The following is a 288,358-nucleotide window of genomic DNA, read 5'->3' as shown; positions in this document are numbered from 1 at the left end:
TTAAATGCTGTTTTCCATTCATCGCCCTGTTTAATGCGCACAAGATTATACGCACCACGAAGATCTATCTTGGTGAACCAACTAGCCCCCTTAATCCGAGCAAACAAATCAGACAGCAGCGGCAAGGGGTACTGAAATTTGACCGTGATTTTATTTAGAAGGCGGTAATCAATACAAGGTCTCAGCGAACCATCCTTCTTGGCCACAAAAAAGAACCCTGCTCCCAATGGCGACGACGACGGGCGAATATGACCCTTCTCCAAGGATTCCTTTACGTAACTCCGCATAGCGGCGTGCTCAGGCACAGACAAATTAAACAGTCGACCTTTAGGAAACTTACTACCAGGAATCAAATCCATAGCACAATCACAATCCCTATGCGGAGGTAGGGCACTGGACTTGGGCTCATCAAATACATCCCGGTAATCCGACAAGAACTCTGGGACCTCAGAAGGGGTGGATGATGAAATAGACAGAAATGGAACATCACCATGTACCCCCTGGCAACCCCAGCTGGACACAGACATTGATTTCCAATCCAATACTGGGTTATGGACTTGTAGCCATGGCAACCCCAACACGACCACATCATGCAGATTATGCAACACCAAAAAGCGAATATCCTCCTGATGCGCAGGAGCCATGCACATGGTCAGCTGGGTCCAGTACTGAGGCTTATTCTTGGCCAAAGGCGTAGCATCAATTCCTCTCAATGGAATAGGATACTGCAAGGGCTCCAAGAAAAACCCACAGCGCCTAGCATACTCCAAGTCCATCAAATTCAGGGCAGCGCCTGAATCCACAAATGCCATGACAGAATAGGATGACAAAGAGCAGATCAAAGTAACGGACAAAAGAAATTTCGACTGTACCGTACCAATGGTGGCAGACCTAGCGAACCGCTTAGTGCTCTTAGGACAATCGGAGATAGCATGAGTGGAATCACCACAGTAAAAACACAGCCCATTCTGACGTCTGTGTTCTTGCCGTTCAGCTCTGGTCAAAGTCCTATCGCACTGCATAGGCTTAGGTCCATGCTCAGATAATACCGCCAAATGGTGCACAGTTTTACGCTCACGCAAGCGTCGACCGATCTGAATGGCCAAAGACATAGACTCATTCAGACCAGCAGGCATAGGAAATCCCACCATGACATCCTTAAGGGCTTCAGAGAGACCTTTTCTGAAAATTGCTGCCAGCGCACATTCATTCCATTGAGTGAGCACAGACCACTTCCTAAACTTCTGACAATATATCTCTACCTCATCCTGACCCTGACACAGAGCCAGCAAATTTTTCTCTGCCTGATCCACTGAATTAGGTTCATCATACAGCAATCCGAGCGCCAGAAAAAACGCATCAATATTACATAATGCAGGATCTCCTGGCGCAAGGGAAAATGCCCAGTCTTGAGGGTCGCCACGTAAATAAGAAATAATGATCTTAACTTGTTGAACTGGGTCACAAGAGGAGCGGGGTTTCAAAGCCAGAAACAGTTTACAATTATTCTTAAAACTCAGAAACTTAGCTCTATCTCCAGAAAACAAATCAGGAATAGGAATTCTTGGTTCTAACATAGAATTCTGAACCACAAAGTCTTGAATATTTTGTACTCTTGCAGAGAGATCATCCATACAAGAAGACAGACCTTTAATGTCCATCACTACACCTGTGTCCTGAACCACCCAAATGTCTAGGGGAAAAGAAAGACAAAACACAGTACAGAGAAAAAAAAATGGTCTCAGAACTTCTCTTTTCCCTCTATTGAGAAGCATTAGTACTTTAGTCCTCCAGTACTGTTATGAACAGGTGATTCAGAACCACAATGGACCTAGTGGTTAAGAGCACACAAAGTGACCTGATAGTTACTAACATAGGATGAGCTCTGAGACGTGGAAACTGACCGCAATCCCTAATCCTATCAAACCACACTGGAGGTAGCCGTGGAGCGCTCCTAACAAAAACCTAGGCACCTCGGGCACAGCCTGAGAAACTAGCTAGCCCTGAAGATAGAAAAATAAGCCTACCTTGCCTCAGAGAAATTCCCCAAAGGAAAAGGCAGCCCCCCACATATAATGACTGTGAGTAAGATGAAAATACAAACACAGAGATGAAATAGATTTTAGCAAAGTGAGGCCCGAGTTACTGAATAGACCGAGGAAAGGAAAGATAGCTTTGCGGTCAGCACAAAAACCTGCAAACAACCACGCAGAGGGACAAAAAGACCCTCCGCACCGACTAACGGTACGGAGGTGCTCCCTCTGCGTCTCAGAGCTTCCAGCAAGAAAAACCAATATAGCAAGCTGGACAGAAAATATAGCAAAGAAAAGTAACACAAGCAAAACTTAGCTTATGCAGGGCAGACAGGCCACAAGAACGATCCAGGAGAGAGCTGGACCAACACTGGAACATTGACTGGAGGCCAGGAACAAAGAACTAGGTGGAGTTAAATAGAGCAGCACCTAACGACTTAACCTCGTCACCTGAGGAAGGAAACTCAGAGGCCGCAGCCCCACTCACATCCACCAGAGGAAGCTCATAGACAGAACCAGCCGAAGTACCACTCATGACCACAGGAGGGAGCTTGACCACAGAATTCACAACAGTCTCTCCAGCTACCTAAACAGCGACGCTCCAGTGATCGGCTCGTTGTCCATATCGCTGCAGCGTCACTGAGTGTGACGGTACCTTTAGCTATCCCTCCTAGATTTGCATCATCTGCAAATTTGAATAGTTTACCTTTAGCTCCCTTATCTAGATCATTTATAAAAATGTTTAACAGCCCTGGGGCCAGGACAGAGCGTTGTAGTACCCCACTTTAAACACTTTTTCAATTGGATGTGCAACCATTTATTACCAATTCTTTGAGTACGGTCACTGAGGCAGTTATGAATCCACCGAACCGTAGCCTTGTCAATCCCATACTTGGTCATTTTGTAATTAAGGATAGTATGAGATGCTTTATCAAGTGCTTTGCTGAAGGCAAGATATACAACATCTTCTGCATTTCCCTGATCCACCCAGTGATTCCATCACAGGAGGAAATTAGATTATTCTGGCATGACTTGTTTTCTACAAACTCATGCTGGCTTTGGTAATTACTGTATTCTTATCCAAGTACTTACATGCATGCTGTTTAATAATTTGCTCAAAGATCTTTCCTGGTATAGAAGTAAGGCTCACCAGCCTGTAATATCCTGGATATGTCTTCTTTCCTTTTTTGAAGATAGGGACAAAAAGATGTAAAAGTGCTCGTCTTTCTGCCACTGTTTCTGTCCATATTATAGTAGCGTTCCTCCGGATACCATACAGAATATAATAATGCTCCCTTTGTGTCCCAAAAATTGTAATACTAAGTGACCTCCATGATGAGTAGAGCAGCTGTCTCATCCCCTTCCCGTGGTGCCTGGTGGTGCCAGTAGCCTGGCGCAGAATGAAGTCCTGCACTGTAGGTTCACTGCTTTTCACTGCCATAAGGTCTTGCTATATTGCCTGTGCCCTGCAACTAACACTAGATAGAAGTCTGTTGCCATTGACCAAGTTCAAGACAATAGTTCTATTTCATAACTTTTAACTGTATCTGTGCTTATATTATGAGGATACAAATAAACCCACCATGGAGAATAAAGCAGGAGCACAATTTGCCAATAAGCCAGGGCTGCCTTTAACCCCTTACCGGCATCGGACGTACTATACCGTCCGATGCCGGCTCCCCTGCTTTGATGCAGGGCTCCGCGGTGAGCCCGCACCAAAGCCGGGACATGTCAGCTGTTTTGAACAGCTGACATGTGCCCGTAATAGGCGCGGGCAGAATCGCGATCTGCCCGCACCTATTAACTAGTTAAATGCCGCTGTCAAACGCAGACAGCGGCATTTAACTACCGCTTCCGGCCGGGCGGCCGGAAATGACGTCATCGCCGACCCCCGTCACATGTCCGGGGGTCGGCGATGCGTCTCCATTGTAGCCATAGAGGTCCTTGAGACCTCTATGGTTACTGATTGCCCATCGCTGTGAGCGCCACCCTGTGGTCGGCGCTCACAGCACACGTGCAATTCTGCTACATAGCAGCGATCAGCAGATCGCTGCTATGTAGCAGAGCCGATCGTGCTGTGCCTGCTTCTAGCCTCCCATGGAGGCTATTGAAGCATGGCAAAAGTTAAAAAAAAAAGTTTAAAAAAATGTGAAAAAAATAAAAAAAAAAAACATAAAAGTTTAAATCACCCCCCTTTCGCCCCAATCAAAATAAATCAATAAAAAAAATATCAAATCTACGCATATTTGGTATCGCCGCGCTCAGAATTGCCCGATCTATCAAATAAAAAAAAGTATTAACCTGATCGCTAAACAGCGTAGCGGGAAAAAAACTCGAAACGCCAGAATTACGTTTTTTTGGTCGCCGCGACATTGCATTAAAATGCAATAACGGGCGATCAAAAGAACGTATCTGCACCGAAATGCTATAATTAAAAACGTCATCTCGGCACGCAAAAAATAAGCCCTCAACCGACCCCAGATCACGAAAAATGGAGACGCTACGAGTATCGGAAAATGGCGCAATTTTTTTTTTTTTTTTTTAGCAAAGTTTGGAATTTTTTTTCACCACTTAGATAAAAAATAACCTAGTCATGTTTGGTGTCTATGAACTCGTAATGACCTGGAGAATCATAATGGCAGGTCATTTTTAGCATTTAGTGAACCTAGCAAAAAAGCCAAACAAAAAACCAATGTGGGATTGCACTTTTTTTGCAATTTCACCGCACTTGGAATTTTTTTCCCGTTTTCTAGTACACGACATGCTAAAACCAATGATGTCGTTCAAAAGTACAACTCGTCCCGCAAAAAATAAGCCCTCACATGGCCAAATTGACGGAAAAATAAAAAAGTTATGGCTCTGGGAAGGAGGGGAGCGAAAAACGAACACGGAAAAACGAAAAATCCCCTGGTCATGAAGGGGTTAAGGCTACGTTCACATTAGCGTTATGCATGTTTGCGTCGGGTTTGCGTCGGGCGACGCAGCGGCGATGCATGCGTCATGCGCCCCTATATTTAACATGGGGGACGCATGCGTCTTTTTGTGATGCGTTGTGCGACGCATGCGTTTTTTTTGCCGCAAGCGTCGGGCCAAGAAAACGCATCAAGTTGCATTTTTCTTGCGTCCAAATTTCGGCAAAAAACGACGCGTCTCAAAACGCGTTTTTGCGTGCGTTTTGTTGCGTTTTTGTTTGCGTTGTGCGTTGCATCGCCGACGCAGCGGCGCACAACGCAAATGTGAACGTAGCCTAACTAAAGTCTTTGATGGCATTTTGATAAGTTATATCACTAAGGTCTAATCAATGGTCTGACTTTTGCATGGAGAAAGAACCATGTCCCTTTGGTTCTTTTTTTCATTTTTTTTTGCTTTTGCTTTTTAACAGTAATCGCCATCTTTTTTCAGACATGAAAAACGTGATCCATAGTGACTCCATCGGCTTCATTCAAGTGACTGGCTCTGCTGAAGTTCTGTCGGGATTTCCTGTCGGAACAAAGTGTTTCGTGGATTCTGACGGAAAGTCTGACGTAGAGAGGAAAAAAAATGTGAACCTAGCCTAACACTACTATCTTTTAGGGGATCATGGAGGTTAGACCCTCACTGATCAGACATTGTGATTTAGTAAAAATGACATTACTTTGACAAAATCAAAATAAATGGAATCAAAAATAGATTGGTAATATTCAGTTAGTTTTCTAGATTATGAGTTGGAGATTTGTACATTATAATTAAGTTCTCATGATTCCTATTAATTCTTGGAAATGTAAATTCTGGGGAAATGGTAACACAGAGTGCTTGTGTCCATGTGCATTTACTAATGAGTTGCTTGATAGGGAGCATGTGAATCACACCGAGAACAATAGATTCTCTCCATCGCCCGTGGGGACACATTTTGACAATTTGAACAACAAGATGTTTTTCCCCAACTGCATGAGTTTTTGCTCAGCTGCGGACCAGATTGTACCGCTATAACACGTGAACTCATGTTTTAAAAAGAAGAAATGTGTCAAATATAAACGTATGAATTTCAATATTTTTAAAGGAAAATTAGGCACAAGACATCAACACTGATTCTACACCAGATACGTTATGGCCGGGGTTCTAGTGATAATTTCATCGTCCAAGTCCAGATTTAAAAGTTTATATGTGTTCTATGAACCACGCAAAATGTAACCGCTTTCACACACCCTGCCATACATTTACGTTATGGCCAGGGTGCTCTTGAACGGAGCAAGCTCAAGACCTGTGCTTGCTACATACAGGGCAGATGCCAGATGCAATATATAGTCAGCATCTGCCTCCAACAGCAGCGGTGGGTGCGGGATCGCTGCTGTTTAACTATTTATTGCATGAAATAAGTATTTGCACACCTACCCACCATGAAGAATTCTGGCTCTCACAAACCTGTTAGTTTTTCTTTAAAGCGAACCTGTCAGCAGGATTTTGCTCAGTAAACTACAGACACTGTCAGGTTGGTGTTGCTATACTGATTAAAATGATTCCTTGGTTGATGAAATACGTCTTGTGGTTGTTTCTTAATCTGTATTTGTAGCTTTTAATGAGATTCTCGTGCTTTGGGGTGGCTTGTGGGCAGGGCTTAATCAGCATAACGGCGCAAACCTGAGAGTGTCTGTAGTTTACTCAGCAAAATCCTGACGACATGTTCGCTTTAAGAAGCCGTCTTACTCTGCCCTCATAACCTGTTTTAATTGCACCTGTTTGAACTTTGATATGCGCTAAAAAAACAACTGGAATAATAAATCCTCTTACCTGTGCTGCAGAGAGGATCTTGTGCGATGTGTGGTTATGACGGTCCATGCGTAGCAAGGATGTTTACATCCAACTGCGGAGGATCTTTGTCCTGGACTTGTGCTGGGCTGTGAACCAGGAGTGTTTGGCAGCGTGCCGTCAGCCACATTTGCTGTCACACCTGCTCCAAAAAAGATTACCGTCTGGTGGATGCGTAGTGTCACTGAAATTAAGGACTCTTCAGAGAAAAAGAGGAGAGTGACTACAATCCAACACGTTTTTACGGTTGTGACCGCCTTCATCAGGGATTACATCCATGTCTGCTGGTAGTCCTTATACAGGGAAATGTCCAAGTCCATTAGTCCACAGGTGGGCCACTATTTAAAGCCGAATAATTCTATTCCACTATTGAGACCTGTTGGTCTCAACGTGTTTAATGTGAATATCCACTTACTTTCTGCCTTTGACATTTGATGTGTGTAGTCTCCTCCGCACCAATATCTTTCTATCTTTTCAGTAGCTCCCGATTAGTTTTCCATTATATTCCAACTTACAGTGTTCAGATAAAAGGTGCCCAGTGAATTGGCGATTAATATTATATGCACGTTCTTTTAATCCCACTCGCAATTCCCTCTTGGTTCTGTCTATATAATACTCCTGGCATGGGCACCTTAAACAATGTATGACTCTTTTTGTGTAGCATGTTAAATGTGTTTTTATTGCACGCGTTCTCTGAGGTTCCAAAAGTGTATGTTGGGTTTTGCTTTCCCATTGCTTTACACGACACAGTTATTGCAGGTGAAAAAACGCTTTAATCTGCCCTAAGCTGACATTGTTTGTTATACATGTATTGCTTACTACCGTTGGTGCTTTGTTTCTAGCTAAATTGTGGGTTTTTCTGAATATGAAACTTGGTTCAGGTGTGATAAGTTCTTCTATTATTTTATCCCCCTGTAATAATGACCATTGTTCTTTAACAATACGTTTCAATAACCTGCTTTTCTGATTTACCGAGTTATTATTGATACATTAAACAAAATATTTATTTCTACCGTCTTTTTCACTATTATTTAACAAGGATTCGCCATCTTTTTCCTACCATTTCATTTCTTTTACTTTTGTATGGTCATATTCTTTTTGGACGAACTTATCTGTAACTTTTTGTGATTCTTTGCGACAGTCCTCCCGTTTAGTACAATTTCTCCTAATTCATGTAAGTTGTTCTTTTGGGATGTTCTCTATCCACACTGCCAAGTGACAGCTGTCTTTCTGGATATGCCTGTTGCTGTCAGAAGGTTTATTGCATGTCTTGGTGGCTATATTATTATCATCTATGAACATTGTAACGACAAAGATTAACGGACAAGGTATTGGTGATAGATGTGAAATGTAAATTAAAAAACTTATTTATTTTATTTAAAAAGGGGGGCACGATTCTCGTATTTGGTTCTTACGTGAAAAAAAAAAATGTATATATACCGTATATACTCGAGTATAAGCCGAGATTTTCAGCTTATTTTTTTTAGGCTGAAAGTGCCCCTCTCTGCTTAAACTCGAGTCATTGTCCCTGGGGGGTTGGCGGGGTGAGGGGGAGCGGTGGCTGTGACATACTCACCTGCTCCCGCTGCGGTCCCTGCATCTCCGGGCGCTGACAGCTTCTTCCAGCGTTGAGCGGTCACATGGTACCACTCATTACAGTAATGAATATGGACCCGACTCCACTCCCATAGGGGTGGAGCTGCATATTAATTACTGTAATGAGCGGTAACGGTGACCGCTCAACGCTGGAAGAAGCTGTCAGCGCCCGGACATGCAGGGACCGCGCCGGGAGCAGGTGACTTATGGGGAGGGGGAGCGCTGCGCGATAGTCACCTCTCCTGGTTCCTGCGCCGCTCCATCTTCCAAGCACTCTGCAGTGACGCTCAGGTCAGAGGGCGCGATGACGTGGTTAGTGCTCGCCCTCTGCCAGACCGTTAGTGCAGAGGATGCGGAAGACACAGCGACGCTGGAACGAGGACAGGTGAATATAGCAAGTGCCGGGGGCCTGAGCGACGAGAGGTATGTCATTTTTTTTTTTTTTTTAATCGCAGCAACAGCATATGGGGCAAATATCTCTATGGAGCATTTTATGGGGCCATATTCAATGTTTGTGCAGCACTATATGGGGCAAATATCTCTATGGAGCAAATATCTATGGAGCATCTTACGGGGCCATATTCAACGTTTGTGCAGCACTATATGGGGCAAATATCACTATGAAGCATCTTATGGGGCCATAATCAACATTTGTGCATCATTATATGGGGCAAATATCTCTATGGAGCATTTTATGGGGCCATATTCAACGTTTGTGCAGCACTATATGGGGCAAATATCTCTATGGAGCATCTTACGGGGCCATATTCAACGTTTGTGCAGCACTAGTTTTTTGTGGCAAAATTAGGGGGGGGGGGGGGAAGGTCGGCTTATACTCGCGTATATACAGTATATATTTTAATTTACATTTCACATCTACCACCAGCACAACATTAACACACATTTTTTTCCCAGTGCAAAGGCTGTGTTGCTGTATTATAACAAATCAGGGTCTGTATGGGTATATTAAATAATTAGATATTAAATTATTATGACTTCAATTGTAAAGTCATACGATATGACCCATAAATTACACTTAGGAACACCAAATCTTTTCCTAATCCATACCTTGGACTAACTGTTGTAGATTCTAATTAACAGTTATCATGAAAAAACTGACATCACTATTACCTTACTAGCAATATTAAATATCGCTCTAGATAAATAGCTAGACTAAGATCCACATGGTTGTTTAATAGATAGCAAGTGTCTATTTTATATGGGGGTGCTGCCTAACAGCTAAAAATATTACTTTAGAATAGAAGATCATAGCCCAAAGACTGTAGAGATAGAGCTACCTCTGCAGCCCTGGGCTAACCCCAAGGTGGTTTGCATGTTAATGACCAGGTACATTTTTACAATTCTGACCACTGTCAGTTTATGTGGTTAGGTTATAACTCTGGAACGCTTCAACGGATCCCAAATATTCTGAATGTTTTTTTGTAACATATTGTACTTCAAGATAGTGGTAAAATGTCTTCGATATGACTTGCATTTATTTGTGAAAAATGGAAATTTGGCAAAAATTTGGATCATGTTACAATTTTCAAAATTGGAATTCTTATGCCCTTAAGGCCGGCCTCACACTAGCGTGTTTTACGGACGTAAGAGAGGTGCTGAAAACACGGATTGCATACGGTACAATGCTTCTCTATGCCCCTGCTCCTATCAGCCGTATTTTACTGATCCGTATTATACGGTCTTCTACGGCGGTAGAAAATCGCAGCATGCTGCGTTTGTCAACGTATTGCGCAAAAAATACGCCAATGAAAGTCTATGGGGGCCAGAAAAACTAGGAGTTAGTCATACCGGTAATGGTATTTCCAGGAGTCCATCATGACAGCACCACAGGAGGTTGCTCTTCATATCCTTGATAGGGACAGGAACACAGAAGAGGTTAAATAGCCCCTCCCAACCTCCACCCCTCAGTGATTTTACAAAGTACCACATCAGGATGGATACAACACAATTTTATTGAACTTCCTCTCTACATGTTCGTATCACATATTAGACAAGAGTTCAAGGGGGGGCAAATAATGGGTGCTGTCATGATGGACTCCTGGAAATACCATTACCGGTATGACTAACTCCTAGTTTCCAGGTCGTCCACATGACAGCACCACAGGAGAAATACCAAATAACTCCTATTAGGGCGGGATTACAGCTTGGAGGACTTTTCTCCCAAAGCTAGTCTGCTGCTTTGAGAGAACGTCCAGCTTGTAGTGCTTGCAAAAGGTATTTGAGCTAGACCAAGTTGCCGCCCGGCAAATTTGATCCATGGATGCACCCGCACTCTCTGCCCATGAAGCAGATACTGCTCTCAGTGAGTGGGCTTTTAGGTGATCTGGAGGAGATTCACCGGCTGAAATATACGCAGCGCAAATGGTAGATTTGATCCATCTAGCCAGAGTCGCTTTTGAGGCTTTTTTGCCTCTATTTTTCCCAGACATCTGGATAAAGAGATTTGAGTCAATTCTCCAGCTGTCTGTAAGTTTTAGATACTGCAATACTGTTCTCTTAACATCCAGGGAATGAAGAGAACGTTCTTTTTCGTTATTGTAGTTCTGGCAGAACGTAGGCAAAACTATTTCCTGGTTTCTGTGAAAGTCCGTCACAACTTTTGGAAGAAATGAAGGATCCAACTTTAAAACGATGCAATCTTCCTGTATCTTTAAGTATGGATCTGTTATGGACAGGGCTTGAATTTCGCCTATTCGCCTTGCTGTCGTTATTGCGACGAGGAAAACAGTCTTGAATGTCACAGATTTTAAGTCTGCCTGATCAAGTGGCTCGTACGGAGCTTTCCGTAGCTCATTTAGCACCAAAGTGAGGTTCCATGAGGGTACTGAGCTTCGTATTGTTGGTCTAAGACGTTGTGTAGCTTTGATGAATCTCATTATCCAGGGATGATTTGCTAGTGGATAGTCATAAAAGGCAGTTAAAACTGAGATTTGTACCTTTAGCGTACTAGCTCTCAAGCCCATATCAAAACCTGTTTGGAGAAAATTTAGTATTTGAGGAATATCTGGTTGTTGGAGAATGGATATTGGAGTATTGGTCTGTGCACAAAATTTCTTCCAAATCTTCTGGTATATAGCCGAGGTTACCGGCTTTCTACTTTTTTTCATAGTTGAGATAACTGACTCAGACAGTCCTTTTGATCTCAAGATCTCCCTTTCAAGATCCATGCTGAGAGTTGTAGCATCTTTAGATTTTGATGGACCAATGGTCCCTGTATTAGAAGATCCCGTCTCAGTGGTAGTAACACTGGGTCCTCCACCGCCATCCACTTCAGCAGAGGAAACCAGCTCCTCTTGGGCCAATATGGCACTATTAGGATTACTACCGCTAGACTTTCCTGGATTTTCCTCAGAACTCTGGGAATTAGGGCTAGTGGCGGGAACGCGTATGCGAGTTCCATATCCCAATGTTGGGCCAATGCATCTATGCCAGTTGGATTGTCTCTTGGATTTAGCGAAAAGAATTCTTTTGTTTTTGTATTGCTCCTTGAGGCGAATAAATCTATTTGTGGGGTGCCCCACTGTTGGATTAACTGAGTAAAGATTTCTTCGTTTAGAGACCATTCTGACGGCTGTACCTTCTCTCTGCTGAGAAAGTCCGCTATTTGGTTCTGTGAACCTTTTAGGTGTACTGCCGTGATGGACTTTACGGTATTTTCCGCCCAGGAGAATATTTCTTCTGCTAGTGCCTGAAGTGGACGGTGCCTTGGTCCTCCTTGATGTAGGAGAAAAGCTACCGTGGTCGAGTTGTCTGAGAAGACTCGGATGTGGTGTCCCTGAAGCTCGTGTTGGCACCTTTTTAGTGCTTCCCAGACCGCTCTGAGTTCCCTGTAGTTGGAGGAACTGTCGCGTATCAATGGTGGCCATGTCCCCTGAAGGTATCGACCTTCTATGTGGGCTCCCCAGCCCCTTGAGCTTGCATCGGTGGTTATATTTATGCATGGAGATATTTTCCATGGTTTTCCTCTTTTGAGGTTTTTTATGTTGATCCACCATGAGAGGGACTGCTTTACCCTGCTGGGTAACCACATCCTGTTGTCTAGTGAATCTTTTCTTCCGTTCCATACCGAAAGAACTTCCTTTTGAAGCGTTCTGGAGTGAAACTGGCTCCACTGTACACTGGGAATGCATGAGGTCATGAGACCTAGAATCCTCATTGCTTTCCTGATGGAGATGTATTTCCGTTTTTTTTTATTGATTGAAGTTCTTTTTTTATTGACCGTTGTTTTTGGTCTGGCAGGAAGGAGTATTCTAGTTCGGAATTTAGTAGTACCCCTAGAAATATCTTCTGCGTCTCTGGTTCGAGACTCGATTTTTTTTGTATTTATTACCCACCCCAGACGTTTCAGGAGTGACGTGGTAATTCCTAAGGATTCTTCCATCTGTTGGGATGAATCTGCGATCAGCAACAGATCGTCCAGATATGGTGCGATGAGAACTTCCTTCTCTCTTAAGTAGGCCATGACCTCCGTCATGAGCTTCGTAAATATCCTTGGGGCAGAGGAGAGACCAAATGGTAGGCACTGAAACTGGAAATGAAGTATTTTCTTGTGGTTTCTTATTGCGAACCTGAGGAATTTTTGATCTGAGGGATGGATGGGAACATGATAGTAAGCATGTTTGAGATCTAGCGTGCACATTACAGAGTTCTTTTTTATTAGTGGTGTAATTGATTTGAGAGATTCCATCTTGAAGCGTTTGTACGCCACCCATTTGTTTAATGGTTTTAAGTTTATTATTGTTCGGTAATCTCCGTTTGGTTTTCTTATGGAGAACAGACTGGAGTAATGCCCCTGAAAATGTTGATGATGGGGTACCGGTATTATGACGTTTAATTCTAAGAGTTCCTGTATGTCTGTTATCAGCATTTGATGTACTGCCGATGACTCTGTCTGTGTTACGCAGAATCTCTTGGGGGGTAGATGAGTAAACTATCCTGTAACCTTGTGCCACTGTCTGTAGAATCCACTGATTCTGAGTTATGTTCTGCCATCCTTCTTGGAAGTATTGTAGTCTCCCTCCTATATTGTTGGCGTCATTGTTTGCTGGGTCCTGTTGATTGGTCTCGAAAGGAACCTCTTCCTCTGCCTCCTTTAGGGTAGCTCCACCTACCGGACTTCCCCTTGCCTCTGTAGTCCTGTCTTGGGTGGGAGCGAGTTTTTCGGAAGAATTGCGGTTTCTTTTCCTCAGGGAAACCTTTCTTCTTATCAGATGCTTTTTCAAGTAGCTCGTCAAGGACTGGACCAAAGACGTGAGAACCTGAGAATGGAATCGAACACAGCTTGTTCTTGGATTGGGTATCTCCCGTCCACGATCTCAGCCATAAGGCCCTTCTTGCTGCGTTTGACAGTGCATTATTCCGGGCAGCAAAGCGTACGGATTCCGCTGAAGCATCTGCCATGAAATCAGTCGCCATCTTTAAAACTGAAAAGGATTTAAGGATTTCTTCCCTTGGAGTTCTATTTTTAATATGACTCTCCAGCTCGTCCACCCAAAGACTCATGGACCTTGCTACAGAGGTAGCCGCTATATTCGTCTTCATAATGGCGGCTGACGATTCCCAGGCTTTTTTAAGAAGATCTTCTGACCTCTTATCCATTGGGTCTTTTAACCCTGACGAGTCCTCAAAGGGAATAGCCGTTTTCCTTGTGACTTTGGCCACCGGAATGTCGATCTTTGGAACCGACTCCCAGACTTTAGTCTCTTCTGGGTCAAAGGGAAGACGGTATTTGAAGTCTCTCGGGACTACTAATTTTTTTCCCCACATCTTCCCACTGTTCCATTATCATTGCAGTTATGTGATTGTTGACCGGGAAAACTCTATTCCTGCGAGTTCTCAGGCCCCCAAACATCTCGTCTTGAACTGATAAAGGCTCAGACGAGTCTTCTATTTTCATAGTGCTTCTTACTGCTTTTAGCAGTATATCCGTATTTTCGGATGAGAACAAGTATTTCTTCCGTTCTTCCGGAAGCACAGTTAATGTATTGTTCTCTTCGTCCGAGCCCGGATCGGAATAACCTGAGACCTCTCCTTCCTCGGAACTCACATCCATATCCCATCTAGGCCTTTTAGGCCGCGGAGATTGGGGTGGCACCATAGTAGACACTGTAGCTTGGACTTCGTCTCTAATCATAGATTTAATATTATCTAACAGCGAAGCCTGCTCGTCTTTGAGAAGTTTAGCGATGCATTTTTCGCATAATTTCTTGTTATAGCCCTCTGGGAGTTTGGTGGCGCACAGTGGGCATCTAATAGTCTTTTTTTTTTTTTTTTTTTTTTTTTAGTAGTTGACCTCTCAGGAATGTCCTTATCCTGAAATGTAAAGGAGATCCCTGTAGGTACAGAACTAACTTTTTGGAATGCATCCCGTACCACATACTACTCACATGGTCCGTGTGCAGCTCTAAGGATTGGACGTCTGGGCGAGTAGCACCTTCCATGTTACTGGGTCAAGTGTGCTGTCAGATGTCAGTCATTAAGTAGCAATCTTACCCGGCTTCAAGACATCTGATTCGTCCTCCTTCCGAGCTCAGCTGCTGGCCTCCACGGTGATTTCAGGTTCCCAGCTGTACTGCGCATGCGTCATCTGGAACACATGCAGACCAGCCTGGGACCTGGAAACCGGCGCATAATCTCAGCCATTGCGCTCTGATCTCCCCCTGCAGCTCCCAGGCGCCCCGGAAACAACCGGCGCCGCCGACCTCCGGAATCCGGCCACGCCCCCCGGAAGTTGTCACCCCCGGCTAGAGCGCCGGACCGGAAGTTAGGGGAGCGATGCCAGCACCGGCCGCACGTGGAGCCTGAGGGAGCGCCGGACACCGCCGCCGCAGCCGCTGCCTCAGCGCCCCCTTTGATGAGGGGATGAGGCAGCGCATGGGAGCAGACAGCTCGACCTAGTCGCAGAGGGACCTCCAGCGGTATCGTGCGACTTCAGGAGTCGCCAGACTCTCACGGCCAGAGCCCCCTCCAGGAGGATGGACCGCACTCCGGAGCTCCTGCTCCAAGACCTGACCTCGGATCAGGTAAAGAAAAAACCTAATCTTCTGGAGAACTCTCTCCTGCGTCTGTCCCTGATAGGGACAGGAAAAACACTGAGGGGTGGAGGTTGGGAGGGGCTATTTAACCTCTTCTGTGTTCCTGTCCCTATCAAGGATATGAAGAGCAACCTCCTGTGGTGCTGTCATGTGGACGACCTGGAAATACGGATTACACACGGACCAGCAGTGTGACTTGCGAGAAATACGCAGCGGTGTTCTATAGAAAAGCCGGCAATTCAGTGCGGTGTACAGTAAAATCACACTGACAGCTTACAATAGAATAGCTAAAATAAATGTCCACACATGGTATAATATATATATATATATATATATATATATATATATATATATATATATATATATACACACACACACACACACACACATATATATACATATACATACACACACAGTCATGGCCAAAAGTATTGACACCCCTGCAATTCTGTCAGATAATACTCATCTTCTTCCTGAAAATGATTGCAAACTCAAATTGTTTGGTATTATCATTTAATTTGTCTTACATGAAAAAACACAAAAAGAATTGTTCTAAAGCCAAATTGGATATAATTCCACACCAAACATAAAAAAGGGGGTGGACAAAAGTATTGGCACTGTTCGAAAAATCATGTGATGCTTCTCTAATTTGTGTAATTAACAGCACCTGTAACTTACCTGTGGCACCTAACAGGTGTTGGCAATAACTAAATCACACTTGCAGCCAGTTGACATGGATTAAAGTTGACTCAACCTCTGTCCTGTATCCTTGGGTGTACCACATTGAGCATGGAGAAAAGAAAGACCAAAGACCTGTCTGAGGACTTGAGAAACCAAATTGTGAGGAAGCATGAGCAATCTCAAGGCTACAAGTCCATCTCCAAAGACCTGAATGTTCCTGTGTCTACCGTGCGCAATGTCATCAAGAAGTTTAAAGCCCATGGCACTGTGGCTAACCTCCCTAGATGTGGACGGAAAAGAAAAATTGACAAGAGATTTCAATGCAAGATTGTGCGGATGTTGGATAAAGAACCTCGACTAACATCTAAACAAGTTCAAGCTGCCCTGCAGTCCGAGGGTACAACAGTGTCAACACGTACTATCCGTCGGCGTCTGAATGAAAAGGGACTGTATGGTAGGAGACCCAGAAAGATCCCACTTCTTACCCAGAGACATAAAAAAGCCAGGCTGGAGTTTGCCAAAACTTACCTGAAAAAGCCTAAAACGTTTTGGAAGAATGTTCTCTGGTCAGATGAGAAAAAAGTAGAGCTTTTTTGGCAAAGGCATCAACATAGAGTTTACAGGAGATAAAAAGATGCATTTAAAGAAAAGAACACGGTCCCTACAGTCAAACATGGCGGAGGTTCCCTGATGTTTTGGGGTTGCTTTTCTGCCTCTGGCACTGGACTGCTCGACCGTGTGCATGGCCTTATGAAGTCTGAAGACTACCAACAAATTTTGCAGCATAATGTAGGGCCCAGTGTGAGAAAGCTGGGTCTCCCTCAGAGGTCATGGGTCTTCCAGCAGGACAATGACCCAAAACACACTTCAAAAAGCACTAGAAAATGGTTTAAGAGAAAGCACTGGAGACTTCTAAGGTGGCCAGCAATGAGTCCAGACCTGAATCCCATAGAACATATGCGGAGAGATCAAAAAATGGCAGTTTGGAGAAGGCACCCTTCAAATATCAGGGACCTGGAGCAGTTTGCCAAAGAAGAATGGTCTAAAATTCCAGCAGAGCATTGTAAGAAACTCATTGATGGTTACCGGAAGCGGTTGGTCGCAGTTATTTTGGCTAAAGGTTGTGCAACCAAGTCTTAGGCTGAGGGTGCCAATACTTTTGTCTGGCCCATTTTTGGAGTTTTGTGTGAAATGATCAATGTTTTGCTTTTTGCTTCATTCTCTTTTGTGTTTTTTTCATTTAAGACAAATTAAATGAAGATAATAACACCAAAGAATTTGTGTTTGCAATCATTTTCAGGAAGAAACTGAGTATTATCTGACAGAATTGCAGGGGTGTCAATACTTTTGGCCATGACGTATGTATATGTGTAATATATATATATATATATATATATATATATGTATATATATATATATATATATATATATATATATATATATATATATATATATATATATATATATATATATATATATATATATATATATATATACATACACATACATATATATACACACATACACATGTGAGACACATGTATATATTTTAATATATACATATAAATATTTCATACAGCGCTAGATAGCAAAAGCCGGCAATTGAATTACTGGCTTTTAAGCTATCTCCTTCACAAACCCAACATGATATGAGACATGGTTTACATACGGTAAACCATCTCATATCCCTTTTTTTTGCATATTCCACACTACTAATGTTATGTGCAAAATTTGGGCGCTCTTAATTTAAAGGGTTGGAAAATATTCTGAAAAGTTCCCAGGCTCGAGTTCATATGAAGACATCCAGCAGAGGGCACCTCACTGCAACTGAAGGTAACTACAGGTCTTTGACCTACATTCTATTCATTCGCTGGGGTTTTACTGGCAGGAGCACAGCTGCATTAGCAGGCTCCTGCTTGTAAAATTAGTTAACCCCTTCAGATGGATTTACAGCGTGGGATGAGACTGATCATCGGAAGGTATGGGATATTGTAGTTTTTTTTATTTTATTTTTTACAGAGCGAGGGTCTTCAGGTGGATTACCAGGATAATAAACTATGCCAACAACCTGTGTATTTATTTCATTGAAAGACTTTGTAATAATGTGTGTTTTTTAACCATCTCATACTATTGGATTAATAATAGATAGGTGTCATAATTGACGCCTCTCCATTATTAATCTGGCTTAATGTCACTTTACAATAGCAAGGTGACATTAACCCTTCATTGCCCCATATCCCACCGCTACACGGGAATGGGAAGAGAGTGGCCAAGTGCCAAAATAGGCGCATCTTCCAGATGTGCCTTTTCTGGGGTGGCTGGGGGCAGATGCTTTTAGCCGGGGGGGGGCAATAACCATGGACCCTCTACAGGCTATTAATATCTGCCCTCAGTCACTGGCTTTACCACTCTAGTGGAGAAAATTGCACGGGAGCCCGCGCCAATTTTTTCCGCGATTTAACCCTTAAATTTAATAGCTAGAGCGCCCAAATTTTGCACATACACACTACTAACATTAGTAGTGTGGAATATGCAAAAAAAAAAAAAAAGGGATATGAGATGGTTTACTGTATGTAAACCATGTCTCATATCATGTCGAGTTTGAGAAGGAGATAGGAAAAGCCGGCAATTGAATTACCGGCTTTTAAGCTATCTAGCGCTGTATGATATATATATATATATCAGTACATATGTTTTTACGATTTTTTGAGAATATGGATCCATTGTATGTCCGTATGTTGGTTTTGCAAGCCTGCGAGAAAATCGCGCAGTACGGATGCCATACGGATTACATACGGAGGATGCCATGCGCAAAATACGCTGACACACCCTGCCTATGGATGAGATACGGATCACTATTTTGGGGACTTTTCTGCGTATTACGGCCATAAATTACGGACCGTATTTTTATACGCTGAGTGTGAGGCCGGCCTAAATCAGACAGATCACAAAAAATAGTTAATAAATAACATTTCCCACATGTCTACTTTACATCAGCACAATTTTTTAAACATTTTTTTTGTTAGGAAGTTAAAAGGGTTAAAAGTTTCTAATTTTTTTCAACAAATTGTACAAAACCATTTTCTAGGGACCACCTCACATTTGAAGTGACTTTGAGGGCTCTATATGATAGAAAAAACAAAAGTGACACCATTCTAAAAATTGCACAACTCAAGGTACTCAAAACCACATTTAAGAAATTCATTAACCCTTCAGGTACTTCGCAGAAATTTTGGAATGCGGGGGAGAAAAAAAAATTACTTTAGACAATTTTTTTATTTTCACAAGGGTAAGAAGAAAAAATGGACCACAAAGTGTGTTGTGCAATTTCTCCCAAGCATGCCAATACCCCATATGTGGGGGAAAACCACTGTTTGGGCGCACGACAGAGCTCAGAAGGAAAGGAGCGCCATTTGAGTTTTTGAATGCAAAATTTGCTTGAACAATTAGCAGATGCCATGTTGTGTTTGGAGAGCCCCTGATGAGCCTAAACAGTGGAAACCCCCCACAAATGACACCATTTTGGAAACTAGACCCCTCATGGAACATGTATAGATGTGAATTGAGCACCTTTAATCTCCAGGTGCTTTACAGAAGTTTATAACTTTGAGCTGTAAATATAAGAAAAATCACATTTTTCATAGCCTGCGGACTCCATATAAAGAGCCCCTAAGTGCTAGTAGAGCAGAATCCCTCCCTCAAGTGACCCCATTTTGGAAATTATACCCCTTTGGGCATTTATCTGCAGGTGCAATGCCTATTTTGACTCCATGGGTGTTTTCCAGAAACAAGCAGAGTGAAAATTGCAAAATACCATTGTAGTGACAAGTACATTCTGCCCAGCTCATGCTTCTGGAGACACGCACCCGTAAGTTAGACAGGTTCACATTGCTTCAAAAATGCTAAAGTGGACCCTATATGTGGTTTATGTAGACTGTGGGGCTCAGAAGGCAAGGGGCATTTGAATTTGGGAGCCCGGAATTTGCTGAATTTCTTTTGAGGAACAATTTCGCTTTTCCAGAGCCTTTGTGCTTCCAGTAAGGCCGGTTTCACGTCAGTGGCTCAGATACGTGAGGTGACAGTTTCCTCACGTACCGGAGACACTGACTCACGTAGACACATTAAAATCAATGTGTCTCTGCACATGTCAGTGTGTTTTCACGGACCGTGTCCGTTTGAAAAACACGGAGACATGTCAGTGTTCGTGGGAGCGCACGGATCACACGGACCCATTAGTTAATGGGTCCGTGTAAAACACGTACCGCACATGGATGCTGTCCGTGTGCCGTGCAGGAGACAGCGCTACAGTAAGCTCTGTCCCCCCAGCTTGTGGTGCTGAAGCCCCATACATTTCTTCTCTCCAGCAGCGTTCGCTGGAGCGAAGGAATGAAAAATCATTTTTAAAAATTTTTTTTGTTGTTAAAATAAAGTTCCCGGTAATCTCCCCCCTCCCTCCCCCTGTGCGCCCGCCCGCAGGCATTAAAATACTTACCCAGCTCCCTCGGCGCTTCCTCTCAGCGTCGCAGCTCTTCCTGTATGAGCGGTCACGTGGTGCCGCTTATTACAGTGATGAATATGCGGCTCCACCTCCCATAGGGAGTTCACAGATCTTAACGGGGACTTGCTTTTTTTTTGGTGGATTGAGTTGAAACTTTTGTTGTTAGGAACATTTTACAGAATGTTTTGGATCACATTTATCCAGCACTCTACGCTGAGCACTTTCATCTGGGTTTCTCCGAGTGATGTGATTCAGATGAAACCCCCGAGGGATCCATTCACTATAACGCGGGAGCAGAATTACTCTGGGCTCCATCTGGCCTCTGTGCAGTGGTATCCTTTTCAGAAGTGTACAAAACTTTGGCCGACAGCACTTTTATGCAAACCGAAAGACAGACACTGCCGAATGACAGGTTCTATGGTGCCCACAGTTCCTCCATCCGCCTCCTTATAGGGTCATCTTCTGATGATGGTTCAATCTGAATCACGTATTTCAGAGATTAACACGGAAACTCTGATGTAAGCACTCAGCACAGGGCGGAGGATAGATGTGTACCAAGCCTTACTGCGATCTTAGTGAGGCAAAATGAACAATTCAACAGCAGGTGAAGAATTGTTTTATTTATTTATTACATCGTTCCTCGTGTGGTATTAGGAATATGGCGACTTTATTCTTCGGGTCGATGCGATTACAGCGATACCAGATTTACACTTTTTTTTATGTTTGGCTACTGTCACACTAAAAAATGCTTTTTATTGCAAAAATGCATCACAATATTTTGAAAGCTATAATTTTTCCTTATTTCAGGCCAGAGTCATGCGAGAGCTTTTTTGAAGTACGATTTAACGTTTTTGTTGGTATTATTTTCAGACACCTGACATTTTTTGATCGCTTTCTATTCCGATTTTTGATCAGCAGAATTAAATAAATAAAAATCCTGAATTGCTGTTTATGTCGTTCTGCATGTGGTAAAATTGATTAGGCCGTTTTACTCTTTGGGTCAGTACGATTACAGTGATACCCCATTTATGTGTGTTGGCGCTTTTACACAAAAAAAATATTTTTGCATTGTTTTATTCTGAGAGGTATAACTATTTCTCCGCTGAGGAAGCTGTATGGTTTTTGTTTGGCAGTATGATGATAAAAAAAAAAAGTTAAAATACAATGCTTTATTTAATTTGTCCCACTATAGGACTTTTATTGCTTGTATAGAAAAAAAAAAAACCCAAAAGGTATGAACTGGGATATAAACTGGTGTGCAGTGTGCAAGCATGTGTTCACACAATGGCCACTGAACAGGAAAAAAACCCAAAGATGATTAAATACCCTGCAGTAAATAAACAGCATAGTGCATGAAAATAATATATGGTACATACGTAATTTTTTTTTTTTAAATGTAAAAGCTATCCTTGAACGGGTGGGATGGCTTTTGCATTTTTTTTTTTTTTAAATCAAGGAACATGTTAACCAAGTACCATATATTATTTCCATGCACTATGCTGTTTACTGCAGGGTATTTATTATACTTTTGTTTATTTCTGTTCAGTGGCCAGTGTGAACGTGCACTTACACACTGCATGCACACCAGTTTATCCACCCTATCTGATCTAATACTGGAGATACCAGTGGTGCTCAGGTAAGAAGAGGCTGCTCACACTACTGTCCACCCTATCTGATCTAATACTGGAGATACCAGTCGTACTGAGATAAGAGGCTGCTCACACTGCTGTCCACCACTTCTGTCTGATCTAATACTGGAGATACCAGTGGTGCTCAGGTAAGAACAGGCTGCTCACACTACTGTCCACCCTATCTGATCTAATACTAGAGATACCAGTTGTGCGGAGGAAAGTTCAGAAATCTCACCCTGGTGTCCACCCAGTTTGATCTACTACTGCAGTTAGCAGGGGTGCTTGAGGTAAGAAGAGGCTGCTCAGACTACTATCCACCCAATGTGATCTAATACTAGAGACTAGTGCCACTTTCTTTATATTTCTGGAGAAACCCTTTAACACTGATGTTAATCTTCTATTGTGATGATATTTTGAGAATAATGGTGTCAAAATGCTGACAAACAGGGAATTACAGATTTAATGAAGGTACTGTATACATATTCTACAAGACTCTAACATATCTAATGAGGCAACTGCTGTGTGACGATCTTCAAAAGTAGAGGAAATTGATGAGAATTATGAACCTTCAAAATATTAGCGTTTATTTGAAGAACAATTTAAAAATGTATGAATGCAAGATTTGTAGATTTGTGCATTAGTTAAAGGCTACCAGCTTGGTGGTTTTGGAATAGATTCACATAGTGTAGTGTCAGAAGTGCTACAGAAAAATCCAATAAAAACAGGACACACAATACCTGAAAGACAGCAGAATACAATAAAGCAAAGTGGAATTTTACAAAACCACAGGCTGCACGAGCTTGCAGTGTCTGAGGAAACAATATATCTGTAGGCACCGGCAGAGTTTCAGGACTGCCAAGTTTGGACTCTGCTCCTTTAGACAAATAACACTTTAGTGACGTGCTGTGCTGAAATTACATAAACAGCAGAAATTACCAAGATCTGGGCCCCAGGGTTTTGTGGGTTTCAACTTCTTATGCAATCAATACTCCAACATCTGCAAACATTTTTCTGTTGAAGCCCTTGCCAAGAAAAAGTACATGATTAACATTATGGACTCTTCGAGGAGAGAGAAAAAAAACAGAAGAAAAATCAAGCTGAAGAAGTTTGATTATACTGTACTAATCATTCTTTATCCACTTCTCAGATAAAACAGCTATTTCTCTATGTTGTCACCTTATATGGAAACTTTCGAAGAATCGCAGCGCTGTAAACATCTCAGACTGGAGTTTCATCAAGTGTTTACACTTCAATCTCTTTTTGTTGCCCCTTAAAAATGTTTACAGGCCGAGTGATGAAGCCACAGTCTAAGAACATTTCTCTGATGGGAAAGTGAAATATTTGCCTCTTACAGATTGTTTGAGTACAATTTTCTTGATTAGTCCTGCTTTCTCAAAGCTTTGCGTCTTTACAAGTCAAACAAGAAAGCTCCAATAAATGGATTGCAGTTTATTATAATAATTTATTATACCATACAAATCATAAATATACTAAAACATACATAAAAGGCTCCAGTGCCAAGTCCAATCACCAGAGATCTTTAAAAACAGGATGCGACAAAGCCTCTTCTGCCGTGATCCGTGTAGCAGGGTTCATGTCCATCAGTCTGTCCAGTAGATGGTAGGCCTCATCGGGCACCCTGTCCCAGCCAGACTGCCTGTAACCAATGCTGCCAGCAGAAGACATGTAGCTTTCACTGGTATTGGAAGGTCGCGTTTCGCAAGTCTCTTCCTCAAACCATCCATCTTGTTTTTCGATCATTCTCATTTGTAAGGCAGCTCTCTGTTTTTGGACATCAGATTCAATCCCGGGTGTGACTGACAGACAAACTCGTCTCAGTCCTTCACATAATTCCCTTAAATCTTTTGCGGGGAGTTCTTTACTACAAACCACAGCTTTACCTAGATGACGAATAAGAAAAAATTAGCTGGAAAGTGTAACATTTTGTACGGTTATCATGTGTCCACCTTCAAGAATCAATATTCCTCACTGTCATCTGCCATTACCTGGTAAATAAAATAACACTCAGAATACTTCACATCAAGCAAAATTAATTTTATTTTTTACTGTGCGTGCCATTACTCAGCCTCTCCAGCTGTAGGACTGCCTCTCAAAGCTGCTTTAGTCTTGGTTGATGGGCTGCAGCAGTGATGTCATGTCGACCACTGCAGCTAATCACTGGGCTCAGTGGCTCTGCGCTGTTGACATGTTACGATTGAAGCCTATTATTATTATTATACATTTTTATAGCGCCATTTATTCCATGGCGCTTTACATGTGAATACAGGGCCTATTAAAGACCAGCACAGCAGAGGCGAGACATCACTAGAGAAGAGGAGTAACAGTTACCTCAAAATAACATTTCTCCATCGCCTTTCATTGGGGGACACAGGAACCATGGGTGTATGCTGCTGCCACTAGGAGGCTGACACTATGCAAATAAAAAAGTTAGCTCCTCCTCTGCAGTGTACACCCCACCGACAGGAAGTAGGATCTTCAGTTTAGCTTAGTGTCAGTAGGAGGTGGACACGGGTGTTTCCTTAGACCCTTATCTACCTCAATGTGCGTCGTTTTCTTTCAGGTTTTTCGGAAGGGATACAGGGTGAACAGTCACACCTGTAGTCCCACAAGCGGACTATGAGTACGGCGTGTACTGCCACCCCGTATCCTCATAGATCCCACACCAGGACCAAGATCCTAGCACACAAGCGTGCTTAGAAGTCCGGCCCTGGCTCCGTCCCCCACCCACTCGCCCACCAGAGCCTGTCGGTTGGAGGAGACGAGGACGTCCATCAGCTCCCTGGACGTCTGATACCTTCACCGGTTTGAGGTTAGTAACAGACGGCGTGGGATGTTTAGGTGAGTATTCCTGCTCCCCTTCCTCTGGGTCCTTCTCGGGGTGGCATGGGAGAAGTCGTTTCTCCTTCGCGCGGGGGCCCACTATCTGGGCGACCGCACTACCCTTTTTGCTGCGGCCGCTCCTGTTCCCGAGTGGCGCGGAGGCCCTTCTGGCCGCCGCGCTGATTTTTACGGCGGCCGCCCCTTCGCATGGCGGCCGCGCTGCTTCCCCCGCACCGTCTCTGCAGCTGCACAGCCCCTTTTTGCTGCGGCCGCTCCTGTACCCGAGTGGCGCGGCGGCCCTTCTGGCAGCCACGCTTAATTTTACTGCGGCCGCTCAACTCTGTCGGCGGCCGCGCTGCACTGTCTAGGCAGCCGCACAGCCCCCTTTTTGCTGCGGCTGCTCCTTACTCTGGGTGGCGCGGCGGCCCTGCTGGCACCCGCGCTGTCTTTTTGCAGCGGCCGCTTCTTCCTTTCTGGCGCGCACACAGCCGCGCCGTTTTCCACCGGCGACTGCGCTTTTCTGTGGGGTCGTTGCGGCGGGCCTGCAGGCAGCCGCGCTGCCTTTTCCTGCGGCTGCGCTCCTTTCTGTCTGTGGGCGGCCGCGCCGCTTCCTGGCTGCACTTCCACCGTCGCCGCGGCCCTCTCTGGCGGTCGCCGACTTCTAATTTAGGCCCCGGCTTCTCCCGGGGCCTACTTCCGGCCGCGACTCCGCCCACTTCCTTCTCTCCATCGGGCGGGCTTTTCTCCTGCCCGACTGCTTCATTTCGTCGCATTGGGGGATACAAGGCGGCACTGACACGGCGGTTAGCCACTTTCTCCTGTGCCCCCAAGTTTGTTTTTCGGCGCCAGGAACGCCTTGCCCCACTCCTTGCGGCTGCAGCTGGTCCCGGACTGAAGGGACCAAACAGCAGTGTCCCAGAAGTCTGCTGTCTGTTTGCATTTCTGCGTTAAGGATCATCGCTGATGTGCATCTTCTATCAAGATCCTCCTCTGGGCAGCTATGCAGCTTTTCCGTCCGATGATCGCTCCGCCTGTCGTGAGTAGCTCTGCTCTGCAGACTAACACTTCTATGCCCTTCTGTCCCCTAACCTTCTGGTATTTCTGCTCTCTGTCAGACGTGTAGCAACCCCCTCCCAGGACCCTCCCGCTGTTCCGCTACAGAGCGAAAGCTCCACTCCAGCCTGGGTGTCCTCTCTATCACAATCCATAGCGGATCTAACACGGGTGTCTAAAACCCTTGTGTCTGTGGTTGATAGGTTGCCCCTGCAGACCCCCGCAGTAGCCAACGGGTCGCAGGAGACTCCGTCTGAGCCTTCCGTTATAGGTCGCAAAAGGTCCAGACAGGAACGCTGGTCTGAGTCCTTTTCCCATTCCATTTCGCCCCACGGTCCTTCCTGCGGTCGGATTCCCCTCGGTCCTCCCCTGCGTCAGGCGAGGCTTTCTCTGATGCGCCTTCGTAGGATATTTCGGCGCTGGATTTGAACCAAATCCATGAGGGATATGGTTCAGTACCTCATTGGAGCGATAAATCAGACCTGTGGCATCAAAGATTCCGCTACGGAACCCGCAGACCAGGCGGTTTCGTTTAGACGGACTAAACCACCTTCAAAGGTTTTCGCTCCTCACCCTGATTTAGAGGAAATCATGACGAGAGAAGGAGAGAATCCGGCCAGACGCTTTCAGAGAGGAAAGCGCCTTGGCGTTTTATCTCTTTTCTCCGGAGCTCACCGCTAATTGGACTTCCCCCCTCAGTGGATCCTCGGGTTTCCAGGCTGTCGAGAGACCATCAATGTCCTTTCTCTAGCTGGCGGAGCATCTCTGAAGGATTCTAATGATAATCATAGAATCCTTTGCGAAGTATCCAAATGGGCCAAACAGCTCCGTCAGGGCATCCCGGACGGGGCTCCACCCGGACAGCTAGCTGAGCTTGCTAGCCAGATTTCTCTTGTAGGTGAATACCTGGCCTCCGCTTCCCTGGATGCCGCGTCTTGTGCGACTCAGGCTTCCAGCAATGCTGTTCCCTCCCGTCGGACCATTGGCTCAAGGCCCGGCAGGCGGATTTGTCTTCCAAAAAGTCACTTACCAGCCGACCTTTTTCAGGGTTCATGCAGCAAAGGCCACAGGCACGTCCAGAGAAGAACAGGGTATTTTTTTTAGACCCACTCCTTCCTGGCGTTCTCGCTACTCCCAAGGTATATCCTCCAGGTCTAGGACTGGAAGATCCACCTCGGCATGACTCTCGTCTAGACCTCAGCCCACTTCCCAGTCTGGGCGGCTGTCTCCTCTTCCTCAGGGACTTCTGGATCTCCTCAGTAGAGGGCACATGGGTCAGGGAAGTTGTATCCTCGGGATACAAGATAGAGTTCGTTTCACGACCCTGGGATCGTTTCTTTGAATCCCGACCTCCAAGAGACCCCGCTCTAGTTCCGGGTTTCTTCGCAACCGTTGCTTCTCTTCTCAAAGCCGGGGGTAATTTTTCCCGTCCCAGAAGAAGCATGGTTCACAGGTTTCTACTCTAATCCTTTGTGTGACCGATAAAAGGAGGCAAGGTTCATCCCATTCTGGATCTCAAATTGCTGAACAGGAGAATTCATCTGAGACTCCTCAGGATGGAATCCTTTCATTCAGTAATTGCTTCCATGGAGGCTCAAGAATTTCTGTGTTCCATAGATATTCAAGACGCCTACCTCCATGTCCCGATATTCCCAGGACATCATGGATTCCTGGGCTTTGCGGTGCTCCAGGACCCGTTTCAGTTTGTCGCCCTGCCGTTCGGTCTCGCAACTGCTCCCAGGGTTTTCACGAAGATCAGGGCGGCACTGATAGCCATCTTGAGGGTCAGGGGACTGGTACCTTTTCCGTACCTCGACGGCATCCTCATCAAGGCTCAGTCCTTTTTCTCAGGCTCGCGAGAGCCTCCATCGTCCTCGACACTAGCCGTTTCGGGTGGTTTGTCGACAAGAAGAAATCCTGTCTTGTTCCCTCGCAGCGCCTCCCTTTTTTCTGGGCATGCTCTTCGACACTCGTCAGTTCAAAGTCTTCCTTTCCCGAGGGTAAGAGATCCGTCCTTCGTCGGGACGTACACTTGCTCCAGGGTCCTCGGCTTCCCTCTTTCCGATCGGCCATGAAGGTCCTGGGGAGGATGGTAGCAACATTGGAAGCGACACCCTTTGCCCTATTTCATTCACGTCCTCTTCAGCAGGCCATCCTGTCACAGTGGGACAGGTCTGTCTTGTCCCTGGATCGACCAATCCATCTCTCTCCCCGGGTCAATCGGTCCCTCAACTGGTGGCTGACGTCACCTCTCATCTCCCAGGGCAGGTCCTTCCTTCCAGTTTTCTGGCAAGGTGATGAAGATGGACGTCAGCCTGCTCGGCTGGGGCGTGGTGTTTCGCCACCTGACTGTTCAGGGTCGTTGGTCGGCGCAGGAGTCTTCTTGGCCGATCAATGTGCTTGAGATTCGGGCCATCTTTCTCTCCCTTCGCCACTGGGAAAGGATTCTCAGGGGTCTACCTATCCGAATCTCGGCGGACACCGCCACGGAGGTGGCATATCAACCATCGGGGGAGTCACTGAGTTCCTTGGCCGAGGTATCCAAAATCCTCCTCCGGGCAGAGGCAATGGTTCCGGTGATATCCGCAGTGCTTATCCCCGGTGTGGACAATTGAGCCGCCGACTTCCTCAACCGCAAGGGCCTCTCGGCAAGGAAATGGTCCTTGCATCAGGGGTTCTTACATCAGCCTGGTCTTCGATGGGGGACTCCGGACGTGGACCTCATGGCGTCCCGAATGAACATGGTGTTCGTCTCCTGGTTTCGCGACCCTCTCGCAGTGGGCATCGACGCTCTGGCCATTCCTTGGTCGCAGTTCGTGCTCCCCTATCTATTCCCATTCTTCCCTTGCTTCCCAAGCCGTTGAAAGGGATCAAGGCGGAGGGGTGCCGGTCATTCTGATCGCCCCGGATTGGCCCAGGAGAGCTTGGTTTGCGGAGATCGTCAATCTTCTCGCGGACGCCCCCTGGTGCCTTCCAGACAGTCCCGATCTGCTGTCTCAGGGTCCGATCTGCCACCCAAATTCTCGGTCGTTCAGTTTAACGGCGTGGCTGTTGAGTCCGCTGTTCTAAGAGCGTCTGGCCTTTCGGACTAGGTGATTCTCACCATGATCCAGGCTCGGAAGCCTTCGTTTTCCCAGACTCTACTATCGTACCCATCTATGTCCTTTTCCCTGCCTTCCATCTTGGCCTTCCTCTAGGCAGGACTGGATTTGGGCCTTGCCCGGAGTTCCCTCAAGGGCCAGATTTCTGAGCTTCCCATCCTTTTTCAGAAGACTTTAGCTTCTCGGCCACAGGTTAAGACCTGCCTTCAAGGAGCAGCCCATGCTGTCCCTCCGTATAGGGCCCCTGTGGATTCATGGGGTTTTAAACATGGTACTGGACGTTCTGAGGTTTCCCCATTTGAGCCTCTCAGAACTGACGGGAATCTCCCTATCTTGGAAGGTGGCCTTTTTTTTTTGTGGCCATCACTTCTATCCGCGCGTTTCCGAATTGGCGGCCCTTTCTTGCCGACCTCCGTTCTTGGTCATTCACCAGGACAAGGTGGTCCTCAGACCTCCTCCTTCTTTCCTTCCTAAGGTGGTTTCCACCTCCAACGAGGACGTCGTTCTACCTTCCTTTTGCCCAGCTCCGACTCATCCTCTGGAGCGATCGTTGAAAAAGCTGGACCTCGTCACGGCAGTGAGGATCTACCTGGATAGAACGTCCACTTTCCGGAAGACAGGTTCTCTCTTCGTCATTCCTGATGGCACGCGCAGAGGCCAACTGGCTTCTAAGGTGACTATTGCCCGCTGGATCAGAACGGCAATTCTGGAGGCTTACCGGGTCAAGAACAGAGTGCCCCCTCCTGGGATCAAGGCTCACTCTACCCGGGCAGTCGGCGCCTCCTGGGTGGTGCACCACAGGGCTTCCGTCCTAAAGCTTTGCAAAGCGGCAACTTTGTCTTCCGTCCACATGTTCGCCAAATTTTACAAGGTGCATACCTATGCTTCGGCGGATGCCAGCCTGGGCAGAAGGATCCTGCAGGCGGCAGTGGTGAGTCCTCTGACCTGATGGAAGTCTATTTTTCCCACCCCAGGGACTGCTTTGGGACGTCCCATGGTTCCTGTGTCCCCCAATGAAAGGCGATGGAGAAAACAGGATTTTTGGTTGCTTACCGTAAAATCTGTTTCTCTGAGCCTTCATTGGGGGACACAGCACCCTCCCAAGTTGAACAGCTCTGTTTATTGTGTTATACTGTTTACGTTTGAGTTCTTTGAACACTCTTTGAGTGTTTGAAACTGTTAATCTGTGGAGCGCTGCGGCATTTGTTGGCGCTATATTATTATTATATTATTATTATTTCTCTTTTACACGTTGCTTCTCCTACTGCTTTCTCACTAACTGAAGATCCTACTTCCTGTCGGTGGGGTGTACACTGCAGAGGAGCAGCTAACTTTTTTATTTGCATAGTGTCAGCCTCCTAGTGGCAGCAGCATACACCCATGGTTCCTGTGTCCCCCAATGAAGGCTCAGAGAAACAGATTTTACGGTAAGCAACCAAAAATCCTGTTTTTATACATAAAAGGCCAAGCTCACACGCTCAGAAATTGACATCAGTATTTGTGAGTCAAAACCAGGAGTGGAACAATCAGTGGAAAAGTATAATAGAAACACGTCACCACTTCTGTTTATTTATCACCCACTCCTGGTTTTGGCTTAAAAATACGGATGTAAAATACTGAACGTGACCTAAAAGTCTTTGGTCAAAAGAAGCATGTCACCCCTAAAATGTGATATATACTACTTACACAGTCCTATATGACCTATATAAAACTCTGACCTACAGTATATATTTTATTTTTTTTATTTAGACAAAAACATTTTTATGAGCAAATGAAAGCTCCTCGGTGCACCCTTGGTGTAACCAAAGGCTCGGTGTGCCGTTACACCCCATCAAAAATGTTGCACCTTTCCTTAGTTTGATTGATAGCGTGCTGACCCTGCAAGAGCCAAAGAGAATCACTCACACCAAGTGTCAGCTCATCCCTCTCCCGTCTGTAGCTCCTGCCCGCTGCATCACGGGATGAGAGCGGATCCACACTGACACTGGGTGGGTAAGATATTCGCCTCCTGCAGTGCCACCTAACAGCGCTAGGGATTCATTCCAGGTAACAATTGCGCTAGGTAACCAAGTGATAAAAATTTAACTACTTGATTGTGCACAGCATATGGTCTGAGTGGGCAGACTGGTGCACAGAGTCTTTGGCTACACGTAGGGCGAACCAAGGAATCTTCATATACATATGAAATTAAACAGTTTTTCTAACTAAAGTAGTAAAATCTATACTGCAGATGAGTTATACAGGGGCAAAGCCCCTTATAGAATTCTATAAGTAGTTTAACCCCTTCATGACCATGGGATTTTCCGTGTTCGTTTTTTGCTCCCCTTCTTCCCAGAGCCATAACTTTTTTTTATTTTTCCGTCAATATGGCCATGTGAGGGCTTATTTTTTGTTGTACTTTTGAACGACATCATTGGTTTTACCATGTCGTGTACTAGAAAACAGGAAAAAAATTTCAAGTGCGGTGAAATTGCAAATAAAGTGCAATCCCACACTTTGATTGGCTTTTTTACTAGATTCACTAAATGCTAAAACTGACCTGCCATTATGATTCTACAGGTCAGTACGAGTTCATTGGCATCAAACATGTCTAGGTTCTCTTATCTATGTGGTGAAAAAAAATTCAAGACTTTGCTAGGAAAAAAAAAAATTGCACCATTTTCCGATACCCGTAGCGTCTTCATTTTTCATGATCTCGGTGCTATTTAATGATAGCATTTTGGTGCAGATACGTTCTTTTGATTGCCTGCTATTGCATTTTAATGCAATGTCGCAGCAAACAAAAAAACGTAATTATGGCGTTTCTAATTTTTTTCTCGCTACACCATTTAGCGATCAGGTTAACCTTTTTTTTTTTTATCGATAGATCGGGCGATTCTGAACGCGGTGATACCAAATATGTGTAGGTTTGATTTTTTTTTTTTATTGATTTATTTTGAATGGGGCGAAAGGGGGGTGATTTAAACTTTTATATTTTTTTATTTATTTTTTTTTATTTTACCTTTGCCATGCTTCAATAAAAAAAGATTTTTTTTTCCTCTGGATCTATGGTTTTCCACTGTTATGTCTTTTTATATTCTGTCCATTACACTGATATGCAATTTTCTGTGTTTATTTACTAGAGTTCTGATGAAGGCCTAGGTATTGGCCGAAATGTCAACAATTTTTTTGTCACAGTGGATCAATAAAATTCTAAAAATTCCTTTTTGCATAATAATTGAGAGTGCCGAATTTTTTGTTTTAATATTGGGAGTGGTACCCTATTCGTGCACCTCATCATATACGGAGTGCCGTGCAATTACCTTATTATGCTTCAATAGCCTCCATGGGAGGCTAGAAGCTGGCACAACGCGATCGGCTCTGCTACATAGCAGCGATCATTAGATCGCTGCTAAGCAGCAGAAATGCAGGTGTGCTATGAGCACCGACCACAAAGGGAGCTCACAACGGGCCGGCATCAGTAACCATAGAAGTCTCAAGGACCTCTATGGTTACTATACAGAAGCATCGCTGACCCCCGTTCATGTGACGGGGGTCGGCGATGCGCTCATTTCCGGCCGGATGCGCCGGTTAAATGCCGCTGTCAGCGTTTGACAGCGGCATTTAACTAGTTAACAGCGGCAGGTGAATCGCGATTTCACCCGCCGCTATTGCGGGCACGTCAGCTGTTCAAAACAGCTGACATGTCCCGGCTTTGATGCAGGCTCACCGCTGGAGCCCTACATAAAAGCACGGTATCTGACCTCGGACGTACTATCCCGTCCGAGGTCAGAAAGAGGGTAAATCATGTTTTGGGGGAGGGGGGATAGACTTCGTTTAACTAAAGGTGTCTTACACCACCCCTTTAATGTATAATTATTTTGTGATTGAATCATAGTCAAGCACTGTAACCCTGAAGAAGCCACACCATGTAGCGATTCATAATGGCACTCCCTGATGGTCCCTCCCAGGTACTTCATCTGTGATACTTTACATTTATTCTCCATCTCAACTGCATTAATATAAAACATGTTATATACACGTTGCTTATTCTATTTTTATCTCTATTTTTTATTTCACATTATTCGGTGATTTGTTCATGTTTTTTGCATATTCGTTGATGTATTTAGTTATTTGTGCTTGTGACAATCATTAATATCTGAGCCAATTTTGTGATGCGGGGGGTGGGGGGTGTTATGCACTGCAAACTTTATTTCTTGGCATTTTTATAAGGTGGTCATGTATAAGATATCAGCTAGCTTATAGTTCACTACACCTGGGCAAACTACGACCTGCGAGCCACATCGAGCCTGGACGGAGATCATACGATATTGGGGGGACGTGGTGTTGAGCTGCATATATATATATATATATATATATATATATATATATATATATATATATATATATATATATATATATATACACATATACATATACACACACATATATATACACATATATACACATATATATATACACATATATATATATATATACACACACACACATATATATATTTTGCTTCTCACGAAATTAGAATATCATCAAAATGTTAATTTATTTCACTTCTTCAATACAACAAGTGAAACTCATATTATAGAGTCAATACAAACAGAGTGATGTATTTCAAGTGTTTATTTCTGTTAATGCTGATGATTATGGCTTACAGCCAATGAAAACCCAAAAGTCATTTTCTCAGTAAATTAGAATACTTTATTGCAGCTTGAAAAATGATTTTAAAATCCAAAATGTTGGCCTACTGTAATGTATGTTCAGTAAATGTACTTAATACTTGGTCGGGGCTCCTTTGGCATCAATTGCTGCATCAAGGCGGTATGACATAGAGAAGATCAGCCTGTGGCACTGCTGAGGGGTTATGGAAGCCCAGGTTGCTTTGATAGCAGCTTTCAACTCATCTGCATTGTGGGGTCTGGTGTCTCATCTTCCTCTTAACAATACCCCATAGATTCTCTATGGGGTTAAGGTACGGTGAGTTTGCTGCCAATCAAGCACAGTGATACGGTTGTTTGTAAACCAGGTATTGTAACTTTTGGCAGTGTGGACAGGGGCCAAGTCCTGCTGAAGAATGAAATTTTCATCTCCAAAAAGCTTGTCGGCAGAGGGAAGCATGAAGGGGTCTAAAATTTCCTGGTAGATGGCTGCGCTGACTTTGGTTTTGATAAAACACAGTGGACCTACACCAGCAGATGACATGGCTCCCCAAACCATCACTGACTGGGCAAACTTCACACTAGACCTCAAACATCATGGATTGTGGCCTCTCCACTCTTCCTCCAGACTCTGGGACCTTGATTTCCAAATGAAATGCAAAGTTTACTTTAATCTGAAAACACCTTGGACCACTGAGCAACAGTCCAGTTCTTTTTCTCCTTGGCTCAAGTAAGATGCTTCTGGCGTTGTCTATTGGTCATGAGAGGCTTGGCACAAGGAGTGCGACACTTGTAGCCCATGTCCTGGATACGTCTGCATGTGGTGGCTCTTGAAGAAATGACTCCAAAAGCAGTCCACGCCTTGCGCATCTACTCCAAATTTTTGAATGGCCATTTTTTAATCCTTTCAAGGCTGCTGTTATCCCGGTTGCTTGTGCACCTTTTTCTACCACACTCTTTCCTTCCACTCAACTTTCCATTAATATGGTTGGCTACAGCACTCTGAACAGCCAGCTTCTTTAACAATGAACTTTTGTGGCTTACCCTCCTTGTGGAATGTGTCAAGGACTGCCTTCTGGACATCTGTCATGTCAGCAGTCTTCCCCATGATTGTGGATCCTACTGAAAAAGACTAAGGGACCTTTTTAAACACTTAGGAAGCCTTTGCAGGTTTTTTTTGTTAGTTACTCTGATTTACTGAGATCATGACCTTTGTGTTTTCATTGGCTGTAAGCCATAATCATCAATAAACAGAAACAAAACACTTGAAATAGATCACTCTGTTTGTAATGACTGTATAATATAGGAGTTTCACTTTTTGTGCTGAACTAAAATAAATTAACTTTTTGATGATATTCTAATTTTGTGAGAATCACCTGTATATATAATAGTGTTAATATTGAACAGAATTAATTACAGTGTTTTGGTTTGGCCCTCCACAACAGTCACGGTGTCAGGTGGTCCTTTCGGGAAATTGCCCATCCCTGTTGTACCCAATGCGTGCATAAAGTATTGGTGACCAGCCTTTTTTTGGGACTTTCAAAGATTACTTACATTTGCTCTTATTACACTCCACCTCTTCTGTGCCTATACAAATGCATACACCTATGCACCCTTTAAGTAAAGGGGTTGCTACCATGCCACTTTGAGGGTGGTCTCACACAAAGCAATATTATACATATGTTTAGATAGATCTACATAGATATAGACAGCTGTATAGTGAGATATAGCTAAGATAAAGATTCTTTAGATAGATCTATTTTTAAATATGTGACCTCTGATTTTATTACCGTATATACTCGAGTATAAGCAGACCCGAGTATAAGCCGAAACCCCTAATTTTGCCACAAAAAACTGGGAAAACTTATTGACTCAAGTATAAGCCTAGGGTGGGAAATGCAGCAGCTACTGGTAAATTTCAAAAATAAAAATAGATACCAATAAAAGTAAAATTAATTAAGATATCAGTAGGTTAAGTGTTTTTGAATATCCATATTGAATCAGGAGACCCATATAATGCTCCATACAGTTCATTATGGCCCCATAAGATGCACCATAATAAAATGACAGGATTTTTGGTTGCTTACCGTAAAATCTGTTTCTCGGAGCCTTCATTGGGGGACACAGAAACCATGGGGTGTATGCTGCTGCCACTATGAGGCTGACACTATGCAAATAAAAAAGTTAGCTCCTCCTCTGCAGTGTACACCCTACCGACAGGAAGTAGGATATTCAGTTAGTGAGAAAGCAGTAGGAGAAGCAACGTGTAAAAGAGAAAGAATAATAATAACATGATAAACTTTATCCACATAGCGCCAACAAATTCCACGGCGCTCCATAGATTAACAGTTTCAAGCACTCAAAGAGTGTTCAAAGAACTCAAACGTATACAGTAAACAGAGCTGTTCAACTTGGGAGGGAGCTGTGTCCCCCAATGAAGGCTCCGAGAAACAGATTTTACGGTAAGCAACCAAAAATCCTGTTTTCTCTATCGCCTTTCATTGGGGGACACAGAAACCATGGGACGTCCCAAAGCAGTCCCTGGGGTGGGAAAAACAGACTTCCATCAAGTACGAGGACTCACCACTGCCGCCTGCAGAATCCTTCTGCCCAGGCTGGAGTCCGCCGTAGTCCGGCGAAACGTGTGGATGGAAGACCAGGTTGCCGCTTTGCAAAGCTGTCGGCGAAAGCCCCTGTGACGTACCGCACTGGAGGCGCCGACTGCCCGGGTAGAGTGAGCCTTTATCTCAGGAGGGGGCACTCTGTTCTTGACCTGGTAAGCTTCCAAAATTGCCGTTCTGATCGAGCGAGCAATAGTCGCCTTGGAAGCCGGCAGGTCTCTACGCACGCCATCAGGGATGACGAAAAGAGAATCCATCTTTCGGAAAACGGCCGTGTTAGCCAGGGAGATCCTCACTGCCCTGACAGGGTCCAGCCTGTACAACGATCGCTCCAGAGGATGAGTCGGAGCTGGACAAAAGGAAGGTAGAACGATGTTCTCGTTGAGGTGGAAAGATGAAAACCACCTCGTGAAAGGGAGGAAGGCGGAGGCCTGGGACCGCCTTGTCCTGGTGGAAAAACAAGAACGGAGGTCGGCAAGAAATGGCCGCCAACTCAAAAACGCGGCGGATCGAAGAGATGGACTTGAGAAAAGCCACCTTCCGAGATAGAACTGACAAGGGAAAAACTCCCTCAGAGGCTCAAAAGGGTGGAACCCCTAAGAACAACCAGCACAACCTTTAAATCCCATGAATCCAGAGGCCCTGAACAGAGGGACAGCGTGGGCTACTCCTTGAAGGAAGGTCTTAACCTGTGGCTGAGAAGATAACGTCTTCTTAAAAGGGAAGAAGAGCGCAGGAACCTGGCCCTTTATGGAACTGAGAGCGAAGCCCGAATCCAGTCCTGCCTGAAGGAAAACCAAATGAAAGGCAGGGAAAGGACATAGGTGAAAAGCGGTTGGACTCGCATTAACGAAAGTAAGCCTTCCAGGTACGATAGTAGATCCTGGAAGAAGACGAAGGCTTCCTAGCCTGGATTATAGCGTGACCCATCCGGGCCGAAAGACCGGACGCTCTTAGAACTGTGGAGTCCACAGCCACGCCGTTAAACTGAGCGACCGATAATTCGGGTGGCAGATCGGACCCTGAGAAGCAGATCGGGTCTGTTTGGAAGGCACCAGGGGTGTCCGCGAGAAGATTGATGATGTCCGCAAACCAAGACCTCCTGGGCCAATCCGGGACGATCAGAATGACCGACACCCATCCCGCCTTGATCTTTTCGACAGCTTGGAAAGCAAGGGAAAGGGGTGGGAACCGATAGGGGAGCGCGAACTGCAACCAAGGAATGGCCAGAGTGTCAACACCACTGTGAGAGGATCGCGGGACCTTGGGCCGACCCAAGGGACCTTCCTATTCAATCGGGACGCCATGAGGTCCACATCTGGAGTCCCCCAGTCAAAGAGCAATCCGATAGGAAACCTCCTGAAGTACCAGCCCCCTGCCACAAGGCCCTCGCGGCCGAGGAAGTCGGCGGCCTAAATGCCCACGCTGGGGACAAGCACTGCGGAGCTCACCAGGACCGTTGTCTCTGTCCAAAGGAGGATCCTGGAATCTCGGCCGAGGCCAGAGACCGCCGAGTCCACCCCTGGTGGTAGACATATGCCACTGCTGTGTCATTGTCTGTCTAGGCTGCCGAGAATCCTTACCCAGTGAAGGAAAGACAGAAAGATGATCCGGAACTCGAGGACATTGATCGGCAAGGAGGACTCCTGCATCGACCAACAACCCTGAAAAGAACAGGTGACAAAGCCCCGCGCCTCCGCCGAGCGGGCTGACGTCCGTCGTCACCACCTGCCAGGGAACTGAAAGGAAGGATATGCTGTGAAGGATCTACTCTGGGATAAGAGAGGTGACCTCGGCCACCAGTCGAGGAGCCATTTGACCCGGGAGAAAGCCGGATCGGACGATGCCGGGAGAAGACAGACCTGTCCCCCTGTGATAGAATAGCCTGCTGAAGAAGTCTTGAATGAAACGGGCGAAGGGAAAATTGCTCCCGATGTTGCAACCAACCTCCTTAGGACCTTTAAGGCCCATCGGAAAGGAGGGGAGCCGAAAACCCTGGAGCAAGCAAACTTTCTGACAAAGGAGGGATATCCTGTCTTCGGGAAGGAAGACTCTGGTCCGACAAGCGTCGACGAACATGCCCGGAGATACAAGGCGCTGAACAAGACGGAACTTCTTCCTGTTGACGAGCCACCCGCAACGGCTAGAGTGTCGGGAAGATGGATAGACTTTCGGGAGCCTGAAACCGAAATTCCTGAGCCTCCATGGAAGCGATTACTGAACGAGGGAATATCATCCTGAAGTGTCTCCGACGAAAACCTCCTGTTCAGCAAATTGAGATCCGGACTGGGACGAACCTTGTCGTCCTCTGATTTGAAGAGAAGCCTGTGAACCGTTGAACCGTTCCTGTTCTGGGACGGGAACGATTACCTGGATCTAAGGAGGGAAACAATGGCTGTAAAGAAACCCGGGACTAGAGCGGGGTCTCTTGGAGGTTGGGATTCAAAGAAAACGATCCCCGGGCCGTGAAATGAAGATTTTGTATCTAGAGGATACAAGTGCCCTGGCCCATGCGTCCTCTACTGAGGAGACCCAGACGTCCCTGAGGAACAGGAGAAACGGGCTAGAGTCTAGTCGTGGGTCATGCCTAGGTGGAACTTCCAGTCCTGGACCTGAAGAATCCACCTTAGGAGTAGCGGGAACGCCAGGAAGGAGTGAGTCGAAGAACACCTTCTCTTCTTAACGTGCCTGTGGCCTCTGTTGCGAAAGGAATCTGATGCCGCGAAACGACGCAAAAAAGGCCGAAAAAGGACCGAAGTTGCCGCCTAAGAGAACTGGTGCCGCCAGTGGCGTCCTTAATAATTTGGTCCAGCTTGGAACCGAAAAGCCGTGATCCTTGAAAAAGCCAGGCTCGTAAGGGACTTCTTTGATGACTCTTGAGCCAAACAGAACGACGGCTGGCAACAACATTACAGGGTGTCTGAGCGGCAGAAGACGCGACGTCCAGAGAACAAATTATTCCCCGGCATGAGTAATCTGGGTGGTAACTTCCGCCAGCCAGTCTGGTGGAGCTCCGGCTTGAATGCCCCAACGGAGTTGTTTTAGCCCCTTCGGATACCGACTTCGAAACCCAAGTGCAAGCGGGCATAGGGATGATGCGGCAGGTTCGAGAGCCGAATTCACAAAGGATTCCATGATCCTATCGATGGAACCTGTCAGAGTCGCCCCACCGGACAGCGTGAGGACTGTGTTGGTGGCAAGTCTAGCGGCCGGCGGATCCACAGGGGGAAGAGGTCGTTCTCCATCACCTCTCATTCCAGTTGGCGATGAGATCCGGAGGAAAGAGATATGAGACTCCAAGACGCTTTCCTCTTTGAGAACGTCTGGTCGAATTCGCTCTTTCTCTGGCCAGAAGCTCCTCGATTCAGGATGAGGAGCGAATCCCTTGGGAGGTAGTTTAGACCGTCTAAACGAAACCGCCTGATCTGCGGGTTTCGTAGAGGAATCTTTGTTGCCACAGGTCAGATTGGACGCTCCAATGAGGCTTTGAACCATATCCCTCATGTTAAGGTATGGTTCGACTCCGGCCCCAAATTATCCTCCGAAGGCACATCAGAGAAAGCCTCGCCTGACTCCGGGGGGGAGGATAAGGGGGAACTCGACCACAGAGAAGGACCATGGGGCGAGATGGACCAAGAAGAGAACTCAGACTGGCGTTCCCGTCTGAATCTTTCGCGGCCTGTATTGGAAGACTCGGACAGAGCTTCCTGCGACCCGCTGGCTACTAAGGAAGGCTGCAGGGGCAACCGATCGAGCACGGACACGCGGGTCTGGGACACCCGTGTGAGATCCGCTACTGATAGAGACAGAGGGGAGGCCCAGCCTGGGGTGGGGACTTCGCTCTGAGGCGGAGCAGCGGGAACAAAATGTGGGTTGCTGCAGGCCTGCCTGAAGGGAGCTTGTGGTTACAAGGCGAACCCTGAAAGTGTTTCACTAAGACACAGGAAAAGGTAGGAGGCCGGGAGCGACCTCCCTTAAAATTAGACCGAACGGGCCCCTGAGGGAAATGTCTGAAGATTAGGGGTTTGAGTCAAACTGCGGTGCAGAGGTACTCACGGCAGGCGCTGCGGTGTCCAGATGGAAGGCTGCACGGCTTGGAAGATGCTCCTCAGGAACGATAGCCCCTAGGAGAACAGGTAGACACATCTGGGGCACTCTTGTCCGGAACTTACTGCAGGTCTGAAGAACAGCAGTGGAACAGAAAGATGGAGCTGCTGCCCTGCGGCCTCTGGTGCAATCCGCGCAGATGATGTGCTGTGCCCCCAGGAGAAAATGCGGGCACGTTGGAATCTCCTGCCCTGTGCTCAGCAGCGACGTGGAGGAAGGGGCGGAGACAGCCCAGATGGCGCCGGTGGGCGGAGATTGCAGGGCACAGTTTGTCGGGCGGGAGAAAGCCCGCCCGAAGAAAGCGGAAGTGAAGGAGCGCGGTACCGGAAGTAGGCCCCGGCGGGAGCCGGGACCTAAATTAGAGGCCGGTGCCGCTGGAAAAGAGACCGCGGCCCCGGAACAGTGCACCGCAGAGCAGCGCGGCAGCCTGCCAGGACCGCAGGGAGAACGGTATAGTCGGGACGCGGCGCCGAAGTAGACCCCGGCTGAAGCCGGGACCTAAAGTAGAGGCCGGCGCCGCTGGAAAAGAAACCGCGGCCCCGGAACAGTGCGCCGCAGAGCAGCGCGGCAGCCTGCCAGAGAACGGGACGCGGCGCCGAAGTAGGCCCCGGCAGAAGCCGAGACCTAAATTAGAGGCCGGCGCCGCCGGAAAGGGGATCGCGGCGCCGACGCCCGCAGGGCGGCCGGAGCGGTGCCGGTGTCGCCAGAAAGGTGACATTGCGGCCGCTACGCAGTGCGGCCGCAGGGAGGGCACTGCGGCCCCGATGAAGGGGATAGCCCGTAGTGCAGAGCCACTGCTCGTCTTGGTGCCCCTAGGATCCCTTTTAAAATAAAATCAGCGCCGCCATAGAAGATTGAAGCGTATTTAGGGACAACTACTCCCCCACACCGTGAGAGAGTAAGGGGAAGATCTGGAAATTTAGGGGAAATACTCACCTAAACATCCCACGCAGTTACTAACCTGAAGGCATCAGACGTCCACGGAGCTGTGATGGACGTCCTCGTCTCCTCCAACCGACAGGCTCTGGTGGGCGAGTGGGTGGGGGACGGAGCCAGGACCGGACTTCTGAGCACGCTTGTGTGCTAGGATCTTGGTCCTGGACAGGGATATATGAGGATACGGGGTGGCAGTACACGCCGTACTCATAGTCCGCATAGTGGGACTACAGGTGTGACTGTTCACCCTGTATCCCTCCGGAAAAAAACCTGAAAAGAAACGAAGCACATTGAGGTAGATAAGGGTCTAATGAAAGACCCGTGTCCACCTCCTACTGACACTAAGCTAAACTGAATATCCTACTTCCTGTCGGTAGGGTGTACACTGCAGAGGAGGAGCTAACTTTTTTATTTGCATAGTGTCAGCCTCCTAGTGGCAGCAGCATACACCCCATGGTTTCTGTGTCCCCCAATGAAAGGCGATAGAGAAATGCCCCATATAATGCTCAATAAAGTTTATGATGGACCCCATAAGATGTTTCATACAAAAATATGCCCCATATAATGATGCACAAAGGTTGATTATGGCCCCATAAGATGCTCCATAGAAACAATTGCCCCATACAAGCCTGCACAGGTTGATTATGGCCCCATAAGATGCTCCATAGAAACATTTGCCCCATATAATGCTGCTGCGATTAAAAGAGAAAAAAACCCAAAACGTACTAGTGACGTACGAGTATACTCGTTGCTCGGGTTTTCCAGAGCACGCTCGGGTGGTCTCCGAGTATTTATTACTGCTCAGAGATTTAGTTTTCCTTGCCCCAGCTAGATGATTTGCGGCTACTAGACAGCTTGATTACATGTGGGGATTCCCTAGCAACCAGGCAACCCTAACGTACTCAGCCTGGCTAGTAGCTGTAAATCATTCAGCTGCGGCGATGAAAACTAAATCTCCGAACACTAACAAATACTCTGAGACTACCCGAGCAATGAGTACACTCCCTCATCACTAATACTCACCTCTTGTCCTGAGAAGGCGGGGACACCGGCACTTGGGATATTCACCTGTCCCCTTTCCACCGCTGTGTGCCGCTCTGTCTTCCGCGTCCTCCGCAGTGACTGTTCAGGCAGAGGGCGGCGCATACACTAAACACGTCATTGCGCCCTCTGACCTGAACGTCACAGCCAGAGGACGCGGAAGACGGAGCGGCGCACAGTGGTGGAACGCGGATAGGTGAATATTGGAATGCTCACCCTCCCCCGTCATACTTACCCGCTCCCAGTGCGGTCCCTGGCAGCTTCTCACTGACAGATGGTCTCCGGCAGCTTCTTCCTATGTTCAGCGGTCACATCGTACTGCTCATTAAAGTAATGAATAAGCGGCTCCACCCCTATTGGAGTGGAGTCGCGTCCATACTCATTACTTTAATGAGCGGTACCACGTGATCGCTGAACACAAGAGCTGCGGGCGCCGGAGCAGGGACATGCGGAGACGTGTCGGCAGCAGGTAACTATGATTTGACAGCTGCCGCTCCCCCCTCCCCCGCGAGAAATGACTCGAGTATAAGCAGAGAGGGGCACTTTCAGCCTAAAAACGTACCGGTAATAGGATTTTACGGAGCCACGACAGCACGCCTACGAGAGAGGGGATCCGCCCACCTTCCGGACAAGAACCTACAGAATTTAAAGGGGCGGTCCCCCTCACCACTCCAGTTTGTGTTTCAGAGTATAAGGGACACCGCCATTGAGTTAGTACATAAACATATATACTTAAACATTACTAAATACCATCACCTACTAAAGAGTGATTTTTTAACAAGCACACTTTCCCCAAAGGGTGCAGAAACCAGTGAATAACTACGGGGGGGAATGTGCGGGTGCTGTCGTGGCTCCGTAAAATCCTATTACCGGTACGTAAAAACCGGTTTTCCTATCGCCACGACAGCACCCCTACGAGAGATTTTCAAAGATCAATCACCTGGGAGGGACTACAGCACTAAGAACTGTACGGCCAAAAACTAAATTGGCCTCTGAAGATAAATCAAGGCGATAATGTCTATAAAAGGTGGAAGGAGATGACCAAGTTGCCGCCTTACATATTACGTCTATGGAGACGTTCGCTCTTTCCGCCCAGGATGAGGCCATGGCTCGAGTGGAGTGGGCCCTGATGCCATCTGGTGGTGTCTGGCCTTTAGCAGCATAAGCAAGATATATGGCATCTCTTATCCATCTGGCGATAGACGCTTTAGTTACACTCGCCCCTTTCCTTGGATTCTGAAAGGAAACAAACAGAGCCCTACTCTGCCTCCATGGTTCTGTTCTATGTAGGTACTCTAATAGAGTTCTTCTGACATCTAACATGTGATATTTCTGCTCGTCAGCTGAATTCGGACTGTCACAGAAAGATGGTAAAATTATTTCCTGACTTCTATGAAATTTGGAAGCTACTTTTGGTAGGTATGCTGGATCAGGTTTTAACACTACCCTATCCTGAAAGACCATTAAATAAGGAGGGTCTATCGACAAAGCTTGTAAGTCACTCACTCTCCTAGCAGAGGTCAGGGCTACTAGGAAGGCTGTTTTTAAAGTTAAATTTTTAATGGAGACAATCTATTGGCTCAAAGGGGGCTTCTGTTAAGGCGTCTAAAAACCAAATTTAGATCCCATGGTGGTAATCTAGGAATATACACTGGTTTACTACGTTCAGTGGCCCTGATAAATCGGGAAACCCATCTATTTCCCGCCACATCACTGTTATATAACGCTCCCAAAGCTGATACTTGGACTCTAAGGGTATTTACCGCCAAGCCCAATTCTCGGCCTTTCTGTAAAAACTCCAGAATAGCCGGAATTGGAACCTTGCCAGAAAAGGGATTTTGGTAGAAGGCAAGGAACTTTTCCCAAGTTTTAGCATAGATCTTAGTGGTGACTTCTTTCCGACTATTTAAAAGGGTAGATATGAGAGCCTCTGAAAACCCTCTTCTCCTCAATAACTCCCTCTCAAATTCCACGCCGTCAGATGCAGGGATTCCACATTGGGGTAACTGAATGGACCCTGAGAAAGAAGCTCCGGGCTGGTCGGCAGTACCCAGGGGTCGGACACAGACATTGCCCTGAGTAACAAGAACCATGCCCTCCTGGGCCAAAAGGGGGCAATCAGGATCACCCTCGCTATGTCCTCCCTGATCTTCCTGAGGACTAACGGGATCAGACATATTGGAGGGAACGCGTAAGCTAGAGGAAAACTCCAGTGTATTTGAAGGGAGTCTATTATACAGGGCTTGTCCGCCACCCGAAGAGAAGCGAACTTCCTGGTCTGCCTGTTCTCTCTCTCGTTGCGAATAGATCGATTACTGGCAATCCCCACAGGTCCACTATTTGTCTGAACACCCGTCGATCTAGAACCCATTCTCCCTGACGTAGAGAATGACGGCTGAGGTAATCTGCCTCTGTGTTGAGCTCTCCCCGAATGTGCACAGCTGATCGAGAGCGAAAGTGGGCTTCGGCTATTTCTAGTATGTCTGTGGCGGTGTTCATTAGGGATCTTGACCTTGTACCCCCTTGATGGTTGAGATACGCCACTACTGTTGTGTTGTCTGTCTGGATTCTTACATGTGAATCCTGCAGAGATGGAAGCAACCTGAGTAAGGCTTTCTTTACTGCCGTGAGCTCCTTCCAGTTTGAGGACTCTTGAGCCTCTAAGAGAGACCATTGCCCTTGAGTCCAGACATCTCCTATGTGAGCTCCCCAACCTATAGGACTGGCATCGGTTGTGACCGTGTTGTCTGGTACTATACTCCAGCGTACTCCTTTTCCTAAATGTCTTCTGTTCAACCACCATCTCAGACTGTGTAGAGTGGCGGTGGACAGCCTGAGTCTTCCGCCTAATTGCCCTTGAAGACTCCTTTCTGTATCCAAGACTTGGGCCTGCAACACTCGAGTGTGGAATTGAGCCCACTGGACGGCTGGTATGCAGGACGTTAGGGATCCCAGAAGGGACATAGCGTCTCTTAAAGTCAGATCTGGCTTCTTTGTTACCGTACTGACTTTGTGCACAATCCTCTGCTTTTTCTCTTCCGGAAGGAAACACTGTTGCACTTCCGAATCCAGCAGAATCCCTAGGAAAGTCTGAGTCGTTGATGGTTCGAGTCTTGAGTTTTCCATATTGACTATCCAACCCAAGTCCTGTAAGGAAGATATTACATGATTTAGGCGAGTACTACACTGGCAAAAAGAATTTCCCACTACCAGGAAGTCATCCAAGTAGGGTATAATTAACGTATCCTGTTCTCTGACATAGGCCATTACTTCTGCCATGACTTTAGTAAACACCCTCGGTGCCATAGATAGACCAAAGGGCATTGCAGCAAACTGAAAGTGTCTGACCTGGTCGTTTAAGCGCACCGCCATTCTGAGGAATTGTTGATGACCCTGGTGAATGGGCAGATGGTAATACGCATCTTTTAAATCCAGGACTGTCATATAACATCTGGGAAAGAGAAGTTTAGTTGCCGTTTTAATAGACTCCATCTTAAAGGCATGATACTCTAGATGTTTGTTCAATCTCCGTAAATTTATGATGGTTCGAAAGGATCCATCTGGCTTGGAGATTAAAAATAAAGGGGAATAGAACCCTTTCCCCTGCTGATGTTTTGGAACCTCCACTATGACTTTCTTCCGTCTTAACATTTGGACCTCTTTTTCAAGGGCCTTTTGTTGGTCTAAGGAATCAGGGGCAGTCAAGATATAAAATTCAGAAGGTCTTTCCCGGAACTCTAATTTTAACCCTGAATTAATTATACCCAGAACCCAATTGCTCGAAGTTATTTTGGCCCACTGAGCATAGAAGTAATTTAATCTGGCCCCTACTGGAAGATCATTATTAACGATAATTCCTTCTTCTTCTTGAGGAAGATGTTGAAGCATTAAAGTCCGAACCTTTCTTTTTCGGGTCTGATGGTTCCCAATCTCGGTTTTGGTAGGGTCTTCTGTATTGGAAGCGTCTCCTGAAGGTATTCCTTAAGGTAGGATTGAAAGCTTTAGGAAAACCTTTCTTCCTATCCTCAGCCTTAGCCAGGATATCATCCAATACCGGGCCAAACAGGTACTCACCCCTACACGGTATTGTACACAGTTTAGCTTTTCGCCTGGGCATCTCCTTTCCAGGTCTTAAGCCAGAAGGCACGGCGAGCAGCATTTGAGAGACCTGCTGATCTTGCCGCCAATTTTAATGAATCCACTGATGCGTCCGCTAAATACACCACCCCTTCACGTATTTGCGAAAGGGAATTCAGCATCTTGTCTCTGGGCACCTTGGACTTCAGCTGTTCTTCCAGTTGGGATATCCACACCATGACGGATCTAGCTGTACATGTGCTAGAGATAGCAGGTTTGATCGCCCCGGCAGTTGACTCCCATGTTTTTCTCAAAAACATGTCCGCCTTCCTATCTGACGGGTCTTTCAAAAGGCCCACGTCCTCCAGCGGCAAAGTACCGGCTTTAGATGTTGACGCCACCGCTGCATCCACTTTCGGGACTTTCATCCACTCCGCCAGCTCATTGTCATCAAAGGGATACCTTCTTTTGGCTGATGACGGAAGGAAACCTTTGTCTTGCTTATCCCATTCTCTCTTTATAAGAGTCTTGACCGTATCCACCACCGGAAAAGCCTTACGACTCCTCTGGCACAAGCCCGCAAACATTATGTCCTGTGCGGACCTTGGTTCTTTGCTCTCTGCAACACCCATGGTAGCTCGGACTCCTTTAACTAACATGTCCATGTTGTCTACCGAGAAACAAGGCCTTCCCTCTTCATCTGAGGAGGATGGGGATGAAGATCTGGAACATTCCCCTTCTTGCAGGGACAGACTAGATCCTGGCGATATGTCCCTGCTCGACCTTTCCTGGCGGCTGCCTCTAAGGGAATAGCTTATTTCCTCCCTGATGACCGCTCTAAGGTCTGATGACCGAAGGGGAGCTTCCTCTTCTAAGGTCTGAGATATGCAAGCCTGACACAGCCTTTTGGTGTAACTGTCAGGCATTGGAGTCATGCATAGAGCACATTGCTTGTGCTTAGATTTAGTGGTATTTTTCCCCTAAAACAAAGCACAAATAACAGACCATATCAGCACCAGGTGTCTGATTTAACACTCACCATAAGGCTGATCCTGTGAATACCGGTTCTAGAGGAGTAGGATCCAAATGTGACGCTGAGGCGCTTGCACGCTGCTGCCCCCGTACCACGCTGCTGCTGCTTCTCCCTGAGCGACTACCATTCTTACTGCGCTGTTCCGTTCCCTCTCCATGAGGGTGCTCGGCGTCCCCTACTGAGGACATGGTTGCGCGCCTCCTGCCATCAGCGTCGCTCTTTTACAGCGCTGCAGCGCTCCTCACCCGGCTTACCCCGGAAGCGTATCAACTACTTCCGGGTTCACCAGCGCCGGTGTGGACGCTGCACACCGCGCTTCACCGCGGACCAGGACGGCACTGCCCGCCTCACGGCCAGACGAGGGGGGGTCTGCACGCAGGACACCCCCGACACTGCTTCCGAGCCCCCGATTCCGCCGTTCCTAACAGACACCGCGCGGAGGCATGGAGGCCCGGGTAAGACTGCTGCTGCAGGCTCCCGCCGTCCGGACAGGAACCCAAACTGGAGTGGTGAGGGGGACCGCCCCTTTAAATTCTGTAGGTTCCTGTCTGGAAGGTGGGCGGATCCCCTCTCTCGTAGGGGTGCTGTCGTGGGGATAGGAAAAAATGGGCTGAAAATCTCGGCTTATACTCAAGTATATGCGGTATATTAGGAAGATGAGTCGCAGCCAGAAGTCATCCTTCCTGCACATTTACCATTACAGAACTTTAACATTAATAAGAACAAAGACAAAATGACTTTAGTCGTTAGCGCCCATTCGACGACAGTTTTTCAGGTACAAGTGCCATCTGCATTTGTCACCTTTACCTATTATAGCATATGGGGCTGCTCACTTGTCTCTGTATCGTAGTGGACTGACTGGGCCACACAAAATCATGAAGAAATGTCCGATTTTGAATAAAGTCTCAGATCAAGCAAATCAATGCACATTGAAAATATCAAGACAGTCAAACCCACAAATAAAAGATGCGACAGAGTTATTGTAAGGAGCGAAAAAACACCCAAAACATTGCAACAGGATTTTCTTTTAATGGCAAGCCATATATCTGCATGACTGGTTCAAGAATGCCAACATTTGTCTAAATCCACACTTATATTTTGCCTTTGTATACGTACATCTATACACACGCCACTATAGATTAGCAATTACAAAATAGTTTAATACCTCTGCACAAGACCATTACATATGTAGTGTCCCTGCTTTGTGCACTTTATATATGGGTAACAGCCGTAATCAAGACTATGTAAGAATAATGGCATTCAACGCACTGTGTAATATGGGTCAGCTTATGTGCCCGGATTAAAAGGAATCTAATTGCATATACGTACCAAATTGTTTAGCGGCTTGAACGGTCTCTCTTGATCCACGAATTGTCATGATTTGAGCCAGGGCATTCATGTCATCAGCAGCATTGAAAAAGTGATATCTTCCGCTGAGAAGGGAGAGAAAGATGATGCCTGCAGACCACATGTCGATAGCTGCAAAGAGATTGAGATATCTTTATTTTCCACTTAACAAGTACAATCTGGAAGCCAGAAACATTTAAGGTCAGAAATATTTAATGTTCTTAAGTTTATGACATACTTGAAAATATTTTACCAAACCTACAGAAACACCTCAAAGCTGAGTGCTGATTTACACATGGTGGTATAATACATGTAGGAGAGGCACCTACAGCTGATTAAGTGCTTAAAAAAAATAAAAATAAAGAAATCACTTGCAGAGCAGTCATTGGACAATGGCAGGTGCAACGCATGCCGAGAAGGAAAAGGAAGTTCCTGCAACTATAGTGCTGGGAGAATGCTGATGAAGTTACAGAGCATGACAGGTCCAGGAACTGCACGGATATGTGCAGCAGAGACGTTTTACCTTGCTGTGGGGGGACGGGGGAAAAAAATAAAAAATAAATAAAAGATTGCTTTTCTATAGGTTGTGAGAAAATATAGACAAGCTTTTAACTTTTCCTTGCAACACATTTTAATTTCTGCCCTCTGGTTTTTTCCCTCCCTTTGTCCCAAAGCCTTAACTATTTTTCAATCAATATTACCATCTGAAGGCTTGTTTTTGGTGGGATGAGTTATAGTCTGAATGACGCCATTTATTTTGCCATATTGTGCTGAAAAATTAAGAAATTTTATTCCAAGTGCAGTAAAATAAAGAAAGAAAAATGCCAATTTTTTTAAAAGTTTGTTGATATAGCATTCGTTGTGCAGTAAAAATGAGCTAGCAACATTATGCTCCAGGTCCATACGATTACAGAGATATCAAACTTGCATTTTATTTATTTTTTACATACTGAAATATTTTGTGCACATTATAAAATGTGGCTGCAGGTCCCAGAAGTGTATTTCTGTGATAAAGTCTGCCTTCTGTTTTAAAAAAAACAGCTTCACACCTGTCTCCTAATGAATGGGCCCAGAGCTCAGTACCATACAAAACCTGAAGACAGGTGTGGCACTGTTCTAGGAAGGAAGTACTCAGTCATGTTATCCAAATTCTGGACAAACCTTTTAAACTGTTTATTACAGGTTTGTTCTTTCACAACTGTTCAATAATTTTATTATTTTTATTAGTTTAACATTTTAGGACAATTAGCTATTCACATGACCGTGAGTGCAGCACCACTAAACAATTCTTGTGTTTTTTCCTGGAACAAGATGAAGAGGTTAAACGTTTCCATAAGGAGCCCAAATAGCAAATTATTCCAACCAGTTCTCAAGTGATGCATGTCAGCTTTTCCCTGCTTGTGTATATGAGCAAATATTGTATTAATTACAAACTGTTGGAGGACAAGAATATTGCTGCATCTTTCAAAACGAGCTAATTTATTACTATTAGTCATGAACGAGTATTTTTTAGTGCTCGGAGATTTAGTTTTTATTGCGGCAGCTGAATGATTTACATCTGTTAGCCAGCATAAGTACATGTGGGGATTCCCTAACAACCAGGCAACCCCCACATGTACTTATGCTGGCTAACAGATGTAAATCATTCAGCTGCGGCAAGAAAAACAAACTCCGAGCACTAAAAAATACTCGAAGGACCCCCGAGCATGCTCGAGAAATCTCGAGTAACGAGTATATTCGCTTATCACTAATTACTATGACAGAGATCTTTTAATTGTCTTTTGGGACTAAAGTTGGAATTTATACTAATGCACCGAGGACATCTTAGGCTACATTCACATTAGCGTTTTGCGGTGCTGCGTCGGCGTCGCAACGCACAACGCATGCAAAAACGCAGCTTTTTGTGATGCATGCGTTCATTTTTTCATGATTTTTGGCGCAGAAAAAACTGCATCATGCAGCGTTTTCTGTTGCGCAAAAAAACCCATGCGTCACAAAACGCAAGACAACGCATGTCCATGCGCCCCCCATGTTAAATATAGGGGCGCATGCATCGCCGCGGCTGCGCCCGACGCAGCCCCGCAAAACGCTAATGTGAACGTAGCCTTATTGCACTGCCATCTCTCACATTCTCCACCAAGGTGCTTAACGCTTACAATCTCTCCTTCTTCCATATCTATTCTTAGACAATTTTGGATTGTTAGAGAGACTTACATTTTGCCAAAGACTCACAAGAAAGCATTACCCATTAGGTCCCCTGCTATAACCAAAAACATCTGGTCACAAAAGTGATAGCAGGTGACAAAAATCTTGTCCAGCAATACCTCAAAGGACATGTTAGTTGCAGCAAATCCGAGCATTTGCAGCGGAGGATCAAAAAAGTATGAATACAGCAAGTAAGCAAAAAAGATCAGAAGTCTTGGTTGAAAGCCAGTAATAGTCTATGTTCACAAGTGGTGAGTTTTGCAGCGGTTTTCTTTACTGCAGGCAAAACCTATTCGCTATTAGCTCAGACATACACATAATAGACAGGTCATGTGACTTGACAGCTGCCGTATTTCCTATATGGTACATTTGTTGCTCTTGTAGTTTGCTTATTAATCAGTTTTATTTTTGAAGGATAATACCAGACTTGTGTGTGTTTTAGGGCGAGTTTCATGTGTCAAGTTGTGTGTGTTGAGTTGTGTGGCGACATGCGTGTAGCAACTTTTTGTGTGTCGAGTTGCATGTCACAGGTTAGTGTAGCAAGTTGTGTGCAGCACGTTTTGCGCATGGCGAGTTTTGTGTGTGGTTCGTTTTGAGTATGTGCAAGTTTTGTGTGAGGCAACTTTTTCATGTGTTGCAACTTTTGTGCATGTGTGCCAAATTTTCCGCGTGTGGCAAGTTTTCCATGAGGTGAGTTTTGCATGTGTGGCTAGTTTTGCGTGAGCCTAGTTTTGCATGTGGCGAGTTTTGTGCGTGGCGAGTTGAGCAGTGACTTGTGTTTCAACTTTTATGTGGCAAGGTTGGTGTATGTGTGTTGAGAGTGGTATTTTTGTTCAAGTACGTGGTAGTGTGTGTTCATATCCCCGTGTGTGGTGAGTAACCCATGTCGGGGCCCCCACTTAGCAACTGTACGGTATATACTCTTTGGTGCCATCGCTCTCATTCTTTAAGTCCCCCTTGTTCACATCTGGCAGCTGTCAATTTGCCTCCACAACACTTCCTTTCACTTTTTCCCCCATTATGTAGATGGGGCAAAATTGTTTGGTGAATTGGAAAGTGCAGGGTTAAAATGTCACCTCACAACATAGCCTATGACGCTCTCGGGGTCCAGACGTGTGACTGCGCAAAATTTAGTGGCTGTAGCTGCGACGGTGCAGATGCCAATGTGTTAACAGAGCCATAAGGTGTAATATAGCTAAGTAAAGGGTGACATTGTACAATGTATAGATTGTGGTCCATGCACATCTGGTGTGATATTATGTGCTGTAGATATCAGCCTTTTTTCCTCATACAACAGGGTTTCTAAGTATCATCATGTTTGACTCATCTATGCGTAAGCCACATCAGAAGTTTTCTTCCCATCTTTCCAAGTCTCTAATCTTGGGCATTCATACCGGTCCATACACCAACCATTTCCCCCTTTGCACTTAGATTTCTGCAGTAATTATTCTACGTACTACTATAAGAAATTAGAACAAAGGAAAAACACCATGCCAAGCAAGTATACATAACACTAAACCCTATAGTCTGTTGTCTCACCCCATTATTATAGTAAAGTCATCTCTCTCATTATCCCCTGTGAAAAAGTGCATCATGCAGAACTTTTTCTTCTGTTCTAAAAACAGACACTTAACAGAATCCAAACAGACCCCATAATAACCAATGTGGCCCTTCTACTACCGCATGTATCCGTCCTGTAAAAGATGCATTTTGCACATGAATTGTTTTCCTAAAAACATGACACAATAACACAAGTGTGAATGTAGCCTAAGGCTGGGTTCACATTGCGTTAATAGCAGCCCGTTAAACACATACGAGCATCTGCTAGCTCTATCTGCGCTAGTGGTGACAGACCCAGAAACGCTGCAGCCCGTGTCTCAGGGTCCGTCACTCAATGACAGTGCCATTGTGGGCGTGCGCTAGCGATGCGTCCGACATTGGAGTCAATGGCGGCGCTAGCGGACTGCGTTACACCGCGTTATGCCGTGGTGTAACGCAGTCCGTCTAACGGACCCAAAGACGCAATGTGAACCCAGCCTTAACGATCAGAAAAGCACAAATACTCCAAAAGTAACACTGAAGTACATGACTATTACCAACTCGCCTCTGCAACCATTTTTTTTTTCCCTCCACTTATGCCAAGAGCCATAACTTTTTTTTTTTTATTTCTCAATCAACAAAGACACACAGCGACTTGGGTTTTGTAAGACGAGTTGTAGTTGTGAAGGACACCATTCATTTTACCATATAGTCTACTGGAAAATGGGAAAAATTCCAAATGAGAAACTAAAAAAAAACCAAAAAAACAACAACCTGGAAACAGGGTTCTCCAAGCAAATTTGTTTACGCTGATAAATAAAAAAAAACATCTATGTGAGTTTACAAAGTATTAAGGAGGGGAAAAAAAAAAAAGAAAAAAAAAAGGATTTTGTTTGTGTTACCATTTTCAACTAAATGTTGCCAACATCTGAACAGGTTCCTATAACCAGCAGGCTCAGGCTAGGTTCACATTAGTGTTTAAGTCTGCAGCGCGGCGGACTTCTTTTCTTAAGCTCTGCCTACTTCCGCATGCATCCTGCATACCTATCTTTAACATTGTATACGCAGGAACATGCATTGTATGCGGATGCGTCTGTCGTTTGGACGTGTCCGCCGAACGCAAGAAAATGCGACATGTTGCGTTCGGAGGGCACTTCAAAATGATGCACGCAGACACATCCGCATACAACGCATGTCCCTGCGTACACAATGTTGAAGATAGCATGAAAAACACCAAAAAAGGACACATTCAAGAAAAAACACCAAAAACAGGCAAAGATGCTTACCTGTCTAAATAGGCCTCAATACAAATGCACAAGAAGGGTGCAGCGGACCCAAACAAAATAGCAAATGCACAGATGCAATACCTAATGAAACAGCCAGCCTTCAATAAGGGTTTGGCCGTGTGGTACACCAATGCACCAAGATAAAATACTCTGTATGTGGCGTGTTCACACAAGGAATACAAAGCATCTGGCTACAGCCTATTAATGACGCCATATGGCGGGCTGCCCAGTGCTAAAATGCATCCCGTGCGAACAGAGGCCACAGTGTACAGAACAATTTGGGCCCAGCTGCACCCTGCAAAAAATATACGTGCAAAAAAAACAACCATATAGATATATGTAAAGTATTAGTTGATATTAGGGCCATAATATGGAAGCTGGCAACCCACGCCAATGTTGAAGATGGGTATGCAGGACGCATGCGAAGTAGGCGGAGCTTAAGGACAGAAGTCCGCAGCACCACGCTGCGGACAAACGCTAATGTGAACCCGGCCTAAGACAGTTATTTGGCTGTGAATTGCCATGGCAGACATCAGGACCACACAATTATGATCTCAGGGTGCCAATGAGGACCCCCACACTCTTAACAATCAAGATGCCATAGACAATATTGACAGCAGCAAAAAACAAAAACTACTAATTGAATAGGCCTCCTGGACTCTCTTATAAAAGTCACCCAGGTCCGGACTACGTCACTGGGGAGTTACCATGGACTGTGGAAACTCTTCTTGCTCTCCTCAGCTGCCAGGTAGAGTCACAACCGCTGCTCAAGGGAAGCATCATACACTAATGCAGGGCTTCTTCTACATCACAGTAAATAGTCAATACTTGAGAATGATTACCGTACTTTGATAAGGAGTAGTCCAAGTAAAGCAGCATGCAATAATCTTACAATATACTTTTGCATCTAAAAAAAAAAAAAAAAAAACCTCGTCTAAAAGTAGGAATCTGATCAACAGTAGCAGAAAAGGATATAAAAAACCCATATAGAACTTGTATATGTAGCTTACCTGTAGTTTGATTCATGCACTTTGTTAACACTTCTGGGGCACGAAAGCCGGGTGTGCCAGCTCTTGGGGCAACTTGCCTGATTCTTAATATGAAGAGAAAAAAAAAAACTGATGTCAGGCAGAATAGTAAGAATACAACAAAAATGTGTATATTAAAGAAAAAACTGCATTCATTTTATTGCAGAGGTACTAACTATTTGAGATTTACAACAACCCCCCACATGTACAATTTATATCAATTCCTGCACCAAAGAGGTTACAACTGCATCACACCAAGGAAAGGAGAGCAAAATACATCAGCTAGACAAATGTGTAGAGTAGTGTGCCACATTGTAACAGTTCCAGTGTTTTATAGCTAGGATAGAAATGTATCCTCTTCTGAGCGCAAAGCAAGGCCAGCCATGTACTGGTATGCAGCCTGCGTGTAAACACCAGAGTCCAATCACTGTCCGCAAACATCGGAAAAATGGGGAGAAATTGAAATGCAAAAGTAGGTTTTAAGTTGTGTAACATTTTGTTTATGCGGCATCTGAGCATCATTTATAGAAATCCCCTTTACCACTTTCCCGACATGGGACGTGTATCTATGTCCCATGTTAGGTGCAGGTATGGAGTGGGTTCAGGAGCTTTCCAAACTCTTACAGCAACATTTAAAAGGGATATCCGAGACTAGGAGAAAAAAAAAAGAAAAAAGTGCCTAAGCACTAACAAAAATGAAATTGCTAACCGAGGCCGGGTTCATGTTTGCGTATCTGTGCGCAGCGTTTGATCCGCATGCGTCCATATCTTTAACATGGTGTACGCTGGTACTGGCCTTTTCATGCGGATGCGTATGCATACATCATTTCGCTGTGTGCGGCGATGTCCGGTGAACACAACATGTTGCATTTTTTGAGGCGTCAATTATGCACAACCATGCTCATGACTGCGGATTGAGTGCGTAAAAAAAACGCATTACTGTCTATGGGAACGCATTGGTACGCAAGGACATGCGTTCGATTCGCTTGCGTACTTCGGACTGCGCATGTCCAGGAACTGTTTTGAGACACGCTCTCCTGGGAATATCAAATGCATGCGCATAAATAATGCAGCTTTTTTGCTGTAATTCGAAAGCTGATGCCTGAGGCAACTATTTGCCTATTGTACCCGGCGCCGCTCATTAACCGCTCCTGCTGGAGATTCAGCTGCTCTTTGTCAACAGAGAAAAAAGATGTCTCTTCCTTTTGACAGGGCAGGAGTAATGGTGTCATGCTGATTGACAGCCGGCTTCCTCCAATAAGGAAGTGGGGAGCCTGCTGTCAATCAGTATAACACCAGTAGTTTCGCCCTGTCAACAGGAAAAGAAACTGCTGCTCTGTTGACGTAACATCAGCAGAAGTCTGTAACCGCTCAGCGCCAGTGCTCAACAGGCAGGTAGGTAACAACTACATGCCAATTAATGCTTAGGCACTTTTTTTTTTTTTTAAAGTCCCGGATATCCCCTTTAAGTAGTGCAGCCCAGGAGGGATGTCAGCTCAAAGCCTAAATCCCCCTCTTAAAGTGATCAAGGGGTGCCAATGTACTGCCATGGTTTGTCCTAGGTATTACTAATGTGCACAGGCCTAGTAAACCATGAAGGTTTTTATTAACCCCTATCTGACCTCGGACGGGATAGTACGTCCGAGGTCAGATCCCCTGCTTTGATGCAGGGCTCCGCGGTGAGCCCGCATCAAAGCCGGGGCATGTCAGCTGTTTTGAACAGCTGACATGTGCCCGTAATAGGCGCGGGCAGAATCGCGATCTGCCCGCACCTATTAACTAGTTAAATGCCGCTGTCAATCGCAGACAGCGGCATTTAACTACCGCTTCCGGCCGGGCAGCCGGAAATGACGTCATCGCCGACCCCAGTCACATGATCGGGGGTCGGCGATGCGTCAGGATGGTGACCATAGAAGTCCTAGAGACCTCTATGGTTACTGATCACCGGTGGCTGTGAGCGCCACCCTGTGGTCGGCGCTACAGCACACCTCCATTTCTGCTACATAGCAGCGATCAGCAGATCGCTGCTATGTAGCAGAGGCAATCGCGTTGTGCCTGTTTCTAGCCTCCCACGGAGGCTATTGAAGCATGGCAAAAGTAAAAAAAAAAAAAGTTAAAAAAAGTGAAAAAAAAAAAAAAAAAAAAATATAAAAGTTTAAATCACCCCCCTTTCGCCCCAATCAAAATAAATCAATAAAAAAAAAAAAAAAATCAAATCTACACATATTTGGTATCGCCGCGCTCAGAATCGCCCGATCTATCAATTAAAAAAAAGCATTAACCTGATCGCTAAACGGCGTAGCGAGAAAAAAATTAGAAACGGCAGAACTACGTTTTTTAGGTCGCCGCGACATTGCATTAAAATGCAATAACGGGTGATCAAAAGAACGTATCTGCACCAAAATGCTATCATTAAAAACGCCAGCTCGGCACGCAAAAAATAAGCCCTCAACCGACCCCAGATCACGAAAAATGGAGACGCTACGAGTATCGGAAAATGGCGCAATTTTTTTTTTTTTTAGCAAAGTTTGGAATTTTTTTTCACCACTTAGATAAAAAATAACCTAGACATGTTAGGTGTCTATGAACTCGTACTGACCTGGAGAATCATAATGGCAGGTTAGTTTTAGCATATAGTGTACCTAGCAAAAAAGCCAAACAAAAAACAAGTGTGGGTTTGCACTTTTTTTGCAATTTCACCGCACTTGGAATTTTTTCCCCGTTTTCTAGTACACGACATGCTAAAACCAATGATGTCGTTAAAGTAAAACTAGTCCCGCAAAAAATAAGCCCTCACATGGCCAAATTGACGGAAAAATAAAAAAGTTATGGCTCTGGGAAGGAGGGGAGTGAAAAACGAACACGGAAAAACGAAAAATCCCAAGGTCATGAAGGGGTTAAGCAACTGCAAGCGAAGATCTTGGAAACCATGAGAAACTGAAATATATTGGAAAAGTGCCTACAGTTATTTGCCAAAATTTGATTACCCCTATAGATAGAATATGCCATTTGCTATAACTTGCTCCAACAATGCCATATACTAGAGTACCATATATTTTTGTCCATTAAGAATTATAATCAGTTGAAATTGTCAAAAACGGACATCCAAGTTACCGTAACACGTGGTTTCACAGGCTCGGTACATTACCTTGCAAGGCAAATCATGCAGACTTGATCTCTTGCATAACAGTCACAGGTCTGGCCACTTGGGCAAGTACTGACAGCTTTTTTGGCCACCACTCCACTTGTGTTCTTTGTAATAACAGGCTTTCGGATGGCCAATTTTCTGGATGCTGCGTCTGTTATCTTGGACTGCTTTATGTTCTGTAAAATAATGTAAAAGATTAAATCTTTGATAGAACCTGTAGATAAATATATCAGAACATGCAGAATTTTTTTTTTATTTTTTCCCCAACATTGGACTTACTGGGATGTCCCCTATGGTGTGGCACAGGAGAGGGGTGATGCCATCACAGCAGCTCAGCTCCACAGCCATCATTGGTGGCAGCACCATCAATGGCTATTTTACCCCTTACAGTCAATAGCAACCAAGGAATTTGGATAAAACGTAAATACAAATCTAAACCATTTCAGCAAAAAGTGCTTTTACATGTCCATGGGCGTAGCAATAGCAGCTAAAATGAAAACATTTGTTTGTCATGTTGCTGGTTGCAATTAGAGAACTGGAAAATACTGCACAACATTTTTGTATTACAAAGTCCCTTTGTTTCTCTTGTCATGAAACAGCGGTATTTATAACCAGATTTCACTACTAATTTACTTGTTGAAAATGCAGCTATTTTGAGACTTAAAACAATGTTTTTTTCTCATCTACGTATTCCAAGAGCTATAACTTTTTATATTCACAAAGATGGAAAAGAGCTCCCTCCCTCTGTCTAACCACTGTCGCTATTAGCCCTGGCATGTGAAGGGTTAGCAGTTGAGCAGAAACTCTGGCACCTGCATCAGTGTCAGATCTTGACTAGAATTTGCAGCAAATTAAATAATACGCGGAGTATAAACAATTCAGTAGGCCTAAATAGTGTTAGAAATACACTCATTAAATATGTAAATAGAGATGAGTGACTTTACAGGACTGATCCAGCGGCCACATCAGTAGCCCCTGCAAACCGCCTCCTATCTGGCAGAATTCTAGGCTCATCTTCTGATATTTTTTTTAGGCCGAGGGAATTCTGGCAGGTAAAGACGTGGTATATCTCGAGGACGTGGTATATCTCGATATTTCCAAAGCGTTTGATACCGTGCTGCACAAGAGGTTGGTACACAAAATGAGAATGCTTGGTCTGGGGGAAAATGTGTGTAAATGGGTTAGTAACTGGCTTAGTGATAGAAAGCAGAGGGTGGTTATAAATGGTATAGTCTCTAACTGGGTCGCTGTGACCAGTGGGGTACCGCAGGGGTCAGTATTGGGACCTGTTCTCTTCAACATATTCATTAATGATCTGGTAGAAGGTTTACACAGTAAAATATCGATATTTGCAGATGATACAAAACTATGTAAAGCAGTTAATACAAGAGAAGATAGTATTCTGCTACAGATGGATCTGGATAAGTTGGAAACTTGGGCTGAAAGGTGGCAGATGAGGTTTAGCAATGATAAATGTAAGGTTATACACATGGGAAGAAGGAATCAATGTCACTATTACACACTGAACGGGAAACCACTGGGTAAATCTGACAGGGAGAAGGACTTGGGGATCCTAGTTAATGATAAACTTACCTGGAGCAGCCAGTGCCAGGCAGCAGCTGCCAAGGCAAACAGGATCATGGGGTGCATTAAGAGAGGTCTGGATACACATGATGAGAGCATTATACTGCCTCTGTACAAATCCCTAGTTAGACCGCACATGGAGTACTGTGTCCAGTTTTGGGCACCGGTGCTCAGGAAGGATATAATGGAACTAGAGAGAGTACAAAGGAGGGCAACAAAATTAATAAAGGGGATGGGAGAACTACAATACCCAGATAGATTAGCGAAATTAGGATTATTTAGTCTAGAAAAAAAGACGACTGAGGGGCGATCTAATAACCATGTATAAGTATATAAGGGGACAATACAAATATCTCGCTGAGGATCTGTTTATACCAAGGAAGGTGACGGGCACAAGGGGGCATTCTTTGCGTCTGGAGGAGAGAAGGTTTTTCCACCAACATAGAAGAGGATTCTTTACTGTTAGGGCAGTGAGAATCTGGAATTGCTTGCCTGAGGAGGTGGTGATGGCGAACTCAGTTGAGGGGTTCAAGAAAGGCCTGGATGTCTTCCTGGAGCAGAACAATATTGTATCATACAATTATTAGGTTCTGTAGAAGGACAAAGATCTGGGGATTTATTATGATGGAATATAGGCTGAACTGGATGGACAAATGTCTTTTTTCGGCCTTACTAACTATGTTACTATGTTACAGGGACTGCTAGTCACCCAATACCGAGACATGGCAGCAGGATTGGGGTCTTTTTAGCTTATCTCTAGTACATTGTCTTATTTAAGGGCTCGTTCCAACGACTATTTTTATTCAATTAGGCAATGTAGATTAACTTTTCTTTTTTTAATGTCAGACCAATTTGGTGTAAAGAAGATGTAAAATGGTGATTGTGCAAAAAAAAAAAAAAAAAAGAGAAATGGCATGCCAGATTTTCCTCTGGAGTCTAATGAGACTCACCCATTCAAATGTATGGGAGTGAGGGAAGAAAATTAAAAATCAGATGCCAGAGTCACACTATAGGAACAGGTTTCTACAGTTATATTGCGATTCCGTAAAATAGGAAACTGTAAATGAATAAAAGCTGCAGATTAAAAAAACAAACACATGGCATATGGACTGCACATCGATGATCAGTGAGGAAAAAAGTTCCACTTTTCTGTACGAAATTGGACCGATTTTTTATTCCGTAGCATAATCCTAGCCTTATTCCATCGCCTGTGCCCATACCATCCCTGTGCCATACAAATGTGAAGCCAACTATATGGCAATAAGTGCATTAAATATAGAAGGTTTACAGAGAAGAGAAGAAAACAAACACTGCATGAAAAGGTCATTTGCAATTTTTAGTTTGTGCGCTTTTGCTAAGAAGAATTCCACAATTGTTTTTGTATTCACCATAGTAACATAGTAACATAGTTAGTAAGGCCGAAAAAAGACATTTGTCCATCCAGTTCAGCCTATATTCCATCATAATAAATACCCAGATCTACGTCCTTCTACAGAACCTAATAATTGTATGATACAATATTGTTCTGCTCCAGGAAGACATCCAGGCCTCTCTTGAACCCCTCGACTGAGTTCGCCATCACCACCTCCTCAGGCAAGCAATTCCAGATTCTCACTGCCCTAACAGTAAAGAATCCTCTTCTATGTTGGTGGAAAAACCTTCTCTCCTCCAGACGCAAAGAATGCCCCCTTGTGCCCGTCACCTTCCTTGGTATAAACAGATCCTCAGCGAGATATTTGTATTGTCCCCTTATATACTTATACGTGGTTATTAGATCGCCCCTCAGTCGTCTTTTTTCTAGACTAAATAATCCTAATTTCGCTAATCTATCTGGGTATTGTAGTTCTCCCATCCCCTTTATTAATTTTGTTGCCCTCCTTTGTACTCTCTCTAGTTCCATTATATCCTTCCTGAGCACCGGTGCCCAAAACTGGACACAGTACTCCATGTGCGGTCTAACTAGGGATTTGTACAGAGGCAGTATAATGCTCTCATCATGTGTATCCAGACCATGATCAATATACAGTGGGGAAAAGTAGTATTAGATACAGTACCGATTTTGCACGTTTTCCCACCTCCAAAGAATGGAGTGGTCTGTAATTTTTACCGTAAGTACATTATATATATATTTTTTAAAGATTTTGTCTCACACAGTTGAGGTGTACCTACGGTAAAAATCAGACCTCTACATTCTTTGTAGGTGGGAAGGATTGCAAATTCAGCAGTGTATCAAACACTTATTTTCCAACTGTATGGTAAAACTGACCAGGCAATATGATTCTCTCCAGGTCAGTACAAGTATATAGAGATGCCAAAGCATCAGGCCCTGATTGACAATCGGCCCAGGCGGGCAATTGCCCGCTGGGCCACCGGCCTTTTGAATCTTCTGCACATGCCCTGGTGCGAGCGTACTCTCGGTGCACGCACTGACCAGGGCCACGGCGGCCCGCATAAGCTCGTGAGCGCGGCCCTCGTCAGTGCAGACAAGCAGGAGAGCGTGCACCAGGGCCTGTACAGAAGTTTGAAAAGCCTGCCACGGCGCGAACAGGATGCCTGACATGTACTGGATTGGATGCTGGAGGCAGAGCCGCGATGCTGGGGAGCAACTGTGAGGTAAGTATACAAATCTTTTATTTGTATACTTACTATACTTTTATTTAACCCCTTCCCGACCTTTGACGCCACATAAGCGTCATGAAAGTTGGTGCCAATCCGACCCATGACGCCTATGTGGCGTCATGGAAAGATCGCGTCCCTGCAGATCGGGTGAAAGGGTTGACTCCCATTACACCCGACCTGCAGGGACAGGGGGAGTGGTAGTACAGCCCCCCCCCCCCCCCCGTGGCTACGATCGCTCTGATTGGCTGTTGAAAGTGAAACTGCCAATCAGAGCGATTTGTAATATTTCACCTATTAAAACTAGTGAAATATTACAATCCAGCCATGGCCGATGCTGCAATATCATCGGCCATGGCTGGAAACACTGATGTGCCCCCACCCCACCAATCGCGCCCCCCCCCCCCCCCCCCCAGTCCTCCGATCAGTCCTATGCTCCGCTCCGTCCTGTGCTCCGCTCCATCCCCCCTGCACTCCGATCCACCCCGTGCTCCCCTCCACCCCATCATACTTACCGATCCTCCCGGGGTCCGTCCGTCTTCTCCATGGGCGCGGCCATCTCCCAAAATGGCGGGCGCATGCGCAGTGCGCCCGCCGAATCTGCCGGCTGGCAGATTCGTTCCAAAGTGCATTTTGATCACTGTGATATAACCCATCACAGTGGTCAAAAAAAAAAAAAAAATAGTAAATGACACCCCCCCCCCCCCTTTGTCACCCCCATAGGTAGGGACAATAATAAAATAAAGAATTTTTTTTTTCCCCCACTAAGGTTAGAATAGGATTAGGGTTTCGGTATGTGCACACGTATTCTGGTCCTCTGCGGATTTTTCCGCTGCGGATTTCATAAATCCGCAGTGCTAAACCGCTGTGGATTTATGGCGGATTTACCGTGGTTTTTCTGCGCATTTCACTGCAGTTTCACAACTGCGATTTTCTATTGGAGCAGTTGTAAAACCGCTGCGGAATCCGCAGAAAGAAGTGACATGCTGCGGAATGTAAACCGCTGCGTTTCCGTGCAGTTTTTCCGCAGCATGTGTACAGCGATTTTTGTTTCCCATAGGTTTACATTGAACTGTAAACTCATGGGAAACTGCTGCGGATCCACAGCGTTTTCTGCAGCGTGTGCACATACCTTTAGAATTAAACTATGTGCACACGGTGCGGATTTGGCTGCGGATCTGCAGTGGATTGGCCGCTGCGGATTCGCAGCAGTGTTCCATCAGGTTTACAGTTCCATGTAAACCTATGGAAAACCAAATCCGCTGTGCCTATGGTGCGGAAAATACAGCACGGAAACGCTGTGTTGTATTTTCCGCAGCATGTCAATTCTTTGTGCGGATTCCGCAGCGTTTTACACCTGTTCCTCAATAGGAATCCACAGGTGAAATCCGCACAAACACTGGAAATCCGCAGTAAATCGCAGCGCCTTTTACCCGCGGATTTTTCAAAAGTGATGCTGAAAAATCTCACACGAATCCGCAACGTGGGCACATAGCCTTAGGGTTAGGGTTGGAATTAGGGTTGTGGTTAGGGTTGTGATTAGGGTTATGGCTACAGTTGGGATAAAGGATAGGGGTGTGTTGGGGTTAGTGTTGGAGGTAGAATTGAGGGGTTTCCACTGTTTAGGCACATCAGGGGTCTCCAAACGCAACATGGCGCCACCATTGATTCCAGCCAATCTTGTATTCAAAAAGTCAAATGGTGCTCCCTCACTTCCGAGCCCCGACGTGTGCCCAAACAGTGGTTTACCCCCACATATGGGGTACCAGCATACTCAGGACAAACTGCGCAACATTTACTGGGGTCCAATTTCTCCTGTTATCCTTGTGAAAATAAAAAAATGCTTGCTAAAACATCATTTTTGAGGAAAGAAAAATTATTTTTTATTTTCACGGCTCTGCGTTGTAAACTTCTGTGAAGCACTTGGGGGTTCAAAGTGCTCACCACACATCTAGATAAGTTCCTTTCGGGGTCTAGTTTCCAAAATGGGGTCACTTGTGGGGGGTTTCTACTGTTTAGCCACATCAGGGGCTCTGCAAACGCAACGTGACGCCCGAAGAGCATTCCATCAAAGTCTGCATTTCAAAAGTCACTACTTCCCTTCTGAGCCCCGACGTGTGCCCAAACAGTGGTTTACCCCCACACATGGGGTATCAGCGTACTCAGGAGAAACTCAACAACTTTTGGGTCCAATTTCTCCTGTTACCCTTGGGAAAATAAAAAATTGCAGGCTAAAATATCATTTTTGAGAAAATAAATTTTTTTTTTATTTTCATGGCTCTGCGTTATAAACTTCTGTGAAGCACGTGGGGGTTCAAAGTCCTCACCACACATCTAGATTAGTTCCTTTGGGGGTCTAGTTTCCAAAATGGGGTCATTTGTGGGGGATCTGCAATGTTTAGGCACACAGGGGCTCTCCAAACGTGACATGTGTCTGCTAATGATTGGAGCTAATTTTCCATTTAAAAAGCCAAATGGCGTGCCTTCCCTTCCGAGCCGTGCGCCCAAACAGTGGTTTACCTCCACATATGGGGTATCAGCGTACTCAGGACAAACTGGACAACATTTGGGGTCCAATTTCTCCTATTACCCTTGGCAAAATAGGAAATTCCAGGCTAAAAAATCATTGAGGAAAGAAAAATTATTTTTTATTTTCATGGCTCTGCGTTATAAACTTCTGTGAAGCACCTGGGGGTTTAAAGTGCTCAATATGCATCTAGATTAGTTCCTTTGGGGGTCTAGTTTCCAAAATGGGGTCACTTGTGGGGGAGCTCCAATGTTTAGGCACACAGGAGCTCTCCAAACGCGACATGGTGTCCGCTAACGATGGAGATAATTTTTCATTCAAAAAGTCAAATGGCGCTCCTTCCCTTCTGAGCCTTACCATGTGCCCAAACAGTGGTTTACCCCCACATATGAGGTATCAGCGTACTCAGGACAAATTGGACAACAACTTTCGTGGTTCAGTTTCTCCTTTTACCATTGGGAAAATAAAAAAATTGTTGCTAAAAGATCATTTTTGTGACTAAAAAGTTAAATGTTCATTTTTTCTTTCCATGTTGCTTCTGCTGCTGTGAAGCACCTGAAGGGTTAATAAACTTCTGGAATGTGGTTTTGTGCACCTTGAGGGGTACCGTTTTTAGAATGGTGTCACTTTTGGGTATTTTCAGCCATATAGACCCCTCAAACTGACTTCAAATGTGAGGTGGTCCCTAAAAAAAATGGTTTTGTAAATTTCGTTGTAAAAATGAGAAATCGCTGGTCAAATTTTAACCCTTATAACTTCCTAGCAAAAAAAAATTTTGTTTCCAAAATTGTGCTCAAGTATACATGTGGGAAATGTTATTTATTAACTATTGTGTGTCACATAACTCTCTGGTTTAACAGAATAAAAATTCAAAATGTGAAAATTGCAAAATTTTCAAAATTTTTGTTAAATTTCCGTTTTTATCACAAATAAACGCAGAATTTATTGACCTAAATTTACCACTAACATGAAGCCCAATATGTCACGAAAAAACAATCTCAGAACCGCTAGGATCCGTTGAAGCGTTCCTGAGTTATTACCTCATAAAGGGACACTGGTCAGAATTGCAAAAAACAGCCAGGTCATTAAGGTCAAAATAGGCTGGGTCATGAAGGGGATAATAATCTTTATTTTGTACAAAATGAATTAAAATGGGTGAGGGGGAATTGCACATGATGATGTGGAGAGGGGGGTGTTAAAGGGAGACTGCAAATGATGATGTGGGGAGGTGGGTTAAAGGGGGACTGCACATGATGTGGAGAGGGGGATTAAAGGGGGACTGCACATGATGTGGGGTTAAAAGGAACTGCAAAGGATGACAGTGGGTAAAGGGGACTGCACATGATGAAGTGGGGGAAGGGGGCGGGGAGAGCAAATGATCTTGGGAGAGAGCAAATAATGAATTTTGAGGGTGGGGACTAAATGATGTATTGAATGTGGGGACCAAATACCAAACCACCGTGGAACACAAAATCACCAGATAGTCCAAAAGCATGGGAATATTTAAGGATGTGCCTTTATTTATAAGGATGGCAACAATACATAAAAATATTAAAAATATGTAACAAAAATTCCTGCAAGGACAGGATTACATAACATTCATACTCAGCAGAGTAGCCCCCAATAATAAATTATATATTTTTTAGTTGTGCATATCATAAAGTGCACCCCCCCTTTATCACCTGCTGCTGCCGGCTCCATTTTCTTCTCTCCTATTCCCCCGCGCCTGACAGCTCCATCCTCCCCTGGTGATCACCCCCTGCCCTCTGAATACCCCCTGCACTCCTTCATTACCTGCTGCTGTCGCCTCCATTTGCTCCTCTACTACCCCCCTGCGCCTGACAGCTCCATCCTCCCCTGGTGATCACCCCAATCACCCTCGGCCCCCTGATTACCTGCTGCCAGCTCCATCTACAGCTCGTCCTCTGCTCCCCTTCTGATCACCCTCTGCACTCCTTTATCACCTGCTGCTGCCGGCTCCATTTGCTCCTCTCCTGCCCCCACTGCGCCTGACAGCTCCATCCTCCCCTGGTGATCACCCCAATCACCCCCGGCCCCCCTGATCACCTGCTTCTGCCGGCTCCATCTGTAGCTGGTACTCTGCTCCTCTTCTGCCCCTGCGCCTGACAGCCCCTCCTCCCCTGGTGATCACCCTCTCCAGTGATCACCTCTAATCATCCCCTGCGCCCCTGATTACCTGCTTCCGGCTCCATCTACAGCTTGTCCTCTGCTCCTCTCTAGCCCCCCCAATCACCCACTGCACTCCTTATCACCTGCTGCCAGCTCCATTTGCTCCTCTCCTATCCCCCCCGCGCCTGACAGCTCCATCCTGTCACCACACCACACCAACCTGACGCACACTATACGACACCACACTCAAACCTGACGTACACAACACCACACACACCAACCTGACGTAGCGTGTCAGACTGGTGTGTGTGGCGTTGTGTACATCAGATTGGTGTGTGGTATAGTGTACATCAGGTTGGTGTGTATACTACACCACACACACCAACCTGACGTGTCAGGTTGGTGTGCAGTGTGGTATAGTGTATGTCAGGTTGGTGTGTGTGGTGTATACTACACAACACACCAACCTGATGTACACTACACCACATACCAACCTGACATACACTACATACTTTCAATACGCGACGTGTCCGCTAACGATTGGAGCTAATTTCCCATTCAAAAAGTCAAATGGCGCTCCTTCCCTTCCAAGCTTTGCCGTGCGCCCAAACAGTGGTTTACCCCCACATGTGAGGTATCAGTGTACTCAGGAGAAATTGCCCAATAAATTTTAGGATCCATCTTATCCGGTTGCCCATGTGGAAATGAACAAATTGAGGCTAAAAGAAATTTTTTGTGGGAAAAAAAAGTACTTTTTCATATTTACGGATCAATTTGTGAAGCACCTGGGGGTTCAAAGTGCTCTCTATGCATCTGGATAAGTTCCTTGGGGGAAGGGGGGGGGGCTAGTTTCCAATATGGGGTTACTTGTGGGGGAGATCCAATGTTTAGGTACACAGGAGCTCTCCAAATGCGACATGTGTCCGCTAACGATTGAAGCAAATTTTTAAGTCAAATGGCGCTCCTTCCCTTTCGAGCGCCCAAACAGTAATTTACCCCCACATGTGAGGTATTGGTGTACTCAGGAGAGATTCCCCAAATAAGTTTAGGATCCAATTTATCCTGTTGCCCATGGAGGGGGGAAGGGGGTCTAGTTTCCAAAATGGGGTCTCTTGTGGGGAGCTCCAGTGTTTAGGCATACAGGGGCTCTCCAGAAGTGGCATGGTGTCCGTTAACAATTGGAGCTAATTTTTTCATTCAAAAAGTCAAATGGCGCTCCTTCCCTTCCGAGCCCTGTCGTGCGCCCAAACAGTGGTGTCCCCCCCACATATGGGGTATTGTCGTACTTAGGACAAATTGGACAACAGCTTTCGGGGTCCAGTTTCTCCTTTTACCCTTTGGAAAATAAAAAATTGTTGCTAAAAGATCATTTTTGTGACGAAAAAGTTAAAGGTTTCCTTTTTTCCTTCTATGTTGCTTCTGCTGCTGTGAAGCACCTGAAGGGTTAAAAAACTTCTTGAATGTGGTTTTGAGCACCTTGAGATGTGCAGTTTTTAGAATGGTGTCACTTTTGGGTATTTTCAGCCATACAGACCCCTCAAACTGACTTCAAATGTGAGGTGGTCCCTAAAAAAAATGGTTTTGTAAATTTTGTTGTAAAAATGAGAAAATTGCTGGTCAAATTTTAACCCTTATAACTTCCTAACTAAAAAAAATGTTTGCAAAATTGTGGTGATGTAAAGTAGACATGTGGGAAATGTTATTTATTAACTATTTTGTGTCACATAACTTGTTTAATAGAATAAAAATTCAAAGTTTGAAAATTGCGAAATTTTCAAAATTTTCGCCAAATTTCCGATTTTTTCACAAATAAAACACAAATTTTCGACCTAAATTTACCACTAACATGAAGCCCAATATGTCACGAAATAAAATCTCAGATTGGCTAGGATCCGTTGAAGCGTTCCTGAGTTATTAACCTCATAAAGGGACACTGGTCAGAATTGCAAAAAACGGCTAGGTCATTAAGGTCAAAATAGGCTGGGTCATGAAGGGGTTAATAGGTTTGAGTAGAATAGTGTCTGGACAAAAGAGTCTACTGTGTCGTGGTGGCAGCTTACAAATTCTTTTGGCCAAAACAGAAGCTGCTGGCTATGTATGTGATCTGGTGTTTGATGGGAACTGTTAATATCTGATTGATGAGGACATGGTGGTGAAGTTGAGATTTTCCAAGAGTGAGCGGTGGGACTGTGGAAGGTTCAAAGGGTGGAGGCGGAGCTGGAGTAGAGCCTGGGCTGAGACTCAAGGGGGCCCGAAAATTTTGCCAGTATGGGGCCCCGAAATTATTAGTGGCGGCCCTGCTGCTCAGTACCACTTTTCCTGTCCTGTATTTATGCACTGCACAGTACCACTCCTCCTGTCCTGTAATATATATATATATATATATATATATATATATATATATATATATATATATATATATATATATATATATATATATATATATATATATATATATATATATATATATATATATAAATATATATATATATATATCAGACTTCTGGAAGGGCGCAGTCCTAGACACATATATACGCAATGCCCTGACGAGGTCAAGCGTATGCAGAGCCTTCTCCACTCTATGAACCAGACGAAGGGATGGAAGTGAAATTTCCTCATTGAGGTGGAAGTTGGACACAACCTTCGGAAGGAAGGAACCGTACGGAGAACTACCTTGTCCTGGTGAAAAGCCAGGAAGGGCCGTCTGCAGGAGAGTGCTGACAGTTCAGACACACTGCGTAGCAAGGTGATTACCACCAGAAAGACCACCTTCTGGGATAGAAGTCGGAGTGGGACCTCCCTAGGGGGTTCGAAAGTGGTCCCTGCAATGCTGTCAGGACCAGGTTGAGGTCCCACGTTTCTAGTGGTCGTCTGTAGGGGGGAACCAATCAGGAAACCCCCTGAAGAAAAGTCCTTACTTGCGGCTTGTTAGCAATGCGTCTCTGAAAAAGCACAGAGCTGACGCCTGGCTCTTAAGCGAGCCCAGGGACAGCCTGGCCTCCAGACCCGATTGGAGAAAACCAAGTACTTTGGATAAGGAGTAAGGGAGTGGGGTCTGGCCACGAGATTCACACCAGGCAAAGAAAGCTTTCCAGGTACGGTAATACATCTTGGCAGAGGCTGGCTTCCGTGCCCTGATCATGGTTCCAATGACGTCCGGCGAGAGCCCTGCCTGGGTTAGAACCCAGGTCTCAAGGGCCACGCCGTCAAATTGAGAGCCCCTGAGTTCTGGTGGTAGAACGGGCCTTGTGATAGAAGATCGGGGAGATGCCAGGGGGCGTCTGCTGTAAGTTGTACGATGTCGGCGTACCATGTACGTCTGGGCCAGTCCGGTGCGATTAGGATGGTTGGAACTCCCTCTTGCTTGATCTTCCTCACCACCCTGAATATCAGGGGGAGAGGTGGAAAAATGTACAGAAGCTGGAACTGGGTCCAGTCCTGAACCAGGGTATCTGCTCCGAGCGACCGCAGATTGTGTGTTCTGGCCATGAAGTTGGAGACCTTGGCATTGAAGTGGGATGTCATTAGGTCCACGTCCGGAGTCCCACAGCGATGGCAGATATAGCGAAAAATTGCGGGATGAGACCACTCTCCCGAGTCCATGCCTTAACGACTGAGGAAGTCGGCTTCCCAGTTGTCCACACTCGGAACGTGGACCAGAGAGCACCGACCCTGTGTCTTCCACCCAGTGGAGTATGTGTGTCACTTCTCGCATCGCCGGGGTACTGCGGGTCCCTCCTTGGTGGTTCACGTATGCCGCAGCCGTGGCATTGTCCGACTGCACTCTGATGTGAGAGGATGCCAGTAAGTGACGGAAGGCTCTCAACGCCAGGAGGATGGCACGAATTTCCAGGATGTTGATGGGCATGGTCGCTTCCACTGGTGACCACTTGCCCTGTAGTGTAGGTACACCGCACCCCAACCCATCAGGCTCGCATCGGTGGTCAGAACCTTCCATTGACTTGTGAGAAAGGATTTCCCCGTTGCTAGCAAGGTTGGCTTGAGCCACCAGTGCAGGGACTTCCTGGTTGACGTTGGCTGGAACTCCCTGTTGAGAGAAAAGGGATTCCTGTCCCAGGACTTGAGGATGGCTAGTTGGAGAGGCCTGAGGTGAAACTGGGCAAATGGGACCGCTTTTATTGCTGCCGCCATCCTGCCAAGGACGCTCATGGCAAACCGGAGAGATCGGCCACAGGAACCGGTACTATGACTCCTGCTTGAAGAAGCGAGGAAACCGCTTGGTGAAAGGCACGAGCCTTGGCTGGCGGTTTTAGGGGAACAGAGGAAGAATCGGTTCGGTGGGTTGGAAGTGAACTCTATCTTGTATCCGGAAGACACCAATTCCCTGACCCACCTGCCTTCTGTAATAGGCAGCCAGACTCACTGAAGGAGCAAAAGTCGTCCGCCTACGGGTGGGATGTCTTCCGGAGTCTGTGAGTCATGATGAGGAGCAAAAAAAGAAAGGGCTGACAGCACTCAAGGGGGCACACGTTCCATGTCCAGGGAACCTTCCTGGATACTCCAAACAGTCCAAAAGTAGATGAACCGCGCTCCAACCAGGTGTAATAGTATCAAAAAGACAATTTTGGTGCCCTGCGTGGTTTCCACACCATTTAAGCTGGCATTTTGTACCTTTGTATATGCTTGAAAAAGACCAGATTTTGGTCGAAACGTTGCTGATTCATGGCGAAATAAATTGTCTTTTTGATACTATTACACCTGGTTGGAGCGCTGTAAATCTACTTTTGGAATGATGAGGAGAAAGTCTGAGGTTTTCCTCCTTTGGGCTTTTACTGGCCAGCTGTTGACTGCCAGGTCTTGTCGACCTTTGCGTCGACCGTGCGTTGTCCCCTGCGTGGGGAACGGTTATGATTTTGTGCTGGATGCGAGACGGACCAGCCCGAAGAATTCCGAAAGGATTGGAATTGGGTTAGGTTACGCTTCTTGTAAGTGCATTTAGGTTTCAGTTGAGGGAGAGAGGTACTCTTACCCCCTGTGGCGTTGGATATCTTTGTGTCCAACTTTTTGCCGAAAAGTTGCCCACTGAGATACGGGAGGTGCGTAAGGGCCTTCTCTGAGGCTGCGTCTGCTTTCAATTACCGCAGCCAGAGGATACGCCGAATCGTGATGGCGTTTGATGCTATCCCCGCTATGATGCTATCCCCGCTACACCCCTTGCTGAATCCAGCGCTGCATGAAGCATGTAATCTGCTACCACTGCTAATTGAACCGCTTGATCCGACAGCTCAGGAGCGGATGCTTGGAGGCCAGCTTGTAAATTTTGGGCCCAAGCCAGGATGGCCTTTGCAGCCCAAACTGAAGCGAACGCAGGAGTAAGGGAGGCCCCTGCTGCCTCGAAAATTGAACGAGCCATGTATTCTACCTGCCGTTCTGCTGTGTCCCTGAGGGTTGAGCTATCTGGCAGTGAAAGGAGGTTCTGTGCTGCTAGTCTAGAGACTGGGGAGTCCACTTCAGGTGGAACTGTCCATTCTTTGGTGTCCTTCTTCGGGAAGGGGTACCTCGCCTCCAGATATTTGCGATTAGCGGACATCTTCTCAGGCAGTGAGAGCTGCTTTTTAAGGATTGTCTTAAACTATGGGTGGTTAGAGAAGACCGTAGGCTGTTTCAGAACTCCTTCAAAGGAAATCTTGTGTTCTGGGGCGGATCAGAAATGTCCAGCACCCGATGGATGGAAGAGATTACGTCCTCAACTAGCGCTGTATTGCTAGGGGGAATTTGGATCAGGGACCCCTCATTTTCCTTGTCTGAGTCGCAGTCACAGATGCCTTCTGAATCCTGTGTATGGCTGAGGCGTCCTCTGGTGGGTGAACTGGGGCGGAGCTCCTCTCTGGTCGGGGATCGCTGCGGAGATCTGCATTGTCTGTCCCTGGTAGGGGACGGTCTAGGTGACCTGGAACTACGGTGTTTCTCTCCAGAGGGGGATGACGCAGATGAACGTGACCTGTAGGTCCGCTTACATTCTGACCTAGACATGGATGTGCCCGGGACGTCATGTCCTTGAGTCGAGCGCTCCCTTTGTTGGGTAATGTTCATAGTTGAGGCATGACCCTGCAGAGCTTGAAGCAATGTGGAGGTTAGGTTATCTATAGACTGCGAAATCTGAGTAGCCCATTCCTGCGTGGCATTAGACACCGAAGCATTGGTAGGGGCGTCTTGGGGCTCTGACAGTAGTCTGGATACAGTCCTGGCAGTGCGGGTACGTGCTGCCACTAGGGAGAGTGGTCCTGCAGGCTGTGCAGAATGCATAAAAGCAGTTCTGCCTGGTTTTCTTAGACCTTGAGCCCGGTAAAGTGAACGAGAGGGGTGGCTATGCAGAGGGCCCTACAGGGGTGGCTATGCAGAGGAACCTATAGGGGTCTTCTAGGAATACGGAATCACAGCTGAGTAAGTACCCCAGCTGTAATCTTACCCTACCAGTTTGCCCCTAGGTCCAGCGCTGAAGATCCACAGTCCTGTGCCCCCCGGAGACTGGCTGGCCTGTACGCCGGGAGATGCAGGGTTAATCTTGTCCTGCAGCAGCAATGGCCGCCGAGAAGAGGAAGAAGGAGAAATGGGTCGGAGAGCGGAGAAAAAGGCGGCAGGGCGGTGTAAAAAAACGCGCCCTTTCAGTCTCGAGCCACCCCCTATATGACACTGTAGAGTGTCATTTATGTCAACCGAGGGGCGGGCCGGGGGTCAGAAACAAGGCGGCGGCCTCGGCTAGGCCAAAGCCACGGCCTAAAGTAGATGCCTGATGCCCAAGAGGGCTCCAGGCCGGCGCGGAAGTCCGGGAGGGGATCGGATCTGAACCGGACCCTCCCGGATTTGAAAAGCAGAATAGCGGTGGGGCTATAAGTGGTGGGGGGTGGGTGGGCTGGAGGGTGCCCCCCCTTGCTGCCGCAGAGACAGGGCGCAGGGAGCCCTGTGTCTCAGATGTGCCATGCCTGCCTGCACTCCCCTTGGCCCTGACAGGAGCCCGCAGCTGGGCTGGGGTCCCTGGATGAGTGCTGCCTGTACAGGCCCTACCTGAGGCATCTCAACCTAATGCCCCCAGAGGGGGGGGGCTTTATCCTCGCCTCGACCTCAACCCAGAAACCAAAAGGAATTGGGGAAGGAGGGGGGTATCAGCGTACTCAGGACAAATTGTACAACAACTTTTGGGGTCCATTTTCTCCTGTTACGCTTGGTAAAAATAAAAACAAATTGGAGCTGAAGTAAATTTTTTGTGAAACAAAATGTAATTTTTTTTTTTTTTAAATTCCAAAAATTCCTGTGAAGCACCAGAAGGGTTAATAAACTTCTTGAATGTGGTTTTGAGCACATTGAGGGGTGCAGTTTTTAGAATGGTGTCACACTTGGGTATTTTCTATCATATAGACCCCTCAAAATGACTTCAAATGTGATGTGGTCCCTAAAAAAGTGGTGTAAAAATGAGAAATTGCTGGTCAACTTTTAACCCTTATAACTCCCTAACAAAAAAAAAAATGTTGTTTCCAAAATTGTGCTGATGTAAAGTAGACATGTGCGAATGTTACTTAAAAGTATTTTGTGTGACATCTCTGTGATTTAAGGGCATAAAAATACAAAGTTGGAAAATTGTGAAATTTTCGACAAATTTCCGTTTTTTTCACAAATAAACGCAGGTAATAGCAAAGAATATTTTACCACTATCATGAAGTACAATATGCCTCGAGAAAACAATGTTAGAATCACCGGGATCCGTTGAAGCGTTCCAGAGTTATAACGTCAAAGGGACAGTGGTCAGAATTGTAAAAATTGGCCCGGTCATTAACGTGCAAACCACATAAAAAATCCAAAATTTGTAAGGAAAAAATAGAATTATTCTTACCGTTAATTCGGTTTCTAGGAACCTTCCACGACGGCATATGGAGGTTGTCTCTTTGCCCTAATGGGGAACAGGAAACACAGAGAGGTTTAAAAGGACCTCCCACCTCCCACCTGCCAGTGACTTACAACTGAACCCATAGCACCGGTTTACCTTCCGAATCCCAGAACTAATCCAGGAATATATATCGGGTGGGAAATTAGTGCAGTCGTGGAAGGTTCCTAGAAACCGAATTAACGGTAAGAATAATTCTATTTTCTCTAGTCACCTTCCACGACGGCATATGGAGGAATACCAACTAATTTGGCACTAGGGAGGGACAACGGCCTGCAGAACTTTACGGCCGAAGACTAAGTCCTTATTGGACAATACATCTAATCTGTAATGTTTAGAGAAAGTATGAAGTGAAGACCACGTTGCTGCCCTGCAGATCTGCTCTGGGGATGCACTTGCTCTTTCTGCCCAGGAGACTGACGTAGATCTTGTTGAATGGGCCTTGATCCCTACTGGAGGTATTTTGTTTTGAGCAAGGTAGGCTTCCGTTATAGCCTTTTTGATCCATGTAGCAATGGTACTTTTAGCTACTTTTTTACCCTTATTTTGCCCAGAGGGATGGACAAAGAGGTTATGATCGATTCTGAAAGCACGGGTCTGATCTAAGTATTGCAGCACAATACGTCGGACGTCCAGAGTGTTGAATCTTCTTTCTTCCGAATTTGCAGGACTATGGCAAAAGGTTGGTAGAACAATCTCTTGGGAACGATGAAAATCAGAGACTACCTTTGGAAGAAAAGAAGGATCTAGACGAAGTACTATTGAGTCATCTCTCACTAGAAGATACGGCTCTCTTATAGATAAGGCTTGTAGTTCACCCACTCTTCTAGCCGAAGTTATGGCTACCAAAAACACAGTTTTGTATGCAAGATTTTGAAGAGAGCAGGAGGAAAAAGGTTCAAAAGGCGGGCCTGTAAGACCTTGAAGCACCACATTCAGATCCCATGGGGGAACTATTATCTGTTTTCTAGGATTCATCCTAGTTGCTGATGTTAAAAATCTTTTGATCCAGCGATGGCCTGCTAGATCTTGATCAAAAAAGGAGCCAAGTGCCGAGACCTGGACTCAGAGTACTGGGCCTAAGACCCATTCCTAAGCCTTTTTGCAAAAAATCTAAGATGTTAGGTATATTAGGCTTGAGAGGGTCTGGAAGGTTAGGTAGACAAAAAGACGAAAACTTTTTCCAGATTTTGTTGTAGATGGCGTTGGTTACTGGCTTTCTCGATTTTTGGAGAGTAGCTATGACAGAGTCCGATAGTCCTTTTGCTTTCAAGACCTGGGCTTCAGTAACCACGCCGCTAAATTCCATTTCTGAGGGTCTGCATGGAGAATAGGACCCTGAGAGAGGAGATCGTTTTTTAGAGGTAACATTACTGGTCCATCCACTTGTAGTTGGATGATCAAGTTGAACCAACTTCTTTTGGGCCAAAAAGGGGCTATCAGGATAGTCGGAGTTCCTTCTATTCGTATCTTCTTTAGAACCTTTGCCAGGATTGGGATTGGTGGAAATGCGTAGACAAGCTGGAAGTGCCAATCTTGGACTAGGGCATCCACTCCTCTGGGATTGCCTCTTGGGTTCAAGGAAAAAAAGGTTTTGACTTTTGCGTTCTGGTGAGAGGCAAAGAGGTCGACTTCTGGAAGACCCCACTTTTGTACTAGCATATTGAACGTTTGAAGGTCCAGGCTCCACTCGCCAGGATGAATGTCCTGGCGACTCAGGTAGTCTGCTTGAATATTTGCAGTCCCTTTTAGATGAATTGCTGTCAGTGACAGTAAGTGTTTCTCGGCCCAATAAAAAATTCGAGCGGAGATCTTTTTCAAACTGAGGAATTTTGTGCCGCCCTGACGCCTGATATGCGCCACCGTGGTCATGTTGTCTGAATAGATCTGGACATGTTGACCGGAAATCTGACGGCTTGCTGCTAACAGGGCCTCTTCCACAGCTTTGAGTTCTCTGAAATTTGACGATTTCTCGCTGATCGACTGGTTCCAAAGACCTTGGTAAGGAACATGATTTACTATGGCTCCCCAGCCTCTCCTGCTGGCATCTGTCTTGATTGTAGTTATCGGGAGCTGAATCCAGCTCACCCCCTTCAGGAGGTTTCTGGAATTCATCCACCATGTTAAGGATGCTTTCACTCGACCTGGTGTGTGAATCCTTCTTGTTAGAGTGCCAGGTTGACCATCCCACCTGTCTAGAATGTGGGTTTGGAGAATTCTGGAGTGAGCTTGAGCCCAAGCCACTGATTGTATACAGGCTGTCATGGAGCCTAAGAGAGACATTCCTTCTCGAAGAGTAGGACATCTCATCTCCTTGAATTTTCTGACTTTTGCTACTAATGGTAGCCTGTGATCGTCTGGGAGAAAGGACATCTGTTTTGTTGAGTCCAGAACCACCCCCAAGAACTTTCTGGTTCTTGAGGGTTGAAGCTGAGACTTCTTCATGTTTGGAATCCAACCCAGAGACTTCAATATCTCCAAAGTGGTTGACACATGGGATATCAGGGTCATCTCGGTGGGGGCAACTACCAGTAGATCGTCCAAGTAGGGCACTATACAGACACCTTGACTCCGGATAAATGACACTGCCTCTGCCATGATCTTGGAGAATACCCTTGGTGCTGAGGAAATGCTGAAGGGAAGGACTCCATACTGATAGTGCTCCACTCGATGACTCCCCCGTATCGCAAACCTGAGGTATTTTCTGTGTCTCGGGTGGATAGGAATGTGAAAATATGCATCCCTTAGGTCGATGGTTGCCATAAAGGACTGATGTCCTATCAGAGGAATTGCAGATCTTACAGACTCCATCTTGAACTTGCGATATTTCACATGTCGGTTTAGACCTTTTAGGTTTATAATAATTCTTACGTCCCCTGAGGGTTTGGGTACTAAGAATAGACGGGAATAATGTCCTTTTCCTTGTTCCAGATGTGGAACTGGTGAGATCACATTTGATTTCATAAGATCTCTGAGACCCAATGTCAACAAATTTTGATCTCTTGAAGACGTAAGGGTAGTAACTTTCAGACCCTGAGGGGGGGGAAGAAATTAACTCTATTAATAGGCCCTCCTTGATGACATTGAGGACCCAGTGGGAACTGGTGATATTTTCCCACTGACCCACATATTTTGAGAGTCTCCCCCCTACCGGGTCGGAGTCATTGCTTGTCCTGTTGGGACTGTTGCTGCTGCTGCTGGGGGACAAAAATATTTTTCCCTCTACCTTTGGCATAACTCCACCTGCCGGTTTTGCCTTTCCCTCTTTGAGGGGGCTGAGACTGTGGGGCACGAAAAAACCGTTTTCTCGGTTGTTTTTGCTCCGGGAGTGCCTTTTTCTTGTCAGTAGCCTTGTCAAGAATATCGTCTAAGGCTGGACCGAAAACATAATCTCCCTTAAAAGGTATAGCACACAACTTGGCTTTTGAAGTGATATCACCGCTCCATATTTTAAGCCAGAGGGCTCTTCTAGCAGAGTTGGAGAGTACGAGAGATCTGGCGGCCACTCTAACAGATTCCAGAGAAGCGTCAGCCAGAAACCCAGAGGCTCTATGCAGGATAGGAAGTGAATCTAATAATTCACCTCTCGGGGTACCCTGAGATATATGAGACTCTAATTTCTCCAACCAGCAGGAGAGGGCCCTGGCAACACAAGTGGAAGCGACATTGGCCTTAAGGATAGACGTTGAAGTTTCCCAAGACTTTTTTAGGAGGCTTTCAATCTTTCTGTCCATAGGATCCTTTAATTGTGAGGAATCCTCAAAAGGGAGTGCAGTTCTTTTGGCGACTCTAGCCACCTGCACATCCACCTTTGGAATGTCCAATTTGATTACTTCACCCTCTAGAGGAAATCTATGCTTCATTTCTGCAGGGGTAGTGAGGCGTTTCTCAGGCTGTTCCCATTCCTGATTAACCATACTAACGATGTTAGCGTGCACCGGGAACCCCACTCTTTTCTCCGATCTGAGTCCGCCAAACATCTGATCCTGTACGGACTGTGGCTCATATTCCTCTTCTAGGCCCATAGTATTACAGACAGCAGATACTAAATCCTCAATGTAATCTGAGGAAAAGAGGTATTTCCTGACCTCAGCTTTAGGTGATACAGGATCTTCCCAGCCCACAGATGAAGTATGGGAGAGGTCTGAATCAGAGTCTGATTCGACCGCCTGAATTTTTCTCTTTTTAGCTGGGGAATGCGGCGGCGGAGGTGGAGGTGTAGTAAAAGCTGCTAACGAAGATTGCACCTCCTGTTTTACTAAGGAGCGAATTTCATCCAGCAGAGATGGTTGCTCAGCTTTTACAATCTTGTCAGTACATGGCTGGCAGAGTCTTTTGTCCCAGTTAAGAGGGAATTTAGTAGAACAGACTGGGCACTTCTTTTTAATAGCGGCTTTAGGGGCAGACTTCTCTCCCTGAAATGACAAGGGAGAGGGGAGTGAGGACATTAAAACCCCCTATAGGTACTACCTCCCGGATCCTATCCCTGCAAAACACTTACTGTAGCAGGGGTAGCGCTGGGCTCCGCAGATGCAGGGCACAAGGAACCATCCATACTGGGAAAATTAGTCTTACCTCAGTGGTGGTTCAGCAGGGTTTAAGAACGCTGTCCGCACCTGCCTCCAGCAATCAGTAGTTCCCCCTCCCCCTCCGGGATCCATGTGAGGGAACGCCATCAGTCCGACACGCCGGCCGGCGAACCCGGAAGAAGCGGCTTCCAGGAGAACGAGGGACCGGAAGTGACGCGCGAGACCGCCGACGTCACATCCGGAACGCCGAGCCGGCAATGGAGGGGGAGAACGCTGAGCAGCTCATGGAGGAGCCCGGCGAGGGATCCCAGGCCTGCTTTGCCCTCGTGGGGGCGCGGGAAGGCCGGGAGGGGGTCCCTGAGGCACCTGCATAGCAGGACGACGGGAGCAGCAGGGGAGGAGGCGGAACGCGACCACCAGCTGCCCGGCTACAACAGGCAGAGCCTGCACAAAGGTACCGCAGTCGCCGGCCACAACAGCACCTGGAGACCTCTCCCTGTCCCATGGGGAACAGGAAAGACACTGGCAGGTGGGAGGTCCTTTTAAACCTCTCTGTGTTTCCTGTTCCCCATTAGGGCAAAGAGACAACCTCCATATGCCGTCGTGGAAGGTGACTAGAGAAAAACATTTTGCTTGTGTCACCATTTTCTGAGATCTGGGGCTGGGTGAGGCGTATTTTCTGCACCCAAGACAACGTTTTTATTGATACCATTCTGGGGTAGACGCCTGTTATTACAATGTTGAAGCAGCCAAAAAAATGTAAATCTGGTGTTTTGATTTTTCTCGTTGCGTCGTTTACTGATGGGATTAATTTATTTTATAGTTTGCTATATTGGATTATTATGAGCTCAGTGATACCAAATGTCTAATTTTTTATTGTATTATTTTTAATGGGGGTGATTTGAACGTTTGTATTTTTTCTTCACATTTTTAAACTTTTTTTTTTTGTTTACTGTATTTAATAGTCCCCTTAGGCGACTTGAATCTGCGATGATCCAATCGCTTGTGGTATACATAGCAGGGCTTGAGCACTGCTATGTATAGCAGAAATCACAGTCTCCTATGAACGCCGGCGACAAGCTGGCATTCACAGGAAGATCGTAATGACCTGCATGGGGGTTATCAGCAAACCCCCTGCTGTCATGAAAACTCATCGGCACCCAGCGATCACATGACGGGGGAGCTGATGTGTAGGATGAATTATGCGCTTCCGGCCTACGCATGTTAAATGATTGACAGCAGGATTTAAAAAGTTAATAGCAACGAGCACTGCATCACCTATAGCTGTTAAAAGGCACAGGATGACCAGTTAAAATCCGTTATGTGCAGGGAAAGATGTGGGCTCCACGTGCGAGCCCACATCAGAAAGGGACACGACCTTTGATGTAATTATATGTCAAAGCTCATGTAGCGGTTAAAAGTACCACACAGATTCCGCCAGTCTCCATTAAATATGGTGAACAAGAAAAAAAATATAATAAAATTGTGCACCATTTTAACATGCTAGTGCTTTTATTTATTCAGTGTTAAACTTACTTTTTGGGTATTGACTTCATGGATGACAGCACTACAAACATTGAAATTCCTCTCTCCAAACACAGACCTTTGCAGTGGTCCGCCAAGCAATCCCTCCTAGAAAACGCATCCAAATAGAGCATAATAAGAATTCAATCTATTACACTTTACAGAAGATAACATATTTAGGGAGTGAAATAAAACAACAACAGCTGCATGCATGATTTAGGCGCATAAACCCTTTCCATGTGCAAGAAGAACACTGTCTAGACAGAGTAATAAACATCATAACAAGCAACATTATCACAAACACCCACTGGAACAGAGAGGACTTCTGCTAATGCAGACAGACTGAGAAGAGAAAAGTTTGTACTGTTACACTTAATGACAAGCAATCCACAGCTGCCCAAAATGAGAGATAGCTGGCAGTGGTGACAAGGAAATAAAACAAAACATGCAAACATTTTGCAACTAGGTATGGAGGATGATTGCAATTTTCAGTTTGATTTCCAGCATACAGAAAAGAAGGAAAAAAATAACTCAGAACCTTTCCACTTTTTCCTGGATTTATCTGGGAATGTGACCAATGTCTTTTAACAGACTGTTTTGATGAGGATGGTAGAACTATTTCTCTAGGTACTGGTATATTTCCTGAATTTGTGTGAAGGTGACTTTGTGAGCAACTCCCCTGTTTTTTTGCATGGAGGACTTTAAGAAGATCTATTTGAGTATCTGGTGTTCCTTGGGCCAATCCAAAATCTACCAATGCATACCTACAGGAGAGAAAACCGCATATAATTACAATAGTATATTTTACAATTTATGTAAAGGTATTCTGTGCGGGATCAGGATTTTACACTGATGTAAATTAGACACACACTTACTGTTTTAGTCGTCTGTTGTACAAAAAGTTACTAGGTTTAACATCTCTGTGAACAATGCCAAAATGGTGGATACGTTTTAGAGCTTTGAACAAATTGAACATGTATTCCTTCGCTTCTTGAAAGCTTAAGGAATGCAAAATATCCTGCAACAGAGGGGAAAAAAATAAACCACAATCGGACTAATCAACAAAAAATGTATTAACTCAGGAGTCAATAAGTGTAGGCTAACAAAGAACCCCCTTATTAAAAAATGTTAATACGTATACATTAAAAACACAAGACTATCCAAAATTAATGATATGTAAAATATACAAGTAACGCAATAAAGCCAGGTAGGCAGAAAAGTAAGGCTAAGTCTCCCTAACTTCTGTCCTTAATCCCTTTCCGACATTGGGCATAATAGTATGCCGATGTTGGACAACCTCCCTTTGATGTGGGCGCCGGGCCTACAGTACTTCTTTTCCGGCACAATTCAGCTGTTTTGAACAGCTGACATGTGCCTAACAGCTGCGGGTAGAATCGCAATCCACCTACGGCTGTTAAATGCCGCTGTCAATCTCTGACAGTGGTGTTTAACACACGCTTCTGGCAGGCGTGCCGGAAATCCCGCCCATCGGCGCCCATGTCACCGATGGGTTGGCATGACAACCAGAGATCTCCAGCAGACCTCTATGGTTGTCACTGCCAGATTGCTATGAGTGTTGCCCGTTGGTCAGTGCCGCTCATAGAAAGTTAGCAATTCTGCTACATACAGGCGATCTGATCATCGCCTGTATGTAGCAGAGGCGATCGTATAATGGCAGCTTTTGGTCTCCCATGGAGACTATTGAAGCATGCCAAAAGTAACATCGATACTCGAGTATAAGCCGACCCAAGTATAAGCAGACACCCCTAATATTGCCACAAAAAACTGGAAAACTTAATGACTCGAGTATAAGCCTAGGGTGGAAAATGCAGCAGCTACCGGTAAATTTCAAAAATAAAAAAAGATACCAATAAAAGTAAAATTAATTGAGATATCAGTAGGTTAAGTGTTTTTGAATATCCATATTGAATCGGGAGCCCCATATAATGCTCCATACAGTTCATGATGGCCCCATAAGATGCACCATAATAAAATATGCCCCATATAATGCTGCACAAAGTTTAATAATGGCCCCATAAGATGCTCCATAGACACATTTGCCCCATACAGTACTGCATAAAGGTTAATAAGGGCCCCATATAATGCAGCACAAATGGTGATTATGGCCCCATAGAGATATTTGCAACATATGCTGCGATAAAAAAAAAAAAAAAAAAATGACATACTCCCCTCTCGTCGCTCAAGCCCCCGACACTTGCAATATTCACCCGTCCTCGTTCAGTAATGAATATGCGGCTCCACCCCTATGGGAGTGGAGTCGGGTCCATATTCATTGCTGTAATGAGCGGTACCATGTGACCGCTCAATACAGGAAGAAGCTGTCAGCCCGAGACCATAGGAGATGCAGGGACCGCGCCAGGAGCAGGCGAGTATGTGACAAGCTGCCGCTACCCCCTCTCCCGCCGACCCCCAGGGACAATGACTCGAGTATAAGCCGAGAGGGGCACTTCCAGCCTAAAAAAAATGGGCTGAAAATCTCAGCTTATACTAGAGTATATACGGTGTAAAAAAAAAAAAAAAATTAAATATTAAAAACATTAAAAAAAATATAGAAGTTCAAATCAACCCTCTTTCAAAAACAAATAAAAATCAAACAAACACATCTGGTATCACCGTGTCCAGAATCGCCCTACCAATATAAAAATAGAATTAACCCAGAATTAACGGCGTTAACGAGAAAAAAAAAGTCGAAACGCAAAAATTACATTTTTTGGTCACCGAAGCATTAAAATGATATAACGGGCGATCAAAAGATTGTATCTGCATGAAAATGGAAACATTAAAAATGTCAGCTCGGCAAGCAAAAAAATAAGCCCTCACCCAACCTGAGATCACGAAAAATAGAGGCGCTATGGGTATCAGAAAATGGCACAATTTCTTTTTCAGCACTTCGATATAGAACCTAAACATTTTTGGTGTCTATGAACTCGTAATGACCTGGAGAATCATAATGGTAGGTCAGTTTTAGCATTTAGTGAGCAAAAGAAAAAAGAAAAACAAAAGACAATTGTGGAACTGCACATTTTTGGTAACTTCACCGCATTTGGAATTTTTTCCCGTTTTCCAGTACACGATATGTTAAAACCAATGGTGTTGTTCAAAAGTACAACTTGTACCGCAAAAAACCAAGCCCTCACATGGCCATATTGAAAAAAAAATAAATAAAAAAAGTTATGGCTCTGAGATCTGAGAAGGGGAGCAAAAAACAAAAAACACAAATACCTCCAGAGGATAATAATTGTCCTGGATACCGTGGAAGTTGGTACTCTGATATGTACAATAATAGCATCCCCTGCTCCTCGACGGCTGTCCCAATGTGCCCTATATAACCCTGACGGCTTAGATAAATAACACCATACAAAGTGTGCTTCATAGTGCAAAAAGAGAAAAATAACCAAATTGTGCAATTAAAGGGTTATACAAAAGTAAATTGTATACAGATAGTGCAAAAAAACAAAACAAAAACAGGACAAACTAGGGCTAGAATACAGATAAATAGATACTTATCAGATCATAAAGTTAACCTGCCTTAACACATTTCCCCAAATGGTTCGTCAGTAGGCTGATATAAAGTCATGGTAGCAGGATGCCCAATATATGTCTGGCTAAAGAAAGTTGGGGGCTGGTATTCTCAAGCTGGTAAAAGGCCATGGATATTGCCCCTCCCCAGTCTAAAAATAGCAGCTTTCAGCCACCCAGAAAAGGCACATCTATTAGATACGCCAATTCTGGTGCCTTGCCCGGCTCTTCCCACTTGCCCTGCAGCAAAGGCAAGTGGGGTTCATATTTGTGGGGTTGAGGTCACCTTTGTATTTTCAGGTGTCATCAAGCCCACAGCTTAGTAATGGAGAGGAGTCTATAAAGACACCTATCCATTACTAATCCTATAGTTGTATTGTAAATAAAGACACAGCAAGTAAAAAGTATTTTAATTGACATAAAAATGGAAAAGTGTGGTTTGTTTTATTTAAAAATAACACATACCGGTATAATCACCTATCCCACTCCATTGAATCCCTTGTCTCCTGTAAGAAAACAAAACAAAAAAAAACCCCCACAATATCCCTCACCTGTCTGTCGTTCTGTCCCCCGCCGTAATCCATGTCTGAAGATAAATAGCTTTCAACCTGGACGGTGCCAAGATGTGACCGTACAGGCTGAGAACCACTGATGAATGAGCTCCTGCGAGCTGAGCATCAGTTAATTGCGTTGACATAGATTTTACCGACGGTCACTGAGGCTGCGTTCCCAGTCGGGCCAATGAACTGCGGTGACCTCGATGAGATACCTGCTATCACAGTAAGAAAAAGTCAAACTGTGCAGAAATGAGTCCACCGGGAGAATTTCACTGCTGTGAATTTAAACTGCGGTGAACTTGCCTCTGCACCATGAGACTTTTTCTCACTGTGCTTGCAGTGATCTCACAGAGGTCACCGCAGTTCCCTCGCCCAGCTGGGAACGCAGCCTCAGTGACAGTCAGTATCCTCGATGGTCACTGACGCTGCACTCGCAGCAGCTCTTAGCCTGGACGGTTGCATCTTGGCACCGTCCAGGTTGAAAGCTATTTATCCCCAGACATGGATTAAGGCATGGGACAGAATGACAGATAGGCGAGTCATATTGTTTTTTTTATTTTAGTACATGGGACAAGGGATTTAATGTAATGGGTGCTAGGCAAGTATAACGGTGTTTGTCATTTTTAAATTAAAAAAAAGTAAAAGTGTGTTTTGTTTTATTTCAAATAAATGACTTTATTCTTGTTGTGTCTTTATTTACAATATAACTATAGGATTAGTAATGGATAGGTGTCTCAGACACCTCTCCATTACTAAGCTGTGAGCTTGATGTCACCTGACCATACAAAGGTGACATCAACCCCATAAATAGGAACCCCAATTGCAAACACTAAAAGGCAAGTGTGAAGAGCCGGAAAAAGTGCCAGAAATGGCTCATCTAGTAGATATGCCTTTTGTGGGAGGCTGTGGGATGCTATTTTTAGGCTGGGGGGGGGGGGGAAAGACATATGGCCCCTTACCAGCTTGAGAATACACCCCTTACCGCTGTCTGCTTTAGCAAGGCTGGTTGTCAAAAATGGAGGGACTCCATGTCTGTTTAATTTATTTATTTAAAGAGTAGATAAGCCCCCGATGTATCCTGAAAGATGAGAAAAAGAGGTTAGATTATTCTCACCTGGGGGGTGGTCCAGTTTGATGGGCGTCCTCTCTTCATAGGATGACGTCCTCTTCTTGTCTTCACGCTGCGGCTCTGGCGTACTTTGTCTGCCCTGTTGAGGGCAAAGCAAAGTACTGCAATGCGCAGGCATCGGGAAAGGTCAGAGACCCGGCGCCTGCGCACTGCAGTACTTTGCTCTGCCCTCAACAGGGCAGACAAAGTATGCCAGCGCTGGAGCGTTAATACAAGAGGTTGTCATCGTAAGAAGATGGGAGGACCCGGACAGGACATCGGACCGGACCGCAGCGGGACCGCCCCTGGGTGAGTATAATATAACCTCTTTTTCTCATCTTTCAGGATACATTGGGGGCTTATCTACAGCATTACAGAACGCTGTAGATCAGTGGTCCCCAACTCCAGGCCTCGAGAGCCGCCAACAGTGCAGGTTTTCAGGATTTCCTTAGTATTGCACAGGGGTTGGAATCATCACCTGTGCAGATGATCACATTACCACCGATGTAATATTAAAGAAATCCTGAAAATCTGCACTGTTGGTGGCCCTCTAGGCCTGGCGTTGGGGACCCCTGCTGTAGATAAACCCCCGATGCTGGTGGGCTAAGGCTACTTTCACACTGGCGTTTTTTTGCCAGACGTCGCAATGCGTCGTTTATGGCAAAAAACGCATCCTGCAAAGTTGTTTGCAGGATGCGTTTTTGCCCCATAGATTAACATTAGCGACGCTTTGCCACACGTCGCAACCGTCGTGCGACGGTTGCGCTGTGTTGTGGCGGACCGACGGGAGCAAAAAACATTAAATGTAACGTTTTTTCCGACCGCTCAACTCCGCCCCCCACCTCCCCGCACCTCACAATGGGGCAGCGGATGCGCCGGAGAAATGCATCCGCTGCACCCGTTGTGCAGTGCGTCAAACGCTAGCGTCGGAATATCTGCCCGACGCATTGCGACGGGGAGATTCCGACGCTAGTGTGAAAGTAGCCTTAGCTCATCTTCGATTTTGGGGGTGACAGATTCCCTTTAACGATATCGTAGTGGGGAACCCTCAATTCCAGATAACGAGCCTTGCTGAAGCTTACGGTTGCAACCCCCAGCTGTCAGTTTTGACTGGCTGATTATCAAACATACAGGGGCACCCACATTGTTTTTTCTTTTTTTAATTATCTATTTACCACACAGGCTGATAAATACTCCCATCAGCCACTCCTGCTCTCACAGTTATTAGCGGCAGCAGGTGTCAGCTGATGGAAGCAGTAATCCCATCAGCTGACACCAATGTCCGGCGGTAAACTTTATACCTCTGTTCTTAACCGATGGCTCACGCCGTCATTTGACAGCATGGGAACCATGGCTATCTGACTGGTGGGGAGGATTTTACTGCCGATCAGAAGCGGTGTTTGCCATGCGGTCATGCACATGACAGCACGACCAACAACCGGTGTTCAGGGGGGCCGAACCCAAACAGTAACATGGACTTCAAGGTGAAGTCCGTGCCCGAAAAATAGGTGTTCGGATTCGTCCATCTCTACAATTAATCCACAGCAATAGTGTACATGTCAGGAAGTCATGTCCGAGCGCTGCAAGGCTAATATGTGGATCAACTTATGACTAGTGATGAGCGAATATACTCGTTACTCGAGATTTCCCGAGCATGCTCGGGTGTCCTCAGAGTATTTTTTAGTGCTCAGAGATTTAGCTTTCATCACCTCAGCTGAATGATTTACATCTCTAAGGCTACGTTCACATTGGCGTTCCGCCAATGTGCGTCGCTGTTGCGCCGGCGACGCACCCCTATGTTTAACATAGGGGACGCGTGCGTTTTTAGGGTGGCGTTTTTCGACACTTGCGTCGTTTCCGACGCTAGCGTCGGACGCAAGAAAATGCAACAAGTTGCATTTTCTGTGCGTCTGATTTTGGTCAAAAAACGACGCGCGCGTTTTTGCGTGCGTTGCGTCGCCGACGCAGGGCGGCGCAACGCTAGTGTGAACGTAGCCTTAGTCAGCAAAAGTACATGTGGGGATTCCCTAGCAACCAGGCAACCCCCACGTGTACTTATGCTGGCTAAGAGATGTAAATCATTCAACTGCGGCAACGAAAATCTCAGAGCAACAAGTATACTCGCTCATCACTACTTATGACATGAGAGTTTCTATGACACAAATCCAGGGTATGCGTCTCAATGCTGGAATCTCTGACAGCGGCATGTAACAAGCACCAGCAAGAGGTCGCTTCCACCCGCACATTGGTGCACACGCGATGTGATTGCGTGTTGAAATGGCATCTGAGGTTCGGCTTGCTAATGACCCCCCATGCCTGTCATTACAATCTTCCTAGGAAAGCTAGCTCGTTGCTGGGGGTCATAGGAGATCCTGATTTTAGCAAGAGATAGCAATGCTGATGCACTGCTATGTAGAGTACAAGTGAACAGACGATCACAGCTTCAAGTTTCTTACGGTGACTATAAAATACAGTAAAAAAACAAAAAACATTTAAAAGGTGCAGTCCCACCACACAAGCGTGATGCCCTTCAGAATGTACAAGGAACCCTGGAACTAAATATCAGTTTTTCTATCAGCAAGACAAGCCATCAATAGGAAACTGATAGTAAACCAAAATCCGGCACCCTTGATGATCACATGAAATCTGTTCTGGAGGTTGCTAGATATAAGCGATGTATGGGGCCGAAGCCAACCGCTCAATATACCTGGTAATTGCCAGGGCAGATTTCAGCTGGTTGGTAGGGGCACCGGGTCTAGGATGCCAACCGATCCAATTCTGATGGCCTACCCAACAGAACGGTCACGGTTTGCTTAGTCCCAGACAAGTTTTAATTATTCAACCACAGTATAACTACACAATTGCAATATTTAGTTATAGAGGTATATGGACAAAATGAATCTTACCGGAAAATAATCATGCTCCAAATAAGGCATAACAATAACCACGTGATCGTTTTTCCTAAAGCAGTATTTTACCCCCATAACATTGTCTTCACCACTGAGAAAGCAAAATATAAATTAAAGTGACGCATGAAACCAACATTACAGTTGAACAGACAGCTTATTTTAAATTGAAAGAATATTTAGAGGCAAAATTACACAGGCAAGTTTTAGGAAATATGCAATGTTTAAAAATAAAAGCCTTGTAAGGGTATGTTCACACGTTCCTGATTTCCATCCTTTTTTTTTCAGGACTGAAACCGCAGCTCTTTGCAGAAAACGCAGGTCCTTTTTTTGGTGCTTTTTTGATGCAGTTTTCTATGCAGAGTCTGTGTGTTTTCTAGGAAGTTTTTTAGGGTTAAAATGGCTGAAAATACCCTACCCCTATTCTAACCTTAGTGGGAGGAAAAAAAAAAAAAAAAAAATTCTTAATTTTTTTATTGTCCCTACCTATGGGAGTGACGGGGGGGGGGGGGGGGGGAGGGGGGGGTGTCATTTACTATTTTCTTTATTTTGATCACTGAGATATAACCTATCTCAGTGATCAAACTGCACTTTGGAACGAATCTGCCGGCCGGCAGATTCGGCGGGCGCACCGCGCATGCGCCCGCCATTTTGCAAGATGGCGGCGCCCAGGGAGAAGACGGCCGGACGGACACCGGGAGGCCGGGTAAGTATAAGGGGGGGAGATTAGGGCACGGGGGGGGGGGGGAGATTAGGGCACGGGGGGGGGGGGGGGGGGATGCATCGGAGCACGGGGAGGGGGGCATCGGAGCATGGGGGGGTGGGATCGGGGCAGCCACACTCCGCCCACGCACTTCCGCCCGCTTCCCCGCACTTCCTGCTGCAGCGGTTCGGCACCACAAACCGCAATAAAACCCGCAGATATATTTTTGATCTGCGGGTTTTACTGCGGGTTTGACCTCACAATGGAGGTCTATGGGTGCAGAACCGCTGCGGCTCCGAAAAAAGAAGTGACATGGTACTTTTTTACCGCGGCTATTCAGCGCGGCTTTTTTTCCCGATTCCCGCATCATGTGCACAGTGGTTCCTGTTTTCCATAGGGTACATTGTACTGTACCCTGCATGGAAAACAGCTGCGGAACCGCAGCGGCAAAAACGCTGCGGTTCCGCAGAAAAAAACGCACTGTGTGAACATGGCCTAAGAGGTTAAAGGGAACCGGTCACCAAAAATTGCAGTCCAATCTGTAGGCACCGTTTTATAGAGCAGTAGAAGCACAGTAGATTGCTATATGGTATTGTTAGAAAAGGTTCAACATGAACTGTGTTTTCATAATTTAATCCTCTGATCGTTCTGGGATTTTTGGTCCAGTGGGCGGTTCTGTCATTGACAGTTATCTCTGTATGCATAGTTATACTTAGAAAGCCGTCACTGATAGGACCGCCCACTGGTGCAAAACTCCCAGAACGAGCCAAGGCTTAAATGATTAAAACACGAGTTATACTGAATCTTTTCTCACAAAATTATATCAATCTACTCAGCTCCCCCTGCTCTATAATATGCTGCCTGCAGTTTGGACTGCATTTGATGGTGACAGGTTTCCTTTAAGTGATATAACATCAGATTCATTAAATAACTTGAGCACGGCCGCATATTTGGATGGACTCTAGCTCATAGGTAACATGTTCAATGTTTCCACGCATCACAGATATCTCTCGGATGCCAAGTAGAGTGTGAACAATACATTTACACTGCAGGGTTGAGATGCAATACCACACAACAAATCCATGGACAAATGCAAGTGTTCCCGGGGGAAGAAAAAAAAAAAAAAAAAAAGTAGCCTTATTTTTATAATCCCTTGCTACCCTTTAAAACCCATAGCACATTTCTATGAAATTACATACCCTGCCACTGTAAGGCACTGCAGTTCTGCTGCTATTCGCGCTGGGTGACTTGTCGGTATCAAATGTTTTAAAGCAAATTTCTGTTGAATTCCCGACTTAAGTTGTGCAAAAGCTAAATAAACTGAACTAAATGTACCTATGGATAGAAAAGGCAAGGTATTACTAGTTATATTACTGCACGGTTTATACATAAACTGTAGTCTTATTTAGGCAATTTTCAATCAAATTAGTGCAGACAAAACAACCAGCATTTTACCAGCTCCCTCCAAACAGTTGCTTATTAGGGTTGATGCAATAGCTTTGGATAAGTGCTTATGCGAATAGCTATAGCGCTAACCAAATAGCTGCATCGGGAACCTGGTTCGCTCCCGATAATCAGCAGTTCTGTGCAGCAGCTGCACGTGTCGTGGCTGTGACAGTCACAACACATGCAGGGATTGCCTGTTTGCTAGGAAATTCCTGAATGTGTTGCAGCTATCGAACAGCTGTGAGACATGCAGCCACGGATACTCAAATATTTATTTTTTAAAACACATTTGTTCATCTCTATTGCTTACGAGATCAGTGACAGTGTTACCGACCACTCACCCTGCATGAGCATGCAAAGATAAGATTGGGGAGGAGGATGAACATGAGGTTTTGTAGCGATATCACTAAGCGCCTCAATGTCCCTTCACCAAAGCTGGTAGCCATGAAGAACTTCCTTATAGGCACAGATGCAGTGAGTACTTACACAGTCAACACCTGCCCTGTATGCAGAGGACTCGGCTCTTAAACCACCTCCATGACATAAGGCTACGTGCACACGTTCAGGATTTCCTGCAGAAATTTCCTGAGAAAAACCTGAAATTTTCTGCAAGAAATCTGCATGCGTTTTTTGCGCGTTTTTTTTTGCGGATTTTTCCAGACATTTCCCAATGCATTATATATAGTGGGAAATCTGCAAAATTAATGAACATGCTGCTTTTTTGTACCGTGATGTGTTTTTTTCGCGGAAAAAAACGCATCATGTGCACAAAAATTGCGGAATTAATTCTAAATGATGGGATGCTTAATGTATGCTGTTTTTTTGCGATTTTATTATAGCGTTTTTATAGCGAAAAATCAGCAACGTGTGCACACAGCCTAACAGAACATGAATTAAACACCACCTAAACTACACATTTAGACTTACCCTCTCCAATTTTTTGGGTAACATAGAAGATATTGCGGATTTGTGGAACAGATGCATAGAGATACTCAATTTCTTCTGCAAGTAAAACAAGATGTAATTACTGAAGAGTTTTGCTTTGACTAAATAATAGGATAATAGTTACCGTATATACTCGAGCATAAGCCGAGATTTTCAGGCCATTTACGTCTGGAAGTGCCCCTCTTGAATTATACTTGAGTCATTGTCACGGGGGGGGGCATTATATGGGGCATATTTTAATATGGAGCATCTTATGGGGCTCATCATGAACTTTATGGAGCATTATATGGGGCATATTATTCTATAGAGCCTCTTATGGGGCCATCAACCTTTATGGAGCAGCATATCGGGCATATTATTCTATGGAACATTATATGGGGCATATTATTCTATGGAGCATCTTATGGGGCCATTAACTTTTATGGAGCATCTTATGAGGCCATCATTAACCCTTTAAGCAGCATTATATGGGGCATATTTTAATATGGAGCATCTTATGGGGCTCATCATGAACTTTATGGAGCATTATATGGGGCATATTTTAATATGGAGCATCTTATGGGGCTCATCATGAACTTTATGGAGCGTATTTTGTATGGAGCATCTTATGGGGCCCCATTATGAACTGTATGGAGCATTATATGGGGCTCCATATTCAATATGGATATTCAAAAACATTTACCCTACTGATGTCTCAATTAATTTTACTTTTATTGGTATCCATTTTTATTTTTGAAATTTACCAGTAGCTGCTGCATTTCCCACCCTAGGCTTATACTCAGTTCAATACGTTTTCCCAGCTTTTTGTGGCAAAATGAGGGGTCTGGGCTTATACTCAAGTATATATGGTACTAAAACTAATTTTCTGAGACACTTATGGAAATTAATAGGCATCCTCTGTTCAGGGGCTTTTTTGTTTTATTTCATTTATCCTTTTTTACCACTGTTGAGAAATTGAACAGTCAGGTCTCTGCATAAAGAACAGCTGATTGCTGGGGGTCCTAGCAGGGAGTTATTTTAGGATTAGCTTATTATTAAGAGACCTTTCAAACAAGTATGGATTGTCCACAGCAGAGAACCCATTCAGGATAGGGCTACAAACGACTGACAGCAGTCACATGACCGAAGTTCGTTCTGTGCCGCTGCTACATTGCGCAGCTGGCAGCCAGACTTTTAGTGCGGTGAACTCACAGTTTTAGAATATAATTAACCTGCAGATTAATAGCATTTTCCTTCCATGACAGGCTCCCTATAAGTATTTGTAGCCAACATTTCTGCATCAAGAATCTGTCTCTTGGCAAGAAAAAGGTTTATTATTGGAATATAGGCTAAATTGGAAGGACAATGTCTTTTTTCGGCCTTGCTTACTATGTTACTATGTATTTGAATGAATGGGCAATGCTGCAAAATTCCTGAAAATTGTCAAGCTGTCGATAAGAAACTGCTTCAAATCTGCAAGGAAAAAATAAGCAACGTGTGAAAGATGTCAGAAATCTTATTCACTTTGCTGATGCAGTAAAACATGGCTTTTTTCATTGGCAAAAACACAAGGGTTGAAAGCAATGTAACATACGAAGAAGCCCTTAGTGCTCTTTCGGAAATCTCTGATCATCAGTCCAATCTTGGAACACAATGCATTGACTGGCCACGCATTTCCCACCCAAATGTTACAGCTTCATATTTATTTCTATGAAACTGTCAAGACCTCCGGCCAGTCCGTGCATTGCGATGGGAGCCGAGGATCATGGACGTCTGAAAGATCACCTATGAAGTCCCCCCCCAGCTAAAAGAATTAGTTAAATAAAAGCATCCTCAGGTGGGCTGTATACGCAGATTTGCTTTATGGATGCATAGGTCGATGTCTAAAGGTAAATTAGCAGCTTTTCTGCAACAAAACCCACACATGGTGCAAATTTTTGCAGGCACTATGCACAACACACTAGCACTGTGTGGATGTGAATCCCTACTTCTTCCAACAGGATCCACCTGTTCCAGCTTACAGCATTTTCATTGCCAGATTAAAAGGTTTATTCCCATCTATAGGAACGATCTATCCATAGGTGATCAGTGGGGTGGGGTTTGACCTGCGGTGGGCAGATGTATGCACCACAACATTAATACTCTACAGTCGTACCAGATAAAGCTATGGTCGTGCTCCGCTTCCTCTACCAGCCGCAGAGAATGAGCGAGTACACAACTCCGGCCACTTACACACTGCCCCCTGAAGAAGCAGCAAAACGCACGTTGGGGTATCTTGTGGTGACTGTTATTATCCCATGGGTAAGATATATTTTGGTTGCATATGCACAGCACTTTAACCTCTTCCCTTATGGGTGTACGTACTCAATTAACTTCACATTCAGGTTATTTACGATACTACTATAGTACATCCTTTGGGAGGGTACATCTTATGGTTTGCTTACCCATTTTTCAATATTTTTACTCGGGCTTTCTACCATCGTTAGTGAGTATACAATTGATATTATTAGTATAGCCCGAGCTATATGGATAATCGGTCACCACCTGTATGCATCATCTCTGTTATACTTGTCCAGTGATCTTGTTTTTATCTTTGCACGAATTTACTGCCTGTGTTGTTTACTGTGTTGTAACATAAATAAAATTGTATTTATACCTTTTCTAAAAAACGAACCACATGGCATTAGTGATTATTTGTATACGATTCAGTTATATTTGGGAATTTAGGCTCTTGTTTTTTTTCGTAAGATTTCTATATGGCTCTTTGAAGAGTATTCCCCATAAATATGGTCCTTTTATATTTTGGGTTCCGATATGTTTATACAACTCCGGCCAATGCTGCATTCAGAAGGGGAACATCGGAGTCAGTCCTCAGGATAAGCGATAACTTTTAACCCCTTAATCCCATATGACGTACTATCCCGTCCAGGTGACCTGGGACTTAATTCCCAGTGACGGGATAGTACGTCATATGCGATCGGCCGCGCTCACGGGGGGAGCGCGGCCGATCGCGGCCGGGTGTCAGCTGCCTATCGCAGCTGACATCCGGCACTATGTGCCAGGAGCGGTCACGGACCGCTCCCGGCACATTAACCCCCGGCACACCGCGATCAAAGATGATCGCGGTGTGCCGGCGGTGCAGGGAAGCATCGCGCAGGGAGGGGGCTCCCTGCGGGCTTCCCTGAGACGATCGGTACACGGTGATGTGCTCACCGTGTACCGAGCGTCCTCTCCCTGCAGTCCCCGGATCCAAAATGGCCGCCGGGCTGCATCCGGGTCCTGCAGGGAGCACTTCCGGGTCAGGATCAGGCTGCAGCTGCAGCTCTAATCCTGCCCGGCTGTATGTCAGATCACCGATCTGATAGAGTGCTGTGCACACTGTCAGATCGGTGATCTGTGATGTCCCCCCCTGGGACAAAGTGAAAAAGTAAAAAAAAAAATTTCCACACTTGTAAAAAAAAAAATAAAAAAAAATTCCTAAATAAAGCAGAAAAAAAAAATATTATTCCCATAAATACATTTCTTTACATAAAAAAAAAACAAAAAAACAATAAAAGTACACATATTTAGTATCGCCGCGTCCGTAACGACCCGACCTATAAAACCGGCCCACTAGTTAACCCCTTCAGTGAACACCGTAAGAAAAAAAAAAAAAAACGAGCCAAAAAACAACGCTTTATTATCATAACGCTGAACAAAGAGTGGAATAACACGCGATCAAAAAGACGGATATAAATAACCATGTTACCTCTGAAAACGTCATCTTGTCCCGCAAAAAACGAGCCGCCATATAGCATCATAACCAAAAAAATAAAAAAGTTATAGTCCTCTGAATAAAGCGATGCCAAAATAATTATTTTTTCTATAAAATAGCTTTTATCGTATAAAAGCGCCAAAACATAAAAAAAATGATATAAATGAGGTGTCGCTGTAATCGTACTGACCCGAAGAATAAAACTGCTTCATCAATTTTACCAAACGCGGAACGGTATAAACGCCTCCCCCAAAAGAAATTCATGAATAGCTGGTTTTTGGTCATTCTGCCTCACAAAAAAATCGGAATAAAAAGCGATCAAAAACTGTCACGTGTCCGAAAATGTAACCGATAAAAACGTCAACTCGTCCCGCAAAAAACAAGACCTCACATGACTCTGTGGACCAAAATATGGAAAAATTATAGGTCTCAAAATGTGGAGACGCAAAAACTTTTTTGCTATAAAAAGCGTCTTTTAGTGTGTGACGGCTGCCAATCATAAAAATCCGCTAAAAAACTCGCTATAAAAGTAAATCAAACCCCCCTTCATCACCCCCTTAGTTAGGCTAGGTTCACATTGCGTTAATGGGTTAACGCTAACGGACAGCGTTGCACGGCGAAAATGTCACAATTAACGCCGTGCAACGGGTCCGTTAGCACAACCATTGACAGCAATGTGATTTTCAGGTGTAGCGCATCGCTAGAGCGTGCCATTTTCGGCTCGCGCTAGCAAGGTGCCATTCTTTTGTGGCGCGCCTCAGACGCTGCTTGCAGCGTCCGCGGCGCGCCCGAGGTCCGATCCCCGATCTTCCAGAGCGGGGACGTTAACGCGACCACTAAACACGACACCTAAAAAGACATTGTGTTAGCGCAATCCGCTAGTGCTAAACGGATTTCCCTAACGCAATGTGAACCTAGCCTTAGGGAAAAATAATAAAATTAAAAAAAATGTATTTATTTCCATTTTCCGGTTAGGGTTAGGGTTAGGGCTAGGGTTGGGGCTAGGGTTAGGGTTTGGATTACATTTACGGTTGGGATTAGGGTTGGGATTAGAATTAGGGGTGTGTCTGGGTTAGGTGTGTGGTTAGGGTTACAGTTGGGATTAGGGTTAGTGGTGCGTTTGGATTAGGGTTTCATTTATAATTGGGGGGTTTCCACCGTTTAGACACATCAGGGGCTCTCCAAACGCGACATGGCGTCCGATCTCAATTCCAGCCAATTCTGCATTGAAAAAGTAAAACAGTGCTCCTTCACTTCCGAGCTCTCCCGTGCGCCCAAACAGGGGTTTACCCCAACATATGGGGTATCAGCGTACTCGAGACAAATTGGACAACAACTTTTTGGGTCCAAGTTCTCTTGTTATCCTTGGGAAAATAAAAATTTGGGGGGCTAAAAATCATTTTTGTGGGAAAAAAAAGGATTTTTATTTTCACGGCTCTGCGTTGTAAACTGTAGTGAAACACTTGGGGGTTCAAAGTTTTCACAACACATCTAGATAAGTTCCATGGGAGGTCTAGTTTCCAATATGGGGTCACTTGTGGGTGGTTTCTACTGTTTGGGTACATCAGGGGCTCTGCAAATGCAACGTGACGCCTGCAGACCAATCCATCTAAGTCTGCATTCCAAATGGCGCTCCTTCCCTTCCGAGCTCTGCCATGAGCCCAAACAGTGGTTCCCCCCCACATATGGGGTATCAGCGTACTCAGGACAAATTGAACAACAACTTTTGGGGTCCAATTTATTCTGTTACCCTTGTAAAAATACAAAGCTGGGGGCTAAAAAATCATTTTTGTGAAAAAAAAAAAGAATTTTTATTTTCACGGGTCTGCGTTATAAACTGTAGTGAAACACTTAGGGGTTCAAAGTTCTCACAACACATCTAGATAAGTTCCATGGGAGGTCTAGTTTCTAATATGGGGTCACTTGTGGGGGGTTTGTACTGTTTGGGTACATCAGGGGCTCTGCAAATGCAACGTGACTCCTGCAGACCAATCCATCTAAGTCTGCATTCCAAATGGCGCTCCTTCCCTTCCGAGCTCTGCCATGCGCCCAAACAGTGGTTCCCCCCCACATATGGGGTATCAGCGTACTCAGGACAAATTGGACAACAACTTTTGGGGTCCAATTTATTATGTTACCCTTGTGAAAATACAAAACTGGGGGCTAAAAAATTTTTGCGAAAAAAAAATAAATTTATTTTAACGGCTCTGCGTTATAAACTGTAGTGAAACACTTGGGGGTTCAAAGCTCTCAAAATACATCTAGATAAGTTCCTTAGAGGGTCTAGTTTCCAAAATGGTGTCACTTGTGGGGGTTTTTAATGTTTAGGCACATCAGGGGCTCTCCAAACCAACATGGCGTCCCATCTTAATTCCAGTCAATTTTGCATTGAAAAGTCAAATGGCGCTCCTTCCCTTCCGAGCTCTGCTATGCACCCAAAAAATATAGTTCTTACCGATAACGGTATTTCTCTGAGCCCATGACGGCACCACGGAGAGAGGGGATCCGCCCACCAAGGACAGGAAACCTACGGATAAAAAGGCGGTACCACTCTCCTGCATCAGTTGTTTTACATAGAGAACGATGGGAGACTACTAAACATTTGTTAAATTTTAACTGTTTATCATAACGAGATACCGCGTGTTTAAAGACTATAAATAGACTATGGCACTAATTTGATGTGTGCACCCATAAGTGAAGGGAGGGAATGTACGGGTGCCGTCATGGGCTCAGAGAAATACCGTTATCGGTAAGAACTATATTTTTCTCTGATCGCCCATGACGGCACCACGGAGAGAATTGCATAGATAGTACATTCAGGGAGGGACAACCGCCTCCAGAACCCTTTTACCAAAAGTAAGGTCTGAAGAGGAGATTAGGTCCAATCTATAGTGCCTATAGAATGTGGATGGTGAGGACCAGGTAGCAGCTCTACATATCTGGTCTATGGAAGCTCCGGCCTTCTCCGCCCAGGAAGTCGCTACTGCTCTTGTTGAGTGAGCCTTAATCTCCCCGGGAACAGACATCCCACTTGCTGAGTATGATAGACTGATGGCGTCCGTGATCCATCTTGCTATGGTGGCTTTAGATGCTTTTTTCCCCTTCCGGGGACCCTGGAAACACACAAACAGAGAGGAATCCTCCCTACTCTCTCTAGTGACTTCTAGGTAGTGTAAGAGACATCTTCTTACATCTAGTGTATGTAATGTTTGTTCCTCCTTATTTTTAGGATTGGGACAGAAGGAGGGGAGAGATATCTCTTGAGACCTGTGAAATTTTGAAGCCACTTTTGGGAGATATGCTGGGTCTGTTTTTAAAATGACCCTATCCTCTAGGAATTGTGTGTAGGGAGGGTTAGCTGAGAGAGCCTGTAAATCGCTAACCCTGCGGGCCGAAGTGAGGGCGACTAATAGAGCTGTTTTGAGGGATAGATTTTTTATTGTAGATTCGTGTAATGGCTCAAATGGAGAATTAGTCAGGGCTTTAAGGACCAAGTTTAAGTCCCATTGAGGAACAACTTTTACTGGAAGAGGCCTTGATCTTCCTGCCGCCCTGATGAATCTAGCGACCCACCTATTTGAGGCTAAATCAAAGTTGAATAGGGCTCCCAAAGCTGCCACGTGAACTTTTAGGGTGTTAGTGGCTAAACCCATCTCCAACCCGTTTTGTAGGAACTCTAATATGGAATTAAGGGGAATTTCTTTCCCTATTTTTGCACCTGATGATGACAGAAACTTTTTCCATATCTTGCCATACTGTCTTGTTGTAACAGGCTTCCTACTTTGTAACAGAGTTGAGATCAAGCCCGGAGAGAACCCCCTGCTTTCTAGTAATTTCCTTTCAAGAGCCAAGCTGTCAAGTGCAAGTTCTTGACCTGCGGATGACAGACTGGGCCCTGTGACAACAGATCTTGGAGGTCTGGTAATACCCAAGGGACTGATATTGATAACTTCCTCATCCATGAGAACCAAGGCCTCTTCGGCCAGAACGGGGCAATTAAGATGACCAGCGCCCCGTCCTCCCGAATCTTCCTCAGCACTGCTGGAATCAGAATAAGAGGAGGGAAGGCATATACCAGATGGTGACCCCAAGATATCAGGAAGGCGTCCACAGCTACTGGGTTCCCCAGGGGAGATAGGGAGCAAAAAGAGGTTACTTTTTTGTTTAGATGACTCGCAAAGAGATCTATTTTGGGAACGCCCCATCTTTCTGTGATCTGGGTGAATATCGCCTGATTTAGTTCCCATTCCCCCTGTTTTAGACTGGACCGGCTGAGGAAGTCTGCTTTGTAGTTGTCCACTCCCCTTATGTGTAAGCTTGTTAGGGATAAGAGGTTGCTCTCGGCTATTTGCAGGATTGAATTGGTCACCTCCATTAGATTTTTGGAACGGGTGCCCCCCTGGTGATTTAGGTAAGATACTACCACCCGATTGTCCGACATTACTCTTACATGGTGAGAGTGAAGGACCCCCAAGAATTCCTGAAGGGCAAATTTTACTGCAAGGAGCTCCTTCATGTTGGAGGATTTGTTGACTGTGGATGGAGACCAAGTGCCCTGGGTTACTAGGTCGCCCAGATGAGCCCCCCACCCTGAAGGGCTTGCATCCGTAGTCAGGACTTTCGAGATCTGAATTACCCACGGGACTCCCTGGGAAAGATTTTCCTGCGATTTCCACCATGTTAGAGAGTGATTGGTGCGAGGAGATAAAGTCAACTGCCCGTCTAAATGCCCTCCTAGATGGATTTGCTCCGATAATATCTGCCATTGAAGTTCTCTTGAATGTAATTGGGCCCACTGGACTGCAGGGATGCAAGAGGTCATAGAGCCTAAGAGGGACATGGCCTGACGGAGTGTTATGGAGGGGAGAGATTGGGTTCTCGATACTAAACTTTTTAGTTTTTGTATCTTGTACTCCGGGAGACGACATTCCATCTTTTTGGAGTCTAGAGTGAGACCCAGGTACTCCTGGACCTGAGAAGGCATTAGTCTGGACTTTCCCATGTTTATTAGCCAGCCCAATTCCTTCAAAGAATGCATCACTATTGCCAGTTGATCCTCGCAATGTTGCGGGGAGGAGCCTATCACCAAGAAATCGTCCAGATATGGAACGATTAGGGTATTTTCTTCTCTGAGGTGAGCCATTACCTCCGCTATCAGCTTTGTGAAAATCCTCGGAGCTATGGCAAGACCAAATGGTAGAGCTGAAAACTGGAAGTGTTTTAGGACTCCCCTGATGTGAACTGCCATCCTGAGGAATCTCTGGTGATCTTTGTGTATTGGGACGTGATAATATGCGTCCTTTAAGTCCAGGACCACCATGAAGCATTGGGGAAACAACATCTTGATAGATGACTTTATCGTTTCCATTTTGAATGCTTGAATCTCCAGGTAATCGTTTAGTTTCTTTAGATTTATAATAGTCCTGAAGGAACCGTCTGGTTTCTTCCTCAGGAATAGAGGGGAATAGTACCCTTGCCCTCTTTCTTGTGGGGGAACCTCCAGGAGTACACCCTTTTTTACTAACTCGATGACCTCGTTTTCCAGAGCCAGCTGTTCTTCTGCCGAAGATCTTATGGATGTCATCATAAAAGAGGGACGGGGGCATCTTTTGAATGTCAGCCTCAGGCCTGATTCTATAATGTTCAGAATCCATTGACTGGAGGTAATCTTTTTCCAGGCTGGAAGAAAGAGAGATAACCTCCCTCCCACCTGGGGCGAACCTTCATTGAGAAGGTTTCTTGTTATCAGTGGGGTTTTTGTTAAAGATGAACCCCTTGTTTTTGTTCCTCTTATCCTCCCACTTTCCCTGGCCTCTCCCAGGGTTCTTGCGGAAAAACCTCTTGTTCCGAAAGGGCTTCCGGTAAGAGGGGAGACCAAGGGAGGGAAAAGACTTTTTCTTGTCCCCGGCTTTTTCCAGGATGTCATCTAATGTGGAACCGAACAAAAACTCCCCTTCGCAGGGGATAGTACATAGTTTTGTTTTTGTTTGCAGATCGCCAGGCCAATTTTTAAGCCAGAGGGCACGCCTGGCCGCATTGGCGAACACTGCTGACCTGGCGGCTAACCTGATAGAGTCTGCTGAGGCGTCAGCCAGAAAAGCCGCCGCTCCCCTTATTACAGGTAATGTTTTCAGCATCGAGTCTCGGGAGGTTTTCCCTTTTAATTGACCCTCTAGTTGATTTAACCAGATCATTAGGGAGCGGGATGTGCAAGCTGCTGCCACTGCTGGTTTCAGGCCTCCTCCCGCTGACTCCCAAGAGCCCTTGAGGAAGGCGTCCGCCTTCTTGTCCATAGGGTCTTTTAGGACCCCCATGTCCTCAAACGGGAGAGCGAATTTCTTTGATGCTTTGGCTATTGCTACATCTAATTTGGGAGCTTTTTCCCAGAAGGAACAGGATTCATCCTCGAAGGGGTATTTCCTTTTCGGGGTTAGGAGAGTCTTTTTCATGGGTTTTTTCCATTCCTTTTTAATTAACGCTGCAATTGCTTCGTTAAGCGGAAAAGCTCTCCTCTTTTTTTGTTCTAATCCCCCAAACATGATGTCTTGTGCTGACTTTTTGGGGTGGGGGTCTACTATTCCCATAGTACTCCTCACTGCCTTTATGAGGCCATCAGTGTCCTCTAGCGGGAAACAATTGTGACCTCCTGAGGAAGAAGTGGATGATGAGGATAAGGAGGAGGAGTCGGAGGATGCTGAACTCGCACTATCGCTGTCAGATTTAGAGACTGGGGACGGGGACCTGTGTCTGGTCCTTCTCCGTTTTTTTCCCCTTTTAAGGGATCTAAAGGTGTCTTCCACCTGTTCTTTAATCAGGTTTTTAAGATCTGTTGCAAACCCAGGCAGGCTTTCAGATACTGTTTGCTGTATGCAGGAATTGCATAGCTGCTTTTCCCATGCGGGTGGAAGATCCTCTTTACAGATGGCACAGGCTTTGTGCTTTGTTTTGCCTACGCTTTTCCTCCCCTAAAAGAGACAAATAATAATCTTACTGTCTCTAACTTTCACGAAGATCAACTTACCACCTCCAGGACCCATAAATACCGGTTGGGGATTCTCAGCCTCTGGCTTTTTCCCCCGACGCCGTGCTGGACTCCTTGCTGTGTTGAGACCTTTGGCGTTCTTTGCCGGTGTCCTGGTAACTTTTCTGCTGTCGCCTTTTTTGCTGCTGCTGAGGCGATGCTGTAGGTGGAGGTGATCCAGGCAGGGGAGACGCCGGGTCGCTCATACTGCTGCTGGTCTGCTGCTAATAACGCTGGCTCCTGATGCTGCGACGCTTAGTAGCTCCTAAGGCTCTTGCTGATAAACTGCAGAGCCGCTGAGAGGAAGTAAATCCCCCATTTTTAAAGCTCCCGTCGCTTTCCCCGGCGCCTGCGCAGTAGCGCTTAACCGACGGCGAGGAGCGCCTGCGCAGACGCTTCTGCGGCGCCTTTGGAACGCCCAAGCGACCTATCCTTTGGCGACGCCTGCGCAGACGCTTCTGCGGCGCCTTTGGAACGCCCAAGCGACCTATCTTTTGGCGACGCCTGCGCAGTAGCGCTCAGCCGACGGCGAGGAGCGCCGAACGCCGACGCCTGCGCAGATCCAGCCCAGCGTCTCGCGAGACCAGCGCAACTCCTGGCATGCGCCGTACTCACAGGATGGCCGCCCGGAGTGCAGATATGGCGCAGCTGACCGGCCCCCCGGTCCTATGCAGACCCTACTGCGTGGCTCTGCATACCCGATGGCGTGCAGTGTGCAGGCTGACGCGTGCTAGGGGAGGGCCACGCCGCACCTCCCGCAACCACAGAGGGACCCCCCTGGATGTTGCCGCTGCTGCATCTTACCTGGGGAGGTGACCGCGAACTCCTTGTCACCTCCCCCGCACACCCTGTCGGCCCACTGGCTCCCAGCGGTGGCGCTTCGGGTCACCACCCTAGCCGAGGCAGAGGGACCCCAGCTGCCTGAATCGGACTGGTTGGCCCCGGAATTCCAACGACGACTGGTAAGTCCGTAGGTCTCCCATCAAGGACAGGAAACCAACTGATGCAGGAGAGTGGTACCGCCTTTTTATCCGTAGGTTTCCTGTCCTTGGTGGGCGGATCCCCTCTCTCCGTGGTGCCGTCATGGGCGATCAGAGAAAAGTGGTTTACCCCCACATATGGGGTATCGTCGCACTCAGGACAAATTGCACAACAACTTTTGTGGTCTAATTTCTTCTCTTACCCTTGGGAAAATAAAAAATTGGGGGCGAAAAGATCATTTTTGTGAAAAAATAAGATTTTTTATTTTTACGGCTCTGCATTATAAACTTCTGTGAAGCACTTGTTGGGTCAAAGTGCTCACCACACATCTAGATAAGTTCCTTAAGGGGTCTACTTTTCAAAATGGTGTCACTTGTGAGGGGTTCCAATGTTTAGGCACATCAGGGGCTCTCCAAACGCAACATGGCGTCCCATCTCAATTCCAGTCAATTTTGCATTGAAAAGTCAAATGGCGCTCCTTTCCTTCCGAGCTCTGCCATGCGCCCAAACAGTGGTTTACCCCCACATATGGGGTATCGTCGCACTCAGGACAAATTGCACAACAACTTTTGTGGTCTAATTTCTTCTCTTACCCTTGGGAAAATAAAAAATTGGTGGCGAAAAGATTATTTTTGTGAAAAAATATTTTTTATTTTTACGGCTCTGCATTATAAACTTCTGTGAAGCACTTGTTGGGTCAAAGTGCTCACCACACCTCTAGATAAGTTCCTTAAGGGGTCTACTTTCCAAAATGGTGTCACTTGTGGGGATTTCAATGTTTAGGCACATCAGGGGCTCTCCAAACGCAACATGGCATCCCATCTCAATTCCAGTCAATTTTGCATTGAAAAGTAAAATGGCGCTCCTTCCCTTCCGAGCTCTGCCATACGCCCAAACAATGGTTTACACCCATATACGGGGTATCAGCGTACTCAGGACAAATTGGCCAACAATTTTTGAGGTTCAATTTCTTCTCTTACTCTTGGGAAAATAAAAAATTGGGGGCGAAAAGATCATTTTTGTGAAAAAATATGATTTTTTATTTTTACGGCTCTGCATTATAAACTTCTGTGAAGCAATTGGTGGGTCAAAGTGGTCACCACACATCTAGATAAGTTCCTTAGGGTGTCTACTTTCCAAAATGGTGTCACTTGTGGGGGGTTTCAATGTTTAGGCACATCAGTGGCTCTCCAAACGCAACATGGTGTCCCATCTCAATTCCTGTCAATTTTGCATTTAAAAGTCAAATGGCGCTCCTTCCCTTCCGAGCTCTGCCATGCGCCCAAACAGTGGTTTACCCCCACATATGGGGTATCAGCGTACTCAGTACAGATTGTACAACAATGTTTGGCATCCATTTTATCCTGTTACCCTTGGTAAAATAAAACAAATTGGAGCTGAAATAAATTTTGTGTGAAAAAAAGTTAAATATTCATTTTTATTTAAACATTCCAAAAATTCCTGTGAAACCCCTGAAGGGTTAATAAACTTCTTGAATGTGGTTTTGAGCACCTTGAGGGGTGCAGTTTTTAGAATGGTGTCACACTTGGGTATTTTCTATCATATAGACCCCTCAAAATGACATCAAATGAGATGTGGTCCCTAAAAAAAAATGGTGTTGTAAAAATGAGAAATTGCTGGTCAACTTTGAACCCTTATAACTCCCTAACAAAAAAAAATTTTGGTTCCAAAATTGTGCTGATGTAAAGGAGACATGTGGGAAATGTTACTTATTAAGTATTTTGCGTGACATATCTCTGTGATTTAAGGGCATAAAAATTTAAAGTTGGAAAATTGCGAAATTTTCAAAATTTTCGCCAAATTTCCGTTTTTTTCACAAATAAACGCAAGTTATATCGAATAAATGTTACTACTAAAATGAAGTACAATATGTCACGAGAAAACAATGTCAGAATCGCCAAGATCCCTTGAAGCGTTCCAGAGTTATAACCTCATAAAGGGACAGTGGTCAGAATTGTAAAAATTGGCCCGGTCATTAACGTGCAAACCACCCTCGGGGCTTAAGGGGTTAAATATGGGAATATCCCATTAAGTCGTTTTTTCATACCTGTAGGTTCATACTGTGCAAAAATAATAAATCTGCTTTACGTCCTGCTTAGCATCAATAGTGATTGTGACCACTGCTGCCCATCCTTGGGCTTAGTGGTTACATGACAACACTGGCACAGCGACTGGCTGCAGTGGTCACATAACTGATGCAGCTTGTAAACAATGCCCAGGGGCAGCAGCACATGGTGAGTAATAGCAATTTAGGTCTGTTAGTCCTGGAAAACCCCCTTTTAATACAGTTTATTGCAGTTAGAACAGAGTCACACCTGCACATGTACGAAGAATAGGAAAACATCGGCAAGACAAGAGTTAATGAAATAATAATAATCAGCATAATGGTTAGAAGATCCCGGACGCTGGCGGGGGACGTGACCCCACAGGTCCGGGGAGCACCATGTCCCCCAGTATAAGCCCAAACCGGTGTAGATATGAGCAGAGCCCCGCAGTGACGTCACTACAGGCTGTATTCCTGCAGTGTAACCATCACACGTCTCATACACCCCGTATCTGAGACTACAATATATAAGTCCTGCTTCTTCTCACCTGTGGCATCCTCCCCCGCCATCTTCCCCAGTATAGCGCTCACAGCCTCACAGAATAATGGCGGCAAACACGACCCGTCCGCGGTCGCTGCAATATAGAAACATCCCGCCTTTCAGAGAGGGGCGGGACGTTCTTCGAAAACTGAGCTTTGATTGGATGTATTACCTGAGAAGCGTTTGTCTGTTCCAATCAGAGCGTTCAACGCTTCCTGTACTTGTGATTGGACAGCGCTGATTGGTGGGCTGGATCAGTTATAAGAGGCGTCTGTTGTGTAGCATAATTTCTGAGGTATATTTTCGCTGCGCGGCTGACTGACAGGTAGCTGAGCGCTTAGGCTCTGGCAGGGGCTGTGCTCCGTAGTGTGACATGTTGTTATTTGAGGACTGTTGTCTCAACAATGGTTAACATTGCAAAGTGTTTGTAAAATGAGCAACTTAACAGTCTCCCCAAATGTAGAGTCTAGCTGCCCAGTGTGGTAGAAGATTAGCCGTACCTCAGTCGTAAGGTGCCTGAAAAAAAGATGCTCCTGGATGTGGCCAAGTGCCCTTTGCACCATTTCGTCCCGTCAAGTTGCATTTTTGGTGGCACCTGACTGGTCTCGCATGAGTAGAGTGAGCGCACCGACAATGCTCTCGCATGAGTAGAGTGAGCGCACCGACAATGCCCTCGCATGAGTAGAGTGAGCGCACCGACAATGCTCTCGCATGAGTAGAGTGAGCGCACCGACAATGCCTGAGCCGGCCAGTCGCACACAGTGTCTGCACGGATGCTGTTTTCTACCTGGTTCTTCTCAGGCTGCTGCTCAGATAAGGTGTTATACGAGCATGCTCGTGTCCTAATTGAGTATTTTCGGCCTACTCAAGATATGCTCAAGTAGCCGCAGCTTTACGACAACTGCAACACATGCAGGGATTTCCTAACAAACAGGTACTGACCTGAGGAATACAGCTGCCTTGTCAATTTTACCACATGTGGAAAGGCATGAAAAACACAATTCATGAATTAACATTTTTTTGGTTCATTTGATCTCCCAAAAATCAGAATAGAAAGCGGTCAAAAAATGTGACAGAAAACGGTACCAATAAAAAAGTCAGTTCATCCTGCAAAAAACAGCCATAACATGACTGTCGGTTGCAATATGGAAAAATTATGGCTCTCAAAATATTGCAATGCAAAAAAAGTTTTTGCAGTAAAAAGCATCTTTTAGTGTATGACAGCAGCTAAACATAAAAACCTGAAATCAGTAATCGCACCGACCCGAAAAAGTCGCCTAATCACTTATACCACACGAGGAACGGCGTAAATCATAAAACCAATTCTTCACCTGCTGTTGATTTTTTTTTTTTTTTCCATTCTGCCTCCCAAAGATCGCAGTAAGGTTCAGCTCACATTTATCCTGCGCTCTACGCTGAGCGCTTGCATCGGGGTTTCCATGTAAATGTCTGAAATACGTGATTTAGATGGAACCTCTGGCGGAAGATTCCCTATAACGAGGCAGATGGAGGCACTGTGGACACTCTGGCCTGTTATCTGGCAGTGTACATTGTCTCAGGACTGTGTAAATGTGCGGTCTGCCATAGTTTTGAGCATTTCTGAAAAGGACAACACTGACCAGAGGCCAGACGGAGTCCAGAGTAAAGGTACCTTCACACTAAGCGACGCTGCAGCGATACCGACAACGATGTCGATCGCTGCAGCGTCGCTGTTTGGTCGCTGGAGAGCTGTCACACAGACACCTCTCCAGCGACCAACGATCCCGAGGTGCAGGAGGAGTGCAGAGAAGCAGAGCGCCGGAGGACAGACAGCGGTAGGTAAGTATGTAATGTTTGTTTTTTTTACTTTTACGCTGGTAACCAGGGTAAACATCGGGTTACTAAGCGCGGCCCTGCGCTTAGTAACCCGATGTTTACCCTGGTTACCAGTGAAGACATTGCTGGATCAGTGTCACACACGCCGATCCAGCGATGTCAGCGGGAGATCCAGCGACGAAATAAAGTTCTGGACTTTCCTCAGCGACCAACGATCTCCCAGCAGGGGCCTGATCGTTGGTCGCTGTCACACAGAACGATTTCCTTTTCGATATCGTTGCTACGTCACAAAAAGCAACGATATTGTTAACGATATCGTTATGTGTGAAGGTACCTTAACTCTGCTGCCTCATTATAACGGAAACAGGAACACATGGGCTACTTGCACAGTGAACAAGTCTGTATGATCATGTTCACACACCACCAAGAAACCTGAAGACACAAAAGAGAATAGTAAAACCAAAAACACTCAGTTTGAAAAAATGTTGCAGTAATCCGCAAGTGCTAGTAAAAGATGTAAAAAACAGGGTATTTGGTTGATACGTTTTTTGCAAAAAATGTATACTAAGCTGCTCTACCAATCTTCACGGTATACCCTTATCAGAGCAGTCCTAACTAATGTATGCAATCCCTATCTGATGTATTTAAAAACCTGATCATCTGTATATAACCTGTGTGAACAGGGTTCAGAGAGGAAAAAATCCATGTGTGCATACAGGGTAGAACAGCTTTTGTGCAGATAGCCCAAGAGGAGTGGTGGAACTCCCCAGTCTTGTAGACACAAGAGAACAATTATGGAAACAGGAACACATGGGCTACTTGCACAGTGAACAAGTCTGTATGATCATGTTCACACACCACCAAGAAACCTGAAGACACAAAAGAGAATAGTAAAACCAAAAACACTCAGTTTGAAAAAATGTTGCAGTAATCCGCAAGTGCTAGTAAAAGATGTAAAAAACAGGGTATTTGGTTGATACGTTTTTTGCAAAAAATGTATACTAAGCTGCTCTACCAATCTTCACAGTATACCCTTATCAGAGCAGTCCTAACTAATGTATGCAATCCCTATCTGATGTATTTAAAAACCTGATCATCTGTATATAACCTGTGTGAACAGGGTTCAGAGAGGAAAAAATCCATGTGTGCATACAGGGTAGAACAGCTTTTGTGCAGATAGCCCAAGAGGAGTGGTGGAACTCCCCAGTCTTGTAGACACAAGAGAACAATTATGGAAACAGGAACACATGGGCTACTTGCACAGTGAACAAGTCTGTATGATCATGTTCACACACCACCAAGAAACCTGAAGACACAAAAGAGAATAGTAAAACCAAAAACACTCAGTTTGAAAAAATGTTGCAGTAATCCGCAAGTGCTAGTAAAAGATGTAAAAAACAGGGTATTTGGTTGATACGTTTTTTGCAAAAAATGTATACTAAGCTGCTCTACCAATCTTCACGGTATACCCTTATCAGAGCAGTCCTAACTAATGTATGCAATCCCTATCTGATGTATTTAAAAACCTGATCATCTGTATATAACCTGTGTGAACAGGGTTCAGAGAGGAAAAAATCCATGTGTGCATACAGGGTAGAACAGCTTTTGTGCAGATAGCCCAAGAGGAGTGGTGGAACTCCCCAGTCTTGTAGACACAAGAGAACAATTATGGAAACAGGAACACATGGGCTACTTGCACAGTGAACAAGTCTGTATGATCATGTTCACACACCACCAAGAAACCTGAAGACACAAAAGAGAATAGTAAAACCAAAAACACTCAGTTTGAAAAAATGTTGCAGTAATCCGCAAGTGCTAGTAAAAGATGTAAAAAACAGGGTATTTGGTTGATACGTTTTTTGCAAAAAATGTATACTAAGCTGCTCTACCAATCTTCACGGTATACCCTTATCAGAGCAGTCCTAACTAATGTATGCAATCCCTATCTGATGTATTTAAAAACCTGATCATCTGTATATAACCTGTGTGAACAGGGTTCAGAGAGGAAAAAATCCATGTGTGCATACAGGGTAGAACAGCTTTTGTGCAGATAGCCCAAGAGGAGTGGTGGAACTCCCCAGTCTTGTAGACACAAGAGAACAATTATGGAAACAGGAACACATGGGCTAGCACTTATTGTCAGATTGCTTATGCTGCATATCTGGTGGTTGTTGGTGGTTGTTATTTCAGAAGGTTTTGTGCATGTGATAATTCCCCTTTTTCTCCTACTTTGGTCTAACCCCATCCTCCACTTCCCGATGCATTCCTCTGTTGTTTGTGTGTGTATGTTTGTAAGATTGGTATTTTTCGTTATCCCTGTTCGTATTACCTTGTTAGCCTGGTTGGTGTATTATGATACACTACTACTCCCCTCTTCCCTGGGTGGGGGAAGGGTACAGACTGAGGATGGATTCAGGAGCTAAGGCAAGGTACGTGGCCCCGGCGTCTTCACCATCAGAAGTAATCCGGAGTACAGGGCGAGCTGGGGTATCCCTAGCGATAGGGATATGTAAGGAGCACCCAGACACCCAACAACAGAGTCATGACAATAAGGGTATACCGTGAAGATTGGTAGAGCAGCTTAGTATACATTTTTTGCAAAAAACGTATCAACCAAATACCCTGTTTTTTACATCTTTTACTAGCACTTGCGGATTACTGCAACATTTTTTCAAACTGAGTGTTTTTGGTTTTACTATTCTCTTTTGTGTCTTCAGGTTTCTTGGTGGTGTGTGAACATGATCATACAGACTTGTTCACTGTGCAAGTAGCCCATGTGTTCCTGTTTCCATAATTGTTCTCTTGTGTCTACAAGACTGGGGAGTTCCACCACTCCTCTTGGGCTATCTGCACAAAAGCTGTTCTACCCTGTATGCACACATGGATTTTTTCCTCTCTGAACCCTGTTCACACAGGTTATATACAGATGATCAGGTTTTTAAATACATCAGATAGGGATTGCATACATTAGTTAGGACTGCTCTGATAAGGGTATACCGTGAAGATTGGTAGAGCAGCTTAGTATACATTTTTTGCAAAAAACGTATCAACCAAATACCCTGTTTTTTACATCTTTTACTAGCACTTGCGGATTACTGCAACATTTTTTCAAACTGAGTGTTTTTGGTTTTACTATTCTCTTTTGTGTCTTCATGCCTCATTATAACGAATGGATCCCTCGGGTTTTATCTGAACCACTTCAGTCAGCAATTTAGATAGAAACTAAAGTAAGTAGTCAGCATAGAGCGCAAATGTTATGTAAAATGTTCCCAATAAAAGCTTCAACTCAATCCACAAAAAAAGCTAGCCCTCACTGAGGTCTGTCATCTGTTAATGGAAATATAGGGGGCTTCCACTTTACTGATAGAACAAAGGCTCTGGAAAAGTGCTATGGCTCCTCGCATCCCAAAATAAATCCGGCACACACCTCTGCTCCATGTATTTTGCTGCGCTCAGCTGTCTCTGGTACTTGCATTAAAGTGCTTTTCCACTATTTGGACAACCCCCTTCTGAATCTGTTTGCCCCCAGTCAAATAACACTTAGGCCTCGTTGACACGGTCAGTATTTTACATCAGTATTTATAATCTAAAATCAGGAGTGGGACAATCAGAGGTAAAGTAAGATAGAAACTTGTCACACACTCCTGCGTTTGGCTTACAAATATTGATGTAAAATACTGAATGTGTGAACGTGGCCTTATACTCACTACTGGTGCTAGCGCTACTTCTGCAGTGTCAGCACTGGCTCTCCAGTATCAAGCAATAACTGTAGCTTCACTCTCCCCTCCTTCGGACAATTCAGACATCCAGAGGAAGTAAGATCTGCGACTGACTGTATACGGACCGGATGACAAGTGTAAATGAAATCGTCCCAATCTTCTGGATGAGAATGGGACCAATTTTTTAATACACTCGTGTGATCCTAGCCTTATTACTTTATTGGAAGCAATCATAGTGGACCGAGTAGTGGAAAACCCCTTTAAAAAAAATGGAGTAAAGGTGCAGATGCTCGACCTTCATTCAGACAAATTATGCATTCTCAGGATCATTGTGGGTAACTGGTTGGACACCCAGTTATTGGGATGTTATCCCAAATTCTATGGATTCTTGTCATTTATGATCTTGATACATACCCTATAATGCTACATAATACAAAATATTTTGAACAATTGTAGCCTTCATCTTTGTTGGAAGAGTTTGGGGAAGGTCCTTTTCTGTCCCAGCATGGCTGTTCTCCAAACCACAAAGTGAGGTTCATAAAGAGCACAGATCTCAACCCCATCTAAAACTTTTTGGGATGAACTAGAATAGAGACTGCACGCCTGGCCTTCTCATTTAATATCAATATCTGACCTCACAAGTGCTCTTCTGGACGATCAGGCAATAATTTCCACAAACGCCTCCAAAATCTTGTAGAAAACCTTCTCAGAAGAGTGGCGATTACATTAGCAGCAAAGGAAGCACCAACATCATATAAGTTCCTATGGATGTAGAATGGGACGTAATAAAAGGTCCAGTAATATTTGGTGTTTGACTTGACAAATTTAACTGGAATAGCTTGCAGGCACCAATGTGAATTAGCAGCACTCCTGAAATGTAAAATCGTCAGGAAACCTCAAAAGTAACCCAATTTTAGAAAGTACGCCTTTCAAGGAATACATATAGGGGCGTAGTGAACATTTTGACCCCACAGGTGTCTCCCAAATTTTTTGGACCCACAAGAAAGTTTATATTCAATGGAACGCAATTTGTAAATAGAAATATTTTATGTTATAATAGGACATTGAAGTGAGTTACAAAATATAAGCAGGTTTTTCATTTTGTCTTTTTTCTGCTCGTGCTTGTAGAAATTTTCTACTCCAAATCGATTTGCCTATGGCAATTTTACTTTGCATGGAACATCTGTTTTAAAATAAACAGGCTTTTACATTTAAGGTGACACTGCTAATAGAAATATTTTTTCAGGCAATTGCTCCTTTGCTTTTCTGGCCTCTTCTGAATTGCACACCAAAAACACATTAAATATACAACAACACATAAAAAATACAGTACACAGACTCTTTCTTTACAGCTCCAAGACAGTTTAATTTTTGATTTCCCCCAAGTCCAACACCTGATCTACCATATGCTTTGAATCTTTGCAGCTTCAAAAGATTACATGCTGGTCCCCAAGCATGAATAGTTAGGAGATGAGTGACAGATCATTTACACCAGAAGGTTTAAGTTTAGATTCTTTTTCTTATAGTCCAACAAATAATATGCAATAAATGTATAAAGCAGTGATATGACAGCAGTCGTGTGTTGTGTGGCATTAGCAGTTGTGGTCGTAGTCCAGTTATATTAGTTATTGCTTGTAATTTTGTTAATTTTACATTACATATTTGTGCAATGGAGCACAAACCCTACCCTAACATACTTTGTAGATTGATTTTACTTGCTGGAAAAGCTTGTCTTCTACATATACTGTATGTTTGTATGCAAGATTTTCATATACCTACTAAAGTTGCATATTGAATGCCATGACTGCAGTGTACATTGTAAAGTAGAACTTTGTTCTGCAATTGGTATTTCTATGACTAAAGTGAAGTGCGAAGTCTAAGGTCGGGGTTTGGGGGCTCTAGCTATTAAAATAAAGGGTTAAATCGCGGAAAAAACTGGCGTGGGCTCCCGCGCAATTTTCTCCACCAGAGTGGGAAAGCCAGTGACTGAGGGCAGATATTAATAGCCTGGAGAGGGTCCATGGTTATTGCCCTCCCCCCCCGGCTAAAAACATCTGCCCCCAGCCACCCCAGAAAAGGCACATCTGGAAGATGCGCCTATTCTGGCACTTGGCCTCTCTCTTCCCACTCCCTTGTAGCAGTGGGATATGGGGTAATAAAGGGTTAATGTCACCTTGCTATTGTAAGGTGACATTAAGCCAGATTAATAATGGAGAGGTGTCAGTAAGACCACCTATCCATTATTAATCCAATAGTAATAAATGGTTTATAAAACACACACACTCACAATATGAAAAAAGTATTTTATTGAAAGAAAGACACAGGGTGTTGTAATAGTTTATTATACTCTCAATCCAATTGAAGACCCTCGTTCTGTAAAAAATCAACAATATCCCATACCTTCCGTCGATCAGTCTTGTCCCACGCTGTAAATCCATCCGAAGGGGTTAAATAATTTTACAAGCCGGAGCCTGCTAATGCAGCTGTGCTCCTGACTGTAAAATCTGGGAAATGAATGGAAAGCAGGGGAACCTAGACTTGCGGTGCTGCACCCCCTGCTGGCATAACCTCAGATGAACTCGAGCGTAAGAAAATATTCAGAAAAATGTCCACGCTCGAGTTCATCGATGTGATCGCGTTGCTGCAAGGATCTCTTACCACCTCCTCCCTGCAGCAGGACCGGATCCAAAATGGCCGCGGGGCTGCATCCGGGTCCTGGAGGTGGCTTACCAGCGCCTGCTCAGAGCAAGCGCTGGTAAGCCTGTAGGAGTGCACATCAGATCGCTGGGGCAATGTTATAGTGTAAAAAAAAAATATTCACATGTGTAAAAAAAAAAAAATATATATATATTGTTCCTATAAATACATTTCTTTATCTAAATAAAAAAAAAAAAAACAATAAAAATACACATATTTAGTATCGCCGCATCCGTAGCGACCCAACCTATAAAACTGTCCCACTAGTTAACCCCTTCAGTGAACACCGTAAAAACAAAAAAAAGCCTGATAATATATGCACTCATGCACTTTGTGATTTAAATAGGGCTCACACTCACTGCAATATAGGAGGGATTCCTGTGTTAATGATGATGGCATTGCTGTAGATATATTAGCACTTTCCACTTTATTCTATTTATTATATGCAATGGTCAGTGACACGATATCCCCTTTATGAATATTTTTAAGTAAACGCTATTTCATTTTACTGCCTTTAGTCGTTGCTTACCTGTGCCTCATTTAGTTGCTTTGAGAATATTCCTTTTGTGTATTTTATTTTAAATTTTAATCAATCTTGAATAAAAATAACTTTTAATTATATTTCTTTGCCTAAGCCTCTTTGTCCCCTTTGACAGAAAAGGGATGATGTATATTATGGTTATTATATGAGGTTTGTATTTTTGTGATGTACATATTGATAATTAGATTTACTGCCAATTCTCTTCGTGCAGAGCAGTGACTGTTAATTTCATAACCTGAATATACTGATAGGCAGACATACCTTGAAAAGTGGGTGACTGAAGCATGCTGCTGAGTCTTTTGAGCCCTACTCTTTATCAGGGAGCCCCAAAATGTTAAATGGAATTACCCAATCAGATACCAGACATTGTTCTGTATAATAATCACTTATTGATAACGAGAGACACAAAAGAGTAGTTAGAACCAGGTGTTCATAGAGTCTGCAAAACAGTGCTGGAGGAATTATTACAAGTGTGGTAGGATTGCTACCATTGTGGTATGTCTTGTCCAAGTTTAAATGTTTTTTTTTTTAAGAGAATATTTATGTAAAACCTCAATCAGACTGTAGTAAAGCCAGGTAGGACTGGATTATATCTTAGCATTGCATGCATTATACGTTATGGAGTGTTTTTTAGATCTGTGTGTTTTTGCTGACCATGTGCCCACAAGGAATTCATGGAGACATATCTAATCAAAATTACCAATACAAATCAGTGGGTCTGTGAAAATCACAGACGGCAAACGGATGAAATCAATGTGCATTCCGTGATTAACAAGCAATGAATAAGAGAAGTTTTACAATCTATATATATAATAATAATAATAATAATAATTTTATTTATATAGCGCCAACATATTCCGCAGCGCTTTACAAATTATAGAGGGGACTTGTACAGACAATAGACATTACAGCATAACAGAAATACAGTTCAAAACAGATACCAGGAGGAGTGAGGGCCCTGCTCGCAAGCTTACAAACTATGGGATTATTGTCTAAGGGTTTTTCTGTCTGTCTGTCTGTCTGTCCTGGAAATCCCGCGTCTCTGATTGGTTGAGGCCGCCAGGCCTCGACCAATCAGCGACGGGCACAGCATGGCGACGATGATGTCATAAAGGTTGCCTCGACCAATCAGCGACGGGCACAGTCTGCCGCGAATTCGCCTCGACCAATCAGCGACGGGCACAGTATCGACGTAGATGTCATAATGGTTGCCATGGCGACGATGATGTCATAAAGGTTGCCTCGACCAATCAGCGACTGGCACAGTCTGCCGCGAATTCTGGAATCATCATTGTCCATATACTACGGGGACATGCATATTCTAGAATACCCGATGCGTTAGAATCGGGCCACAATCTAGTTTATATTTAAATACTTTTTTTTTTTTATGTTTATACACTGCTCAAAAAAATAAAGGGAACACTCAAATAACACATCCTAGATCTGAATGACTGAAATATTCTCATTGAATACTTTGTTCTGTACAAAGTTGAATGTGCTGACAACAAAATCACACAAAAATCATCAATGGAAATCAAATTTATTAACCAATGGAGGCCTGCATTTGGAACGATACTGAAAATATAAGTGGAAAATCAAATTACAGGCTGATCCAACTTCAATGGAAATGCCTCAAAACAAGGAAATTATGCTCAGTAGTGATGAGCAAGTGTACTCGTTGCTCGGGTTTTCCTGAGCAGTGACCTCTGAGTATTTGTGACTGCTCGGAGATTTAGTTTTCATCCTGGCAGCTGAATGATTTACAGCTACTAGACAGCTTGATTACATGTGGGGATTCCCTAGCAACCAGGCATCCACCACATATACTCAGCCTGGGCAGTAGCTGTAAGTCATTCAGCTGCCGAGATGAAAACTAAATCTCCGAGGAGTTATAAATACTCGGGGGTCACCCGAGCGTGATCGAGAAAACCCGAGCATTGAGTAAACTCGCTCATCACTAATGCTCAGTAGTGTGTGTGGGCCTCCACGTGCCTGCATGACCTCCATCCTCAATACAGTGCCTGGGCATGCTGCTGATGAGGCGGCGGATGGTCTCCTGAGGGCTCTCCTCCCAGGCCTGGACTAAAGCATCCGCCAACTCCCGGACAGTCTGTGGTTCAACTGTTGGTGGATGGTGCGAGACATGATGTCCCAGATGTGTTCAATTGGATTCAGGTCTGGGGAACGGGCAGGTCAGTCCATAGCTTCAATGCCTTCATCTTGCAGGAACTGCTGACACACTCCAGCCACATGAGGTCTGTCATTGTCCTGCATTAGGAGCAACCCAGGCCAACCGTACCAGCCAAATCGGTCATGCTTAAGGATGTTGCAGGCAGCAGATCACTCTTAGTTCATGACTAAGGGTGTTTGATCACCAGAAACGCGTTGATATCGCATCTTAGTCCTTGTAATCGCTGATGTTTTTATCCTCTACTAAACACTTTTTCCAGTGAATAAAGAAAAGAGTTTTTTCACTACCTCGTTGAGCTGGATTCCTCATTTTATTCCTGACTTCTCCACGCCTTGACACAGTGTTTCCGTGCTCCGAGTTTCCAAGGATGTTGATCATGGTGAGCAGATCACTCTCCATGGCGTCTCCAGACTCTGTCACGTCTGTCACATGTGCTCAGTGTGAACCTGCTTTCATCTGTGAAGAGCACAGGGCACCAGTGGCGAATTTGCCAATCCTGGTGTTCTGTGGCAAATGCCAAGCATCCTGCACAGTGTTGGGCTGTGAGCACAACCCCCATCTGTGGACGTCGGGCACTCAGACCATCCTCATGGAGTCGTTTTCTAACCGTTTGTGAAGACACATGTACACTTGTGGCCTGCTGGAAGTAATTTTGCAGGGCTCTGGCAGTGCTCCTCCTGTTCCTCCTTGCACAAAGACTGAGGTAGCGGTCCTGCTGCTGGGTTGTTGCCCTCCTACGGCCCTCCTACGGCCCCCTCCACGTCTCCTGGTGTACTGGCCTGTCTCCTGGTAGTGCCTCCAGCCTCTGGACACTACACTAACAGACACAGCAAACCTCCTTGCCACAGCTCGCATTGATGTGCCATCCTGGATGAGCTGCACTACCTGAGCCACTTGTGTGGGTTGTAGAGTCCGTCTCATGCTACCACAAGTGTGAAAGCACAACCAACATTCAAAAGTGACCAAAGCATCTGCCAGAAAGCATTGGTACTGAGATGTGGTCTGTGGTCCCCACCTGCAGAACCATTCCTTTATTGAGGGTGTCTTGATAATTGCCAATAATGTATATCTGTTGTCTATTCCATTTGCACAACAGCATGTGAAATTGATTGTCAATCAGTGTTGCTTCCTAAGTGGACAGTTTGATTTCACAGACGTTTGATTTACTTGGAGTTATATTCTGTTGTTTAAGTGTTCCCTTTATTTTTTTGAGCAGTGTATTCTCCTATGTGAAAATCAATGGTGAAAAACCTTAAAGGGAATCTGTCACCTCATTTTTCGCATATAAGCTGCGGCCACCGCCATTAGGGGCTTATCTACAGCATTCTGTAATGCTGTAGATAAGCCCCCCCCCCCCCCGATGTAACCTGAAAGATAAGCAAAACAAGTTAGATTATACTCACCCAGGGGCAGTCGGGTGCGGTTCGGGTCCGATGGGCGCCGCAGGTCCCGATCCGGTGCCTTCCATCTTCATACAATGTTGTCATCCTCCTTGCTTCGTGTCGTGGCTCCTGCGCAGGTGTACTTATTTGCCCTGTTGAGGGCTGCGTAAAGTACTGCAGTGCGCAGGTGCTGGGCCTCTGACCTTTCCCGACGCCTGCGTACTACAGTACTTTGCTCTGCCCTCACAGGGCAGAGAAGTAGGCCTGTGCAGGAGCCACGACAGTAGCAAGGAAGAGGACATCATCACATGAAGATGGGAGACACTGGACCCGGACCTGCGACGCCCATCAGACCCGAACCGCATCGGACCACCCCTGGGTGAGTATAATCTAACTTGTTTTTCTTATCTTTCAGGTTACATCGGGGGCTTATCAACAGCATTATAGAATGCTGAAGATAAGCCCCTAATGATGGTGGCCGCAGCTTATATGCGAAAAATGAGGTGACAGATTTCGTTTAATAAAACTTGGATGAAAAACACCTCGGTTGAACTTGATTTGTCATGTCTTTTTTTCAACCAGGCTACCTATGTGCCCCTGTAAGTTATTATAACTTGCTCTATAGAACTATAACTTTTTCTTTCAAACTTGTCCATTTTTCTGAATTTGACGTGTTTATAGTTTTTTGTTGCGTGTCCATTACAAAATAACGGCATTCATTCTAACATATTTTACAGTTCTCAGTTGAAGCACTCCTTACACACTACTACAATAAAATGCAAGATCCATTTTTGAGGACTTAAGCCAACAACTTATTTATGGTACGTTTTTTGGAACTTTTAACATCCAATTGCATATCTTTGATATCTTTGGTAGTAGATATTGTTAAGAAGCTATTCTCAAGTTGTTTTCTTTTTCAGAATTCAGCTCTTGTAAAATTCTTACCTAAGTGCCATGTCATTGATCAATAAATAGATTGCTTTGTATTCATTCATCAGCAATTTATACACAGCTGTTAGTCTTTCTTCACCACCCAATGGTATAAATTTCTGTGAGGCACATGTATCAACATGCTTGCTGCTCCCCTAGATGATTTCATTGAGAGGTGTAGTTTGTTAACTGACATCACTTATGGGTAGTGTTGAGCATTCCGATACCGCAAGTATCGGGTATCGGCCGATACTTGCGGTATCGGAATTCCGATCCTGAGTTCTGATATTTTTGTGATATCGGGAATCGGTATCGGATCCATATTAAGGTGTAAAATAAAGAATTAAAATAAAAAATATTGATATACTTACCTCTCCAGAGGCCCCTGGACATCACCGCTGGTAACCGCAGCCTTCTTTGTTTAAAATGAGCGCGTTTAGGGACTTCCATGATGTCACGGCTTCTGATTGGTCGCGTGCCACTCATGTGACCGCCACGCGACCAATCAGAAGCCGCGACGTCATTCTCATGCCCTAAACTCCTCATTCTAGGAATTTAGGACCTGAGAATGACGTCGCGGCTTCTGATTGGTTGCGTGGCGGTCACATGAGCGGCACGCAACCAATCAGAAGCCGCGACGACATTCTCAGGTCCTAAACGCGCTCATTTTAAGCAAAGAAGGCTGCCGGTTACCAGCGGTGATGTCCAGGGGCCTCCGGAGAGGTGAGCATATCAATATTTTTATTTTAATTCTTTATTTTACACATTAATATGGATCCCAGGGCCTGAAGGAGAGTTTCCTCTCCTTCAGACCCTGGGAACCATCAGGATACCTTTCGATACTTGGTGTCCCATTGACTTGTATTGGTATCGGATATCGGTATCGGCGATATCCGATACTTTTCGGGTATCGGCCGATACTATCCGATACCGATACTTTCAAGTATCAGACGGTATCGCTCAACACTACTTATGGGGAGTTTCTGCTGTTCTGGCACCTCAGGAGTTCTGCCAATGTGACATGGCAGCCTCAAACCAGACCAGCAAAATCAGAACTCCAAAATGGCGCTCCTTCCCTTCTGAGCTTTGCACTGTGCCTCAAAAGTAGTTTTGGATCATATATGGGGCATCGGTGTATTCAGGAGAAATTGCACAACAAAATCTGTGGTCCATTTTCTCCTGTTAGCCTTGTGAAAATGAGAAATTCTGGGCAAAACCAACAATTTTGCAGGAAAAATGTATTTTTCATTTTCACAGTTAAACGTAGTAAAACTCGGTGAAGCACCTGTGGGTTTAAGGTGCTCATCACACTTCTAGATAAATTCCTTGAGGGGTCTTGTTTCCAAAATGGGGTCACATGTGGGGGTTTCCACTCTTTAGGCTCATCAGGGGCTCTCCAAAGCGATATGGCAAGTTCACTGCAGCACCATTTTATCTGTGCTCTGTCCTTTCCCTATAGGCCTGCTGTGCACTGTGTTCGACTTTTTCTGTTCTGCTTAGTGGGGTGGGTCCCAAAGATGTGACATCTGCTGATCAGCGAGTTGTTACCCATCTTTTGGATAGGTGAGAACTTGACTTCACTGCACAACCCATCACATTAGATAGTTGACGGTGAAACTATTGTATGGCTGACAGTTATCCCCCGACTCCAACATACATAAACACGTTCATATGTTCTCTATTAGAGAGTAGATAAGAATAATCTGTCTGAGATTTATTTTGAGGGAGAAGAAAATGATCAGTCCCTAGAATTAGGCATGTGATAATGAACATGGCACTTCTGGAGAAAAAGGTGCCAAAGTAGGATCCAAAGCAGTCAGTTATGATGGGCACCCTTCGCATACTCTCTCCTGACACTGCCCTATATGATTTAGTCACTTCCAGATGACTGATGAAGGTCTAGCATTGACCAAAACGTTTCTTTATTTTGTCTGGAATTTTCTACAATAAAAAATATTATTTTTGAAGAATACATCAATACGAGTGCTAAGTCTTCTGAAATTGAGCAGGCTAGATCCTTTCCACAGAACCCATCCAGTTTGTAGTCCGGGGACTATCTGTACTGGCTTACAAAAACATGCCTGCTATAATGGGTTACTGGATTGTATTTGCCAGCATAAAAATCATTTTTGTTGACAACACACTGCCCTGTGTAAACAGGGAATGTGCCATCGACAGTATGATTGTCACGGGTTTTCTGTGACAGAGAGGAGCCAGAAGACCTCAGCGTCTGATTTCTCCAACTCCGGTACTGACTAGAAGCACTTCACCTTCTTATTAAACGATGCAGGTTTTTTTTTTAGCAGTGCAGGGGCTTATCTGCTCAGTTGAGGGCTCCTGGAAGCTTTCCTACATTAAGTCTCGGCTTCCATCTCCTATATAATCTGGGCCCTGGCTAGCACTTATTGTCAGATTGCTTATGCTGCATATCTGGTGGTTGTTGGTGGTTGTTATTTCAGAAGGTTTTGTGCATGTGATAATTCCCCTTTTTCTCCTACTTTGGTCTAACCCCATCCTCCACTTCCCGATGCATTCCTCTGTTGTTTGTGTGTGTATGTTTGTAAGATTGGTATTTTTCGTTATCCCTGTTCGTATTACCTTGTTAGCCTGGTTGGTGTATTATGATACACTACTACTCCCCTCTTCCCTGGGTGGGGGAAGGGTACAGACTGAGGATGGATTCAGGAGCTAAGGCAAGGTACGTGGCCCCGGCGTCTTCACCATCAGAAGTAATCCGGAGTACAGGGCGAGCTGGGGTATCCCTAGCGATAGGGATATGTAAGGAGCACCCAGACACCCAACAACAGAGTCATGACAATAAGGGTATACCGTGAAGATTGGTAGAGCAGCTTAGTATACATTTTTTGCAAAAAACGTATCAACCAAATACCCTGTTTTTTACATCTTTTACTAGCACTTGCGGATTACTGCAACATTTTTTCAAACTGAGTGTTTTTGGTTTTACTATTCTCTTTTGTGTCTTCAGGTTTCTTGGTGGTGTGTGAACATGATCATACAGACTTGTTCACTGTGCAAGTAGCCCATGTGTTCCTGTTTCCATAATTGTTCTCTTGTGTCTACAAGACTGGGGAGTTCCACCACTCCTCTTGGGCTATCTGCACAAAAGCTGTTCTACCCTGTATGCACACATGGATTTTTTCCTCTCTGAACCCTGTTCACACAGGTTATATACAGATGATCAGGTTTTTAAATACATCAGATAGGGATTGCATACATTAGTTAGGACTGCTCTGATAAGGGTATACCGTGAAGATTGGTAGAGCAGCTTAGTATACATTTTTTGCAAAAAACGTATCAACCAAATACCCTGTTTTTTACATCTTTTACTAGCACTTGCGGATTACTGCAACATTTTTTCAAACTGAGTGTTTTTGGTTTTACTATTCTCTTTTGTGTCTTCAGAGTCATGACAATGATGCTGTAAGGTGAAAGAACCATCATATCAACAATCCTTCTGCTCCCATAAATTCTTGTGCTCATGTAAAGAGGCCATTAAATTATTCCTGACCACTAGTTTACTATTGATCAGTGCTCAGAACTAAGAAATGTACAGTGCTGTGCAAATTAATTGGGACAAAGTATTTTTTAAGTAAAATCGTAAATTGGATACCAGTCAGTGATTCAAACCAGTTTTAAAATACAGTGCAGACCAAAAGTATGGACACACCTTCTCATTTAACGATTTTTTTTGTATTTTCATGACTATGAAAATTGTCTGTTCACACTGAAGGCATCAAAACTGAATTAACACATGTGGAATTACATACTTAACAAAAAAGTGTGAAACAACTGAAATTATGTCTTATATTCTAGGTTCTTCAAAGTAGCCACCTTTTGCTTTGATGACTGCTTTGCACACTCTTGGCATTCTCTTGATGAGCTTCAAGAGGTAGTCACCGGGAATGGTCTTCCAACAATCTTGAAGGACTTCCCAGAGTTGCTTAGCACTTGTTGGCCCTTTTGCCTTCACTCTGCTGTCCAGCTCACCCCAAACCATCTCGATTGGGTTCAGGTCTGGTGACTGTGGAGGCCGGGTCATCTGGCGTAGCACCCCATCACTCTCCTTCTTGGTCAAACAACCCTTACACAGCCTGGAGGTGTGTTTGGGGTCATTGTCCTGTTGAAAAATAAATGATGGTCCAACTAAACGCAAACCGGATGGAATAGCATGCCGCTGCAAGATGCTGTGGTAGCCATACTACGAGGGGCGATCCAAAAGTAATGATAATCGGTTATTTCTATTGCACACAAAAATTAAAATAAAATGTTTTCTTCTCTCTTAGGTACCCACTAGTCCAGGAAAAAAAATTACTTAAATAGACCACGATTCCCGGGAGCTACATTCATTTGAATATGAACTGCCGAGGAGTGAACATCAAAATGGAAAAAAACGAGCTCAGAGCTGTCATCAAATACCTCTGCTTGAAAAAAATGACTACCAAAGACATACACAGCGACTTGGTGGAAACATTGGGGGACTCTTCTCCTCCATATTCCACAGTTGCACGCTGGGCCAAGGAATTTAAGCTGGGAAGAACATCGACGGAAAATAACCATCGTGAAGGACGCCCATCCACGTCCCTCAATGAAGAAAACGTGAAAAAAGTTGAAGAAGTTGTATTGGCAGATCGAAGAGAGGGTCAAGATCAATAATTTTTTTCGAAGGGAATTCTAAGTTTAGAAAAGAGATGGACTAAATGTATAGACTTGTTAGGAGACTATGTAGAAAAATAAATTTATTTTTTTACTATATTCATTGTGTTTAGTATTGATTATCATTACTTTTGGATCGCCCCTCGTAGTTCACTATGCGTCAAATTTTAAATCCCCAACAGTGTCACCAGCAAAGCACCCCCACACCATCACACCTCCTCCTCCATGCTTCACGATGGCAACCAAGCATGTAGAGTCCATTCGTTCACCTTTTCTGCGTCGCACAAATACACGGTGCTTGGAACCAAAGATCTCAAATTTGGACTCATCAGACCAAAGCAAAGATTTCCACTGGTCTAATGTCCATTCCTTGTGTTCTTTAGCCCAAACAAGTCTCTTCTGCTTGTTGCCTGTCCTTAGCAGTGGTTTCCTAGCAGCTATTTTACCATGAAGGCCTGCTGCACAAAGTCTTCTCTTAAGGCCGGGATCACACATGCGAGAAACACGTCCGTGTCTCGCATGTGAAACCCAAGCTCTGGCGCCGGCACTTGGGAGCGGAGCGTACAGCTCCATGTGTTCCTATGCGGCCGCACGCTCCGCTCTGGAGTGCCGGCGCCAGAGCTTGGGTTTCACATGCGAGACACGGACGTGTTTCTCGCATGTGTGATCCCGGCCTTACAGTTATTGTAGAGATGTGTCTGCTGCTAGAACTCTGTGTGGCATTGACCTGGTCTCTGAGCTGCTGTTAACCTGCGATTTCCGAAGCTGGTAACTCGGATAAACTTATCATCAGAAGCAGAGGTGACTCTTGGTCATCCTTTACTGGGGCGGTCCTCATGTGAGCCAGTTTCTTTTTAGCGTTTGATGGTTTTTGCCACTGCACTTGGGGACACTTTCAACGTTTTCCCAATTTTTCAGACTGACTGACCTTCATTTCTTAAAGTAATGATGGCCACTCGTTTTTCTTTACTTAGCTGCTTTTTTCTTGCCATAATACAAATTCTAACTGTCTATTCAGTAGGACTATCAGCTGTGTATCCACCAGACTTCTGCACTACACAATTGATGGTCCCAACACCATTTATAAGGCAAGAATCCAACTTATTAAACCTGACAGGGCACACCTGTGAAGTGAAAATCATTAGCGGTGACTACCTCTTGAAGCTCATCAAGAGAATACCAAGAGTGTGCAAAGCAGTCATCACTTTCACAGTTTCACACTTTTTTGTCACGTATATAATTCCACATGTGTTATTTCATAGTTTTGATGCCATCAATGTGAATGTACAATTTTCATAGTCATGAAAATACAGAAAAATCTTTAAATGAGACGGTGTGTCCAAACTTTTGGTCTGTACTGTATAATAGATAAATCTTGGCCAACTAGCCAGTGCAAAAAGGTAATTTTCAGGATTAGTATGTAACAGTGCATTATAACATTTTATATTTTTGCTGTCCCAATTAATTTGCACAGCACTGTAAGAAACGAATTGTTCATCAGTGTTTTTGATCTGAGGTTTCTTCGGTATTTGGTCAGAGCAGCGTCTTACAGTTTGAGCAGAGCGGATGGGATTGATAGAAATCTCATACCCACTGATTTTTTTTTTACTCGGTGTAAACTGGCCCGCAGTGCATTTTTCAAATCTGCAATATGTCAGCTGCTCTTGTGAGTATTCTGAGTTTTACATGCAGATTTTCCCCATAGATGCCGAAAATCTGCAGGTAAATAATGCACATGCATTTTTAGTAGGTTTCCGTGGTGGAAACACACAAAAAATACCAAGGAGTATAACAAACAAAGCATTTATATAAAAACATGACATTCCAAAAGCGACAAAAATGGCAATGATAAAACCCCAATAACCTAACAGACTTAAGTGCAGAAATGCTGCTGACAATCTGCAATATCAAGAGCTCATAGTGAGCACATAGCCTAAAATAAAAAAAAAAGTGATTTTTTTTTGTTTGTTTTTTTGTATTTATAAGGCTAAGTTCACATTTGCATATATGTGCCCAGCGTATTATCCGCATGTGCAAATGCATGTAAAAATGCATGCTAATGCAATGTTTTTTATCTGCATCATCTTACGCATGACGCCAAAAAAAAGCAGCATTTGTATGCGTTTTACATGCGTTTTGCATTATTTATGCGCATGCGTTCGATTGGACAATGCTTTTCCATGGGAATTTCCTTGACACAAGCCACGTCCAATGGGCGTGTCTCATGGAAATTCTCTATATAGACCCTTGTACAGATGAAATCCTTATCTTTTGCTGCTGTATGCTGCTGTAAGATGGATCTTCGTATGGAGAGCTTATATCGTAATTTGGATTTGAACTTGGATTATGCCTATGCTGTTGCTTGCTATGAAGAAAGAAAAAGAGATCGACGGAGAAGACGTCGTCATCGCTACTGGCAACACCCCATCGTTGAAGTCCGAGAGAGTCATGGAGCCTATCACTCCTTGTACACTGAGCTGCGTGCAAACACTCAGAAGTTTTTCGACTACACCAGGATGTCAGAACAGATCTTCAATGACTTGCTGCAACGTGTGCGAGGATCTATCACCAGGCATGACACACAGCTACGGCGAGCAATTCGTGCTGAGGAACGTCTGTTGGTGACCCTAAGGTACGTAATTTTGAAAAAAAAATACCTGTCATTAATATGATCTAATATGTTAATATGTTCTAAAAGCCATGCACTGACTTTTTTAAATTTATTTATTTTATAAAAGCCATGTAATTACCGTATACTGTATGCTCGAGTATAAGCTGACCCGAGTATAAGCCGACCCCCCTATTATTGCCACAAAAAACTGGGAAAACTTAATGACTCGAGTATAAGCCTAGGGTGGGAAATGCAGCAACTACCGGTAAATGTCAAAAGTAAAAATAGATACCAATAAAAGTAAAATTAATTGAGACATCAGTAGGTTAAGTGTTTTTTGAATATCCATATTGAATCAGGAGCCCCATATAATGCTCCATAAAGTTTGATGGGCCCCATAAGATGCTCCATATTAAAATATGTCCCATATACAGTGGCGTAACTACAAAGTGAGGGGCCCCGATGTGAACTTTCAAATGGGGCCCCCCGCGCCAAAATATTTCCCACCGAAATTCACATTTTCCCTATTCATTTCGAACACTATAGTTTTGTTGCAATGTTGTATAGTCTGACCTAATACTGCCCTGTAATCGCTGAGAAAAATGATTTTATAACTAACATGTCTCTATACTAATTAGGGCGATGTCTTTGGAAGTGCAGACTCAGGGCGTTCATGTCCTCCCTCACTCTAATTCCAAGAGCACTCCCGGCGTTTGAAATCTGTGTGCTGTTTCTTCCTGGTATGACACTGCAGTGCGTCATTTCCGGACCTGTGCAGTGTGGGAGTGTATTGGGTGTACTGGTTGGCTCCGGAGCGTGTGTACTGCACATTATGACGCTGGCGAGTACACGCAATACTTCCCCACAGTGCACATGCTGGGCTCTGCCCACAGCCGTGTACCATTCTTCCCAACTCGGAAATTTACAGCCCGTACACACACGGCTTCGCTCCGTACACCTTGTACACACGCGGCTCTGCTTCGTACACCTTGCACACACGGCTTCGCTCCGAGAACCCCGTACACACACGACTCTGCTCCGTACACCTTGTACACACGCGGCTCTGCTCCTTACACCTTGTACACACTCGGCTCTGCTCCTTATACCTTGTACACACGCTGCTCCGCTCCCTACACCCGCGGATCTGCTCCGTACACCTCACACACACAGCTCCGCTTTGTACACTCCATACACACGCTTCTCTGCTCCGTCCACCCTGTACACACGCAGCTCCGCTCCATACACCCCATACATACACGACTCTGCTCACCTCTTTCACCCTCGGCTCAGCTTTGTACACCTCGTACACACCTGACTCCGCGCCGTACACCTTGTACATATTGCTCCACTACACACATACACGGCTCCGCTCTGTACACCTTGTACACACGGCTCTGTTACATCCACACTGTAAACCCCTCCTGACCCCACACATAAACATCCCCTCATTCAGCACCATGACAATCAAGCACAGCAGAGTCCTGCATACACTGAGGCCACTGATCATGTGACCCTGACTCCTCCCCTCATGTGACCTCATCACAGGTCCTGTGCGCACAGAACAGGTGTGTGTGTGTGTGTAGGTGCATGTGTCAGGTGTAAGCAGCACATCAGCACTTTACAGCCGCTTCACTCACCAGCTGCTGCCTTCTATCTCTGTCAAGCTTCAGTGACACGCCCAGCCCTTTTGCTAGGTCACATGTCCTTCACGGACACGCCCACTCGCCGCACACTGCTGGAAGTCTGGGGAAGCTGTGGGCGTGGCCAGCAGGGTGCGTGACTTGTCTGCTTGTTTGCTGGACTGGGCGGGCCCTTAAACACTCGGGCCCAGTCGCAACTGCGACCCCTGCAACCGCAGTTGTTACGCCCCTGCCCATATAATCCTGCATAAAGGTTAATATTGGCCCCATAAGATGCTCCATAGACACATTTGCCTAATATAATGCTGCACAAATGTTGATTATGACCCCATAAGATGCTCCATAAAGATATTTGCCCCATATAGTGCTACACAAACCTTGATTATGGCCCCATAAGATGCCCCATACAGACACTTGCCCCATATAGTGCTGCACAAATGTTATGGCCCCATACAGACACTTGCCCCATATAGTGTTGCACAAACGTTGATTATGGCCCCATAAGATGCCCCTCGTATAGTGCTGCACAAACGTTATGGCCCTATAAGATACTCCATACAGACATTTGCCCCATATAGTGCTGCACAAACGTTATGGCCCTATAAGATACTCCATACAGACATTTGCCCCATATAATGCAGCAGAAATGTTGAATATGGCCCCATAAGATGCTCCATAAAGATATTTGCCCCATATAGTGCTGCACAAACCTTGATTATGGCCCCATAAGATGCTCCATTCAGACATTTGCCCCATATAATGCTGCACAAACGTTGAATATGGCCCCATAAGATGCTCCATAAAGATATTTGCCCATATAGTGCTGCACAAACTTTGATTATGGCCCCATAAGATACTTCATAAAGATATTTGCCCCATATAGTGCTGCACAAACGTTGATTATGGCCCCATACAGACACTTGCCCCATATAGTGCTGCACAATTGTTATGGCCCCATACAGACACTTGCCCCATATAGTGCTGCACAAACATTATGGCCCCATACAAACACTTGCCCCATATAGTGTTGCACAAACGTTGATTATGGCCCCATACAGACACTTGCCCCATTTGCTGTTGCTGCGATAAAAAAAAAAAATCACATACTCACCTCTCCGTTACTCAGGCCCCCGAAACTTTCAATATTCACCTGCTCCTCGTTCCGACGCCGCTCCATCTTCAGCATCTTCTGCACTGACGTTAAGGCATAGGGCACGCACTAACCACGTCACCGCGCCCTCTGACCTGAGCGTCACTGCAGAAGACGCTGAAGACGGAGCGGCGCCCGGAACAAGGAGCAGGTGAATATCGCGCAGCGCTCCCCCTCCCCATTATACTCACCTGCTCCTGGCGCTGTGCAGTCCCTGCTTCCCCGGCGCCCCAGATTCTAACTGTACTGAGTGGTCACCGTTACCACTCATTACAGTAATGAATATGCGGCTCCACCCCTATGGGAGGTCGAGCAGCATATTAATTGCTGTAATGAGCGGTACCATGTGACCGCTCAGTACAGGATGAAGCTGCCGGCGCCGGGAAGCCAGGGACCTGCAGGGACCGCGCCAGGAGTAGGTGAGTATAATTAGACAGCCCCCGCTCCCCTCCCTTGCCGACCCCTGGGTATGACTCGAGTATAAGCCGAGAGGGGGACTTTCGGCCCAAAAAAATGGGCTGAAAATCTCGGCTTATACTCGAGTACTTTTTTTGTACTGATTTTTTTTTTCCCATTTTCTGTTCCGCAGATTCCTGGCTACTGGAGAGACATTATAGTCTCTCCATTTCCAATTCCGCATTGGAGTGTCCACCCTTTCTGGGATTGTTGCAGACACCTGCTGTGCTTTATGTGACGTTCTGCGTGCAGAATACCTCCCCCAACCCACAACGGAACTGTGGATGGAAATTGCATCAAAATTTATGGACATTTGTAATTTTCCTAACTGTTTGGGGGCTGTGGACAGGAAACACTTTCGCATTAGAAAACCAGTTGGAAGTGGATCAGAGTTTTTCAGTTATAAAACACTAGATGGCAGCCCGATTCTAAAGAATCGGGAGTCTAGAATCCATATATACTTTATTTATTCAAATGTAAGAATAATACAATTAATAAATAATAGTAAGAAAGAACAAAAATAATAGGCAGTATATGGAGAAAACACCAAACAAAAGTTCAAAATTGGTGTGAAAATGTCACTGAACCACTTCACAACTAAATATATATAGTTTTGGTAAATGGTATTATCATTTTTTTGACGAAATTCGGCAGGAGCTTGAAGAGCAACGTCACTGGGCCCGCCTCCACGCAGTAGAAACTTGCTGTGAGGTAAAAATTCAAAAATCACACCAAAATGGCGGGCGGAGTGTGTCACAGTACGGCACGTTTCTGATTGGTCGCTCGCAGCAGGCGGCAACCAATCAGACACTGGACACTGTTGACGTCACTTATCTCCGGACATTAGCTCCGGACATTAGCTCCGGACATTAGCTCCGGACATTAGCTCCGGACATTATCTTCGGACATTATCTCCGCACATTAGCTCCGGACAAAGCCACGGAAGTTGGCACAAATTGCAGGAAGTAGTATTCTAGGCAATTAATCTCCGGACATTAGCTCCGGACATTAGCTCCGGACATTAGCTCCGGACAAAGCCACGGAAGTTGGCACAAATTGCAGGAAGTAGTATTCTAGGCAATTATATATTAGATACTTTTCTATTGTTCTAATGGCGATTGCAGATGCAGATTGTAGATTTGTCACCGTGGACGTTGGCTCATTTGGACGAGGAAATGACTCAGACTTTTAAAAACTCTGACATGGGCCAACGTTTGTATGGTAAGAATTTTAATTTTACACCGCCACAACCTCTTCCCAACACTGAAGGACCGCCAATGCCGTTTGTTGTGGTTGGGGATGAAGCATTCCAAATGTGTGCCAGCCTCCTAAAACCGTACTCAAGTCGGGACTTAAATCACACAAAAAAGATTTTCAACTACCGACTTACAAGGGCACGAAGAACTGTGGAGTGTGCCTTTGGATTGCTGGTCTCTAAATGGTGCATTTTGGGAACAGCCATTATTCTAAAAATTGATACTATTGATGAGGTTGTGAAAGCGTGTGTTGTGCTGCACAACTACATCCTGGCTAAGGAGCGACCAAACCAAGAACTAGAGGAACCTGTTACTACCACATTGCGTTATTACTAAGATCACCCTCTGAGGACTTCAGTGGAAGTTGCCCAAATAAGGGATACATTGGCTGCCTATTTTGTTTCTGATAATGGACGTATGGCATGGCAAGATGAAATCGTTTAAGCCAAAATGTACCAGTAACGTTATGTTTACATTTACCTGTAATGTAAAAATGTTCATGTAATGTTTGCTGACTGAAATAATAAAAAACCTCTAGTTAAACACCTGTTGGAATTTTGCTCAACAAAACAATACACATACAGTGGGGCAAAAAAGTATTTAGTCAGTCAGCAATAGTGCAAGTTCCACCACTTAAAAAGATGAGAGGCGTCTGTAATTTACATCATAGGTAGACCTCAACTATGGGAGACAAACTGAGAAAAAAAAATCCAGAAAATCACATTGTCTGTTTTTTTAACGATTTATTTGCATATTATGGTGGAAAATAAGTATTTGGTCAGAAACAAACAATCAAGATTTCTGGCTCTCACAGACCTGTAACTTCTTCTTTAAGAGTCTCCTCTTTCCTCCACTCATTACCTGTAGTAATGGCACCTGTTTAAACTTGTTATCAGTATAAAAAGACACCTGTGCACACCCTCAAACAGTCTGACTCCAAACTCCACTATGGTGAAGACCAAAGAGCTGGCAAAGGACACCAGAAACAAAATTGTAGCCCTGCACCAGGCTGGGAAGACTGAATCTGCAATAGCCAACCAGCTTGGAGTGAAGAAATCAACAGTGGGAGCAATAATTAGAAAATGGAAGACATACAAGACCACTGATAATCTCCCTCGATCTGGGGCTCCACGCAAAATCCCACCCCGTTGGGTCAGAATGATCACAAGAACGGTGAGCAAAAATCCCAGAACCACGCGGGGGGACCTAGTGAATGAACTGCAGAGAGCTGGGACCAATGTAACAAGGCCTACCATAAGTAACACACTACGCCACCATGGACTCAGATCCTGCAGTGCCAGACGTGTCCCACTGCTTAAGCCAGTACATGTCCGGGCCCGTCTGAAGTTTGCTAGAGAGCATTTGGATGATCCAGAGGAGTTTTGGGAGAATGTCCTATGGTCTGATGAAACCAAACTGGAACTGTTTGGTAGAAACACAACTTGTCATGTTTGGAGGAAAAAGAATACTGAGTTGCATCCATCAAACACCATACCTACTGTAAAGCATGGTGGTGGAAACATCATGCTTTGGGGCTGTTTCTCTGCAAAGGGGCCAGGACGACTGATCCGGGTACATGAAAGAATGAATGGGGCCATGTATCGTGAGATTTTGAGTGCAAACCTCCTTCCATCAGCAAGGGCATTGAAGATGAAACGTGGCTGGGTCTTTCAACATGACAATGATCCAAAGCACACCGCCAGGGCAACGAAGGAGTGGCTTCGTAAGAAGCATTTCAAGGTCCTGGAGTGGCCTAGCCAGTCTCCAGATCTCAACCCTATAGAAAACCTTTGGAGGGAGTTGAAAGTCCGTGTTGCCAAGCGAAAAGCCAAAAACATCACTGCTCTAGAGGAGATCTGCATGGAGGAATGGGCCAACATACCAACAACAGTGTGTGGCAACCTTGTGAAGACTTACAGAAAACGTTTGACCTCTGTCATTGCCAACAAAGGATATATTACAAAGTATTGAGATGAAATTTTGTTTCTGACCAAATACTTATTTTCCACCATAATATGCAAATAAATTGTTAAAAAAACAGACAATGTGATTTTCTGGATTTTTTTTTTCTCAGTTTGTCTCCCATAGTTGAGGTCTACCTATGATGTAAATTACAGACGCCTCTCATCTTTTTAAGTGGTGGAACTTGCACGATTGCTGACTGACTAAATACTTTTTTGCCCCACTGTAAGTGTGTGTTTGTGGTGACGGTGCACAAGTGTGGCGATGGCACCTACAGAGACAAAGAACACACAGTGATTATGCGGTCAAAAGCAAATTTTTATTTAACAAAATTATATTTAACAAAAACAAATTAGCTTTGAGGAATGTCAGAGGGTGAAATAATATGGACAAGGGGGTTGTGGAGCTGGGATGATGGCTAGCATGTGGTCAGGGGTCTGGGAGGTCAGGGATGGGAGTAGACACATTAGGAGTGGGAAGGGAGAGACAAATTAGAAACCATAGACACATTGGGAGGTGAGGGTGGAGGGGGTAGGAGAGTTTTGGGGGTACATTGGCTGGTCCTAGTGTTCTTTTTGGTTTGCTGCAATGAAGTGGTACTGGCCTTCTGTTTGCTTCTTTTTTTCTTTGGGCGGTTGGGAGTGGTGGCTTGAGGCTGGTATGCAAGCAGGACTCGGCAAAGTGGTGGAGGTAGACTGGTGTGAAGCAGGACTCGGCAAAGTGGTGGAGGTAGACTGGTGTGAAGCAGGACTCGGCAAGGTGGTGGAGGTAGACAGGCATGCAGCAGGACTCGGCATGGTGGTGGCTTGAGGCAGGTGTGCAGCAGGACTCGGCATGGTGGTGGCTTGAGGCAGCTGTGCAGCAGGACTCGGCATGGTGGTGGCTTGAGGCAGCTGTGCAGCAGGACTCGGCATGGTGGTGAACCTGGTTAGTGGTGGAACAGCCGGAAATGCCATCTGTGGCTACTGGAAGTAGCGAGTCTGCTGCATAGCCTGGCTGTAAGCAGCATGGCAGGCCTGCATCACATTCAGCTGGAGATCAGGAGTAAAATTTTCCGACATGCCCCGCTCTATAGCATTAAAAAAAATGTGCCGGTCTCTGATGGTCAGCTTCCAGGCGGTCAATGTGTCTGACTTCCTGGAAAAGTGAGTTCATATGTGCGAACCCACTTTCCATTCTGTCTCCAATGGCCTTTAGGCCATTCTGGAAGACCGATCCTATGTGAACAAACTTGGGCATGAGTGGCCTGTTCCAGGCCTTCTGCCGCTGGTGAGAAGAGCCAAAAAAAAAAACAGTGGCAGAGGGCTGGGACAGGGGAAATCTGAAGGATCAGCTGCCTGTTCTCGAGCCTTGAAGCCTGCCCACTTGCTGCATCGCTGGTGGATGACTGGGACTGTTCGGTGGCTGTTCGATGAGGGGGCCGCTCCAACAGTGGACGATCCAGGTTCAGCGGTGCTGCTCCAGGTTCTGTTTGAAATAGAAATGAAAAACATTACTACCCCAAAATAAAAATGTTTAAAGCGCCACCATATCCTGTTGAAAAGAAAAATTCAGAAGTTATAGCATGTAATACAACACAAAAATACTTACGTTATATGACCAACAACAGGCCTCAGGAAGGAGAGACTACGATGGTACTTGTATTTTCCTAGTTTTCTAGCAGCACCAGTTCGAACTTGGTTTACCTCTTATGTCCTTATTGAAGTGATCCTTCATCGAACACCACCGGACTTTGACTCTCTTTTATCTGTGAAAAGAAATTGTAAAACAATGCACCACAGGTTCACTGCCCCGTCACACCACATTTTATACTTACATAAATCCTTTCGGACTTGTGGCGTGGCATGGTTCCAATCATCCAACAGCAATTTGGCAACTTCATCCCTTAGCTGCTGAGTGATCACAGGGTCCGAGTGCCACTGATCCCAGGTGTCCCGCAATGGAACTCGATCCTGCACCAATTGTATTAGGAGGTCGTTGTCAATGGTGGCTTCACGATGCTGAACCTGAAAATCAAAGAAACACATTAATATAGTTGTAAAGATAAAAAAAAAACCGTCAAGAATACTTACCTGCTGTCTTTCCACCGGAACTTGGGCCCGAGTCTGCTCCTGCTCTGCCGTACTGGAACTGTTCTGTAAAGAAAATACATGATTTTACCATGTGTCATATTGACAGTCAATACTTAGCAATCAGTAGCAAATGGACTAATTTCATCAGTCTCCTGTCTGCTCTGGGAGGTATGCTCTTCACTGCAGGACATCTTTGATTCGGAATGCTGCAAGAGAGACAGTGAGTACAGACATTTTCATAGCTTCTATACTCACATCCTTAGTGAAATCCAGAGTCTTCAGATCAGCAAAAGTCTTCAGAGCTGCAAAGCAGTCTTCAGAGCAGCAGTATCAATCGCTTCAAGTCTCGAGAGTAATGGAGTACCTGTCTCCAGACCCCCTTTTATACATCAGTGATTTTGTAGGTGTTGACATCATTGGTGTTGATTAGTGTGAAGTACGCATGCATGTCCAATGCGTTCCCGCGTTCCCTTAGACAGTAATGTGTTTTTTTTACACACTCATCTGCATGCGGACAATTGCGCAATATTTGATGCCTCAAAAAATGCAACATGTTGCGTTCGCCGTACCCCGCCGCACACCGCGAAACGACGCATGCGTACACATTCACAAGCGAACGCATGTCCATGCATACACCATGTTAAATATAGGTACGCATGATGCATGCGGATTGATGCGGATCAAACGCTGCACGCACAGACGCAAATGTGAAACCAGCCTAAGTAAGAATTTGATTTAGTACATGTGGGCTTAATGGCTATAACGTTTAGCTAGGGTCATCAGATAATTTTTATGTGTCACAATTCATTACTTTGCTTTTAGATTTTTTTTTTTCTCAAATTTTGATTGATCTGTTAGAATTTGGTGACACTGGAGAATTTCAGCTTGTGAGATACAGTTTTGTAATATAAGTAACATACCACTAGATGGCAATGTGAGCTAATTTATGAAAGACAGTGTGAGCACAGGCCAGGAAATAACTGCACTAAAAATAACAAGGACCATTATGGCAGCAACAAACATTTTGTTTTGTTGTGAACTTTATTTGTTAATTTGTTGTCTACAACTGGTTAATAAATAATGTATTTGGGGAGCAAATGTAATACCCCTTTATAGGTTCTCAGTGGGTAGCATTGTTGCTTTGTATTGTTGGGGTCTTGGGTTCAAATCCCCCCCAAGAACAACATCTACAAAGAATTTTTATGTTCTCCCTGTTATGTGTGGGTTTCATCTGGGTTCTCTGGTTTCCTCCCACACTCGAAAGACATACTGATAGGAAACGGAGAATGTGAGCTCCAATGTGAACATGGATGATAATGTCTGTAAAGTGCTGCAGAATATGATAGCGCTATATGAGCAATGCATAATAAATATAGGGGTTTCCACTCCAGGGCAAACTTTAGGCATGATACGTGATGACCGCGTTAGCAGCATTGAATCCTAACAGTGTGTATGCTTCACACTATTGGGATTTAGCATGCTCCACTTTGTCTTGGGCCGTAAAACCCCTCTTGAATGATTTAGTCTTATATTTTTATTTTAAGTTGTGTAAATGTATTTGAGAAACTATTTTGTTATTCAGATATATTTTGACAATACAACACATGTTAAATCTGTTTGCAGGTTCACAAACCCCAATTATTTACCAGTAACTCGGGTTTCTTTCTGTCGATTTTTTTTTTTTGGGGGTACCGCTTAGGTGTGTGTCTGCTTTAGGGTATTTGTTGTTAATGAATCTGAGAGCGCTTTGCTAAGAAGCAGTAATCCTATGAAATTACTCGAATCCGTGGAGGATCTATTTTCTGAATATGTGTAGCGCTGCTATCGGCTTCCTGCATGGTGTCCTCTTCTCCCTCCATGCAGGGATGCTGGCTTACTCACCGCCCTGGGCCCCTGTGTAGTCCCCAGCATGTTCCTGCTCCCGATTCCTGTGTGCGCATGTGATTCTTAATGGGGCAGTGCTTGCAGTCTGCTAAATGCCCTCAGCTCGTTGCTGAGCAGCATTTAGCATAAAGGTACAGTCACACTTAGCGACGCTGCAGCGATACCGACAACGATCCGGATCGCTGCAGCGTCGCTGTTTGGTCGCTGGAGAGCTGTCACACAGACCGCTCTCCAGCGACCAACAATGCCGGTAACCAGGGTAAACATCGGGTAACTAAGCGCAGGGCCGCGCTTAGTAACCCGATGTTTACCCTGGTTACCATCCTAAAAGTAAAAAAAACAAACAGTACATACTTACCTACAGCCGTCTGTCCTCCAGCGCTGTGCTCTGCACTCCTCCTGTACTGTCTGTGTGAGCACAGCGGCCGGAAAGCAGAGCGGTGACGTCACCGCTCTGCTTTCCGGCTGACCGACGCTCACAGCCAGTACAGGAGGAGTGCAGAGAAGCACAGCGCTGGAGGACAGACGGCTGTAGGTAAGTATGTAGTGGTTGTTTTTTTTACTTTAACGATGGTAACCAGGGTAAACATCGGGTTACTAAGCGCGGCCCTGCGCTTAGTTACCCGATGTTTACCCTGGTTACCAGTGAAGACATCGCTGAATCGGTGTCACACACGCCGATTCAGCGATGTCTGCGGGGAGTCCAGCGACCAAATAAAGTTCTGGACTTTCTTCCCCGACCAGCGACAGCACAGCAGGGGCCTGATCGCTGCTGCCTGTCACACTGGACGATATAGCTAGCGAGGACGCTGCAACGTCACGGATCGCTAGCGATATCGTCTAGTGTGACGGTACCTTAAGTAATACTGCTGCAAGATGGCTACCAGCTGATACCTAGGACACATCTTGTAAAAAAAGACCCTCTCTCCCTTAGGGAGTTGCCAAGCAACGTGTAGAATCATTAATTAGTAACGTGTACTACTATTGAGTTTTGAGGTGCCCTGGACCCAGTGTGGCCAGTCCTGTATCTGAAGTTAACTGGTCCCGAAGTGGCCAGTATCTGAACCTTGTCCCCTGGTCCCGGAGCAGCCAGTGTTATGGACCTGGTGGTTAGGAGCACCAGGAACGACCTGATGGTTAAACTCACACAAGACAAGCTCTGGGAAGTGGGAACTCTGCTGACCGCAACCCCTAATCCTATCACACAACTAGAAATAGCCGTGGAGCGTACCTAACAAGGCCTAGACGCCTCTTCACAGCCTAAGAGCTAACTAGCCCTAGAAATAGAAAATAAAGCCTACCTTGCCTCAGAGAAATTCCCCAAAGGAAAAGGCAGCCCCCCACATATATTGACTGTGAATAAAGATGAAAGTCACAAACACAGAAATGAAACAGGTTTCATCAAAGAGAGGCCCGACTTACTAAACAGACTGAGGATAGGAAAGGTATCTTTGCGGTCAGCACAAAAAAGTACAAAAAGACCACGCAGAGTGTGCAAAAAGACCTCCGCACCGACTCACGGTGCGGAGGTGCCACTCTGCATCCCAGAGCTTCCAGCTAGCAAAACAAAATCATGATAGCAAGCTGGACCAGAAAACAATGAACAAATAATAACTAGCAGGGACTTAGCTTCTGCTAGAGTAGACAGGTCACCAGAAAGATCCAAGAGCGAACTGAACCAGTACAAGAACATTGACAGCTGGCATGGAGTAACGATCTGAGTGGAGTTAAATAGAGCAGCCAGCCAACGAATAAACTCCGTCACCTGTGGAAGGAACCTCAGAAGCAGCAGCACCACTCACAGCCACCAGAGGGAGTCCATGGACAGAACTCGCCGAAGTACCATTCATGACCACAGAAGGGAGTTCGATAACAGAATTCACAACAAGCCAGTGCTTGAACCTTGTCCCCTGCTCCCGGATTTGCCAGTACCTGAACCATGTCCCCTGGTCCCAGATCGGTCAGTTCCTGATCGTCGTCTCCTGGTCATTGATTGGCCAGTGCCTGAACATTGTCCCATGGTCCCAGTGTGGCCAGTACATGAACATTATCCCCCGGTCCATGAGTGGTGAAACCCTGATCCAGTATCCTAGATCGGCGTGTCTGAACTAAGCCCTAATTCAGTGTCAGTGTACCTGTCCCCTGGGGTCAGCAGCTGCAGTACCGGATTCTGCCCAGGAGTGGTACCTGGCAGCTACCAGCAGCTCAGTCTGTCTACACCATCAGGAGCTCCAGTGAACACCAGGTAGCCACTTCGCTATGCTCCTTCCTGCGTAGGCCTGGCCCTGTGGCACAGTGGCTCCACAAATCCACAGTGCCACAGTTGGATGTATCAATTTGATTGAGATTATTCGCTATTTAGGCCGGTTTCACACCTCCATGTTTTCATGACTTACTCAGACCGGCTATGGGTCTCCTGACCCAAACTTAGAAAACTTGTAGGCATATTTGAGACTGCCGAGTTTAGCTCAAAAGACCCATGGCGCCTGTCTAAGCATCGCAGTCTGAGTACAGACCATGAAACACGGAATGTATGAGACCAGCATTAATACTTTTTTCTTTTGTTACACAATGGAAATGATCTTTCTAAAATGCAAATTCTACACATTTTTTCTTTGTAACTTCAGTTTCTTCATTTTGGTTCTATGGGGGGCTTTTTTTTCCAAATGACTTGTAATTTCTAGATGCAAATCAGGGAAATATAACCAATTGATTAACTTTTACTAAAGGGAACCTATGAAAGGCCTTTTTGCTCTCAGACTCTCACCTACCATCGAAACTTTCAAAAAGATTCTGAAAACCCACCTCTTCCGACAAGCCTACAACCACCGCCAACAGCTGCACTTTTACAAAGTTCCAATGATAAAGCAGGATTTTGTTTTAAAAAAGAACTTCAATCAATCCTTGCACATTTATTATTCTAATTACCATTTTGCAGAGGCTGAGATGTAGACATGTGGAAAAGAACAACAGCTGGCCTTACTTTACTGCCACCCAATCTGGTTTGTTTGATGCCCGATAGGACAGGTTTCATCATCTCAAGACCATCTGAAAACCCTGTCCTCAGGAATGTCAAACAAGATGGACTGGGAAGGATAATTGTACAAACCGCTTGACTGCTCTCCTAAGTGTCTCTATGGGGAGCCCCTTTGCCCCCACTTATGCTAATCTATTCCTGGGCTGGTGGGAGGAAACAGTCATCTTTGAGGGAGAGTAGAGATGGTGGCACCCATATACCAGTTTCTTGGGCCAGATATATTGTGTGTTATCGTGTGTTCTGTACCGTGAAAATACATTAGGGTATCTTACAGGCAGACCAAAACTTGCAGGATATTGTTCCACCAACACCTAATATCACCTTTAGACTAGGACGGTACATTGGGGACCCTCTAGTTCACAGCCATTATCAAAGGCCACCAAAGCCTGGCTAGATAGGAAAGTATGTGTTTATTTCATATGCAGTATTTGCTGTGCGTTTGATTGGATGGATTTCTGGAAGGTGTTCAATAGTGCCCCTCAGGTAGAGTATCCTTCAACAGAGTCTTCGGAAATTGCAAAACATCTGGGGTGATCTATATAGCCACATGCACCTATCTCTTAGACTATATCTGATAAATTACTAGAGAGCCTAGAAGGCGAGCTCACGAACACTTGAGAGATATCTTCCACACCCATATTGCACGCCACATGAACTACGTACAAAGGGGTCTGCTTAAGGAAATATTTTTCTGTATAGTGGAAGTCATTAAACCTAAAATTAGGAAAGTTAATCTGGACAGAGTTATTCTACAGAGGGAATCTGAATGGATTTCGGACCTCTTGCTGCGTTGTGTGGTTTACCTCTCTGCTGAGCCATAGCCTGTGTGGTCTCTGTCCAACTGCTGATAGTTCTCTTGTCTTTGCATTTTTTTCCTTGGTTCGCTTCTATTCAGGTGTCTCTCACTTCCTCATATGGTTCTGTCCTATCACAGCTTGGAAGGGGCGATTTATACTATTTATACTCATCTTGCACCTGTTTTCTTTGCTGGTTATACTTCAAGGTTGATGGATGTTTGGTGGTCCAGTGCATTAGCTAGAGATGGTCTTGTTTTAATAATCTCAGTTGCTTTCCACTGTCTGTTTGTGCATTATCCTCCCCTGCATCCTTCCCTTTCGTTGGGGATCTGGGAGCTTTTTCACTTATTCTGTTAATTTTTTTGGTTCTCTGTATTTTCCCCTGTCCATCCTGTGTCAACGTGTTTCTTACCCTGGGTCCTAGTCTCTCCCTGCACACTCTTCTTTCCCTTTGTAGGAATTGTGAGCTGCCTCCCCTCTGGTTTCTTGGGAGGTATGAGAAGCTCCTCAATTAATTTGATTAGGCGGGATGGCCAGCACTCTCTCAAAGCATCCCAATGTGAACACCCCTGTATACAAGACCAAACGTGATGGGCTTTGCTGCACCCTGAAAAATATAGTGCTGTGATTGGCACATCTGTGTTACACATCCTAGTGGAGGCTGTTTTTTTCACACACAGACCCATAGTTTCATTGAGCCATATACACATCAGTTTTAAAAACGGATCCGGATATCCAGTCTGTGAAACTCACAGCATGTTCTTTTCTCCCCAGGTTTGTAGATCAGACTCGGCCATTCAAGTTTATGGGGATCTATGAGACATGGATGAAACTAGAAAGACAGATGTACTTCAGAGTTTCATCCATTTTTAACTGATACCTTTAGGCTACGTTCTCACAATCAGCTTTTGGTGAGGTTTTTGATGTTGCAGATTTTCGAGAATACACACAGCAAAAGAAAAATCACCTAAAAGCTCATGATGAGAACATAGCAAAGAGTCAATGAATAAAAAAGTTAATAGAGTGCACTTGCTTCAGTCAAAATAAATAAATCAATAAATGGAAGAGATAAAGAACTGCTGCAACTAAGGCTTCTTTCACACTTGCGTCGGTATGTGGCCGTCGGTAAGCGTCGGCGCGATGTACCAACGGACGTTGTGTAAATTCGGCACCACGTGGGCAGCAGATGCAGTTTTTCAATGCATCCGCTGCCCATTCTAAAGTCCTGGGGAGGAGGGGGCGGAGATCCAGCCGCGCATGCGCGGTAGGAAATGGCGGACTCGGCGTACAAAAAAACGTTCCCTTGAACATTTTTTCATGACGACGGTCTGCCAAAACACGGCGCATCCAGTGCACGACGGACTCGACGTATGGTCATACGTCGCAATCCGTCGGCAATACAAGTCTATGGGGAAAAAACGCATCCTGCGGGCACATTTGCAGGATGCTTTTTTTTCCTAAAACGACGCATTGCGACGGACAGCAAACGACGCAAGTGTGAAAGTAGCCTAAGACGACAGATGAGAAAAAAATTGGTAATTTTCTCCCAGGTGATAACACTCACGTGGCTTGGTGGCTTGGGCTGTATTCTCATGTGATATACTGTATCTTGCTGTGGTTTAGCAGCAATTAAGCAAAAAAGTTGCAATGCTGGTTCACAAAGGATACAATCATCCATTTTTAGTGTTAATTTATTTGAAATGGTATCTGTTTCTGATAAAAATTATATCCATCCATATTATTCTTATCAGTGACAATGGTATTAGTAAATTGTATATTGAAAACAATAATTATCTCATTCTTTGTTGTAGATGGACGCGATGGAAGAGTTTGATCTTTCTCTTGAAGACTTATTTTATAATGGACCATCTAAAAAAAAAGTGTAAATATTTGTTGATACTTGTTTGAACAAGCCCTAGTTTCTCACCAAGTCCAGAAAGTTTTTTTTCAAGGATTTTGGGTTTTTTTCTGTGAACTATAAAAATAAAAGCAAAAAATAACATTGTATGATTTTTACATAATTAATTTGCATTTTATTGCATGAAATAAGTATTTGATACAACAAAAAAACAGAACTTAATATTTGGTACAGAAACCTTTGTTTGCAATTACAGATGTCAGACATTTCCTGTAGTTTTTGACTAACTTTGCACACACTGCAGCAGAGCTTTGTCCCACTCCTCCATACAGATCTTCTTCAGATCTTCCAGGTTTGGGGCTGTCACTGGGCAACATTGAGTTTCAGCTCCATCCAAAGAGTTTCTATTGGGTTCAGGTCAGGAGACTGGCTAGGCCATTCCAGGACCTTGAAATGCTTCTTATGGAGCCACTCCTTAGTTACCCAGCCACGACCCATCTTCAGTGCTCTTATTGAGGAAAGGAGGTTGTTGGCCAAAATCTCGCAATATATGACCCCATCAATTTTCCCTTTAATATGGTGCAGTCGTCCTGTCCCTTTTGCAGAAAATCAACCCATGATGTTTCCCCCACTTTGCTTCATGGTGTTCTTGGGGTTGTACTCATCTTTCCTCAAACACAGAGAGTGAAGTTGATGCTAAAAAGTACTATTTTGGTTTCATCTGACCACATGACCTTCTCCTGGGCCTCATCTGGATCATCCAGATGTTCATTGGCAAACTTAAAAGGGGCCTGGACATGTGCTGGTGTGAGCAGGAGGACCTTGAGTGCCCTGCAGAATTTTAATCAATGACAGCACAGTGTGTTACTAACGGTAATGTTTGAGACTGTGGTCCCAGCTCTTTTCAGGTCATTGATCAGGTCCTCCTGTGTAGTTCTGGACTGATTCCAGACCTTTCTCAGAATCATCCATACCCCACGAGGCAAGATCCTATACGGAACCTCAGAATGAGGAATATTGACAGTCATCCTGTGTTTCTTCCATTTTCTAATAATTGTGCCAACAGTTGTTGCCTTCTCATCAAGCTGCTTGCCTACTGCCTTGTAGCCCATTCCAGCCTTGTTCTGGTCTACAATTTTGTCCCTGTTGTCCTTAGACAGCTGTTTGGTCTTGGTCATGGTGGAGAGGTTGGAGTGTGATTGAGTGTGTGGACAGGTGACTTTTATACAGGTAACGAGTTCAAACAGGTGCAATTAATGCAGGTAATGAGTGCAGAGTACGAGGCTTCTTAAAGAATAACTATCAGGTCTGTGAGAGACAGAAATCTTGCTGGTTGGTAGGTTATCAAATACTTATTTCATGCAATAAAATGCAATTTAATTATGTAAAAATCATACAATGTGATTTTCTGATTTTTTTTTAGATTTTGTCTCTCATAGTTGAAATGTACCTACGACAAAAATTACAGGCCTCTCAATTCTTTGTAGGGGGGAAACATGCAAAATCGTCAGTGTATCAAATACTTATCCCCACTGTAAGTGGATTTTTGATATTTTTATTGTTTTATTTTGAATTAGGCAAAAGGAGGGTAATTTGAACTTTTATATTTTTCAATTTTTGTCATATTTTTTATGTTTAATCTATTTTATTAAACATTTTATAACCCCAAAAAATATTATATGAAAAATGATAATATACAGAATCATAGAAAATATCTAGTATTCAAAATGAGAATACCACTTTTAAGTCAAACATACCATGGTAGGTAATATTTTTTAAAACATTTTTTACCCGTTTTACTTGTTTCAATGGTCTCCTTAGTAGACTTGTAGCTGTGATCTTCAGCCCTGCTATATGTATCAGAAATTCTCATCTGCTATGAACGCCGGTCACGGGCAAAGCTCATAGCAAATCAGCAATGACAACGAGGGGGTCTCCTGCAAACCCCGAGTTGTCATGCCAACCTATTGGCGCCCCGCAATCATGTGACAGGGGCTCCGATGGGTGGAGTTAGTGATGCACTTCTGGTGCGATCATGTTAAATGCCGTTCTCAGAAATTGACAGCGACATTTAACATGTTAACAGAAGCGGGTGGATCAAAAGCCCACATCAAAGGGGGAGACACGACAGATGACGTATGCGATGTATGTCATATGTCATGAAGGGGTTAAATACCTTACCTAACCAGCCCTTTTATAGTGTCTATCATCTAAATATATGTCTAAAAAAGTTTTCATAAACTTGGCTTTCATGTGGTAATTAGGCAAAGTGACTAATAGATGGGGCGTTGTGTTCCCCAGGCTAGTGGGACCTCGCAGCATGTTATCACCCCACTGTGGCTGTGAAGACATGATTTGCAAGAGTCTGCATTCCTGCCAGCTCTCTACAAATCTGCAGTACACGATCAGCTTCCTTCAGTCACATCATTCAAGCATATTTCCCAGAGGAGCATTGCGGCTTTAAGTCTCCTCACCTCGACATGCTTATCATGTCACTCTCCGCAAGGAGAAACGATACTTCTTGGATCCCGGTCAGACGCCTCTCAATCAGCCAAACCAGATCTCCACTTTGCACTGACGAGGGGCAGTACCCCGAAACACAGTGTCTGCAAATTGAGATTCTGGTTTGGCTATTATCCTAAGTCATGTGACAAGGCTCGGTAAAGGGTCGACATTGACTGTTAGGATAGCTACTTCCAATAGGTGGCACTAGAGTTCTAGTCCTCTTCCTCTCTGAAGAGACAATTTGCGTCATTACACTTCTGAAGCTGAGTGAACACTTCTCAGCTTCAGATGAACACTGTACTTGTCCGGAAGTGAAAAAGACATCTTCCTCACTTACAGACATGCGCAGTACGCCACTGAAGATGCTTTCCTGCTACAAGTTGCAATGACATGGGCAAAGAAAGCCGTGCCCCTGCTCGCTCGAGGTAAAAAAATGTAGTAAAAATGTTGAAAAGTCGCTAAATTTTGCTGCAACTCGGAGTTGAGACAAAATGTTATGACTTTTGATGTGTTCACGACAGTTTGTCTACTACATGACGAGCTGTTGTATTATTATTGCGAGAAATCTTATTTTTTTAAAATTGCCAGCCTCTAGATGCGCAAAGCTTGTAGAGACATACCCCAAAAGAAAGGTGGTCCTACATAGTATCAGAATACAGACGGATGAATACAAATGCACGTCAGAATTTTCAGATTCATATTTTTAAAATAATTAGAAAACCCTGTATTATTTGTTTTACACTTCACAAATATTTGCTACTTGGTGTTGTTATATCACATCAAATCCAAATAAAACACTTTTAAGTTTGTGGGTGTAACGTGAAAAAATGTGGAAAATTCACGGGGTATGAATAATTTTTCAAGGCACTGTACATGCCGACCATATGTTTGTAATGGTTAGTCTTGTAATTTGTAATGCTTCAAGTGTGCAATAGTGGGAGATGCTCTTACGAAAAGACCGTCCATTCTGGCACATAAAGGAAAGTCTCAAATAGCGGACATTTCTCTATGATGTCCCTAATAGCTCATGTCGCCAGAGGTTATCATAGCAAGGCAATCCTTCTAATAATGAGTTTTCTGGTTGCTAACACTTCAATAACTATTTAGTAATTTCATTACTTGTTCATATTTTTTTTATTAACAGTTTGGATAAAGAAGGCATAAAAGATTGGCTTCATACATCAGCTCCTTGCATTCATGACATTCCACTGACTCAAGATCTTCAAAATGAAATAGGAAGCAGTCAGTCATCAGGTAAAGTATGCGTGAGTTTATATTAAATAATACAGTGAGTGCAAAGTCCATAATAATTAGATCGATAGACCAGATAGTCTGCACCTTTATGACCCGATTTATTGCATTCGCGTCTGATATTTATGTAGTTTTTGGTGTCTTTAACTTGTTTTCATTTGCTCTTTATTCTTCTTTTGAATTGTGACTTTTTAAATCTATTTAGATGTGTTTTCCGGTTTTTGTTTGTTTTCAATGTTTGTCATTGTAGACAGGGTTTGAGGCTTCCATATGTTTTCATCTAATCAATAAATTTTGACTTTTTAAAAAGTTGCTAAATTTTTTCACAAATGTACTGTAATCTTTGCCTGGAGTGGGTTATATATGCTTCTTGATTTTTTAGTGGAACATGTGATTTTTTTATTTTTAGCTAAAAAGGTGCATAAAAAAAGTAAAGGCAAAAGTAAAGAGCCACATACAGTATTTTGAAGAATTTGGTGCAAAAAGGGTCAACAAACACCATAAGACATACATCACCTCTCAGTTCTTGGTATACTGGAAGCTTGGATGTAATCCCACCCCTGCACTTTGAGTGACAGGCTGTGTCTGCAGTACATTGAGCCGTGGCATAACCGCCCTAATGATTGGGAGAGAGCCATTACATGGAGATTACACCGTGATTAAAATTTTATTTTCTCTCTGTAGCCACAATTCCTATTAGCAGGCAAGGTTTGTCGCTATTTACCAGCAGATTAATCCCATATTTGCAGGTAAATAGCGTTTCTGGTGATGTCAGGTTCCTTTTAAAGCCCACCCATCTCCCCTCACTTCAGTCTATTGCTACTAATGTACATGTACCCATATGGAAGTAGGAGCCCAGGGCCGGACTGGCCATCTGGCAACTCTGGCAAATGCCAGAAGGGCCTGTCTGGTTGTGGGCTGCCTTGTCTGCTACATTGTTAACAGAATTGATGTTCTCAAGACATCCATACCGTTAAGAGTTTTGACGGAGCCTACCCCAGCAGGCCAAAGGTATCATTAGAATTATTGGTCTTGTAGTAAATCTTCCTTTACTCTATCCATGGGGCCCCATGGGCCTAGGTGATTTCAAATGCCAGGGCTGAATTTCAGCCCCAGTCCATACCTGTAGGAGCCTTACATTTTTTAATGTAGATAGTGATATAAAAAAATAAGTAAAACCTTCAAATTTTAAAAAATATACATTTAATATAAAAACTCAATTTACACAATAGGTCATTTTCTGATTACACATTCACTTTAACATTACTGTTTTAATATAATTTTAGTATAATCCATTACATAATATTTATAACTCATATTGTTATCCTTCTTTTAATTGTTGTTGTTTTTTTTGTTTTTTATAAAAAAAAAAGGTAGGATTAGAAAGCTGAAAACATTTATACCTCCTCTTAAGAAGGCACAAGCATTGGAAGCCAACCCTGCAGCAATATATTCCTCGCAGCATAACATTGATAGTAGCAAAACAGTGACCTCAAACCTAGGAAATACAAGTACTCAGGATATTAGATTATCGTATCCCTGTTATTCATTTGCTGAGGATGATGAACAAAACAAAGATTTTTACTCTTGTGAACACAATCTCACAAAAACCCAAGAAGTCAAAGAAAATTCAGTCATGCTTAGAAAAAGGTAAGATTGGTATTGAAAGGGTGAAATATTTTACTATTAACCACTGTTTGTCAACTCCAGTCCTTAAGATCCACCAACAGGTCAAGATTTTAGGATATCCATAATATTTGCACAGGGTGATACTTTCATCACCTACTTAAGGATGAATTCCATCACTATGCTAAGGAAATCCTGAAAACATGACCTGTTGGTCGGTCTTGAGGACCGGGGTTGAGAAACACTGTAATTCACAGCAGAATTGTGCTCAGTAACCCACAGACAGTGTCAGATTGGCGCCGTTATACTGATTAAAATGATACTTAGGTTGATGAAATTCGCCTTGAGGTTGTTGTTTAATCTTTATTTGTAGTTTTCAGTTAGTGAGATCGCCGATACATGCTACTGCGCAGGTGTGGCCGGCCAGCACCATCTTGGTGGACACAATTTTTTTCCTCTAGCAAAATGGCGCCAGCGGAGGCACTTGAGCAGCAGCATTATTTGCATTTCAATTTATGCTACTGTGCAGGCGCGGCCGGCGCCATTTTGAGGAAGGTTTTTTTTGTTCTAAAGAAATTTACATGACTAAATAAAATGAAAATATGGATTTTATAGATTCGATCATGCTACAGTGGAGGCGCCACCGGTGCCTGCTTGACGTGTGTAATTTTTTTTTCCAAACAAAAAAATATACAGTATGTAAAATAGGGGACAGGTAACTGAGGGATCAGTGACCTGTCATAAGCCATACAGATGAATATCTAAGCAGAGCACCACATAAACCACAGGCTGCCCCAGAGCACGAGAATCTAATTAAGGCCAACGTCACATATGGAAAATCCGTCCAAGTCTCTCTGCCGAGAGTCGCGCAAGTGTTCTGTGTATGGTCATCTGTATGTAATGCACCTATGTATCCGTATGACAGCCGTATGACTTTACATTTCTCACTGATTTTCCCCATTGAATTTATGGCTCAATGGGCTGAAATGAGGAAAACGTGTGCGTATTTGTCGCAAGCTAGACGGATGGTCCGTGTGGTGTCCGAGTTTTTCTCACTCCCATAGGCTTGCATTGGAGAGTCTTGGACAATATACTGCTGCATTTTTACACGCACTTCGAATGAGAAAAAATGCGGTGATGTGAGCTGCCCCATAGATTAACACTGCTCCGAGTGCTATGCGATATTTTCTCGCATAGCACTTGCCCGTATTCTACGTTAGTGTGACTCCTTCCTAACTGAAAACTACAAATACAGATTAAACAACAACCACAAAATGAAGTTCATCAACCAAGGTATCATTTTAATCAGTATAGCGGCGCCAACCTGACAGTGTCAGTAGGTTACATACAGAACATAAGAATATCTTGTAAATTAAGGACACAATTACTCAGGCGTCGGGTGATGGGGAATAGTTCCTTAATAAACCTGTGGCTGCTTGGCATTGGCAGGTGAAGGAGTGCTTTTGTCTGTGCTGGCCCATTGAGTAGCCAGGAGTCAATAAGGGCAAACATGGAAAACTGCTCCATAGGTTCTAGCAGGATAGATAGGACACTGAGCCCAGAACTGAAGAGAGCATTGTCTACAGAAGACCATATCTGGGGAGCAGGGAATGAGAGCATAATTCCATGTGGGGGTAGGAATATGGCAGAAATTTTAGACAAGAGAACTTTGCTCCTGTTCCGTGTGTTTTAGTTCTGAGCAGAACATGAGGGTGTCATCCAAGTGCAACATCACACAGAAATTAAAGGGAATATATCAGATGGTGTTTGCTATGTAATCTGACAGCAGCATTATGTAGGGACAGAGACCCTGATTGCAGCAATGTGTCACTCAGTTTACTGGATGCAGCAGTTGTGATGCAATCTCTGTTTTCTCTGCTGCAGATGAAGCAGAGCTTCAAAGGGTGAGCTGTGTGTAACCCCCTTCCCCACACCACTGATTGGCAGCTCTCTGCTAATCAGTGCTGGGGACATGGTTGGACCAGGAGGTACAAAGGCCAAAGGGCATGACTCAAAGTTCCTCATCTGGGTACTGAATGCTATCTTCCATCCATCTCCTTTTTGGGTGAAAATTGTAGGTCCTTCTTAGCTTAGTGAATATCTTTTCCCCCTGTATCTGGTGAAAATGTTCTGAAATCAAGGACGGAGCAGGCCAATAGAGGTGCACGAACATCCATCCTTTTTGACAATGAAAAAAAGAAGCCATCTTATACAGAACAAGATGACTTGTGTGTTAAAACCTCTTTGGTTATTTTATGATTTTCTGTAATGTGCTAAGATTTGGCTTATCTCTGAAAAGGATTAAGAATAGACTCTAATTAGGCTATGTGCCCACATTGCAAAAATGCTGCGGAAATGTCCGCAGCATTTCCGCAACTCCATGCCGCGGGTAAAACGCATGCGGAATTCGCATGCTTTTTCCCGCAAAACACAAGCATTTTGCAAGCGTTTTTAACTTGCAGAATGCTTGCGCTTTACAAGCAATTTGAAGCATCGCTTGGAAAAGTGATTGACAGGTTGGTCACACTTGTCAAGCATAGTGCCTAACAAGTGTGACCAACTTTTTACTATTGATGCTGCCTATGTTAAAAATAATTAAAAAAATAAAAAATATGGTTATTCTAACATTCCGATGGCCCCGATCTCAGCGGCGCTCTCGGAACGTTCCGTTCGTAGGGATACTTTGCGCGAAGGACCTTTGTGACATCATGGTCGCGTGACTTTGACATCATCTCAGATGATTCGCGCAATGCATCCCTGGGAACGGAAGCCGCCGCGTGCACCGCTGAGAGGCGGGAGGACTCCGGGGCCATCAGAAGCCACATCCGTAAAGTGAGCGTTTCAATGCAATCCTATGGCGGTGGAATTGCCACGATTCCGCTGAAATAATGAACATGCTACAGATTTTACCGCTAACTGAACTCAACAGACATGGGACATATCGTTCTGCTGAGATGTTATTTTTTTTTTTTTTATTTCAAATGTACCTTTTATTTTCACAGCTTATTTAAAGAACATGATCCGTTCACTTTTAAAGACAGACAGATGGCCACAGATGATGCAGTGTTTATAGATTCTTTTAGGGCTCCACAAAATGCCACCTATGGCAAATACGTTTGTAAAGATTTATCATGTAGCCCTAATGGGAGGGCAAATGCTCATCAAAGCAATGAAGATCAAGCAAGAGTCTCATTTCCTACATCTTTAAAATTGCTGAATGGTGAAGGTAATGAATGCTTTAGTATTTTTAATATATTCAATAAAAGCTATTACTATTTTAACACTAATTTGCTATAGGACTTCTGCCCTTTAGTGTCTTAAAAAATGTATTTATAGTAAATGTTGTCAATACCAGTAACTTTAAAAGAGATTGTCAGCAGGGAATTGAGTTATAAGCTGAAAGCAGTGGGACAAAAACCCTGATTCCAGTTATGTATTACTTATTGGGTGCAGCAGTTGTGATGGAATCACAGTTTTCACTGCTGCAGATCTAGCAGAGCTCTGAATGCTGAGCTGTGTATAACCCCGCCACATCACTGATTGGTAGCTTTCTGTGTACATTGTATATTGACAGACAGCTGTTAATAAGTGGTGGGGTGTGGTTGGACTAGGAGGCACAAGACATCTAGTCCACTAGTGATAATCTCCTGCTGATAAAACAGTGATTTTATTGAAACAGCAAAACACAGCCTAGTAACTGATACATAGCTGGAATCAGGGTCTTTGCCCCTACAGCATGAAGCACTCAGATGAGGTACCAAAAACCTGCTGACAGATTCCCTTTAAAAGGACACTGTCAAGTTGTGTAACATTTGAATCATTTGTTGAGTAGTCTTCGCTACGCCTCCGTCCACCCCTTGTTGCACCTACTTTGGTTGATCTGACTGGGACTTCCTTGAAAATGCCAATTTATACATAAATTCGAGATGTGCAAAGTTTGCTACTTTTCAAAGTGTTTTACTTCAGAAATCTGGTGAAAACCCTTTGGCGAATTGGGGCTTATGTGTTTGGACAGAGATGGCTCTATGGAGTTTTGTGTGTTCCCGCTCAGTTTGCTGTGATCTCTCATACCAGAAGTTCAAAATTACGGTAACTTCAGCTGTAAAGTTGAAGCATTTAGAACCTGCATAGACAATGTTAAGTACATTGTTTAATAAGTCAAAAGGGTCCCACCAAAGTTGTAGAGGTCCTGAATGTTGGACCCTCATAACATTCTCGGATGGGGAATATTCCTGTAATGTTACTTTTAGAGAGACTTTGACCCAAGTCATCAAGACTGTTGATGTTCACACGTCCTCACAAATCTTATTCCATTCACTAACTAAAGTAGGATTTCTGGAGTACGGAAAGCCACAGCTTGTCATGAATTAGAGAGCCCCCCCTGTCCTGCCACAGACCTGAGGTTGTATAACATTTTTTGTATTTGTTTCCTAATATATTAGTGTATAGTGAGGTTTTATCCGTAATCTGCAGTCTGTCTAATTTTATAATAAACAACTGATAATAATTACAATTTTAATGCCATGGATTTTTTATTCATTAGCCACCACTCCATACGGGATTTTAAAGCCTGTCTCCGAGATTCGTATCCTTTCTTTTCCATGTATATTTTTGTAAAGCAAGGTGTATATGTTATGAAATTTTTTGATCCCTTCAGAATTTTCCATACTTTTTATTTTACCTGGTCTAATGCCTTAGTTCTAGCTTCTGTTGTGTCTTCTGATTTATCCTGTTTTCTGACCTCAGCTAGCATTTTGACCACTCACTTGCATTCTAATTTTGTCCATGATGTGACCTCTTGGTATCGATCCCGAGTGACAATCTTTCTTGCTGCCAGCTTGCTCCACTAGTCTGCAGCTGGTACCACGGTCCACTCCTAGGGATCCCTGTGTAAGTCTAGATACTTGTAGAGGGGTTAAAGGGTAAAAGCCAGGGCAATCCCTGGGATCTGAGTAACATAATGGGTTGTACTACTAAGCCTGTCCTTTGAAGCCCTATTAACACCTGACAGCCACCAACAGTGCAACAGTGACAGTATATAAACCTTTTCTTTTAGTATCTGATGGGACCACATGCCTAGTAATTAGGCAAAAAAATTACTTGGCACTCAAAATTTGAAAAATATCCTCCAGAGCCCTCTCACTCACCGGTGGTATCGCCACATGACAGACCTGGGTAATAAGCATCATCCCCCTTGCAAGTTTCCTGCCAAGTACTGGAGTGCTGTTTATCTCTTAGCACGTCACAGCCCCACAGGATCACATTAGCTTTCCCTCTCCTGGACGTCCCTACTGAAGGGCAGGCTTGCCATATGACTTACCGAGGCATTCAGCGCCATTCTTGTCGCAATCCTCTGCATATTCAAGTAGTGCTGTTCCTCTCCTGTTATGTGAATAGCCCTACCACGTCCATTTGCCATTACCGTCACCAGACCGCATACAGCCGCCTTTATTCCCATAATTTCATATGACATCCTGTTTTCTCCAATAAGGATATTCTGCTGAATGTTTAAATTAATTTAATTTATTTGGTCTGGATGTGCAATAAAGAAGGAATCAATTTTTTTTCAAATATTGAGTGCCAAGTAATTTTTTTGCCTAATTGTTTGGGTTGGACACTGGACTTGAGCACCACCATCAGTATTATTCCAGAGTGCCTTGTTATTTATTTCCACATGCCTAGTAATGCCCTTGTCCCCTGTAAAGAATCAAAAATAATAAACAACCATATACACTCCTATCTGCCATAGTCCATGCAATCGAGAGTGTCCCACGGCGATCTCACTTGAAGAACAGTCACATTGGGAGATGTGTCTGCTTTGACTGGCCTCCGGCGATACACTGACCGGAGTTAATCGCTCCCGCAGTGTATAGCGCTGAGCTGAAGTCACACGAGTTCATCAGCTGATAAGCTCCAGTGATCTCACCATTCAGTGTGATTCTTACCTACCAGGCTTTATACTTAGTTTATAGTTTAGTTGAGGTAAGTGTTACATTATTACAGTTTGCCATCTTAATTGGACAATGATCTTAGATATTTAGAAAAACGTTGGATGTGTTTTATTTATTTTTTTACTTCTTCCTTAACATTAAAGCTAAACAATTTAGAAACGTATTTTCTGAGTTTCCATATTTCAATTATATACAGTCAAAAGCTTTGGATGATGTAAGTAATGCTGCCTTTTTTACAATACAGTTTAATAATTAAAAATGTATATACTTATCAGGTTCCATCATTTAGGGGCCATTTACATGGGGCTCAGAACATTAATTTCTGATTGTTACCCAGATAAAAGCTTGTTTGTGTTTGCCTCTTTTATGCATGAGCATCCCGTCATGCAAAAAAGGCCTCTAATACTGACAATAATGAATGTAATGGGTTTCATATGAATGATCATATGTTTGAAACCATTGCTATATTTGCAATATCGTTCTCACTGCTGGAGTAATATTTGTGGTGTAGCGAATGCTGCCGCTCATCATAAATTTGATGAGCTGTGGTCATCACACCCCGTTCCTCCCCAGCTTCATCTAAGTAAATAAGAGTGGCGTGAACACAACAAAATTGTGATTGCAGTCACTAAGGAGGCGATTCATGTATGCTTTTTCACAAAAAAGTTTTAAAAAGTCACATTTTTTTCTGTGCAACCACGAGTTTTCAAAGCTTTTTTTTCTAGAATTCTGGATTAAAAGCTTTAAGGAATCGCCCCCTTGGTGCCTGCAATCACAATCCTTTATATTCTACATTATATGTATGTGGAACAATGTACGAAAATGCATACCTTACAACTTCTATTTATTATTAAATATGTAGTGAGGTTTTGGAGAAAGATTTGTGGCACAAGGAAGGCCGCTGTCATACCCCAGTAAAAGCTTTAATAAATTGGGGTCTTTGAGAAAGGATTAAAGGGTCAATGTGGGATAGATTTGCAAAGTAACTACATCAAACTGATCTGGGCTAGGTAATATAGTTAATGATGCATACAGATTCTATTGTCACTATAGATTTAATGACAGATCCTCTTTGAGCTGTGCCATTGTGTTGGAAAAGTACTAGTACCTTCATATTGCACCCCTTCTCTACCAATAAAGGCACCACCTGCCCATCTTTACTATGTGTAAACAATGGCACAAATCAAATACCACGGAAGTCAATATTATAATTACCCATTGAACGCCATGTTGCCACAGTATCCAAAACACCTTGCCCAGCTCCCCGGGATCTCCTGTACCTGTGTAAGTGCAAAGATCTGATCAGCCATGGGGCTGGTGATGACGTATAATCACATGACGCACCGCCATCTTCATCATGTGGGCTCCAAGATCTTTGCTTCCATTGTTTGCACAGCACAAAGATGAGCAGCTAGAGACTTTTATTGGTATGGCGGGGTTGTGATATGGAGGCACGTATGTTTTTTCCAGCATGACGTCACACTTTAATGCATTTCCAATTTTTATCATTAAAGTGGATAACTCATTTAACAATATAGTTTTAGATAATGACAATCATTCTGCTCAACACAAGACACCCTAGAAATTGTTTATAATAATGCCAAATTTGTAAGTATAAATTAATTACTACATTTGATGGAAAAAAAATAGTACATTCATTAAGAAACTTTTTTATGTTTTTGGAATCACTGTGAGCATGAAGATGGATCAGTTGATCCATAAAACAGTTGTCACATTTATAGATTATACTGTGGACCCACTGGGAATCAAATATGTTTAGTCGTGCCAACCTTATCTATCGTGCCAGAGAAGAATATTCCATTAAAAATTATAGATGATTGTTGTCAAATATTATTTTTGTTTTTTCTTATTTGTATTTAGGTTTTATATTCGGATAAAAATTTTGTCATGTGTGCTCCAACTGGATCTGGAAAGACAGTCATATTTGAGATCGCAATTGTGCGATTACTAATGGAAACTCCTGCTCCTTGGACAAATGTTAAAATTGTATACAGTAAGTAGAGTTTAAGCTCTTAGACTATTATCTTTGATTTCCATTGTTTTATGCCATTGATGGAAAAATAAGTGTTTTGAAGAAACCTTATTCTTCTGGGAGAAAGTGGAGAGTCTTCAGAATATTAAACGCTTCTCACAGAGATAGCTACTTATACAGAGGCATGCAGAGAAGGTGCTGCCCTTGATTGTAACTTTGATAGGTGCATGACGTTCGCTTGATATATTACCCTTTTCTTATTGTTTGAGCTCTTGGTTTAGTGCACAATCACGAGCATCTCATATTCCTGCTTTGGATGTTACTGCTTTATACTCAAGACATAGTATTCTCTCTCATCTAAACTGGCTTCAGTGTTGTACCATAATGTCCTCCACACAAAGGGAATACAATTTTGGGGTATGTGCACACGTTGCGGATTCTCTGCGGATCCGCAGCGTTTTTTGCGGTGCAGAAACGCTGCAGATCCGCAATTGATTTACAGTACAATGTAAATCAATGAGAAAAAAAATGCTGTGCACTCTTTGCGGAAAATCCGCTGCGGAAGCGCTGCGTTTTAAAAGAAGTAGCATGTCACTTCTTTTTTGCGAATCTGCAGCGTTTTTGTACCCATTCCATTATAGAAAACCGCAGGGGTAAAAAACACAGCAAATCCACAAAAAAACGCAGAAAAATCGCTGCGGAACCGCACAAGAAACGTGACAAATCCGCAGGTGCGTTTTCTGCCAGGAGAGGCAGAATCTGAACCAAAAATTCCTAAGGCTAATCCACAACGTGTGCACATAGCCTAAAAGTGGAAATGCTGACATGTAACCTCATTTTTCTACAGCTATCAACCAAATACATATTATACTATTTATGCCGAAAATGTGTTCTAACTTAAAGGGGTTAGTTCACTAAATACATTCTTCACCTATCCACAAATTCCAAAGTCCTCAGTGTGAATAACCAGTGGTGCGCGAGTGAGCATCACTCCATTCACTGCGTATAACAGTGGGTGAGATAGTCTTTCTGTCAATGCACATAATGTGCTCAACATTTATTTTGTGTTTTGGCCTCTTTTTCTGTTTTACTGGACAAGAGGGCCTGGCCTATTTGAGTAAGTTTTTACTCAAATTACTGATGTAAAGTCGTAAAACTAATAGGTGGTGTAAAGTTAGACAAATATGTCTAAAGATGCATCAAACTGAACAGCCACTACAATAAATTTTGGCTTACCGTATTTATCTGTACCTGTATAGTAGTTCACATTGTCTAAGACTTGATGGTGTTAGTTAATCTGCTTCCACTTATTCTTGAGTTTTCTTAAATATGTTTTATGGGATAACCATTGATGGCTTATGTCTAATTTTCATTTACTTAAATCGAAGAAAAAAAAAAGTTGAAAATTGCTCCTTAGAAAAATACCTCCATAACTACATCCAGGATTGGATGGTGGTCATTACTTTTTTCTTTACATCTCTCCTACTTTTCACATAGTCTCCTCCTATGAAGGACTGACTGTCAAGACCCAGCATTCATCTCCTAACCCCATTGTACTTTTTGGAATCTAAATTTATTAACTTTTACCCAAGTTCAAATGGGGTTTAAAGCCTCATGTTGCTCACAGCTACTTCAAATTTGCTTTCCACAATGTGTGATGCCTTATGTAGGGCACAATTTGAGGATGTTCTTATGCTCTCCCACCCCTCTACTAATTCACTGTGCCATTGCCAGGAATAACTCAAAAATGTAGTTAAATTGTAAGATATCAGCCTACACAGCTAAGATAGATATCGATGAAGCCGCATGTTAAGTCATTTTTGATGACTTAATATACTAATATACTTTTAAAAGAATGTATTATACTAACACCAGATAGGCTCAGCAAGAGTGAATGAGAGTTGAATAAGCAGCAGCCACACTTCCCTGGCAGCTACCTCTCTCCTACAGCCACAAGGGATTAAACCCATCCTGCTCCATCTTTCTTTCTCTCATTATCTGTTGTTGGGAGAGGACTGGCAGGTACGGCAAAGACACAGGGCTGGCAGGTACGGCAGAGACACAGGGCTGGCAGGCACGGCAGAGACACAGGGCTGGCTGGCAGGCACGGCAGAGACACAGGGCTGGCAGGCACGGCAGAGACACAGGGCTGGCAGGCACGGCAGAGACACAGGACTGGCAGGCACGGCAGAGACACAGGGATGGCAGGCACGGCAGAGACACAGGGCTGGCAGGCACAGCAGAGACACAGGGCTGGCAGGCACGGCAGAGACACAGGGCTGGCAGGCACGGCAGAGACACAGGGCTGACAGGCATGGCAGAGACACAGGGCTGGCAGGCATGGCAGAGACACAGGACTGGCAGGCACCGCAGAGACATAGGGCTGGCAGGCATGGCAGAGACACAGGGCTGGCAGGCACGGCAGATACACAGGGCTGGCAGGCACGGCAGAGACACAGGGCTGGCATGTACAGCAGAGACACAGGACAGGTTGGTGTGGTGTATGAAGGAAGAGGTAGGGACCTGTTAGCACAGGAGGTGAAGGTAAGGAAACAAGCAGGAAGGAATGACGTATGAAGGAACAGGTTGGGACCTGTTCACACAGGAAGAGAAGTGCAAGGCTGCAGATAGGAGCGGAAGAGCAGCAAGAGATAGCGCAGCAACAAAAGCTAAGCAAAGTGGAACCGCAAGGAATGCGGAGAGGAGCTGCAGCAAGAGATTCCTGCAGCAACAGGAGCAGAACAGAGTAGAATGGAGCAACAGCAGGAGTGCGGGGAGAGGTAAAGCTGCAAGAGAGCGGAGCCCAGGCAAAGTCACAAGGGTTCAGAGCAGGCAGAGCGGCAAGAGTGCGGAGCATAAGCAGACTGAGAATACAAGGAAAGACACAGCAGGGAAGGAAGCCACAGACAAGGAGACAGAGATAGGACTAAGTTCAGACAAGGTAATGGAACAAGACAAGGAACAAGAACAAAGACACAGGGACCAGGATTTCCTGCCTCCTGGAGAGCGGACAACAAGATGAAGGCAAGGCAAGGAGAAAAGCATCTAGAGAGGGAGTAACACAGAGCAAGGCCTGGCAAACTCAGAAGCTAAACACAAACTGAGCTAACACATTGCACAGGCCCAGTCCACTGGGTGGAGCTGCACTAAATACGGGAGGTCTCTTAGTAATAGGTCAGGAACAGATAAGACAGGTGCACCTGATTCCTATAAGAACCAGAGAGTTCAGGCGCCTCCCCCCTAAACACACAGCCAGTAAGCATGCAGAGAGCAAAAGCACAGAATATGGAGCTGGCAAGAAACAGAAACCACATCATGACCTGGAGCACTGGGTAAGAGTGTGAGAGATGAGAGGCCATGCCGTGATGCCAGCAGAGTTGTTACAGGTAGATTTGGATATTGATACGCCGACCTCCTGGAGAGTGTTGTTCACTTGGTTGTTGTGAAGGGGTTTCTCTTCACCATGGAGATTATTCTGCGATCATCCACCACTGTTGTCTTCCGTGGGCGCCCAGGTCTTTTTGCATTGACGAGTTCACCAGTGCTTTCTTTCTTTCTCGGGATGTACCAAACTGTAGATTTTGCCACTCCTAATATTGTAGCAATTTCTCGGATGGGTTTTTTCTGTTTTCGCAGCGTAAGGATGGCTTGTTTCACCTGCATGGAGAGCTCCTTTGACCGCATGTTTACTTCACAGCAAAACCTTCCAAATGCAAGCACCACACCTCAAATCAACTCCAGGCCTTTTATCTGCTTAATTGAGAATTACATAACGAAGGGATTGCCCACACCTATCTATGAAATAGCCTTGGAGTCAATTGTCCAATTTTTGTCCCTTTAAAAACAGGGTGGCACATGTTAAGGAGCTGAAACTCCTAAACCCTTCATCCAATTTTAATGAAAGCTGAAAGTCTGAACTTCAACTGCATCTGAATTGTTTTGTTTAAAATTCATTGTGGTAATGTCTATAACCAAAATTAGAAAAATGTTGTCTCTGTCCAAATATATATGGACTTAACTGAAATTTGCATTTCAGTGGCTCCTATAAAAGCATTATGTGGCCAAAGATTTGAAGACTGGAAAAAGAAATTTGAGCCTATTGGACTTCTCTGCAAGGAGCTGACCGGAGACACAGAGGTGGAGGACTTATTTGAGATTCAGCATGCCCACATTATAATGACAACCCCTGTGAGTATACTCAAGGTGTAACACTAGTAGTAGGTGAATGCAGATGGAACATTAAAGTGCTTGTCCACTTTCAGAATTATCCTCTCCATTATTCCCTCTTCACCTTCCATTTCACCTTTGTAATGCGCTTACATTTGTGTAAGTGTCTCCTTCTCATTGCTGTCATGTCACCTGAACTCCATTGTTGTGATTTCATCGCATCAACCAGTCACATGGATCTCTAGCTTCTTAGTGAGCTTTTACATTGCATTATGTATCCATGTTGGGGCATACATCCGAATTCCCCTCAAAATGAGGTCTAGACGCATCCACTGATTCATCAAGACTACCAATCTTGATGCCGGTCTTGATGAGGGGGCAAGGTGTAGTGTGAGGCTCCCGATTTATTAATAAGCACCCGTCTGACGAATGGCGTGCATCTCGCCACAAATCTTACTCTAGTCTTTTCTGTTATTCCAGATTTGTGGCGTAGCAAATGCCGCCACCCGTTATGAATCTGACAAGTGGAGGTCAGCACTCCTCTGTCCTGCCCCAGCTCCGCTCACTTCAGAACTGGATGAAAATAGTGTGAGAACAGCAAAAGTGTTAAAAATTTTAGCTTGGCGTTGTGCCAAATCTTTTCTAATTTTCAAAGCTTTTACACCAGAATTACTAAAATTGTTAAAGACAGATTGAGGCTTGATTTAATGTAAAAAGAGAACTTGTGTGAAAATCATGATGGTGGTCGGCGCTCATAGCAAGTGAGCAATTCTGCTACATGCAGGCGATCTGATCATCGTGTAGCAGAGTTGATCGTATTATAGCAGCTTCTAATCTCCCATGGAGACTACTGAAGCATGCCAAAAGTAAAAAATAAATGTTTTTAGAAATAGTAAAAGAAAATATGATGTACAATAACAAATTGTATTGTGGTACCGTGTTAGCCAGAAAAATAGATGTGAATACTTTTCTGCCCAACGATGACAGAAGTATTCTAGGAGTGATACCTTTATTGGCTAACCAGAAAATAATATGTTTGCAAGCTTTCAGAGCACAGTGGCTCCATAATGACCTGGAGAATCATAATGGCAGGTCAATTTTAGCATTTAGTGAACATGTTAAAAAAAAAAAAAAACTGTGGGACTGCACTGTTTTGCAATTTCACCACACTTGGATTTTTCCCCGTTTTCCAGTACACAACACGTTAAAACCAATGGTGTCATTCAAAAGTAAAACTCGTCACGCAAAAAACAAGCCCTCACACGGCCATTTTGACAAAAAAAATAAAAAGGTTATGGCTCTGGGAATAAGGAGAGCAAAAAACAAAAAAGCAAAAATACCTCTGGTCGTTAAAACTGTCTAGTTTGTTTCCACTGTCCAATAGAGAACTTTAGTAAATCATCCCTATTGATTGTCAGTTTTCAAGAGCTTCTGCAGCTCCTGAAGCAAACTGTTTGTTCAGGTTATTCTAATTGAGATGTGTAACTAGCCAAAATCAAGAACTTCCAACTATCAGAGTCTTTCAGTATTGTACAGTACATCAAACTTGTTCAGTTATCTTTATGTATTTTTATTTTGTGTGTTTGTGTCTAAACTACTATAATGTATTCATTGTCTTCAGGAGAAATGGGACAGTATGACGAGGAAATGGAGGGATAACACCTTGGTCCAGCTTGTACGTCTCTTTCTTATAGATGAGGTAATTGGCCTTTTATGTCTAGCACACACTCACTGCAGATAAGCATTTTTAACTAGTACAAACTAAAGATGACCAAATTGTTCCAATGAGTATTAAATTTGTATACTTTTTTTAGGAATTCGCTGAATCCGACAAATTCAAACAATTGAGATTCAATTTGCATGAATCGCCTAATATGGCTACTGCCATTTTAGACATTGCAGAAGATTACATCAGCCAACGCTCACATGATCTCACCATAATGCCGAGCATCTAACACATCACGTGGTATAGTACAGTAAATCAGGAGAAATTATCATAGGCTGTATAAAAGCAGAAGCAGGAAATGCAGTAGACTTTTTGTAGTGACATCACAACTTTCAGTGTAGCCATAGATATAGGGAGTGAAAGTCATAAAACAGAGGACAAATTCTACAGTGTGTGTGATGCATCACATCAGTGAAGAAGATAATTGTGTGAAGAAAAGAGAATAATATAGAGATTCAGTTGATAGGGGGAGAGATAGGAGGTTATAGTGCTGCTGAAGTTCAATTACATATATTTTTGAATTCATGCCGAATTAGACCACCAATATTACCGAAAGGAAGAAAATAATTCTGTGATTGCCTCACAGAGTGTTCATGTCCCACATTACCATATTTTTCGGACTATAAGACGCACCGGACCAGAAGACGCATCCCAAATTTTGGGGTGGAAAATAACAGAAAAAAATATTTTTATAAGATGGGGGTCCGTCTTAGTGTCCGAATTTAAGGTACCTTATCTGAGGGCCGGCGGTGGTAGAGCGGAGTCACCGCAGGCATGGTCCCTTCCTCAGGAAGCCGACGGCGGCAGAAGTGGGGCAATGCTGCAGTCCCGGGGTATCCCAGCGGTGGGATGCTGCGGGTCTGGTGTCGGCGGTGAGGCAGAGCATAGAGCATAGTCCCTTCCTCAGTATGCCGGCAGCAGAAATGTGGCGACGCCGCGGCCTATTGTCCACGGCGAGAAGAGCCGAGTGCATCACCAGTTTCTCGGTGGCCAACTTCCTGAGATGGCGTGTGCTCAGACTGAGATCTCGGCAGCCCTCGGCTTCAGGAAAATGGCTGCCGAGATCTTAATCTGCAAACGCGTGGCCTCCGGCGGCCATTTTCCTGAATCCGAGAGCCGCCGAGACCTCAATCTGCACATGCGCCGTCTTACGGAAGATGGCCGAAGGGAAACCAATGATGCACTCCGCACCGCTGACACCGATCCTCAGCATCACCACACCTCCGCTGCCGCCGAGCCCCTGAGGAAGGGACACTGCTATACCACTGCCGCAGCTCCCCGATAAACCTGTGTTCGGACTATAAGACACCCCCCCATTTTCCTCCCAAATTTTTTTGGGGAAAAGTGCATCTTATAGTCCGAAAAATATGGTACTTATCTTTTGCACACCAGTTATATTAGCCTAATTTGATTTAATTCTTTTTGGGAGGGGGGATGTGGAAAAAAAGACAATAACAATGAATGAGCTAATGTAAAATATTTAAAAAAGGCCACACCACGGCATGTAGCAGTTAGAAAGTGGGAGTCCTGAGTGGCAGCTGCATATCGACAGTAGTACTACCAAACACAGGTCACAATTGTCCTCATTTGCCTGCAGCAAACAAATTATTGGGTAGGAAGCTGTGAATATTATAGACTATATCATGTGCAACTGGAGAAAGTGGAGATGAAATTGCGCTGCCAGTAGTAAAAATGCAGTAGAAACCATTCTGAAGGTATAAATGCGGTTTTTATTTATCAATGCTTTTCGAAGCACACCTGCTTCTTCATCAGGATGCCCCACAGAAGACTTCTGGAAGACTCGGGCTCTCATCTTTCTGTATTCAGTTGTCTTTTACTATGTAATGGCAATTTGATTAACAGTATGTTCTCATTGAATAATACAACCCCTGGCAAAAATTATGTAATCACCGGCCTTGGAGGATGTTCATTCAGTTGTTTATTTTTTTTATTAAAAAAAAGCAGATCACAGACATGGCACAAAACTACAGTCATTTCAAATGACAACTTTCTGGCTTTAATAAACACTAAAAGAAATTAAGAATAAAAAATGTTGTAGTCAGTATTTGTTACTTTTTTTTAAGAACAAGCAGAGGGGAAAAATTATGGACTCACTCAATTATGTGGGAAAAAAATTATGGAATCATGAAAAACAAACAAAAAAACACTCCAACACATCACTAGTATTTTGTTGCGCCACCTCTGGCTTTTATTACAGCTTGCAGTCTCTGAGGCATGGACTTTATGAGTGTCACACAGGACTCTTCATCAATCTGCCTCCAACTTTCTCAGACAGCTGTTACCAGATCAGCTTTGCAGGTTGGAGCCTTGTCATGGACCATTTTCTTCAAGTTCCACCAAAGATTTTCAATTGGATTGAGATCCGGACTATTTGCAGGCCATGACATTGACCTTGTGTCTTTTTTCAAGGAATGTTTGCACAGTGTTTGCTCTATGGCAGGATGCATTATCATCTTGAAAAATGATTTCATCATCCCCAGACATCATTTCAATTGATGGGATAAGAAAAGTGTCCAAAATATCAACATAAACTTGTGCATTTATTGAAGATGAAATGACAGCCATCTCCCCAGTGCCTTTACCTGACATGCAGCCCCATATCATCAATGACTGTGGAAATTTGCATGTTCTCTTCAGGCAGTCATCTTTATAAATCTCATTGGAACGGCCCCAAACAAAAGTTCCAGCATCATCACCTTGCCCAATGCAGATTCGCGATTCATCACTGAATATGACTTTCATCCAGTCATCCACAGTCCACGATTGCTTTTCCTTAGCCCATTGTAACCTTGTTTTTTTCTGTTTAGGTGTTAATGATGGTTTCTGTATGTAAATCCCATTTCCTTTAGGCGGTTTCTTACAGTTCGGTCACAGACGTTGACTCCAGTTTCCTCCCATTCGTTCCTTATTTGTTTTGTTGTGCATTTCCTGTTTTGGAGACATATTGCTTTAAATTTCCCAACTTGACACTTTGATGTCTCCCTTGGTCTACCAGTATGTTTGCCTTTAACAACCTTCCCATGTTGCTTGTATTTGGTCCAGATTTTAGACACAGCTGACTGTGAACAGCCAACATCTTTTGCAACATTGCGTGATGATTTACCCTCTTTTAAGAGTTTGATAATCCTCTCCTTTGTTTCAATTGACATCTCTCGTGTTGGAGCCATGATTCATGTCAGTCCACTTGGTGGAACAGCTCTCCAAGGTGCGATCACTCCTTTTTACATGCAGAATAACGAGCAGATCTAATTTGATGCAGGTGTTAGTTTTGAGAACTGCAATTTACAGGGCAATTCTATAATTTTTCCCACATAATTGAGTGAGTCCATAATTTTTCCCCTTTGCTTGTTCTAAAAAAAATACTGACTACCACATTTTTTGTTCTTCATTTCTTTTAGTGTTTAGTAAAGCCAGAAAGTTGCCATTTGAAATGATTTTAGTTTTGTGCCATGGCTGTGATCTGCTTTTTTAATAAAAAATAAACAACTGAATGAACATCCTCCAAGGCTGGTGATTACATAATTTTTGCCAGGGGTTGTATTACTGACTGTATTAAAATACCACAGCATAATGCCAATTCCCTATAGAAGAGCATACGATTTCGTCATCAAGAGCTTGTGAAGGGTTATAAGTTTTCCAAGCAAAAGAAAACAAAATACTGGATAACACAGAGCTTGATAACTATGCCTCTGAAATGGATTTTGGTCTGTAAATTAGAGAATAATTATTATTTTAATATATAGTAGATTCACATAATCTTTTTAATATGTTACTAATTTTACAGGTGCACACAGTGAAAGATGAAAGCCGAGGAGCAACTCTTGAAGTCGTTGTCAGCAGAATGAAAACAATGCATGCCTCCCTTTCTCGTGCAGCGACAAACACTGGAGAGTTTCTGCCCATGCGCTTTGTGGCAGTGTCCGCAACAATCCCTAATGCTGATGATGTAGGTGCTCATCACCATGAACTACAACACAAAATAAAAAGATTTAGTTCTGTATTCGGTATATTTGCTTTTTTGAAAGCTAGGATCATGAAGGAATATAGTTAAATGTCTCCTCTAGATTATAGCACCACTGGGTATCGTGCTATTATTATTATTTATTTATATAGCACCATTAATTCCATGGTGCTGTACATGAGAAAGGAGTTACGTACAGGGTTATAGATATCGTTTTCAGTAAACAAATTTACAATGACAGACTGGAACAGAGGGGAGAGGACCCTGTCCTTGTGGACTTACATTCTATAGCATTTCATCCTATTGTAGAGCGCAGACTATTGAATCTTACAAATTGGAGTGAAAGGTGGTTGGACTTTTTGAAGGGAAGCACTTGCTGAAGCAATGGGCAGTTCTCACATTAGTATGAAGTTCAAAATAGTCAATTATACACACTAGATAATATAGTGCAGGAAGCAACTCATACAGTTTTTGCAGATTTGGTGTGTAGATTTCACACTGCATGTCTGCACCATCCACATATTGCATAAATGTTCTGCTTGAAAAATGACGGTGCTGCAGATATTCAATGCATCATGGGTTGAAATCCATTTTAAACATATTAAATCCACAGAACAATGTAAAATGACCACGGGTAGATGTAAACGCTTCCCAGAATGATCTGCCTCAATGGTCTGTAGGCAAACCAATATGGTGTAAAAAGCAGCTGTGTATCCATTGAATATTATAGGACTACCTGGCAGCAAGGTTTCTAGTCCTGTAGTGATAATCTCTTGCAGATTAAAACTGTGAATTTATAAAAAATGACAGCAAGCAGCCCAGTAAGTGACACATCGCTGAAATCAGGGTGTCTGTCTCTCAGATTAGGTGACAAAAACTTAGTGACAGATTCCTTTTAAAGATACGCTGAGCATAAATCATGTAAGATAGGATTTGTCGTTCTATTAACAATAAAGCACTTATGCATAACTTTGAATTTTAGATTTCAGAATGGCTTTCAGATGGAAGATATCCTGCCATTTGTATGAAAATGGATGAGTCGCATCGACCAGTGAAACTCCGAAAAGTAGTTCTGGGATTTCCTTGCAGCAGTAATCAAACTGAATTTAAATTTGATCTGAGCCTGAACTATAAAATAGCGGGTGTTATACAGACCTATTCAGATCAGAAGCCAACACTTGTTGTAAGCATAAACTTCCCATTTTTTTTCAGATTTACCTTTGTTTCTCCTTGAATATATTAACTGTTTTTTTCTCCTTCGCCTCATTGGCGGACACAGGACTGTGGGTGTATGCTACTGCCGCCAGGAGGCTGACACTGAGTAAACATAAAAAAATGTTTAGCTCCTCCTCCGACGTATACACCCTGACACTGGCCGAAGGCGAACCCAGTTCATGCTTAGTGTCTGAAGGAGGCACAGGTCTGGTTTCCAGACCTCCCATATTTTTCCTATTCACCTTAGAAGCGACCCTTTTGAAGGGATTCGATCTCCCCAAACCATCAACGGGCGAGCACGTGGAGTGTTGTCTCCACGTATCCTTTCCCGCGACCAGGGACCACTTGCCGGACGTAGCCCTGACCACCCTAAGGCAGGGGTCCCCAACTCCAGTCCTCAAGGCCCACCAACAGGTCATGTTTTCAGGATTTCCTTTGCATTGCACAGGTGATGCAATTATTACCTGGGCAAGACTAAGGAAATCCTGAAAACATGACATGTTGGTTGCCCTTAAGGACTGGAGTTGGGGACCCCTGCCCTAAGTTAACGAAACCCTAGGCTGTACAGGTGCATATGTGCAGCCCCCACTGCATCACCAATGCTTGGACAGCAGTGATGGAAGGAGGCGGATGGTCCCTCTCCTCATCCCCTGAAAGGAAGATGAAGTTAGGGTGCCTGCACCGTCCTGTGTACAGCCCCCCTCTAACCTTAAGATCCTTGCGTGGGGGGGGGGGCGGGGGCTCCTGTGCCAGTGCGCATCATGGAGGGCATCTGAAGCGCGGCAGGCGCACCGCGTTCTTTCTGCTCTCGGCGGCTCCGCAGTCCTTTTTGGCTGCTTGCAGCGCCACGCCGGATATCCCGTCGTCAACTTCTGGTTCGTACAGGAGCCGGTTGATTTAGTCCCGGGCTTCTGTCTGGCTAGGCTGCGGGTGGAAGCCCCGCCCCTTCCGGCCGCGTCATCTTCCGGCGGGTACGCCCCTCATACTCTCCGAACGCTGGGGAGGAAATTTAGGCCCTGGCTTCGGCCCCCTATAGGCCGCAACACCGACATTTCCGGCGGTACCGCCCACCATTAGAGCGCTCTTTATAAAAAGGTCAGCGCTGACACATCGCCCTGTGACAGGTTCCACAGGACAGACGGGACTCAGGTCTGGGGTAAGTGCTACTCTCCCCAGTCTGACAGCTGCAATATCTGTTTTTTTTCTGCAGCTTGCCCAGTATCTCTAATTATAGCATTTGCGGGGCTCCATGTCTAGAAGGACCAAATCTCATACGGTTTTATGTACCGCATGTATAGCCTGTCGGTCCGCTTTTCCGCAAGCCCAGAGTAATCGTCTCTGTGAGGCCTGCGATTCCGAACGCGCTCAGGAGCCCCCCTCCGACTTAGGCAGAAACTGTATTTTCTCCCCCGGAATGGGTCACGTCCTTGTCGCAATCTATGGCATCCCTATCAAAAGCGATTGAGTCCCTTCAGACCCCGGCAGGAGCCAGGGACAGCGGTTCATCTGCTTTAGAAAGGTCTTCCGACTCGCAGGAACCTTCGGCCTGCAGGGGCCGCGCTCGCACTAGGCAGATACGGGGGAAACGAACCCATACAGCGTCTCCCGGTCCATCAGGTGCATCTGCATCCTGGAGTTCCGCCTCTCATTCACCCTCTCCTGTGGAGAGTAGCGAACACAGTTCGGACTATGATTCCGAAGGGTCCCTCAATTTAGAGGCACCTGATTACCAGGAGTCAGTAGACAGTCTAATTGAGGCCGTCAACCAAGCCCTGGGAGTAGAGGACGAATCCTCCTTGGCCTCGGGTCATGAGGTATCGTTTAAGAGGGTCAAGCAGCCTTATAGGGTGTTCACCACTCATCCTGAGTTCAAGGACTTGGTCCAATGTCACAAGGATCGTCCGGACAGGCGTTTCTTGGGACAAAAAGCCCTAAATGCCAGATACCCCTTCGCCCCTGAGTTGTGTAAGAAGTGGGCAGAGTCCCCTTCGGTAGATCCACCGGTTTCTCGTTTGGCCTCTTACACGCTGTTATCCCTTCCCAACGGCTCCTCTATTAGGGATCCAACTGATCGGCTCGTAGAAAGTTTGGCTTGTTCAGTTTTTGAGGCCTCAGGTTCTGCCCTCTTTTGCGGCGACTTGGGTAGCTAAGGCCATGATATCTTGGTCAGAATCTTTGACTAAGGTTCTTCAGGAGAGGGATCTACCAGCAGATCTGACAGAAATGTTAAATCAGATAGCTCTTGCTGGGAGCTACCTGATCAATGCGTCTTTAGATGCTGCAAACTGTGCGGCATTGGCGGCCGCAAACGCAATTGCCATTAGAATGGCCCTTTGGTTGAGAACATGGCGGGCGGATTCCACCTCGAAAAAATCCCTTACAACTCTCCTGTATCAGGGGGGACGATTATTTGGAGAAAAATTTGATCAGCTCATTTCTGATACCACAGGAAGGAAAAGCAATTTTCTCCCACAGCAAAAGATTAAACAGCCTTTTCGTTGCCAATTCCAGGCTCATTTCAAGTTGTTTTGTAATATCAGGTGGACCCCAGCATCAAATCCTGTTGCCCAGGTTGACCTAATCAGGACAGAGATCATCAGATACCGTTGGGAAGAATGCGGTCCCAGCTGCCAAGATCAAGGGGATCTAGGTCCCATAGGTTTTCAGCCAAATGACTGGAGGCGGTCTCCGATCGCCACCGACAGAGTACGCGGCCATCTACTCTTGTTTCATCAGGCTTGGCTCACGGTGGTTCACGACAGGTGGGTAAGAGAACTAGTGTCCTCAGGGTACAAGATAGAGTTTGTCAGTCCCCCACCATGTCGGTTCTTTCCCTCCCTACTTCCCAGTTCAGAATCCCGAGTACAAGCCCTGTTCGAAATTGTAGAATCCCTTCGACTCCGCGGGGTCATTAATCCAGTTCCAAAGGAAGAGAGATTTCAGGGGTTCTATTGCAACTTGTTTATAGTTCCCAAAAAAGACGGAACTGTAAGGCCCATTTTGGACCTGAAATGTTTAAACAGGTTCGTCAACATTCGTCACTTTCGAATGGAATCTCTCCGGTCGGTCATTGCAGCAATGGAAAAGGGAGAATTCTTAGCTTCAGTAGATATTCAAGATGCCTATCTTCACATTCCCATATTTCCTTCGCATCAAAAATATTTACGTTTTGCCGTAGACAGCCTACGTTTCCAGTTCACAGCCTTACCTTTCGGGCTGGCTACCGCACCGCACCCAGAGTATTCACAAAGGTCATGGCAGCAGTGGTGTCCATCCTGCATTCCCGGGGCATACTCGTCTTGCCATATCTAGACGACCTCCTTATCAAGGGGCCGTCTTGTCAGGCCTGCGAGGAAAGTGTTAGCATTACTCTGTATACTCTTTCTCGCCTAGGGTGACTAGTGAATCTAAAGAAATCACCCCTTGTACCATCTTGAAAAATCTCTTTCTTAGGGATGATCTTCGACACCTCACAAGGGTTGACAATCCTGCCCCGGGACAAGGTCCTGACCCTCTGGCAGGAGGTGAGGGTCCTTTGCCGGCTGAGCTACCATACAATCCTGTTTTGTATGAGGGTCTTGGGAAGGATGGTAGCGGCAATAGAGGCAGTGCCATTTGTGCAACTCCATCTTCGTCCTCTCCAACATGCACTTTTGGCAGCATGGGACAAAAATCTGTGCTCTCTCAACCTCAAGTGCCGTCTGTCTCCCCAGGTCAGACAGGCTCTCGCATGGTGGTCAATGAGTCCTTCTTTACGGCAGGGGAAGGCGTTTCCCCCAACACATTAGCTGGTAGTCATGACAGACGACAGTCTTCTCGGCTGGGGAGCAGTGTTTTGCCACCACACAGCCCAGGGATGCTGTTTCTCGCAGGAATCAACCCTCCCGATCAATCTTTTGGAGATTCGGGTGGTTCGGCTGGCGCTACAGCATTTTCATCATCTTCTGGCAGGCCGCCCTGTCCGGATTCAATCGGACAATGCCACAGAGGTGGCATACATAAATCACCAAGGGGTACCCGCAGCAAGGAGGCCATACACAAGGTAAAACAGGTCCTTTACTGGGCCGATAAGAATCACTCTGTGATTTCGGCAGTCCACATCCCGAGCGAGGAAAACTGGGCTGCGGATTTTCTAAGTCATCAGGGCTTTGTATCCGGGGACTGGTCTCTCCATCCCAAAGTTTTTCAACAAATATGCCAGTGCTGGGGAACCCCGGACATTGATCTGATGGCCTCCGGGCTAAATGCCAAATTACCCAAGTTTGTCGCCCGGTATCGAGATCCACAGGCGATTGCCGTGGACGCGTTAGTCCTACTTTGGAACCAGTTTCGTATCCCATATCTGTTTCCCACTCTGGCACCGAAGGCAGTCAGGAAGGTCAAGACAGAAGGAGTTCCAGCAATCCTGGTCGCCCCAGATTGGCCTTGTTGGTCATGGTACGCAGACCTAGTGCAGCTGCTTGCCGAAGTTCCTTGGTGGCTTCCATAGCGCCTGGATCTACTGTCTCAGGGCCCGATCTTCCACTAGAACTTAGGGACCCTGTGTTTGACGGCCTGGCCATTGAATCTTGGATTCTGATGCAGGCCGGGTTTTCCCAAAAGGTAGCCACAACCATGATTAGCGCCCGGAAATCCGCCTCAGCACGCATTTATCATCACACCTGGAAGGTTTTCCTTTCATGGTGCAGGAAACGCGAGCTTCCACCACTGCATTTCTCTATCCCTAATATTCTAGCTTTTCTCCAAGCCGGTCTGGAATCAGGGCTTGCACCAACTACCCTCAGAAGACAAATATCAGCCTTGTCAGTTCTTTTTCAGCGCAAGATCGCTACCAATCTACAGATGTAGACTTACAGTTAGGGCCAGAAATATTTGGACAGTGACACAAGTTTTGTTATTTTAGCTGTTTACAAAAACATGTTCAGAAATAAAATTATATATGTAATATGGGCTGAAAGTGCACACTCCCACTATGCAATATGATAGTTTCCACATCCAAATCGGAGAAAGGGTTTAGGAATCATAGCTCTGTAATGCATAGCGTCCTCTTTTTCAAGGGACCAAAAGTAATTGGACAATGGACTCTAAGGGCTGCAATTAACTCTGAAGGCGTCTCCCTCGTTAACCTGTAATCAATGAAGTAGTTAAAAGGTCAGGGGTGGATTCCAGGTGTGTGGTTTTGCATTTGGAAGCTGTTGCTGTGAGCAGACAACATGCGGTCAAAGGAACTCTCAATTGAGGTGAAGCAGAACATCCTGAGGCTGAAAAAAAAGAAAAAATCCATCAGAGAGATAGCAGACATGCTTGGAGTAGCAAAATCAACAGTTGGGTACATTCTGAGAAAAAAGGAATTGACTGGTGAGCTTGGGAACTCAAAAAGGCCTGGGCGTCCACGGATGACAACAGTGGTGGATGATCGCCGCATACTTAATTTGGTGAAGAAGAACTCGTTCACAACATCAACTGAAGTCCAGAACACTCTCAGTGAAGTAGGTGTTTCTGTCTCTAAGTCAACAGTAAAGAGAAAACTCCATGACAGTAAATACAAAGGGTTCACATCTAGATGCAAACCATTCATCAATATCAAAAATAGACATGCCAGAGTTAAATTTGCAGAAAAACACCTCAAGAAGCCAGCTCAGTTCTGGAAAAGTATTCTATGGACAGATGAGACAAAGATCAACCTGTACCAGAATGATGGGAAGAAAAAAGTTTGGAGAAGAAAGGGAACGGCACATGATCCAAGGCACACCACATCCTCTGTAAAACATGGTGGAGGCAACGTGATGGCATGGGCATGCATGGCTTTCAATGGCCCTGGGTCACTTGTGTTTATTGATGACATAAGAGCAGACAAGAGTAGCCGGTGAATTCTGAAGTGTACCGGGATATACTTTCAGCCCAGATTCAGCCAAATGCTGCAAAGTTGATTGGACGGCGCTTCATAGTACAGATGGACAATGACCCCAAGCATACAGCCAAAGCTACCCAGGAGTTCATGAGTGCCAAAAAGTGGAACATTCTGCAATGGCCAAGTCAATCTCCAGATCTAAACCCAATTGAGCATGCATTTCACTTGCTCAAATCCAGACTTAAGACCGGAAAGACCCACAAACAAGCAAGACCTGAAGGCTGCGGCTGTAAAGGCCTGGCAAAGCATTAAGAAGGAGGAAACCCAGCGTTTGGTGATGTCCATGGGTTCCAGACTTAAGGCAGTGATTGCCTCCAAAGGATTTGCAACAAAATATTGAAAATAAAAATATTTTGTTTGGGTTATGTTTATTTGTCCAATTACTTTTGACCTCCTAAAATGTGGAGTGTTTGTAAAGAAATGTGTACAATTCCTACATTTTCTATCACATATTTTTGTTCAACCCTTCAAATTAAACGTTACAATCTGCACTTGAATTCTGTTGTAGAGGTTTCATTTCAAATCCAATGTGGTGGCATGCAGAGCCCAAATCGCGAAAATTGTGTCACTGTCCAAATATTTCTGGCCCTAACTGTATGCCAATGCTACCTGCCCCTATATACCAATGCTACCTGCCCCTATATACCACTGCTACCTGCCCCTATATACCACTGCTACCTGCCCCTATATACCACTGCTACCTGTCCCTATATACCACTGCTACCTGCCCCTATATACCACTGCTACCTGCCCCTATATACCACTGCTACCTGCCCCTATATACCACTGCTACCTGCCCCTATATACCACTGCTACCTGCCTTTATATACCACTGCTACCTGCCCCTATATACCACTGCTACCTGCGCCTATATACCACTGCTACCTGCCCCTATATACCACTGCTACCTGCTCCTATATACCACTGCTACCTGCCCCTATATACCACTGCAAAGGATTTGCAACAAAATATTGAAAATAAAAATATTTTTTTTGGGTTATGTTTATTTGTCCAATTACTTTTGACCTCCTAAAATGTGGAGTGTTTGTAAAGAAATGTGTACAATTCCTACATTTTCTATCAGATATTTTTGTTCAACCCTTCAAATTAAACGTTACAATCTGCACTTGAATTCTGTTGTAGAGGTTTCATTTCAAATCCAATGTGGTGGCATGCAGAGCCCAACTCGCGAAAATTGTGTCACAGTCCAAATATTTCTGGCCCTAACTGTACCTTACAGGGAGTCGTTCACATGGTACCGCCTTACAAGGCTCCCCTGGATGCTTGGGACCTTAACCTGGTCTTGAGTGCCTTGCAGGAAATTCCTTTTGAACCTCTTCAGGATGTCTCTTTATTCTACCTTTCCTGGAAAGTCGTGTTCTTGGTGGCCATAACTTCCATTAGGCGGGTCTCAGAACTGGCAGCTTTGTCCTGCCGGGCTCCGTATTTACGGTTCCATCAGGATAAGGTGGTGCTCAGGCCAGCACCCTCTTTTTTACCAAAGATGGTTTCCTTGTTTCACATTAACGAGGACATTGTTTTACCTTCCTTTTGTGCGGCGCCTACACACCATGTGGAAAAAGCTCTCCATACGCTAGACCAAGTGAGAGCGCTCAGAAGGTACATTTCACGGATGGCACCTTTTTGGCAGACGGATGCGTTGTTCGGCCTCCCAGAGGGTCACAGGAAGGGATTCACTGCATCAAGGTCGACCAAAGCCAGGTGGATTCGATCGGCTTTTCAGGAAGCCTACTGCGTCAAGGGCATGGTCGTTCCGGCCGGGATCAGAGCACACTCCACTCGGGCAGTGGGGGCTTCCTGGGCGCTTTGGCACCAGGCTTCGGCAGAACAGGTTTGCAAGGCAGCAACCTGGTCTAGTTTGCATACTTTTTCCAAACACTATAATATCCATACTCAGACTTCTGCGGACGCAAATCAGGGTAGATGGGTTCTTCAGGCAGCGGTAGCACACTTATAGCCGGCAGATGCCTTGATGTTATACCGGTGAGTAAATTTCCCACCCAGGGACTGCTTTAGGACGTCCCACAGTCCTGTGTCCCCCAATGAGGCAAAGGAGAAATAGGGATTTTTGTGTTACTCACCGTAAAATCCTTTTCTCCAAGACGCTCATTGGGGAACACAGCTCCCTCCCTGGTAGCTAGATGGCTCCTTTTTTGTTTCATTTTTTATTATTTGACTCTGTTTGTCAGTGAGTTTGTTTCTAGACATGTTGTTTCTGGATTAATGCTGATTTATTTAGGTTTTTTCTTGTTCTTCTCCTACTGTTTTTTACACTAAACTGGGTTCGCCTTCGGCCAGTGTCAGGGTGTATACGTCGGAGGAGGAGCTAAACTTTTTTTATGTTTACTTAGTGTCAGCCTTCTGGCGGCAGTAGCATACAGCCACAGTCCTGTGTCCCCCAAAGAGAATCTCGGAGAAAAGGATTTTACAGTGAGTAACACAAAAATCCCTATTTTTCTCATAGTTTTGTGCCACAAGGAAAGGTGTTCAGCAAGCAGCTTCTGTCCTTGCAAAGGATGCAAATTTTACATTGAGCATTGAACATAAAAAGAGGTTTGTTTTTGCTGATGTACAGTAAAAGATATTTCAATATATTGTATATTTTCAGTATTTCTTAAAGGGAATATATTATTTTTTATGATTAAAACCAGATACTTAAAAACATACTGAGGCATATTTATTAAAGGGAACCTATGAGCAGGATTGTGCATAGTAACCTACAGTGTCAGGTCGGTGCCTTTATACTGATTAAAATGATACGTGGTGATGAAATCTGTCTTGTGGTTGTTGTGTAATCTTTATTTTCAGTTTTGAGTTAATGATATGCTCGTGCTCCAGGGTGGCCTGTTGGGGGGTTTTCATGTGGTGCTCTGCTTAGGTATTCATGTGTATGGCTTCTGACAAGTCACTTATCCCTCACCGACCTGCCCCCTAGTTTACATAATGAATATTACATGTGAAAAAAATTCTGCAGGCAGCGCCAGCGCTGCAGCATGATCGCATGTGTAATGTGTTTATAATTAATTTCTTTGCTGTTCTCCTGATATTCCTAAATCCGTTTGAAAATGTCACCGGTCGCGCGGAGATCCGATAGCTGCTACTGCGCAGGCGCCTGGGGAACCATCTTGCTAGAGGAAAAAAAAATTTCCTCCTCCAAGATGGCGTCGCAGGTACCTGAGCAGTAGCTGCAGCCGGCGCCATTTTCAAATGGATTTTTTTTTAGGAATATCAGGAGAACAGCAAAGAAATCTACTATATAATTGTCTAAGGGTCACTTCCGTCTTTGTGTCTGTCCTTCTGTCACGGTTATTCATTCGCAGATTGGTCTCGCCAGCTGCCTGTCATGGCTGCCATGACCAATCAGCGACGGGCACAGTCCGGAAGAAAATGGCCGCTCCTTACTCCCCGCAGTCAGTGCCTGTCACCCGCATACTCCCCTCCGGTTACCGCTAACACAGGGTTAATGCCAGCGGTAACGGACCGCGTTATGCCGCGGATAACGCACTCTGTTACCGCCGCTATTAACCCTGTGTGTCCCCAACTTTTTACTATTGACGCTGCCTATGCGGCATGAAAAATAAAAAATGTAATGTTAAAAAATAATAATATTTTTTTTTTTTTAAACCTGCTATCCTCACCCTCCGTAGTTGCTCGTGTCGGCCGCCATCTTCTGTTGCAGGTTCCGGTGGCAACGATGGTATGGGAGAAGGACCTGCCATGACGTCACGGTCATGTGACCGCGACGTCATCACAAGCCCTGCGCGCTTGCGCGAGAAGGACCTGCCATGACGTCACGGTCATGTGCGGTCATCACAGGCCCTGCGCGCCTGCGCTAGAAAGACCATCCATGACGTCATGGTCATGTGACCGCGACGTCATCACAGGTCCTGCGCTCATACCAACCCTGAGACCGGAAGCTGCCGTGGACTACAAGGGCTCCCTCGGAAAGGTGAGTATATGTTTATTTTTTATTTTTTAACCTGTGACAAACCTGGCTGGGCAATATACTACGTGACTGGCCAATATACTACGTGGCTCTGTGCTGTATACTACGTCACTAGGCAATATACTACGTAACTGGGCAATATACTACGTGACTGGCCAATATTCTACGTGGCTCTGTGCTGTATACTACGTCGCTGTTTAATATACTACGTGGCTCTGTGCTGTATACTACGTCACTGGGCAATATACTACGTGGCTCTGTGCTGTATACTACGTCACTAGGCAATATACTACGTAACTGGGCAATATACTACGTGACTGGCCAATATTCTACGTGGCTCTGTGCTGTATACTACGTCGCTGTTTAATATACTACATGGCTCTGTGCTGTATACTACGTCACTGGGCAATATACTACGTCACTGGGCAATATACTACGTGGCTGCGCAATATACTACGTCACTAGGCAATATACTACGTAACTGGGCAATATACTACGTGGCTCTGTGCTGTATACTATGTCACTGGGCAATATACTACGTCACTGGGTAATATACTACGTGGCTGCGCAATATACTACGTCACTAGGCAATATACTACGTAACTGGGCAATATACTACGTGACTGGCCAATATACTACGTGGCTCTGTGCTGTATACTACGTCGCTGTTTAATATACTATGTGGCTCTGTGCTGTATACTACGTCACTGGGCAATATACTACGTCACTGGGCAATATACAACGTGGCTGCGCAATATACTACGTCATTAGGCAATATACTACGTAACTGGGCAATATACTACATGGCTGGACAATATACTACGTGGCATGCATATTCTAGAATACCCGATGCGTTAGAATCGGGCCACCATCTAGTTCATTATAAACACATTAAACATGCGATCATGCTGCAGCTCATTAGTGATGAGCGAATATACTCGTTACTCGAGATTTTCCGAGCACGCTCGGGTGTCCTCCGAGTATTTTTTAGTGCTCGGAGGTTTCGTTTTCATCGCCTCAGCTGAATGATTTACAGCTACTAGCCAGGCTAATTACATGTGGGGGTTGCCTGGTTGCTAGGGAATCCCCACATGTAATCAAGCAGGCTAGTAGCTGTAAATCATTCAGCTGCAGCGAAAAAAACGAAATCTCCGAGCACTAAAAAATACTCGGAGGACACCCGAGTGTACTCGGGAAATCTCGAGTTACAAGTATATTCGCTCATCACTAGTTTTTATTCCAAAACAAATATAATATTCATTATGTAAACTAGGGGGCAGGTCACTAAGAGATCAGTGACCTGTCAGAAGCCATACTGGTGAATACCTAATCAGAGAGAGCACCACATGAAGACCCCCACAGGCCGCCCCAGAGCACAAGCATATCATTAAAGGTACCGTCACACTGAACGATATCGCTAGCGATCCGTGACGTTGCAGCGTCCTGGCTAGCGATATCGTTCAGTTTGACACGCAGCAGCGATCAGGATCCTGCTGTGATGTCGTTGGTCGCTGCAGAAAGTCCAGCACTTTATTTCGTCGCTGGACTCCTTGCAGACATCGCTGAATCGGCGTGTGTTACACCGATTCAGCGATGTCTTCACTGGTAACCAGGTTACCATCGTAAAAGTAATAAAAAACAAACACTACATACTTACCTTCCGCTGTCTGTCCCCGGCGCTGTGCTTCTCTGCACTGCCTGTGAGCGCCGGCCAGCCGGAAAGCACAGCGGTGACGTCACCGCTCTGCTTTCCGGCAGCTGTGCTCACAGTCAGTGCAGGAAAGCACAGCGCCGGGGACAGACAGCGGAAGGTAAGTATGTAGTGTTTTTTTTTTTTTACTTTTACGATGGTAACCAGGGTAAACATCGGGTTACTAAGCGCGGCCCTGCACTTAGTAACCCGATGTTTACCCTGGTTACCGGCATCGTTGGTCGCTGGAGAGCTGTCTGTGTGACAGCTCTCCAGCGACCAAACAGCGACGCTGCAGCGATCCGGATCATTGTCGGTATCGCTGCAGCGTCGCTGAGTGTGACGGTACCTTAACTCAAAACTAAACATAAAGATTAAACAACAATCACAAGATCACTGGATTTAATCAACCCAGGTATCATTTTAATCAGCATAACGGCGCCGAACTGACTCTGTCTGTAGGTTACTGTGCACAATCGTGCTGACAGGTTCCCTTTTATTAAAACTGTCTAATTCTTAGACTGTACAAAATTAGACTGGTCACTCTTAAAATGCCCAAAACTTATCACAGTGGTTCATGCAGTTTGATAAATCTGCAATATTTTTAGATGGAATAGACTAATCTGAAACCTCCTCTTAGTGGACTTGCTTTACGGCAGAATTTTGTGCCTCAATCTTTGCATTTCTTATTGCGCTTCATCTTATCCACACCCCTTTTCAGTGAGGGCATTCCCTCTGATCTGGCAAATTGCAAAACTGTGTGAAAAAAACACATTATAAATTTGGGCAAGTCATGGCATAAATTAAATTATAAATTTGGGCAAGTTATTGGCGTAAATTAAACCAGAATTCTGTTTGTTTGTTTTTTTAGCTTGATAATTATGCCCTATTGTTTTTTTTTTTCAATCTCTTTATATCTTTTAATCATTGATTTTATTCTTTATTCTATTTCTATATATGATTATGACATGATTATGACAAGAGGGACAACCTCTTTATTCTATTTCTATACATGATTATGGGGACATTCATCTTGCCTGAACTTTCAGATATATGCATTACAGCAGTTACATGGAAACAATTGTCAGGAGATGTGTTTTTCCTTATTATAAATTGTTTTCTTGGCATGGTCTGTGATCTGTGCACTGGTCATTGCGCAGAGAGTGGGTGGAGGTGAACTCTAGCAGTAGCCTATAGTGAACAGTATCCGCTGTTATTTATATATGGTTACCTTTGATTATAATCATGATTAAGATGATGATGGGTTGGCTGCTGAAATGTGATTTCTATAAGCTTAAAGGGAACTCGTCATGTCAAATATTGCTATTCACCTGCAGATGTGGGGTCAATATGTAGGTTAACCCCTTCCCGACCTTTGACGCATACGCTGCGTCATGAAAGTCGGTGCCATTCCGACCCATGACGCAGCATATGCGTCATGGAAAGATCGCGTCCCTGCAGATCGGGTGAAAGGGTTAACTCCCATTTCACCCGATCTGCAGGGACAGGGGGAGTGGTAGTTTAGCCCAGGGGGGGTGGCTTCACCCCCTCGTGGCTACGATCGCTCTGATTGGCTGTTGAAAGTGAAACTGCCAATCAGAGCGATTTGTAATATTTCACCTAAAAAAATGGTGAAATATTACAATCCAACCATGGCCGATGCTGCAATATCATCGGCCATGGCTGGACACACTAATGTGCACCCACCCCACTCCTCCGATCGCCCCCCCAGCCCCCCGATCTGTGGTCTGCTCCCCTCGGTCCTGTGCTCCGCTCCCCCGTCCTCCTGCCCGCTCCCCCCGTGCTCCAATCACACCCCCCGTGCTCCAATCAAACCCCCCCGCACTCCGATCCCCCCCCCTGCACAGCGATCCCCCCCCCCGCACAGCGATTCCCCCCCCGTGCTCCGATCCACCCACCCGCACAGCGATCCCCCACTCTGTGCTCCAATCCACCCCCCCGTGTTCCGATCCACCCTCCCCCCGTGCTCCGACGCCCCCCCCCCCCCGTGTCCTGATCTCCCCCCCCTTATACTTACCTGGCCTCCCGGGGACCGTCCGTCTTCTTTCCTGGGCGCCGTCATCTTCCAAAATGGCGGGCGCATGTGCAGTGCGCCCGCCGAATCTGCCGGCCGGCAGATTCGTTCCAGAGTGAATTTTGATCACTGAGATAGGTTATATCTCAGTGATCAAAATAAAAAAAAAAAGTAAATGACCCCCCTTTCCTTTGTCACCCCCATAGGTAGGGACAATAAAAAAAAAATATACATATTTTTTTTTTCCACTAAGGTTGGGGTAAGAACTAGGGTTAGGGTTAGGGTTAGGGGTAGGGTTAGGGTTAGGGTTTCGGTATGTGCACACGTATTCTGGTCCTCTGCGGATTTTTCGCTAAGGATTTGATAAATCCGCAGTGCTAAACCGCTGCGGTTTATGGCGGATTTACCATGTTTTTTCTGCGCATTTCAATGCGGTTTTACAACAGCGATTTTCTATTTGAGCAGTTGTAAAACCGCTGCGGAATCCGCAGAAAGAAGTGACATGCTGCGGAATGTAAACCGCTGCGTTTCCGTGCAGTTTTTCTGCAGCATGTGTACAGCGATTTTTGTTTTCCATAGGTTTGCATTGAACTGTAAACTCATGGGAAACTGCTGCGGATCCGCAGCGTTTTCCGCAGCGTGTGCACATACCTTTAGAATTAGGCTATGTGCACACGGTGCGGATTGGCCGCTGCGGATCAGCAGCAGAATTCCATCAGGTTTACAGTACCATGTAAACATATGGAAAGCCAAATCCGCTGTGCCCATGGTGCGGAAAATACCGCGCGGGAACGCTGCGTTGTATTTTCCGCAGCATGTCAATTCTTTGTGCGGATTCCGCAGCGTTTTACACCTGTTCCTCAATAGGAATCCGCAGGTGAAATCCGGACAAAAAACACTGGAAATCCGCGGTAAATCCGCAGGTAAAACGCAGTGCCTTTTACCCGCGGATTTTTCAAAAATGGTGCTGAAAAATCTCATACGAATCCGCAACGTTGGCACATAGCCTTAGGGCTAGGGTTGGGTTGGAATTAGGGTTGTGGTTAGGGTTAGGGGTGTGTTGGGGTTAGGGTTGTGATTAGGGTTACGGCTACAGTTGGGATAAGGGTTAGGGGTGTGTTGGAGTTAGAATTGAGGGGTTTCCACTGTTTAGGCACATCAGGGGGTCTCCAAACGCAACATGGCGCCACCATTGATTCCAGCCAATCTTGTATTCAAAAAGTCAAATGGTGCTCCCTCACTTCCGAGCCCCGACGTGCACCCAAACAGTGGTTTACCCCCACATATGGGGTACCAGCATACTCAGGACAAACTGCGCAACAATTACTGGGGTCCAATTTCTCCTGTTACCCTTGTGAAAATAAAGAAATGTTTGCTAAAACATCATTTTTGAGGAAAGAAAAATGATTTTTTATTTTCACGGCTCTGCGTTGTAAACGTCTGTGAAGCACTTGGGGGTTCAAAGTGCTCACCACATATCTAGATAAGTTCCTTGGGGGGTCTAGTTTCTAAAATGGGGTCACTTGTGGGGGGTTTCTACTGTTTAGGCACACCAGGGGCTCTGCAAACGCAATGTGACGCCCGCAGACCATTCCATCAAAGTCTGCATTTCAAAAGTCACTACTTCCCTTCTGAGCCCCGACGTGTGCCCAAACAGTGGTTTACCCCCACATATGGGGTATCAGCGTACTCAGGAGAAACTGGACAACAACTTTTGGGGTCAAATTTCTCCTGTTACCCTTGGGAAAATTAAAATATTCTGGGCTAAATAATTATTTTTGAGGAAAGAAAACGTATTTATTATTTTCACGGCTCTGCATTATAAACTTCTGTGAAGCACTTGGGGGTTCAAAGTGCTCACCACACATCTAGATAAGTTCCTTTCGGGGTCTAGTTTCCAAAATGGGGTTACTTGTGGGGGGTTTCTACTGTTAAGCCACATCAGGGGCTCTGCAAACGCAACGTGACGCCCACAGAGCATTCCATCAAAGTCTGCATTTCAAAACGTCACTACTTCACTTCCGAGCCTCGGCATGTGCCCAAACAGTGGTTTACCCCCACATATGGGGTATCAGCGTACTCAGGAGAAACTGGACAACAACTTTTGGGGTCAAATTTCTCCTGTTACCCTTTGTAAAATAAAAAATTGCAGGCTAAAAGATCATTTTTGAGAAAATAATTTTTTATTTTTATTTTCATGGCTCTGCGTTATAAACTTCTGTGAAGCACTTGGGGGTTCAAAGTCCTCACCACACATCTAGATTAGTTCCTTTGGGGGTCTAGTTTCCATAATGGGGTCATTTCTGGGGGATCTCCAATGTTTAGGCACACAGGGGCTCTCCAAACGTGACATGGTGTCCGCTAATGATTGGAGCTAATTTTCCATTTAAAAAGCCAAATGGCGTGCCATCCCTTCCGAGCCCTGCCGTGCGCCCAAACAGTGGTTTACCCCCACATATTGGGTATCAGCGTACTCAGGACAAACTGGACAACAATATTTGGGGTCCAATTTCTCCTATTATCCTTGGCAAAATAGGAAATTCCAGGCTAAAAAATTATTTTTGAGGAAAGAAAAATTATTTTTTATTTTCATGGCTCTGCGTTATAAACTTCTGTGAAGCACCTGGGGGTTTAAAGGGCTCAATATGCATCTAGATAAGTTCCTTGGGGGGTCTAGTTTCCAAAATGGGGTCACTTGTGGGGGAGCTCCAATGCATAGGCACACAGGGGCTCTCCAAACGCGACATGGTGTCTGCTAACAATTGGAGCTAATTTTCCATTCAAAAAGTCAAATGGCGCGCCTTCCCTTCCGAGCCCTGCCGTGTGCCCAAACAGTGGTTTACCCCCACATATGAGGTATCGGCGTACTCGGGAGAAATTGCCCAACACATTTTATGATCCATTTTATCCTACTGCCCATGTGAAAATGAAAAAATTGAGGCTAAAAGAATTTTTTGTGTGAAAAAAAAGTACTTTTTCATTTTTACGGATCAATTTGTGAAGCACCTGGGGGTTCAAAGTGCTCACTATGCATCTAAATAAGTTCCTTGGGGCGTATAGTTTCCAAAATGGGGTCACTTGTGGGGGAGCTCCAATTTTTAGGCACACGGGGGCTCTCCAAACGTGACATGGTGTCCGCTAAAGAGTGGAGCCAATTTTTGATTCAAAAAGTCAAATGGCGCTCCTTCCCTTCCAAGCCCTGCCGTGCGCCCAAACAGTGGTTTACCCCCACATATGAGGTATCAGCGTACTCAGGACAAATTGGACAACAACTTTCGTGGCTCAGTTTCTCCTTTTACCATTGGGAAAATAAAAAAATTGTTGCTAAAATATAATTTTTGTGACTAAAAAGTTAAATGTTCATTTTTTCCTTCCATGTTGCTTCTGCTGCTGTGGGTTAATAAACTTCTTGAATGTGGTTTTGTGCACCTTGAGGGGTGCAATTTTTAGAATGGTGTCACTTTTGGGTATTTTCAGCCATATAGACCCCTCAAACTGACTTCAAATGTGAGGTGGTCCCTAAAAAAAATGGTTTTGTAAATTTCGTTGCAAAAATGACAAATCGCTGGTCAAATTTTAACCCTTATAACTTCCTAACAAAAAAAAATTTTGTTTCCAAAATTGTGCTGATGTAAAGTAAACATGTGGGAAATGTTATTTATTAACTATTTTGTGTCACATATCTCTCTGGTTTAACAGAATAAAAATTCAAAATGTGAAAATTGCGAAATTTTCAACATTTTCGCCAAATTTCCATTTTAATCACAAATAAACGCAGAATTTATTGACCTAAATTTACCACTAACATGAAGCCCAATATGTCACGAAAAAACAATCTCAGAACCGCTAGGATCCGTTGAAGCGTTCCTGAGTTATTACCTCATAAAGGGACACTGGTCAGAATTGCAAAAAACGGCCAGGTCATTAAGGTCAAAATAGGCTGGGTCATGAAGGGGTTAATATCATTCCAAAGCTGTGGGGCCGCCGCACTGAGAGCCCAGCTCCAAGGAGGAAATTTACTTTATTCCTCTTGTCAGTCTCTGGCTTTCAGTCAAAGGCATGAGCAGTGCGGCTTCAGTGACCGCTTAGTACATAGTGAGCAGCCGCTATAAGGGTATGTGCACACGTTGCAGATGTTGCTGCAGATCCGCAGCGGTTTTGTCGCAGGTGTAAATCCGCAGGTGGAATCTGCACAAAAACCGCATAAAATCCGCAGTAAATCAGCAGGTAAAACGCAGTGCTTTTTACCTGGAGATTTCTCAAAACAGGTGCGGAAAAATCCGCAGAGCTTCCAACTACGTGTGCAATTACCCTTACTGCGCCCAGGCACTAACTGACTGCAGACTGATGGAAAGTCAAGAGAATCTGTCTGCAGGTTTTTGCTACAGATTCTGAGAGCAGCATGATGTGGGGGCAGAGATTCTGATTCCAGCAGTTTATCACTAAATGGACTGCTAGCACAGTTTTCATATAATCACTGGTTTCTCTGATTGAGATGTAACAGTGTTCAGAATGCTGAGCTGTGTATAATCCCGCCCACACATGTGCGGTTTAGCAGCTTCCTTTGTACACTGTATACTGTCAGCAAGCTGCTAATCAGTGATGGGGGAGGGGATTGGACAGATTTTCTGACTGCCTGTCATGGGATACATAGTTATGCAGTGATAATCGCCTGCTGATAAAACATTGATTGTATTCAAACTACACCAAGCTGCTGAGCAAGTGACACATCCCTGGAATCAGGTTCTCTCTCCCTACATTATACTGCTCTCAGATTAAACAGGTTGTCCACTACTTCAACATTGATGATTTATTATTAGTATAGGTCATAAATCCCTGATCGTTGAGGGTGTGACACCTGATCAGCTGTTATTGGTGCCAGTCAGTTATGGAGCTGCTCCGTCTACTAATAGTGAGTGGATTAATTGTTGTATCTGCAGGACCCAGTCGTGGTCACTATCAATAGACAGAGAAGCTCTGACAGACGCCGGCACCAAACCAGCTGATTAGCGGTTATGCTGGGAGTCACACCACCACCGATGAGACATTGATGACCGATTCTAATGTTGAAGTAGGGGACAACCTCATTAAATAGCAAATACCTGCTGCAAGATTAGTGATTGAGGGTACAAAAAGGTATTGGCCCTTAGGGCTCCTTTTCACTTGCGAGATAAACGTCTGTGTCTCGCATGTGAAAACTAAGCTGTGGCGCCGGCACTCCAGAGCGGAGAGTGTGGCTGCATAGCAACACATGGAGCCGCACGCTCCGCTCCCAAGTGCCGGCGCCTGAGCTTGGTTTTCACATGCGAGACACAGACGTTTATCTCGCAAGTGGAAAGGAGCCCTTATTCAGACAAACGTTTCTTAATGGCCATAACAAAGACAGAATTGTGAAAGTATATCACAAAAATGCTATCAATTGTGTTCCCTATATTGAATATGTATGAATGAAAAGAAGTTTATACGTCTAATTTACTAGTTGAAATAATCTTTTTTCCTTCTGCAATGCTAGGCTTCTGATGGCTGTCAGTTCTCTAAAAGATTCTAAATTGCGTGGTAGGTTTCTGATTCCTAATTCTAATAATATGGCAAGCTCTTACTTTTTGCTACTGTGGTCCTGTGGTTAACGACAAGCAGTGAGGGTTGTGAACATAGCTTTCCTTTTTTTGATGCAGTCAAAGTTTTCTAGTGGAAATCGCTTCAGGTAACGCCCTTTCTTTCGGGAATTTTAGGAGTTTTTTGTTTCCTGAAGTTTTTTCAAACATTTTTTAGAAGCATCTTGGAAGAGTTTTTTTTTTTTTTTGATTGGACAGTGTCTAGTTGAGAGCCAATTCTTTCCACCAGGCCATTTTCAATACTAATAGCGAGGAAAAAAATGCTAAAAAAACTGAACATATGAACAACAAAATGGGTTTACACTGGAAATAAATGCAAACTGTTTTTGAAGTTATTTCTAAGGCTTTTATAAGCGGACTTACATAACAAAATCTCCTCAAAAAACTTTGTGTGCACATACTCTAATAGCGCTTCCTACTCTTAAGGTACCTTCACACATAACGATATCGTTAACGATATCGTTGCTTTTTGTGACGTAGCAACGATATCGTTAAGGAAATCGTTCTGTGTGACAGCGACCAACGATCAGGCCCCTGCTGGGAGATCGTTGGTCGCTGAGGAAAGTCCAGAACTTTATTTTGTCGCTGGACTCCCTGTAGACATCGCTGGATCGGCGTGTGTGACACCGATCCAGCGATGTCTTCACTGGTAACCAGGGTAAACATCGGGTTACTAAGCGCAGGGCCGCGCTTAGTAACCCGATGTTTACCCTGGTTACCAGCGTAAAAGTAAAAAAAACAAACACTACATACTTACCTACCGCTGTCTGTCCCCGGCGCTCTGCTTCTCTGCACTCCTCCTGCACTGGCTGTGAGCGTCGGTCAGCCGGAAAGCACAGCGGTGACGTCACCGCTCTGCTTTCCGGCCGCTGTGCTCACAGCCAGTACAGGAGGAGTGCAGAGAGCCGGGGACAGACAGCGGTAGGTAAGTATGTAGTGTTTTTTTTTTTTTTTACTTTTACGCTGGTAACCAGGGTAAACATCGGGTTACTAAGCGTGGCCCTGCGCTTAGTAACCCGATGTTTACCCTGGTTACCCGGGGACCTCGGGATCGTTGGTCGCTGGAGAGCTGTCTGTGTGACAGCTCTCCAGCGACCAAACAGCGACGCTGCAGCGATCGACATCGTTGTCGGTATCGCTGCAGCGTCGCTGAGTGTGAAGGTACCTTTAGGGTATGTTTCCACGGTCAGGAACCGGCAGCGCTTTGGATGAAGCACATGTCCGCTGCGTCCAAAGCGCTGCCGGCTTTTGAACCCAGGTGATTCCACATGTGTTCACTTAACCATGCGGAATCATCGCTCCCAATACATTGGACGGAAAATTTATCTTGCAGAGACGCTCAAATTTATATGCTGCAGTCTCGAAAGACGCGCTGCATGTTCGTCTCCGCAGGGAAGCCGGAGGCGTCCCTGCACGCATAGTGGAGATGGGATTTCTTCAAATCCCATCCACTATACTGCAACATTTGGCCGCTGCGGGTTTGACGCTGCGGATGAACGCAGCGTCAAACCCACAGCGTTTACTGACCGTGGAAACATACTGGTACTCTTATTCTGATTTTACATGATCGTTCCATGTTATAAATGTGCAGGAGCTGCTGGGTGTTGGCAGACCTGGCACATTGAGGAGTCTGAATTTGCCCTGTAATTGAGGTTAATATGCCAGTCCTAGTTACAAGCAAAATTAGCATGAAAAAAAAATTTCACTGCCTCCTAAAGGTCTTTTTTTATATCTTTATGGAGGACACTACTCAAAAATAAATAAATATTTAAGTCGTATTTTAGTGTGAAATGTAGCTGCATATTTAGATTTTTTTTTTGCATTTTCACCCAATATTCCCAAAAATGACATAAAGGTTAGATATATAGTACAGACCAAAAGTTTGGACACGCCTTCTCCTTTCCTGGGGCAGTCCTCATGTGAGCCAGTTTCTTTCTAGTGCTTGATGGTTTTTGCCACTGCACTTGGGGACACTTTCAAAGTTTTCCCAATTTTTCGGACTGACTGACCTTCATTTCTTAAAGTAATGATGGCCACTCGTTTTCAGCTGTGTATCCACCAGACTTCTGCACAACACAACTGATTGTCCCAACCCCATTTATAAGGCAAGAAATCCCACTTATTAAACCTGACAGGGCACACCTGTGAAGTGAAAACCATTCCCGGTGACTACCTCTTGAAGCTCATCAAGAGAATGCCAAGAGTGTGCAAAGCAGTCATCAAAGCAAAAGGTGGCTACTTTGAAGAACCTAGAATATAAGACATAATTTCAGTTGTTTCACACTTTTTTTTGTTAAGTATATAATTCCACATGTGTTAATTCATAGTTTTGATGCCTTCAGTGTGAATGTACAATTTTCATAGTCATGAAAATACAGAAAAATCTTTAAAAGAGAAGGTGTGTCGAAACTTTTGGTTTGTTCTGTATGTATCCTGAGAAAGAAGTAAAAATTATTTGAAACACTAAATAAGAAAAAGACTTTATAGCTCTTAAAACCACATATATAGATAAGATAGAAAGTGTGCCTTGTTATGAACGGGAAAAAATGGCCCAGTGTTGAACAGGTTAAAGGGAATCTATCACATGATTCTTTTCATAGCATATTGATGGTATCCTGAAATAGGGCTTGGGCAGCCCTTTCAGATTATGTAATGATTATTGCTATATTTTGCCCCGTTGTCTTGCTGTAAACCCAGATAATTCAGAGTCAGGCGCCAGCTAGTCAAGAGTATGTAAATACAAAGTAAATATTTACCACTACCCACACCCATAATCCCACCCACCAATCTGCGCCAACGTCAGTGATAGGGTGCAGTCAGACTGCTGTGTTACTCGTGCTAGGATCACATTGCAATCTTCGGACTGGCCGGCGGCTCTTCTGAACGGAGAATGGCAGCTTGTATTTCTATGCAGCTTTAGCCTAACTATCACTGACCTCAGTGGAGAGGAGTGGATGGGATTATGGGTGGGGGATTTACATATACTTGACTAGCCGGTGCGTGACTCTGAATTATTTGGAGCTTACAGCAACACAACGGGGCAAGGTAGAGCAACAAATATTACATATTCTGAAAGAGCTACCCAAGCCCTTTTTCAGGATACTATTAGTATACTGAGAAAAAAATCACCTGACTCCCTTTAAACAGATTCTACTAGCCACAACAATTCAATATAGTCCTTGATTTCGTATACTATTAGATTATGCAATTTTTTCTCCAGGTGCCTTTTTAACTGATGATGACTTACTTTTTCTGATTTTACACGTGCTGACCATGGCCAGTAAATCGACCACTGATTGACTACATGCGAGCTGATCAGTGGTTTTTTGGCTTCTTTTAGACAGGCTGACCACAATTCTCTGCACACAGTATGATCGCTGGTACAATCGTTCTGTGTACATAGAACATAATTGTATCGGCAACACATGTCCCATTTCGACCAATAACAATGCTTTTTAAGCCAGCTTAAAAATGATCACACCGAACAAACGTGTGTTTTCCTTGTCTGTCGGGTTCTTGCTGGTCTATTTAGAGTCAACGATATTTGGGAACAAGCGTTAATCTAAATGCTTGTTCGCTGATCATCTGTCCATCTAAATGGGCCATTACTCGTCAAATGCAATGCTTGAGCTGTCCTCATGCTTCACTCTGTTGCAGCTGGAACCTCCAATATTGTGCTCATGTTGGGGTTGTCACTCTGTGACTATAGGCCCCCATACATATTAGATATATGTTGGCTGAACCTGCCTATATTGACTGGTTCTGCCTACGGTCTAATATGTATGGAGGCGCAGGCTGACTGATGGTCTGGAAAGATGTTGATCTCCCATGTCCGATTTCGGATTGCCTATCTCATTGTTATTCCTGAGATAAGCCGGCCGCTTTCACCTAGTGAATACAGGAGCGCTCGGGCAACCGAGTGCTCCTGTGTATGGGAGTGGCATCTATGTAAGCATCTTTCGACCCGACAGCCATCTAATGTGTATGGCCAGCCTTAGGTTGGCGTTGAAACTCTGCTCTTTCCCCTACTTTCTTTGATTACCCAGTTTGTGGCTGGATCTCTCCAACCTCACAATTATGGCTTTTCTGCTATGGTCTCCCTGTGCAACACTCAGATGTGAGTCTTCCAGACACCTACTTTGCATTTATTCCTATCCTGGTCCAGTCTTCTTCCTCAGGTGTCTTCTTCCCTTATGCAATGCCAACACATCGCATTTCTACACTGTTAAATAATATCTGCCCCAAAGTGTAGCAATGTCAGCATATTCAGAGTAGCAGGTGTAAAATGCGGTCTCTACTAAAGAGGATGAGATTTCAAACAAAATGTTGAAATTGTCGTTTTATAGTTGGAAGTGTAATTAATCTACCAATATCATTGCAGATCTTGTGCTTTATGGTGTGGGATACCACCATGCTGGTGTGGATGTATCGGATAGAAAAATAATTGAAGCAATCTTTACTGTTGGAGACCTGCCAGTACTTTGTACGTACATAGCAAAAGAATTATTCTAATCAAAATTTTCAAAACTACTTGGAAACGATGAGGACGTATTTTCATGACACAAACCAGTGATTCCCAAATTCCACTCCTCCCGGCCCGCCCGATAGATCACGATTTCAGGATTTCCTTAGTATTGCACCAATAATGGAACCTGTGGCTGTTTCTGATGCCTTGATAATAATTCCACTATTTGTACAATACTAAGGAAATCCTTAAAATATTACCTATGGGGGTCTGTGAAAACTGGACTGGAGTTAGGGAAACACTGATGCAAACTAAAGACACGATGTTGGATGATCTTATAAATCACATGCGATGCGTATCCCATCTCGGTATCGTGAGTCAGTAGTGCTAGATTCACCTTCATTGCTGTGATGGATCACTCACATGATAAAAATAACAGTAACAGTGCTTTAGTGACCCCAATGACTTTAAATAGGGCAGTTATTTGGGTCTACAAATCAGGTGAAGGAATGAATCCTTAGACTGGTTTTACATACCGTATTTTTAATTGCTCCAATCCCAGTAGAACTGGAACATATTGCTACCTTTTTTGTGAATTGCTGCAAAACAATGTGTTTTAGCTGCAATTATGGCAAAAAAAACCATAACACAAGTGCAACATGTGAGCCTAGCTTTTGGTTAAGTTCACCATCTTTTATTTTATATATATATATATATATATATATATATATATATATATATATATATATATATATATATATATTTATCAAATCATCTGATTCATTTCCTTCGAGCCAAAGTGAATCAGTTGGAATATACCAGTCTGTTTTTTAGTTCCGCTTTTTTTTTCAGTTATAATTATTATTTTGCTCGCTTTAGGCATCATATATTCATAACTGTAATGCAGTCTGATGTTAATTTGCCATCAGATTGTCAAACACCTTAGATAAGGTTAGATTAGGAAGGGGACAGTCATTGACATCAATGTAAGTGCATTGCATGTTGCAACTTGTGAAGGTGTTGCTACATTAGTGTTGTGGCCATGGCTAGGCCAAGAAGATTGTTATGCCCAGTCATGGTGCACGTGGATTTGTGGACCCACTGTGCCACAGGACTGTGCCTATGCAGGAAGGGGCATAAATAAGCGGCTACCTTGGTGTTCACTGAAGCCTCTAGTGGTGAGGTCAGGCTTGTGCGGCAGGTAGCCTCCAGGTACCACTCCTGAGCAGAACCCGGTACTGCAGCTGCTGACCCCAGGGGTCAGGTACGCTCACACTACTTTAGGGCTTAGTTCAGACATGCCTGTCTTGGTTTCAGGATCAGGGTCACTCAAGAACCGGGAAATAGTGTTTAAGCCCTGGCCACAGCGTGGCGCCCTAGGGTCCTGGTCGTCACAGTAGCATTGTTTACCTCACTGGGAGAGTGATGTTACGTTTGGAAGCGATGAAGGATATCTTTTATCAGGTAACCACAATGCATACAACATGTTCACACTCCAGGCCAGAAGGGGGAACTTTAAGCCTAGTTTAGGGTGAACTCCCCTATAAATACATTCTGATCTGGAGGGAAAGGGTTCATAAAGTGGGAGACAGAGGAGAGAGCAGACCGACATAGTGTCAGAAGGTCTGAAGGGGCCGTGTAGTCTGAAGAACTACAGCTTCTGGAAAGAGACATACAGAAAGCCGAACATTGTTCAGTGAGCCTGAAGGAGAGCGAAGCACAGGAGAGTAACATCAGGGGAGACCACCTAAGATCAGGCTGCCTCCCTCTGAGGCGCAGATAACCGGTAGCCGACCACCGAGGTTGTAAGCGACTCTACGACTTACAGCAGAAACCGGCAGGACAGCTGAACTGCAAGTTACCTGTCCACCACACACACCTGAGACACAGTAACACATAGAGCCCGGTGCATGCTAGAGTCCCTGTAAAAAGGCTCGAGTTACCTGTCATGCAGGTATTGTCCTATCCTATATGGGGGACAGAGAGAAGAACTGTGAGGACCTTATCTGAAGCCATAGGCAGTAAGGGACTACAGCACCACCGCGCTAGAGGAAGGCTTTTATCTCCACCTGGTAAAGGGGACTCTGGATTCGCTTCCAAGCTGGCCGAACCCTGCCTGACCTGTGATCTGGTACCCTGGACTGTGGCTGCCTGAAGTCTTCAGTAAACCAGGTAAAGAGACTGCAAACCTGTGCCCTCGTTCTTTATTGTGCCATTCACCATCTTCCATCTACACATCGGGAACCCTGGGGACATACTTCACCTGTGGGAAGTTATACGATCTAGCTGCCATAACATCACCCCAGAGGACCCCTTAAAGCAGCTTCGGTCCACACTGACCGAATACCACAGGTGGCGTCACGAACATAAACTCTATTCACCAAATCCCTTTTAAAGACTTTCCCCTTTTTCATGGACGCCCAGGGCCATGGACCAGGTCGCCACCATGACATCCCCCTGTGAACACCAGAGCCTGTACCGGGTACCCCACGGCCCTGGCAGGTGACTCAACACTGGGACAAGTTGACTTTGGAAACAGAACTGGCCCTTTCAGGACCAGGAGACAATGTTCAGGCACTGGCCACTCCGGGATCAGGGGACAAGGTTCAGTCACTAGCTGTTCATGGACCAGCGGACAAGGTTTAGGCAATGGCCACTCCTGGACCAGGGGACAAGGTTCAAGCACTGGCCGCTCTTGGACCAGTGTATGAGGTTAATGCAGTGTGCCCTCTGGGACCAGAGGATGAGTTTCAGGCCCTGGCCACTCCGGGACTAGGGGATGAGGTTCAGGCACTGGACACTCAGGAACCAGGGAACTAAGTTCAGGCACAGGGTGCCCAGGAATCAGGGTATGAGGATACAGGACTGGCCACTCAAGGACCAGGGAACTATGGACACAGGACTCGCCACACCGGGACCAGGGGATAACGTTCAGGCTCTGGCCACACTGGGACAGGGGGCCTCACAACTCACTGTGGCGCGCAAATACAGAAAGCAGTAAGTAGCAGGAGTAACACCGCGAGACATTCCCTGCATGGAGGGGGAAGGAGGACACCATGCAGGGGCACCAACAGCACCTTTACAATTAGTTTATTTGGGTATTTAGATTTAAAGCCAGTAGCGTAGCTACTGGGGGGGCAGAGGGGGCCGTCGCCCCGGGCCCAGTCACCTGAAGGGGCCCACCAGGAGCCAAGGCCACTTCTGTGACAAGGCAGAACATAGATAGGAGCACTGCAGACATTATACTGCTCTGCTCCTATGCTGACGGAGACTCTGCACGCTGCTAGCACAGTGGCCGGCTGCAGTCTCCCCCCTGCAGTGAATGGTTTCGCCTGTCTCTGACCTGATCATGAAGCTTTTCCCAGGCTGCAGTTTTCTTCACTCTGTGCAGTGCACGCTGGGATTGGCTCAGGTACGCTGGGTCCTAGTGCTCACACCTTGCATTTCACCTAGACACTTCCTGGTCTGCCTGCAAATTTTATCAGTAAGTGGGGATGGAACATTTTAGGTATATTAGATTCAGGTATGTCACTGTGATGTGAATGTGAGACCATTGGGGTATTGTGGGTGCTGAAAGTGGGTGAGGGGGGATAGGGTACTGAGGGGGTGGATGTGAGATGATGGGGGTATTGGGTACTGAAGTGGGGGAGGGAAGACAGGGCACTGGGGGTAAATGTGAGACCATGGGGGTGTTGTGGTGGGTGAAGATGGGTGAAGTTGGACAGGGCACTGAGGGGGTGGATGTGAGTTGATGGGGGCATTGGGGCTGAAGTGGGGGAGGGGGGACAGGGCACTGGGGGCTGAATATTATAGTATTTTGTTATGATATTATATGTACTCCATCACGTAATATTTGCTGTCTGGGGGGGCTGGAGATGGGGAGGGGGTAGGGGGCTTTTGATACGTGCCACCTGGGTCTTTTATGAGTATTATTATACGAAGCCCCCATATAGTAACCAAGAGCTGCATCACATTGTCTTTTTTCGGCCTTACTAACTATGTTACTATGGAGCAGAACAATATTGTATCATACAATTAGGTTCTGTAGAAGGACGTAGATCTGGGGATTTATTATGATGGAATATAGGCTGAACTGGATGGACAAATGTCTTTTTTCGGCCTTACTAACTATGTTACTATGTTACATTTACAGCACCACTCCAGCGTCTTTTTTTTAATTTCACTGCTGGAGCGGTGTTGAAAATCCGTGTCCCCTGCCCTCTGTCTGATACTCATCTTCTGGCGTTTTCATCTGTTGTTGTCTCCGCTCAGCTCCGTCTCCTGCAGTTTGTGGCCTGTCCGCGGCTCCAGTGTTTCTTGGAGCAGCGCAGAGGTCACTAATCAATGTGAGTCTATGGGAGCCTCGTTCTGGCCTCTTTCTCACTCTCAGGGTATGTGCACACATTGCGGATTTGGCTGCGGATCCGCAGCAGATTTCCATGCATTTACAGTACCATGTAATTGTATGGAAAACCAAATCCGCAGTGCACATGGTGCAGAAAATACCACACAGAAACACTGCGTTGTATTTTCCGCAGCATGTCAATTCTTTGTGCGGATTCTGCAGCGTTTTACACCTCCTGTATAGGAATCCACAGGTGTAAAAACGCAGGTGAAATCCTCACAAAAAATGCAGTAAATCCACAGGTAAAACACAGCACGTTTTACCTGTGGATTTGGCAAAAACAGTGTGGAAAAATCCACAACGTGTGCGTGAGCCGTGGGACTGCAGCAGTGCCACAAAATAGTGAATACGCCGGAGGATGAGTACGGTAAATGTCCAGGGCAGGGGACTTGCGCTTAAAACACCACTCCAACGGTGGAAAAAAAACCCTGCTAGAGTGGTGCTTTAATAATAAACAATTTATTACTATAAAGTTGATAAAGGTTTGGAATAAATGTCTGCAGTCACTTTATGTGACTGCAGACTGCCAAATCATGACAAGGAGCTGCGGGCCCATCATACTGTGTATAAGGGAGCTGCGGGCCCATCATACTGTGTATAGAGGAGCTGTGGGCCCATCATACTGTGTATAAGGAAGCTGTGGGCCCATCATACTGTGTATAAGGGAGCTGCGGGCCCATCATACTGTGTATAGAGGAGCTGCGGGCCCATCATACTGTGTATAAGGGAGCTGTGGGCCCATCATACTGTGTATAAGGGAGCTGCGGGCCCATCATACTGTGTATAGAGGAGCTGCGGGCCCATCATACTGTGTATAAGGGAGCTGCGGGCCCATCATACTGTGCATAAGGAAGCTGTGGGCCCCATCATACTGTGTATAAGGGAGCTGCGAGCCCATCATACTGTGTATAAGGGAGCTGCGGGCCCATCATACTGTGTATAAGGAAGCTGTGGGCCCCATCATACTGTGTATAGGGGAGCTGCGGGCCCATCATACTGTGTATAAGGGAGCTGTGGCCCCATCATACTGTGTATAAGGAAGCTGTGAAGGCATATTGTGCGTATGGGAGCTGTTAGCCCATTACACTGTATATTGGGGAGCTCTGGGGGGCATTATACTTTGTATAGTGGAGCTCTGTCAGCATTATACTGTGTATAGGGGAGCAGTGGGAACATCATACGGTGTATCGGGGAGTTATAGAATCATCATACTGTGTATAGGGGAGCTGTGGGGCCTTATACTGTGTATAATGGAGCAGTACATGGGGGAACTTAGGGGACATTATTAAATGTAAAGTGGGCATTTAAGCATTACTGTATTGTTATAGGGGCACTCAGAGTATTGCGACCATCAAAGTTGCATATCGTCACAATATGGCGATAATATCAATGTTCGTTTTTGTATATAGATTTATTTTCAATAACAGAGCAGTCATATTCTGAGGTTCCACTATAGTCATAATTAGAGTGCGCAACCATAGCTGTAATCAGGGTTAGCTGGTTAGGGGCCCACTCAGATGTTTCGCCCCCCCTAAGTTGAAACCCTAGCTACGCCTCTGTTTAAAGCGAACCTGTCAGCAGGATTTTACTCAGTAAACTACAGACACTGTTAGGATGGCGCTGTAATACTGATTAAATTCATACCTGGATTGATGAAATCCATCTTATGGTTGTTGTTTAATCTGTATTTGTAGTGTTCAGTTAATAAGATTCGGGTGGCCTGTGGGCCAGGCTTTTTGTGGTGCTTTGCTTACATATGCATCGGTAAGGGCTTATGATCTCTTTTCTCCATCAAAATGGCGCCGGTGGTGGCACTTGCACAGTAACATCTATCGGAACACAATAGATGCTACTGCGCAGGCGCCGCCGCCATTTTGAGGAAGATATATATATTTTTAACCCCACAATGCTATAGGAATAAAGCATAAATTCATATAGACATATTGCATATGCATCATGCTACAGCGCAGGCTTCGCCGCCATTTTGATGAAGTTGAATTTTTTTTTGCAACGCCGCAATAGTAAATGCAGTATGTAAAATAGGAGGCAGGCCAGTGAAGGATCAGTGACCTGTCATAAGTCCATAAGGATGTGTATGTAAGCAGATCATCATATAGAGCCCTGCCCACCTGCCACCCACAGTCCTGCCCACAGGCCGCCCTGGAGCACGAGAATTTCATTAACTAAAAACTACAAATAAAGATTAAATATCAACCACAAGATGGTTCACTTTAATGATGGCCAAATCTAGATATACTTATAGTTGGCTTGGGGTCTTGTGAAGGGAATGGGAAAGAGACAAGTCAGCCACTCAGCTATTTCTAGCTGGCGTATGAAAGGAAATCCCTCCTAAGCAGTCTATATGGGCATGCAGGTCACAGAAATCTGAATAAATTGATGCCTTGATATCTGCATATCCAACGTTTTATTCCCGAGAAATCCATGTTTTTCTTATAGGTAAATGAGCTGTTAAGCTCCATGGACCAAACACGGAACTACTCGAGAATCTGTCTTTAGAGCTTTTTTGTTTGAGTACGCTAAAAACTGATTATACTCAGATAATAAAAACAGACAAACTGTCCAAAAACAGATTAAAATCTTTCTAGTACATTGATAAAAAACTCCCTTTTTTGCAGTAAAAAAAGAAAAGGTTTAAGATTGTTCACTCGTAGAAAGTATGGTTGCGTAAATTCAACCTTACTTTTTATGAGCATACAATCATTTTAAAGCTTTATATGGCTTTCTGTTGTACGGCCCTCTAAATCAGACATTATGGCATATTACCGTAATTTCTTAATTTATTATATTCATTTTTAAAGATTGACAATGATTTTAGTCTTTATTTTTTTTTACTTAGTTACCACTAGCACATTGGCTATGGGTGTTAACCTTCCTGCTCATTTAGTCATCATAAAATCAACCATGCATTATGCATCTGGAATGTTTCAGGAGTACAGCGAGACGGACATGCTGCAGATGATTGGCAGGGCCGGCAGACCTCAGGTAAGAATGCTTGCTGTACTGGAACGCCACATTCCACTACACATATTGCTGACCATAGATATAGAAGATATATATATATATATATATATATTTACTTTAGAGTAATATTTTATGTATATATTTAATTGTTTGTTGCCAGTTTGATACGACAGCCATAGCGGTAATCATGACAAGGGTAAGCACTAAAGTGAAGTATGTACAGATGCTAGATGGAGCGGATACCATTGAAAGCAGGTCAGTGTCCATCCTACAAAATATTTTAACTTTTGACAGAGTCGTACTATAGCTAAGATTATATGTAAAGAATAGTATAATCAGCCAGAGTTAAATAAGGATGTATGTCAATGTAAACTTTAAGTGTTTCGATTTTTTTTCAGATCGAAAGTACCAGGGACAATAAGAAGCAGTGTAATATAGGTTATTAGTATTAATATTATCTTTTAGACACCAGCTTAGCCACATCATTTTTTGGGAAAACGCCAGCCGGGTTTTCCCGGAAGTGTGTTTTCTGATGTCTTTCTTGATGTATTTTGCAGCGGCTTTGCCGCCAGTGTTTTTTTTCCTTTTAATTTCATATATAACATAGTGGAGCTAGAAGAATGGACCGGTCACTTCTTTTAGCCACTTTACTGCTTTAGGAGCGGGTACTGGTAGGTGGGAACCTGCAGAGGGGAAAGTGTTGAATGCCTGTTATATAATATCCAGAAATAGGAAATGGTGCACAGTCACCTGCAACAACAATTACTTATTAAAATATATATGATTTATGCCAAATAGAAGGCCTGAAGGGTTTTAATCAGAAACAGGATTTTTGCTGATGCGTTTCACAGATTTTTATGTGATCACATGGCTATTTCCTATGGTGTCTGGGAAATCTTTGGCTTGGGTTTAACTTTTGGGGAATCTGGGATCGAAGGGATGGATTTTTCTACTTGATGTTTTGTTTACTTTTCAGAAAAGCAGTGTCAATTATCTGTAAGTCAGGTAAATCTGCATGTTATTGGTAAATTTAGTACTGATAACTGTTGATTGATCATCTGCATAAGATTTGTCCTATGACTGTCACCACCTTAGGGTTTTATGTATATGATTTTATATACTGATATTGTTGCCCCATTATAAAATTATTCAGATATCCTGAAAGATCTTCACTTGGTGCCATATTTTCTGAGCATTGGAGAACACTTCCAACTTTCAAGCCCATTTAATGGTTGATGAGACAAAATTGGCAAATCGTTAAACATGGATGCTTCAGGTACTGAGGCTACCTATAGACATCCAAATCCTCTAATTAGTATGTAGTATGGTTAATGGACCTTATTTGGAAAGATTTATTTTCTTCTTTTCTATTTAGTTTAATTACTTCAACTTTGTTGAATCCAGCTGTCTGATATACGGGAACACAAAACATGATCTTCAATCTCGGTGACTGCCGCCTCCGTTTATTAAAGGATCATTTAACAATAACATTTTTTTCCACATAAAATAATTTAGTAATTTGGGAAATGTCCGTTTTAATAAAACAATGTGTACTTTTCTGTAATGTTATGGTATGTATGTTTCCTTTCTCCACAGCCTGCACAGGCATCTCGTTGAGCATCTGAATGCAGAAATTACATTGCATACTATAACTGATGTTAACATTGCTTTAGAGTGGATACGATCAACTTTCTTGTACATCAGAGCACTGAAGAATCCCTCTCATTATGGTAATAATGATATATAGGAATATTAAAAATCTTGTATTTTGTACACTTTGGTTAAAATAATTAGATGGAAAAACAGCTCTGCATCCATATAATAAGTATCATTAAAGTACGGTAATTATATACAGACGTGAGTGGATATAATTACTGGATCAAAATCACCCATTCAAAGCAAGAGTTCTGTGGGGAAAAAAATATACTGTATATATATCACTCAGATGTCATAAATAATAATAATCTTTATTTTTATATAGCGCTAACATATTCCGCAGTGCTTTACAGGTTGCACACATTATCGTTGCTGTCCCCCGTTGGGGCTCACAATCTAACATCTATTTGTTATGTGAGTGTTGTCTGTTTAATGGACAGGATATGCTTGGATATTTTTTGTGTGCATACAAATAAAACAGATGTCACAATGATACTAAAAACAGGCAGACGGACTGAATTGAGTCTAGCACACTGATGAAAAATGATTAGTGATGAGCAAATATACTCGTTATTCGAGATTTCCCGAGCACGCTCGGGTGACATCCGAGTATTTTTTAGTGCTCCGAAATTTAGTTTTTATTGCCGCAGCTGAATGATTTATATCTGTTAGCCAGCATAAGTACATGTGGGGATTCCCTAACAACCAGGCAACCCCCACATGTACTTATGCTGGCTAACAGATGTAAATCATTCAGCTGCGGCAAGAAAAACTAAATTAACGAGCACTAAAAAATACTCGGAGGACACGCGAGCGTGCTCGGGAAATCTCGATTAATGAGTATATTCGCTCATCACTAAAAATGATCCATTTTTTCCCGTGTGCAAGAAAACAGACATCTGAATAAAGGAGAGCCTTAATGCCTGTCCCTTAATTTGTCCTTTGGGTTGCATCGCTATAGAAAGCCAAGAGGCAGCTGTAAAGCAAGGGCAGGAGGAAGATTAGCCGCACAGGTAGGTGCATCAGGCTGCTTCATGTTATATTTTGAGAGTAGGCAGGAGGGCATTCCAGGACTGACTATTCTCCAGCTCCAATCTGTTCCTGATCTACAGGAGTCTGATCTGCAGGACTTCTGTTGCAGTTCTCAAGTACTGTTGTGTTTTTCTTCTTATTCCTGGTAGAGACGAGGGCCACTCCTTAAATGCAGTGGCCCCAGTCTATTCCAATATTTATGGACATAACTGTTTATCACTCTCCCATAATGGTAGTTCTGCTTCACGTCACCTGTCTTATCTATGACATTATGTCTGTGCTGTGTTGTGCATAAATATGTGATTCTTCAGATGTTATATTAGTCTATGCCTGATGAAGAGACCTGAGTAGTCTCGAAAGCTTGCAATTTGTTACCATCTTTTCAGTTAGCCATTAAGGTTGTGTGCCCACGTTGCATTTTTTATGCGTTTCCGCCACAGCGGAAACGCTTAAAAAATGCATTCCCATGCAATCCTATGGGATTCCACAGTGGCTGTGCCCATACTGCGGATTTTCCCGCTGCGGAATCGCATAGCGGTAAAATTCACAGCATGTTCATTATTTCTGCGGAATCGGGGCGATTCCACCGCCATAGGATTGCATTGAAACTCTCACTTTACGCATGTGGCTATGCCCATCATGCGTAAAGTGAGCACTTCATGTGCGGATGGTACCCAGGGTCTGGAGGAGAGGAGACTCTATTCCAGGCCCTGGGTACCATATTCCTGTAAAAAGAAAAAAAAAGAATTAAATTAAAAAATAGGGATATACCGTATATACTCGAGTATAAGCCGAGATTTTCAGCCCATTTTTTTGGGCTGAAAGTCCCCCTCTCGGCTTATACTCGAGTCATATACCCGGGGGTCGGCAGGTGAGGGGGAGCGGGGGCTGTGTAGTTATACTTACCTGCTGCGGCGTGGTCCCTGCAGTCCCTGGCTTCCCCGGCGCTGCAGATTCTTCCTGTACTGAGCGGTCACATGGCACCGCTCATTACAGAAATGAATAGGCGGCTCCACCTCCCATAGGAGAGGAGCCGCATATTTATTGCTGTAAATGATCGGTAACTGTGACCGCTCAATTACAGGAAGAAGCTGCAGCGCCGGGAGAAGCAGGGACTGCAGGGACCGCGCCGGGAGCAGGTAAGTATACGGGGAGGGGAGCGCTGTGTGATATTTACCTGCTCCTCGCTCCAGTGCGGCTCCGTCTCCAGCGTCCTCTAGCAGTGACGCTCAGGTCAGAGGGCGCGGTGACGTAGTCAGTGCGCGCCCTCTGCTGAGCGTCAGTGCTGGAGACGGAGCCGCACGAGGAGCAGGTAAATATTGAAAGCGCCGGCGTCCTGAGAAGAGAGGTGAGTATGTGATTTTTTTTTTATTGCAGCAGCAGCATTCTATATGGCACAGCTTTATAAGGAGTATCTATGGGGCCATAATCAACGGTGCAGAGCATATATATATATGGGGCACAGCTTTATAATGAGCATCTATGGGGCCATAATCAACGGTGCAGAGCATATATATATATATATATATATATATATATAGGGCACAGTTTTATAAGGAGCATCTATGGGGCCATAATCAAAGGTGCAGAGCATATATATATATGGGGCACAGCTTTATAAGGAGCATCTATGGGGCCATAATCAACGGTGCAGAGCAATATATATGGGGCACAGCTTTATAAGGAGCATCTATGGGGCCATAATCAAAGGTGCAGAGCATTATATATGGCACAGCTTTCTATGGAGCATCTATGGGGCCATAATCAACGGTATAGAGCATTCCATATGGCACAGCTTTATGTGGAGCATCTATGGGGCCATAATGAACGGTGCAGAGCATTGTATATAGCACAGTTGTATATGGAGCATCTATGGGGCAATAATGAACGGTATGGAGCATCTATTTTTATTTTTGAAATTCACTGGTAGCTGCTGCATTTTCCACCCTAGGCTTATACTCGAGTCAATAAGTTTTCCCAGTTTTTTGTGGCAAAATTAGGGGGGTCGGCTTATACTCGGGTCGGCTTATACTCGAGTATATATGGTACTTGCCTTCTGATGGCGCCGGAGTCCTTCCACCTCTCAGCCGTGCACGCGGCGGCTTCCGTTCCCAGGGATGCATTACGCGAATCACCTGAGATGACGTCGCGGTCAGGCGACCATGAAGTCACAAAGGTCCTTCGCGCAAAGCATCCCTGGGAACGGAACGTACCGGGAGCGCCGCTGAGATCGGGGGCCGTCGGAAGGTGAGAATAACCATATATATTTTTTATTAACATTCCCTCAGCATCAATAGTAAAAAGTTGGTCACACTTGTCAGGCACTATGCTTGACGAGTGTGACCAACCTGTCAATCACTTTTCCAAGCGATGCTTCAAATTGCTTGTAAAAAGCAAGCATTCTGCAAGCTAAAACGCTTGCAAAACGCTTGTGTTTTGCGGGAAAATGCATGCGAATTCCGCATGCGTTTTACGCACGGCAGGGAGTTGCGGAAATGCTGCGGACATTTCCGCAGCATTTCTGCAACGTGGGCACATAGCCTAATAGATAACAACCACTGAGGACTCCCAATTCTAGATGGAAGTATGAACTTGAAGAATAAAATTGCTTCTTTATTTTCACTAATCTGAAACAGAAGTTTAGAATTTTCTTCAGTTATGAATATATTGCGTTTTTTAACTGATGGTTTATCATTGCGCTTTGTTGCTTTTCATTTCATTGCCTGAAAGTAAAATTAATCACATGACCTTTTTCAGGTTTTCCACATGGATTAGATAAAGTGGGAATCGAAGCTAAATTGCAGGGTAATCTAAGCAGTTATTTCTATTTATATTTTAATATATCTATTATCCTGTAATTATCTATATACTGCAATAGACAACTATATTTTTGTGTGTACACATTAATGGGAGGCTTCAGGATCACAATGTTGAAGGCTTAAAATGCATCATCAATATAAGATCAGTGAGGATCCAGCTCTCGGCCACCCCCTAATTAACGGTTTGACTGTTTGATTAATGCTGTGATACTTAGGTCAGACACTACTGTAATTATGATCATAGAAAAAAAAAATGTCATAGTGTTGATCAAGATACCGGAAATAGATCTATCAATTAGTGCTCAATGGTGTACAAGTGGATGTTTACGTGTGCTAAATATTATGTGTTGTACATATGCATACCTGTTAACCAATTTAGATTCAATGGGACAGTACCACTGTTACTGGATGTTGGAAGAATGTCCCATCCTCAGCTGTATCTGTGTCCCTAGGACACAGATACAGTTGAATACAAATTCAATGGTGAAACAGGGAACACCATTCAATCTGGGTACAGGGGGACATTGGGTAGGGATGGACAAGGGACACTATGGTAGCGTCATCCTGTTTTGCAGGTGTGGGGGCATCATACTGTGTGTGGGGGAATGTATTGTTGGGCTTCATGCTATGTGTGAGGTTGTGGAACTTTCTCAGTGTGTGGGTGGCTGTTGGAACATCATACTGTTTGTTGAGCTGTAGAGGCATCATACTCTATGGGGGGACTGTAGGAGTCATCATACCATTTGTGGGTGATATACTATGTGGGAGGATATGGGGCCATCTTACTGTGTATAGGGGACACTGTGGGGGCAACTTACTGTGTATGTGGTCACTTTGGGGTAGTCAAACTATGTGGGTGGCTGTTTGGGTATCATACATTGAGTTGGGGATTGTGGGGGCATCATGCTTTGTGGGAGAATATGGGGGCATCATACTGTGTGGAGGGCTGAGGGGGCATCATACTGTGTGCGGGAGTTTGTGCGACATATTACCGACTGGAGAGGGAATTAAACTGTGTAGCGATAGCTGTGTGGGAATCATACTATGTGTTAGGGTAATTGTACTGTGTGAGAGAATCATACTGTGTTGAAGGCTGTGGGGCATTATAGTATTTGCAGGACTTTGGGGGACATCATACTGTGTTTTTGGGGTGCCTTTTTACGGGATTATTGTGGGGAGCAGTGGGTGTATCCTACTATTTGGAGGGGGCAGTGGAACATCATGACATCACACTGCGTGGTGGCATCATACAGTGTGGGGTGGACTGTGAGGGGTCCATATTGTGTTTGTGTGTGTGGGTGACTATGGGGGCATCATACTGTGAGGTGGTTGCGGGGACATCAAAATGGGAGGTGGTACTTTGGGGTCATCTTACAGTGTGGGGCCAACACTGTGTGGGGGATAATAGGGGCATTGTACTGTGTGGAGGAGAAGTATTTGTGTGGGCACAAGTAAAGGACAGAGTGAGGTTATGAAAGTAGCTTAGCATAAAATAATTGACATGGTATGTTACGCGGTATGTATCCCTTTTTATCTTTTTGTGAGGTATGCATAGGTGCCATTTATGTATCAACTGGTATTATGAAAAGCTTATACAGTGCTTTTTTATTTAGGCAAACCAAAGGTTCATGCAAATGACAGAGCCAGGGATAGTGATTTATGGAAGATTACAAGGCAGCATGGCCTCATGTGCTGCTGTACAGGCTCCATTATTTGGATATTGTCTCCCAGATACAATGCTTCTAAGAGAGAGTGCATGTGTACATGCGTATGGGCACAATATTAAAGGTCCACGTGGTTCTGATTGTGAGATTGTGTACACCGAGAATACGGCTCTGTGTAACAGCCCAATTAGTGAACTGGGTGCCTTTTAAAGGGAATCTGTCACCTAATTTTTCGGCTGAAAGCTGGGGCCACCGCCATCAGCGGCTTATCTACAGCATTCTGTAATGCTGTAGATAAGCCCCACATGTAACCTGAAAGGTAAGAACAACAAGTTAGATTATAATCACCCAGGGGCGGTCCGGTCTGATGGGCGTCACGGTCCGGGTCCAGTGCCTCCCATCTTCATGCGATGACGTCCTCTTCTTTGCTTTGTGTCGCTGCTCCTGCGCAGGCGTACTTTATCTGTCCTGTTGAAGGCCGAGCAAAGTACTGCAGTGCGAAGGCGCTGGGCCTCTCTGATCTTTTCCGGCGCCTGAGCACTGCAGTACTTTGCCCTCAACAGGGCAGATAAAGTACGCCTGCGCAGGAGCCGTGGCAGGAAGCAAGGAAGAGGACGACATTGCATGAAGATGGGAGGCTCCGGACCACACCAGGACCGCCCCTGGGTGAGTATAATCTAACTTGTTTTTCTTATCTTTCAGGTTGCATCAGGGGCTTATCTACAGCATTATAGAATGCTGTAGATAAGCCCCTGATGGTGGTGGCCGCAGCTTATAGCCGAAAAATCAGGTGACAGATTCCCTTTAAATATGAACAGCAATGTATATATACAATATATATATATATATATATATATATATATATATATATATAAATATATATATATAATCTCAGACGTTTATTAAAATCTTAATTTATCATGTTAACTATTCATTAAATAAATTAATAAATTGAATATTTATGATTTTTGGACCAGAATACTAATCATTCAACCCTTTTTATAACAGACCTTTGTTTGAGAAATCTTAATGATTTATCATCAGTTGGATTAATCAGAATGGATGAAGAAATCAATTTTAAGCCTACAGGTACCTGCTTGTAAAATGAAGTCTGCAATGCCTTGAAAAGTAGTAAGAAGTAAACGTGCATTACGTTTTATCTACATCTATGCTATTACATGCTTTTGTTATTGCATTACAAGGGCTAAAATAAAACGAGAGGGCACTCCAAAGGATGATGTGGTAGAATACCTGAATTACTAGCAAGGCGGGTAGGTCTGGTACTCACCTTGAAAAATTGTATAGTTCACCTCGGCGTGGAAGGTCACCAGCTGTGACTTGCTTCAGAACTAAATTCAGTTTACATGAGTGAGATAAAAAGGAAACGATAAAAAAACCAATGTTAATCCTAGCGATAAAGCAGGGAAAGAGGATAGGTAAAACCAATAGGTGTTTATAGTGGAATAAGAGGTCAGGTTCACCACATAGTTGGGCTGACACTAAAACACACTGATTCCCCATTCCTCAATAAATCACATGTTGATCATTGAACCCCTTGATTTTCTGTCCATTTTTTCCATACATTGTTCTTGCATTTCTTATGTTATTTCCAGCATACACAACAATATTTTGGATTGCCATAAAAAATCCAAGACATAGGCTCTGATTCTTTAAGACTGGCATTTTCTGTGCTAATCTTAACGCGGGGTGTGCAAGAATAAGGTGCTCCAAATTCATTGACAGGTGCACAACACTTGATAAACTTTGCACATCTTATCAATGACTTTCTCCTTGTCAGAAATGTTACTCCAGTCTGGGAGTAGAGTAACACTTCTGAAGTAAGGTGTTTTTTTTATTAATTGGACTGGCGGGCATAGCCATGCCCCATCCCCAGCTCTGTTCATTTTGTTGGAGCTTCCCTAAAAGTAGAGTGAAAGCTTAAAAAGTCGCAAACAATTTGCGTGATTTCGCGTTGTGCAAATATTTAGCAGCTTTTAAAAGTGTTATAAAAACACTTGGATGAATCGAGGCCTTTATGTTTTACATTTTTAATATGGCATGCATTAAAGGGATTGTCCAGACTTGTCACGAAAGTCTGCAGTCACACAGTACATGCTATGAGGATTATCTGGTGCTGGCAGTGACACCATGCGGTAATGAGACCACAGGTATGCGATATACATACTGCTGGCCACATTCCGACTAGATGTGCACGGTCTTAGGGATGTTAAATTCTACAGTCACATAGCGTGTCTGCAGACTTCCATGGAAAACCTGGACATCCCCTTTAATATACATACCATTTTATAGCGCCTATTTTTGTGGTAAATGTGGTAAAAAAAATTCTATGATGCTTTAAGCTTACCCCACATTGTCCTTCATACCATACCTACACCATTTGTATACTAGAGATAAACAATTGCACAAGGCGACGAGAAAGTGATGCTTCTAGAGTTGATCTCCAACGGGTCCAATACAATATGACACTAGAAACAGGTGATGGTGCTTCACATAAGCAAGCCTTTCATTAAAAACTTTAAGTCAAAAGGTTTGGGAGTGGAAAGTAAAAATATGGAAGCATATATATATATTTTTTTTTAAAGTGTTGTTTTTTTCCACAATCCACTCCTTCCTTTGGCTCTAAAACTGCTCCAAAATGACACACGTGAAAGCCCCCTTATTACCACAAATCAACCTCAGAAAAGAAAGATTGGCTTTTAGGATGGCTTCACACAAAGCGTTCGATGGAAACCAAACCCAGATTAGGATCTATCTTACCATCCTTCATGATAAGATGTACTGTATTTTATTTTTTAACAATCTTTATTTTCCTTCCTAGAAAATGGTAAACTGATGACATTGTACTATATTGCCTTTGACACAGCAAAACTGTTTAACAAAATTCAAGGAAAGGAAACATTGTCTGACCTGGTAACATTGTTTTACTATTTACAACATGGTATTGTGATAAGTGAAACTTACCGTAACAGTATTTAATCTTTAATAAAACTCATTGTACTTGGGTAACATTCCAACCTACAACAATTTATACACCGTAGCTTTATAGGGCCATACAAGAACAGTGCATCAGCACTGCTATGTGTAGAGAAAATCACAATCTCCTATAAACACTGGCTTTCACAGGAGGATCATCATGAGAAGCACGACCCTCACCTGTCATGACAACCCAGTAGCGCCCTGGATCACATCAAGAGCACCCCTATGAGCACCTGGAATGATGCGCTCCGCTGCCAGCTCATATTAAATGCCACTGTCAGAAATTGACAGACGGATTTTCAACAGGTTAACAGCAGAGCTCCGACGCACCGGAGGCTGTTAGAGGCACATGATGACTGATTAAATCAGCCGTCATATGTCAGGAAAGCCTTTATATGACGTGCCAATATATACCTTATTTTTTGGACTATAAGACGCAAACCAAATTATCAGGAGGAAAATAGGGAAAGAAAATGAATGTGTCAAATGGGTGATCGTCTTATAGACCGAATTCAGCTTATCTGGGGAGGAGGCAGTTGCGGTGGTGGAGCGGTGTCACAGGAGGTGTTTAGAGGTGCGACGCTGCAGGGCGATGCTGCGATTTCCATCCCAGGCTGGGGGGAGAGGGTGGTGCGGGGGGCTCTGCTGATATTTTGTGAAAGCCTCGAGCTCCCTCACTTCCTTGATTTCAATACGGTGGACTCAAGGAACATGGCGACCAGAGGCAATCTCAAGAGATGAAATCTTTGTGGCAAGATCTCAATCTACGCATGCACCGCCTCTGGTGGCCATTTTCCTGGAGTCCACTGCATGAAAAGCATGGAAGCGTAGGGGCTCCAGGCTTTCACAAAATTTCAGCGGAGCCCACACACTTTCCGGGCACCCTCTCTTACCAGCCTGGGACTCACATCATCACCCTGCAGTGTCACACTTCCAAACACCCCCATTCTTGCAGCCCAGGACCTGCAGAATCACCAGACTCCTGCCGCCGCCCTCCTGGTAAGCTACATTAGGACTATAAGATGGATCCCCATTTTCCCCCTGAATTTGGAGGTAGGGAAGTGTCTTATTGTCTGAATAAAACAGTATATCATTAAGGGGTTAAAACTATACCCAATACAACATACCTGTCCAATGGAAAATTAGACTTTTCAAAGGCAAATATTATTGATCAAACCAACTAGCTGAGAGTTAAGTGTGAAATAAATGAACAAATACTATAAAATAAAAATTTCAGTCCGACAAAGCAAAAGAATAATACGCTAAGCAATTCAAAAAAATACCTATAGAATAGACGGTTCTAAAAGGTGACATTTTGCTTGTGGCAGAATTTCCTGATATGGGTTATCATTTTGTACTACTGAATGTATCAGGTAATCATTATCAATATTATTAGTTAAAAGGATTTATTTGTTATTTTTAGGTCCTGCTGATATCTACATGTAAAGAATTCTCAGATGTGCAACTCAGAACCAGCGAAAAGAAAATACTTAATTCATTAAATAAGGATAAAAATAGAGTAACCATCAGGTAATATTTAGCATTTTTTAAAGTTGATTTTAAGCAGTAGTAAATTCTGTGTTAACCAGTGGTCCACCATCAGTAACTTGGAAGCTACATTTGGCTCACAACTCTATCGTGTGATATACAATGCGAATCCTGAGTTGAAATAACCCTTCAAACAGGGACTGAAAAGTGACTCTATACTTCCAATGTATGGCCATCCTACCTAGTGCCCACTGTTTGCACCCAGATGCCTCCTTCAATCACATTATATCCTCTTATCCTCTTATTTACAAGGTCGCTGCCGCAATGGTATGGGGAGGGTAGAGTGAAACAGAGAAGTCGAACGGGCACCACTACAAATATAGAACTATATCAAAGGGAGGGTGCAACTAATGCGCCAAAAAGCATGCATGGAAAAAGAAAGAAAAAGAAGGGCAAATGAAGTGCACACACAACTTAAATAAAGTGAACAAGGCCTTATTGAGACACTAAGTGCTTACAAAAATATAAAAACATTTAAAAAGCATGTAAAAACTAAAAACATTTAAAAAGCATGTAAAAACATACCCAGACAGAAATCAATACCCCCTGTGTATGAGGATATAAATAAAGCAGACTCAAGGGAAAAATAGACCCAAGTAGGATCCCAGTGAGTAGTAATTATCCATAGGTAAGAGTAAATATAAAGATATCCATATGCATCAGTCAAAGGCTCAAGCGGAAAAACTCCTGAAACCCATGAGGCTATAAATATTAAATAAGTAATATTGTCACATAGTGGTTAGCCGAGGAGGATTTTATTCCATTTGGAACATAATAATAATAAAAAACTCCCAAAATAAATAAATAATGAATAATTAACAATCCATAATATGAGTGCGGACATCCCACATTGAGCGCATGGCTGACAGTGCACAATGCATAGATAAACACATAAATGGTAATACTCACTACTCACTAGAGAAAACAGAGCCCGCTAGCTCCCAACGCGTGTCGCTACTCCAGGTAGTTTCGTCAGGGGAAGTGAGGAGGGGTAGGTCACGTCGGGTATAAATAGTAGTAAGTGCACTTACTAATAAGTTAATGATTGTCAGCACATGTGCCCAGCAATCATTAAGCAATGGAACAGCTCCAGACTGTCAGGATTATGGTGTAAATAAAGAGGAATAAATAATAGATCAGAGCCAGGTAGAGGGCTTACAAAGCGCCAGCGTGCGTTTCAGCTAACCGGAAGTGTGCGTATCACCCATCGGATGTCCCAGCGGCGCCTGTGCAAGCTGCACCGCCGCGTCATCCAAACAGTAAACGCCCCTCTGGTGAGTCATATATGCGCAGTAGCAAAAGTTTTACAAGCCGGGGTTGTGCGTATCCCACAACAGACAACCCGGCGGCGCCTGCGCAAAGCCGCCCCGCCACATCATCAAGAAGTGGACGCCCATCCCGGAAAAGTGGTGCATGCGCAATAGCATGAATTCCACATGCAAGGATACAGAACGTAGCACAGCAAGAGCAGCAACGGCGCTTGCGCAAGATACTCCACGAGAAACCTGAGGTGAACAGAAATAACCCCCAGATATCTTGCTGTGCTACGTTCTGTATCCTGGCATGTCGAATTCATGCTATTGCGCATGCACCACTTTTCCGGGAAAACCTTGTTCACTTTATTTAGGTTGTGTGTGCACTTCATTTGCGCTTTTTTTTCTTTCCAGGGAGGGTAGAGTGAGCTCAGTCCACATGTAGTAAACACTTGCTATGTTACATAGTCAGTATCTGTCTCTAACTGAGCCCCGATCACTACTATTGACATTTAAAAAACAAACAAAACAAAATCAAAAATCATGAAATTTTCACACTGGCCATTAGGGCTTTTTTGAATTCATACTTCCTATCCTTTCAGGAAGTTTTCAGCATGCTCAGTATAATCAGAGGCAGGATTACAATGAAAGGCAACACCTCTCTATACACAGCTGATAATCCACCAATCACAATAGTCGATATCACAACTTTCTCTGCTCCACCTCCATTCACAATGACATTTGCACATGCTCTTAAAATGCTTTAATGCAAAAGCTAGGATTGGGGGGTGTCTGACAATTGTGTCTATGTGCATGTATTATTTCCTGAAGCAGAAAGTTAGAAAAATCATCCCCATTGGCCAGTGAGAAAATTGCAAGATCTCTATTTTTTTTATTTTTAATACAGATTTTTTTTTTACATACCGTATATACTCGAGTATAAGCCGAGAATTTTAGCCCATTTTTTTAGGCTGAAATCGCCCCTCTCGGCTTATACTCGAGTAATTCTCAGGGGTCGGAAGGGAAGGGGGAGCGGCAGCTGTCTAATAATACTCACCTGCTCCTGGCACGGTCCCTGCACATCACTGGTTCTCCGGGCGCTGACAGCTTCTTCCTGTATTGAGCGGTCACATGGTACCGCTCATTACAGCAATGAATATGGACCCAACTCCACTCCCATAGGGGTGGAGCCGCTTATTCATTACTGTAATGAGCGGTACCATGTGACCGCTCAATACAGGAAGAAGCTGTCAGCACCCGGAGAACCAGGGACCTGCAGGGACCGAGCCAGGAGCAGGTGAGTATAATAGGGGCATATTCACCTGTCCCCCGTTCCACCGTCGGTGCTGCTCCATCTTCCGCATTCTCTGCAGTGACGCTCAGGTCAGAGGGCGCGATGCCGCGATTAGTGTGTGCGCCGCCCTCTGCCTGAACTTCAGTGCAGAGGATGCGGAAGACACAGCGGCGCTCAGCAGTGGAACAGGAAAGGTGAGTATAGCAAGTGCCGGAGGCCTGAGCGACGAGAGGTGAGTATGTGATTTTTTTTTTATCGCAGCAACAGCATATGGGGCAAATATCTCTATGGAGCATCTTATGGGGCCATGTGCAGCATTATATGGGCCAAATATTTCTATGGAGCATCTTATGGGGCCATGTGCAGCATTATATGGGCCAAATATTTCTATGGAGCATCTTATGGGGCCATGTGCAGCATTATATGGGGGCAAATATCTCCATGGAGCATCTTATAGGGCCATGTGCAGCATTATATGGGGGCAAATATCTCTATGGAGCATCTTATGGGGCCATGTGCAGCATTATATGGGGGCAAATATCTCCATGGAGCATCTTATGGGGCCATGTGCAGCATTATATGGGGGCAAATATCTCCATGGAGCATCTTATGGGGCCATGTGCAGCATTATATGGGGCAAATATCTCTATGGAGCATCTTATGGGGCCATGTGCAGCGTTATATGGGGCAAATATTTCTATGGAGCATCTTATGGGGCCATGTGCAGCGTTATATGGGGCAAATATCTCTATGGAGCATCTTATGGGGCCATGTGCAGCGTTATATGGGGCAAATATTTCTATGGAGCATCTTATGGGGCCATGTGCAGCGTTATATGGGGCAAATATTTCTATGGAGCATCTTATGGGGCCATGTGCAGCATTATATGGGGCAAATATCTCTATGGAGCATCTTATGGGGCCATAATCAACATTTGTGCAGCATTATATGGGGCATATTTTAATATGGAGCATCTTATGGGGCCATCATGAACTGTATGGAGCATTATATGGGGCTCCTGATTCAATATGGATATTCAAAAACACTTAACCTACTGATGTCTCAATTAATTTTACTTTGGTATCTCTTTTTATTTTTGAAATTTACCGGTAGCTGCTGCATTTTCCACCCTAGGCCTATACTCAAGTCATTAAGTTTTTCCAGTTTTTTGTGGCAGAATTAGGGGGGTCGCCTTATACTCGAGTATATACGGTAGCTCAATTCCGGCTACATCAGCTAACCATTAAGGGTATGTTCACACTATGCGGTTTTAACTGCGGAACCGCCGCGATTTTGCCGCTGCGGGTCCGCAGCTGTTTTCCATGCAGGGTACAGTACAATGTTACCCTATGGAAAACAAAAACCGCAGTGCACATGATGCGGAAAATCCCCAAAAAACCCGCGCAGAATTGCTGCGGAAAAAAAGAAAGACCATGTCACTTCTTTGTGCAGAATCGCAGCGATTCTGCACCCATAGACATGCATTGATCCGCTTACTTCCCGCATGGGGCTGTGCACACCATGCAGGAAGTAAACGGATAATGTGCGGGTTATACCCGGGGTGGAGGAGAGGAGACTCTCCTCCAGGCCCCGGGAACCATATTTGTGGTAAAAAAAAAAAGAATTAAAATAAAAAATAAGCTATACTCACCTCTGAAGTCTCAGCGCTGCACGCGGCCGTCCGGTCTCAGGTTTGCTATGCGACCAGGACCTTCGGTGACGTCGCGGTCACATGACCGTGACGTCACGAAGGTCCTGGTCGCACAGCATCTTTGGAACCGAACCGCCGCCTGCAGAGCCGAGGAGATCGGGACGTCAGAGGGTGAGTATATCATTATTTTATTATTTTTAACACTACTATTGATGCTGCATATTGCTGCATATGCAGCATCAATAGTAGGGGTAAAATCCCGCAGCGGAACCCGCAGCGGAACCCGCAGGACAAACCGCGATAAATCTGCAGGGATAACCGCAGCGGGTTTGCCCTGCAGATTTATCAAATCCGCTGCGGGAGAACCCGCAGGACAGAACGCAACGTGTGAATGTGGCCTTAAAATGATTTTTTTTTAAATGGAAATTAAAACTCTTAGTTATATAGCACTTCAAGTTTGCATAAACAAAAGATACAGCTGCAACCATTGACTTACCATTGGTCTTTACTTGTGAACAGCTGAAGGAAAAAGGTCAGCTTTTCAGGATTAGACAGATGTTAGTTTAAAATATATATCAAAATTTGATAAGTGTTCATACACAGCCTTTTAGTTTTGGCATTTTTTTTTCACAAAAATGCCATTAAAATGCTTTAAGTGCCTGATGTTTTTGCATGAGTTTTAAAATGCAGAAATAAAAACAGAAGTAACGGAAGGCCTAAAACAACCCTTAATTTAAGTACTGCTTGTCAGACTTTGAATTTGAAGAAAAGCTTTGCAAATAATAACAAAATACATGTCTAACAACACTAACAGTAAAGTTATAGACAAATCCTGCCTAGATATGGCTTTCCCTAAAAACTCAGTATAACAGCAAGGACAAAATGTTTGATGGTCAACAATCACATTGAAGGAGCTGAGATTGGAGAGCGGGTACACATGTCAAGAACTCTGCATACAGCTGGCTAATAAAGTACTGTTACGGGAAAAGGTGGAATTATGATTTATATTTAAACAGAACAAAAATTGATGAGTTTGGCCAAAATGTAAAAAAAGTTAATTTTTCAGCAAAACAGTTATTCCTAGCCAAGGCCATATAAATACTCAGATGGCTGAACAATGAAAGATGACTTTTCTACAATAGCCAAATCAAAGTGAATATCTTTTGGGAATGTGTGCTAATCTTGTAAAATTGCTGTTAACAAGTGTCTTTCAACGAATCTAAAGTACCACAGCAACTCTGTCAGGAAGAATGAACAGAAATTAAACTGAATAAAACCTGGGTGAATTCCTCCTATTGACTCTCCAGGAATAACATATCATGAGATGTGTGGGCCATCATTAGCAGGTTTTAAAAGCATACCATGTGATTTTAGTATACTGTCACCAGATAGTTATATTCTATGTTTGATCATTGTCTTCTAATGATTTGTGTAGACACTGTCTGATACCTTAGTCTTGGTATATGATGTCCAATTTCACGGCCAGTACAGGATGGATCAATCAGTGGTATGGCCATTTCTTAGGAGCCGTTTTTCCACACAATAATACTAGGCTGCCTGTTTGTCATGTTAATGTGAGCAGCCTGGGTGGCTTATATATGCTATCATGGTGTCTTGCCTTGATTTATGGATTTGATCTGGTGACCTGTTGCTTCAGTGGTCGGTTTTCCTGTCTGCTGAGCTGTTGCTTTTTCTTCCCTATTCAAATGCTGATGGTTTCAATTCTCTTTGTTTTACATTCTTGGTTTCTTTCTTTCCAGGTGTTTCTCATTTTACCATTTTGTTTTGCCCTCTCACATTCAGGGTGAGGTTTTATATGTTCAGCCTTCACTGCACTACCTTGCTAGCTATACTTCTTGGTTTATGTGTGTTCTTGGTTTATGTAGCTCTTTCAGCTAAGGGGTTTATCTTGTTTGGTGAACTCCAGTTATTTTCCTGCAGTGATTCTGTTTGCATTCCTTCCCAGCACCTTTTCCTTTCACCACTATTGGGTTTCTGGGAGGTTACTTGTTCCTTTGAATATGGTTCTCATTGGTTTTCTCTCTCTACCTTATATGATCTTGATTTAGTTTCTCACGCTGGGTTTTCGTATTTTTCTTCACAGTTTCTTTACCCTTTGCTGCCAGTGTGTTGCAGCCTCCTCTCTGATTCTTCAGGATGTTTGATAAACCTCTCAATGGCCTTTTAGGGAGTTAGGTCCAAGGTGGCATTTTCAGTTGTGCGACTAGGGAATTTCTAGTCTGTGCAGGGACCAGTTGGTGGGTGTAAGTATAACATCTCTCTGTGGTTGAGCGTCCCTTTTCCGTTACCCGTGTGTGAAAGTATACACGTTCATAACACATGGCCTGCAGCGGCTGCTGACTTGTCTCCCATCAAACACATCTTGGACATCATTGGTCGGCAATTGCAAATGGAGCTGCAAGCAGCAGATCTTGAAGATGTGTGTGCCCAAGTGCATTCTGCGTGGCAGAACTTTCCTCAAACATCCATTAATAACCCCAAAGATTGCAGCCAAGGTATGTAAGTTCGTGCATTTTTTCATCATTTCCATATGATTAACATATACATCAATTCTATAATTTTCATAATTCCACGACTTTTCCTTTATGGTTTTACACTAATATATATGTGTGTGTTTTTGTCATTATTATTTTAATGTCTTATATTGCATCACTTCTGTCTCTAGGGTTCTTGACAGTACTTCCAATATATGACTGTCACTTTTTTTTTACATCGCTGTTGTTTCCTGTACTCCCCGCGGCTGTGTCGCTCACACTATTATTATTTTTCTTGTTACACGCCTCTCTAATATGTTACTTCCATACGCTTATTTTCACCTTGTCATTTTACACATATGCTTGTAGAACAAATGTTTATTTTGCAGAACTTCATCTGGTCCAAAAAATTAAATGAACGTAATTATATTTGTACTGTATAAAGTATTTATGCACTTATATATTTCTTGTATATATTTGTTTTTGTTTCTTGTAAACAATAGTAAGCATAATAACTGAATTGATGCAGTTTTATTCTTCAGAAAAAAAGAGTGTTTTTTTCTACAGAAACATGAACACTCTTGTCCCCTCTCTGTATCTAGTACTGCAACGCATTTTTAATCAACAATTAAGGTAGAGCTTCAATGCCAAACAATGGAAAACCTTATTTTAGCATTTGAAATGCGTGGTTAATTTTTTGTGCTTTTATTTTTCACTTTTAGTAGAATTGGTTATCTCTATTTTTTGGGGTGAAAATGAATATATTATAGATTTACGGTAATTGAAAATAAAATCGACTAAGTTTTTCTGTATTTCCTCGATTCATCCCTAATCTTTATTCAACATTATATTAACCGTATTGCACAGCCATAAAGAACATTATATACTAATATCTACCTTGTTGAAAAAATGTAGGTTTCCAATGGAAGGGAAGATAAAATCTAAAGAAATGAAAGTGAATTGGTAAGCAATGCATATGTATCTTTCATCCTAATTATGATCGCTCCAAGAAGTTCCATGGTTATGTAAAGATATGCTACAAGATGTCAACATATCAAGTGCTTTGTAATATACATTTCAGTGACTACAATGTGTACATGGCAGCAGGGAGCTGTCAGAGCGGCTGGAGGTTTGTCATTGTAAAACAGCCACTCGTGTGAACGAGCTTCAATAGAATTAGAGAATGTTTATACCTAGCGTTTTTTATGTGTTTTTTTTTCTGCGTGTAAAATACAGGCTACGTCCAGAAAACTTCAACAGAAATTACCGGCTTTTTTAATGTTTTTTTCTCAATGGGGAAAAACTGTAGTAAAAAATGCTAAAAGAATGAACATGCTATATTTTTTTAAATGCACCACAGATTAAAAAAATTGCACCACTCTAGTATGATATTTTAGCAATCTCATTTTGCTTTTACTGTAAAGGGTGCTTTTATCTCTGCTCGAAAAAACGTAACAAAACGCTGTGTGCGCAAGACTTTAGGCTTCTCCATGTGCAGCTCACAGATATCTACAGTGACTCTTATAACTCAGTCTTCTGTACAATGTGTGGCTACTTACAGAGGTAGAACATCATAAGTGATACTTGATGTGCTTGATCTATGTAACATACAGTGGCTTGTAAAAGTTTAGGCACCCCTGATCAAAATTACTGTTATTGTGAACAGTTAAGAAAGTTGAAGATGAGATGATCACTAAAAGGCCTAAAGTTAAAGATGACACATTTCCTTTGTATTCTAGGCAAAAAAAAATGTTTTCCTCTTTTACATTTAAACAATTATAAAATTGAATATGGGCCAATGCAAAGGTTTGGGCCTCCTTGGAGATTTGTGTGCTCACATAACGTTAACCAAGGTTCCAGACCTTAATTAGCTGGTTAGGTTTATGGCTTGTTCACTAACATTTAGGAAAGGCCAGGTGATGCAAATTTTCCAGCTTTATAAAAGCCCAGCCTCCTCTAGCCTTGCGCTAAAAAACAGCAGCCATGGGGTCTTCTAAGCAGCTGCCTAGAACTCTGAAAATGGTGAAGACCCACACAGCAAGAGAATGCCATAAGGAGAAACGTTTTCAAGTTACCCTTTTCTCAGTTTGAAATGTAATTAAGAAATGGCATTTAACAGTGTTAAGTCCTTCTCAGTCCCTGGCTTACTAGAGGTAGGGATCCTGAGTAAATGACACGCAAACAAGGTATTGTGTGATCATATACAAGGGAAGCCCAGGAGCACATCTCTCTCTCTGGGCTTTGCCCTCCCTTTATATAGAAAGAATTATTCTTTTACAGACATGCGCACAAGCGCTCATATTTCACTATCTCTTACATAAACAATCTATACCAGTCTTTATCAGTAGAAAGTTACATCATCTGGAAGGTGAATGAAAGGCTGCTATTGAAAGAAGGAATGCACACATGATTACTTCCATAAAAGGAAATGTCAAGTCAGCAGAAATGTATCTTGTTGTAAGCGAGATTTCTCAGGAAGAAGACAAGATGGATTCCTTTAGTTCAGTCTGATCTCCACAATTCCCCCCTTTGACATTTTCTTTTATTTATTTTATTACCACAGGGCCAAAGACAAAGCCTTTATTTGGTATTACACATGTACATGCTTGTATTCAATAAGAGAATCAAATCTAGTATTAATTCTTCCGTTTAACTCTCGCAACCTTTTCTTTGTTTTGCAATAAGTACAGATATTACAAAGGGATAGCAAAATAAGCGCAATAATCAGTATTAGCAAAGGATAACATAAGAGAAGAAGGAAAAAAAACTTTATACTCTTGCATCTATTACACAAAGTTTATCTGTGCATACTGAGATACTCTTGAGCACAATCTGGAATAGTACGTATATGACTACAATAATCATAACTATATGTATTATGCTCTGCATAATCCCAGCAACCCACCCACCGATTCCTCTGAACCAGTTGGCTGGGTTAAGAAAAGAAAAGGTATCTGACCACCAGCTATCCTTATTCTGGTCATTGTCTTTGTCATACTGATCTCTGAGTCGTTGTACGTCCTTTAATTTAAATGTCATACTCATAGTACTATTCGGGTCTATATAATGACAGCAGGTGGGTCCGATGATTTGACACATACCCCCTTGTGAGGCAGTTAGGTAATCCAATACCAGGGTATGTTGGTTAGTGACTATTATAAGCTGATTCTGTACAGCTATACTAGTGTTTAGTATATCCAATATATCCCAGATCTGATCATCTAGATAATCCGTGGCTCTAACTAATTTATCCCACATTTGTGTTAACATAGGATAAATAAAAATGGTACTAGCAATTTTGTTAGGAATTCCCATTTGTACTATATGTGGCCTCCCCGAGGGACGTGGTGAGTTATCTGCAGCTCTTTTATACAGTGTGTGCTTGGGCACGGCTTGCATATTCACTTGTTTATTTGAAATTATGAATGTAGCCGGGGTTAGGCGTCCTAATGTACAAGTACCCTTTATACCTACGGGAAGCCATTTATATGCTCCTTCTCCGCATATCCAAAATGTACCTTCAGGCAGATCCCATAGAGCTGAGTGCTGCAATACCAATCTGTGAGCCAAGTCCACAAATCTAGATACATTCTGAAGCATACACCAAGAGGGTTTTTGTCCCAAGGGGCTACAGTACCCGGCTGCGGGATTCCCACATACAGGCATTCCTTTGATATACTCATTGGATTCATTACAAACCAGGTTCCCCAGCTTACTTGTACAACTGTTTGCATCACCTTGGGGGAACAATTTAGAATGTTTCCATTTTCTATTATGTATGTATCTTTCCAATACTACAGGTTTGAAAGCATCAGAGGGGGGGACGGTTGTACTGAAACTAAGCTGTAGATTTTCTGTGGGGACCTGTCCTAAATTAGTTAATCCAGTCTTATTTCTAGGTACCCATTTTCCTCCCCTAAATGCTAAATATTGTAGATGTGTGTTACTCCCTGAGAGATTACCCTGCCACCAAGGAAATTCTACCCATCCCACAATTGGTATGGCGATTGTAGTATTCCACAGCCTAGCATTACCAATTTGGTTGTTGGCCAGGTTGTCTGAACAATTAGGCCAAGCGAATATTTCTTCTGCTAATACGGGAACTGCTAGAAAAGGTATACTTGTGGCTGATACCGGCGAATGGGTACAGATCCAACAATCTGTCAGGGTTTGTGTATTGTTTAACAAGTCATGCACTAATTTTCTATGATGTTGTACGAATCTATTGTTCAAAGGGGCTAGAGAATTCAGTCTATCCCACGCCTCCGTTGAGGTTATCATTATTAACATCAATATCATGAGTTTATACTGCTTTTCTTGCAATGGCTTGCATGTATCCATGATGCCTTTCCTTCAAGCTTGACTGATGTAGGTGTTGTCAACAGGACTTGGAAGGGTCCGTCAAACCTTGGTTCTAGAGCCTTTCTGGTGTGTCTTTTTACATAGACTTGATCACCTGGTTCCAACTTGTGACTTCCTTCTGTGTTGTCAGGATCTGGAAGGGAAGCAAAAACTTGTGCATGCACCTTAGTTAATTGTTTCTGAAGATTTTGCACATAAGAAGTCAATGACTCAATATTTAACACAAGTTGCTGTGGAAAATAACATCCTAAATTGGCAGTCCTGCCAAACAAAATTTCATATGGAGACAGTTTAGTCTTACCCCTTGGGGTATTGCGTATTGAGTAAAGGGCCAGTGGAAGGCATTCTGTCCAAGGCTTTCCTGTTTCAGCCATGGCTTTCTGTATTTTTAATTTTAAAGTTCCATTCATGCGTTCCACCTTACCAGAACTTTGAGGATGGTACGGAGTGTGTAACTGACTTTCAACACCCAACATTTTCAGTACATTTTGAAATATTTCTCCAGTGAAATGAGTACCCCTATCTGACTCGATCACTTCAGGGAGACCGTAACGGGGTATCAGTTCGGCAACTAGCTTTACAGCAGTGTTTTTAGCTGAAGCCTTCCGAACTGGATAGGCCTCTGGCCACCCCGAGAACATGTCCACACATACCAACACATACTCATACCCATTACTTTTTGGCAGCTGGATAAAGTCTATTTGTAATCGCTGAAACGGGTAGAGAGGTCGGACGTGGTGCTTCATAGGGGTCTTTGCTGTCTGTCCGGGATTATGTGTCAGGCATATAGCGCATGCAGCACAATAGTCTCTTGCATAGTTGCCAAAACCTGGAGCCAACCAGACTTGCTTTGCCAGTAGTGTCATTGCATTTGCAGACACATGAGTAGGGTGGTGCAGTCCACCAACTACAATCGGATACCAGGCTCTAGGTAGACATATTAGTCCATCTTTCTTCCAAATTCCCGCTTGTTCTTCTGCCCCTTCCTTTTTCCACCTGTCCCTCTCCTCTTCTCCTGCATCTTCCTGTGCTTGTCTCAGTCTATCTTCAGTATTTTCTGTGGGGTTTACAGTATGAACCTGTTGTAAGGGTTTGACAGCTGCTGCTTTGGCTGCTTTATCAGCCCTATCATTTCCCCTAGATTCCCTAGTGTCGAGTCTCACATGTGCAGCTACCTTGATTACTGCTACTTCTTTTGTTTCTTGTGCAGCCTCTAAGATCTGTTTGATCAGAGAAGCATGTTTTACAGGTTGTCCTGACGCTGTCATGTAACCTCTAGCTCTCCAGATTACTCCAAAATCAAACACAATACCATGTGCATACCTAGAATCAGTGTATATATTAGCTGTCTGGTTCTCAGCTATTTTAAGAGCTTCAATCAATGCTGTTAGTTCTGCTTCTTGTGCAGACTGTTTCGGTGGAAGTGGTTCTGCTTTGAGAGTTTCAGATTCTGACACAACTGCATACCCTGTATGGAAGTTACCTGTGTCATCTGCAAACCTACTACCATCTATAAACAGCTCTAAATCTGGATTTTGAAGTGGTGTTTCGGATACATTGGGTAAACCTACCGTTTCTTGTAAAATGAGCTCTGTACAATCATGTGTGTCTGTAGGGAAAAAATTTGCGTGTGGATCAGTGTCCTTATTCCCCCCTTCAGACTCGAGAGGTAGCAGTGTAGCTATATTGAGAGTCTGAAGCCTAGCAAATGTGATAGTAGAGGGGAGCAACAAAGAACACTGTAGCCGCAAATGTCTGGCCATGGAAATGTGTTTTGGTTGGACCTGGTTTAATATCCCATAAACATCATGTGTAGTTTGAACTGTGAGTGGATACTCTAGGACAATTTCTGATGCTTTGTCCAACAATAGTGAGACAGCAACAACTACACGTACACAGGTTGGCGCTGCTCTAGCTACGGGATCTAACCTTGCTGAAAGATATGCAATTGGTCTTTGTTTCCCTGCATGCTTCTGGGTAAGAACTCCTGTAGCATGGGAATCAACTTCTGCAGCCATAAGCTGAAACGGTTTGGTGTAGTCTGGTAGCCCTAACGCTGGAGCTGAAACAAGGGCATCTTTTAATTGTTGGAACGAAATCTGACCTTCTTTTGTCAACAAATAAGGTTCACTTTTTACACAGTCATACAGTGGTTGCATTAGTTGACTGGCATGTATAATCCATTGTCTACAATGAGACACTATTCCTAAAAATGCTCGTAGCTGTTTATGATTTCTAGGCTCATTCATCTGTCTTATTGCTTCAGTTCTTTGTGGTGTAAGATGCTTTTTACCTTGAGAAATGCAATGACCTAGAAAGACCACTTTGGTCTGACAAACTTGTAGCTTTTGTCTATTCACTTTACACCCTTCTTTTTCTAAAAAACATAGTAAACTCACAGTGGACCTTTCTGCAGTTTCTAGATCTGGGCAGCAAAGTAGTAGGTCATCCACATACTGCAAAATTACTACCTGTGGTTCGGGTTCAAACCTCTGAAGGACTGTTTGTAGGGCATTTGAATAAAGAGTAGGGGAGTGTATCATTCCCTGTGGAAGGCGTGTCCACGCCAACTGTTTGCCCTTAAATGTAAATGCAAACAAATGCCAACTATCTTGGTGTAAAGGAACCGAGAAAAATGCATTTGAAAGATCTATTACAGTAAATACTTGAGAACTGGCTGGTATCTGTGATAGTAACGTATGAGGATTGGGTACAACTGGGGTGATTGGATCTAGAACTTTGTTTATTTCTCTTAAATCATGTACCATACGATATTTGGGCATAGAACTCTTATCAAGAGTTCTCTTTTTGACTGGATACAGAGGAGTGTTAGCAGGTGATTGTATCTCTACCAAAACTCCTTTCTCTTTATATCCCTCTATCTGTTTTGTAATCGCTAGTTCCTGCTGGGCACTCACAGGGTATTGTCTGAGCTGTGGGAGAACAGTTCCTGGTTGCACAGATAGTTTTACAGGAGAGATATGCAATAGTCCCACATCGGTGTCACCCTGTGCCCACAGTGTTTCTGGGACCATTGAGAGGTCTAGATCTGTGGTGTACTCTTTTTCTTCAGCATAATCCTCAAAAGCCTGAATTCTAACATATTGTTCTAATGTTTCTGCATCATCAGGGATAGTCAGTATAACTGTGCCATCTTCCCTAAAATTGATGTTAGCTTCTAATTTCTTTAGGACATCAGTTCCTAACAAACATGTTGGGGCACCTCTGGCATACAAAAATCTGGATGCAAAACATTTAGGTCCTAATGAGACCTCTAGGGGCACAGTATATGGCAGTGTTCGAATTACCCCATCATAACCCTCAGCAAAAGTTGTTTGTTCTGAAATATCTTCCGGATTCGGAAGAAAATCTTGATTCAAAATTGAGGAAGTTGCACCTGTATCTATCAAAAATGGAATCTCTCTCCCCCCCACATTCACCTGTATCATAGGTCTTCTAGCTGGTAGGGAAGTTTGTAACACGTCGAGTCAATCTGAATCTGGTATGGGACCATCTATGATGGTAGATTTCTGCTGGTTGTCCGTTTGGGGAGGGTTATTTCTGGGAACAAATTTGCCTGACTTTATATCTGCCAACTTCTTCCTGCACTCTCTTTGGAAATGACCTGGCTTTTTACAGTAGTGGCAAGGAAAGTTGTGTCTCACTCTTCCTCCTGTATTAGCTTGTGCTATTCTAACAGGCTTACGATTCTCTCTCATATCCATGACTATTCCTAAACATCGTTGTTTCACAATATTTGGTTGTTCAATTGTTCTCCAATCTGGAGTAGAGGATTTAAATTTTTCTCTGATTTTCGGATCTAGCCCCTCTATTAATTGTTTTGTAAAAAGTCTCCTTACTGAAGCATCAGTCAAATCCAATCCTTCATCCCTAAAGCTATTTTCTAATTCTTGACTATATTCTTCAATACTTTGCCCAAATTTCTGCATAATCACACCCGTAGATCCCCTTTCCCTCTGTTTTTCTCTCATGAAAATTATTAATGCCTCTGTGAACTGGGTACCTGATGCTTCTGTCTGTAAGGCACCCCCTTCTGCCACTGGTCTATTGGGCTGTAGGTGTGTCAATAATTCCTGAAAAAGTCCGGGGGACATTTTCATTCTACATAATTCTTCCCCGTCCGCCCAGACCCCAGCATGAGTCTGCATGATTTGTTGTATGTATTGTGCAAATCGGATGGGATATTGAGTGGGATCAGGCGCATTATGCAGGAGGGACATACCTTCAGCAGGGGACCAAGGAAAATACTGTCGGGTCTGGTGATATCTAGTTCCCATTACCCCGTCAGCACCAGGTTCCCTAAAGGGTCTTGGTACTACCCTAACAGGGGCAAGTACAGCGCCATGTCTAGGTGTACCACAGACTAGGCAATCATTTCTCCAATCTGGATTTTGTTGTCCACAGTGTGAACATACCCATCCTCCTACCCCACCAAGATTGGGATACAAGGCTGGAAATTGTTTTCCTCCTTCTGCTCCTCCAGATGGTACAAATGATTGGGCTTTTGGATCTAGGTAAGGTGGTGGGATTATGTCACAACTTTTTCCCTTCCCCATAATCCATTTGGAAATGTCTGGATCATACTTCCAATTCTCCTCTTTAGCTGTTTTTGAGACCTCTATCATACAGTGTATGATTTCTTCCCACCCATTGTCTTTGATAATTCCACCTCGTTCTTTACTCAGTTTTTCCCATTCTGTACTGAACATAAGTGCTTCTGAAATTCCCAATTTTTCTCTTACCCTTCTAATCTGACTTCTGACTGTCTTCCCACATCTTTCCTGTATGATATCTGCTGCTTCCACTTGTCCTAAGACGGTTTTTGTCTGTTTATTTCCCATTTTTCTTTTTTTTTTTTTTTTTTTTCAATATTAGCTATTTCTACCCCAGGTGACGTTTGGACAATCACTTATCCTAGGTGATGTCTCGTTGCCTTCTCTCCTAGGGAGCTAAAATATTGAAGGGCTGATCTGCTCCATTCTTTCTAATGTGCAGAATGTACTTAAGTGCTATTATGCACGCAAACAGACCCAGCAACACCATACAGATCACAAAACTTTCTGTGTCAGTTAGCATACTTGTCCCAGGCTCATGGACCCGCGTCCTGGGCTCATTCTATCAAACCTTATCCAGAAATGAAGGAGGTTAAGCACTTAAATGAGAGTCAAGCATGGGCGGAGGTCTCCCCGAAAGGACGCAACCACATGACCCAGTTAGGCTGACTTCCGTGTATAAGGCTTATACCCCAACTATTTCGGCTTATTTTTCTACGCACTTTTGCTCTTCTTTCACAACATACCACAACCTTCACACTGTTCACACACTGCCAGGGACAGGACTCATAAATCTATACAATATAGTAACCCGAGTTTTATAGGTATCTACTCACTACTAGACTAACCCAGCGTGACACGGCTCATAGAGATCTTTCGGATAATACAAGGCAGATAAAAGAGAACTAATAATGTCTCTTACCTGGCCAGGTTTTTCAGTTCATTTGCCGTCCATTATCCCAGATCTCCATTGTCCGTATCTGCAGGTGAATCTCGAGCAAATACTCTCATCTCGGGTCCCTGTTCGGTGCGCCAAAGAAATGTTAAGTCCTTCTCAGTCCCTGGCTTACTAGAGGTAGGGATCCTGAGTAAATGACACGCAAACAAGGTATTGTGTGATCATATACAAGGGAAGCCCAGGAGCACATCTCTCTCTCTGGGCTTTGCCCTCCCTTTATATAGAAAGAATTATTCTTTTACAGACATGCGCACAAGCGCTCATATTTCACTATCTCTTACATAAACAATCTATACCAGTCTTTATCAGTAGAAAGTTACATCATCTGGAAGGTGAATGAAAGGCTGCTATTGAAAGAAGGAATGCACACATGATTACTTCCATAAAAGGAAATGTCAAGTCAGCAGAAATGTATCTTGTAAGCGAGATTTCTCAGGAAAAAGACAAGATGGATTCCTTTAGTTCAGTCTGATCTCCACAACAGGAACAAGATAAGGTCTGGAAGACTGAGCAAAATTTCAGTGAGAGCTGCTCCTTGGATTGCTAGAGAAGCAAATCATAACCCCTGATTGACTGCAAAAGACCTTCAGGAAGATTTAGCAGACTCTGGAGCCGTGATACGTTGTTCAGCTGTTCAGAGACTCCTGCACAAATATGGCCTTCATGGAATAGTCTTCAGAAGAAAACCTCTTTGGACACGATATGTGTGGAGAAAAAAGGCACAGAATTTTAGGAAAAGAGCATCTCACCAACCATTAAGCATGGGGTGGATCAATCATGCTTTGGGGTTGCGTTGCAGCTAATGGCATGAGGAACATTTCACGGTAGAAGGAAGAATGGATTCAATAAAAGTCCAAGCTTTTACTGTACATGCCACTGAACATATTTTGGTCGGGATGAACAGTTCTACTGCAGCATGGTTAGGTGATGATAGTGCAGTGGTGCAATCACGTAGTAATCCGTATATACTCGAGTATAAGCCGAGATTTTCAGCCCAAATTTTTGGGCTTAAAGTGCCCCTCTCGGCTTATACTCGAGTCAAGGTGGGCGGCAGGGTCGGCGGATGAGGGGGTGAGGGTGCTGAGGCATACTTACCTGCTTCCAGCGATCCTGGCGCTCCCCCTGCCGTCCCACGGTCTTCTGTGCTGCAGCTCTTCCCCTCTTCAGCGGACACGTGGGACCGCTCATTAGAGAAATTAATAGGCGGCTCCACCTCCCATAGGGGTGGAGCCGCCTATTCATTTCTCTAATCAGCGGTGCCGGTGACCGCTGATAGAGGAAGAAGCTGCGGCACCGAAGACAGCTGTCCGGGAGAAGGAGCCGGACGCCGGGACCAGGTAAGTATGTCATATTTACCTGTCCCCGTTCCAGCCGCCGGGCGCCGCTCCATCTTCCCGGCGCCGCTCCATCTTCCCGGCGCCGCTCCATCTTCCCGGCGTCGCTCTGCTCTGACTGTTCAGGTCAGAGGGCGCGATGACGCATATAGTGTGCACGGCGCCCTCTGCCTGATCAGTCAGTGCGCAGAGACGCCGGGACCGGACACTGAGAGCTGCAAGCAAGAGAGGTGAGTATGGCTTTTTTTTTTTTATTGCAGCGGCAGCAGCGCACAGATTTATGTGGAGCATCTATGGGGAAATATGAACGGTGCAGAGCATATATGGCACAGCTATGGGGCAGTATGAACAGTGCAGAGCACTATATGGCACAGCTATGGGGCAGTATGAACGGTGCAGAGCACTATATGGCACAGCTATGGGGCAGTATGAACGGTGCAGAGCACTATATGGCACAGCTATGGGACAAAAATGAACGGTGCAGAGCACTATATGGCACAGCTATGGGGCAGTATGATCGGTGCAGAGCACTATATGGCACAGCTATGGGGCAGTATGAACGGTGCAGAGCACTATATGGCACAGCTATGGGGCAGTATGATCGGTGCAGAGCACTATATGGCACAGCTATGGGGCAGTATGAACGGTGCAGAGCACTATATGGCACAGCTTTGGGGCAGTATGAACGGTGCAGAGCACTATATGGCACAGCTATGGGGCAGTATGAACAGTGCAGAGCACTATATGGCACAGCTATGGGGCAGTATGAACGGTGCAGAGCACTATATGGCACAGCTATGGGGCAGTATGAACGGTGCAGAGCACTATATGGCACAGCTATGGGACAAAAATGAACGGTGCAGAGCACTATATGGCACAGCTATGGGGCAGTATGAACGGTGCAGAGCACTATATGGCACAGCTATGGGGCAGTATGATCGGTGCAGAGCACTATATGGCACAGCTATGGGGCAGTATGAACGGTGCAGAGCACTATATGGCACAGCTTTGGGGCAGTATGAACGGTGCAGAGCACTATATGGCACAGCTATGGGGCAGTATGAACGGTGCAGAGCACTATATGGCACAGCTATGGGGCAGTATGAACGGTGCAGAGCACTATATGGTACAGCTATGGGGCAGTATGAACGGTGCAGAGCACTATATGGTACAGCTATGGGGCAGTATGAACGGTGCAGAGCACTATATGGCACAGCTATGGGACAGTATGAACGGTGCAGAGCACTATATGGCACAGCTATGGGGCAGTATGAACGGTGCAGAGCACTATATGGCACAGCTATGGGGCAGTATGAACGGTGCAGAGCACTATATGGCACAGCTTTGGGGCAGTATGAACGGTGCAGAGCACTATATGGCACAGCTATGGGGCAGTATGAACAGTGCAGAGCACTATATGGCACAGCTATGGGGCAGTATGAACGGTGCAGAGCACTATATGGCACAGCTTTGGGGCAGTATGAACGGTGCAGAGCACTATATGGCACAGCTATGGGGCAGTATGAACGGTGCAGAGCACTATATGGCACAGCTATGGGGCAGTATGAACGGTGCAGAGCACTATATGGCACAGCTATGGGGCAGTATGAACGGTGCAGAGCACTATATGGCACAGCTTTGGGGCAGTATGAACGGTGCAGAGCACTATATGGCACAGCTATGGGGCAGTATGAACGGTGCAGAGCACTATATGGCACAGCTATGGGGCAGTATGAACGGTGCAGAGCACTATATGGCAGAGCTATGGGACAGTATGAACGGTGCAGAGCACTATATGGCACAGCTATGGGGCAGTATGAACGGTGCAGAGCACTATATGGCACAGCTATGGGGCAGTATGAACGGTGCAGAGCACTATATGGTACAGCTATGGGGCAGTATGAACGGTGCAGAGCACTATATGGCACAGCTATGGGGAAATATGAACGATGCAGCGCACTATATGGCACAGCTATGGGGAAATAATGAACGGTGCAGAGCACTATATGGCACAGCTATGGGGAAATAATGAACGGTGCAGAGCACTATATGGTACAGCTATGGGGAAATAATGATCTATTTTTATTTTTGAAATTCACCGGTAAATGCTGCATTTCCACCCTAGGCTTATACTCGAGTCAATAAGTTTTCCCAGTTTTTTGTGGCAAAATTAGGGGGGTCGGCTTATACTCGAATATATACGGTACTATGGGAGATGTGGCAGAGTTCTGCAGATCTAACAATATAAGGGCCAATTCATTAAGACTAGCATTATGTACACCAATAAACATGAAGGACTCGTTGGAGTACAATGCATCAAATTCATTAAGCGGCATCCGACACTTAATAAATTCAGCGCATCTTTTCAGTGGCATGCGGACTCCAGTCAACAGCTGGAATAGAATTTCTGGCATAAAAAAAGGCCAGGAATTTTGTAGAATTTGATGGACGGTGTAGTCGGGTCACGTCCCATCATGGCTCCCTAGTTCCACCCATTTTGGAGCAGCTGCTTCCAACTAATGTGAAAATGATCAAAACCTCACAATTTTTTTGTGCAACTTCACATTGCGGGAAAATCTACTGAGTTTTCGATTTGTGTTATGTCCATATTCTGGCGTACAAGCTTTGATGAATTCCTCCACCATAGGCTATTGGATGATCTTTTTCTTTCTAGCCTCATACAGGCTCAACTTGGATGTCTTCCTGTTCAAGATTTTTCCTTGACGCAAGATATGGCAAAGATTTTCAGACATGGCACAAGAGTGGCAAAATGTATGTGTCTATGTATATTTTATTTCATTTTACACTAGTTATAATTAAATTATTTTATGTCTCTACAAATTAACCAATTTATAACATTTTAATTATAGATCTATCTGAATTTTTAGCATTACAAGAAAATAAATTTATTGCATTTCTTAATGCTTCAATTCTAACCAAATGCTTCAGATGCAAATTATGGGAAAATTCATTACATGTGTCCAAGCAATTGGATAAGATTGGTAAGTGTGTATAATACTGATATTTGTTTCAAGAAAACTGATACGCACTTAAAGAAAACATAGCTTAGTACGTTATATTATTGTACATAGAGTTTGGTTAGTGGTGTGACCCTTATTTAAGATATAGGACTTAGTGGGCTTTGGTGGTAAAGTGGTTCCCAACTAGGGGACGGTAGAAGTAATAGAGAGGTATACAGGAGACAGTAAGGCTATGTGCGCACGGTGCGTTTTTTATGCGTTTTCTCTGCACGGAAATGGGCCAGAAACGCTATGGAATCCTTATGCAAGCTAATTCAATGACAATCCTGAAGTGTTTTGCACATGATCAGTAATTTTCCTTAAGTACTTGCAGTGTGCAGCATGTCAATTCTTTTTGCTTTGCTTTTCTGCAGTGTTTTTCACCCATTGACTTCAATTGAGTCCATCAAATCCGCAGCAAAAACGCACGTATAAAAATATAAAAAAGTGAAAAAGCAGAAAAAATGGCACCAACTGTTGAATGCAGTCTGAATCAGTCCTTAATATAAAGCATACCACATGATAGAGAGCTAGGTGGTGCATGAAAAATGTGTTGAAGACCAAGTACCGTATATTCAATATTAAAAAAATAAATAGCACTCACTATTGCTTTTTAAAAAGGATTAATGTCTTTTATTCCATGTGGCGGGACAATCATCTAACATGCAGGGGGAGTGGGGAAGTGAAGGAGGACAACAGCCATTTTGTGCATATCCCAGTGCTGCTGCAGGTATAAATATGTATGCGGATTTTCTGAGTTTTTGTTTTGTGTTTTACTGGCTTCCTATGATGTTTCCCACGCTGTCATCTTTGTGACAGCATGAGACACACAGCGCGGTAGTTCATATCGGCTGTAACGCTACTACCGGTAAGACAGTCAGTCAGAGCGCTGCGGGATCATGCTTTCAGATGTCAGCGTGACACCGCTGCTCTGACTGTGACCTGCATCGATGACCTGCAGTAAAAAGTTACCACAGGTCAGCAGGCGTGGGCTGATGAGACTACTGCTCCCATCAGGCTACGTCTGCTCTCACTGATAACAGTGACAGCAGGCGTCGCTGATGGAAGACATGGTCTCATGTGCTGGCGCCTGTGCTCACAGTTAAAGAAAAAAAAATTATACTCACCTACTTACCTAACACCAAATCCACGATGCCCTTGTCTCCTAGAAAAAATGTAAATTAATAAACCAACATATATTACCTGTCCGCCGTAGTCCACGTAATCCTGAGTGTCCCACGGCAAACTCGCATGTAGAACAGTCACATCAGAAGATGTGACTGCTCTACCCAGCTGCCGCCGATACACTGACAGGAGGTAATCTCTCCTGCAGTGTATCACTGAGCTGCCGTGAGAGAGGTCACCGGAGTTTATCAGCTGATCAGCTAGGGTGTGCTCACTTATGGCAACGCTGCATGAGAACTTTCTCACGCAGCAGTGCTGCCGTAAGGGAGATCACCGGAGCTGATCAGCTGACGAACTCCGGTGAACTCTCTCACGGCAGCTCAGTGATACACTGCAGGAGAGATTACCTCCTGTCAGTGTATCGCTGGCTGTCTTTGAGAGCAGTCACAGCACTGATGTGACTACTCTCAAAGTGATCAGGATCATCGTGGGATATTATGGATTATTTTCTCAGGGAACGGGTGAGGAATATTGTAGTTTATTTTATTTTTGTTGCAGAAGACTTTGGCTTCGGTGGATTAGGCGTTCGGTGAGTATGGTTTAATTAAGATTCATTAAAGGAGTCTGTGTCATTGTTTCAAATAAAGGACTTTATTCTGGGTGTCTGTGTTTTTATACATTATCATTATGGCGATAGTAATGGAATGTGTCATGATCCCAATGGCAGTGGATCACAAAAGGACAAGCACAAAAACCAAACAAGCTCTAGGGTGATGGAACCTGAGCTGACCGCGATCCTGAACCTAAACACACAACTAGCAGTAGCCGGGGAACGTGCCTACGATGATTCCTAGACGTCTCGCGCCAGCCGAAGGATTAACTTCCCCTATTAGAAGAAACACAGACCTCACTTGCCTCCAGAGAAACACCCCACAGAAATAGCAGACCCGCACATGTAATAACGGTGAAATGAGAGGAAAGCACATACGTAGTTATGAAAATAGAATCAGCAAAAATGAGGCCCGCTAAAGCTAGATAGCAGAGGATACAAAAGTGAACTGCGCGGTCAGCGAAAAACCCTTCAAAAAACCATCCTGAAATTACTTGAACTCATGTGCCAACTCATGGAACATGAGGAGTAATTTCAGCCCACTAGAGCAACCAGCAGCAAGGAATCACATATCTGCAAGCTGGACTAAGACAAAAATAAAGCAAAACGTGGAACAGGAAAATCAAAACTTAGCTTGTCCTGAAGATAACAGACGCAGGGAGCAGAGGAAAAAAGACACGCTGATTACATTGATAGCCGGCGAGGAAATGACAAAAAAGTCAGGTTAAATAGGAAACTCCCATAACCTGATGGAACAGGTGGACACCAGAGACCGCAGAGAACACAAGTCACCCAGTACCATCAGTAACCACCAGAGGGAGCCCAAAAACAGAACTCACAACAGTACCCCCCCCCTTGAGGAGGGGTCACCGAACCCTCACGAGAACCACCAGGGCAACCAGGATGAGCCCTATGAAAAGCACGGACCAAATCGGCAGCATGAACATCAGAGGCAATCACCCAAGAATTATCCTCCTGACCATAACCCTTCCACTTGACCAAATACTGGAGTTTCCGTCTGGAAACACGAGAATCCAAGATCTTCTCCACAACATACTCCAATTCACCCTCCACCAGCACCGGAGCAGGAGGCTCAAGCGAAGGAACAACAGGTACCTCATACTTCCGCAACAACGACCGATGGAACACATTATGAATAGCAAACGATGCCGGGAGATCCAAACGAAACGACACAGGGTTAAGAATTTCCAAGATCCTATAGGGACCGATGAACCGAGGCTTGAACTTAGGAGAAGAGACCTTCATAGGAACAAAACGAGAAGACAACCACACCAAGTCCCCAACAAGAAGTCGAGGACCCACGCGGCGACGGCGATTAGCAAACTGCTGAGCCCTCTCCTGGGACAACTTCAAATTGTCCACCACAAGACTCCAAATCTGATGCAACCTATCCACCACCATGTCCACTCCAGGACAATCAGAAGGCTCCACCTGACCAGAGGAAAAACGAGGATGAAACCCCGAATTACAAAAGAAAGGAGAAACCAAGGTAGCAGAACTAGCCCGATTATTAAGGGCAAACTCGGCAAGCGGCAAAAAGGAAACCCTGTCATCTTGATCAGCAGAAACAAAACACCTTAAATAAGTTTCTAAAGTCTGATTAGTTCGTTCCGTCTGGCCATTCGTCTGGGGATGGAATGCAGACGAAAAGGACAAATCAATGCCCATCTTAGCACAGAACGTCCGCCAAAATCTAGACACAAACTGGGATCCCCTGTCAGAAACGATGTTCTCCGGAATGCCATGCAAACGGACCACGTTTTGAAAAAACAGAGGGACCAACTCAGAGGAGGAAGGTAACTTAGGCAAGGGTACCAGATGAACCATCTTAGAAAAGCGGTCACACACAACCCATATGACGGACATTTTTTGAGAGACAGGGAGATCCGAAATAAAGTCCATGGAAATGTGCATCCAAGGCCTCTTCGGGATAGGCAAAGGTGACAACAATCCACTGGCCCGAGAACAGCAAGGCTTAGCCCGAGCGCAAACTCCACAAGACTGCACAAAAGAACGCACATCCCTCGACAAGGAAGGCCACCAAAAAGACCTGGCCACCAAGTCTCTAGTACCAAATATTCCAGGATGACCTGCCAACACAGAAGAATGGACCTCGGAGATGACTCTACTGGTCCAATTATCCGGAACAAACAGTCTTTCCGGCGGACAACGATCAGGTTTATCCGCCTGAAACTCCTGCAAAGCACGTCGCAAGTCTGGGGAGACAGCCGACAAAATCACCCCATCCCTAAGGATACCAGTGGGCTCAGAATTTCCAGGGGAGTCAGGCACAAAACTCCTAGAAAGAGCATCCGCCTTCACATTCTTTGAACCTGGCAGGTATGAAACCACAAAATTGAAACGGGAGAAAAACAGTGACCAACGAGCCTGTCAAGGATTCAGACGCTTGGCAGACTCAAGGTACATCAGATTTTTGTGATCAGTCAAGACCACCACACGATGTCTAGCACCCTCAAGCCAATGACGCCACTCCTCAAATGCCCACTTCATGGCCAAAAGCTCCCGATTACCAACATCATAATTCCGTTCAGCGGGCGAAAATTTTCTAGAAAAGAACGCACATGGCTTCATCACTGAGCCATCGGAGCTTCTCTGTGACAAAACCGCCCCCGCTCCGATCTCGGAAGCATCAACCTCAACCTGAAAAGGAAGCGACGTATCTGGCTGACGCAACACAGGAGCAGAAGAAAACCGGCGCTTAAGTTCCTGAAAGGCCTCCACAGCCGCAGGAGACCAATCAGTAACATCAGCACCCTTCTTAGTCAAATCCGTCAAAGGCTTAACAACACTAGAAAAATTAGTTATGAAGCGACGATAAAAATTAGCAAAGCCCAAGAACTTCTGTAGACTCTTAAGAGATGTAGGCTGCGTCCAGTCACAAATAGCCTGAACCTTGACAGGATCCATCTCAATAGTAGAAGGGGAAAAATATACCCCAAAAAAGAAATCTTCTGGACTCCAAAGAGACATTTAGAACCCTTTACAAACAAAGAATTGGCCCACAGGACCTGAAACACCTTCCTGACCTGCTGAACATGAGACTCCCAGTCATCAGAAAAAAACAAAACATCATCCAAATACACGATAATAAATTTATCCAGATATTCACGGAAAATATCGTGCATAAAAGACTGGAAGACAGAAGGAGCATTAGAAAGTCCAAAAGGCATCACCAAATACTCGAAATGGCCCTCAGGCGTATTAAATGCGGTTTTCCACTCATCACCCTGCCTTATCCGCACAAGATTATATGCACCCCGAAGATCAATCTTAGTGAACCATTTAGCCCCCTTAATGCGAGCGAACAAATCAGTCAACAATGGCAAAGGATACTGATATTTGACTGTAATCTTATTCAAAAGACGATAATCTATGCAAGGCCTCAAGGAACCATCTTTTTTGGCCACGAAAAAAAAACCTGCTCCCAAAGGGGACGAAGATGGACGGATATGTCCCTTTTCCAAGGACTCCTTAACATAATTCCGCATAGCAGTATGCTCTGGCACTGACAGATTGAACAAACGACCTTTAGGGAATTTACTGCCAGGAATCAAATCTATAGCACAATCGCAATCCCTGTGAGGAGGAAGCGAACTGAGCTTAGGCTCCTCAAAAACCTCCCGATAATCAGACAAAAATACCGGAACCTCAGAAGGAGTAGATGAAGCGATAGAAATTGGAGATGCATCATCATGAACCCCCTGACATCCCCAGCTTAACACAGACATTGTTTTCCAGTCCAGGACTGGGCTATGAGTTTGTAACCATGGCAGACCAAGCACTAAGACATCATGTAAATTATACAGTACCAGGAAGCGAATCACCTCCTGATGAACGGGAGTCATACGCATGGTCACTTGTGTCCAGTACTGAGGTTTATTCATAGCCAATGGTGTAGAGTCAATTCCTTTCAAAGGAATCGGAACTTCCAGAGGTTCCAGACTAAACCCACAGCGATTGGCAAATGACCAATCCATAAGACTCAGGGCAGCGCCTGAATCCACATAGGCATCGACGGAAATGGATGATAATGAACAAATCAGAGTCACAGACAGAATGAACTTAGACTGTAAAGTACCAATGGCAACAGACTTATCAACCTTTTTTGTGCGTTTAGAGCATGCTGATATAACATGAGCTGAATCACCACAATAAAAACACAATCCATTTTTCCGCCTATAATTTTGCCGTTCACTTCTGGACTGAATTCTATCACATTGCATTATCTCAGGTGCCTGTTCAGAAGACACCGCCAAATGGTGCACAGGTTTGCGCTCCCGTAAACGCCGATCAATCTGAATAGCCATAGTCATGGACTCATTCAGACCTGTAGGCGCCGGGAACCCCACCATAACATCTTTAATGGCCTCAGAAAGGCCATTTCTGAATTTTGCAGCCAGAGCGCACTCATTCCACTGAGTAAGCACCGACCATTTCCGAAATTTCTGACAATATATTTCTGCTTCATCTTGCCCCTGAGAGAGAGCCAATAAAGCTTTTTCAGCCTGAATCTCTAGATTAGGTTCCTCATAGAGCAAACCCAATGCCAGAAAAAACGCATCCACATTGAGCAACGCAGGATCCCCTGGTGCCAATGCAAATGCCCAATTCTGAGGGTCACCCCGCAGGAAAGATATAACAATCTTGACCTGCTGAGCAGGGTCTCCAGAGGAGCGAGATTTCAAGGAAAGAAACAACTTGCAATTGTTCCTAAAATTCAGAAAACCAGATCTATCTCCAGAAAAAAACTCTGGGATAGGAATTCTAGGTTCAGACATAGGCGTATATACAACAAAATCTTGTATATTTTGAACCTTAGCAGCAAGATTATTCAGGCTGGAAGCCAAACTCTGGAAGTCCATGATAAACAGCTGAGGTCAGAGCCATTCAAGGATTAAGAGGAGGAAAGAAGCAACCAAGCTGCAATTAAGGCTAGGCAGCAAACACTGAGAAGGGAAAAAAAAACAAAAAAAACTTCCTCAGACTACTTTTCCTCCTACTTCAGCCAAAACGATGACCAATTTTTTCTGGCCGGCTATACTGTCATGATCCCAATGGCAGGGGATCACAAAAGGACAAGCACAAAAACCAAACAAGCTCTAGGGTGATGGAACCTGAGCTGACCGCGATCCTGAACCTAAACACACAACTAGCAGTAGCCGGGGAACGTGCCTACGATGATTCCTAGACGTCTCGCGCCAGCCGAAGGATTAACTTCCCCTATTAGAAGAAACACAGACCTCACTTGCCTCCAGAGAAACACCCCACAGAAATAGCAGCCCCCCACATGTAATAACGGTGAAATGAGAGGAAAGCACATACGTAGTTATGAAAATAGAATCAGCAAAAATGAGGCCCGCTAAAGCTAGATAGCAGAGGATACAAAAGTGAACTGCGCGGTCAGCGAAAAACCCTTCAAAAAACCATCCTGAAATTACTTGAACTCATGTGCCAACTCATGGAACATGAGGAGTAATTTCAGCCCACTAGAGCAACCAGCAGCAAGGAATCACATATCTGCAAGCTGGACTAAGACAAAAATAAAGCAAAACGTGGAACAGGAAAATCAAAACTTAGCTTGTCCTGAAGATAACAGACGCAGGGAGCAGAGGAAAAAAGACACGCTGATTACATTGATAGCCGGCGAGGAAATGACAAAAAAGTCAGGTTAAATAGGAAACTCCCATAACCTGATGGAACAGGTGGACACCAGAGACCGCAGAGAACACAAGTCACCCAGTACCATCAGTAACCACCAGAGGGAGCCCAAAAACAGAACTCACAACAGGAATGGTGTCTTATAGACGCCTCTCCATTACTAACCTGTGAGCTTGATGTCACCCGACAATACAAAGGTGACATCAACCCCACAAATATGAACCCCACTTGCCACCGCTACAGGGCAAGTGAGAAGAGAGAGGCTAAACACCAGATTTGGAGCATCTTATAGATGCACCGTTTTTGGGGCAGCTGAGAGCGCATGTTTTTAGTCTGGGAGGGGCTAATATTTATACCCCGTTCCTAGGCTACTAATATCAGCCCGCAGCTGTCTGCCTAGCCTTTGCTGGTTCGATTTTATTAGGGTAACCTATGTCAATTTTTTTCTGGGCCAGTAAAGGCTAAGCAAACAGTTGTGAGCTGATATTCATAGCCTGGAAACCTTTATGGCTATCGGCTTCTTCCCAGAATATTAACATCAGCCGTTGGCTTTCCCTCTGCTGGTTATTAAAATTACCCAGGAGCCCACACAATTTTTTTTCATTTTTTTCTTTAAAATTAACAGTTGATGTCTGGTTACCGCCTATGTACATTTGTTCGGTTAATGCTCCTCATAGGCTGGTGGCAATGTGTGTTTGTGTGTCTTTGTGTTTACTTATCGGTTTAGTTGTCAGGGTGTTGGGCTGACACCTCTTCATTACTAAGCCTAGGGTTAGGTGTCAATGACCTCTGCTGACACCAAGCCCTAATTACATTACCATGATGCCACACTGCATAAGCATGAAAAAGGTGGTGTTGAACTAAGAAATTACATCACAAAACTTTTTTAATATCTTTATTTAATTCAAAAAAGCATTCATTGCGGTACATTGCGGTACAAAAACACTTTAAAAAAACACATACAAAATACGTATACAAAAACACACCAAAATCGTGCGTTTTTGCCGCATCGTTTTTCCTGCCAAGAGATGCAGAAACCTTGCAGAAATTTCTGCAAGCAAATACCCAACATGCACACATAGCCTAAAAAAAGCTGACCAATAAGCACTGGAATTAGAGTCTCAGTCCCTACATAATGCTGCTCTCAGATTACATATCAAAAACCTGGCTAAAGATTTCCTTAATAACACTGAAATTAGGTTAGTCACACATTCTTTGGGCTCGTGCACTTGGTTGAATTTTTTGGTCTGAATGCGATCCGACAAAATATCGGATCGTAATCAGACCAATGCTATTCTACGGGGCTGTTTATATGTCCAATTTTTTTTCCAAGGACCAAATAAAAAATCGTAACGAGTTTGATCCGATATTCAGATAGCACTCGACCATGTAAGTCAATGAGTCCTTGGAAAACATCAGACTCTACATGTATGACATCTGAGTGGAGTCCGATTTCCACAGACTGACTTGATGGAGAGAATCAGATCACACTCTGATCAGAGTTTGAACAGAGTATGATTTGGGGAGAAAAAACCCTAGTGTGACCCTAGCCTTTGCAAGATTTATTTATATTTATGCTATATATATTTAAATGGTATAACATCTTCAGTGTGATATGTTTGTATAATTCCTATGTTATCAATGTTCACATAACTTTTTTTACTCAGGCATTACTTTAGCCAATGCAATGGTGAGTGCCAGCCTTACAACGTTCAAAAAAATAGAAGATTTTAATGCCAGGGAGCTGGAGTTGGTATGTTACATTACATTATGTATGTTATTTCACCTCCTCCTGCTACAAGACATTGCATTATGTCATGCAATAAGTGTGTGTGAATGGAGAAGGCTTGGGAGCTATGCCCCTCCATACCCAACAGATACCAGCCATGTTATATAGCCGGCATCTGCATCGTAGCTAGGTTATGATTGCTGCTTTTAACCCTTTAAATGTCATTGTCAATCTCTAGCATCTCTCATTTACAGTGCACAGTCCTTGGGGTGCGCTGTTCTAGGCGCCCATTGGCACCCCGCAAATTGATTGTGGGTTTGTGTATGGGTTGCCATGTCAGTCGAGTGCATGCTGAAGTCCCTCATGGCTATCATGTACTGTGAAGCCCATTACAGTATTTACTTCATAGACTGATTTTACCTACTTACTACAATGCAGTTGTATTACAGTATATAGAACAAGTGATCAGAAGATTGTAGGTTGAAAAACCCTATGGGCACTAAAAAAAAATAAGAAAAAGTTTTTTAAAAATATTGAAAAAACAAAAATGCAATCACCCCCTTTTTCCTCATTAACCCATTCACGACTTTTAATGTAACTATAACTATACATCATGGTCGAGAACGGGTTCCCGATATTTGAAGTACAGGTATGTCATGCAGTGCACAGTAGCTGTGCCCGCGCGATCACAACTGGGAGATCTGGTTAAGTTACAGCTGAGCTCCAGCTGTCATGGCCAGGAGAGGTGTCCATACCGCCCGGGTGATTTAACCCGTTAAATGCCATGATTGATATTGATCGCAGCATTTAGAAGGCTGAGAGATGGAGGGAGCTCAGCCAGCTATGGCAATCCTGTTAGGATCATGGTCTAACAATTGCTGATACGCACTAAAACGGCGGCCGTTAAAGTGCCTTATTCCCTCATAAAATGGCTATCAGGAATAAGCCTATAGCGCCCCCACAGCATCGTAAATTCTCCAAAAGTTTCAGCTACAGGGGGTAATTGAGACCCTCGAGAACACGATCAGGGCCAGTTTTTCCAGTCCCCGATTACATAAAAAATAAAAAGCGTGTCTGCAAATAAAAACATCTCTCTCTCTCTCTTCTGACATGATATAGATGTCCCCAAGCTCCCCCGGTTCCTCCGCCATCCACTGGTCCCTCCAGCTCTGTCCTCATGCCCTCTCCCAACTCTTCCTGGAAAAAAATTGTGGGTGCATGCTCAGTGCACCTGCCGAGATCTGCCAGCTGCCACCCAGCAATAGCAGTGATTTTCCTATTGGTTCATTTTGATCATTATGATAGACCCTTTCACAGTCCTCAAAAGTCAAATATTGGTATGTCACAGCCCCTGTGTCATCCTCTTAGATTACTTTTTTATTTCTTTCATTATTTGCTATTAGGGTTAGGTTTGGGGTTAGGCTAGAGTTGGGGTTAGACTACAGTTGAGGTTAGGCTAGTGTTTGGGCAATGGTTAGGGTTGGGCTAGGATTAGCGTTAGCACTGGGGTTGAGGTTTTTTCAAAAGTTAAAAAATAAAATGATGACAATATGACAATTAGTGTTGTACGCAAGTGCTCGCTACTCAAATTTGCTTCTGGGTCGCTCGGGCACCCACAATACTCGATGCATACCCGAGCACCTGATGCAAACTCGAGCAGCCAGCACTTGCGCTCAACACTAATGATGACATATAAAATATGACGACCTAATGTTAAATGTGGAAAAAGTAAAATGTTAATTTTTTCCTTCCATATTCCATTAATTCCTGCGAAGAACCTGAAGAGTTAATAAACGTCCTGAATGTGGTTTTGAGGACCTTTTGGGGTGCAGTTTTTATAATGGTGTCACTGGGTATTTTCTGTCATATAGGTGCCCCAAAGTCACTTCTAATGCGATGTCCCTAAAAAAAAATGGTTTTGTAAATTTTGTTGTAAGACGTGGGAAATGTTATTTAGTAACTGTTTTGTGTGACATAACTCTTTAATTTAAGATTATAAAAATGTAACTTTGCAAAACTTTCAAATTTTTATATTTTGATAAATAAACGCCAATCATATCAACCAAAATGTACCACTAACATGAAGGACAATAAGAAAAAACAATCTCCGATTAACTAGGATACGTTGAAGTGTTCCAGAGTTATCATCTCATAAATTGACACTGGTCAGATATAAAAATTTGACCTGGTCATTAAGGTCAAAATTAGCTCCATCACTAAGTGGTTAAAAATCACAAAATCAAGACAAAAAAAGTGAAGAAAAAAATATCAATACACATATTTATGTAAGAAAAAAAGTACATATATTTGTTATTACCGAATCTTGAATGACCTGAGCCATAATGCTGTGACACTAGTTAACCCCTTCAGTGAACTCGAAAAAAAAAAAAAAAAGTGACAAAAAAATGTTTCATCATACCGTCAAACAAAAAGTGGCATAAAACACTATCAAAAAGCTGAATGTCAGTAAAAATGGTATGGCTAAAAACACCATCTTGTCCCGCAAAAAGCAAGCTGCGATACGGCTCAATCAACAGAGAAATAAAAAGTTATAGCTCTCAGAATATAGCAATGCAAAAATAAATCTTTTTTTCTATAGGAAATTTTTGTGTAAAAGTGGCAAAGCATAAAAACTATGTGGAATCACTGTACTCGTACTGACCCAGAGAATAAGGCTGCCCTATCACTTTTACCACACAGTGAACGACATTTAAAAAAAAAACAATTCTTGAATTACTGGATTTTGTTCAATCTGCCTCCCAAAAAATAGAATAGAAAGTGATCAAAAAATGTTATGTACCCGAAAATGGCACCAATAAAAACGTCAATTCACCCTGCAAAAAAACATGACTGTTGGCAGAAATATAGAAAAATTATAGCTCTCAAAATATGCTAAAACTTTATTTTTGCAATAAAAAGGGTCTGTTTTTTTTTAAATTTATTTTAAAAACCTGATGTTGCTATGATCGCACAGATGTGAAGGAATGAGGAACGACGTAAAAAAATAAATAGGACTAATTCTTGACCTTCTGTTGATTTGTTTATTCTGCCACCCAAAGATTGCAGTATGGCTCAGCTCACATTTAACTCGCGCTCTGCACTGAGCGCTTACACTGGTGTTTTTTGTAAATCTCTGAAATGCGTGATTCAGATGGAATCTCCGACAGAAGAATCCCTATAATTAGGCAGATTAAAATACAATACTGTCTCTCCACAATGTCACTTGGGAATTTAAGTGGAAACTCCAATTTAAGTTCTCAGCGTAGAGCACAGGATAAACGTGATCCAAAATTATGAGGCTCCTTCCTTTTTTAGATTTCCGCTGTGCCTCAAATGTAGTTTTTGACAACATATGGGGTATTGGCGTACTCAGTAGAAATTGCATAACAAATTGTGTGGTCTATTTTCTCCTCACTTTTGAGAATTAAAAACCTAGGACCAAAGCAACATTTTTGTGGAAAAAATGGAAATTGTCCATTGACTCCGCCCAGTGTTGTACAAGTCTATGAACAGCTCACTTCACCTGGAAATACAGCGAATTTCTCGAGATGTGTAGTTTCCAAAATAGGGTCACTTGCGGGGGTTTCTGCTGTTTAGGCACATCAGGGGGTCTTTAAATTTTAACATGGTATCGGCAATTTATACCAGCCAAAATTGTGCTCCAGAATTCAAATGGCACTCCTTCCCTTCCAAACCCTGCCATGTGTCCAAACAGTAGTTTTCCACCACATAAAAGATATCTGTCTACTCAGGAGAAATGACACAACATATTTTGTGGTCCGTTTTCTCCTGTTTTCCTTGTTTTCAAACAGCCTGTCCATGCATGTTTTGTGACTGTGTAACAGCCGCAACACATGCAGCTGCGGCGCCGGACAGCTGATCAGCAGGAGCGATACCGGTATCCCGGTTCCCTCTGCAGCTTATTCGGTAAGCGCTAGAGCTGAATAAGGAGGAAGCCGAACATGTTCACTCATCTCTAGTTGTGATGCAAAAAAAATCCACCACACGAGTTAATTTCTAGTGTACAATAAACATTACCCATTAAATATTCCGCCAATTCACCGCACTTGGAATTTTTTCCAGTTAGGCTACGTTCACATTAGCGTCACGCGACGCAGCGTCGCCGACGCACGGCAACGCATGCGTCATGCGCCCCTATCTTTATCATTGGGGACGCATGCGTTGCGTTGTCGTGCGTTTTCGGTAAAACGCACGATGCATGCGTCGTTTCACCGCACCTGGGTGGCGTCGGAGACGCTACATGTAGCATTTTTGTAGCGTCAAAAAAACGCGCGCGTCGCACTTGCGTCGCTCGTGCGTCGTCAATGCGTTATAATTTCCCATTGAAACGTATTGACGACGCACTTGCGTCGCGGGTGTGCGTTTTGCGTGCGTTGTGCGACGCATGCGTCGTTAGATAAAAAGAAACAAAAAAGTGTCTAGACAGTGTCTAGACAGTGCAAACAGTGAGAAAAACATCCCCCATATATAAAGAAAATGTTGGATTGTTTGTCACTTCTGCTGCAGGCTACACTACAGAGTACATCTACTCCTACTACAGTCTTCTCATCCGCTGTCCAGAGATGTAAGTATAGAATGATTCTCTGCATTTTCTACATGTTTTTTAAAATTATTTTTGCAAGTTGTGTTTTATATTCTGCATTGTGGTTAAAGATATTGTGGTATTTTTAGTCTGGTTGTGATGTATGGCGTTGTATAGGATGGCGTTTCATTGTCTGCGGCCTTGATTATTGTTCTTTCTAGGATAGATTTTTCGTTTCCATTTTTTGGTTTGGTGGTGTTTTTTGAATTCAGTTGTGATGTTTTATTCTTGCGTTATATGATGGCGTTTAATAGTCTCCGGCCCTGTCGGTTTTATATTAAAGTATGGTAGTATAGAATGATTCTGCGCCCTTTTATTACGTTTATTAATGTTTTATTGCAAGATGTGTATTATGTTCAGCACTGTGGTTGTGTAAAGACATTGTTGTATGTTTATGGTTGTGATGTATGGCGTTGTATGCCCTTTTATTTTCTCCGGCCCTGTCTGTTTTATTGTAAAGTATGGTGTGTTATTAATGTTTATGCCCTTAATTTTTGGGTGTTGTTAATGTATTACTTCCAAAAAAAATATTGTGTTTTTTGTGTTGCTCCGTGCATTCTGTACTTTTTAAAAAAACAAAAAAAAAACCTTTTTTGTGATTACTACATTTGGTCTGTTGTAGATTAGTTTTCTTGTCTTTAGGCTTTTGTACTCTGCCATTGGGTTGTCTCTGCCATTGTTTCTTTAATTTAATCAATGTGGCAGTGTTGTTTGCTCAGCGTTAGTTCAGTTGGAGTGCAATGTTCTTTGTGGTTTAAATGACTTTTTTTTTTTTTTTTTTTTTTATTTATTGCTGGATTGTGCATAGGAGCATAGTATCAATGTTTTTTTGTTCTTTATTTCAGATTTGCATTATTAGTCATGGCCAGCGGCAGTGATTCCAGCCACACCCCACCGCTGAGGAGTCCGGTGAGTACATGATCTACTATTGTTTACTATATTCGCTGTCATTTGTAGATGGGTCACTCAACTTTTTGGTAAACTATTTTGCAGGCTTCTTCAAGTGAGGAGGAGGACCAGGAGGAACAGAGGGAGCAGCAGCAGGGACCACGGGGCCAAGCTGTGGTTGCAGGACGGAGCGTAAGTATTTCTTTCAAACCTATTATTTTTTTTTTTTTTTTGGATATGGGGGGTGGTGGGAGGTTGTGGTGTTGTGTGTAGTAGGTGGCGGTGGAGGAGGCAGGGACAATTGTTTTTACCTTTCAAACATTAATATTTTCTATTTTTTTTTAGGTTTCACAACGGGCCCTGGATGAGCCACTTAATATCGACCTTATGGTGGCATCAATAGAAGCACGGGGCCCGTTGTGGGACAGCCGTGACCCCCAGCACGCGGACCAGGGCATATTGCGGCGTCTGTGGTTGGAGGTGGCACAATCGCTGTGGGATGGCTTCGACAGCGCTTCCTTCAAGGCTAAAGCTAGTTTCCGTAAGTATTTCCAAAATGCTGCTGTGACCCATCATGCCAGGATTACACAACCGTCTGTGATGTCTTCTATTGGGATTGCACACGGTTGCGTAATCGTTTTCAATATATTATCTAAAACCTTTTTTATTTTTTATTTTTAATACACAGTTAAACAATTGAAGACCAGATGGCGCTCCATGAAGGACCGCTTCCGGAGGGGCCTGAAAAAGGAGGGACAGACTCGTAGTGGTGCTGCCGCTTCAAGGACCTCGGTGTACAAGTATAACCGTATACTGCAGTTCTTGCGACCGGTCCTTGAAAGCAGAGAGTAAGTATAGTACCTATGCACACACCTAGTTTTTACAACATGCATATTCACATACTACATTCCAGCCACGTTGCTTATTGCCCAGCCATTTATTATGGCAAGTCCCAAGTATAGAAATGAAGAAAAAAAGGCAAGTTCACCGAAGTAAAAAATACATACTTTTATCCACTTCAATCATAAGCAGAGGATGAAACATCAGCACAATGCAATAGACACTATCTACGCGTTTTAGGTGACAGGGAACATCAGACCTGAAACGCGTAGATAGTGTTTTTATTGTATTGTGCAGATGTTTCATCCTCTGCTTTTGATTAAAGTGAATTTTGTTTTTACTTTTCACACCTCGTTGACCTTGAATTTGTAATTCATTTCTGGTCTTCTCACACTTGACACAGCGGCTCCCTTCTGGGATTACAACAATGGTGAGCTTGACTTTTAGCAATTTCACTAAAATCTGAAGTATACATAAAAATAGTAGATTGGCCAAGCCCAGCCAATATTTAATAGTGGAGTAGTATAGTGGCTATACATGTGTATCCACGATTTTTTATACACAAAAAAGTAAAATATAATAGATACGGCATACCTTCAACTGCAAGGCAGGTTATGTTCCCATGGTTGCTCAGCTCGCAGGACCTGTGATGACGTCTCGGTCACATGACCGTGACGTCATGGCAGTTCCAACGTAAGCATAATTGTCTGGCGTTGCAAACCACAACCATGGGTGACTATTTAGAAATAAATAAATACCTTTTTTTTAATATTGATGGTGCATATGCAGTGTCAATATTAAAAATAGTTTAATATTCATGGCGGCAATGGATACCTGGCGGTAAAGTTTAATGACGCATGTGAAATGTGATATTTTGTATACTAATGGTTTCCTTATGTTTTCACAGAACACACAGCAGCACCCGCGAGACTGTCCGACCCTCAAGAGCGGTCCTTTGTGAAGCGCCATCTGAACAGTCGCAGCCATCCCACAGCGAGAGCAGGTCTGCACCAACACAATCTGGCGAACCGGCAGCCGGTCCATCAGATGTTCCCCTTGCCGAGGCCTCTGTCGCTCCTTCCTTTGGGTCTTCCCGACAGCGTCAGCGGGCCTCGGACAGGGCGCCCATGTCCGAATTTTTACATCTGAGCACCGTATTTCAGAATGGTTTCAAGGCGCTGTGCGATAAAATGTGCAATATCGAACGGCGTCTTGAAAACATCGAAACGGATCTCTCGAGGCCGGCCAAACATTTTTTTACTGCCATTCACAACGGCATGGTTGAACATCTTACGCCGGAACTCCAGATTTCGTTCATGCAGGGCTGCAACAATTTATATGTCAGTGCTCTGCAGCAGGCTCGGGTCATGCAGTCAGCGACAAATATGCCCGCAGTACCATCGCTGGCTGCCATGACTCCGACTCCTGCTGCAGAGCACCACCACAAAGCTCCGCGTGCCGAGGGCCACCGCCACCGCCACCACAGAACAGAGCCCCAAAGTTCTGAGCCTGACAGGCCTTCAAGGGGACACAGACGGGAAGCCGACCCCCACCCAGAGGGAGAGAGGAGGAAAAAGAAGAAGAAGACGACGGCGACAACAAGCACTACGTCCTTGGCTATGGCTGCTCCCAAAAGTACCACCAGAAAACACCCCGGGTCGACCCGGAGCACACCAAGTACCCAGGCTGGGTCTACACGGAGTACATCCAGTACCCAGCCTGGGTCAACGAGGAGTACACCATCAACACAGCCTGGGTCGACCCGGAGCCGGAGTAGCCAGCCAAGGACACTGGTCGTCCCTCCTCCTCCCTCACCTGCTACTTTCCAAGTCTCGCCACCATCCACTGCCTGGATTGATGTCGGCATCCCGTCTAGTGTGATAGAGTATGCTGCTTCCTCCCCCTCGTCCTCCTCCTCGGTCTCCTTTACACCCCAAAAAACTGTGGGATATGAATCCCCTTTAGTTGCGGATATTGGTACCCCATAAAAACATTTTCCCCAATTTTATTTTTGGACCCTAAATAAATTTGTTATATTTTTTCAAAAAAAATTTGGTTTTTATTGTCTCAAATAAAGTTTGCACCAAATCACACCTTGCGCCGTACACACAAATCTTGTCTTTGTAACACCTGATGTGCAATGTGTGACAATATTGTATCAAATTTTTTTTTCCTTTTTTTATAGGGCTGTCGCTCATTGTACTCAGATGTTACAAACACAAACAGCATTGCTCAATATGTCAAGTTTACAATGTACCATCACACAACGATTTCAGTATAGATAAAGTTGGTTTTTTATGTGTAACCAACGTTATCTTTTCTGAAATCGTAAAACGATTGAGCCCCTGCTGTGAGTTTTTTGGTGTCAGCGAATGATTTGGAATTTTTTTTGGGTAACTGATCAGACGCTGTCATTGTTGGATTGGCGAGTTAGACACCAATCCAGCGATGTCTTTGTTTTAAACAAGGGAATATTGGGTTTACTAGTGCACTGTTTTAAACACTCAAATAAAAAGTGAACAATACCCCACAAATATAAAAAGGTGTCTACCACGTCCCTCGCCGTCATCTTTCCGCACTGACACTGTGATTACCGCCCGTAAAGCTGAGCACACCGTTGACTTAATAATAAACGCTGTGTTGTGCTTTAGGGCTGCCACAGTACGGGAAGTTGACGGCGATGGACGTTTCACACACCGGAGTGTAAGGTTTTTTTGTAATTTTTAAAATTACATTTACAATGGTAAACATCGTGATTATGGCAAAGCGCTTTTACCCAGATTACACGGGACTTGCTCTTTTTTGGTCGCTGGAGAGCTGTCTGTGTGACAGCTCTCCAGCAACCACGCGACAACTAAACAACGATCTCGATCCAGTCGTATCACTGGTCGGTATCGTTGGATAATACTTTTATTAATGTACCTTAAGATTATTGGTCAGGTGAGGTGGAAGCAATGTTCACAGTGTCGCCACTATTTTACTCTGGACAAATTCTAGCATCCTGAGTACAATAGTGTTAACTCTGTAGAGTTTTGCAAACATGATCGTCTCCCTCCTTGTCAAGCCAGGTTCCATATGCAAATAGTCTGCAGGATTAAAAATGGTTGACAAGGTGGGAGCCGATTATGTTATTATACGTCAAAACTATGGAACACACAAATTTTGTGTGACACACATTACTTTCAATATTGGATTTTACAATTCTATTACTATGAAAAAACGTATGGGAGATTTGTTTGGTGAAAACGGAAAGGCACAAGAACTTTATTTCAAAACACAACGCATTAGAAAATCAGGGGACATTATAACAATAACCAAACATAGGATGGTTAAATGACATGGACTACACGGTGTTTACATGGCATCATAACACGAAGAATTAAACCATTTGATCTTGCCATGAAACACGGCCAACATCAGAAACAAAGTATGCAGCAAATTGGTCCCTCATATGAGCAATCTCCACAGTTGTCCGCAGAGGATGAGCTTGATAATCAGGCAATGGATTTGGTATGGGTTCATCAAGTTCCACGTTGACTCTCTCTTTATCAATAATAAAATTGTGGAGAACCACACACGCCTTCACCACCTCATCCACTGTCTCAATTTTCAAATTTATGGCGGATCCTAAGATACGCCATTTGGAGACCAGGATGCCAAAGGCGCACTCCACAGTTCTTCCCTGGACAGTCTGTAATTAAATATAGTTTTGGTGCGGTCCAACCCACGACTTGAGTAAGGTTTAAGTAGGTTGCCACTCATTTGAAAAGCCTCATCACCAACAACAACAAATGGCAGGGCCGGGCCGTCGGTGTTGGGAAGAGGTCGTGGCTGGGGGAAATTAAAATTGTTATTGTACAATCTTCGGCCCATATCAGACTCCTTAAATGTCCGTGAATCATTTGCACGACCAAAAGCTCCAATGTCCACAGCGAGAAACCTGCAGTCCGCACCTGCAATTGCCATCAGCACGGTGGAAAAGTATTTTTTATAATTAAAAAAAAGAGATCCACTTCTTGAAGGCTTGGTAATCCTAATGTGCTTCCCATCCACGGCTCCAATACAGTTAGGGAAAGAACACACTTGTTCAAATTTTTGGGCGTTGGCAAGCCATATTTCTCTTGTAGGGATGGGTAAAAATTCCTCCCGGAGGTTGTCCCACAATGCGCGGCAAGTGTCGGCAATAATACCCGACAGTGTTGAGACTCCAATCCGAAAATGGAAATGCAGTGATCTCAATGTCTCTCCGGTAGCCAGGAAACTGACAAGAAGATAAATAAATAAATATAATTAATTAAATTGGTATGAAAGAATTTTTCATTTTTAATTACAATCCCCCACCCCACAAAAACAAAACACGTTACTTTAATAAATGGCAAGAACATATAAATCCTTCACATTCCATTACGTACCGTAGAGTCACCAGCACACGTTCCTCAGGGGAAATCGATTTACGGAGCTGCGTGTCCTGCCTGGAAATGGTTCCTTCCACCAGACGCAGCAGATATCGGAAGCTGTCTTTTGACATCCTGGTGTATTCGAAGTATTTGTCCTGGTTCTCATTTAATTCGCCAAACAGACAATGGTAGGCTCCACGACTCTCTCGGACTTCCACTATAGGGTGTAGCCAAAAACGCCGACGACTCCTTCTCCGTAGTTTGTCTCTTCTCCTCTGTTCATGACAGGCAAAAGCATAAGCTATAGCAAGGGCTAATTCCAGCTGAAAAGTGAGGTAGATACTCTCCATGGGACGATCCATCTTGATGCTCTATGGTTGGAAATAATGTATGCCGGGGTATATATACCACTATTACATTAATACCCACCCCCATCTACCCATTGGTGGCATTATCGATTGTCTAGACACTAAACCCACCCTCTTCTATTCATTGGTGGTGTTATCTAGTGTCTAGACACTAAATTGTGTGTAAAGATCTAATCAGTGTTTGACAACGCATGCGTCGTAAAACGCTGCGTTTTTTGTAAAAACGCAACAAAAACGCACCAAAAACGCTGCGTTTTACGACGCATCCGTCCGACGCTTGCGTCAAAAAAGGTGCGTTTTTGCGTGCGTTTCCAATGCGTCGTGCGTTGCGTCGGCGACGCTGCGTCGCATGACGCTAATGTGAACGTAGCCTTATCCAGTACAATATATAGTAAAATGAATGGCGTTATTCAAAACTACATCTTGTGCTACAAAACAAAAGCCCTCATATGGGTTTGCCAATGGAAAATTTAAAAAAATGATAGCTTTTGGAAGAAGGATACAATGTATCATTATAGTTGCAGTTTATGGAATAAAATCTAATTTGGTCTTTTATATACTCTATTTTAGAAATAAGAATAAGCAAGGAGACATTACAGTGAAATCCTACTTCTTGTCTTCCAAATGCTATCACACTAAAGGGGTCTTCTGCTATATTTTTAAAGTTCACAGAGAGAAGAAAGAAAAAAAAAGTTGACTCTGGAATCTGCTCCCTGTTCCAAGCTGCCCCTCTATCAGTCTTTGCCAAACCAGAAGTAAAAATGGCCAGACCACAAGTAACGTGACCATGCAGCCAATCAATGGCATCAACAGTCAGGTCATGGGCAGCCACGATGCCATCACTCTTGGTCAGATGGAGTGCTGGAACAGGGAGCAGATAACAGATTTTGTGGGTAAATAAATATATATATTTTAGTTTTTTTCCACTAGGCTGGCTTTTCCCTTTTGAGAAGCTTAAAATATAGTGGAGAACCCCTTTAAGTGCAGATCAAAGGACCTTCTTGATGTACAATAAACCCAGTTCTGCCCAGTTCTGTACATAGATCAGTCTGTAGTATGACTGTATCCTAAGTCCTTAGAACCCTGTTTTCCTGTGATTCTATCCCGCATACAGTAGAAACAGTGATAAAACGCGCACCAATACTGATCAAACTGATTTTATTCAGATCCAGAAAACGCAGGCTGCGTTCTCACCAGTTAAAATTAAAGCTCCGATCCATAATCCTCTTGTCAGTGTATGTGAATGTAGTAAGCTAGCAACATAAATATTCCAAAATACAAGAGGAAGATGAGGTGATCCTGTTAGGTGATGTAAAAGTTACCACCTGAAAAAACACAGCCACTTTCCAAAATGTAGTGGAAAGATTTCCCAGAAGAGCGGATGTGCTACCTGTTAATGCTTATGGTTTTGAATGTAGAGAGATAAATCAGTTTATTTTATTTTAATGTGTGCGTCATTTTCATTTAACATTTTTTTTCTCTAATCACATTACAGATTGTGAACAGGCACCCTCCATTTGGAAATCAGATAAAAGAAGCCATAATGTATCTTCCAAAGTATGGACTTGACATTGAACAGGTCAGGCAATAATGCATACTCAAGGGTTATGTCTGTTATGTACATTAGGTGTTTTCCTACAGGTCATGTCCCTCCCTACAATGACTGATTTTAGCTGTGTAATTTCAGGAGCAGCTGAATGGACACTTATTTATACAGCGGCAGATTGTAATTCTTGGAATCGATTCCCTACATTATTTGAGTTAATGCCAAATAATTGGAAATGCTTTCTTGTGTTGATTTGTGATCACTTCATCATTTTCATCATTATCATAATCTTCAGATCTTACAAATGTTTACCATTAGGTTTGGTGCCTATGCACCTAGTTAAAGGGGTTGTTTTATCTTAATAAATTGGTAAAATTGAAAAGTGCTTGTAAAAACATGCAACTTTGCAATTTAGCTGTCATTAAAAGCCTTCTCCATTCTCAACTTAAAGGGGAGAATCGATTTGCAGAACCCTGTTCCTCAGGCCACGTCAGTAATCTGTGACCGCTGGACAGGAAGCCAACAAATTTCCTTAGTACCTGTCATTCCTGGCTTTCCTTTTGATTAGCTGGGCTGGAGTTACATTACTGCAGTTTGCCACACATATGACATCGCACCAGCCCAGCTAGTTAAAGAAAAGCTGGGAATACCGGAAGGTTAGGAGCTTCGCAGACCTCCTGTCCAGCAGTCACAGATTACTGACCTAACCGATGGACTGGATTTCTGCAAATTGATTCTCCGATCTCTGTATACCATCTCTGCAGTCTCTCAGAGGTGACCTTTTACCTAATCAAAGAGAGAGCATTTGTAAATTATTTGCTGTAATGCTTGCTGCTCGGAAGCTGTCTGGATTGCTGGATCCAGCCTCCGTCATCCTGCTCCGCTCCAATGTACTACAGACTTTTCATTTTAGACCGGACAACCCCTTTAAGTGTCAGCTCGAAAAGAACAAAGTGCAAGATAATAAGACACACTATATAAAAAAATATATATATACAGGTCCTTCTCAAAAAATTAGCATATAGTGTTAAATTTCATTATTTACCATAATGTAATGATTACAATTAAACTTTCATATATTATAGATTCATTATCCACCAACTGAAATTTGTCAGGTCTTTTATTGTTTTAATACTGATGATTTTGGCATACAACTCCTGATAACCCAAAAAACCTGTCTCAATAAATTAGCATATCAAGAAAAGGTTCTCTAAACGACCTATTACCCTAATCTTCTGAATCAACTAATTAACTCTAAACACATGCAAAAGATACCTGAGGTTTTTATAAACTCCCTGCCTGGTTCATTACTCAAAACCCCCATCATGGGTAAGACTAGCGACCTGACAGATGTCAAGAAGGCCATCATTGACACCCTCAAGCAAGAGGGTAAGACCCAGAAAGAAATTTCTCAACAAATAGGCTGTTCCCAGAGTGCTGTATCAAGGCACCTCAATGGTAAGTCTGTTGGAAGGAAACAATGTGGCAGAAAACGCTGTACAACGAGAAGAGGAGACCGGACCCTGAGGAAGATTGTGGAGAAGGACCGATTCCAGACCTTGGGGAACCTGAGGAAGCAGTGGACTGAGTCTGGTGTGGAAACATCCAGAGCCACCGTGCACAGGCGTGTGCAGGAAATGGGCTACAGGTGCCGCATTCCCCAGGTAAAGCCACTTTTGAACCATAAACAGCGGCAGAGGCGCCTGACCTGGGCTACAGAGAAGCAGCACTGGACTGTTGCTAAGTGGTCCCAAGTACTTTTTTCTGATGAAAGCAAATTTTGCATGTCATTCGGAAATCAAGGTGCCAGAGTCTGGAGGAAGACTGGGGAGAAGGAAATGCCAAAATGCCTGAAGTCCAGTGTCAAGTACCCACAGTCAGTGATGGTGTGGGGTGCCATGTCAGCTGCTGGTGTTGGTCCACTGTGTTTCATCAAGGGCAGGGTCAATGCAGCTAGCTATCAGGAGATTTTGGAGCACTTCATGCTTCCATCGGCTGAAATGCTTTATGGAGATGAAGATTTCATTTTTCAGCACGACCTGGCACCTGCTCACAGTGCCAAAACCACTGGTAAATGGTTTACTGACCATGGTATTACTGTGCTCAATTGGCCTGCCAACTCTCCTGACCTGAACCCCATAGAGAATCTGTGGGATATTGTGAAGAGAAAGTTGAGAGACGCAAGACCCAACACTCTGGATGAGCTTAAGGCCGCTATTGAAGCATCCTGGGCCTCCATAACATCTCAGCAGTGTCACAGGCTGATTGCCTCCATGCCACGCCGCATTGAAGCAGTCATTTCTGCCAAAGGATTCCCGACCAAGTATTGAGTGCATAACTGAACATTATTATTTGATGGTTTTTTTGTTTGTTATTAAAAAACACTTTTATTTGATTGGATGGGTGAAATATGCTAATTTATTGAGACAGGTTTTTTGGGTTATCAGGAGTTGTATGCCAAAATCATCAGTATCAAAACAATAAAAGACCTGACAAATTTCAGTTGGTGGATAATGAATCTATAATATATGAAAGTTTAATTGTAATCATTACATTATGGTAAATAATGACATTTAACACTATATGCTAATTTTTTGAGAAGGACCTGTATATAGAGAGAGAGAGATACAGGGGCAGCACAAGTTAAAGTGCCTGTGCAAAACAATATACACTGAACAAATATATAAATGCAACACTTTTGTTTTTGCTCCCATTTTTCATAAGCTGAACTCAAAGCTCTAAGACTTTTTCTATGTACACAAAAGGCCTTTTTCTCTCAAAAACTGTTCATTAGTTTGCCTAAATCTGTGTTACTGAGCACTTCTCCTTTGCAGAGATAATCCGTTCACCTGACAGGTGTGGCATATGAAGATGGTGACTACACAGCAGGATTATTGCACAGGTGCTCCTTAGGCTGGCCACAATAAAAGGCCAATCTAAAATGTGTCATTTACAGTATTAGTGGGTCCGGGGGTCAGAAAACCAGGCAATATCTGGTGTGACCACTATTTGCCTCACGTAGTACAAACATCTTCTTCACATAGAGTCGATCAGGTTGTTGATTGCGGCCTGTAGAATATTGGTCAACTCCTCTTTAATGGCTGTGTGAAGTTGCTGGATGCTGTTCTTGCTGGATGCTGATTCTGCTTTATGTGGATTCTGCTGACATGAACACGCTGTCGTATACACCGATCCAAAGCATCCCAAACATGCTCAATGGGTGACTTGTCTGGTGAGTATGCTGGCCATGCAAGAACTGGGATGTTTTCAGCTTCCAGGAATTATGTATAGATCCCTGCAACATGGGGCCGCGCATTATCATAGCAAATTAGAAGAACTATACTACATTTCTAATTGGGGGTATTTGGTAATATAATATTATTGCACCTACTGGGATAAGGTTTTGGAGATGGGAATACTCCTTTAATGCTTCATTTTCCTTCTAATAGGACAGCTAGGAAATTAATGACTTTCTATTAGTTTTGCTTATAGATTACAACTAGCTGTCGGTGGGTCTTAGCATCAGGACATCCTGTTATTAGCTTATTTTTTATGTGCTTTCTAAAATCAATATACCAAAATATGTGTGACACATTTTGTACCTTCTGTAGATCATCTATATAAATAAATGATTGATATTTATGATCCATCTTTGCTTTTCTCTCTGCCAGGTAGGAAGATATAGTCCCACAGTGGGTGAAATTCTTGTCACTGTTAAATTAACAAACTTTGAGCAGCTACAGAAAAAGAGAACAGCTCCTGACTCTCATCACGTCTCTCTCATTATTGGAGATTCGGACAACCATGTGGTATTTAAGCAGAAAATCATGTAAGTGATCATGTTGAATCAGTTTTGTAGAGATGTTCTGATTGTCTCCAGCTCATAAGACCGGTGCTATAATTATATTGTAGATCTCAACTGGAGAAATTAATACTCCATTTAGCCGCTGTACTGTAATTTTTCTTTGGCAAACTGCATACTGGATATACTACATGAACTGCTGGTCACCTCTGCTATATGTAATTAGCTTTGTTTTCCTTCCAGGGATTCTGTCCTGATAAAGTCAGGAATTTGGAAAAGAAAAATTGAAATCAAGAGAGTTTCCACATCAGAGCAGCTTAGTATAAACCTGATAAGCTCTCAATATGGTAAAGTACCAAGTGACTAAAAGCTATGAGACTTTAAAGACATTTATCATTGCGTTTGTGCCACATTTTTTGCTCAAAGTGTGACATTTGACTGTTATTCATGCCAGTACCTACATCAAAACTTTGATATGACAATAAAATTGAGTATATATGATCCCCATCCTGATATATATGTCCCCATCCAGGTATATATGATCCCCATTCTGGTGCATGCTACCCCCTTCCTGGTATGCATGGCTTCCCAACCTGGTATACATGGCTCCCCATCCTGGTATACATGACTCCCCATCATGGTATACATGACTCTCCATCCTGGTATACATGGTTCTCCATCATGAATTATATGGCTCCTCATCCTGGTATACATGGCTCCCCATCCTGGTATACATGGTTCTCCATCATGATATATATGGCTCCTCATCCTGGTATACATGGCTCCCCATCCTAGTATACATGGTCCACATCACACCGCACACAGAAAAAATAAACTATTCTACTAACTTTCCCTTTGCTCCCTCGCAGCGCAGCTTCCTGTTTTGATGCCGGCAGCTGACTTCAGCGTGTAAACACCACATAATGTCACTGCCATGTGCCCACACACGTTGACATCAGCTGCCGGAATATTCACTGCTCCCCACACCCAGGGCTATGGGAGAGGGGAGTAGTAAATATTCATTTTTCTCAATGCAGGAAGCTGGCGGCACCAGCTTCAGTGCATAGAGCTGGGAGGGACTATGGGCATGGGGATCAGTGAATATTAATTTTCTCTAATAGTGGGCAAATGTGGTAGCCACTGCTGCCGGCTCCTGCCTCCTGTGACCCGCTACTCCACCGCTGCCGCTTCCCCCCTCACAGCCGGACTATAAGGTACATCCAGACTTTAAGACGCACCCATTCTTTCGTCCCAAAATTTTTTGAGAAAAAAGTGGGTCTTATAGTCTTCAAAATACGTTTTTTTAAAAGCTAGACTAGTCTGACAAACTGTTCCCTAGCACCTTCTCCAGCTCGCTGCCCTGAATTGACAGGTCTCTGCCTATATACGTACGTAGGCAGAGACTTGTAAATCCAGGGCAGTGAACAGGGAGATGCCACCGAGGACCCACCTGTCTAACTAGTCTCCTCTGTGGCTCAGTCCCTGGTGTCTTTTAAAATATATTTTTGTCTGAAACACTGCAGTGTTTCAGAGTCAAACATACCTGGCTGAGATCATACAGACAGTGTCTCATACATATACTGTCAATGGATCTGCTATTTATTAGCTTCAAATTGTTTGCACCGTTTGACTTTTGTATCCAGTTTATTTACTCTGGCCGTATTATTGTACCCTATTATCTAGCAATGTACAATTTTCTTTATACGCTGATCTGAATAAAGCAGCACACAATAAAGTTCCAAGTTCCAAATAGTGGCTATTATAAGCACCTAAGTCTTTGTGTTTTCAAAGTGAATGACCCCAAATTTGATACCCTTTCTTGGTTCTACATTCCACAGTTTTTCTTGTGTTGCCAATGCGACATGTGTAGAGACAAAGTATGTTGAACATCTATGTCTCTCTTAATGCATCCCATGATTTTATTTGCCTTGGCAACAGCTGTCTAGCACTATTTGCTAAAGTTTAATTTGCGATTCACCAATATACCCGTCTTTTTCAGTGACTGTTTTATCCATATTTTTACCATTCAGTACATAATTGTACATTTTATTTCCTCCACCTAAGTACATGACCTTACATTTATCTACATTAAACTTTAATTGTCATTTATTAGCCTGAGCCTTCTGCTTACATAAATTATTATGAAATATAAAGTTTTCTTCCTCTGTGTTGATTACCTTGCAAAGTTTAGTATCATCTGCAATTTTTTAAATTTTACTCTGTATGCCCTCTACAAGGGCATTAATATAGTAAAAAGAAGAGGACCCAATACTGACACCTGTGTTAGCCCGCTGTTTACTGTGACCCTTTGTTTCTTATCAGTGAGTGAGCTCTTAGCCCAATTACACATATTTTTCCATTGTTCTCATTTTCTATATGAACCGTTTATGTGAGACTGTCTTCTTCTTCTTTAGTCCAAATACAGGACATTCACAGTTTTACCCTGATCCATTCTAGAACTTACCTCCCCATAGAAGCTTATGTTAGACAGACCTTATCCCTTTCAAAATCCTGTTGGAACTGGGTTATGAGGTTATTTGTAGTGAGATACTCCAGGATATCATTTTGAAGCATCTGAAAAGCACAAAATTTAAATGGTCAAAAAACTACAGAATAATTATTTTCTGTTTGCCCCGTAAAGAGTTAATAATAGTTAAGAAATAATGATATAATGATGCCATACACTTCATTATGAAAAACAAAGGACCTACGTAATTGAAAACTTAAAAAAATGATGGCTTCTGGAATGTGACAGACATCAATAAAATGAAAAAAAAAATGTTGGGTCTTTAAGCTCAGATTAGGCCTGATCCTTATGGGTTTAATTGTTTTTAAATATGATAGGCAAATGTATAGAGAGTCTTCATTCACTTTACTAATAAAAACTGTTGTATTCTTATGTCCTGAAAAGTTGGGTTTGACATTCAGAAAAACTTCAGCGTTCTTTATGCCATGCAACAGAGTTCAAGAACGGAGATTGGAGCAAAGTGGAAATCGGAAGATACGTTCTCAAATGAATGTAACACAAGGTCTAACTTAGGTATATTTTGTATGTTCTCCCCATGTTTGCATGGGTTTCCTCCCACACTCCAAAGACATACAGATACGGAATTTGATGATGCCTGTAAAGCGCTGCGGAATATGATAGCGCTATATAAGCAAACCAAAATAAATAATGTCACCAATGACTGTGTTTGGTAGCAACAAAGACCATATTCTTATCTCAGTGAAAATTTTCAGCGCTCAAAACAATAAATACGTAGAATTTACACAATTAAATGGTTGTTCTGTTCCTTCTGACTTGCAACAACTGTATGCATATAAAGGTTTGCTCATAAATATTCATTATAGTCTCTTCCCTTCTAGAATAAATAATTAAGCAGCTTTCTCTACTAGCTGATAGCTGACTGGTCTTTCGTGTGATCTCACATTTACTTCAGTGCTGCCGTGAATGTGATTGGTCAAAGCCATCATTGAAGTTCCAGTTTTTCTACTCATTCACAGATACAAAAACACCTTAGTCTCATTTCTTTAAGAAAAATACATTAAAAAAATAAATATAGTAAGAATCTTTAATTAGCTAAATTATCTCATGAAAATATCAAATATACAACCAAATATTATTTTAAAATAATGGTAACATACAGTATACTGTTTAAAGCGATTATCCGCTTATGACAATTATCTGCTACATTCTGTAGGGCAATGCCCCTACATGGGTTATTAACAAATTAAAACTGCACTCTGAAATGCTATAATATGTAAACATAGAATGTATGAAATTCGAACTGCGTTACTGCTGTAGAAAACATGCTAAAAAATGAAGGTACTTCGCGCACAATTTTGACAAATTGTATGAGAGCAATAGCTAGCAACAAGGCATACCCCCTTTTTGGGATCCCATGCCTAACATGGTGACTCTCCTGGGCTAAAAACCTGCAATATTGGCAGCAAAAATTGAGCTTGGTTTAAGTTGGTATACACGCAGCACATAAACATATGTTCACATTGGCAATAAAGCATACAAAACCTACAAGAAACAAAGTGAGCAAAAACCCTGCTATAACTAAATAAGTAAAAAGCAAAAGTGCATTTAAATAGCACAGGGTTCTTAGTAATACTGCTTTTGATCAAAAATAGCATAACAGCCATCCCACCGTCAACAAGATGACCCTGATCAGGACAGTCCCACGCTGTATAATATTAAAAACCTTACCATGTGTCAGAGATGACAATTTTTGATTTTTTCCTATATATTGGAAAACCCCCAAAAGCGATACCATTTTAAAAACAGCGCCCCCTGACATATTGAAAACTGCTGTCAGGTAGTTTATTTACCCTTAGGTGCTTTTCAGGAATGAACACAAATGTATTTTACCACCTAAATGTCGCTAACTTCTGAACAGGTCACTGTAGCCAGCAGAATCTAAGGTCACTACTTGGCCGTGAACTGCCATGACAAACATCAGGACCACACAATCATGATCTCAGGGTGCCAATGGGGATAAAGAGGGAGCCCCCACACTCTTTTAACCATTTATATGATATAGTCAATAATGACAGCAGCATCTAAGGGTAACCTATGGACGGTGCCAATACGGATCATGGCTAATGCAGCAAGCTGTCAGCTATAGTGTACAGTCGACAGCTGCTGGAATGTCACATGTATGGGGATGCTATTCTCTTATATATCAGGTCCGTAAAAAGACGTATTGGCGGTCATTAAGGGATTAATATATTTAGGTTTCCTACTGGAAATTCAGTGACATCTGTCTCACGTGACATAAAAAATTGGGTGTGCATGCAGAATTACAGGTAGACACGCTGCCGCCAGACCTCTGAAGGGGGCATATTTCCCAACAAAATAAAGGAAGGGGCATGTTAAAACTTAATATGCCCAATACTCTTTTCACCCCATTATAGCTGCCCTCAGGGGACTGTTAGTTTGTTCTGTTACAAACTTGAATGTTAGCAAGAACTATCTGATGTTCACAAATGGCTTTATTATTTCTTTTCAGCCTGTTAGGCAGGGTTCACATTGCATTGGTGCAGTCCGTTCAATGCATGCGTTAAACGGACTGCACCAACGCAAGTGCCTTTTAAAGATCGCATTATGCGATTGCGATAGCGCAGATGCTCCACCTACGCTAGCGGTGACGGACCTGGAAATGCTGCAGACCGCGTCCGAGGGTCCGTCACAGAATGACGGCACATCGCTAACGCATGCCGATTATGACATGCGTTAGCGATGCGCTACATAATGGCAGTCAATGGGTGCGCTGAAGCATCCGTTACATAGCATTAGTGCCGCTGTGTAATGGATGCCGTAAGTGCATTGCCATTGATGGAATGTGAACCTAGCCTTACTCCTTTGAGTACGATGCTGTCTGACAAATTTTGCATTCTTGCCTTTAAAAATGATTAGCATGTGTGTGTGTATATATATATATATATATATATATATATATATATATCCTTTATGGATACAGAAAATGTTGAAATTCTGACCATACAACTGTCTACATATAATTGTCTATATATTTCATTATCTGAAAGAATAATTTATGTTGTTCATTTTACTCCCTGTAAGTAGGAAGCGTGCAGACATTGATAAGAACAGGAATGAGGGAATGCAACCATCACTGCAAAAACAAGGAAGCTTGTGGGCATGAATGTTGTAAGTTTCTGATCACACCTAGCTGATTTCTTTTTATAGTACCGATTTTGAAGTTGTGGGTCATTTTATAGGCATTTTGACTCTGATTAAACAAGCCCAGTGATGTTGACACCAGCTCCGATGATGGGACACCTCTTAATGAATCAGGAGTGTCTGACAAGTGATTTGTGCCTCCGTGCGCCTCGCAAAACAAATTTTAGTCCAGTCAGCCATCCATTTTGGCAGAGCTGGGTGAAACTAAATATTTTGCAAAAATTGTGCAACTTTTGAAAGCGATTTATGCCAGAATTTTGGCATAATTGCTTTCATGAATTGGGCCTATATCTGCTCTCATATATTTTGATGTCCTAGTAAGACTAACCTATTGGGTGCAATATCTACAGTGAGGACATATTTTATACATTCTTGCAGGTTGATTCCACAGATCTTTCTTAAAGGGAACCTGTCACCCCCAAAATTGAAGGTGAGCTGTAGATAAGCCTCCGATGTATCCTGAAAGATGAGAGAAAGCGGTTATATTATACTCACCCAGGGGCGTTCCCGCTGCGGTCCAGTCCGGGGCCTCCCATCTTCTTACGATGACGTCCTCTTCTTGTCTTCACGCTGCGGCTCCGGCGCAGGCGTAGTTTGTCTGCCCTGTTGAGGGCAGAGCGAAGTACTGCAGTGCGCAAGCGCCCAGAAAGGTCAGAGAGGCCCAGCGCCTGCTGTTATGATAAGGTAATTCAGTACCACAATGGACATAGAGGTCGGAGCACATACAGTGACCTGACAATAACCCAAAAACATAGAACGAGTTCTGAGACGTGGGAACTCTGCTGACCGCAATCCCTAATCCTCTCCAACCACACTAGAGGCAGCCGTGGATTGCACCTAACGCTCCCTATGCAACTCGGCACAGCCTGAGAAACTAACTAGCCTGAAGATAGAAAATAAGCCTACCTTGCCTCAGAGAAATACCCCAAAGGAAAAGGCAGCCCCCACATATAATGACTGTGAGTTAAGATGAAAAGACAAACGTAGAGATGAAATAGATTTAGCAAAGTGAGGCCCGACTTTCTGAACAGAGCGAGGATAGGAAAGGTAACTTTGCGGTCAACACAAAACCCTACAAAAACCACGCAAAGGGGGCAAAAAGACCCTCCATACCGAACTAACGGCACGGAGGTACACCCTCTGCGTCCCAGAGCTTCCAGCAAGCAAGAAAAAACAAATAGACAAGCTGGACAGAAAAAAACAGCAAACAAAATAGCAAAGCGGAACTTAGCTATGCAGAGCAGCAGGCCACAGGAACGATCCAGGAGGAAACAGGTCCAGTACTAGAACATTGACTGGAGGCCAGGATCAAAGCACTAGGTGGAGTTAAATAGAGCAGCACCTAACGACTTCACCACATCACCTGAGGAAGGAAACTCAGAAGCCGCAGTACCACTTTCCTCCACCAACGGAAGCTCACAGAGAGAATCAGCCGAAGTACCACTTGTGACCACAGGAGGGAGCTCTGCCACAGAATTCACAACAGCCTGCGCAATGCAGTACTTTGCTCTGCCCTCAACAGGGCAGACAAAGTACGCCTGCACCGGAGCCGCAGCGTGAAGACAAGAAGAGAACGTCATCGTAAGAGGATGGGAGGCCCCGGACCGGACCGCGACACGTGAGTATAATCTAACCTCTTTTTCTCATCTTTCAGGATACATCGGGGGCTTATCTACAGCATTCAAGAATGCTGTAGATAAGCCCCTGATGCCGGTGGGCTTAGCTCACCTTCGATTTTTGGGGTGACAGGTTCCCTTTAACCCCTATCTGACCTCGGACGGGATAGTACGTCCGAGGTCAGATCCCCTGCTTTGATGCAGGGCTCCACGGTGAGCCCGCATCAAAGCCGGGACATGTCAGCTGTTTTGAACAGCTGACATGTGCCCGTAATAGGCGCGGGCAGAATCGCGATCTGCCCGCACCTATTAACTAGTTAAATGCCGCTGTCAAACGCAGACAGCGGCATTTAACTACCGCATCCGGCCGGGCGGCCGGAAATGACGTCATCGCCGACCCCCCGTCACATGATCGGGGGTTGGCGATGCGTCTCCATTGTAACCATAGAGGTCCTTGAGACCTCTATGGTTACTGATCGCCGGTGGGTGGCGCTTACAGCACACCTCTATTTCTGCTACATAGCAGCGATCAGCAGATCGCTGCTATGTAGCAGAGGCGATCGCGTTGTGCCTGCTTCTAGCCTCCCATGGAGGCTATTGAAGCATGGCAAAAGTAAAAAAAAAAGTTGAAAAAAATGTTAAAAAAATAAAAAAAATATAAAAGTTTAAATCACCCCCCTTTCGCCCCAATCAAAATAAATCAATAAAAAATATATAAAATCTACGCATATTTGGTATCGCCGCGCTCAGAATCGCCTGATCTATCAACTAAAAAAAAGCATTAACCTGATCGCTAAACAGCGTAGCGGGAAAAAAATTCAAAACGCCAGAATTACGTTTTTTTGGTCGCCGCGACATTGCATTAAAATGCAATAACGGGCGATCAAAAGAACGTATCTGCACTGAAATGCTATCATTAAAAACGTCATCTTGGCCCGCAAAATATAAGCCCTCAACCGACCCCAGATCACGAAAAATGGAGACGCTACGGGTATCGGAAAATGGCGCAATTTTTTTTTTTTTTTAAGCAAAGTTTGGAATTTTTTTTCACCACTTAGATAAAAAATAACCTAGTCATGTTAGGTGTCTATGAACTCGTACTGACCTGGAGAATCATAATGGCAGGTCATTTTTGCATTTAGTGAACCTAGCAAAAAACCCAAACAAAAAACAAGTGTGGGATTGCACTTTTTTTGCAATTTCACCGCACTTGGAATTTTTTTCCCGTTTTCTAGTACACGACATGCTAAAACCAATGATGTCGTTCAAAAGTACAACTCGTCCCGCAAAAAATAAGCCCTCACATGGCCATATTGACGGAAAAATAAAAAAGTTATGGCTCTGGGAAGGAGGGGAGTGAAAAACGAACACGGAAAAACGAAAAATCCCAAGGTCATGAAGGGGTTAATGGCCTTATATACAGGGAGATTATCATTGTAAAACTCTTTTTAGATTAAGCAAAGTTTTCCAATGATTGTCCTGTACAAACACATTAATTGTATTTTTTTATAATGATCTGAAGACATTTGTTCATCCGCCTTATAGTTCTTGTAAAGAAGTATCTGTGAGTAGTCAGTGGAAACAGGAGGAAGAAATTGGAGCATTTTCGAAAGCAAACAAAGCTATGGTCACCACTACAAATAAATGCATATCTTTCCAGCATTAAAAAGAACCCGTCAGTTTCCCTAAACTTCTCAAATCACCGCCATAATGATTTACAGCCGTAATCTAAATCAATACAGGGGAAGTTCCCTTTAAAACCTGCTATATTCTTGATAGGTGCTTGTTTTTTCAAATCTATTTTGATGCATAAATAAAAATCCTTTCAAAGTGAAGTCTTTCAAGTAATTTCTCTTAAGGCCTCCATGCACATCAGAAAGCTGTCGGCGAAACGAAAGTTTCACTTCTAACCCCGCCATACACAGAAATTCTCGACTTGGGCTGAGCACTACTATGTTCTCTATGAGAGAGCTGCCGAAAGGATCAACTCTCACTGTCAAACGAAAGGATCAGCTGTTGAAATTTTAACAGCTGGGTTTTCTTTCCCCTGAAATCATCTGTTGCAGGAAGGTCAGAAGATCCCCATAAACTTTAGGTGGTTGTCCAATTCCGCCAAAATCAACATGTTTGCCACCATACACAATGAATAAAAATTGGCCTGTTAGTCAGGTAGCCAAAAGGAACATGTTCTTTTTGCAAACAGTGCATGCTTGCTTTCAATGGGTCTTATTAGAGCCACAATGCTATCACAAATGAATCACCGCTCAAGAGCTTGATAGGTCCAAAATACAAAATTCATAATTTGGGGAAAAGCTGAAAAACTTGGTTTTGCAGCTAAAGGATTTGTTAAGGAAGAAAGACAGTGCATAATGAATTAGATGTAAATTCCATCAGCTGATTTTTTTAAAATAATTCACCAGAATCACAACAATCTTACTGACCATCAAATACACCAGTAAATGGTAAAGCTCTACAGTCCAGGATGTCATGTCTGAGGATTAGGGGAGTTTTACTGTGATTAACTTTTCACTTTTGTGTTCATTCTTAGCCATTGAACAGTACACAAGTGCAATATGTTTGTTTCACTGAGTGCACTCCTTTCCACAGTTTTCTTTATAGAAATAATATTCTTACCAGTAGCCTAAAGTGATCCATCCAAAAGTAAAAGCAAATAAAACTGGATTCTGGTTGGTTGTTACACTCTTAGGGTACTTTCACACTAGCGTTTTTTGTAAATCCGTCACAATGCGTCGTTTTGCAGAAAAAACGCATCCTGCAAAAGTGCTTGCAGGATGCGTTTTTTCCCCATAGACTTCTATTGGCGACGCATTTGCGACGGATTTGCACACTTCGCATCCGTCTTGCGATGGATGCGTCGTGCTTTGGCGGACCGTCGGGAAAAAAAAACCCTACATGTAACGTTTTTTTCTCCCGACGGACCGCTTTTTCCGACCGCGCATGCGCGGCCGGAACTCCGCCCCCACCTCCCCGCACCTCACAATGGGGCAGCGGATGCGCCGGAAAAATGCATCCGCTGCACCCATTGTGCAAAGCGTTAAACGCTAGCGTCGGAATCTCTCCCCGACGCATTGCGACGGGGAGATTCCGACGCTAGTGTGAAAGAAGCCTAAATGCGCATTTGCACCTGCCAGCTAACTATATACAATCTGATCGGTGATCATGTAATGGTCTGTTTACACAGGCCGACCAGAATTCTGTGTACACAGAGTGTTGGTTAATATTGTCGGTCCTTAATGCGATCATCCGTGTTCACAAAATATCATCGTTATTGGCAGCACATCACCTGGCTACACAGGACAATGTGATGCCAATAATTAAACATTTTGTGTGTCATGAATGATCCAGTTACACAGTGAATGAGCTTTATGGCCGTGTGTTGGGGTGATAGCCAGCATGTTTACACAAGCCAGTAATTGGTGAACATGTGTTCTGTTGAATGCCCATTACTGATTATTGGCTCTTCTAAATGGGCCTCTATGCCCTACTTTTTGTTTGAACTACTCAGCATTCATGAGGCCAAACCTAATTAATTTGTACCACTACTCATTGACTTATTCAGTGAAGTGTTGCTTTTTTATCAGAATTCTAAATAAGGTGATGTTATTTTTCTGACAATACTGTATATCCGCAATGTTTTCTTTTTTTCCTCCAAGTGTGGTTTGTAAGACAGAGACAATACTGAGATCTGTAAAGGAATAAGTCACATTATTATTATTATTATTATTATAAGAAATAGAGATGCACGGTGTTTATTTTCCCCATCTTCGATATTCTGGTTACAAACTGAGACAGACTGGCATTTACACATTAAAATATAATCTGTTTATTTACAAATAACAGGTAAAACTGGAGTTTCCTATAAGGCTGACAGTAAAACTAATTCAGACTTCTCTTCATATCTAAGTGATCTAAGGAGTCGAAATTCAGTTTCATCAGCTCCACCAGTAAAGAGACTAAAGGTAACATGATCAAAAAGGCAAGACGGGAAAATTCAAAGAACATGTCATTACATAAAATGGCTTTTGCGACATCAGCACATGGATTACTTAATGAATCTTACATTAGCTGGGATAGTTAAACTAACGTCATGCAGAGAGAGCAGCTAGCGTGCCATGTGGAAGAGCAGACCCCCACTGTGGCATCCACAACAGCATGAGTCGGGTATCTGATGTTTATGAGGTAGAGACGTCTCTCACATTAGGTCTCCGTGCTCAGTATTTTTCAGCAGAGCAGTAATTGTTTCCTTTAATTCATGCCTGTGAACTCAATTTCACTGAATGATGAAAGAATGGTGATCTAGAACAAAGACTAAAGCTGCATTATCATACTATTTTGAAAATATGGCAAAGCTCCATATAATAAATGCTTTAACAACAGTAAGTCCAGATATTTCCATCGGGACATGATCTTATGATACACGTAACGACCTAGATTTTTATTACGGACACATATGCTACTTCTAAAGCAAAGCAAGAGCACCGCTTAGTACATTATGTGATCTGTCTCTGATAACCAATCTACCTTCTTTTAAGGGGTAAGCTATTATTCTAGATTGTGGGGAGCCCCATCGTTATCAGGGGGAGGGCTGTAGTCAACTACTGAAACAATGATATTGCATGCCAGGGTACCTGCGAAAATCAATGTGTTCGCCATGCCCGCGCAAGAGCAACAGCCGGATACACAGTCGCAGAGGGGCTGTATGACCATATTGCCAATTGTTAGTGCGTACCTGGGTGTGCACATTAATGTGCAGAACATGCCATACATATGTCTGTATGTATTTAATTTAAAAAGAAATAAGCAGAGTAAAATGAATAAATAAATAATGCTAAAATTTAGAATAAAAAAACAAACTCTTTAAATTAAGACAATATATTGTATGCACGTATTATGCGTCCCCACAATCATAACCTGTGCAATAAATGAACAACATCATGTAAAAGAGTTTTTCATTACTATGATGTTGATCACCTATCCTTTGGACAAGTGATCAATATGAGATTAGTGGGGGCTGACACCCAACACCCCACTGATTAATAGTTACCCACCTTCAGGAGCTGGAAGTACACAGTGTATGGAGCAGAATGGCATAAGTGTCTACACTTAGTGGTAGTGCAGATGAGTTCCTATTCTAATGAATAACTAGACAGTGTACAGAGCTGTGCTGTTATAGGTTGTAAGCTCTTACAAAAGGTCTCTTACTCCTCTTGTTCCATTGTAGTATTTTGTGTTACTCTGTAATGTCTAATATTATATTTACATGTACAACAGGTTCTTCTCACAAAATTAGAATATAATCAAAAAGTTAATTTATTTCAGTTCTTCAATACAAAAAGTGTATGTAGAGACATTACAAACAGTGAGATATTTCAAGTGTTTATTTCTGTTAATGTTGAGGATTATGGCTTACAGCCAATGAAAACCCAAAAGTCATTATCTCACTAAATTAGAATAATTAACAGAAACAACTGCAAAGGCTTCCTGAGTGTTTACAAAGGTCCCTTAGTCTGTTTCAGTAGGCTCCACAATCATGGGGAAGACTGCTGACTTGACAGATGTCCAGAAGGCAGTCACTGACACACTCCACAAGGAAGGTAAGCCACAAAAGATTATTGCTAAAGAAGCTGGCTGTTCACAGAGTGCTGTATCAAGCATATTAATGGAAAGTTGAGTGGAAGTAAAAAGTGTGGTAGAAAAAGGTACACAAGCAACTGGGATAACCGCAGCCTTGAAAGGATAGTTAAGAAAAGGCCATTCAAAAATTATGGGGAGATTCACAAGGAGTGGACTGCTGCTGGAGTCATTGCTTCAAGAGCCACCACACACACGTAACCAGGCCACGGTCTACAAGTGTCAGATTCCTTGTGTCAAGCCACTCATGACCAATAGACAACGCCAGAAGTGTCTTACCTGGACCAAGGAGAAAAAGAACTGGACTGTGGCTCAGTGGTCCAAGGAGTTGCTTTCAGATGAAAGTAAATTTTGCATTTCATTTGGAAATCAAGGTCCCAGAGTCTGGAGGAAGAGCGGAGAGGCCACAATCCAAGCTGCTTGAGGTCTAGTGTGAAGTTTCCACAATCAGTGATGGTTTAGGGAGCCATGTCATCTGCCAGGGTAGGTCCAAAGTGAGTGCAGACCAAAGTCAGCGCAGCCGTCTACCAGGAAATTTTAGAGCACTTCATGCTTCCCTCTGCCGACAAGCTTTTTGGAGATGTAAATGTCATTCTCCAGCAGGAATTGGCACCTGTCCACACTGCCAAAAGTACCAATACCTGATTTACAAACAACAGTATCACTGTGCTTGATTGGCCAACAAACTCGCCTGACCTTAACCCCATAGAGAATCTATGGGATATTGTCCAGAGGAAGATGAGACACCAGACCCAACAATGAAGACAAGCTGAAGGCTGCTATTAAAGTAACCTGGGCTTCCATAACACCTCAGCAGTGCCACAGGCTGATCGCCTCCATGACATACCACATTTATGCAGTAATTGATGCAAAAGGAGCCCCGACCAAGTGTTGAGTGTATTTACTGAACATACATTTCAGTAGGCCAACATTTCGGATTTTAAAATCATTTTTCAAGCTGGTGTTATAAAGTATTCTAATTTACTGAGATAATGACTTTTGGGTTTTCATTGGCTGTAAGCCATAATCATCAACATTAACAGAAATAATCACTTGAAATAGATCACTCTGTTTGTAATGAATGTATATAATATGAGTTTCACTTTTTGTATTGAAGAACTGAAATAAATTAACTTTTTAGACTTGTACATAAGCTTATCTTTACAATAAGATAAGAAAATCCAGAAGTGGAGAACATCTGAGAGGTTTACTGTCCTAAAGGTACCGTCACACATAGCGACGCTGCAGCGATACCGACAACGATCCGGATCGCTGCAGCGTCGCTGTTTGGTCGCTGGAGAGCTGTCACACAGACAGCTCTCCAGCGACCAACGATCCCGAGGTCCCCGGTAACCAGGGTAAACATCGGGTAACTAAGCGCAGGGCCGCGCTTAGTAACCCGATGTTTACCCTGGTTACCATCCTAAAAAGTAAAAAAACAAACGCTACATACTTACCTTCCGCTGTCTGTCCTCGGCGCTCCGCTTCTCTGGTCTGGCTGTGAGCGCCGGGCAGCCAGAAAGCAGAGCGGTGACGTCACCGCTCTGCTTTCCGGCTGACCGACGCTCACAGCGAGAGCAGGAGGAGAGCAGAGCACAGCGCTGGAGGACAGACAGCGGTAGGTAAGTATGTAGTGTTTGTTTTTTTACTTTTAGGATGGTAACCAGGGTAAACATCGGGTTACTAAGCGCGGCCCTGCGCTTAGTTACCCGATGTTTACCCTGGTTACCAGCGAAGACATCGCTGAATCGGTGTCACACACGCCGATTCAGCGATGTCTACGGGGAGTCCAGCGACCAAATAAAGTTCTGGACTTTCTTCCCCGACCAGCGATCTCCCAGCAGGGGCCTGATCGCTGCTGCCTGTCACACTGGACGATATCGCTAGCGAGGACGCTGCAACGTCACGGATCGCTAGCGATATCGTCTAGTGTGACAGTACCTTAAAGGGGATATCCCACAAACAAAAGACATTTTAATTAACAGCTCCCACAATTCGATATATATTAAAAAACGTGCTGAACTCATCTTATAAATATGGCCCTGCTATGTACTGTCTTATTCGCTGTGTCTGACAATACAAGGATGCTCCAGTTCATGGTTGGTAGATTATCCAGCTCTTGGCCAGGGTAGGAAGCATAAGTCAGTTATGATAATTGAGTATACAGATCAGACATAGAAGGAGATCATAGCTGCTGCTTTCTGAGGTAATACTTTTCCCTGGCCATTTTATGACATGAGCAAGTGTCTTTGCTCATCACCAGCCTTCTGAGCTCATCATAAATCAAGTGAATGAGGTAGAACTTCAAAGGCTGCTGAGCTCATATGTCACTGACTTGATTTATGATGAGCTCAGAAGTTTAGTGACAGAAACACTGCTCCTGTGATAAAACAGGCAGGGAAATATGTTACCTCAGGAAGCAGCTCCTGCAAGCTCCTGCTATCTTTTGTATGCATACGCAATTATTATAAGTGATGTACACTCACTTATTATAAGTGACTTGTATGATTACTCCACTGGCCAGTAGCTGTAGAATGTGGTTACCATCGACCCAAAGCACTTCTGCCTGATTGGACACCACAAATAAAAAAGGTTCCCCTGCTATGCACTATCTTAACACATCCACTTATTTTGGTACTTTAATTATTCCACGATCTGTTAATTAATAGTTTTTGAGACAACCCCAGGAATTGAACCGTTCATCTGTACTCCATACTACCACAAAAGGACACCAACCAACCTTATAAAAAATATAGCAAACTGTTGAAAGATATTTGTGTATTTTGCTACTATTGATAAAATGGATGGTACACTTTAGAGCTCAAGCTATTTTGAAATTGTTGTTTTACATATTTAGTTCCCAAAAGTGTTTATATACTTGGTGTGTTTTTTCTATAATACAAATCGTTTTATTTCCTAGATGATGATGCAAAATGAGCCAAAAAATATAAATTTGGAAAAGTTTGTCTTCATCCCTAAAGCTTCTATGACAGAGTTTTCACGGTGATAGCAAATTATATCTAAACTTCTATGAATGATTGAGTGGTCAATTTGCAGCTTTATTATTCCTTTGAGACTGCATTTCATACATTGTCATATCCAAGGCTGATATACACCATCACATTTCCACTGGCATTCTTGATCAGTGATCAAGCCTTACTCCAGCCTCCGTCACCTTTTTTTCTTTCTCATACAAATTCTTAGCTTTAATCCAGAAATCTCAAACATAGATTCGTTTATCTGTACAACTCCTTGAAATTCATCCAATGGCCTCACCTCATTACCAATTAGAATTTTTGACATTTTAAAGGGAATCTGTCACTGGGACTAGTAAACCTGGTGTAGTAGCACTTCATATTCATGAGATCTGTATGACCCTGTCCTCACCACTGATTAGCAACTTTCTGCCTATGCACAGTGTACACAGAAAGCTGCCAGTAAGTGGTGTGGGCGGGGATATGCAGCTCAGTATTCAGAAAATACGTAGATTTGCAGTAGTGAAAACTGTGATTTTTTTTTTTAAACTGAAGCAAGCAGCCTAGTAAGTGATATATCTTTGGAATTATGATATTTGCCCCTACATCATGCTGCTCTCAGATAAGGTAGCAAATCCTGATGACAGATTCCCTTTAAAGGAAATCTGTCACCCCAAATTGATAATAAAAACTAAACACACAGCCTTGTAGAGGATAGAACCCCTATAAGAGTCACACTTTTAATGTTCTAATCGTGGTTTCCATTCTACATAAACTGAAGTTAAAGCAAACATGCTGCTTAGGGTCCTCGGAGTACCCTTGGTGTGGCCAAGAGGCTCAGAGCACCGTTTTCTGTCTACTGCTTTTGCATGCTCTGCATCCCTTTATTGGTCATTCACTATTCTGACTTGCTTGAGTTTTCATTTACCAGTGAGAGAGGCAGAATCATACAAAATCAGTGGGTGGAATAATGTAATGAGCCTCCTGGCCACACTGTGGGTGCACTGAGCACCCCAAGTTGCTTATTTGATTAAATTTCTATTTCTGAAGAATATATGCAGTGATTAGAAAACTAAAAGGTGTGATCGTTCTGTGGCTAAGTCAGCTACAAGGCTATGTGATTAGCTTATACTGTTAGTTTAGGCTGACAGATTCCTTTTAATTACAACTCTTCCTATAAAGCTGTAATGTTATAGCCATTATACTGTGTTCCACTTTATATTGAGCGGAGACCATTATGCTGTGTGGGGGTCTCATACTGTGCAAAAAGCTGGGGGATCTCATACCGTGTGGAAGACTGTGGGGGCCATTATACTGTTTGGGGACCATTATATTGGCGGGCTGTATAGGGGTGTGGAGGGCTGTGTGGAAGGGGAACATATTGTGTGGAAGGCTGTGGGGTTATTATACAAGGTGGAGGGCTGTGTGGGGGTCTCATTATTTGATGAAGGCTTTGGGGTAATTTATAATGTGTTGGTGCCATTATACTGTGTGTGGACCTTTATTTTGTGTGGTGGCCATTATGTTGTGTGGGGGTGATTATACTGTGTGGAGGGCTGTGTGGGTGCCTTTATACTGTGTGGAGTGCTGTGTGTGGGTCTCATACTCGGTGGAAGGCTGTGGGGTGTGATTATTCTATGTGGAGAGCCATCATACAGTGTGCTGTGGAAGAATTCACTGTGGCATTTTTGTTGGCATCATACTTTATGGGACCATGAAAGGAGTAATGTATTAAGTGAGAAAACTATGGGCTTCAATAGGGGCAAAATTATTTTGTAATTGCCACATTGTGACTCTTTTTTTTCTGTAAAACATTGGTGGTACACCATTATGTCACTATGCTTATGTGCTGTGACGCCGCCTCCTTTACTTGATATTAACGGAGGAGGCAAGTAATACTTCTGGTATGTGGCCCCACGATTCCTATGTACAGCCCTGTTTATCACCTTGCTATTCTGAGCATTCTTCTGAATTTTACTACATTGATATACACTGCTCAAAAAAATAAAGGGAACACTTAAACAACAGAATATAACTCCAAGTGAATCAAACTTCTGTGAAATCAAACTGTTCACTTAGGAAGCAACACTGTTTGACAATCAATTTCACATGCTGTTGTGCAAATGGAGTAGACAACAGTTGGAAATTATTGGCAATTATCAAGACACCCTCAATAAAGGAGTGGTTCAGCAGGTGGGGACCACAGGCCACATCAGTACCAATGCTTTCTGGCTGATGTTTTGGTCACTTTTGAATGTTGGTTGTGCTTTCACACTCATGGTAGCATGAGACGGACTCTACAACCCACACAAGTGGTTCAGGTAGTGCAGCTCATCCAGGATGGCACATCAATACAAGCTGTGGCAAGAAGGTTTGCTGTGTCTGTCAGTGTAGTGTCCAGAGGCTGGAAGCGCTACCAGGAGACCGGCCAGTACACCAGGAGATGTTTAAGGGGCTGTAGGAGGGCAACAACCCAGAAGCTGGACTACTACCTCAGACTTTGTGCAAGGAGGAACAGGAGGACCACTGCCAGAGCCCTGTAAAATGACCTCCAGCAGGCAACAAATGTGCATGTGTCTGCACAAACGGTTGGAAACCGACTCCATGAGGATAGTGTGAGTGCCAGATGTCCACAGATGGGGGTTGTGCTCACAGCCCAACACCGTGCAGGACGCTTGGCATTTGCCACAGAACACCAGGATTGGCAAATTCGCCACTGGCACCCTGTGCTCTTCACAGATGAAAGCAGGTTCACACTGAACACATGTGACAGAGTCTGGAGATGCCGTAGAGAGCGATCTGCTGCCTGCAACATCCTTCAGCATGACCGGTTTGGCAGAGGGTCAGTAATGGTGTGGGGTGGCATTTCTTTGGAATGCCGCACAACCCTCCATGTGCTCGCCAGAGGTAGTCTGACTGCCATTAGGTACCGAGATGAGATCCTCAGACCCCTTGTGAGACCATATGCTGGTGCGGTTGGCCCAGGGTTCCTCCTGATGCAGGACAATGCCAGTCCTCATGTGGCTGGAGTGTGTCAGCAGTTCCTGCAAGATGAAGGCGTTAAAGCTATGGACTGGGCCGCCTGTTCTCCAGACCTGAATCCGATTGAGCACATCTGGGACATCATGCCTTGCACCATCCACCAACGTCACATTGCACCACAGACTGTCCAGGAGTTGGCGGATGCTTTAGTCCAGGTCTGGGAGGAGATTCCTCAGGAGACCATCCGCTGCCTCATCAGGAACATGCCCAGGCATTGTAGGGAGGTCATACAGGCACATGGAGGCCACACGCACTACTGAGCATCATTTCCTTGTCTTGAGGCATTTCCACTGAAGTTGGATCAGTCTGCAACTTCATTTTCCACTTTGATTGTGAGCATCATTCCAACGCCAGACCTCCGTTGGATATTAGTCATGATTTACATTGATAATTTTTCGGTTTTATTGTTCTCAACACATTCCACTATGTAATGAATAAAGATTTGCAACTGGAACATTTCATTCAGTGATATCTAGGATGTGGGATTTTATTGTTCCCTTTATTTTTTTGAGCAGTATATATATATATATATATCTGTAATATAACGCTGGGAGCGTCACTCTGTCCGAAGCCTCTATAGACTGCGCAAGCGCCGGCGCAGTCTGGCCCCCACAGAGTGACTCTCCCAGGAGATCGCGGTATGCGTAAACACTGAACGCACACCACGATCTCCACTGGAGAGGCAGGGACCGCCAGGAGGGTGAGTATATTCACCTGTCCCCCGTTCCAGCGCTGCGTGCGGCTCCGTCTCCCGGGTCCTCTGCTGTGACGTTCACAGTTCAGAGGGCGCGATGTTATGATAAGGTAATTCAGTACCACAATGGACATAGAGGTCAGAGCACATACAGTGACCTGACAATAACCCAAAAACATAGAACGAGCTCTGAGACGTGGGAACTCTGCTGACCGCAATCCCTAATCCTCTCCAACCACATTAGAGGCAGCCGTGGATTGCGCCTAACGCTCCCTATGCAACTCGGTACAGCCTGAGAAACTAGCTAGCCTGAAGATAGAAAATAAGCCTACCTTGCCTCAGAGAAATACCCCAAAGGAAAAGGCAGCCCCCACATATAATGACTGTGAGTTAAGATGAAGAGACAAACGTAGAGATGAAATAGATTTAGCAAAGTGAGGCCCGACTTTCTGAACAGAGCGAGGATAGGAAAGGTAACTTTGCGGTCAACACAAAACCCTACAAAAACCACGCAAAGGGGGCAAAAAGACCCTCCGTACCGAACTAACGGCACGGAGGTACACCCTCTGCGTCCCAGAGCTTCCAGCAAGCAGGAAAAAACAAATAGACAAGCTGGACAGAAAAAACAGCAAACAAAATAGCAAAGCGGAACTTAGCTATGCAGAGCAGCAGGCCACAGGAACGATCCAGGAGGAAACAGGTCCAATACTAGAACATTGACTGGAGGCCAGGATCAAAGCACTAGGTGGAGTTAAATAGAGCAGCACCTAACGACTTCACCACATCACCTGAGGAAGGAAACTCAGAAGCCGCAGTACCACTTTCCTCCACCAACGGAAGCTCACAGAGAGAATCAGCCGAAGTACCACTTGTGACCACAGGAGGGAGCTCTGCCACAGAATTCACAACAGTACCCCCCCTTGAGGAGGGGTCACCGAACCCTCACCAGAGCCCCCAGGACGACCAGGATGAGCCATTTGAAAGGCACGAACAAGATCGGGAGCATGGACATCAGAGGCAAAAACCCAGGAATTATCTTCCTGAGCATAACCCTTCCACTTAACCAGATACTGGAGTTTCCGTCTTGAAACACGAGAATCCAAAATCTTCTCCACAATATACTCCAACTCCCCCTCCACCAAAACCGGGGCAGGAGGATCAACAGATGGAACCATAGGTGCCACGTATCTCCGCAACAATGACCTATGGAATATGTTATGTATGGAAAAAGAATCTGGAAGGGTCAGACGAAAAGACACAGGATTAAGAACCTCAGAAATCCTATACGGACCAATGAAACGAGGTTTAAACTTAGGAGAGGAAACATTCATAGGAATATGACGAGAAGATAACCAAACCAAATCCCCAACACGAAGTCGGGGACCCACACATCGTCTGCGATTAGCGAAACGTTGAGCCTTCTCCTGGGACAAGGTCAAATTGTCCACTACATGAGTCCAAATCTGCTGCAACCTGTCCACCACAGTATCCACACCAGGACAGTCCGAAGACTCAACCTGCCCTGAAGAGAAACGAGGATGGAACCCAGAGTTGCAGAAAAACGGCGAAACCAAGGTAGCCGAGCTGGCCCGATTATTAAGGGCGAACTCAGCCAAAGGCAAAAAGGACACCCAGTCATCCTGATCAGCAGAAACAAAGCATCTCAGATATGTTTCCAAGGTCTGATTGGTTCGTTCGGTCTGGCCATTAGTCTGAGGATGGAAAGCCGAGGAAAAAGACAAGTCAATACCCATCCTACCACAAAAGACTCGCCAAAACCTCGAAACAAACTGGGAACCTCTGTCAGAAACGATATTCTCTGGAATGCCATGTAAACGAACCACATGCTGGAAGAACAATGGCACCAAATCAGAGGAGGAAGGTAATTTAGACAAGGGTACCAAATGGACCATCTTAGAGAAGCGATCACAGACCACCCAAATGACTGACATCTTTTGAGAGACGGGGAGATCCGAAATAAAATCCATAGAGATATGTGTCCAAGGCCTCTTCGGGACCGGCAAGGGTAAAAGCAACCCACTGGCATGAGAACAGCAGGGTTTAGCCCGAGCACAAATCCCACAGGACTGCACAAAAGAACGCACATCCCGCGACAGAGATGGCCACCAAAAGGATCTAGCCACTAACACTCTTGTACCAAAGATTCCAGGATGACCAGCCAACACCGAACAATGAACCTCAGAGATAACTTTATTCGTTCACCTATCAGGGACAAACAGTTTCTCCGCTGGGCAACGATCAGGTTTATTAGCCTGAAATTTTTGCAGCACCCGCCGCAAATCAGGGGAGATGGCAGACAAAATTACCCCCTCTTTGAGGATACCCGCCGGCTCAGATAAACCCGGAGAGTTGGGCACAAAACTCCTAGACAGAGCATCCGCCTTCACATTTTTAGAACCCGGAAGGTACGAAATCACAAAGTCAAAACGGGCAAAAAACAGCGACCAACGAGCCTGTCTAGGATTCAACCGCTTGGCAGACTCGAGATAAGTCAAGTTCTTATGATCAGTCAAGACCACCACGCGATGCTTAGCTCCTTCAAGCCAATGACGCCACTCCTCGAATGCCCACTTCATGGCCAGCAACTCTCGATTGCCCACATCATAATTTCGCTCAGCAGGCGAAAACTTCTGGAAAAGAAGGCGCATGGTTTCATCACCGAGCAATCAGAACTTCTCTGCGACAAAACAGCCCCTGCTCCAATCTCAGAAGCATCAACCTCGACCTGGAATGGAAGCGAAACATCAGGTTGACACAACACAGGGGCAGAAGAAAAACGACGCTTCAACTCTTGAAAAGCTTCCACAGCAGCAGAAGACCAATTGACCACATCAGCACCCTTCTTGGTCAAATCGGTCAATGGTTTAGCAATACTAGAAAAATTGCAGATGAAGTGACGATAAAAATTAGCAAAGCCCAGGAACTTTTGCAGACTTTTCAGAGATGTCGCCTGAGTCCAATCATGGATGGCTTGGACCTTAACAGGGTCCATCTCGATAGTAGAAGGGGAAAAGATGAACCCCAAAAATGAAACCTTCTGAACACCAAAGAGACACTTTGATCCCTTCACAAACAAAGAATTAGCACGCAGGACCTGAAACACCGTTCTGACCTGCTTCACATGAGACTCCCAATCATCCGAGAAGATCAAAATGTCATCCAAGTACACAATCAGGAATTTATCCAGGTACTCTCGGAAGATGTCATGCATAAAGGACTGAAAAACACTGATGGAGCATTGGCAAGTCCGAATGGCATTACTAGATACTCAAAATGGCCCTCGGGCATATTAAATGCACTTTTCCATTCATCGCCTCGCTTAATACGCACAAGATTATACGCACCACGAAGGTCTATCTTGGTGAACCAACTAGCCCCCTTAATCCGAGCAAACAAATCAGATAACAACGGCAAGGGGTACTGAAATTTAACCGTGATCTTATTTAGAAGGCGGTAATCTATACAAGGTCTCAGCGAACCATCCTTCTTGGCTACAAAAAAGAACCCTGCTCCTAATGGCGACGATGACGGGCGAATATGCCCCTTCTCCAAAGACTCCTTCACATAACTCCGCATAACGGCGTGCTCAGGTACAGATAAATTAAACAGTCGACCTTTTGGGAATTAACTACCAGGAATCAAATCGATAGCACAATCACAATCCCTATGTGGAGGTAGGGTATCGGACTTGGGCTCATCAAATACATCCCGGTAATCAGACAAGAACTCTGGAACCTCAGAAGGGGTGGATGACGAAATAGTCAGAAATGGGACATCACCATGTACCCCCTGACAACCCCAGCTGGACACAGACATGGATTTCCAATCTAATACTGGATTATGGACTTGTAGCCATGGCAACCCCAACACGACCACATCATGCAGATTATGCAACACCAGAAAGCGAATAACCTCCTGATGTGCAGGAGCCATGCACATGGTCAGCTGGGTCCAGTACTGAGGCTTATTCTTGGCCAAAGGCGTAGCATCAATTCCTCTCAATGGAATAGGACACTGCAAGGGCTCCAAGAAAAACCCACAACGCCTAGCATACTCCAAGTCCATCAAATTCAGGGCAGCGCCTGAATCCACAAATGCTATGACAGAATACGATGACAAAGAGCAGATCAAGGTAACGGACAGAAGAAATTTTGACTGTACCGTACCAATGGTGGCAGACCTAGCGAACCGCTTAGTGCGCTTAGGACAATCAGAGATAGCATGAGTGGAATCACCACAGTAGAAACACAGCCCATTCAGACGTCTGTGTTCTTGCCATTCAACTCTGGTCAAAGTCCTATCGCACTGCATAGGCTCAGGTTTAAGCTCAGGTAATACCGCCAAATGGTGCACAGATTTACGCTCACGCAAGCGTCGACCGATCTGAATGGCCAAAGACATAGACTCATTCAGACCAGCAGGCATAGGAAATCCCACCATGACATCCTTAAGGGCTTCAGAGAGACCCTTTCTGAAAATAGCTGCGAGCGCACCTTCATTCCATTGAGTGAGTACGGACCACTTTCTAAATTTCTGACAATATACCTCTATCTCATCCTGACCCTGACACAGAGCCAGCAAATTTTTCTCTGCCTGATCCACTGAATTAGGCTCATCGTACAGCAATCCGAGCGCCAGGAAAAACGCATCAATATTACTTAATGCAGGATCTCCTGGCGCAAGGGAAAATGCCCAGTCTTGAGGGTCGCCACGCAAAAAAGAAATAATAATTCTCACTTGTTGAACTGGGTCACCAGAGGAGCGAGGTTTCAAGGCCAGAAACAGTTTGCAATTATTTTTGAAATTCACAAACTTGGCTCTATCACCATAAAACAAATCAGGAATAGGAATTCTTGGTTCTAACATAGGCTTCTGAACCACCAAATCTTGAATCTTTTGTACATTTATAACGAGATTATCCATTGAAGAGCACAGACCCTGAATGTCCATGTCCACACCTGTGTCCTGAACCACCCAAATGTCTAGGGGAAAATAAAGGCAAAACACAGTGCAAAGAAAAAAAAATGGTCTCAGAACTTCTTTTTTTCCTCTATTGGGAATCATTAGTACTTTGGGCCTCCAGTACTGTTATGATAAGGTAATTCAGTACCACAATGGACATAGAGGTCAGAGCACATACAGTGACCTGACAATAACCCAAAAACATAGAACGAGCTCTGAGACGTGGGAACTCTGCTGACCGCAATCCCTAATCCTCTCCAACCACACTAGAGGCAGCCGTGGATTGCGCCTAACGCTCCCTATGCAACTCGGCACAGCCTGAGAAACTAGCTAGCCTGAAGATAGAAAATAAGCCTACCTTGCCTCAGAGAAATACCCCAAAGGAAAAGGCAGCCCCCACATATAATGACTGTGAGTTAAGATGAAAAGACAAACGTAGAGATGAAATAGATTTAGCAAAGTGAGGCCCGACTTTCTGAACAGAGCGAGGATAGGAAAGGTAACTTTGCGGTCAACACAAAACCCTACAAAAACCATGCAAAGGGGGCAAAAAGACCCTCCGTACCGAACTAACGGCACGGAGGTACACCCTCTGCGTCCCAGAGCTTCCAGCAAGCAGGAAAAAACAAATAGACAAGCTGGACAGAAAAAACAGCAAACAAAATAGCAAAGCGGAACTTAGCTATGCAGAGCAGCAGGCCACAGGAACGATCCAGGAGGAAACAGGTCCAATACTAGAACATTGACTGGAGGCCAGGATCAAAGCACTAGGTGGAGTTAAATAGAGCAGCACCTAACGACTTCACCACATCACCTGAGGAAGGAAACTCAGAAGCCGCAGTACCACTTTCCTCCACCAACGGAAGCTCACAGAGAGAATCAGCCGAAGTACCACTTGTGACCACAGGAGGGAGCTCTGCCACAGAATTCACAACAGCGCGATGACGTGCTTAATGCGCTGGAACGGGGGACAGGTGAATATAGCAAGTGCTGGGGGGCCTGAGCTAGCGGCGATACGGCACCTAACCGCCACAGCGCGCCGGTGTCCCCGCCTGCTCAGGCCAGCCAGCACTTGGAGCCCAGCGACGATAGGTGAGTATGGTATTTTTTTTTTTTTTTTATATATCGCTGCAGCATACGGGGCATATACTATGGAGCATCTTATGGGGTCATCAACCATAATGGAGCAGTGTACGGGGGCATATATTATGGAGCATCTTATGGGGCCATAAACCATAATGGAGCGGTGTACGGGGCATATACTATGGAGCATCTTATGGGGGCCATAAACCATAATGGAGCAGTGTACGGGGGCATATACACTGGAGAGTCTTATGGGGGCCATAAACCTTTATGGAGCAGTGTACGGGGGCATACACACTGGAGCGTCTTATGGGGGACATAAACCTTTATGGAGCAGTGTACGGGGGCATACACACTGGAGCGTCTTATGGGGGACATAAACCTTTATGGAGCAGTGTACGGGGGCATACACACTGGAGCGTCTTATGGGGGCCATAAACCTTTATGGAGCAGTGTACGGGGGCATACACACTGGAGCATCTTATGGGGGACATAAACCTTTATGGAGCAGTGTATGGGGCATACACACTGGAGCGTCTTATGGGGGCCATAAACCTTTATGGAGCAGTGTACGGGGCATACACACTGGAGCGTCTTATGGGGGCCATAAACCTTTATGGAGCAGTGTACGGGGGGCATACACTATGGAGCATCTTATGGGGGCCATAAACCATAATGGAGCAGTGTACGGGGGCATATACTATGGAGCATCTTATGGGGGCCATCAACCATAATGGAGCAGCGTATGGGGCATATGGATGGGAGAAGCAAATTAAAGAATGGTGGCGCAGGATGGGAGCAGCACATTACAGAACTGTGGCACAGGATGGGAGCAGCACATGACAGAATAGGGCAGCACATGACAGAACGGGGGTGTAGGATGGAAGCAGCACATGACAGAACGGGCGCAGGATGGGAGCAGCACATGACAGAACAGGCACAGGATGGGTGCAACACATGGCAGGATGGCGCAGGATGGGTGCAGCACATGACAGGATGGGGACGCGGGATGGAGCAGCACATGTCAGAATTTGGGTGCAGGATGGAGCAGCACATGACAGAACGGGGGCGCAGGATGGGTGCAGCACATGACAGGATGGGGACGCAGGATGGAGCAGCACATGACAGGATGGGGACGCAGGATAGGAGCAGCACATGTCAGAATGGGGGTGCAGGATGGGTGCAGCACATGACAGGATGGGGACGCAGGATGGAGCAGCACATGTCAGAATTTGGGTGCAGGATGGGAACAGCACATGTCAGAATGGGGGTGCAGGATGGAGCAGCTCATGACAGGATGGGGACGCAGGATGGAGCAGCACATACCAGGATGGAGACCATATACCAATATAAATGCTCGCCACCCGGGCGTAGAACGGGTTCAATAGCTAGTGTATATATATATATATATATATATATATATATTGATATGCAGCATCCTTCACATTTGCAAAACATCAACAGAAGAACAAATTTCTTTTGTTATTTTATTGCCACAATTTCTGACCATAGAGACCACCAACGTGAATCGTAAGCTTAGTTATTGCAGCATTTCGTTGTTTTCTGTAAATAATTATTGTCCTCTGTGCAGATCGACAACCACACATGCACAAGCAAAATTGGAGAAACAGGCTTTCTCTGAAACCAGGAATTCTACACAGCAGCCACAAGATGGAGCACGTAGGTAGAAGAGATGGCGTACTGCATTCATGTTTGCATTGAGTTATTACATAAGCTAATGATGCTGAGAACAATAAGAACTGGTGATGGCAAATTTACTTTATTACAAACATTGGGCTTTATTGTAACATAACTAGTTATTCATCGAATAGTAAGTTACGGTACATATAAATTAATTTATCTCCCTTATGTCATAGATTAAAGGAATAATATGTCAATTAATCTATCCACCTAATTAAAAAAGAAAAACTTCCTTTTAACTCTTAAACACAATTCTGAAGGGCAGAATCTATAAAGCTGAGCTTAGCAAACCAAATAGGCATGGAACTAAAAGTGGTTCGATCTTTGATCCCAACTGAATTTCCTTAATAATGAAGTCGGGATGAAAAAAAAACACCTAAATTTTGAAGTGCATTATGTTACTTCCGGGGTAGGCGAGCCAAGAGAAGTGGATGTCTACTGTTGTAATTTGGGAGTTGTGACAGGAGGACCATGGGGATAATAGTGTAATAATAGTGTATCACGGGTGTTAGTGGAATCTTAAAGGACATCTGTGAATAGATACATTAACTTTTAAATGAAATTCAGCTATAGATAATATACAGGAAAATACACCATAATCAGACGCAACATAATTAGACAAAATACACAACACATACATCATTCTGAAAGTGTCAAGCCAACTTTGCTGTAGGTGTAATTGTCCTACCATCAACTACACGGTGTCATGTGTCAAGTGGTTCGTGGAACATCAATGATGCCTTTTTAGGCACAATTACAGCAGATTTGGCATTATTGTTTCTGGGTTGAGGTGCTGCCCCATAGGGGATGCTTTACATATACATTGGGGCAAAAAAGTATTTAGTCAGTCAGCAATAGTGCAAGTTCCACCACTTAAAAAGATGAGGCATCTGTAATTTACATCATAGGTAGACCTCAACTATGGGAGACAAACTGAGAAAAAAAAATCCAGAAAATCACATTGTCTGTTTTTTTAACATTTTATTTGCATATTATGGTGGAAAATAAGTATTTGGTCAGAAACAAACAATCACGATTTCTGGCTCTCACAGACCTGTAACTTCTTCTTTAAGAGTCTCCTCTTTCCTCCACTCATTACCTGTAGTAATGGCACCTGTTTAAACTTGTTATCAGTATAAAAAGACACCTGTGCACACCCTCAAACAGTCTGACTCCAAACTCCACTATGGTGAAGACCAAAGAGCTGTCAAAGGACACCAGAAACAAAATTGTAGCCCTGCACCAGGCTGGGAAGACTGAATCTGCAATAGCCAACCAGCTTGGAGTGAAGAAATCAACAGTGGGAGCAATAATTAGAAAATGGAAGACATACAAGACCACTGATAATCTCCCTTGATCTGGGGCTCCACGCAAAATCCCACCCCGTGGGGTCAGAATGATCACAAGAACGGTGAGCAAAAATCCCAGAACCACGCGGGGGGACCTAGTGAATGAACTGCAGAGAGCTGGGACCAATGTAACAAGGCCTACCATAAGTAACACACTACGCCACCATGGACTCAGATCCTGCAGTGCCAGACGTGTCCCACTGCTTAAGCCAGTACATGTCCGGGCCCGTCTGAAGTTTGCTAGAGAGCATTTGGATGATCCAGAGGAGTTTTGGGAGAATGTCCTATGGTCTGATGAAACCAAACTGGAACTGTTTGGTAGAAACACAACTTGTCGTATTTGGAGGAAAAAGAATACTGAGTTGCATCCATCAAACACCATACCTACTGTAAAGCATGGTGGTGGAAACATCATGCTTTGGGGCTGTTTCTCTGCAAAGGGGCCAGGACGACTGATCCGGGTACATGAAAAAATGAATGGGGCCATGTATCGTGAGATTTTGAGTGCAAACCTCCTTCCATCAGCAAGGGCATTGAAGATGAAACGTGGCTGGGTCTTTCAACATGACAATGATCCAAAGCACACCGCCAGGGCAATGAAGGAGTTGCTTCGTAAGAATCATTTCAAGGTCCTGGAGTGGCCTAGCCAGTCTCCAGATCTCAACCCTATAGAAAACCTTTGGAGGGAGTTGAAAGTCCGTGTTGCCAAGCGAAAAGCCAAAAACATCACTGCTCTAGAGGAGATCTGCATGGAGGAATGGGCCAACATACCAACAACAGTGTGTGGCAACCTTGTGAAGACTTACAGAAAACGTTTGACCTCTGTCATTGCCAACAAAGGATATATTACAAAGTATTGAGATGAAATTTTGTTTCTGACCAAATACTTATTTTCCACCATAATATGCAAATAAAATGTTAAAAAAACAGACAATGTGATTTTCTGGATTTTTTTTTCTCAGCTTGTCTCCCATAGTTGAGGTCTACCTATGATGTAAATTACAGACGCCTCTCATCTTTTTAAGTGGTGGAACTTGCACTATTGCTGACTGACTAAATACTTTTTTGCCCCACTGTAGCATGACACTGTTATAAGGTGATTTTTGCAACTTGCTTACATGGAATTGTATTATGAGAGTATGCTAGGACGGCTTACAAAGCTGCAGATGCAGCGCTGGTGGTATACTCAAGTGAAAAATCCTGGTGATTCCCTTTAAGAGAATGACAAAAATGAAAGCCATTCTAAACTAGGTTTTACTAAGTGAAGACAGGTCGCTTTGAGCTGTGTTAAAGGGGTTGTCCGCGCATAGGTATTTGATGACCTATCTACAGGATAGGTCATCAACAGCAGAGCGCTACGTGTCCGGCACTTGACGCCAGCACCTATATGCTGTTTTTTGCTACAGCGGCGGCGGATGGGAACACTTTGCACAGGACTGCTGAGCATTGTCGTCTACAGCAGCACCACTTCTATGCAAAAGGTTTAGAGCTTTGCTGCAGCATCTAGCAGCAGTCCCTACCATATGACTGTACCTGCACTTAGCAGCTATGTTCAAAGTATTTGTCTGACAGCCGATGGAGTGAAAACAGCTAATAAGTGGATTGTCAATGTCACACCCCACCAATCTGCTATTGATGAACTATACTATAGATAGGTCATCAAATACTTATGCTCGGACAACCCCTTTACTAGGAAAACTTGAGTTTTAAATGCATTTATACTGCCAAAAGAGCAGGTTTTGGCTGCTGAAAAAAAACACTGTGTGTGAACATAGTAAAATATACTGGTATTTACAGTAAGAAAGTTGTCTTTACATAATTGTGAAAGATTACTTGTTTGGCTTAGTTCCCACAATGAGCTTTTGATGGTGAATATTATCACTGCACAAAAAACGCAGAGTCTTACAATTCCAGCAAAGCGCAGTGCATTTATAGAAATATTATGCCCACTGTGCTTTTTTTATGCATGCCTCATAAACTGACCTGCGGTGCATTCTCTATCAATTTCTCTTGCAGGTACGTTGAGTTTTATTTGCAGATTTTCCGCACAGAATTGCATTACACGCAGAAAATGCACTAAAAAAATTTGTAATCCAAACAAATGTATCAATACGGTTTCGGCAAAGCCAAATACCAGGAAGTATCAAAAACAAAGGAGCTTTATTTAAACGTAACGTACCAAAAAGAAATAAAAAATGCAGAGATAAAAATGTAAAAAAAAACCATACATAACAATTTACCTAACAGGTGCAGAAAATTTGCAACATCAAAAACTCGCCAAAACCTCGTTGTGGGAGCGTAGCCCAACATTCTGCTTAAAAAATCATGACTACAAAATAGCGAAGACATTTTATAATATGTTGAGCTCTGTGCATTAGAATTTTAGGGTTAAATGAGATATTGTAATTGTTATCACCCATTTATATTTGATATTTTATGCTACATTTTTGTATTGGCAGAGTGTTCATATTTGGGAAACC

General features: G+C 43.9%; 2 protein-coding genes across 2 annotated transcripts; one reads left to right on the top strand and one right to left on the bottom strand.

Moving 5' to 3' along the window:
- Window positions 1-23,713: 23,713 nt before the first annotated feature.
- On the bottom strand, window positions 23,714-106,755 carry CDC7 (cell division cycle 7). The gene is made up of 11 exons (XM_069737553.1): window positions 106,658-106,755; window positions 92,292-92,366; window positions 91,118-91,253; window positions 89,216-89,309; window positions 81,980-82,122; window positions 81,643-81,868; window positions 81,117-81,212; window positions 58,295-58,470; window positions 55,129-55,211; window positions 49,071-49,220; window positions 23,714-24,180 (listed from the first exon to the last, which is right to left on the bottom strand). The coding sequence occupies exons 1-11, from the start codon at window positions 106,677-106,679 to the stop codon at window positions 23,807-23,809; spliced, it is 1,575 nt and encodes a 524-aa protein (XP_069593654.1). The 5' UTR covers window positions 106,680-106,755; the 3' UTR covers window positions 23,714-23,806.
- Window positions 106,756-146,212: 39,457 nt separating this feature from the next.
- On the top strand, window positions 146,213-273,058 carry HFM1 (helicase for meiosis 1). Its single transcript, XM_069737624.1, has 30 exons — window positions 146,213-146,252; window positions 146,935-147,081; window positions 153,248-153,289; window positions 154,799-154,869; window positions 156,537-156,669; window positions 160,685-160,836; window positions 162,437-162,514; window positions 166,347-166,508; window positions 167,506-167,706; window positions 176,135-176,223; window positions 186,854-186,897; window positions 191,338-191,439; window positions 198,684-198,829; window positions 198,969-199,063; window positions 200,405-200,538; window positions 204,254-204,301; window positions 206,988-207,068; window positions 208,819-208,910; window positions 210,400-210,506; window positions 218,133-218,180; window positions 231,120-231,217; window positions 231,316-231,447; window positions 240,568-240,653; window positions 253,221-253,304; window positions 256,943-257,100; window positions 257,317-257,420; window positions 259,985-260,113; window positions 262,667-262,750; window positions 268,261-268,379; window positions 272,972-273,058. The coding sequence occupies exons 1-30, from the start codon at window positions 146,213-146,215 to the stop codon at window positions 273,056-273,058; spliced, it is 3,093 nt and encodes a 1,030-aa protein (XP_069593725.1).
- The last annotated feature ends 15,300 nt before the right edge of the window (window positions 273,059-288,358 follow it).

Source organism: Ranitomeya imitator, chromosome 8, assembly GCF_032444005.1.
Source record: "Ranitomeya imitator isolate aRanImi1 chromosome 8, aRanImi1.pri, whole genome shotgun sequence".
Classification (NCBI taxonomy): domain Eukaryota; kingdom Metazoa; phylum Chordata; class Amphibia; order Anura; family Dendrobatidae; genus Ranitomeya; species Ranitomeya imitator.
This window is presented reverse-complemented; position numbering and strand designations above follow the sequence as displayed.

Bases quoted from the DNA above. Each gene is read 5' to 3' on its own strand.
- HFM1 (XM_069737624.1), top strand. From the start codon at position 146,213: ATGACATGGGCAAAGAAAGCCGTGCCCCTGCTCGCTCGAG. The intron at 166,509-167,505 runs GTAGGTGCTCAT...TTTGAATTTTAG, and splicing joins CAATCCCTAATGCTGATGAT to ATTTCAGAATGGCTTTCAGA. The intron at 240,654-253,220 runs GTATGTTACATT...ATCACATTACAG, and splicing joins ATGCCAGGGAGCTGGAGTTG to ATTGTGAACAGGCACCCTCC.
- CDC7 (XM_069737553.1), bottom strand. From the start codon at position 106,679: ATGGCGGGGGAGGATGCCACAG. The intron at 89,310-91,117 runs GTATGTAATTTC...TTGCTTTCTCAG, and splicing joins CAGTGCCTTACAGTGGCAGG to TGGTGAAGACAATGTTATGG. The intron at 81,869-81,979 runs GTAAGTGTGTGT...TCTCTCCTGTAG, and splicing joins TACAACAGACGACTAAAACA to GTATGCATTGGTAGATTTTG.